The sequence below is a fragment of the Muscardinus avellanarius genome, assembly GCF_963383645.1.
Source record: "Muscardinus avellanarius genome assembly, chromosome: 14".
Classification (NCBI taxonomy): Eukaryota; Metazoa; Chordata; class Mammalia; order Rodentia; family Gliridae; genus Muscardinus; species Muscardinus avellanarius.
The window spans coordinates 36,135,469-36,423,826 of record NC_137800.1 but is presented as its reverse complement, the minus strand read 5'-3'; the positions used below and the strand labels follow the sequence as shown (position 1 = coordinate 36,423,826).

At 38.1% G+C, this 288,358-nt stretch overlaps 7 protein-coding genes across 13 annotated transcripts; 4 read left to right on the top strand and 3 right to left on the bottom strand.

The window, feature by feature from the left end:
• Positions 1 to 3,733: 3,733 nt before the first annotated feature.
• Positions 3,734 to 16,840, top strand: CCDC110 (coiled-coil domain containing 110; the record flags this gene model as incomplete). The annotated part of the gene is made up of 7 exons (XM_080710234.1): positions 3,734 to 3,909; positions 4,110 to 4,306; positions 11,706 to 11,761; positions 12,030 to 12,095; positions 13,130 to 13,240; positions 14,119 to 16,231; positions 16,791 to 16,840. The coding sequence occupies 7 exons, from the start codon at positions 3,734 to 3,736 to the stop codon at positions 16,838 to 16,840; spliced, it is 2,769 nt and encodes a 922-aa protein (XP_080566360.1).
• A 7,541-nt stretch (positions 16,841 to 24,381) lies between these two features.
• On the bottom strand, positions 24,382 to 49,955 carry CFAP96 (cilia and flagella associated protein 96; the record flags this gene model as incomplete). The annotated part of the gene is made up of 7 exons (XM_080710534.1): positions 24,382 to 24,430; positions 33,245 to 33,414; positions 41,339 to 41,518; positions 45,040 to 45,115; positions 45,195 to 45,332; positions 47,582 to 47,801; positions 49,856 to 49,955. 7 exons carry the CDS (start codon positions 49,953 to 49,955, stop codon positions 24,382 to 24,384), a joined length of 933 nt encoding a protein of 310 aa, XP_080566660.1.
• Positions 49,956 to 58,131: 8,176 nt separating this feature from the next.
• Positions 58,132 to 78,834, top strand: UFSP2 (UFM1 specific peptidase 2; the record flags this gene model as incomplete). The annotated part of the gene is made up of 11 exons (XM_080709812.1): positions 58,132 to 58,201; positions 59,217 to 59,400; positions 59,480 to 59,546; positions 62,254 to 62,411; positions 63,052 to 63,244; positions 65,035 to 65,181; positions 70,715 to 70,879; positions 71,084 to 71,208; positions 73,248 to 73,324; positions 73,952 to 74,076; positions 78,748 to 78,834. Exons 1-11 carry the CDS (start codon positions 58,138 to 58,140, stop codon positions 78,832 to 78,834), a joined length of 1,392 nt encoding a protein of 463 aa, XP_080565938.1. The 5' UTR covers positions 58,132 to 58,137.
• Positions 78,835 to 80,606: 1,772 nt separating this feature from the next.
• Positions 80,607 to 83,057, bottom strand: ANKRD37 (ankyrin repeat domain 37; the record flags this gene model as incomplete). Its single annotated transcript, XM_080710917.1, has 4 exons — positions 80,607 to 80,814; positions 81,416 to 81,507; positions 82,666 to 82,818; positions 83,031 to 83,057. The coding sequence occupies 4 exons, from the start codon at positions 83,055 to 83,057 to the stop codon at positions 80,607 to 80,609; spliced, it is 480 nt and encodes a 159-aa protein (XP_080567043.1).
• Positions 83,058 to 102,659: 19,602 nt separating this feature from the next.
• Positions 102,660 to 118,267, top strand: LRP2BP (LRP2 binding protein; the record flags this gene model as incomplete). Of its 3 annotated transcripts, none has more annotated exons than XM_080710737.1 (8): positions 102,660 to 102,768; positions 103,702 to 103,814; positions 105,225 to 105,338; positions 110,998 to 111,140; positions 111,217 to 111,322; positions 113,694 to 113,917; positions 116,411 to 116,585; positions 118,202 to 118,267. In XM_080710737.1, the coding sequence occupies 8 exons, from the start codon at positions 102,663 to 102,665 to the stop codon at positions 118,265 to 118,267; spliced, it is 1,047 nt and encodes a 348-aa protein (XP_080566863.1). The 3 variants fall into 3 exon arrangements, with proteins under 3 accessions (XP_080566863.1, XP_080566862.1, XP_080566861.1); XM_080710736.1 differs by having other exon boundaries at positions 102,663 to 102,768; positions 111,001 to 111,140; XM_080710735.1 differs by having other exon boundaries at positions 102,663 to 102,780.
• A 4,752-nt stretch (positions 118,268 to 123,019) lies between these two features.
• Positions 123,020 to 243,480, bottom strand: SNX25 (sorting nexin 25; the record flags this gene model as incomplete). Of its 4 annotated transcripts, none has more annotated exons than XM_080710058.1 (19): positions 243,241 to 243,480; positions 213,193 to 213,277; positions 206,952 to 207,168; positions 201,189 to 201,361; positions 199,086 to 199,272; positions 177,069 to 177,139; positions 160,670 to 160,851; positions 155,425 to 155,559; positions 150,823 to 151,095; positions 148,282 to 148,446; positions 145,070 to 145,201; positions 142,081 to 142,221; positions 139,151 to 139,264; positions 134,584 to 134,748; positions 131,930 to 132,047; positions 127,914 to 127,980; positions 125,025 to 125,206; positions 123,848 to 123,948; positions 123,020 to 123,100 (listed from the first exon to the last, which is right to left on the bottom strand). In XM_080710058.1, exons 2-19 carry the CDS (start codon positions 213,212 to 213,214, stop codon positions 123,020 to 123,022), a joined length of 2,526 nt encoding a protein of 841 aa, XP_080566184.1. In that variant the 5' UTR covers positions 213,215 to 213,277; positions 243,241 to 243,480. The 4 variants fall into 4 exon arrangements, with proteins under 4 accessions (XP_080566184.1, XP_080566185.1, XP_080566186.1 ...); XM_080710059.1 differs by having other exon boundaries at positions 155,428 to 155,559; XM_080710060.1 differs by having other exon boundaries at positions 131,930 to 132,041; positions 155,428 to 155,559.
• Positions 243,481 to 258,322: 14,842 nt separating this feature from the next.
• On the top strand, positions 258,323 to 285,651 carry CFAP97 (cilia and flagella associated protein 97; the record flags this gene model as incomplete). 2 transcript variants are annotated; one of them, XM_080710529.1, is made up of 4 exons in its annotated part: positions 258,323 to 259,373; positions 272,128 to 272,396; positions 283,981 to 284,131; positions 285,524 to 285,651. In XM_080710529.1, the coding sequence occupies 4 exons, from the start codon at positions 258,323 to 258,325 to the stop codon at positions 285,649 to 285,651; spliced, it is 1,599 nt and encodes a 532-aa protein (XP_080566655.1). The 2 variants fall into 2 exon arrangements, with proteins under 2 accessions (XP_080566655.1, XP_080566656.1); XM_080710530.1 differs by having other exon boundaries at positions 258,335 to 259,373; positions 285,527 to 285,651.
• Between the last annotated feature and the right edge of the window lie 2,707 nt (positions 285,652 to 288,358).

Below are 288,358 nucleotides of genomic sequence, written 5' to 3'. Positions count from 1 at the left end.
ATAAGACAAGAAAGCTTCTAGAAATAAACATGGAAGAAGCATTTTATATTTGATTTTGCAAAAAGGAAACTTTGGGTTTCCAGTCCCAAGGAGGAAAAGGAGACCATCCACGTAGGAGGAGGATGAGCAGGTGGTCATCATGGAACTGGCTGGCCCATGAGGTCAGAGGCCAAGGAGCGTGAGGAGGTCTTCTTCACAAACGAGATCCATGCCCAAAGTGACAGTCCAAGCAGGATGAGGACAGTGTCTAAGAAGAAGAAAGGCTCTCCAGAGTGCTCCGAGTCCAAGAAGAGTGGGAAAGTGCAGATTGGGCATCATGCATAGAGTCAGATTTTGCTCAAATAAATAAATAAATCTTTAATGGATAACAGATAGCATGTGTCTCACTGTTGGAAGAAATTAAAAATATGGAAAAAAATAAAAAGAGTATTGTGACATTGGATTGAAATTGAAGGCATCATGGATTATTTTTTCTCATATATAAATAAAGAAATAAATATGGATGCAATGTATGTGTTTGCATGCATATGTATGTGTGCATATGTGCACTTAAATACACACAGAGGCGTTCCCTAGCTCTATTCACTAAGATGGCCTTAAAACAATAGCAACAGGTAACCTTAGCACTCATATCGTGGCTTCTAACACCATTCTTATCTTAAAGAAGCTGAGACTCCTTGGAGAAATGACTGATCGCAGGACTAGGGCAGAGAAAATACAAGATGAGCCTGGGATCTCTGGTTGTGTCAAGAAAATAAAGAAATGCTTCAGTAATGAAGGAAACGATGGAAAGTACACAGAAGTCTGCTAGAGAAACTGCTGCTGACCAAATTAGGAAAATTCGAGCAACAATATAAATAATACTGGCAGCAGAGGAAAATCCATTGCAACCTACTGAATAGCATAGAAAAATCTGCCCTATACAAATAATTATAATTCATTGAGTGAATACAAGTTGATGAGGAATTAAATATTTACACAGTTCAAAGTGTCTCCCCCACAAAATACTTATGAATTGCCTGGCAGAGAGCAGTTTACTTAAGTCATTAACTGAACATCACACTAATGGGACAAAGCACAATACAAATTAGACAGCAAGTTCACCTGTTGTCTCTTTAAACCATATCTTTTTATGATATTTGAGCTAAAATAGTTGAAACTTTTTTTTTTTTTTTGCAGTACTGGGAATTGAACTCAGGGGCATTCCACCTCTGAGCTACATCTTCAGCCCTATTTTTTTATTCTTATGTTGAAACAGGGTATCACTAAGTTGCAGAGGGCTTCACCAAGTAGCTGAAGCTGAGATCCTCCTGTCTCAGCCTCCCAAGTACTGGGATTACAAGTGTGTGCCAGCACGCCCAGCTGAAACTTTTTAAATAAGGAAGAACCACAGGGAAAAATGTCAACAGTGTTTATGGAATCTCAATCTAGTCTCTGGAGTCTAGAGCTGTGGCACCCTCTGGGCCTTCTACCATATCTACTAGAGTAGGACCCTTAACATGGGATTTTACTAATCCTTTAAACTGGTCTCATGTTGTTCAGATAAGTAAACTACTATTCAAAGAGGCCAAATCATTAAGTCCTCACTGCCCACCAAGTTCAGAATGGAGGCAGTTCCAAGTGTCGGTTGGAGTAGGTGACAAGAGTTTTAAATGGGCATGAGTAATCAGACAAGACTTCACATTTCACAAGTGCAGAGAATGCCCCCAAAAGAGCTGAGTTCTTCACTCGTTCCCATTTTTCAGAGACATGTTACTTATCATACTGCCGCTTCCAGAGTGTCTCACTGAATACAACAGGCTTGCCGAGCACAACTGCTCCTGTGACCCTTAACAAGGGGCCTTTTCCATGGATGCCATTCATATTGTAGTTGTTTTTATTGTTTAAAATATTTTTCTAAATTTATTATAATATTTTACTTCAAGATGGATTTTAATGTATTGTTAATTTTCTGATAAACACATTCATTTTTTTTGTTCTAACTGAAAATATTGTGATTTCATTTACAGAAGAGAAATGAGTGTCAATGATCAAGAGGCTGTATAGACTTAACACTAAAATAAACTGTCCTTCTTTAAGGAGCCACTTTTCTGACCGATGAATTGATTGGGAATTATCTTAAAATTAAAACAAGTCTCTATTGAGATTAGTACACTGGCTAAATTTGAGTTTGATGTTACAAGATCTATCATCCGCTTTCTTAGCTTTATACTACCTGGTAAAACTCAATCATCACATAAATTCACAAGTAATCTCTATGTCATAACCAACATTCACTTGCCATCATTGTCCACAAATATTACATAGGTAAATTAGAGTAATTACAGAATATTCAATTATATTATTTATCATGTTACTAGAAAATAATACATAGAGTTACATTAAATATTGTAGTGGTTGTTAAGAAAGATTAGTATAAAAATCAAATTGTTAAAACATATTGGCGGCCGGGCATGGTGGCACACGCTTGTAATCCCCGCACTTGGGAGACGGAGACAGGAGGATCGCGCAGGTTCGAAGCCAGCCGCGCTGGTTTAAGAGACCCTGTTTCCAAATTTTAAAAAAATATATAAAATAGGTCTGGAAGTGTAGCCCGGAGGTAGAAGGGCTTCCAGGAACCCCAGTACCATCACCAAAAAAAAAAAAAAACCACATATTGGCTTTTTATTATATCCTTTCAAGGTAGTGCAATTTATTTAAAGTAGTAACTTAACAGATGCACTCAAGTTCTTAAAAATATAAATTATTTAAATTGTCTATAATACCACAAGAAAGCCATCAAATCATCTAGAGAAGCCAGGCATGGTGGTGCACGCCTCTAATCTCAGTACTTGGAAGGTTGAGACAGGAGGATCCCAGTTTCAAGACCAGCCTCAACAACTTAATGAGCCTCTCAGAAACCCTATTTCAAAATAAAAAAATAAAATAGGCCTGGCGATATAGTTCAGATGTTGAATGCCCCTGCGTTAAATCCCTAGTACCAGCGGCAGGCGTGGTGGCGCACGCTTGTAATCCCCGTGCTTGGGAGGCGGAGACAGGAGGATCGCGCAGGTTCGAAGCCAGCCGCGCTGGTTTAAGAGACCCTGTTTCCAAAAATAAAAATAGGTCTGGGAGTCTAGCCCGGAGGTAGAAGGGCTTCAAGAACCCCAGTACCACAAATAAATAAATAAATAAATAAATAAATAAATAAATCCCTAGTACCAAAAAAATTTAGAGACCAATTCTATAGAAAACAAGTTGAACATTGAAACTATCTCAAGGTTTTATTTCTATAAAAATATGCCATATTTAATTACACAGCAAATTCCTAATTATTGTGATTTAAATTTTGAACTTTCAATGACGTTAAGGTCTGTTATAGTTTATATTGCCAAATAAATAATAGATCCTTATTTAAACCGTTTACTTTAAGATATGGTATGGTTCAAATACCTGTATTCTGAGACTGGTTTGATGTGTGGGATGAGATAAGAGGAATAAAACGATAAAACAATGAAATGATAAGAAAAAGGCAAAAGAGGGGGACATCTGCTTGTCCCCAAACGACTTCTCTACACGCAGCTTCAACCCAGGAGGGGGTGTCTTAAGTCAGAGAAAGATCTGGACCAAGTTCTGGCCAGCAAAGGATGAGAAAATGCTCAGGGGATTGTACGCTGACACTCAGGATTCCTAAGGACACCGCAAGGGGTGGCTGCTCCCACCTCGCAGCTGTCCCGGGCTGGCTCTCGAGGGGATGCCGACGCCGGACCCCGGCCGGGGCCCCCTTCTTCGCCCCCTCAGCCCACCCTCGAGCCTGTCCCGCGTCCGCTCTGTTACCAGGCAACAGGATGCCCGGCGCAAAGCCACTGAGCAGAATGCGTGGGACAAGGCAGTTGGTACAGAGACCTTGAGCAGCAGAAATGAGCCCTGGTGAGAGCCGGCCCCGGCCCCATCCCTAGACTGGGAGCCAGGGGAAACGGGGGAAAGTCCCTTCCGCCCCACGCCCCGAGGCTTTCCCGGGTTAGTCTGGACACACATCCCGGGCTCAGGCTTCCTCCCGGTACCCGCCTGCACGCCCTGAGGCTGCTGCGTGGCCTCAGCGCGCCCTCTGGTGGCAGATGAGTGCGCAGGCCATCCCAGTCTCCACGCGGGGCCTCCCCACCTCCGTCTCCAGGTCCTGCTCCCGCAACAGAACCCAAGGCCCTGCTCGGCTCTGTTACAGAAAAGCATCCTGAGGAAGAGGATGAACTCGACTCCATTCTCCTTTCCGCGTCCAAGATCCTAAATTCCCCTGATGAGGTGAAGGAAAGTGGTGGTGGTGAAACAGGTAAAATCTCCAAGAAGGCTCTGACAACAGTATGCTTCTGTGCATACAAGCAACTGGTACTGTACCTTGCCTAAACCCACTGGCCCAACCCGCGGGCTTCCAGCCACTAGTATTAAGATACTAACAACAGCTAACAACACACTTTCTTTATACCTTCTCTAAGCATTTAAATTATCTACTCAGTTAAGCTTCACAACAGTCCCATGAAATAGGTGGTCATGATCCCCATTTTACAAATGGTGAAACAGGCCCAGAAAGGCTAACTAACTCCCCACGGTCACACAGCAAAAAACAGAGCCAGCATTCAGCAGGGTGTCACCACTGTCCAGCCTCCCCCACCACCCGGTACTGTTCTCCATGGCTGGATGGCAAATAAGAATTATTGAAGTTTCTTAAACAGTTACTAAAAAGAAATACTTTTTGAAAGAGACCTACTCTTCATAGTAAGTATTTGTGGGTTCTAAGATATTATAGGGGGAGGAGGTCTGAATAAAAGCCAAATAACTACAGTTTTCAAGCTCCACATAAACCATGACTGAGATGTGTGTCAGTATACAGCTGAGTGACTCAGAGAACACTGAGTTCTCATTTCTTTGAGAGAAGAGCAAGGCAATGACACACCTCCGGGTGCCCTGGTATTTAGGGGCTGGGCCAGAGGGATGCCCGGGAAGGCATAGGGGGAGATGAGGGAGGTGGTAATGGACCGATGGGCCAAGTTAGGACCCCAGCTGCCCAAAACCCATAACCCATCACCCACCCGTGGCATGCGGGTACTTTGGATGCAGAAGTGCTAACGCAGAAGCAGCCTGGGGCTGGGACAGGATTTCTGCACCTTCACAAATCCAGGACCTTCACAAATGCCGTCCTTTAGCAAGTCCCCTGGATGAAGAAGTCAGAGCACACACCTCAGTAGATGAAAGTCCACTGGATACTCAGTCACCTCCAGGGTAAGAAACATCTCCATGAGGGCAGCGGGACCAGTCCCCTGCCGCCTCCCACCATGAGGATCACAGGCTTCCCTGGGCACCTGGGAGGCGTAGAGGAGACAGACAAGAAAGGGTCCTCCTCACAGAGCATTCACACATTAACTCGGACCAATATTTACCTCCAAGAGAACTCCAACTGGAGCAAGCTTTAGGGCTCTGGAGAAAGATGCCAGCAGTTACAGAAAATGAAGTCATTCATAAAATAACACACATACACGTTTATGAGATACAATCTTTCTTGCCAGAGTATGGTGATTCCAGGTGCAGGGTCTAGCACAGGACAGGTATTTGGTAAATGCTAGGATTCCCAGTCAGGTGCTATGAGGATGGCAGGGATTTCCTGCCTATACCTAAAGGCAAGTTAGGAGGGATGGCTTTGTGCCCTCCTCTCTTTTTGTGCACCTGTCCACATTTCACTGTCACCAAGTGATTTTGAATACTGACCAATACAACAATGACCTGATTTACATGAATAATACTAGGTATTTATGCAAGTAAGAATAATTAGTTCACATACTTAATCCTTGGCTTATTATAATGGCTATGTAAGAGGGACCTTTGAACTTCAGGAAGATCAATATGTTGTTTCCATCACCCCTGTTCAAATCTTCATTCATTAATTTATCAAATGAATATTTTTGAGCACCTGCTACATATTCAGTGCTGTTCTAGGTGCAGGAGATCCAAGAGTAAACAACATATAAGGCACTTGCAAAAAAGAGAGAGAGAAACAGAGACAGACAAGACAGACAGACAGGCTGAGACTGACCTGCATGAAGCTCATTTTCTACTAGGGGTGACTAGCAGACAGAAAAAGGATACTGTACGCGACACGGAAGTAAATCCTATAGAGAAGACATGGCGGAGGCGTTTGGAGAGCACAGGGTGGGGGTCAGAGGTGGGTGAGGGTGTGGGAGTGACAGAGGACCCCACTCAGCAGGTCACTTCTGAGCACCAGGAGAGGGAACGAAGAAATCAGTGTAGATTTGGAGGGGGAAGCCGGCGACTGCCCTGGTCCTGAAGTGGGAGCATAGCTGGTGTGATTGAGGAATGGCCCCCCACCCCGTAAATGCAGTGGACAGACCAAGGATGAGGAGGGTAGTAGGAGAAGGATCAAAGGAGAACAACATGGAGCAAGCTTTAGGGCTCTGGAGAAAGATGCCAGCAGTTACAGAAAACGAAGTCACTCATAAAATAACACACATACGCGTTTATGAGTTACAATCTTTCTTGCCAGAGTATGGTGATTCCAGGTGCATGTGGTTTCATGTAAGAATTTTGGAATTTATTCCAAGCAGAATGGGAAGCATTAGAGACATCTAAGCAATCCTCCTTCCTTCCATCTCGACTAGAAAGTTTACATTTACCAAATCATCATACTGCCTCTGCAATAAGGATGAGACTAAATTTCTTTCTGGGCATTTACTGTGTGCTCTGTGCTGTACCCTCTGAGGGCTCTGCTCCACTAGAAGGATAACTAGGGTTATCCTTCACCCTGTCTGTGTGTGGAGAAGCCGGGCTCAAATCCAGGCAGCCCGACTCCACAGTTTACATTCCTCATACTCATGTGGAATGTGCCACAACTCACAGGCCTTCTACAGAGATTACTTGAATTGCCATAGCACACTGAGTATTTGCACCTGAGAATTAAAGATCTTTCAACCTGAGAGTTATTACCACGTTGCTTTTTATAAACTTGTTTTTCTTGATCTGTTAGATATAGCTGTGCACATGTTTTCTGTATATATTAAATAAAACCTAATTTCCTTAGGCTTAGGAATAAACTCCCTTTATGTTTATGTTAATTATCTCAAAGGTCTTTCCACCAATAATTATCTTATTTTTCTAAATTTTTCTAAATTTGATGCTTAAATATGAAACAGCTACAAAATTTAAGTCTAATATTATATAGTCTTTCTTTTTTTTTTTTTTTTTTTTTTTTTTTTTGCAGGTCTTGGGATGGAGCCCAGGGGCATTTGACCTCCGAGCTACATCCCCAGCCCTATTTTTATTCTTTATTTTGAAACTGGGTCTCACTGAGTTGCAGAGGGCCTCACTAAGTAGCTGAGGCTGTCCGCGAACCGGGATCCTCCGTCTCAGCCTCCCGAATGCTGGGATTACAAGCGTGTGCCATCATGCCCGGCTATAAATAGTATTTCTTACATTCCCAATAAACTATAAGCATCTTGAGGGTAAGGACCATATTCTACTTCATCTAAATCTCACCCAATGCCATATGTTTAGCAGGAAGTTAATAAGAAGTGAAGTGCATGATTATACACTATCTCCCCTGGTTCTCCAATCATTTCCCTGCTAATTCAAAAATCACAGAATTCTATGTCTCTCTTTATTGCTGGATTTTTTTTTTTTTTTTTTTTTTTGTGTGTGTGTGTGTGTGTGTGTGTGTGTATGTGGTACTGGGGTTCCTGGAAGCCCTTCTACCTCCGGGCTATACTCCCAGACCTATTTTTTACTTCTTTTTTATATGGAAACAGGGTCTCTTAAGTCAGCGCAGCTGACTTCGAACCTGCACGATCCTCCTGTCTCTGCTTCCCAAGCGCGGGGATTACAAGCGTGCCCCACCACACCCAGATTTATTGCTGGATTGATTGACTGATTGGTGGTAGTTGGGGTGGAACCCAGAGGCTTTCCACCTCTGGGCTATACTTCCAGAACTTTTTTATATTTTATTTGGAAACAGGGTCTCACTAGGTTGCTGAAAGCCTCACTAAGTAGCTGAGGCTGGCTTCGAACCCGTGCAATCCTCCTGTCTCAGCCTCCCAAGCACAGGGATTACAAGTGTGCGCCACCTCGCCCGGCTGGATTTTAAAAAGTACCTTCCCAAAGCCGGGCGTGGTGGTGCACGCTTGTAATCCCAGCATTCAGGAGGCTGAGTCTGGAAGATCGCAGTTCGCAGACAGCCTCAACTACTTAGTAGGGCCCTCTGAAACTCATTGAGGCCCGGTTTCAAAATAAAGAATAAAAAATAGGGCAGGAGGTGTAGCTTGGGGGTCGAAGTACCTTTCCTTTAGAAATAAGTAGCAGCTGAAGACTCTGAAACTCATAAGAAAAACGTTATTTTAATAGATTTTAAATATAGGCAAATCCAACTAGCTGCCTACTCTCTTAACTGCACTGAATTATCTGAATACCATTGGGGAATAAACATTCATTTTTTTAAATTGTGCTGTGAATCTCAAATGAGCACTTAGTGATATTTAGAAAGCTTACTTTATTGCCTTAACAAGTTATTTTTCAAACCCTTTCTCTCTCTCGTAGGTAACCATTTCACGCCTCTGGTTCTCAAATGCCCAACACCTCTTTCTACTACCTCTTAACATAACATAGTCTCATACTACATAAAAAAAAGTAGAAGCAACCAACCCAAAACTCCCTCATCTTCAACCTTCACGTTTGCTAATGTATCTGCCTGGTAGCACTATGCTCCACCTTCTCCCATTTTCAATGAGAGATCCCATTGAGAAGTCCCTGCTCAATCAAGACTAATTCCCCCAGATCCCATCTCTTCTGAGATTCCAAGTGCTTGGCTGAATGAATTTATTGTGAGGATGAGCCACTAAAACACAAAACAATAACCTCCCCCCAGAAAAGGCTGAATCACTAATTTATAAAAATCATTCTGGACTTTCAGTAAAGGAAGATGCCAGACCTCCCTCTCCTAGTACCACATGGAATGAACACAAACAAAACAAAAACTAGATAATGAGGAAAAAATCTAATTAGCAGCACCTGAGGAAGAAAAGGGGCAGTCCTTAGATGAGAAAGTAGGAAAGCAAAGGCCAATAGTAAAAACAGAAGGTGCAGGCGTGGCAGTAAGCACTGTCATGGGAGTCCTAGGAAGGCTGAGACAGAATAGCAGGTCCAAGACCAGCACGTGGGAATTTAGCAAGACCCTGTTTCAAAACAAAAATTAAAAGTGCTGAAGGTCTAACTTGGAGTTAGAATGCCCCTGGTTTCAATCCCCAGACCTGAAAAACATAAAAATGAAATTAAAAAACAAGTTTCTTGCAAGACAACACATAGCCTGGTTCCTGACTCTGCCTCTGACTTACAGAAGCCATAAAGCAAGTCAAAATCCTGAAAATACCCATTAATGCCCCCAATCCATAGGTGAATGTACAAGGACAGAGGAAATACCTGTGTCTTTCAACTGATTGGGTAAAGAGGAGCAACTGATAGAAATGATAGATAAGCCTGGAGGGTTGTATTTGTTTATTTCATATTTAATTTACTTACTAGGAGCTTACTTTGAAAAAAGGAGAGATTCTGGTTGGGTGAGCCAGTAGCCCATGTGTGAATTAGAAAAAGGTCTACCCTCCTCTGGAGGGTGTTAAATGGAGGGGAGCATGAACTAGATTTGGGCCCCACATATCCTTTTGGCCAGAAGCTCTTGTGCAGTGAACGACCTAAACAGTCATACGCAGCAATCCTAATTCCAAGACTCTATACTGAATTGGTCCAAGTCAAGAGAGTATTTTCTTAGCATAATAAGATGCACCTTCCACTAGATTTCTAACAAAAGTCAGGAACACCACCAACCATACAAACAAACAAAATAATCACATCCCTAAAAAATTTCTCCTCCTGCAGACAACTACACTCACTTTTTATACTGCCCTGAATCTATAGTTCAGAGAATGGATCCTTAAGGGCCAGAGGAGGATGTTAAAAAAAAAAAAAAAAAAAAAAAACCATTGAGCGCCAGGCGTGGTGGCGCACGCTTGTAATCCTCGCGCTTGGCGGCGGAGAAAGGAGGATCACACAGGTTCGAAGCCAGCCGCGCTGGCTTAAGAGACCCTGTTTCCAAATTAAAAAAAAAAAAAAAACTATAAAATAGGTCTGGGAGTGTAGCCCGGAGGTAGAAGGGTTTCCAGGAACCCCAGTACCACACACACACACACACACACACACACACTCAAAATCATTGACACTGTCGATGAAAATAGAAATTCTGAGAGTTGCTAAAGTTACATATGAGCTATAGGACAAAGAAAAGCATACTAGCTATGCTGTCAGACAGGGCCAAAGACACTGAAAGAGCTGGACAATGGAAAAGCACAAAAACAAAGTGTACATCCATCCCATCATTCTCTCTTAGGAATCTTTTATTTACTCTATCACTTAACTAAGTCTACAGACTTTTTTTAGATCCATATTTTTTGCTTGGTTTTAGGAAAAAGAATCCTATATTTGGTTTTGAATTTGCAAGTTCACCTCATGAGACAAAGGAAATCTGTACAGAATAGAAAGGTTATTGATGCAGGCGCAAGGAGCTGGGATTTTGAACAGCAACGCCATTAAGAAGTGAGCCAGTGGTGGTGGTGCATGCCTGTAATCCCAGTACTTGGGAGGCTGAGACAGGAGGATCACAGGTTCAAGGCTGGCTTCAGCAACCTAACAAGGTTCTCAATAACTTAGCAAGACCTTCTTTCCAAATAGAAATTACGGCTAGGTGTATAACTCAAAGGAAGAATGCCCTATTCTCCTTCCAACTATTCTCTTCCCAGTACAAGAAAGAAAGAAAGAATAAAGTGAGCCGGGCATGACCTTCTGGATGATTTTCAAGGCTGAGTTGGTGAAGCTGATAAGAACAGCTGCCTGATTGCTTAATGGGGCCATAGTTGAGCAGGGTTTTAAGATGGCTCTGCAGCAACAACCTTGGGGGAGCCAGGTGCAGTGGTGCACACCCTAATCCCAGTACTTGAGAGGATGAGACAGGAGGATCACAGGTTCAAGGGCAGACTCACTCTGCAACTTAGTAAGACTCTAATTCAAAATAAAATAAAAGGTCTTGTGAGGGGGGGATAGCTCAGAGGTAGAATGCCCCTGAGTTCAATCCCTAGTATCAAAAAAAAAAGAAACAAGAGCAGCAGCTTCCCAAGTTGGGATTACGGGTATGCAGCACTTCACCTGGCTGGAACACAAGATCTATATAGTGCTTTTCTTACAAGGCGAACAGCATGCACTGCTAATCCAACTTCTCCATTACAGGGGGAATAAACATCACATGGCAACTTTATAAAACTAAAGCCTATTCAGTAGTTTACTAAGTCTCCTGTAAAATGAAGGCTCTTAGCGTGTGTATTTGTTTGCTACCAAAAATATGTCGTTTGTATCTCAGAAACAAAAATGGTTTGAATTTTTAAGATTTTGAAGTTTGATGCTAAAAGTTAGTATTTGTTATAAAAGTAAAAACATTATTACCACCTTAAGTAGGTATTTCAAGTCAAATAAGAATTATTTCATGAATTTATTATGGGACTAGCTAGTATGAATATAAAAAATTCTCCTTATCTTTCTGTCCAAGGAAGTTAGGGGACTGTCTACTACAACTATTCAAAAATAAGATGTAAGAACTAAATCACTATTTTTTTTTCAATTTTACTTCTTAGAATATGGCAGCACAGCAGAATCAGAAAATCAAATCCAACCACAGTCAGCACTGAAAGTGAGTACATTTCATTTTGGAATCTCCCAAGTCCCGTGTAAAGGCTAATCTTGTTCAAAATAAACCTTCCTAAATGCACATGGATTCTTCCATGTGGTCCTCACAGAAGTCTGTGAAAGTTCCTTAGAGAGCCAGCAAAAGCACGAAGAAGGTCAGTCACCTGACTCTCATCTGATCCTTTCTGGAAATAGGCCACTTTAGGGGATGTACAAAAATCATAGCGACCCAAAAATACATTTTAAGATTTCATTTTATTTCGTTACTGTAGGTCCTTCAGCATCAGTTGGAATCATTTCAGGCTCTGCGAATGCAGACTCTGCAGAACGTTAGCATGGTATGATTGCTTTTATCTCTACTTAGGAAATAACATAACTTAAAGTACCATCCCATCCCCTAGACTTACCTAGCCAACTGGCAAGCCAATACAGAATTTGTTATACCAGAGGCCACAGCATATTTCAGACTTAAAATTTGTTTTGAAGAAACTACATTCTACTCTCTGTTATGCTGGCTATCTGGACAGAAGTCAAAAGAAATATCACTGAGTTTTCAAATACATGTTTAAAGTACCATATACAGCCTACAAGTAGAGATTATTTGTAGTCTTTATGTACATTACATGTACGCAGTCTACTACATACCTATGTACAGTCTACAAATTGAGACTATCTTATACGACTTAGAATGTAAGTCAAACAACATGCTCTATTGCCTCAAGTAACTGAAAATCTTAGAAATAGCTCGTCAGAATGGCTTAACTGATACGGTCAAGATTCATGTCCTCGGGAACAGGTCTCACTTTGCATCTTCTCTCTGCTTCCCAGGAGAGTGAATTCTCAGAGTCCATAGAGTGGCAGAGGTGCTAGGCATTCTAGGCCTTAACTCTTCCAGATTCAAGTCAGATTGAGAAGAAAGCATGCTTTCTTTTTTGTTTTTTTGTTTTTCTTCTTCTAATGGCTTATACATCCTAATTTTTTTGTACTAAAAGCAACTGCAGGAAAATGGAAGAGGAAAACAAACTTTTCCCACAGGTGAAAGAATGGATTCTGATCCAATGACAATGATCAAAGATTTCTTATTTACTTAACAATTTTTAAAAAATCTAATATTATCTGAATATAGTCCATAAAGTCTTACACGTTTCACTGAATTATCTTTATGATTTTATAGTCACATAATAAAGATCATTTTCTTTAAAATTCCTTTCATAATATTTATAATAAGTAAAATAAGCTTTATTTATATAATCTTTGATGGGAATGATTTTATGTGTATAAAATGTAAAGATAACTTTGAATTATAATATTTCTTATCCCTGTACATTCATAAGGTTATAACTCTGAAATCTAACATTCTCATTTTTTAAAGGTACAATCCGAAATCAGCGAAATACTGAACAAAAGTATTATTGAAGTGGAAAACCCAAAGTTTTGCTCAGAAAACAATCTAGTATTCAGCATGTGTACTGAAAATGATTTGGTATGTTAGTTTACAAATTACTCCTATATCTGGGTGCTTCAAAATGGCACTATAACTAGAGTATCTTGAACCTCTTCCCCTCTTCATAGGAATAATGGACTGGCAGAGGTAAAACAGGGAAATTTCTATCCTGAAAGCATTTTAAAATGTGCATTTACCTCTGTACTTCTGCAGCTTCTATTTCTCGTACATAAGTCTGTGAGGGATGATTGACTAAGTCAGATTTTTACATGTGACAGATTCACATGTAAAGTCAAATGCAAGGCAGTTTGTATAGCCTTTCTGTTCACTTAAGACTGACCTAGATCTAATATGGATTTCCTAGAACAGCTCGAAACCAGAGTGACCATCACTGTGCCCACACTGGCTCAAATTTTCATGACATGCACAGCGCTAAAATTACCTGAAGGTAGAAATGAAAGCAAGGGCTAACAAGTAGCCCAGTAGCAACAACATTAGTTTTCTTTAAATATTTCCTTCCTTTCTTTTTTTAAAAAATGCAAGTATTTCATTTGACCTATCTATGATCTTCCTTGCCTATCTTTGATGGTCTTTGAGAGGATGCTAAATTTCTATTTCTGAAATTGATAGGCTGGCCCAGGAATCTCACCTCCTTAGTAAATCAGCTCATCTCTAAGCAAATCAAGACCAGATTTCAAAATAACTATTGTGGTTTGTGCCCATCTAGGAACATACAGACAAAAAAAAAAAAAGGCTTGTTAAATTTCCTGAAGAAATATGCCATACCTGTTAGGTTTCTTTGGATAGATAAAATGTTTGCTTTGGTTACATAAATAAGCCCTCCGCAAAATATTAATCATAATTCCTTGATCAAATAGCAGTACATTTATAGTATGCTTTTTACTTTTTGTTACTAGCCCATAGAGAAGAAAGAAGAAATCCTTTCTATGGAAAAAAATCATCATTTCGAGGATTTCAAGACTCTTCATTCAATGGAAGAAAATTTCAGTAGCAATAATGTTAACAGTATAAATATCCCATCCCAGATACATTTGAAGGACATATTAACTCTTGAAAAGTTGAGAACTTCAACAGATAATTCAGCTTCAAACATAATTATGAGCCACTCAGAAAATTCTGACATGTTAAAGAATTATAATAATCATTATGGTTTCTCACCTGCAGTACCTCAAAATGGGACATCTCAAGTTGGTACAATAATTCTGGATAAATCCAAAATTGCCATGCCTTTTCTGAAGCCTGGATTTTGTGAAAATTTAGATGACATTTGCCACTCTATTAAACAAATGAAGGAAGAGCTTCAAAGGTCTCATGATAGGGAACTTGCACTTACAAATGAGCTTCAAACTTTAAAAACTGATACAAACATTCACAGTGATGTTAAATATGATCTGTCTCCCATTCACAAGGAAAGAATTAACTTTATTAAGGAGGAAAACACAGAAGGTGGCTTACCTGAAGATATAAAATCAAAGAGAATTTCAGAATTAGAAACATTGGTTAACAAATTACTCCCAATCAGGGAAACGGTGTCAAAATTCCATGTGCATTTTTGTAGGAAATGTAAAAAATTGTCTAAGAGTGAACTCCACCGGGGAAAGAAGAATGAGAAAACCAATAAGGACATTCCTATCACCGGCAAGAGTGCTACAGATTTAAAATTTCACTCCAGAGTTCCAAAATATACACTGTCATTACTTGACCAAACAAAATATGAAATGAAAGACACAGAAGGGCAACCGCTTCAAGTAAGACAAGGATCAATAATCTTTGAAAACGAGAAAGCATCCAGAGTCAACTCTGTTACTGAGCAGTGTGTTGCAAAAATCCAGTATTTACAGAATTACCTAAAGGAATCGATGCAGATACAGAAAAAGGTAACCGAACTGGAGAATGAAAATTTGACCCTTAAAACCAAAATAAAACCTCTTATCCTTACCGTACAATCTCTAATGCAGAAAATTGAAACATATGAAAAGCAACTTAAGAATGTGGTTGAAGAAAAGAACACTATTCAGTCCAAACTGATTAAAACAGAAGAAGAGAGCAAAGAATGCCTTAAGGAATTTAAGAAAATAATTAGTAAATATAACGTTCTCCAAGGCCAAAATAACATGCTAGAGGAAAAAAATAGCCAGTTTTCTTTGGAGAAACAACAAATGATAGATGCATTAAATAAGCTAAAAAGTAAGGAACACAAAACTCAAAATGATATGGCCATTGTCAATACCGAAAACAACAGAATGAGCATAGAAATGGAAGCCATGAAAACAAACGCTCTGCTGTTACGAGACGAAAAAGAAACGTTAGAGAAAAAAATATACCAGCTTTTAAAAGACAAAAGCGCTCTTGAAAATGAACTCAAAGAATACCAGCTGAAGACCATGCAGCTAAAAGAGAAAGAAAGATTGGCCCACAACGAACAAGAGACACTTCTCCAAATAATAGAAACAGTTAAAAGTGAAAAACTGAGCCTCGAAACAACCTTGCAAGAGTCGACAGCTGCGAGGCAGATGATGGAAAGAGAAATGGAGAATATTCACACCTTCCAATCAAGTGCAGAAGAGAATTTTCTGAAAGAAATAAAAAATGCAAAATCAGAGGCCAGTATTTACAAAAACAGCTTGTCAGAAATCAGTAAGGAGTGTGAAATGTTATCAAAACTGGTGGTGGAAATTAAGACAGATAATCAGATTCTGAAAGAAGAACTGAAGAAACATAGTCAAGAAAACATGAATTTTGAAAACAGCATCAGTAGACTTACTGAGGACAAAATGCTTTTGGAAAACTACGTAAGAAGTATAGAAAACGAAAGAGATAGCTTGGAATTTGAGATGCGGAATCTTCAACGAGAATATTTGAGTTTAAGTGGGAAAATCTGTAGTCAAAATAAAGACCTATCAAAAATGGTTTACATTTCAAGAAGAGAGAAATTCCATTTTGATGACTATAGTATTTATGAAGAAACTTATGGTCCTAAGAGTAGGCCTTTAGCTCCTGATTTGAAAGGTATGTATCTTGTGGTAGATTAGCATAGATGTGTTAAGATACGAACCTACTGGCCACTACTTACATAAGTAAGAAAACTTGGAAATTAATATAATTTTATCTTGTAAAATTTGTCCACTTTATTATATAATAGAATTAGAATTTTTCAAAAATAAAATTCACATTTTATTTATATTATATGTTGAATACGTCTTAAACATCTGGAGCAGGGAGAAAGAGGTTTGTTGTTGTTGTTGTTGTTGTTGTTGTTGTTGTTGTTGTTTTTGGTGGTACTGGAGGTAGAACCCAGGGGCTTTCTACCTCCAGGCTATACTGTAATTCTAGTACTTTACACCTAGTATAGGCCAGACCTATTTTATATTTTATTTAGAAACAGGGTCTCACTAAATTGCTGAACGCCTCACTAAGTAGCTGAGGCTGGCTTCGAACCTGTGCGATCCTCCTGTCTCAGCCTCCCAAGTGCAGGGATTACAAGCGTGAGCCACCACGCCCGGCTCGGAGAAAGAGTTTTTAAATTATTATTCCGAAGCATAAAAATATTCTTTTTTTCCTTCCCCAGGAATTTCAAGTAAAGTGCATCAATTGCTTCCATCCAAGATATGTAAATAAATTTCTTCTAAAATCAATGTTTCAAAACTTTTGTCTCAGTTCTTTTACCCCAGAATAATCTTAAATTCACATTTACATATGATCATAATTACTTTTGTGTGTGTGTGTGTGTGTGTGTGTGTGGTGTGTTTTACTGAGGATTGAGCCAAGCAGCGTTCTACCTCCAAACTCTACCACCAGTCCTATTTTTTTATTTTGAAATATTGTCTCGCTAATTGCTTAGGCTGGCCTCAAACCTTTGATCCTCCGTCTCAGCTTCTCAAATATCAGGATTATAGATGTCTGCTACCATGCCCAGCTATAATTACATTGTTACTTGATTAAAGTAGACAGGTAGGGGGACTCTTTGTTTGGGGTTTTGTTTTGGGGAAGGAGGGCAGTTACTAGGAATTAAACCCAGTGGCATCCTGCCTCTGAGTTATACCTCCAGCCCGGTTTTTTGTTTTATTTTGCTTTGTTTTGTTTTGTTTTGTTTCTTTTGTTTCATTTTGGTTTGGTTTTGTTTGAAACAATCAGTTGTAGAGTCTGGTGGTGAACTTGCAATCCTCCTGTCACAGTCTCTAAAGTACTAGAATTACAGGAGTGTGCCACCACCCCCAGCTAAATTAGACTAGTTTTTTTTTTAAAAATAAGAAATTGAAATCATATGTCAAAAACTGAAAAATCTATCTGGGCGTGGTGGCACACGCTTGTAATCCCAGCATTCTGGAGGCTGAGACCGGAGGATCACGGTGCGTGGACAGCCTCAGCTACTTAGTGAGGCCCTCTGCAACTCAGTGAGACCTGGTTTCAAAATAAAGAATAAAAAATAGGGCAGGGGGTGTAGCTCGGAGGTCAAATGCCCCTGGGTTTCATCTCCAGACTTGCAAAAAAAAAAACCAAAAAGCAAAAAACAATGAAAAATCTGATATTTCCAATTAGTAAGCTAATTTGTTAGCCTTCTTCAGCTTCATGAATTCTAGTGAAAGACATGAGATAAAGGAGAGCCATGTTACTTCCAACAAGAGTAGTGTCCAGGATATTGGCATTTTTGCATCATTTTTCCAAGCCTCGATTCCTAATAGAGCCACAATGCACATTGCATTATAGGAAAGAAACCCATAGCTTGGGAAGTCAAATCTTTTACAGTGTGCAGGAAACATGCCTGCTCTTTGCTCTAGATAGAAACATTATTTTATTGACAGTAAGATCCCTATTGCCAGAGCCAGCCGGCAAAAGTACGGGTTCCGAAGAGAGGCGTGAGGATGAAGAATTCAACTCTTAAGAATTTGATTCCAAGAATTTTTTAATTTTAATGTGTGGGGGGGGGGACCATCAGCCTACTATCTCTACTGGCTGACCCCTGCTCCTGGGTCAATATCTCTACTGGTCGACAACGGGTTCATTTCTCATCCCTGTGCTATCACCACCAGAATACAATAAAGACCAATCCAAAGCACATACATTACAGGTAGGATAATCAGTACCCTCCTGCCATCACCACCTGATCTTCTCTCAGACCTTTTACTTTGAACTTTCCATGACCCCAAACCTTGTTGACTCTGGGCGAAGGACAGTCAGCTAAATCAGAAACATTCTTTTAGGGGAAAACATTAATGGCTACCCACACCCCACCTTGTGTCCAGAGGAGATACAAGTTCTGGCTTCCACAGCTATAATCAAAACTGCCCTTTGCTCCAGATGGCAACATTATCTTCTGCGACTGTGTGCTAAACAATTCCTTGTTGCATTTTGTCAAATGTATTCTCTGGATTTATTGAGGTGATTGTGTGTTTTTCTCCTTTAATGTGTCCATTTGGTAAATTTTTATTTTTTCGTTGTTTTGTTGTTATTGTTGTTGTTGTTGTTGTTTTATTTTTTTGATGGTACTGGGGTTTCTGGAAGCCCTTCTACCTCTGGGCTACACTCCCAGACCTATTTTTTTATATTTTTATTTGGAAACAGGGTCTCCTAAGCCAGCGAACCTGGCTACAAACCTGCGTGATCCTCCTGTCTCTGCCTCCCAAGCACAGGGATTACAAGCGTGCACCACCATACCCGGCAGTAAATTAATTTGGAAGCAGTATACCAACTTTGGTTTCCTGAAATAAACCGTATAGGGTCATTGTGTATTATTCCTCTAATTCATACTCCTCAGCTCATTAATTCTTTTGTTAATGGTTGTTGCTTCTATACTGAGTATATTGGCCTATAATACTTTTCTAATTTCTGAAAAAATTAGCTTAGGATTAGTATTACTAATATAATTTCTTCCTAAGTAGATAAAAACTTACCAAAAATTTTCTAAATTGGAAAATAAATTTCACTAATATTCAGATTTTCTATTTCTCTTAGTGAGTTTTGATAATTTGTGTGACCTGAGGAATTACCACATTTAAATTCTCAAGTATATTGGCATAAAGTTGTTTATAATACTCTTTATATCTTTTTTTAATTTTCATTGGTCCTGTGAGAATGTTGTCTCTTTAATTTCTAACACAAGTCATTTGGAATAACTCAGTCTTGCTAGAATTTTACTAGTTTTGTTGCTCTTTTCAAAAGCCAGCTTCTTATTGATTTTTCATGGTGACTTTGTTTTCAATTCCATTAAGGATATAACTTCCTTTCAAGCACTACTTTGGCTCTATCACAGAGGTATGCTTTCTTTTTATGTAGTTCAAAATATTTTCCTCTCATTCTTGTTATTCTTTGGTCCAATGGAATAGTTAGAATTGAGTTGCTTAATTTCCAAATATCTGGAGACTTTCAGATATTTTTCTGTTACAGTTTGGAATGGTGGGGGTTCTTTTTCTTATTCAACTAAGGTTGGTTGAATAGAAAAGTTAAAACTAACAGGCAGCTCAGTGCAGCTTTAACAAATCTTTATTACAAAATTAGGAAATAGATCAGTAGGAAATAAAAAAGGAAAAAGCAGCATGCTGACCCGCATGCTGGAGAGCCCAAAAATGGAACTCGGACCCCTTTTGGGGACCCCAACCTTTAAATAGATTTTGTATTGGTATCTTTCTCATCAGCGTTACCAAGGCAATGGGCTAGTTACTTATTCCTTAGCCAGGTAGTGCCTCTCCAGACAGTGCACTTCCTAAGTGCAAGGGTAAAGAATCTACCTGGCCCTTGTCTATTGTACTGGGCAGTATTAGTCGCTCATCAACTAGGGTGCTTTGAAGCCACACACAAAGTTTACCTTTCCTATGCTCAGGCCGGATCACAGAAAAGAAGAGGTAAACAGAGGCACCGGTTGCCTCTATTGTAGTTTTAGGGCTAAAGGCTTCAGTTGACTCTAAGGCTTTTATTATAGGTTAATGATTAGAATGAAGGGCAAAGACAGAGAGGAACTCTACATTGTAATTGCTGCAGCCCCCTCCCTGCCTGAGTGCTTACACAGCACCTAAGCTCTGACCATATTTTACACTTTGAATATTATCAAAGCAATTTTCCAACATCAGCACCTTAATACATTTTGATGCCTCTTCCCAATACTGGCACATTTTCTATTAATGATTTCCAATTTAAATAAACTCCATTTTGCTTTGCTCTCTGATTTTGGTAAAAGCTATAAAGTGAATAATTTGAAGACATTTAAGAATCACCATTATTTCTGTGTAAATCTGGTAAAGTAGTCAGGGAACAAAACATAATAAAAAATTGATTATTCAAAGCAGCCTGGCTTTGCATATGTATGTATATTATAGCTTGGGAAGTATTTTTGTGTGTGTGTGTGTGTGGTACTGGGGTTTCTGGAAGCCCTTCTACCTCCGGGCTACACTCCCAGACCTATTTTTTATATTTTTATTTGGAAACAGGGTCTCTTAAGCCAGCGCGACTGGCTTTGAACCTGCGCCATCCTCCTGTCTCCACCTCCCATGCACGGGGATTACAAGCATGCACCACCACCCCCAGCTTGAGAAGTATTTTTAATTTGGGCTTCATGATAATTCTTTTAAGTAAATAGTACAAATAAGGAAAAAAGTCTTAAGAGGTCAATTCTTTTTTGGGGGGAAGGAGCTGGATATTGAACCTAAGGGCATTCTACCTCTGAACTACACCTCCAGCCCTACCTTAGTTTTTATTTGGAAACAGGGTCCTGAAGTTGCTGGGGACATTGCTAAATTGCTGAGGCTGGCTTCTAACCTGCAATCCTCCTATCTCAGACTCCAAAGTACGGAGAATACAGGTCTGTGCCACCACACCCAGCTCTGGTTTATTATTCTTAATTCAGGGCCCACAACATTTACATACAAAAAGGGCAAGCAGTCTCTTAAGAAGCAGGATAATATTTTCAGAAATATGATATACCACTACTTAACTGTCTATTTCCTTTTGAAGTGTGTTGTTGATCTAGTCTCTCTTAAAGTTAAGTTTTTCACTGGGCGTGGTGGCGCATGCTTGTAATCCCAGCATTTGGGAGGCTGAGACAGGAGGATTGCAGTTCACGACCAGCCTCAGCTACTTAGTGAGGCCCTTGCAATTCAGTGATACCCTGTTTCAAAATATAGAATAAAAAACAGGTCTGGGAAGGTAACTCGGAGGTAGAATGCCCCTGGGTTCCATCCCCAGTACCGAAAAAAAAAAAAAAAAAAAAAAAAAGTTTTTCTTCACTGATGAGGTTAACATCCACAATCTTTGTTTCAATTTTGAGTTTTAAGCCAAAGTGGTTGGGTGATACAGAGATTAATGGCTGGCTAAGCAAGCTTATTTCTTCCTTTATTCCCTGTTGGTGATACAGAAAACTACTCAAGTCATACCAGCGCCATAATAGGAAAGTAGATACCTTTCTATCTAAGTCATCAAGAGATAAGAAGCCAGGATCCCTTGACTCTTACCTCCTTATGTCTGGGTCTGAATAAAGCTGTTTCAAAAGGAAACTACCTAATATTATATTTTTATATTTTCAAAACCAAAATAAGAAACAGTGGTTTTAAGAAAACAATCAATGGAACAATCAAACTTTGTTCCCCTCAAATTGAATGTGTGCTCCTCTCATGATACTTGCAAAAATCTTTGTTGATATGCTTTACTATTCCTGTTAGTGTCTGCTTCTCTGTAAATCAATATGATTAAATAAAGTCTAGACAAAGTCTGCCAACTGTCACATTCTTATACCCTTCAGTAAAGTATTAGATAAGCATTCCCCATCGATGAATATAATGTGAAGCATAATAACTGCCTTAAAGATATATTGTTTTTTGTGTGTGTGGTACTGGGGTTCCTGGAAGCCCTTCTATCTCCGGGCTACACTCCCAGACCTATTTTATATATTTTTTTAAATTTGGAAACAGGGTTTCTTAAGCCAGTGAGGCTGGCTCCGAATCAGCGCAATCCTCCTGTCTCCACCTGGCAGGCGCGGGGATTACAAGCGTGTGTCACTACGCCGGGCTTAAAGAGATATTTTTAATAAAATTATAGCTAATGAAAGACAGAGTTAATATGGGCAATTATATATATTTTAATAACATCTATAGATATAAACCTATTATCTCAAAAGAACACATAATTTTAAGCCTTGTTTGGTAATATTTATCAGTAGGTAACTATAAATTTGATTCAGTTATGCATACCTAGTAAAGTCTTTCCTGTCACCTTTGAATCTGATACCTATTTTTGGTAATGTTTTTAAGATATCCATTGCCTACTAGTTACAAAGCATGAATTTTTTTAAAAACCAAACTCGACAATAGTAAAAATTCTCTGTATTATCTTTACCACAATTCAGGGGGAAAAATTGACCCAAAAGAAGAAAGAGTCCTGTAGCCTCTCTACAGTCTGATTTCCAGCTCTGAGAAGCCTACACTGGCAGAGGAATAAGTACCAGGAAAGCACCACTGATCAAAAATAACTTACCCAATATATTTTAATAGACACTGTACATTTTCCTTTATAATTACAAATACCACCACTCCTTTCCCCTACTGAGTGAAGACTATTGATAGAGACCTCAGTATGAATAACAGTAATATATTTAGATCATATTTTTAATAGAGTGTACGTGTGTGTTACTGGGGATTTAACTCAAGGGTATTCTACATCCCCAGCTCTATTTTAATTTTTACTTTGAAACGGGTTCTCAATAGGTTGTGGAGGACTGAAGTTGCTGAGGCTGGCTGGCCACAAACCTGCAATCCTCCCATCTCAGCTTCCTGTGTACTGGGATTACATACAAGTGTCATCAAGTCTGGCTAAAAGCAAATTTCATAAAAGGGTATTTCTTAAAAAGATAGGGAAGATGAAAGAAGACTTAGGAACTGAGATGGGATACTCCAGGAAAGCAAGCAAGCCAGACAGGAAGGTAAGCGTTTACCAATGACAAGACTTATCCATGTCCTTAGTTATAAAATAGTGAACAAGTACATTTCCTCACCCCTTCAAATCATATTGGGGCTTCTATTAGCTAAATTATCTGACACTTAGTGTAAATTGTAAATGGAAGACATAATGTCACAGAAGTTGAAACATTTGTCACATTATAATGTTTACATATAGGAGTTATGCCATAAGTGATCTAATGTTGAGTGTCTTGCTAGACTATGGCACTTGGATAACAACCCACTTATCAAATACCTCTAAGATGAAACAAAGCTAATAATTTACTGTGTACCTTCTACCTCCTCAGCTCCCACCTCTCCCTCTATGCTCCAATCTTGCAAATTTTCAATATTAAGGATAAAGGCTTGCAAGTAATAAGGTGCACTTTGCAGGGCGTGGTGGTGCACGCTTGTAATCCCAGCATTCAGGAGGCTGAGACCTGGAGGATCATGGTTTGTGGACAGCCTCACCTACTTAGTGAGGCCCTCTGCAACTCAGCGAGGCCCTGTTTCAAATTAAAGAATAAAAATTAGGGCAGGAGGTGTAGCTCGGAGGTCGAATGCCCCTGGGTTCCATCCCCAGACCTGCAAAAAAAATAAAAATAAAAAATAAAAAGACTGCCAGGCGTGGTGGCGCACGTTTGTAATCCCTGCACTTGGGAGGCAGAAACAGGAGGATCGTGCAAGTTCGAACCCAGCCATACTGGCTTAAAAGACCCTGTTTCCAAATTTAAAAAAAAAAAGTATAAAATAGGTCTGGGAGTGTAGCCTGGAGGTAGAAGGGCTTCCAGGAACCCAGTACCACCAATAAATAAATAAATAAATAAATAAATAAAATTAATTAATTAATTAATTAATTAATTAAAAAAATAAAAAGACTAAAAAGTAGGACCGGGGGTGTAGCTCAGAGGTACTATGCCCCTGGGTTCCATCCCCAGTATTGCAGAATAAAATAAAATAAAATAAACTGCACTTCATGATTTTATAAAATGTCTAAGCATTATATTCTGCTCAGGAACACAGATCCAAAAACAGGTCAAGAAATCAAATGTGCAACTGGTAGCAAAATATTTATTAAATAGTAGTACCAAAATCAGAGAGAATATTAAGAGTTGTAGATTTCTATTATCTCTGAATTTTTGGACTTTTATGCAACATTTTATATTTCTTTCAAATAATTAGCTCTTGATAATGAGTTACTGGCAGCAATGATCTAGAAAGCTACTTGTCTTGCAGTTGCTAGTAGGACTGTACTGAAGCACTCTTGTAGTTGTTCGAATTCAGTGACCTAAAATTGGAAAATAAAAGTACATTTAATTTTATAGAGGCAGGCAATATACCTTTTCATTCTTATAAATTTTGGCATTAAATTTTAAAACTATATACTTTATAACATATTAGCAATCCAGAAACAAAATTTTCTTGCCAACTTAAAATCTTCCCTTTATTAAAGTCAGATAGATTTAGAAGATATTATTTAAGAAGCCAGGGAAGGTGGTACATACCTGTAATCCCAGTACTTGGGAGGCTGAGACAGGAGGATCACAGGTTTGAGGACAACCTCAGCAACTCAGAGAAACCCTCAGTAACTTAGTGAGACACCACTTCAAAATAAAATAGGGCTGATGTAGCTCAAAGGTAGTAGACCCATGGGTTCAATTCAGAGGAGGAGAAGGAGGAGGAGGAAGGAGAAGCAGCAAAACAATAGCCAGATGTGGTGGCACGGACCTGTAATCCCAGTACTTGAGAAGCTGAGACAGGAAGATCTCTGGTTCAAGGTCAGCCTCAGCAAGGTAACAAGACCTTCAGCAACCTATATTCTGTTTTAAAAGAAAAAAAATACAAAGGACTATGAGTACAGCCAGCACCAAAAAGAAAAAAGAAAAAAAAGGAAGAACAAAAAGCAGCAAAACAAATTTCAATTAATACTCTAAAGGCATATTATTAGTTTTTAAATTAGGGTAAAAGAAGCTAAAGCTTGACTTAGGATAACATTTATAATAACGTAAAAGACTTCAGCCGGGCGTGGTGGCGCACGCTTTTTATCCCCACGCTTGGGAGGATGAGACAGGAAGATCACACAGATTCAAAGCCAGCCTCAGCTACTTACTGAGGCTCTCAGCAACTTAGTGAGACCCTGTATCCAAATAAAATATAAAATAGATCTGGGAGTATAGCCCGGAGGTAGAAAGCCTCTGGGTTCCACCTCCAGTACCACCAAAAAAAAAAAAAAAAAAAAAAAAAAGACCTTGGACTTCCGGGAAGATGGCAACCGAGTAAAGCGGCGTTTATGAATCTCACTAACAATTGATCTTTATTACTACAAAATCAGCGCTTTTCATAGCCAGAAAACACCACCAGCAGAGAAATAAAAACTGCAAGTACAAGGGACAGAGAGAAGGAAGGTTAGAAGAACGGCCAGATGCCAGAGAGGAAACCAGCCCGAGGCCGGGCGTGGTGGCGCACGCTTGTAATCCCCGCGCTTGGGAGGCAGAGACAGGAGGATCACGCAGGTTCGAAGCCAGCCGCGCGCGCTGGTTTAGGAGACCCTGTTTCCAAAATGAAAAAGTAAAAAATAGGTCTGGTAGTGTAGCCCGGAGGTAGAAGGGCTTCCAGGAACCCCAGTACCACCAAAAAAAAAAAAGGAAACCAGCCCGCATTCCAGCAGTGGCGGAGCCTTGTGGCCAGCGCCATCTTTCCTCACAGCGCCAGGCTCCAGAGAGGAAGGGGACTCAGAATGGAGCTCAGAACCAGAAAGGAGATATGCTGGTCTCACAGCCTGGACGCGGCAGCAGCGCCATACTGCTGCTGGCAGCAGAGAATTCACCGGACAGCTCCAGACCAGTGCACTCAACCAGCCTCCAGGCTCCAGAGAGGAGCAGCGGACAGTGAGCTGAGGTGAGCAGCTGTGGAACAGAGGGTGTAATCCAGCAGTTTTTTTCGGTGCAAGGAGTGTCTAAAGCTCCCAGGGGCCAGGCTCAGCACCCCCTCCAGGGACTCAGAGTAGAGCTCAAAACCAGAAAAGAAATACGCCAGCCTCACAGCCAAGGGTGTGGCAGTGGCACCATATTGCCTTCAGTGGCGGCAGTGAGTTGTTTATTGTCATTTTGTGAAGCAGAGAAACAAAATTTTGGTGTTCATGGTTCCTGACTTCTGACCCCTGCTACTCCACCATCACCCAACCCTCACCACTCAAAAAAGTACTCTTTACTGTTAACTCTTCTAAATTCATACTACTAAGACTGGAATATACACAATACCCACAATCAATGGGAAGACAACAGAAGAACAGGCCTGAGAACGTTGAAAATATGAGAACCAGGAATAGGGGAGAAACGACAGAAGTCACGAATACTGATCTACAAGAAATGCAAGAAGGAGAGTTCCGAATCTTGATTTACAATATGATGAAAGGATTTAAAACAAGTCTAGAGGAGATGAAAGATAAGTTGGAAACACTAAGAAAGAATCAGAAAGAGGTCTGGAATGAAATGAAAGAGTCAATAAGTGAAATGAAGACAGCAATAGAAAGAAATTCTGGAAGATTAGATGAAATGGAAAACAGAATATCAATGTTAGAAGACAGTACATCCAAAAACAAAAACACGGTCAGCAATATACAGAAATCTTTACAGCAACAAAACCTAAACATCCAGCAAATATGGGATAATATGAAGCGCCCTAACTTACAGATAATAGGTATTGAAGAAGGGATAGAGGTACAGACCAAGAGCATCCGTAATCTCTTCAAATAAATAATTTCAGATAATTTTCCAAACATGGAAAGAGACTTGGATCTTCATGTCCAAGAGGCATACAGAACTCCATTGAGACAGGACCAAAAAAGGACCTCCCCACGCCACATAATAACCAAAATGACCAACATAGAGGCCAAGGAAGGAATCTTAAAAGCAGTGAGAACAAAAGGATGGGTAACATATAGAGGCAAAACAATAAGAATCACCCATACTATACAACCCAGGTCATGAATGCTAGGAGAGACTGGTATGACGTGATTCAGACCCTGGAAGAAAATAACTTCTAACCAAAGCTACTCTATCCAGCAAAACGACTATTCGAAATCTGTTGGGGTCTGCTCACACTGCCTGACAGAACTTTCTATAAATTAGCTACATGTAGCGCCAAGCGTGTTGACGTCTGCTCAACCGCCGGATGACAGGTAGTGCCAAGCATGCTGGCCACCTGTCAAAACTTCCGATGAATGGGCTACATGTAGCGGGAAACACGCTATCAATGAATGGGCTGCATGTAGCGAAGGCCGGAACTTCCGACGAGACCTGCAACAAATAGTGCCGAACGGATGCAAGGGGGTGTCTCCTTGCCCCCGCTACCTTTAGTTTGACAGATTAGAATAGTTTCCAGAAATCCCCCCTTGCCTTTTGCTTTAAATTGGGTTGCCTAAAAGAGAATAAACGAGATCTTGCTTGACAAATCTCCCGGCTCCGTGTGGTGATCGGGCCGTCGGTGCTTATCTTCCCACTAAGCTCCGCCACTGTCGGGCTGGCCCAGACAAATCAATGGGAAAACAAAAATATTTCAGGATAAACAGAATCTTAAAAAATTCATGAATTCAAAGCCAACACTCGAGAAATTTTTAAAGAAATAAACCATAAAGAAGAAAAAAGAAGCAGACTTCAGAAACAGAGAAGAGAGGAAGTGCATAAGTGGGCCATTTAAATAAAGAAGAAAGACCAAACCACCCAATAGTAGACAAAACACAAAATAGCAGAAAACAAAAATCATATTTCAATAATATCTCTTAATGTCAAAGGACTTAACTCACCAATCAAAAGGCATAGTTTAATTTTTTATATTTGTTAGTTACAGCTATGTTTAAAAGCTCAGAAAAGTGTTTTACATGTCATATATATGTGCAATTATGTTCAATTTCAGTGTATTGTAAAAGTCTCACATGGGTTTAGAATTAGGATTACAGTTAGTGTTAGGACTAATATAACATTTAGTTCAATTTCTTAATGCATTAGTTACAACTATGTTTAAAAGCTCAGAAAACTGTTTTACATACCATATATTTGTGCAATTATGTTCAATTTCAGTGTATTGTAAGAGTCTCACATATGTTTAGAAGTAGGATTATAGTTACCGTTAGGACTAATATAACATTAAGTTCAATTTCTTAAATGCATTAGTTACAACTATGTTTAAAAGCTCAGAAAACTGTTTTACATGTCATACATATGTGCAATTATGCTCAATTTCAGTGTATTGTAAGAGTTTCACATACGTTTAGAATTAGGATCACAGTTAGCATTAGGACTAATACAACATTTAGTTCAGTTTCTTAAATGCATTAGTTACAGCTATGTTTAAAAGCTCGGAAAAGTGTTTTACATGTCATATATATGTGCAATGGTGTTCAATTTCAGTGTAGTGTAAGAGTTTCACATAGGTTTAGAAATAGGATTGCAGTTAGCGTTAGGACTAATATAACATTTAGTTTAATTTCGTAAATGAGTTAGTTACAGCTATGTTTAAAAGCTCGGAAAAATGTTTTACATATCATATATATCTGCAATTATGTTCAATTTCAGTGTATTTTAAGAGTTTCACATAGGTTTAGAATTAGGATTACAGTTAGCGTTAGGACTAATGTAACATTTAGTTTAATTTCTTAAATGTGTTAGTTGTAGCTATGTTTAAAAACTCAGAAAAGTGTTTTACATGTCATATATTTGTGCAATTATGTTCAAAAACAATAAAATATATATTTAAAAAAGACCGCAATAAGTCAAAGTTAATAAATAGAAGATAAAATTTTTTAAATTTTTTTATTGGTGCACTGTATTCATACATCATGTTGGGATAAAAAAAACTTTTGTAGACATGCATGCACACATCACCCAGTTAGCCCCTACCCGATCCCCACCCGCTCCCTTCCCATCCCTCCTTTCCAGGCATGGCTTAGTGGCTGACATGTAGTATTATAGCAATTTATCCAAAATTAACAATGATAATCTCACAGAACAGTTTCATTTGTCTGATATCAAGCTTTTAATGACTTAAAGATAACACTTCAACATTTCTTTTTGCTTTCTTTCTTACCAGAGAATATTTTTTTAGGTGAAACTATCATACATTTATTTATTTATTTTTCAGAAAAAATCTATCCTAATATGGAATATGGACTCTAGATACCCAAAACAATCTCGAAAAAGAACAAAGCTAGAAGATGTATATTTTCTGATTTCAAAACTTATAAAGCTACAATAACTGAAACAGTGTAGTACTGTTATAAAGGCAGATATAGAAACCATTGGAGTTAAATAAAAGCCTAGAGATAAATTCTTCCATACATTTTTTTTTTTTTTTTTTTTTGGTGGTACTGGGGATGGAACCCAGGGGCCTTCTACCTCCGGGCTAAACTCCCAGACCAATTTTATATTTTATTTGGAAACAGGGTGTCTTAAACCAGCTCAGGCTGGCTTCGAACCTGTGCGATCCTCCTGTCTCAGCCTCCCAAGCACGGGAATTACAAGTGTGCACCACCACGCCCAGCTTCTTCCATATATTGTCAAGTTATTTTTGACAAGGTTTCCATGAACATTTGGTGGAGGAAATAATAATCTTTTAACTAAATATTGTTGAAAAATAATAATTACATGAAAAAGAATAAAATTGGACCCGTACCTAACACAATATACAAATATTAACTCAAAATAGATAAAAGACCTAAATATAAATCTTAAGACTATAAACTTTTAGAAGAAAATCTGGGTCATAAAACCTCACAACATTGAAATTGGCAGTGATTTCTTGGATGTGATTTCAATGGCACAGGCAACAGAAGGGAAAACAAACTCCCGAAAAATTTTAAAAAAATATTGTATATCCAAAGACAATGTAAACAGAGTTAAAAGTAACTGATAGAATGGGATAAAATATTTCCAAATGCTATATCTGAAGGTATATTAATATTCCAACTAGAAATCCTAAAAATTAGCAACAATAAAAGCAAACAATACAATTTAGAAATAGGTAAAAGACTAACATAAGTAATGAATCTCCACAGATAACCAATCTTAGTTGTCTGTTGGATGGAAAATCTTGTTTCTCTGGTTCTGGTGTGTGTTACCTATTTCTTCTTTGTAGTTAATCTCTTTGAGTATTTTCTCTAGTGCTGGTTTTGAAGACATAAATTCCTTCTGTTTCTGTTTGTCGTGGAAGCTTCTTATTTCTCCATCTAATTTGATAGAGAGTTTTTCTGGGTAGGAAATTTTTGGCTGGAAGTTGTTTTCTTTCAGAGTTTGGAATATGTTACTCCAAGCCCTTCTGGCTTTCATGACTTGGTTTGGGAAGTCTGGAGTGATTCTAATTAGTTTGCCTCTGAATGTCACTTGGCCCTTTGTTTTTGTTGCCTTCAAGATTCTCTGCTTGGCTTCCACATTGGTCATTTTGACAATTATGTGGCGTGGGTATCCTCTTCTCCTATCCTGTCTAAAGGGAGTTCTAGAAGTTTCCTCAACCTGTGTATTGACCTCTTGCTCTATATTTGGGAAATTTTCTGCTATTACTTCCTTGAAGAGCTTATTGATCCCTTTGGTTTCACCTTCTTTTCCCTCCTCTATTCCAATTATTTTTAGGTTAGCTCTCTTAAAATGGGCCCATATTTCTTCAATGTCAGATTCCTGCTGTCGGATTTTTTTTTTCTAAATTAGAAACTATGCGTTCATTTTTGGAGTGATCATCTTCTAGGAGCAAGATTCTATTCTCCATGTGGTCTAATCGGCTGTTTGTACTTTGAATTGAGGACTTTACTTCACTAATTGCATCCTTTATCTCTTTTTGGCTCTCTCTGAATTCTTTTCGAAACACCTCTATTATTTCTACAGTTATTTTCCTGATTTGATCTTCTAGAAATCTCTGAATTTCTGTTTTATCGGGTTCTGATGTTGTGGGGTTGTGGGCATTCATTGCTCCATTGTTATTCCTCTTTCCCATGATTTCGGAAGTTTGTGCCTTCTCTGGGTTCTTCCCTGGGTCACTATGACTTCACTTAAGGTGCTCTGGATCTCGAGTCTGTGGTCTCTCAGTAACCACTACTCCTTTACTGGGTTTTATCGCAAAGTCTCAGATCCAGGGAGTCAATCAAGGCTGCCTTTAGATCATTGGGGTGCCAGGTTGGGCGTTCTCCTGCTGGGGGTTGTGACTATGGTGTGATATCTCTGCCATCGCCACTCCCCCACTAGGTCAAGTCCCTGGGAGTGTAGTACTGGGATTTCTTCTCTAGGGGCCGCAATTTGATTCACTGTTGTTGAGTGCACTGATGGAGCTGTAGTGGACTCGGTGAATTCGCTGCTTCTGCCACCGGTGGCAATATGGCACCACTGCCACACCCTCGGCCGTGAGGCTGGCATATTTCTTCTCTGTTTTTGAGCTCCGCTCTGAGTCCCTGCAGAGTGTGCTGAGCCCTGCCCTTGGGAGCTTTATACGCTCCCTGTGCCGAGAAATCTGCCGAATTCCACCTGGCTGGTCCGCAGCTGCTCACCTCGGCTTGCTGTTCACTGCTCCTCTCTGGGGCCTGGTGGACTGTTGAGTGTGTTGGTCTGGTGCCGTCCGGTGAGCTTGCTGCTGCCGTCGGCAGTAAGGCGCTGCTACGGCATCCTCAGCCATGAGGCCGGTATATCTCCTCTGTGGCTCTGAGCCCTGTTCTGAGTCCCCCTCCTCTCTGGAGCCTGGTGCTGCATGGGAAGATGGCACCCGTGCCACTCCACGTCACAGCTCCAACCGCAGCACGGTGGTCTGGTTTCTTTCTGGTGTCTCATTTTTCCAGCCCTCTTTTTCTCTATCCCTTGTATTTACATTCTTTGTTTCTCTGCTGATGGTGTTTTCTGGCTACGAAAGGCGTTGATTTTGTTGTAATAGAGATTGGTTGTTAGCGAGGCTTGTAAGCCCTGCTCTTCTCCATCGCCATCTTCCCAGAAGTCTGAAGATAAACCTCTGAATTTTCAAAAGTAATCATTTGCTCTTTTCTCTCCCCCCTCCTTTCCCTTCTTTAAATGCATATTTCTCAGTCTTATTCTAGGGACAGAAAATTTCTAGACAGAAAATTTTAAATTTAAAAGCACCCTCCACATACCCACAAAATATTCCATGTAGAAAGTTGGTGTAATGAGGTAATTTCCAATTTTATTGTCTATTCTATTAGATAAAGTTGGACAAAGTACTAACAGGTAGTTTTACAAAGGATAAAGTTCAAAAGACACAGAAGAATAAAAAGTAGGTAGAAGGGTTTCCAGGAACCCCAGTACCACAAAAAATTATATAGATAGATAGATATAGATATAGATAGATATTCCTGATACACAACATTCTGGAGTTAACACTACTGATATATACAAATACTGTAAACGCACGTGAGCATGTGTGTGTGTGTGTGTGTTTGTGTGAGCGTGTGTGTTTGTGTGTGTGTGTGTGTGTGTGTGTTGCTAAAGAATAATAAAGAGTAAACACTGGAGCATTCTACCTCAGAGATAAACCCCAACCCTTTTATTTATTTTTATTTATTGTTTTGTTTTGTTTTGTTTTTGCAGTACTGGGGATGGACCCCAGGGGTACTCTACCTTTGAGATACAGCCTTAGCCCTATTTTTTATTCTTCATTTTAAAACAAGGTCTCACTGAGTTGCAAGAGGCCTTACTAAGTAGCTGGAGCTGGCTGCAAAAGAGATCCTCTGGTCTCGGCCTCCCAAATGCTGGGATTACAACCATGCGCCACCACTCCCGGCTATTTTTTGTTTTTGAAGCAAAGTCTCACTAGGTTGCTGAGGGTCTTGCTACATTGCTGAAGCCAGCCTCCAGACTTTGATCCCTCTATCTCAGTTTTCCAAGTACTGGGATTAAAGGTATGTGCCATGCTGGGCATGGTGGCACACGCTTGTAATCCCCGCGCTTGGGAGGTGGAGACAGGAGGATCACGCAGGTTCGAAGCCAGCCGCGCGCGCTGGCTTAGGAGACCCTGTTTCCAAATAAAAATGTAAAAATAGGTCTGGGAGTGTAGCCCGGAGGTAGAAGGGCTTCCAGGAACCCCAGTACCACCAAAAAAAAAAAAAATGATAACCTACCTTTTGACATTCAAAATCATTATACTTTCAATTGGTCTGCTTTTCGGTCCACCTGGTGGATGGAAAATCTTAACACCTTTGCCAGAAATGTCCTTCCCCAATTTAACAACATAAGGGTCAGCAGAATGAGCTGGATAAGGGTCAAATGTTCCTGCCTTCATTCCACCAGCCTGCAAATAAAAATGAAACAATTTCAGGTGATTCTATAAAATGCTTTACAGAAATAGACTATGAAGAAGTTAATACATATTTGTAGTCTGTAGAATTAGTTTTCCTTTTTTTTTTTTTTTTTGGTGGTACTGGGGACCCTGGAAAACCTTCTACCTCTGGGCTACACTCCTAGACCTATTATATATATATAAATTTTTTTTTCCTTAAGCCAGCGTGGCTGGCATCGAACCTGTGCGATCCTCCCATCTCCACCTCCCAAGCGCAGAAATTATAAGCGTGTCCCACCACATCGGCTAGTTTTACATTTAAAGAAAGCCCTCTTCTATACTGTTTAATTCAAACACCAGTAAAACGTCACCAAATCACCAATTCTATGGGGCTAAACACTATAATTTCAAAAGTTCTCAAACATGTTTATAGTAAGGTATATTCTAAGTTGTTGAAAAATATTAATATTTTAGTGAGAGTTTCATCAGGCTATTTCCTCATTGAAGTGAATCTATTACTGAAGGAACAAGACCTAGGTCAAATATATTATGATAGGGGAGGCAACAGGGAACCTGACAATATGAGTTTATTAAATGCCAGGCAATGGTGGGAAAGATAAACCTTTCCAAAATAGGAACAGCAAAATAACAAGTGAAATGTGCATGTGAGACAGGCATGGTGGTGCACGCTTGTAATCTCAGCATTTGGGAGGCTGAGATGGAAGGATCGTGGGTTCGCAGACAGCCTCAGCTACTTAGGCCCTCTGCAACTCAGTGAGACCCTGTTTCAAAATAAAGAATAGAAAATTGGGCAGGGGGTGTAGCTCGGAGGTTGAATGCCCCTGGGTTCCATCCCCAGATCAAAAAAAAAAAAAAAAAAAGAAATGTGCATATATATTTTTTATCACTTTAAACATTACTATGATAATAATTACAATGCACCAATGAAAATATTAAAATTATTTAAGGAATAGCACATACAAATACAAGGTATGCATCAAAATAATATTTTAAAATCTGTTAATACATTTTAAAACCTGAATGAAATGGTAATTTTAGAGAAAATATAAATGATCAAAATTGACCAAAAAGAGATAGAAACTCTATTGAACACAAATGGGCGCTGTGCAAGAACTGAGAAAGCGAGAAGGTGCTACACCTATAACAGTCCTAACAGAACATTCCTGCATGGATTCTTTCAAGCCTTCAAGGACTAGAAATTTCTGGTGATATTTAAACTGTTATAGAACATAGTAAAGAAAGTGCCCCAATTATTTTAAGATCTCAGCATATACTTATACCAAAATAGAAGAAGGCATAACCCCCCCCCCCAAAAAAAAGAGTACAGGTCAACCATACTTTAAATAATTGATGCAAGGGCTAGGGATCTATCTCCATAGTAGAGTATTTGCTTAGCAAGCATGAAGCTTGACGGGCATGGTAGCTCACACTTCTAATCCCCATGCTTGGAAGGCGGAGACAGGAGGATTGCACAGTTTCAAAGCCAGCCACACTGGCTTAAGAGACCCTGTTTCCAAATAAAAGTATAAAATAGGTCTGGGAGTGTAGCCCGGAGGTTGAAGGGTGTCCAGGAACCCAGTACCACCAAAAAGAAGAAGAAGAAGAAGAAGAAGAAGAAGAAGAAGAAGAAGAAGAAGAAGAAGAAGAAGAAGAAGAAGAAGAAGACAACGACGACGGCATGAAGCTCTGGGTTCAATCCTTGGCACCACAAAAAATTATTGGTGCAAAAAATACTTAATATTAAGAAATAAAGCACTAAGTATTAATACATTATCAAAAGAGATTTATTTTAGAAAATACACTATTGTTATTCACCTTATAACTAGTAAAAAAGAGGGGAATCGCAGGGTGTGGTGGCGCATGCTTGTAATCCCCGCGCTTGGGAGGCGGAGACAGGAGGATCACGCAGGTTCGAAGCCAGCCACGCTGGCCTAAAAGACCCTGCTTCAAAAATATAAAAAAGGTCTGGGAGTGTAGCCCAGAGGTAGAAGGGCTTCCAGGAACCTCAGTACCACCAAAAAAAAAAAAAAAAAAAAGAGGGGAATAAAGATGACCTAAATAAGTATACCATTTGTTAAAACCCAATAAACATCTGATAAATATATGTTTGGTTGTTTTTTGTTTGTTTTGTTTTGCCATACTGGGGATTGAACCCAGGGGCATTCTATCTATAAGCCATATCCCAAACTCTATTTTTTTATTCTTTATTTTGAAACAGGGTCTTGCTAAGTTTCAGAGAACCTCACTAAGTAGCTGAGGCTGGACAGGAACCTGCAATCCTCCTATCTCAGCCTCCCAAGTATTGTGATTATGAACATGCGTCACCACACCTGGCCTGAATGTGCATTTAGTAAGATGTAACATACATTTCTGAATTATTCTATTGTGGTATATTTCCCTTTTATATAAAAATGAAAGACTAAGACTGAGGATGTAGCTCATGGGAGAGTGCTTGACCAACATTTATAAGATCCTAGGTTCAATTTTCAGTTCCATAACAAAAGAAGAGAACAAGCCAGGTGTGGTAGCAAATGCTTGTAATCCACGCTTGGGAGACAGAGACAGGAGGATCACGCAGGTTTGAAGCCAGCCTCACTGGCTTAAGAGACCCTGTTTCCAAATAAAAATATAAAATAGGTCTAGGAGTGTAGCCCGAAGGTAGAAGGGTTCCATCCCCAGTACCACCAAAAAAACCCCAAACAACAAAAGAAAGAATGAATAGAAGTATTAAGATTAAGGCAAAGATGGCCACTATTGCCAACCTACACAACTGGATATATACAGATATATGAAAATAACGGAAAAGTAGCAAAATTATTTGCCAATAATATAATCATGTATGTAAATTTTTTAAAAAATTCACAGAATACACCCTAGAACAGAAAAATTAGCAAATATTTTTAAAAACCAAGTATTCCTATAGGACAAAGAATATGAATAAATTTTTTTATTTTATAATATATATTTTTATTGGTGCACTGTATTCATACATCATAATGGGATAAAAAAAAAAACTTTTGTAGACATACATGCACACATCACCCAATTAGCCCCTACCCGATCCCCACCCCTTTTCCTCCCCATCCCTCCTTTCCATGCTTGGCTTAGTGGTTGACAACTAGTATTATAGCAATTTATCCAAAATTAACAATGATAATCTCACAGAACAGTTTCATTTGTCTGATACCAAGCTTTTGATGACTTAAAGATAACATTTCAGTATTTCTTTTTGCTTTCTTTCTTACCAGAGAATATTTTTTCTTTTTTTTTTTTGGTGAAACTATCATACATTTATTTATTAATTTTTCAGAAAAAATCTATCCTAATGTGGAATATGGACTCTAGATACCCAAAACAATCTCGAAGAAGAACAAAGCTAGAAGATGTATATTTTCTGATTTCAAACCATATATAGCTACAATAATTGAAACAGTGTAGTACTGTTATAAAGGCAGATATATAAAACATTGGAGTTAAATAAAAGCCTAGAGATAAATTCTTCCATATATTGTCAAGTTATTTTTGACAAGGTTTCCATGAACATTTGGTGGAGGAAATAATAATCTTTTAACTAAATATTGTTGAAAAATAATAATTACATGAAAAAGAATAAAATTGGACCCTTACCTAACATATATACAAATATTAACTCAAAATAGATAAAAGACCTAAATATAAATCTTAAGACTATAAACTTTTAGAAGAAAATCTGGGTCATAAAACCTCACAACATTGAAATTGGCAGTGATTTCTTGGATGTGATTTCAATGGCACAGGCAACAGAAGGGAAAACAAACTCCCGAAAAATTAAAAAAAATATATTGTATATCCAAAGACAATGTAAACAGAGTTAAAAGTTACTGATAGAATGGGATAAAATATTTCCAAATGCTATATCTGAAGGTATATTAATATTCCAACTAGAAATCCTAAAAATTAGCAACAATAAAAGCAAACAATACAATTTAGAAATAGGTAAAAGACTAACACAATGAATTTCCACAGATAACCAATCTTAGTTGTCTGTTGGATGGAAAATCTTGTTTCTCTGGTTCTGGTGTGTGTTACTTATTTCTTCTTTGTAGTTAATCTCTTTGAGTATTTTCTCTAGCACTGGTTTTGAAGACATAAATTCCTTCTGTTTCTGTTTGTCGTGGAAGCTTCTTATTTCTCCATCTAATTTGATAGAGTTTTGCTGGGTAGGAAATTTTTGGCTGGAAGTTGTTTTCTTTCAGAGTTTGGAATATGTTACTCCAAGCCCTTCTGGCTCTCATGACTTGGTTTGGAAAGTCTGGAGTGATTCTAATTGGTTTGCCTCTGAATGTCACTTGGCCTTTTGTTTTTGTTGCCTTTAAGATTCTCTGCTTGGCTTCCACATCGGTCATTTTGACATTTGACAATTGAAGTGGGGATCCTCTTCTCCGATCCTCTCTAAAGGGGGTTCTATAAGTTTCCTGGACCTGTGTATCAACCTCTTGCTCTATGTTTGGAAAATTTTCTGCTATTACTTCCTTGAAGAGATTGTTGATCCCTTTGGTTTCACCTTCTTTTCCCTCCTCTATTCCAATTGTTTTTAGGTTAGCTCTCTTAAAATGGGCCCATATTTCTTCAATGTCAGATTCCTGCTGTCGGATTTTTTTTTTCTAAATTAGAAACTATGCGTTCATTTTTGGAGTGATCATCTTCTAGGAGCGAGATTCTATTCCCCATGTAGTCTAATCGGTTGTTTGTACTTTGAATTGAGGACTTTACTTCATTAATTGCATCCTTTATCTCTTTTTGGCTCTCTCTGAATTCTTTTCGAAACACCTCTATTATTTCTACAGTTATTTTCCTGATTTGATCTTCTAGAAATCTCTGAATTTCTGTTTTATCGGGTTCTGATGTTGTGGGGTTGTGGGCATTCATTGCTCCATTGTTATTCCTCTTTCCCATGATTTCGGAAGTTTGTGCCTTCTCTGGGTTCTTCTCTTGAGTCACTATGACTTCACTTAAGGTGCTCTGGATCTCAAGTCTGTGGTATCTCAGTCCCCACTACTCCTTTACTAGGTTGTATGGCAGAATCTCTGACCCAGGGAGTCAATCGAGGCTGCTTTAGACCATGGGGGGTGCCAGGTTGGGTGTTCTCCTATGGTATGATATCTCTGCCACCGCCACCCCTCCACTGGGTCAAGTTCCTGGGAGTGTTGTACTGGGATTTCTTCTCTAGGGCCGCAATTTGATTCACTATTGTTTTGTGCACCGATGGAGCTGTAGTGGACTCAGTGAATTCACTGCTGCTGCCGCCGGTGGCAATATGGCGCTACTGCCACACCCTCGGCCGTGAGGCTGGCGTATTTCTTCTCTGGTTTTGTGCTCCGCTCTGAGTCCCTGCAGGGTGTGCTGAGCCCAGCCCCTGGGAGCTTTAGACGCTCCCTGCACCGAGAAATCTGCCGAATCCCACCGGGCTGTTCCGCAGCCATTCATCTTGGCTCGCTGTCCACCGCTCCTCTCTGGAGTCTGGTGCTACAAGGAAACATGGCGCCTGCCACTCCGCGCCTTGGCTCCAGCCGCAGCCCTGCAATCTGGTTTCTTTCTGTGTCTCATTTTTCCAGCCCTCTTTTTCTCTGTCCCTTGTAATTACATTTTTTGTTTCTCTGCTGATGGTGTTTTCTGACTAGAAAGGCGCTGATTTTGTAGTAATAGAGATTGGATGTTAGCAGGGCTCGTAAGCCCCGCTTTTCTCTGTCACCATCTTCCCAGAAGTCATGAAAGGAAATTTAGACCATAAGAGTAATATGAAGGAAAATGTAATGGGAGGAAAAAGCCTATTAACCAGGGCCTTACAGTAACCAGGAATTAATATAAAACATGTACACTTATGTCATGTAAATTATAGAAAAATTAAGGCTTTTATAAATGACCTAGTTACAAAGATTCAAATTATAAATATATTAATTCATCAAAAAAATCAAAAGACTTAACTTCATAGCAAAATATAAGATGTTTTTCTTTATTGAAACTTTAAAAAATAATTTTGGAGTGCTAGAGAATAAAGATGGAATAATAGGTAATAAAACTCATTCAAAGAGAAGGCCAGGCGTGGTGGCGCATGCTTGTAATCCCCGCACTTGAGAGGCTGAGATAGAAGGATCCCACAGATTCAAAGCCAGCCTCAGCTACTTAATGAGGCTCTCAGCAACTTAGTGAGACCCTGTTTCCAAATAAAATATTTTAAAAATGGGTCTGGGAGTATAGCCCAGAGGTAGAAAGCCTCTGAGTTCCACCCCCAGTACCACAAAAAAACAACACCTGATTCAAAGAGTAATAAAAAGAGATTTGAATATTTAATATTAAATACAAGAGTTAATAGTAGCTTGCCATAAATAAATAGATCAGGTAGAATGGAAATTCAAAAATAGACTCTCAAAAATGAAAATTTTTATATTATAAAAATGGCATTTTAAAGCAGTGATGTTAAAAATGAATTGTTCCAACAGTGAGATTAGGAACAAAAGAAAAGGTTTTACTTATTTACAATTCTATTAGTGTACAATTCTATTAGTTTTGAAATGTCAATAAACCTTTGAAATCACTCCTACAATCAAAACACAGAACATTTCCATTGTCCCCAAAGTTTCTCCATACCTCCAAAACTGGATTTTGAAAAAGATGACAGCTGTATCCTTACCAGAGTCTTTACATCATAATATAATAATAATAAGATTTACTGTGAAAAGAAAGGCTAACAAAAATAAAAACATGCCAGGCATGGTGGCGCACGCTTGTAATCCCCGCGCTTGGGAGGCGGAGACAGGAGGATCGCGCAGGTTCGAAGCCAGCCGTGCTGGCGTAAGAGACCCTGTTTCAAAAATATAAAATAGGACTGGGAGTGTATCCCAGAAGAAGAAGGGCTTCCAGGAACCCCAGTACCACCAAAAATAAATAAATAAATAAATAAAAAATAAAAACATATTATTTTAATATTGGTGGAAAAGCCATTCTGAAAATGACATCTCATCAGAAATTATTGAAAAATTTGACATCAAATTATTAAGTTTCTGAACAGCACGAAATACCAAAGTCAAAGAAAGATCCAACAAAATAGAAAAATTACTTTCAGTGCAACTAAGAAAAGAAAAATATCCTTAGTATATGAAAAGATCTTACAATCAAATATGGAAAACATAAATATCCTAATAGTTCCCAGGAAAAATGAACAAGAGAAATTCACAGAAAAGACAAAAAAGATGAAAGGATAAACTAAGGTTTAAAACCTGTTAAAGAATTTTAATTATTATTTTCATTTATTGTAAACTTTTATTATAATAGAAAGATAGTTAATCACCATTTTAAAAATTAAAAGATGGCTTAGCTGTTTATGAATTTGAAATAAACTAGGACTGAGATCTAGACAACCACGTAGAAAAATCACTGTAAATTCAAATACATTTGAAATGATCATTAATTACTGCTTGATCATGACATCTTTCTCATTCCCACAATAGCTGGGCTTTGTTGGCTTCAGATCATTTTGTTAAAAATTGGTTTCATAATTCCTGACATCCATACAAAGAAAAATTTTATTTACATGGGTAACAAAATAATTTTACAGCAAGAGGCTGTTTCTTTCCAATGTTTGTTTGTTTATTTATTTATTTATTTATTTATTTTTGTGGTACTGGGAATGGAACCCAGGGGCATTCTACCTCCAAGCTACAGCCCTGACCTATTTTATTATTATTATTATTATAATTATTACTATTAATAATTTTGAAACAGGGTCTCATTAAGCTGCAAAGGGCCTCACTAAGTAGCTGAGGCTGTTTGCGAACTGCGATCCTCCTGTCTCAGCCTCCCAGATCCTGGGATTACAAGCGCGCGCCACCACACCAGGCCCAATGCTTTAGTTCTAAACCCTGAGTCTTTGACTTACCTTTTTACCAGGAGAAGAGGGCTTAAAAGGGTTCTGAATTGATTCTTTCTTCTCCTCTTTTTTAATTGGAGGTAAAGGTTTCTCAGAAAAGAAAGGATTGACATCAAAATATTCCCTTGGGTACAGATTTAACTTGAAAGGCAACCCTTTCATTAAATGATGGTGTTCTTCATTGTCTTTCTGTAAGTCAGAGAGTTTGAAATTACATATCATAACTTATACAAATTGGAAGTAAGAGACAAACCTCCTTTATACTTTAATGTATGTTAATCCATTAATATAGCCTGCTAAGTGCTCTTTTTAAAAAAATTATTAAGTTCTGCTTTTAAGGCTTTTATGATTCAAATGCTATGCCTACTTATGAACAAGCATAACTGTTTTTATTTTGGATATGAATTTACTTAAGGTACAGAAATCTAATCATACCTGAGCAACGCTATATTACTATCAGAACAGTATGATGTAGTAACACAAAGACTGGGCTCTGGTTCAAATCCTAGCTCCGTTTTGCTTTCTGCATTTCTCAGCCAATTTTGGAAAATTACTTGACCTTTTAACATCACATCTTCAACAGTAAATGAGACTCTTATGTCTCCTTAATGTTGTTATAAATATTAAATTAGTTCAGGTATCTAAAGCACCTGGCGCATGGCAGGCCCTCAGTAAATACCAGTTTTTCCTTCCAAGAATAGACAGTATTTAATTTTTACATTAAACATTTTATATTACAATATTTTAGCTGTTTCGTTTTTAAGCAAATCATGATTTTTCCTCTTATTTTGAAATGTTTTCTGTGGTACAATACTACGTATAAAAATTACCAGCTGTTAATAAAGTATCAAAAATTTCACATTATAAAATACAGCTGGATGTGGAGGCATACACTTGTAATCCCAGCATTCGGGAGGCAAAGACCCTGGGATCCCTGTTCCCGAACAGCCTCAGCTACTTAGCAAGACACTTCACAACTCAGTGAGACCCTGTTTCAAAAAATAAAAAGGCTAAAAAATGGGACTGGAGGTGTAGCTCAGAGGTGCAATACCCCTGGGTTCCAACCCCAGTACCACAAAAAATTATAAAATAAAATACAGATTCAAAGAGACTATGAGGTAAATATTGATATTTTAAACTTTTTTGCAAATATGTTATTTTATCATTCAAAACTGAACTGAAAACATTTTATTTCCTTTTTTGTGATACTGAAGATTGAACCCAGGGGAATTCTACCTTTGAGCTACATCTCCAGCACTATTTTTTATTCCTTATTTTTAATCAGGGTCTCACTAAGTTGCTGAGGGCCTTACACATTGCTGGGGATGGCCACCAACCTGCAATCCTCCTGTCTCAGACTCCCAAGTACTGGAATTACAAGTGTGACCACCACGCCCAGCTTATCTAGTGTGATTTTTAATCTCATATTTTGTGGAGTTGCTCCTTAAAGTTTGACTTGAATTTTTAAATATTTTACATGTCTCCACTATTTTGCACATATGGAATATAGTTATGGTTAAGGTTTTAATGACCTTCCCTGCTATTTGAATTTAACCCAGGGGAGCTTTCCCTCTGGGCTGCATCCTCAACCTTTTTTGTTTTTTAATTTTTTATTTTAAAACAAAGTCTCACTTAGTTGCCAGTGCTGGTCTAGAAATTATGATCCTCTTGTAGCAGCTTCCTAAATTGCTGGTATTATAGGCATGCACCCCTGGGCCTGGCTCTCCTCTGCTAATTCTAATATCTGGGTCAGTTCTTAAATGATTTGGAACAGTTAGTTTCTCTTCTCAATATGGGTCATATTTTTCTACTTTTTTTTTTGTGATACTGGGGGTGGAACCCAGAGGCCTTCTACCTCTGGGCTATACTCCCATGCCTATTTTATATTTTATTTGGAAACAGGATCTCACTAAGTTGCTGAGAGCCTCACTAAGTAGCTGAGGCTGGCTTCGAACCTGTGCGATCCTCCTGTCTCAGCCTCCCAAACATGGGGATTACAAGCATGCACCACCATGCCCAGCTGTCTACTTTGCATTACTACTAATTTTTGGTTGGATGTTAGCTGGGAATATTACCTTGTTGAGTGCTGTATATTTCTGTATTTTTAAAATTTTTCTCGGGTTTTGCTCTGGAACACAGTTCAAATTACATAGAAACAGGTTTTGCTCTTAAGATGTGTCAGGTGGGACAGGAACAGTGCTCAATCTAGATCTAATTATTATCCAATACAAAGGCCAGATGTTTTGGTGTACTCTACTCCAATGCAAATAATGAGGTTTGCGAATCATGAAGTTTTCTGGCCTAGCTGGTGGCAACCAGCATTATTCTTGTCTTTTGTAAGAACCCAGCAATTTATCTCTAATTCATCCAGGTTGTTTTTTTTTTTTTCTTCACTTTAAGTAATTATCTCATATAGATGCTGAGCAGTATTGAACTGAATATTCTAGGGCAGTGGTTGGTAAATACAATATCATGATAAACCATGGCCATACTGTAGTAAAAAGGTAACCTTAAAACATTGCCTTTGAAAGGCTGAGACGGGATTGCAGGTTTGTGGCCAGCCTCTGCTATTTAATGAGCCCCTCTACAATTTAGTAAGACTGTTTCAAAATAGAGAATAAAAATAGGGCTGAGGGTATAGCTCGAAGGTGGAATGCCCCTGGGTTCAATTCCCAGTATTGAAAAAAAAAAAAAAGAAAGAAAAGAAAAAAATTATTTTCAGTTGTTTTGAATGATGAAATAACAAATTTTATATTTTCAAAAAATTTAAAATATCAATATTTATCTCAATATTATTATTCCTTGGTATTGAAGATAGAACCTAGGGTCATTCTAACTCCAAGCTATACCCTCAGCCCTTTTTTATTATTTATTTATTTATTTATTTATTTATTTATTTATTGTGGTACTGGGTTCCTGAAAACCCTTCTACCTCCAGGTTATACTCCCAGACCTATTTTTATATTTTTATATTTTTATTTGGAAACAGGGTCTCTTAAGCCAGCGCGGCTAGCTTCGAACCTGCGTGATCCTCCCTGTCTCCGCCTTCCAAGCGCGGGGATTACAAGCATGTGCCACCACGCCCGGCTCCTTTTTCATTTTTTATTTTGAAACAGGGACTAAAATACCAATAGACTCGCTAAGTTGCTGAGGCTGACCTCGAACCTGAGATTCACCCTGTCTCTGCCTCCCAAGTACTGGGATTACAGGCATACACCATCACACCTGGCCACAGCAAAATTATTTAAGCCTGTATACAAAAAAAGAAAATCTTAACATGATGGCCATTTAATTTCTGTTGTTTAATGTACAAACTAACTTGACTTTTCATTATTACCAGCTTTCTTTGAATTACATCAATATTATGTTAATATTGTTCTAAAATTTATAAGGGTTCCTATACTCAAATCACATGTAAATATTCCCCACATAGCTGAACATGCTTCTTTATAATTCAATATTATGTAAAGTAAATGTAAGAGGCATATGCCAGTACATTCTAATTTTTATTTCTGCATGTAATAAGGCGGCCAGTGTTCTCCCACTGTGCCCTATGGATGTTCCACCCTCTCCTTTCTCCCATTACTCAGCCACTTCTCCATTCTTTTTACTCACCCTATGGCTTCTTGAATACAAAATGAAAACCCCATAATATCTTAGGCACAAGATATTAGTATGTGGTAGAAATATAGCAAAAAAGATTATTGTACCTTATAATTTAGTTTTGGTGCATCGTAGAAATCAGCAGAGTGTGTAAACTGCTTGCCTATGGTAATGTTTGGATAGCTAAGGGAGGAAATATAAAGTTAACATTTCATTTTTAAAATTCAAACCAAATGATATGAAAGTATTAAAAAGATCATACCCATATCCAGTTCCTTTCTTTCCTGGGTTTGTGTATAAATTTTTGCCAGGTGGTTCATATTTTTCCTTGGGTTTGGACTGTGCACTGAAGAACGGGACTGGGCCACCGATTGTTCCATAGTAGCTTCCTAGTCCACATCTAAAATATGGTTATTTTTGTTTTTTTTAAAAGAAAGAGGTTAGAATCTCTAATTTCAAATTATATACATTTTATCACAATTTTTGGAAAGATTGCAAAAAGAAAATAGAATGAAACTTCCTTTTCTGACTTTCCCATAAGAAAAAGAAGGGAGAGTTTAGTGGGTTTTTCATTTTGCTTTTGTTTGTGGTAGTGGGAATTTAACCCAAGGAAATTCTACCTGCGAGCTACATCCCCAGCCCAATTTAATTTTATTTTGAAACAGGGTCTCACTAGGTTGAAGAGGTCTCACTATTTGCTGAGACTTACCTCAAACCTGTGATCCTCCTTTCTCGGTCTCCCAAATACTGAGACTAAAAGTATGTGCCACCACGCCCAACTGAGTGTTTTAGTTTTTAATCTAATCTTATTTTCCTCATTTTCCAAAGTCACAGATCTTGATATATGTTTTTAATACCTCTATGCTTATTTCAAATGTTCCACATAAATGAAACTCCATGATCTTTAGGAAGTTAGAATATTCTCACTCATTCAGTTCATTCAGTAAACTATAACAATAAACAGACCTTTTAGGTTAATTTCTAGGCAGTTAAGGCAAGTTGGTTAATAAATAGCTAACTTCTTTTTATTATTCTCTCATTTAAAAACTGCAATTTTAAAACACTACACACACCAAAAGAACAGTTGTTTCACTGCTCTTAAAGTGAATCTTATGGGATTTTGGTGCTAATTTTCTTCTTTTGCATTACACTTATTACTGTGAAAAACACAAATATTTTCTGTCCTACAGTTTTAGTCTTAGATTCTTCTGGTCACACATTCTGTGTGTGTGTGTGTGTGTGTGTGTGTGTGTGTGTGTGTGTCTGTCTGTCTGTCTGTCTGTCTGTCTGTGTTACTAGGAATTGAGCCCAGGGGCATTATACCTCTGAGCTACATCCACAGCCTGATTTTTTATTTTCTTTGAAACATGGTCTCACTAAGTTGTAGAGGGCCGAAGTAGCTGTAGACAGGATCCTCCTGTCTCAGACTCCCAAGTACTGGTATTACAAGCATATGCCACCATGCCCCGCTCCTATCATATTTATTATCTTGAAACAAATTTTACTATGTTGTTGAGGATCTAAATAAATTGCTGAGGCCAGCCTCAAACCTGTGATCTTCCTGTCTTAGCCTCCCAAGTACTGTGATCACAGTTGTACACCACTATGCCTGGCTCCCAGCACTTTATTTTAGCAAACATGTTGCTTAAAATATGCACAAAAATTGATAACTAAGCCTGGTGTGGTGGTGCATGCTTATAATCCCAGCATTCGGGAGGCTGAGACTGGAGGATTGTGGTTCACGGACAACCTCAGCTACTTAGTGAGGCCCTCAGCACTTTAGTGAGAAACTGTTTCAAAATAAAGAATAAGCACTGGGCATGGTGGTGCACGCTTGTAATCCCTGTGCTTGGGAGGTGGAGACAGGAGGATCGCTCAGGTTCAAAGCCAGACGTGCTGGTTTAAGAGACCCTGTTTCCAAATAAAAATGTAAAAATAGGTCTGGGAGTGTAGCCCGGAGGTAGCAGTATTTCCAGGAATCCCAGTACCACCAAAAAAAAAAAAAAAAAAAAAAAGAAGAAAAAAAAAAGAAAAAGAAAAAGAAAAAGAAAGGAAGGAAGGAAGAATAAAAAATAGGTCAGAGGGTGTAGCTCGGAGGTTGAATGCCCCTGGGTTCCATCACCAGGCCCACAAAAAAAAAAGATAACTAATGTTAATAACAGTCATAATCTCTAATTTCCAAGTTATTATTGAAGTAAACAAGTAACAGAATAGTGAAAAAGTAATAGAGAACAGATAATAAAAATTAAGATGATAATAAGAAGATACTTTAAGTTATCTGTCAATCTAACTCATCCAATATACGCCGGGCGTGGTGGCGCACGCTTGTAATCCCCACACTTGGGAGGCGGAGACTGGAAGATGGCACAGGTTCAAAGCCAGCCTGTCTGGCTTAAGAGACCCTGTTTCCAAATAAAAATATAAAATAGGTCTGGGAGTGTAGCCCAGAGAAGGGTTCCATCCCCAGTACCACCAAGAAAAAAAAAATCATCCAATATAACTATCTCCACCTAAGACAAACTGACCTAAGAAGCATAGTCAAAAATCGATCTTCCATTAGTAAGTCTCCCAGAAAAACAAACATTTACTTCAGGCCAGAGAGAGAAAGGCACAGGAGATCTATTTAAGACTTTCCCACATAACACTCACGGTTTTTTGTCTCCACTACTGGGGATGAAGGCTTTGCTGAGATTTTTTTTGGCTTCTTCCATCATATGCCGCCGTCTCACTTGATTTAGGCTCACATAGCCTTCCCCTTCAAATATTCTTGTGAATTGGGGGTCAAAATAACCTGCCTGGAGACTCGACATCTGTTTGGATCCCCCAGGTAGTATCTGTCTATTTTTGCTTGCAGCCTCATTAAAGGGTCCTTTAAGAGTAAATCAGCAATATTATGATTTGGGTTTCACTGAGACACAAAAAATAACAGAAAAAATTTCAAATGCGTTTTAAAATGTTCACTTCCTTAGGTAGGTTAAGGTCCTTATGGGCTCTGTATTTTATAACTAGAAGAGACCTTAAAAGTTATCCAACTCAGGGTTCCCCTATTTATACACTGAGAAAAACTATGTGCAATGTCAGTTGTGTGTGTGTGTGTGTGTTTATGTATTGAAAAAAAGGGTGTTACATATTAAAAATGAAGCAATTCCCCTCCTAGCTAGATAATCAAAACACTTAAGTGCCTATGTCCACAAAAAGACAAGAACAAGAATATTCATAGCAGTTTCATTATTAATAATCAAAACCAAAAAGCAACCCAATAGATTTTTTAAATTGTGGCATTTGTCCAGTGAAATACTGGTATCCCTGTAATTTTTAAAGGCTGTTTTTGTAATTATTTATAACATTCATAATTTGGATCTAGGAGAGTAAATTTGTGAAGTCATTTCAAAATGTGAAGAATTGGCCAGGCGTGGTGGCGCACACTTGTGATCCCCACGCTTGGGAGGCAGAGAGGATCGTGCAGGTTCAAAGCCAGCTGTGCGCACTGGCTTAGGAAACCCTGTTTCCAAATAAAAAATGTAAAAATAGGTCTGGGAGTGTAGCCCTGAGGTAGAAGGGCTTCCAGGAACTCCAGTACCACAATAAAAAAAAAAAGTGAAGAATTGCTTGAAGTACATAAACTTCTTACTTCAAGTGGTTATTGAAATGTGAATTTATTAGCCGGGCACGGTGGTGCGTGCTTGTAATCCCAGCACTTGGGAGGCTGAGACAGGAGGATTGCACAGGTTCGAAACCAGCCTCAGCTACTTAGTGAGGCTCTCAGCAACTTAGTGAGACCCTGTTTCCAAATAAAAGTAGAAAATAGGTCTGGGAGTGTAGCCCAGCTGTAGAAAGCCTCTGGATTCCATTTCCAGTACCGAAAAAAAAAAAAAGTGAACTTATTTCACTGATTTTTAATTTAAAATTTAAAAAGGTAATATACTCAAATAGTTTCAAATTCAATAGTATAAACATCTTCACAAAAGTCATATTCCCACATTTGGCCAGCTAGTTCCTGTTTCACAGGCAGTGTTAACTAATTTTATCTTTCAGAGACTGTCTTGACAGGTCTAACCAAATATCATATATCCTTTTTCATTTTAATGGTTAGAATAATATATACCTTGATAATCTAATCTAGACCTTGATTTTTCTTAATGCTTAGAATAATATCTGCCTTGATAATTTAACCTAGACCTTGATTTTCATATAATAACTTATATTAAATATGTTTCCATATCTGTGCATTCTCTTTTATAACACAGAAGTCACTGGATATCCAAAATATTAACTGACATATTAAAAGCATATGTTTACTTTAGGTTTTTTATTATGACTTTTTTTTTTTGCGGGTCTGGGGATGGAACCCAGGGGCATTTGACCCCCGAGCCACACCCCCTGCCCTATTTTTATTCTTTATTTTGAAACAGGGCCTCACTGAGTTGCAGAGGACCTCACTAAGTAGCTGAGGCTGTCCCCGAACCTCGATCCTCCGGTTTCAGCCTCCCAGATACTGGGATTACAAGCGTGCGCCACCACGCCCAGCTATGACTTTTAAAAGTTCCTCAGTTATTCATTTAGCATTTCATTTTCCAGGAAAGTAGTAATGGATATCCTTCTTGGATATAAATGCAAAGGCTGTTTGTATAGTTAAGTATCCTAAAAAGAAAAAGGTCAAAAAATATTTTAAGAGAAACTTGCCATGAGCATTTGGAAGAAAATAAAATTAACTATCAGATAATAGGGAAGCCCAATAAAATGAAGTTCTTAACTCTTGTAAATTCTCTCTTGTCTATTATACTATCATAAGTTAAACAACTTTACAACCCAATGCTTCAAAATACAGACCATCAAAAATAGCATTTTCCCTTAAAATTAGATTTGAAGTTTCATATAGAAAATAACCACTATTCATCCACAAAGAATACCTAATATACTTACGATTAAAGGGTGACACATATTTATCACCAACAGTAATATATTCCATCTCACTGAAGAGGCCGATCCTCTCCATATCCGTTTTACCTACTTCAGCAGGCATGGTTGCTTCTTGTGGTGGTAATTTCAAAAGGTAAAAGCCTAAAGATAGGCTGCTGCTTTCTTTAATAGCAAAATCCTATTTTTGCACTGAAAAATATGGGGGAAAGTTAGGCAACAAAAGATTATTAAATTTCATCTAATTTTCAGTCTAAATATTTTAATGCTTACTATAAAATAACAGCCCCAAATGCTGTGGGGAAAGAATCTATTTTGTGGTGATGAGGAAAAATAATGAGACACAAGTTTATCACCATGAAGCCTTCCCTTGACTCCACGTGAAGGCCCACAAGTTACACAGGATTGTGTATGATATCATCTGCCATTTCTCTGTTGGAAATGACAAAATCACCAGTGCATATCAAATTACCACTGGCATCATTTATCTTATAAAAAAGTGAACTTATTTCACTGATTTTTAATTTAAAATTTAAAAAGGTGATATACTCAAATAGTTTCAAATTCAATAGTAAACATCTTCTTTTGACTAGTTCAAGGTAGATTTAAAATTCATGATTATAGAAGGTAGACATTTTCCAGTTTAGATGAATTTATTTCAACATACTGCATTCTCCCTCTTAGTTGAAAATTTTAAAATTAGTTTTGCAGGTTACACAATGCCTATAGGTATTGCCCTGCAGTATTTGAGTCTTTTACAAGTTTAAGTGAATATTAGAAATGTGCTGAGCTGGAGACAGGCAGTGGTAATACTGTAATCCTGGTACTTGGGAGGCTGAGACAGGAGAATCGCAGGTTCACGACCAGCCTAAGTAACTTAGTGAGACTCTGTTTAAAATTTTAAAAATAAGGCTGGGGGTATATCTCAGAGGTAGAATGCACCAGAATTCAATCCCTAGTAACAGAAAAAAAGAGAAAGAGAGAGAGAAGAAGAAGAAAAAGAAGAAATGTGCCACTGGCATAGTGAGGACAGTTGTTTAGGCAAGATGAAAACACAAACAAAACAAACAAAAAATCCACAATGAATTCTCAGGACTTGTTAAAGGGTAGACTGCAACTGTGAGTTTTCTTTTGAAATGATCAGCTGAAACAAAAGTAAAGTATCACTTTCAACATGTATTAACTCAGAAATTGATTCTTAAAATTAGACATGATCTCAAAAGGAACACCAGAGACTGAAAAATATCTGCTTCTATCTCATCCTAATGTTTTTAAGCACCAACTATGAGCTAGGCACTGGGTTTGTTGCCTGGTTAATAAGGAACAAAGGTAAGGATTTTTTCCCTTAAATTTAGAGCAAGCTGGTTCAGTAACTCCCAGGAAGCCTTCCCTATGTGAAACTCTGCTCACATTGCTAATGGGTAACACAAAAGGCAAGTGAAGATTCAGTCTAACTAAAGCATAAGAACATACACCACCACTCCCCTACCCTACCTCTTCCTCTTATCAGGTATGCTTGAAGACTGCACATCAGTCATTTAAACCATGTGCTGCATGAGTTAAAGCTTATTTCAACTGCCCAACTAAAGGTTTTCTGTGCTGCTCCAGGGACTCAAATCCTTTGAATGGCCTAGAAGTTCAGCTGTCAGCCAGTCTCATTCATCACCATGGGAACCTGTCCCTGGATACTTGGGTGCGCTTGTCTTCTTTCAGTTCAGAGGTGGGGCTCTCTCTCCTATTTCCCATTGCATGTTTTACTTTAGGCAGGTAACCCCTTCCCTTGCCCAATTAATACTGATCTTTTGGGCTGCTCAATTTAACATTTCTTTCATCTCTTCCCTCACAGTGCCATGTCCATCTCCTTCCAAGCCTTCATTCTTACGGGTCATCATTTTAATTTGCAGTATAGGAATCCTTTCATTTTTTCTCCCCACTAAAGTGTTGGCTCCAAAGCAGGAGCCTTGATAGGAGTTTGATTCTTTTCTTTTTTCCCCTGTACTGGGGGATAGAACCCAGGGGCATTCTACCTCTGAGCCACACCTGCAGTCCTTTTTTTTATTTTTTATTTTTTTGCAGGTCTGGAGATGGAACCCAGGGGCATTCGACCGAGCTACACCCCCTGCCCTATTTTTTATTCTTTATTTTGAAACCGGGTCTCACTGAGTTGCAGAGGGCCTCACTAAGTAGCTGAGGCTGTCCACGAACCGTGATCCTCCAGGTCTCAGTCTCCAGAATGCTGGGATTACAAGCGTGCACCACCACGCCTGGCTTTTTTTTTTTTGTTTTGATACAAGGTCTGTCCCTTAGATTGATGAGTCTCACTGCGTTACTGAAGCTGTCCTGGAACCTATGATCTTCCCGTGTCAGCCTGCCAAGTACAGGTGAGCACCACCATGCCGAGCTCTTTACCAACTGTTTGAGATGGGGGTCGTCGCTACGTTGCCAAGGCTGGACTTGAATAGCTAGGCTCAAACGATCCTCCTGCCTCGCCTCCCCAGGAGCTGGGATTGCAGCTGTGAACCAACACACACACACACACACACACACACACACACACACACACACCCTGCTGCCATTATATCAGTTTTTAACCAGGGTATTTCCAGTGTCTGACACACAAGTGAGGAATGAAAGAAGGGAGAAAAGTTCTTGCCTTTTGTTTCTTTTTCTTTTCTTTTCTTTTCTTTTTTTTAGGTACTGGGGATTGAACCCAGGGGCATTCTACCACCTCTAAGCTACACCCACTAGCCCCATTTTTTCCAATTATTATTTATTTTGAAACAGGGTCTCACTAAGTAGCTGAGGCTGGCCGCGAACCTGAGATCCTCCTGTCTCAGCCTCCCAAGTACTGGGATTACAAGTGTGTGCCACCAAGCCTCGCAAGTTTTTGCCTTTAATAGTTCACGAAACTCTTCTTGAGCAACATTTACGAAATCATTCATACGTTCATTTAACATATTTTGCAAACCTCTCCTCCATATAAGTTTGATGGTAAAAGCTAGGGAAAATGAGACTCAAAAAAAAAAAAAAACAACAACAACAACATAGATCCTGTCCTCAGGGAGGTGACAATCTAGTAAACAAGAAAACAAGTATAACACCATGGAATATGGCAAGTTCCCTTTGAAAAGAATGAATAAAGTCTGCGGGGTGGCGTGGGGGTGGGGATGAAGAAAGTACAGAAAACCTCTGGCTAAAGTGATGAGAACACTGATTCCTATTAGGGAGGAAAAGCTGAAGCTCAGAGTAGGACAGTATATAAAGGACAACACCTGAGGTCTGCGAGGACCAAGTCACCTCTCTGAAGGCCACCTGATCCGACAGCTGAGATCAGCTCGTCCCAGCTCCAGCGAGGGTTAACTCCGCTGCGGGGGCCGCTATGGCTCGGGGCCGCCCTCCAGTGCTAGGGCTTCCCGCCTGGGGCCAGGCTGCAGGAGCCTTGGAACCTTCTGCAGACAGCTGGGAGTATTGTGATGCGTTGCCATAGGAACGGAAGAATCCATTCCGAGTACACTGCGGGAGAGCGGGAGGAAGAGTTCGAATCCATTTCCTAAAGCACACCGGTGGAGTTGTGACCACCTATAGAGTTCAAAAGACTCAAGCAACAAAATGTCTTGAAAATAAGTCATCTGTGTCCCGCCTCTCTAGCGCTCCGCGAGAAGATGCTGTGAGGCCCCCGCTCCATGACGTAGTACTGCGGGGCATGCTGGGAATTGTAGTCGGCCGCCCGAGCCCTGCGAGCAGCTGGCGGTGACGTCACTTCCTGTCAAGCCGACGATCCAGGAAGCTGACGTCGTCATCCCTGCACAGCCCAGTTGCGGGCATGGTAAGTGCTTCTGCCCGGGACCGACCCCAGCGTTTCTCCTCGGACTTGAGCATTCTTCACCGGTTGAGCTCGAAGCCCCGGAAAGGAGCTGGTGCTGCCGGGGCCCACGATGGCAGCTGCCGGCTCCGTGGTCTGGTGTGCTGCCTTCGGCCTCCGGTCCCGCTACGCCCCACAGCAGTGCACCCCGTCTCTGCTGCCTGGGGACACGCACTTCCTATCTCCCCTTGTGAAAAAAAAATTTTTTTTTTAGAATAAAGCATTATTTGACGCATTTAAAGGCCATTAAGAAGGAGGGTTGACCTAGAAAAGAGGCACAACTTAGTTCAAATATTGTTCCTTCCCTTCCGTGACGTTGCCCTCCGGGTTTCAGGGGCTCAGCTGAGCCAAGCCCTTGGGTCCCTGTGCTCGGTGTTAGTGTTCTTCAGGGTACTTTATTCCCCATGATTTCTCCCAACTTTGTATCTTCCCTCTTAGCCCGCTTAGATTCATAAATCCGCTAATTGGTCCTCCACTTGGATAGCGCTTATGTATTTCAAACTCTGCAAGTTCAAAACGGACCCGTCATTTCCACCTCCCTCCCCTCTATGCCAGTTCTTCCTCCAGGAATCCTCATCTCTGCAGATGGCACCTCTGTATTGCCTGCCAAAAGTTTGGAAATAACACCTTCCTTTTCTCAACTGAATTTCCAATTAGTAATCAAATCCAATAGATTCTATTTATAAATGTCTGTCGACACTCTCCACTTTTTTTTTTTTTTTTTTTTTTTGCGGTACTGGAGATGGAATCCAGGGACATTCTACCTCTGAGCTACACACCCAGCCCTGTTGTTATTATTATTATTATTATTATTATTATTATTATTATTATTATTATTATTATTATTATTATTATTATTATTATTTTGAAACAGGGTCTCATTGAGTTGCAAAGGGCCTCACCAAGTAACTGACACTGTCTGAGAACCGCGATCCTCCTGTCTCAGTCTCCCAAATGCTGGGGTTACAAGCATGCACCGCGCTGGGCTTTCCACTCTTGCTATCATCAGATCTAATTACATAGTATAGCCTCGTAACTGGACTTTTTGTTTTGTTTTGTTGGTACCGGGATGGAACCCAGGGGCATTCTACTTTCCAACTGCATTCTAAGCCCTTTTTATTTTTCATTTTAAAACAGGATCTTGGTACCTTGCTGAGCGTCTCACTAAGTTGTTGAAGCTGGCCTCGAACTTGCAATCCTTCTATCTCAGCCTGAGTGGTATTTTAAACAGGCCTTCACTTGTTGATGCCCCTGCCTAGAATGGGCTCTTTGGAAAAGTTAAGACTCTTATCACTCCTACCTACTTAACATTCAGATTTCTGCTTAAAATCTGAGTGTTAAGTAGGTAGGAGCCCATTATTTCTCAAGAGAGGTTCTTGATTCAGAAATTTAGGGAGACTGTCGCTGCACATATGATCTTATCAAATCTTCACAGTAAGCCTGGTATAACGTTTGAGATGTTGCTGTGGGTTCTTGTTCTTAGCTGGTTTAGAAAAAAATAACCAGAGCTACACTGCTGCAAGCTTAAGCCAAGTTTTATTACAAAGGTAGAAAGAAGGGACAGAACAATCAAAGCACTATGTCAAAGGCGATGCCTTGAAAGTAAGACAATGAAGTCTCCCAACACAACATTTTTTATAAGGATTTATTGTCTCCTTCCTTCCATCCTACTTAGCCAATATTATTCTTCTCCCACCAAAAGCCAGTGCAAGCCTGCCAGTCATCTCTGCCGTGTAAGCCTTTTCTTTTAGTTAGCTTTCTTTGTTCATCCTCACAGGGCCAGACAGGTCTGACATCACTGATTAAAATGTTACTTGATTAGCAAAGTCTGGCACTGCATGGTAAAAGCCAGCTTTGTCTTGGCTTTATTTTATTCTTAAGTTTAAAGCTAAGTATTGTCCCCCTGTGTCCTTGGTGAGTTCTCAGCTCTTCCTTATCTCTGTCTGCTAGAAGTTACCTATTATATTGAAAATTTGTTTTATAATAAAAGAAAAACACAGAAATATAGTCTTTTAAAGTATAGAAGCTGTAACTATTTCATGTTATTAGTGATTAATATTGGGTTAATATAGCTTGCTTTTTCATCTTTTAACTGTAATCTGTTGTGAGAGTCTGTATAATTCTTTTTCTAAGTGTAGGTGTAGTGTTTAGCTGGGCTAACAGCCAACTTTATCTGACCAAGGTCAACCTTGATTGCAGCCTTTTGGCTGACAGCTTAGAGACAGAGAAAAGGATTTTATTGTTCTGCCTAAGTATGAAAACTTCTTCTTAGCAATTAATACTGCCCTTATTAGCATTCAATACAGGCTCAATCCTGATCATTGGGAAGTTGGATCTTTCTTCAGTTTTGTTTTGTTTGTTTGTTTGTTTGTTTGTTTGTTTTGGTGGTACTGGGGATGGAACCCTTCTACCTCCGGGCTACACTCCCAGACCTATTTTATATTTTTATTTGGATACAGGGTCTCTTAAGCCAGCAAGGCTGGCTTTGAACCTGCGCGATCCTTCTGTCTCCACCTCCCAAGCACAGGGATTACAAGCGTGTGCCACCAAGCCCGGCGGATCTTTCTCCAGTTTTACAGAAGAAAAATAAACTTAATTGATTAAATTGTGCAAAATCATATTGTAAGTAGCAGAGTTAAAATTTGCTCTTGCCTTTTTAGCTTTTCTTCAGTTTCTTTACTTTTATTCAAATGGAAACATACTATTTTGTAAGGCAGTATTGTTCTATATTTGCAACTTCTTACTAACATGGCTTCTTATTTAGTGGTTTCTTTTTTTCTTTCTTTTGCTATGATAAACAATAGTGGAATAAATGGACAACATTGAAGCTGAATATGTTCTGAGCTTTCTGGATTTTTTTCATAAAATAAATTCTCAAAATTGGGGCAAAGAGTATCTCAAGATATATATCTTAAAGATATATGACAAAGGATTTGTAAATGTGTACCTTATAACACTCTGAAAATCAAAGTCAATGCATGTCCAGTTATTTAGAATAGTAGATATTAATACTTAGTCATTTATTTCAAGATAGGGTTCTTACAGTGTGTTCTTCATCCAGATTGGGGTATATTTTGAGAATATGATAAAATCTTTGAAACCTCTCCTCAAAAGAAATCTTTCCCTCTCTACCTTATTCTCCTCATCTTTTTATGTCTTTCTCTCTCACATACACACATGTTCATGTGCAATGATAAAGGTTATTTATCACATATTAACTACCTGAAACTCAACATATGGACCCAAGTTAAAACTGCTGGTCATTTCCTTTTTTTTTTTTTTTTTTTTTTTGGTGGTACTGGGGTTCCTGGAAGCCCTTCTACCTCCGGACCTCCGGGATACACTTCCACGGGCTACACTCCCAGACCTATTTTTTAACTTTTTTTTTTTTATTTGGAAACAGGGTCTCTTAAATCAGCATGGCTAGCTCTGAACCAGCGCGATCCTCCTGTCTCAGCCTCCCAAGCGTGGGGATTCCAAGCGTGCACCACCACGCCCGGCTGTCATTTCCATTTTTAAAGTGTGTTTTTCCCTCTATAAGTGGCAAGTACTGTCCTATGTCATTGGATTTTTCTCTAAAATTATTTTTACAGCTGTATGATATTTGTAATTATTTTACCAATGTCTTGTTGGCAATTAGGTTAACATTCCAAGGCTTTAAGTCTTATTTCCACCTTCTAAGAAGGCCTTTTTCAGTTTACACTGCTTCACCAATGATAATAGTTTCTTCTCGTGTCTTATATGTCAGGTGTCATCATATTAGGTTCAATTTTCTTGTCACGTACTTAAACTGGCTCTTCACCATATATGTTTTCATGTCATTGTTAAGCCCATTAAGACTATCTTTCAGAAATAATTATCTTAAAGAAGTGTTCTCACTTCTTTTTTCTTTTTCTTTTCTTACATTGGAATTGCTGGCATGGGGACAGAGGGAACTTGTTACTATCTCTGTGCCTAGGCTCACCTTAGAGCATTTAATCAGAATTTCTGGGGGTACAGCCTAGGTGATTTCAGTAGAAAGAAAGATTGAAACCCCTGATTTAGAATTTACAGAGTTTTTTCCATTTATAAAAGAGGAAATTAGCCGGGCGTGGTGGCACACACTTGTAATCTCCGCACTTGGGAGGCAGAGGCATGAGGCTCGAGGCCAGCCGCGCTGGTTTAAGAGACCCTGTTTCAAAAATATAGAAAATAGGTCTGGGAGTGTAGCCCAGAGGTAGAAGGGCTTCCAGGAACCCCAGTAGCACCAAAAATAAATAAATAAATAAATTTAAAAATAAAAGAGGAAATTAATTCATGAAATTATTTGAAGAGTCAGATTTAATTAATGCCTTACTCCAAACTGAATTATATTCTGATTTACATGCATGTGCATTTTTTAATAAAGAAATTTTGGTTTTATTTGTTCTAGGGGATTTCAGAAAACATGGATATAATCTTTAGAATAAGAGGAGGCCTGGATCTGGCTTTTCAGCTAGCAACTGCTAATGGTAGGTCTTCCACAAAAAATTCCCCCTTTTTATTATAGATTTAATGATGAAATATTCTGAGACTGTCTCCAGTTTGCAAATGAAAAATGAGTGAGAGGATAAATAAACTAAGGGTATATTATTTAATAAGTGAACTAAATAGTATTTAAACCAAGACACCATTTCCCTTTTTATTCCATGGAGCACCTCTGTGCAAATAAAAAAAAAAAAATGATGTCTCCTTCCTTACTTTACTGCCCTCTTGCAGAAAATTGCCACAATAAATATAAATATCCCAAATAAGCATAAATCAAATGAAACACCTAGAATAGATTGCAGGCTTGCAACTGTACATAAACCTTGTCTCCAGACCCTACTCTTTTAAAAAGTGTGTTGCAAGAATTTCATAGGAGAAAAATCAATAGGAGTATAAAGTAAATTCTGGGATGTCTTCCTGCTTCTGACTTAGGTACTGCCACACGCTGGGATAAAGAATATCAGAGGAGGAATATGATGAGTTGTGTTTGAGATTCCATTTGAGATGGCAGTGAGACATCAAGTACAAATTCCCAGCAGGTATTTCATTGAGTGTGAAATTTAGATGAGAGTGATCAAAGTTGTAGCTAGAGAATGGGATGTCTCTGAAGGACAATAGCTAATACCTTGATAATAGGTGATGCCATTCCTGAAAAGTATCATCGGTGGTGTTAGAGCCAGAGAGGTTGAGAAAGATGAGGAATGAAAAGTTTAAAGGAAATTAGAAATGACCTCTAGGGACCCCTGTTGTCTTTTGGGGGTGCTGAAAATGTTCTTTAGTTAGTGATGATTGTAAAGCTTTGTGAATATACTAAAAGCTATGTAATAAAAAAGAATTTTATCTCAATTTTTGAAAGGCAAAAATATTTGTTATCAATATTGAAAATGGGGAATGCATATTTGAGGCTCAATTTTATTGTCCTCTACTTTTGTGTATGTTTGGAAGACTTCATGTTAACTAACATTTTTCTTAACTTCTACTTATATTCTTTTAATTTAGAAATATTTATCAAAAAGGCGCTAAAACACGTGTTGAGTGACCTGTCAACCAAGCTTTCTTCAAATGCCCTTGTGTTCAGAATTTGCCACAGTTCAGTGTATATATGGCCTAATAGTGACATAAACACCATTCCAGGAGAACTGACTGATAGCTCTGCTTGTAAGAACATAATGCGCTTTATTCAGTGAGTATGTTTAATGATGTCTAGAAATGTTTTCAGAAATCATTTCATATTTGTAAATATTTATGTATTAAAAATTTAGATTCGAGCAGGAAGAAGATACAAAACGAAAATTCATGAGAAAGAAAGACAAAAAGGTGTCAGATGTGGTAAGCAAATCACCCATCTTCTCTTTGATAAAAATTTTAAACCCTTGAACTTGGATCTGAGTAAGATCTTAGAGATAATTTAGTCTAACCCTCTCATTTTTACAGGTCAGGATATTGAAGTCGATACTTTTAACATATCTAAACTTTTATGTCTATAATACATGTCTTGAAAGTTTCCTATAAAATTTCATTGTTCCTATAAAAATGAAACAAACTCAAATAGTTTACAAATTGTTTTGTTTTGTTTTGTTTTGTTTTGTTTTGTTTGGTGGTACTGGGGATGGAACCCTTCTACCTCCAGGCTATACTCCAAGACCTATTTTATATTTTTATTTGGAAACAGGGTCACTTAAGCCAGCGAGGCTGGCTTCGAACCTATGCAATCCTCCTGTCTCTGCCTCCCAAGCACGAGGATTACCAGCATGCGCCACCACACTCAGCTACAAATTATTTTAAAGTAAATAAAAAATGCTTATTCCTTTTTTGTTTATTTGGTTGGTTTTTTGGTCATACTGGGGTTGGGACCCAGGGGCATTCTACCTCCGAGCTATACCCCCCAGCCCTATTTTTTATTCTTTATTTTGCAACAGGTCTCACTAAGTTGCGGAGGGCCTCACTAAGTAGCTGAGGCTGTCTGAGAAGTGCAATCCTCCTGTTTCAATTCCCCCAGTACTGGGATTACAAGCATGAGCCACCAGCCCGGCAAAAAGTGCTTATACTTGAACATTGACAAAGTGACAAATTATGCTGCATTAAGTAAGAAATGTTAAAGGATTTCTTTTTCTTCAAGCTGTTGTTTTTTTTGTTGTTGTTGTTTTTGTTTTGTACTAAACCAGAATTATTGAACAGCTGCTAAGTGCTACAGACTTTTTCACATGTTGGAGATTAAAAAAAGAAACACTTATTTAAAGCAGGAAGTTGTATATAGTTAGTATAACTGTAGTGTTTTTCCAGGCTGGTAGGTGGAGAATGGGTGGACATGAAGTTGGAGAGGCCTGACTAAATCATTAGTGGAAACAGAGAAGAGAGATTGGATACACAAGCTATTTAGAAGTTGCAGTGAATTGTACTTGGCAACTAATTGGATATGACACAACCAGATTCTTGCTTGGTAAAGCCCGAAGGTGGGGGAAACATGAGGTCACTTTGGGTCATATTTAAGACACCAGTGAAATGTGCAGATGAGCTGTTATATTTATAAATATGGAGCGCACAAAAAAATTAAGAGACAGTGATAATGGTTTAAAAATTATCAGTAATTGAAGCTTTACATTTTGAGGAATACATATCAGTTGTTTTGCAATGTGTTGCACATTGGGTTTGTTTTGTGCTTCCTGGTGATTAGATCCCTGTATGACTGTCAGGAGTATCAGAAGAGATGCTGTACCTTCTCAGCACATCATACTACAGAGGCAGATCTATCAGTTTGTTTTTATTTTTGTTGATATTAACTTTAATCACTTAAGATGATATCTGCTAGTTTTCTCCATGGGACCCATGTTTTCTGTTATAATTGGTATCTCATGGAAAGTTGCTGTGAGACTATATATTTATATATCTACAGATGTTCTACCCAGCATATTTAGTATCCATTGACAAATTTTACTAGAATCCAATATTAACAGGATGGTTACAACCTGGTGATTTTTTTAAGTTTATCGTTTCTTTCTACATAGATAACATTATTTATACTTTAAGGAAGAACTTCTCTTTTTTTCTGTTTTACTTATTTACTTATTATCTGCATAGAAGCATGGACTCTTATGCAGTGGATTATAATATTGCTGTCAGTTATTTGGATGATCACATTTTCCAAGATTTGACTAATAGAAGCTAATTCGTGTATCATTTTAAAATTGTATTTTCAAGCACTCTGTACTTTCTTCCTTAAGATGTTCAGGTATACTCTGTCCATTCTATTTTTCCATTACTTCAGTCATTCTTCATGGAGCACACACACATAACACACATGCTTATTTATCTCTGTGAATGATATTGATGCCTCTGGTTCCACTTCAACCCACAGAAGTCTTAACTTCTTCAGTGAGAATCTTGACTCCCAATATTTTGCTAACTTTGTTCAACACAGAAAGTAGTTTCAGAATAGTTCTATAGAGCTCAACATTTGTTTATAGTTCTTAGGTATTTAAAGCAGGGATACAGTTATATTATTTAAAGTTCTTTTGGTATGTGGTTATTTCTTGGTGTTCACTGATTTTTTTTTAATCTATATAATAGTGGTAAGAATAGTATAATGAACATCAGTGAATATAGATAGCTATAATATTGATTAGCATGGCAATCTGATTTCATCTTCACTTCCTATCCACTCTCCCTCTTCCTCTAGATTATTTTGAAAAAGGAAGTAACTTCTTTGTAAGATATGATTTTAAACAATTTATTATAACCTCATATATTATCCTATAAAATGTTCCATAGTGCTGAGCGTGGTAGCGCATGCTTATAATCCCCGTGCTTGGGAGGTAGAGACAGGAAGATCGCGCAGGTTCGAAGCCAGCCATGCTGGCTTAAGAGACCCTGTTTCCAAATAAAAAATATAAAAATAGGTCTGGGAGTGTAGCCCAAAGGGAGAAGGGCTTCCAGAAACTCCAGTACCACCAAAAAAAAAAAAAAAAGTCCCTTAACTTACCCTTTTATATTAGTGTTTAATGTTCCACAAGTTGACTATTGCTGTTTATCTATATAGCATCAAATAATAAATATAGATCTTATGCTGGAAATGTCAACCTCTCTGGCAGCTGTGACCCCCATCATCGAGAGGGAAAGCGGAGGACATCACTATGTTAGTATGACCCTGCCAGTTGATGCAGTTATATCTGTTGCTCCAGAAGAAACATGGGGAAAGTAAGTATTTTATAGTACCACTGCCACATTTAAACGAGGACCCTTCCCCCAAAGAAATCAGAGTGCGCGCGTGCGTGTGTGCGTGCGTGCGTGTGTGTGTGTGTGTGTGTGTGTTATTGGTGTTGGAACCTGGGGGCATTCTACCTCCAAGCTATACCCCCAGCCCTATTTTTATTCTTAATTCTGAAACAGGATCTCACTGAATTACAAAGGGCCTCACTAAGTAGTTGAAGCTGTCCGCAAACCGCGATCTTCCAGTCTCAGCCTCCTGAATGTTGGGATTACAAGCGTACGCCACTACGCCCAGCTCAGAGCCCTTTTTTAAATATTACATAGACATTTCCAGGTAATGGCTGTTTTCACTACGATTTATCCCTTTTTTTATTATCAATCTAAGAGTCATCTAGTAATTAAATGTTTATTTGGAGGAAGTAGGATAGCATGCTTTTTAAAACCTAGAGGGTTTTCCTTATTCACACAAAGAAAGTAGACAGTTTGTTTTACTGTGTATAATTTAGACATCTTTTAATAAACCTGATCCAGTCAAGCTTTTTACTATAGTAGAGGTATGTTGGCTCTACACTTGGATTTAGTAGTCACTGTGACTTCTATTAATGCACATGCATATTTTCTCTCACAGAGCTCGTAAACTTCTAGTGGATGCAATTCATAATCAACTAACTGATATGGAAAAATGCATTTTGAGATATATGAAAGGAACATCTATTGTGGTCCCAGAACCACTGCACTTTTTATTACCTGGGGAAAAAGGTCTTGTAGCAATTTCATATCCATCAGGAATTCCAGATGATCAGCTGCATGCCTATAGAAAGGTAAAACGAGGTTATTTATTCTTGAATGGCTATTCATTTTGTATTTAATTACATATTTCCAGTAAATGTAAATTCCATATTCATCTTCCATATTACTTAATTTCTCTTTTCATTGAACTTTTTTTGTTGTTATTAATGAAAAAATATTAGGCTGATTTGGCATAATATGGAGCACATGCAACATTTTAATTTTAAATGCCCAATTTGGTTCATACATCCTATAAAAATTTTATATTTTTCTATAACAACACATAGAAATGAGAAGATGCTACATGCCTAAAGTAGCCAATAAGTGTTAACAAATTCATTTTCCTTTCTGCTATGTCTGGATTTGTGAAAAAGACATAATTAATGAAGGAAAGTTGGAATTTATGCCAATTCTGATTGTGATTTATGGTAACACTCTACCTGAAATAATGTTATTTTGTTGTTGTTGTTGTTTTACTTTGTTTTGTGAACGAGCAATGGAATCCAGGGGCCTTCTACTTCTGGGCTATATCCCAGTCCTATTTTTATTTTTTATTTGGAAACAGGGTCTCAATAAGTTGCTGAAAGCCTAAGTTGCTGAGGCTGGCTTCAAACCTGCAATCCTTTTGTCTCTGCCTCCCAAATACTGGGTTTACAGGTGTGCACCACCACACCCAGCTTATTATTATTTTTAGAGGAATTTTGAGAAAAACATGACCAGCATTTAGAGAAATGAGATTTATTGTCAAAATGAGTGATCTTTAGAGTATATCATTTTGACATGTTGGCCCTGCCTGGCACCCATCAAATTGTACCTGAGCATCTAATATTGGCTCCTAAGAAGAGGTGTAATATCTAAGCCTCTGGACCTTTCTGTAATTGCCCCAAGAATTGCTTTGGAAAGGCAACAGCTACATAAGCAGATCTCTTCCAACTACTACAGTACATAAAAGATATGTCAGACTTTTAGAAGTACCTATTACATGTTCTTATACAATTGGGAAAATAATACATTTTAAACATATATACTTTATTTTTATGCCATTTCGGTTGGTTTTATGCTACCAATTTCTAACCCTGTAATTTAATCACTACCCCTTAGATTTTTGAAGTGCTCTTAACATGATTTTTCAAAATATTTTGATATAATTATGTCATTGTTAGTCATAGTTTCTCATTTACAAGTCTGTTTCAAAACCAGTCTTTAGCCTGGATGTATTTTAACAGACTATGTTATAATAAATAAATTTAAATTATCCCAGTTCTCTTACTCTAACAGATTATTTTTATTATTCTGTGTTTCTTTCCTATCTCTATCCATATGCTTATGAATTACATAATCTCTTCAATCTGCCACATGATGGGCCTTATTTTAAAAGATCTAATGCTTATCACTTTCCAGTTGTATACACACACACACATAAAAGCAAATGTTACTGGGTTTTAGTTTCTTACCCTCTCCCTTAGTAAATTAAATTATGCATTTGACAACTTATAATCAGTATATATGTAATTTTTTTATTTTTGGCGTTGCTGGGTGTGGAACTAAGGGGCATTCTACCTCCGAACAACACCCCCAGCCCATTTTTTTATTCTTTATTTCAAAACAGGGTCTCACTGAGTTGTAAAGGGCCTCACTAAGTAGCTGAGGCTGTCTGTGAACCATGATCCTCCTGTCTCAGCCTCCCAAATACTGGGATTACAAGCATGTGCCACCATGCTTGGCAGTGTATTTAATTTTTAATGTCTTATATTTTCTTTAGTTTGAGTTTATTGACTAAATCTAAATCATTAACTTTTTTGTCTATTCTGATTTCATTTAGGAATTACATGATCTCTTCAATCTACCATATGACAGACCGTATTTTAAAAGATCTAATGCTTATCACTTTCCAAATGAACCATACAAAGATGGTTATATTAGAAATCCACATACTTATCTTAATCCACCTAACATAGAGACTGGCATGGTAAGTTTAATTGTTTATGAGTCAATTGTTCTATAATGTTATTAGTTGTTTATTGTTGGAACTTAAGTTTTTAAGAACTGATTCATAATATATGTCACTAAAAATTATTTATCATATGTCTCTCATAACAGTAATCTTTTAAGATAGCAGAAATTGATTATCTAAAAAGGTTAGGAGTAGAAAGTATATACCACAGTTCTCTTACCAAAATTTCATTACGGCATTTCCTTAAAAGCTTGTTCCATTTTTTTCATTCTGTACTTGATAAATCATGCTAGTTAAGGGCACGGTCTACCCAAACCACACTGTAGATAAGGCTAATGCATTTCTAGACTTAATTTTACAAGGGATATAGCCTCACTAAGTCTAAACAAGACTTACTTGTGGAGGGTAAGGAAAGAACTTAAATGAAGGACACATGTAAACCAGTAAGAAAGAATTTTATAGACATCCAAGAATAGTAGAGCTGGGCCTCCTAGACACAAACCAGCCCTGACTGGCAGCAGTCTTGGTGTCTCTGACCTGCATGGACTCCTTGAAGGCGTTTCTCTTGCTTTCTGTTGCATGCTTTTCATCCTGCCTTTCTGTCTTTTTTTAGTTTTGTGCCTTCTGTATCCTCTTGTTTCTGCTTGGGTATGATGTTTTCCGTCCTTCCTCTTAGTTTCTTAGTGTGTCCTTCATTTAACTTCATTCCTTGCTCCATACAGTTTTACTCTGCACTTAAGTTGGATTCTCTAGAGAAAAATCTTGACTAATCATCTTTTCATGACATTTAGTACCTTCTGGATACCCAGGAGCTTTGTAAGAACATTAAAATTGAATATCATATATTTAATTTTAATTCTTAAGATTTTCTTGCAAAGCTATCTTAGAGGAGTTAGGGGACCACTTTAGTCTTAACCATGATTAGGCAGCAGCTCCATCTGCAAGGCTATGGGCAGACTCTCCTCCAGGAAGGAAGTCTGTCTGGTGGGCACTCCCTGTTTCATGTGCACCCATGAATCTTTAGTAAACATTTCAAGGATATTAAATGACTTCATTTACTTTGAGCAGATAAGATATCGTGAAAGACTTATTTATGGTTAAAAATCCTGTGCTACCACAGTCATAGAATTGTAGAATAGAAAGTTCTGAACTTGATTCTCAAACAAACAGTAGAACTCTTGTCAGCTGTCTAGTAGATTGTAACATAAATGTTTTCTCAGACTATATTCAATACTCCTCCAGGGTAGGTATTGTATCATATATTCACTTTTAATTCTTAATAGTTCCTTACAAGGAACCTAGATACTCAAAAGATACTAATGAATGCTGATTCCCCACACACACACACAGTATTGAGAATGGAACCCGGGAGCATTGTACCTCCGAGCTACACCCCCAGCCCTAATTCTTTAGTCTTTAATTTTGAAATGGTGTCTCACTGAGTTGCAAAGGACCTCGCTAAGTAGCTGACATTGTCTGCGAACTGCAGTCTTCCGGTCTCAGCTTCCCAAATGCTGGGATTACAAGCAGCACCATCACGCCTGGCTGATTGATTTTTGTCAGTGAAATATGTCCCTAATTGGTATTACACAGGTGCTAGAAATATTTATGTATTTTTAATTTTTCTATTTTATGTGCATATAATATTTATTTAAGTGATTACAATATAGAAAGAAAGTGAATACTGAGGAGCCCTTACCTAATTTAAGAATTGGAAGCTTACCAATCTGACTGTGCTCCTTCCTTCATCTGCTTTCTGCCTCCCCAAGAAGAGTAGTCACTAGAAGAGCTCTCACATAGTCAGCCCTCTGAATCCATGGGTTTCAAACAATCCCAGATCAAAAATATTTTGGGGAAAAGTATGTGTCTGTACTGAACATGTGCAGAATTTTCTTCCTTGTCATTATTTCCTAAACACTACATTATGGTAAGGATTTGTGTAGCATTTACATTGTATGAGTATTACAAGTGATCTAGAGGTGGTTTAAAGCATATAGAAAGGCTATGCATTGGTCATATACAACTACTCTTCCATTTTATATCAGGGACTTGGGCATCCAAGGATTTTGTATCTACAGGGATGCTAGGGCAGTCCTCCCTGTATATTAAGGGATCCCTGTACTGTTTTATGTTCATCATTCCTTTCCTGTTGTTTTTGTTGTTGTTGTTGTTTTGTTTTGTTTTGTTTGTTTTTGTGTGTGTGTGGTACTGGGGTTCCTGGAAACCCTTCTACAACTCTGGGCTACACTCCCAGACCTACTTTATATATATTTTTGGAAACAGGGTCTCTTAAACCAGCGAGGTTGGCTTCAAACAGTACAATCCTCCTGTCTCCGCCTCCCAAGCCCAGCCATGTTTTGTTTTTGTTTTTGTTTTTGTTTTTTTGGGTGGGGAGGTGGTGTTTTGCTTTTTGGATTTTTTTTTTTTTTTGAGGCACTGGGGATGGAACCCAGGGGCGTTCTACCACTGAGCTATACTCCCAGCCTGTTTTTTATTCTTTATAGTGAAAAAGGGCCTCACTAAGTAGCTGAGTCTGGCTACAAACCTGAGATCCTCCTGTCTCAGCCTCCCAAGTACTGGTATTACAAGTGTGCACCACCACTTCCAGCTCCTGTTTTGTTTCTTTGAGAGCTTCACTGTATATGTATATATTGCCTCAGCAATGTTTGCTTATTTGAGTTTTATAAAAATCATATTATTCTGTATGTAGTCTTCTACAACTTGTTTTTCACTCAATAATGTATAGCTTATATCTATAGTATTTTATTTGACTGTGGCTCAATTATTTTTATTGCTATATATCTTATTATGGCTTTTTTCCATATCTTTGGTTTTCTTGTTTTGTTTGAGGTGGGTTTTGGGGAGGTTGTGTGTTTGCTATCTATGAAATACTCTATGAATGGTCCTGTATCTTTCTCCTGAAACATATGTGCAAAAGTTGTTAGCATTTTACTCTATTTGCTTAATTTCTCCCTCTCTCATCTTTTCCCCTGAACCATTTCAGAGATGATTTTAAATACCATACTATTTGCCCTTATACAATGTTAGCACAAATCTGAACAATAATCGATTTTACATTTATGAGATAAACAGTTTGGGTGTGATTCATTATTCATGATTCATGCTGGATTTAGTTTGGTAATATTTTGTTAAGACTTTTACATTTATGTTTGTAATTGATATTGACTTGTGATTTTTTCTCAGTATACTGTTTTTATTTTATTTTTTATCAGTGATATACTGGTTTATTGAATGAATTGAGAAATGTTCCCTCTTTTTCAATATTCTAGAGAAATTTATATTAGATGTCAAGGTCTTTCCTTGATCATTTGATAAAATTCACTTGTAAAGTAGTCCAAACTTAACATTTTCTTTGGGGGAAGATTTTTAATAACAGATTTCGTTTTGATTAATGTCTATCCAACTTTTTAATTTTTGTAAGTTATATTTATCTAGTTATACTTTTTTGTGGTGCTAGGGATTGAACCCAGTTATATTTATCTAGTTATAATTTTTTTTTTGTGGTGCTAGGGATTGAACCCAAGGACATTCTACCTTCGAGGTACACCCCCAGCCCACCTGTTTTTTTATTTTTTATTTTGAAACAGGGTCTCATTAAGTTGCGAAGGGCCTCACTAAGTACCTGAGGCTGGCCGCAAACCTGGATCCTTTTACCTCAGCCTCCCAAGCATGAGATTACAAGCGTGTGGCACCACATCCAGCTAGTTATACCTCTTTATAATATTTTCTTTGCTTTCTTAGTTAATATTTTTTAATTCTACATATAATTTTATGCCTTCTCTCTCCCCCTTTTATTTACTTATTTATATTTTGCTTGTTTAATCTTTTGGCTTTGTTGGCCCCCTTCTAACTTTTGTATTATATTTCATTACTTTTTTAAAATTTCTTCCTTTACTTTCTTTGATTTGTTGTGTTTCTCTTCTTAAATTTGACACTTAGTTTAATTATAATCTTCTGATTTTCTTATGTAAGGTTTTAAATTTCAGGCAAAACACTATTTTTACTGTATTATATGCATTTAATTTGAAGGATTTATTTTTATTCACTCTGCATTTCTGTTTTGATTTTTCTTTAACCTATGCATTTTTAGAAAAGTTTTTTACTGTTCAAATATGCCTGAATGCCGGGCGTGGTGGCGCACGTTTGTAATCCCCACGCTTGGGAGGCAGAGACAGGAGGATCACGCAGGTTCGAAGCCAGCCGTGCGCGCTGGCTTAGGAGACCCTGTTTCCAAATAAAAATGTAAAAATAGGTCTGGGAGTGTAGCCCGGAGGTAAAAGGGCTTCCAGGAACCCCAGTACCACCAAAAAAAAAAAAAAAAAGACAAAAAAAACACAAAAAACAAATATGCCTGAATTAATTTTTCTCTTACTGTTTTCTGATTTTTTTTTTTTTTTTTTTTTTGCTTACTCATAGAAACAATTTCTAAGTGGTACTCTCCCTGAAATTTATTAAGACTTGTATTTGTTCCCTATGGGTACTGTAACAAACAACCACAAACTTGGTGGCTTCAAACTCTAGAAATGTGCTCTGACAGAGTTCTGGAGGCCAAGAGTCCAAATTCAGCCTCACTGGGCTGAAATGAAGGTATCGGCAGGACCCTACTTGGACAGGCTCTTGAGGAAAAGCCATTCTTTACCTCTTCCAGCTTCCCGTGGTTGCCAGTATTCTTGGCTGGTGGCCACATCACTCTAGCCTGTACTTCTGTGGTCACTTGCCTTCTCCTCTATTAAATATCTCCCCCTGCCTCTGTTTTTTAAGAATACATGTGATTACACTTAGGGCCTTCCTGGATATCCAGACAGATATTCCCATCTTGAGATCTTTAACTTAGTCACATCTGCAAAGCCTTTTTTTTTTTTTTTTTTTTTGTCATGGAACATTGCACTCAGAGGTCCCAAGGAACTAGGTCATAGATTGCTTTTGGGGCCAGCCACTTTTCAACCAATCAAAATAACAGACTAATTATAGATTTTCTATTTGTGCTTAAACATAATATGTATTTTCAAAGTCTTATGAGGATCCTGTTTTGCCATTAAAAATAACACCCCTGAGCTATAATTGATGGCAGGTTTACAAAACTGGAAACATTTTTTCTGCATCCCCTTTACTTGTTTGTTTACACATTTCTTTATACTTTCATTCAGTCAGTCATCATTTATTCAGTAGCATTTATATCAGCTATATTCCCAGCCTGTTAATAGAAGCTTGTGCCCAGAAATAAGTTAGATTCTACATGCCCTTATTGAGCTCACATATTGGAATATATATAGGCAAGTATTTAAAAAATGTCAAATAGTGGTGTGCTTTGAAAATTAAAAATAATAATAAAGAGGATAAAGGTGAAAATCAATGAAAGTGGGTGGCAAGAAAATGAGCATGCCACGTTAGGTTAGATGGTCAGATTTGGCCTCTGACATGTGATCATAGACCTCAAATGAAGGCCTGTAAAATTATTTGGGAAAGAGTGTTTCCAGCCAAGAGAACCATAAATCAATATTTTACTGTATTTCTTCTTTTTTAATAGATTTCGGTGGTCCAGGGCATATATGGTTATCATCATTATATGCAGGATCGGATCGATGACAATGGCTGGGGCTGTGCTTACCGATCACTGCAGACTATCTGCTCTTGGTTCAAACATCAGGGATACACTGAGAGGTCCATCCCAACACACAGAGAAATTCAGCAGGTAGGGAACAGACCAATTTTAAATTATAATCAGTTATATATTTAATTAGCCTTTAATATAGCACTAATAGTTTTTATTATTTCATGGTATACATTTATTTCTGTTTTGAAAAAAGTATTCTTGTACTGGCAGTCAGGGGAAATGCCCTAAATGTAATTTTTAATAGTTGTCTGTATGGATTTTTATATTTTTAAATATAAAAAGGCTCTAGTTGATGCCGGTGACAAACCAGCAACGTTTGTTGGATCTCGGCAGTGGATTGGGTCTATTGAGGTACAGCTGGTCCTAAGCCAATTGATTGGTGTAACTTCAAAAATACTGTTTGTCAGGTAAGAACACTTTAAGAAATTGGATAAATGATTTCCAAGTGACAGTTTATAATTTTTATTAAAATAATAAATATTATACCTTTTCTCTCATTTTATTCCTTTTTCTCATTATGTCATTGCTTTATAAATCTCATTTTTTAACCCTGAAGTTTTTGTTTCTTTAAGACTTTTGAATTTACAAATAAATTGTGATATATATTTGCATTATATAGGCCTAATTTTATCCTATGCAAAGAAACCTTTAAAATATGTTAATTTTAATGAAGTTATATAGAAAATGTATTTTTTATGCTCAAATTCTCAAAAAAAAGTCTTGAAAGGCCAGGCGTGGTGGCACACGCTTGTAATCCCAGCGCTTGGGAGGCTGAGACAGGAGGATCGCACAAGTTCAAAGCCAGCCTCAGCTACTTAGTGAGGCTCTCAGCAACTTAGTGAGACCCTGTTTGCAAATAAAGTATAAAATAGGTCTGGGAGTATAGCCCAAAGGTAGAAAGCCTCTGGGTTCCACCCCCAGGACCACAAAAAAAAAGTCTTGAAAGGAGAAACTTCCAATGTTGAGCTATGGCTAACAATTTTTTTTTTTGCCTCTTTTTATCTTTTCCACAATTCTAATATTAAAATATGAGAAAATATAACTTAATACCACTTTGTACTACCATAACTAGCTTCCTTATTTGTATGACCTTATGTTTTAAAATGTATTTTCTATTGATAACTATTTATAGGATCCTTATTGTCCAATACTGATTTCATAATTGGATTGTGGAGTAGTTATAGAAATTGGTGCTAAGTAACGACAGACTAAGTAGCAAAATACTTTTTTAAAAAGTGAAAGTTTGGGTACATTAAAACATTATTTAGCTAGGTGTGGTTGTGCACACTTGTAATCCCCGCCTTGGGAGGCTGAGACAGGAGGATCGCATAGCTACTTAGTGAGGATCTCAGCAACTTAGTGAGACACTGTTTCCAAATAAAGTATAAAGTAGATCTGGGAGTATAGCCTGGAGGTAGAAAGCCGCTGGGTTCCACCCCAGTAGCACCAAAAAAGAAAACATTAATTATACATTCCCCATTAAGGCAAGGGCTAAGATTAACCCCACCTCAAAAACAAAACAAAACAAAAAAAAAACAGTTCCTGATGTGACAGGTCAACTTGCAAATTTTTTACTTCACGGTGTCAACAAAACCTACTCATTTATTAGAAATTGTACTTCAGATTTTGTCTTTTGATCTTACCTGGCTAGTGATGTGCAATTTATATCCTGCAGTGATGCTGGGCCACAGCAGTGAGTCCCATCTCCCAGTTCGCCATTCAGTCACAAGAGGAAACACAGTGTTGTATGTTGCTAAGCTATCATGTTTGATATGCCAGGTGTATCACTTGAATCTTCAACTCACATTGGGTTTACTGGGATATGATTCAATTGTAAGTCAAGGAGCATCTGTAAATCCCTTTATCAGTGTGTCTTTCTCAAATCTGAAATGCATACTACCACTAAAATATTCCCTATGACATAGTATGTTACACTTGAAAACACTTTGCAGTTTACACATTGGCTTCAGAGACATGTATTTTAATCTTAAAATCTCCTCTTTTATGTAGTTAGGAGAGATATTATTAGTCCTGATTTCAAGATAAAAAATACAGACTTAGAAGTCTTATAGCCAGCAGATGAGAACCCAGAACTAAAACTGAACTTTTGTAGGGCTAGGATTATAGCTCAATGGTAGAACATTTGCCTAAGCATGCTCAAAGCCCTGGGTTCAATCTCCAGCACAGGAGGGGAAGAAAAGACCTGCTTCATTTTTCTGACAGTTAAATCTCTCCATAAGAGCCCACTGGATATCAAGGTGACCCTAACTCCAGTCTCATGTTGGAAATCCAGAACCATCTTCCTGCATTTCCAGATTGAAGAAATCTAATCTTTTTGCTTCCCTAGCACAATTATAGTGGCCTTAAATATTTAATTTACATTGCTTTCAACTTCATTATTTGACCTTAGTGTTAGTTCTTCTGATGGAAAATGGTTTCTTTCTAGCCAAGGTTCAGAAATGGCTTCTCAGGGACGGGAACTGGCTAATCATTTCCAGAGCGAAGGCACTCCAGTAATGATTGGTAAGATATTTTGGGGTCTTTTGGTAGAGTGGAGAGTAGTAATACTCATTAATATAAATAGCTAATTTTGCACAAACCTAGTTATGTTAAGCATTTTAGAATTAATACTTATACCATATATAATGATATTCTATAATTCCAAGTTGGTAGAAAGGTTACAGAATATATTACAATAAAACAAGAAGGCTAAGAAAAATGATAATCTGGACTTTATTTGTAAAATGAGAATATTGAATTAGCTGGTCTAAAGGAGCATGATTTCTACAGAACTAATGAGTAGACAGGCTTTATCACTGGAAATACTCAGAGCAGATACAGCAGGGGTACCACAGCAGTGACTCTGACTAAGGGAAGAGTCTGGACCCCCTGTCCCTTCCTAATCCATTTTAGATAATTTAAGGATATGGTGATAGAATGTAAGTGTCATTTGATTATATGATCGCATCTTTTATGTATTAAGATGTCATTTCATCTTTTCAGAGTATATTTGACATCATGGTCTTTGACAATGTAAGGTAGTCTTCCTGCTGTTTAGATTGATTAGGTAAAATCATGAGTCTTCATTTTAAATTGAGCAGGCATTTGCAGTCGGTTTTACTGTGGTACGTTGTATGTTGTCTTTTCCAGGGGGAGGAGTCCTGGCCCACACAATACTAGGAGTTGCATGGAATGAGATTACAGGGCAAATAAAATTTCTGATTCTAGATCCACATTATACAGGTGCTGAAGATCTGCAAGTTATTTTGGAAAAGGTAAGTATCCACTAAAAACAAATTTAGAAACAAAGCAAAGGACCCAGAAATGAAGGAGAGCAAACTTGCTTTTAGCAGAAAGATGATTAAGCCAAGGGCAGTGAACCTCGCTGTAAGCAGATATTCTAAGGCTCTCAAGTACCTGTCTCTATAGGAGGAGGACAAGAGGGACAAAGTAAGTTGCAAAGACAAAATTTAGGTTAAGTTCATAAAAACGTTCTCTATTATTAAGCTTAATAATGAAGCACAAGCTCATAAATATATTCCTTTTGAGCTGGGCATGGTGGTACTCCCATACTTGTAATCTCAGTACGTGCAAGGCTGAGACAGGAGAATCACAGGTTCATGGCCATCTTCAGCAACTTAGACCCTCTGCAACTTAGTAAGACCCTGTTTCAAAAATAAAATATAAAAATAGGACTTGGGGACATACCTCAGGGGTAGAATGCCCCTGGGTTCAATCCCCAGTACCTCAAAATTCATTCATTGTAACATTTGTATAGCTTTGCATAAAGAAATGTATTAGGATTTATTAATATCTTAAAGTAGAGCCAGGCGTGGTGGCGCACGCTTGTAATCCCCGCGCTTGGGAGGCGGAGACAGGAGGATCGCGCAGGTTCAAAGCCAACTGTGGTGGCGTAAGAGATCCTATTTCAAAAATATAAAATAGGTCTGGGAGTGGAGCCCGGAGGTAGAAGGGCTTCCAGGAACCCCAGTACCACAAAAAAAAAAAAAAAAAAAAATTACATATATATATATAATTAAAGTAGAGTGAGAAATACAAACTCATGAATTTAGCTGTGAGAGCTGAGACAGGAGAATTGCAGGTTTGTGGCCAGTTTCAGCAACTTAGTGAGTCCCTCCACAACTTAATGAGACCTCGTTTCCAAATAAAAAATAAAATAGGGCTGGGAATGTAGCTCCAAGATAAGAGTACCCTTGGGTTTCATCTCCAGTACCATAAAAAAAAAAAAAAGAAAGTAGAATTCTGGACATTCTGAAGGTTTGACTTCTGATATTTATAGTCAGCTAAAGGAAGCATAAATTTAAATTGATTTATAAGGTAGTGGGGTTTTTTTGTTGTTTTGTTTTGTTTTGGTGGCACTGGGGATAGAACCCAGGGGCCTTCTACCTCAGGGCTACACTCCCTGACCTATTTTATATTTTATTTGGAAACAGGGTCTCTTAAGCCAGCTAAGGCTGGCTTTGAACCTGCATGATCCTCCTGTCTCAGCCTGTCAAGTGCGGGGATTACAAGCGTGCGCCATCGCGCCCAGCTTATAAGGAACTAGTTTTCACACATGAAAATTCAGTACTAAGTCTTTAGGAGAAAAGTATTGTAAAATGTATTTAACTTGTATTTAAATAATATTTATATTCTTTGCCAATTATATTAAAATTAGAATACATAAACTAATGAATATTAGTGATAAACTAATAAAATATAAACTAATAAATATATCTTACTATTAACCATTACTCTTCTTTTTTTTTGTGTGTGTATGATTCTGGGGATGGAACCCAGGGGCATTCGACGACCTCTGAGCTATACCTCCTGCCCTGTTTTTTATTCTTTATTTTGAAACAGGGTCTCACTAAGTTATGGAAGGCCTCACTATATAGCTGAGGCTGTCCGTGAACCACGGTCCTCCGGTCTCAGCCTCCCGAATGCTGGGATTACAAGCATGTGCCACCACGCCTGGCTATTACTCTTCATTTTTTTGTTGTCACTTAGATCATCTTTTTTTTTTTTTTTTTTTTAATGTGGTACTGGAGATGGAACCCAGGGGCATTCCACCTGTGAGCTACATCCTCTGACTATTTTAAACTGGGTCTCACTAAGTTGTGGAAGGCCTCACTAACGTAGCTGAGGCTATGGGCAAACCACAATTCTCCTGTCTCAGCCTCACTTAGATCAATATTATTAGTACCAAAAAAAAAAAAAAGTTTCTTTCAACTTTGAAGTTGCAGTTTCACATTTTTAAAAGCAGAATTCCCAGAGAATGGGATGGTTTAGCATTGAACTTTATTGGTGAGATGTTTTCAGAAATTAAAAATAAAATGACTACACTAGCTTGCTAAAGCCCGAGGATAAAATTTTAGAGGCCATGAAAGGAAGGCATGGCCTACTTCCAAGAGTTGAATGTGACTGCTGTGCGTTGTGTAGATGTGGCTGAAGAGACAGGCTAGAGCAAAATTAAGAAGGGTGGGCCGAGCCAGGTGTGGTGGTGCAGGCCTGTAATCCTAGTACTTGGGAGGCTGAGACAGGAGAATTGCACTTTCATGGCCAGCTCAGCCACTTAGAGAGGCTCGGGCCCTCCACAACTTAGTGAGGTCCTGTTTTAAAATAAAAACCAAAATAGGGCTGGGGTATAGCTAAGAGACAAAATTCCCTCATCTACTCGTAGTACCACAAAAAAAAAAAAAAAAAAAAAAAAAGGAGAGTGGTCATTGTAAGCCAGGCAGAGAAGCATGGGATTTAGTTTTTATCTTAAAAGCAGGGAGAAGTGTTAATTGTTATTTTCATTAGGGGAGTGATAAAAGTTTCTTTATGGCTGGCTTGAGGGGCTTTGCACTAGATGGAATTATCTAGATAGGGTCATTCTTTCTACAAGAATTGCAATGTCCTTTGCTAGTTACATTTCTGTAGAACTCTGCAACAGCAAGAACCCCTTTGACCCATTAGTGCTTGTACGAAACTATGAAACCAAGGCACAACCATCAGCAGAACCTTGCCTGTCACTGGACTGCAGCAGTCTAGGCCAAAAGCAAGTTCTGCCTTTTTTTTTTTTTTTTTGCAGTACTGGGAATGGAACCCAGGGGCATCCTACCTTCGAGCTATATCGCCAGCCCTATTTTTTATTCCTTATTCTTTATTTTGAAACAGAGTCTCACTGACTTGCAAAGGGCCTCACTAAGTAGCTGAGACTGTCAACGAACCTGTGATCCTCCTGTCTCAGCCTCCCAAATGCTGGGATTACAAGTGTGCGCCACCCTGCCCAGCTAGTCCTGAGTCCCTTCACCCTAGCATGGACCTTGGCTGTTTGGCCTTCCCAGATCTAAGACAAAAGCATGGTCCCCCACATACTCACTTTTTGGTATTCCCTCTACTCATTTATCTTTTTTAAATACTTGGATCTGGTTACTCCTGTAGGAGGAGATCTCCATGTGTGAAAGTATCATAAAAAGGTTAAAACAGAGACATTATAAGCCTTTTTATATTTTTTCAAGAAAACAGATTTTAAGGCATTAAATTTATTGAAGTTTTTCTGAAATATGTGAATAAATAGGTTATTAACATATGATTACATACCTAATCCATAATCCAAACTTAATGGCTGTTACCTTGGGAAAGGGAAAAGCTGGTAGACCGGTGGATTTTGTGTGTGTGTGTGTGTGTGTGTGTGTGTGTGTGTGTGTGTGGTTGCTGTTTTTTCTTTTTGATGGTGCTTGCTTAGGAGTTGAACTCAGGAGCTTGCATATGCTAGGCAACCACTCTACCACTGAGTTACATCCCTAGCCTCATGGTTTTGTTTTGTTCTTTCATTTTTATGGAATTTTTACAATGTGTATCTTATTCAATCAAAAAGAAGAACAAGCCAGTCCTGGTCGCACACTCTTGGAATTCCAGTATTTGGGAGGCAGAGACAGGAGGATTACAGGTTCACGACCATCCTCAGCTACTTAGTGAGGCCCTCTACAACTTAGTGAAACCCTGTTTCAAAAATAAAGAATAAAAAATAGGGTTGGGAGTGTAGCTCAAAGGTAGACCGCCTCTGGGTTCAATCCCCAGGAGCGCAAAAAAGAAAAAAGAAAAAAAAAGACTCAAAAGAAAATCTACAATCAACCTCCCTCTTCCACACTAAAAATTATACTTAATATACTATCTTCTATATGAACTTTGACACGATGAACTTTGACTCTAGGTCCCTACCAGAATGCTCAGCAACTTCAGAGGTAGTCAAAGGAAAAAGACCACTACTTGTCATTCAGTGATATTTTAAGTGTCCTCAGCTACTGTCCTCACAAGTAGTTCTCATAGCATTTCTATAGACCAGTCATTAGCTTTTTCTTAGGAAAATAAACCAAGTCACCCTAGAAGAAATCTGATAAGCTTTCATATTTATAATATGATTCTGTTTCAAAGTAATTTTCTCTGCTGGAGGAAAGAATTAATATTGAGAATGAAGAAGGAAAGTGGAATTGGATATACCCCGAAGAAAATGAAAAGAGATTGGGATGTAATTCATAGGGCAAGCTCCAGTTGATCACTATTATATTTTATCCTAGCTACGATACCAATGAATGGTACATATTTACAGTATTTTATGGACTACTAAGAAAAACAGACTGTCAAAGTATTACATATTATCATTTACCACAACTATAAAACTACATCTTAGAACAAGTGCAGTGTGGTAACTAGACTAAATACTAGAAGCAAGCTTTTCATTTTTGATGCTCTCTCTGATTAAATACTGTAAAAAAAAAGTTTAAAATATCTTTTCTATATAGGTTTTTAGAAAGACCTATTAAGTTACTCTTCTGTGTTTAGGAAATGTTTGAATTATGTAGATATTTGAGCTTTATTCCAAGGTCCTGCTGATATCCTTATAATTTCCATCATGTGGTCTTATAACTTTATAAAGCCTTCCTTTCTCTCCAATCCAGGGATGGTGTGGATGGAAAGGACCAGAGTTTTGGAACAAGGATGCTTACTATAACTTATGTCTTCCTCAGCGACCAAATACTATCTAAATTATCTCAGACTGTATTAAAGTGGTATTATAAACTTGTTAATAAAAATTTTAATTTCAAATTAAATCCTGAGTGTAGTTTAATGTTAAACTATGATTTTTTGGCAACTGTAGTAAATAATGCAGAATTTATTCTTTAGACATTCCTTTAATAACACAAAAGAGAAGGCATGCACAACCAAAATTTATACGCATGTAAATACATGTATTCTTAAATGTTCTCTTCACTTGGAAGAAAGTTTTCCTCCTTCTCAGAAGAAGTTTAGACACACAGTAATCCAAAAGCCGTCACTTGTAGATCTGCATGGAACGAAGCCTTTCTTCAAACCTCTTCATAACCAACATGACATCTATTTGAAAAAGAAGTCTGTTAATATTAAAAAGCTTTTAGTTTTCTCCTCAAATTTCTACCATGTGGAACAAATGTTGTCTTTCGAATCTAGTATTAGTAGAGTTCCTGTTTCCCCACATTCTCACCAGACTTTGTTTGATTTCTTGACTGCCAATCTGAATGGGGTTAGATGGAATCTCAGTGTAGTTTTGATTTGCATCTTTCTGATTGCTAATGATGTTGAACATTTTTTAATTTATTTATTGGCCAATTGTATCTCTTGTGAAGTTTCTATTTAGTTTAGTTGCCCACTTATTGATTAGCTTATTTTTAAGTGTTAAATCTTTTAAAGTACTTTGTATTTTCTAGGTATTAGTCCTCTATCAGAAGGATAGCTTGCAAAGATTTTCTTCCATTCTGTAATCTCTCTCTTAGACCCTTGATGGTTTCCTTTAATGAGCAAAAGATTTTTTAGTTCACTGCCATCCTGTTTATTAATTCTTGATTTAATTTTCTGAGCTTTGAATGTCTTGAATATATTTCTACCTATGCCTATGTGTTAGATTATTTGAACCTATGCCCTCCTTTAGTAACTTCAGAGTCTCTGGTCTAGTTTCCATGTCTTTGATCCTTCTTTAGTTGACTCTTGTGCAGGGTGAGAAGTAAGAGTTTAATTCCATTTTTCTACAAATGGATAATCAGGTACACTGTTGGTGAGATGGCAAATTAGCATAGTTGCTATGGAGATTCCTCAGAAAACTGGGAATGGATCTACCATATGATCTAGTGATACCACTCCTGTGTATCTTTCAAAAGGGACTGAAATCAGAAAATCATAGTAATATATGCATACTCGTGTTTATAACAGCACAATTCACAATAGCCAAACTATGGAACCAATCTAGGTGCCCATCAACAGATGAATAGATTACAAAATTATGGGATATACACACGATGGAATTCTACTTAGCAATAAAGAAGAACAAAACAATGTCATTCTCAGGAAAATGGAGTTGGGGAGCATTAAGTTAGATTAACCAGTGACAGAAAGTTAAGGGTCATGTGTTTTCTCTTGTATGTGGAAGCTAGGCGATGATCAGGATACCAGAGGGACTTTAGATAATGGAGATAAAAATGTAATGGAACAAGGGTGGTGGTCTAGAAGGAAGGGAGAGGAAGGATCAACGAAGGAATCACTTCCAGTGACATGTGCCTATGTGAGAATACCAATGTCAAATCACTGCGATTTACATTATGATGTGGGACTATAATACACCGATAAATGTATAAAAAAGAATCAAGAAGTAGTAACTGTAACCAGTATTAAAATTAATGAAAGTGAAGAGGCAATACTAAGAGTATCAATGTTTAAATGGAACATTAAATTCTGCAAGAAGAGAGCTGCTTCTTGAGGGAGAAAGAAAGATGCAGGTATAAGTTACTTACCAACACTTCCTTTTCCCATTAGTATTTTCTTTACTTCCAAAACTTCGTTTCTGTCTGAGCACTGGAACACAGTGTTCTCTGTCAGATTGTTTACTTGATTTTGTTGTCTGCATACATTTAACTTTTGTAAGAAACTTGGCACATTCTGGAAATCCATATGACCAAGCAAGATCTTCAGCTGTTTGCCCATTCTTGTTACATAAACTGCAATTAGACAAAAATTAAGTTAAATAAAACTTTGGTTATTTTATTCCGTCTTTTTTTTTCTATTTTTTAACAAAGGATGCTGAGTCTAATAGCAATATTATTTGCAGAATAGAAGAGGTATCAGCTGAGAGTGTAGCTCCATGGATGTCCTGTGTTCAGTCCTTAGCACACATGCATATGTATTTATATTTTTTTGCTTGTTACTGTAATCTTAGTGACTAGCAGATTCAGCCTGGAGTGGGCATTCTACTGCTATATTTTCTTTGTGTTCTTTTACTGCATTTCACTGTTAAATAAATACAGAGTATTTGGCGTCCAGTCCAGTGATTGAGTATTCAAATGTAGTCAATGAGAGTCTACAGAATGGGTCTTTCTAAGCCAAAAGTGAAGTGGAATAAATGAAGAGAAATGAACCAGCTTTAATTTACTCAAATTGATATTAGATATCACTACTAGCTTAGGTAAACATTTAAATAATAACACAAAATTACCAATTAGGCAAGCATCGTTTTTTAAAGCATGTAATTAATCTTCAGAAATCTGATCATTTTATCCAAGAAAACATAAAATTTGAAAGCCACTGATCAGGTATACTCACTCAATTTGGGCATCACTGGCTACAAGTAGGCTAAGGCATTCCAGGCTTCCAACTTTTGCTGCTTTGTGGAGTGGAGCTTCTCCCAAAACATCCTTTAGAATAAGATAACACAATTTAGAGTCCCCCAAAAGCTCTTGTGAACACAGGTGAGTGAAGTCTAATATAACTATTTGAGGAAGTCTGTTAGAACGATTATATGGGCTGAATTGTTAAATTCAAGCTTTTTATTTTATTTATTTATTTTTTTTTATTTTTTGGTGGTACTGGGGTTCCTGGAAGCCCTTCTACCTCCGGGCTACATTCCCAGACCTATTTTTAAATTTTTATTTGGAAACAGGGTCTCCTAAGCCAGCACGCACAGCTGGCTTCGAACCTGTACGATCCTCCTGTCTCTGCCTCCCAAGCGCGGGGATTACAAGAGTGCGCCACCACGCCTGACCAAGCTTTTTATTTTTTAGAAAGTTCCCTTAGTGTGCTACTTAGTTCAAAGTTTTCAATAAGCCAGGAATTGATGACCCACACCTGTAATCCCAGCACTTGGGAAGATAAGATAGGATGGCAGGTTTGATGCCTGGGCGTGGTAGGTAACTTAGCAAGATCTCCTTTTAAGAATAAAAATGAAATAGAGCTGGGGGTGTAGATAAGAGGTCCAAACCCAAATATTACCAAAAGAACTTTTTTATTAATGTGTGCAGCAACATACATTCACAATGTAAGTGAACACAAGCAAAACAGTTCTAGGGAGGTTAAAAGTTTAGAATTCGCCGTAATATTCACTGGAAGATAAAAACTATCACGAGGAAGTTCTGTAGAAAACAGTAATGGTCATAAGCATGCTTCACAGGTATTACTCAATTGCTATACTGAGACTTTCAGTAATATAACAACTCTTTTTAAATAAACCATAGACGTGAAATGTGGCTAGATTAAATTGAGATATGCTGTAAGAGTGAAATACAACTGGATTGTGAAGGTATGAAAAGAAAATGTAAAATGGCATATGATTGTTTTATACTGATTATATATTGAAATACTTTGAACAAATCGTGTTAAATTACTAAAATTAACCTTATGTTTCATTTTATTAACATGGACACTAAAAAATTTTTAAATACAGTTCTTGCATTATTTTGTTGTGCATTCCTGCTATCGACATGTTTATAACAGCTGAATATTCTATGAGCCAGGAAATGTCTGTGTGGATTGGGAGTGCCGAGGAGGGTTTTACACAGCAACAGTTACCTAGTTACCTGTTGGTTGAGATCAGCGCCAGTTTGCAGCTGCCAGAGGAGAAAGTAGGCAAGGCCGCCACCAGCAGCTAGATGGGCAGGTGACTGCTTACAGTGATCTGGGGGTGCATTGACCGAAGCCCCTGTTTCCAGCAAGTGCTTCAGGCTATCCACCTGCAGAAAGAGAACAGATTCAACAACCCTCTCGCCTTTGTCCAATCCAGAGCTCTCTGCGAGCTGAAATTCTTCCCTACTGCAGAAACCTTCCAACTCTGACAAGGCTTGATTTAGCCGCATTCAGAGATAATCCACTACCCTCGCTGGAGCTCCCTTATAAACAGACTTGTGACTTTAGCGTGCACGACATAAGGGGCTCTGAGACTCACCTCCGGGTTGCAGCCAAGCAAAAGCATCTCCCGCCTAAGGCAGACGATCAGAGTTCCCGGGACTGTAGAGTGGTGGAACACTCGCGCAGACTAGCAGGTAAGAATGCTGAGGCTTGCCCAAGTGCGGGAGAATTTAAAGGCCGCGGGGGCTAGCAGGCCGGCCCCTTGGCAGCGCCCCAGCCGAATAAACCTCAGTGGCCGGACTTTCCCCGCCCGGCTGCCGCGGCACGTACACAAACACTGACACGTGCAACTGGGAACTCGACGCAACTGGGGGAGCCGGGGGAGGGCCGGAGGCGCCCGTGCGCCTGCCGATTGGCCAACTCCGGGGGCGCCGGACCCGCCTACTTCGGGGCGGAGCCTCAGCTTCCCAGCACGCGTGCGCAGTGAGGGAAGTGGGCGGGGGGCGGGACCGTGGGCGGCTGGGGATCTACTTCCGCCATGAGGCGCGCTCAGCTTGACACGTACTTCGTAGAGTTGCCAAGCCCTTTAATCCCTCTGGAGAAGCGGCAGTCGCGGGCGAAGAGCGTGTGTTCTGCTTGCACGCACGTAACCAGGAAAAGAGGGAACTATAAGTAACTCGGCCGCCCCGCCCTGGGGGCCGCTATTCGCGGAGTTGGCGCCGCCTGCGGCCGGAGGAAGGAGATGATGCCTCCTGCTCCTCAGACCGGCCCCGCGAGCTCTGCTGGGCTGGAGGGCTCCGGACCGGACGGGAGGGACAGGCTCCACCCCGGGAGCTGCCCGGCCACAGCCGAGTGGTCTGGGCCGGCGGTGGGGTGGGAGGCGCCGCGCCTGCCGCGGGGATGCGGTGAGAAGCCACCCGCTGCGGACTCCTCGCCCGGGGAAATGTTAATGTCCAAACGAATAACCTTAGGGTTTGCTAAATCTGGGGCGCAGGAGGAGGAAACCTGATCGCCCATCTCCCGCAGATTGAAATTAGAAAATATATATCTTCTAGCTTTGTTCTTTTTCGAGATCGTTTTGGGTATCTAGAGTCCATATTACATATTAGGATAGATTTTTTCCTGAAAAATAAATATATAAATATATTATAGTTTCACCTAAAAAAAAAAAAGAAAAATATTCTCTGGTAAGAAAGAAAGCAAAAAGAAATATTAAAATGTTATCTTTAAGTTATCAAAAGCTTGGTATCAGACAAATGAAACTGTTATGTGAGATTATCATTTTTAATTTTGGATAAATTGCTATAATACTAGATGTCAACCACTAAGCCAAGCATGGGAAGGAGGGATGGGGAGGGAATGGGGTGGGGATCGGGTGGGGGCTGACTGGGCGATGTGTGCATGTTTGTCTACAAAAGTTTTTTGTATCCCACTATGATGTATGAATACAATGCACCAATAAAAAATTTAAAAAAAAAAAGAAATGAGACATGGGCCGCGATGCTTAAGACCAGGGGGCTCTTCCCGGCGTTCTGTGTGCTATTTGCTTGCTGGAGTCATTCTTTTTTAAGAAAAACTTTAGAAACCGCCTGACTTCAAATAGTATCTGCTAATGCATATCTTGAGTCTTCCCAAACTTTCCAGATTAGAGTAGCTAAAAACTAAAGCTCCAGCCATATATTTCTTTCCTCTTAAAATAGGCAGCAATTCCTTTCTAGAGAAAATAGGTATCCTTGTTAATACTTTTAGAAGACAAGCTCATCACTCTCTTTTAAAGCAGGTCTTTTGTATATAACTTCTGTCACAGTATATTATTTATTTTGCAATAAAAGCTGTATGAATCTTACAAATATAAATTCATGTTATTAAACTATGACCCAAAGGGTAATTTTAAGCAATTTTATTCACATGGGTACTTGAATATGTGTGTATGTACGTATATTCAAACACATGGATAGTACTTATGTTCAGTATTTTATTTTGTTTTATTTTGTGGGTCTGGGGATGGAACCCAGGGGCATTTGACCTCCGAGCTACACCCCCTGCCCTAGTTTTTATTCTTTATTTTGAAACCGGGTCTCACTGAGTTGCAGAGGCCCTCACTAAGTAGCTGAGGCTGTCCGCGAACCGCAATCCTCCGGTGTCAGCCTCCCAAATGCTGGGATTACAAGCGTGCACCAACCACCACACCCGGCTATGTTCTGTATTTTAAACAAACGATGACAGTATCTTTTATTAACTAGCACTGCAGAGACTGTTACCAGACACAAGCCGTGAGCATGTCCATATTGCCAATTCCATTTTCTCCCATTTATCAACTAGATAAGCACCATTTCTAAAAGTACATGTCATTAAGCTTCAGGTTTGTGCAGATGTACTTTTTAGGTATCAGACAAGTTCTTAGAGTTTTAAGCACTTATATTGTGCAGTTAACTAATATAATAGGGTATTTATGCTGCAAGATACCTCCATATTACTTGAAGATAAATATTATTGGAGGCTTTTTCTTTAAAACCAGTTTTTGTACAGCATGCATTAAGTCTGATAATTATTTTTAGTTCCTATTACATCTGTAAGTTTTACAGAAAAGAGAATTTTATGAGTACTTGTGCATTGCTCACATTGTTTCAGAAAAATTCTTTATGTCTTAGCTGGATTTAACTTTAGTAATGCCATAAAAACTTTCCAAACTGAATAAAGCTAGTGAAGTAAAAAAAAAAAATACATAGGCTACATTGTGGGGGGCATTATCTGACTGGCAAATAACTGGAATTTTTATTAAACATATTGGATCACCTTTCTAAAGAAGAAGGTGGTCTAAGACATATTCAGTAAGCATGCTTCTAATCATTGCCAACTGCATATTTTATTTGCTGGTGAATGTGTGTCCAGAAGAAGGATGCTATTTAGAATTAACGTTAAGAAAGTTGGATGACAACTAAGAGATCGAATGAATGAGAAATGTATGGGCTAAGTCTTGAAGGGTACGAATTTGCTATGTAGTCTAAGAAGGGAGGGATAAAAATTTCTAAGCACAAAATAATTTTCCAGTGTTGAGAGAACTAAGTGTAGTTTATTCTGGTGGCAGTATATGATATACATTCAGGAGTGACTTGAAATAATGAGAAAGATTTACAAATGAAAATTTTTTACCAAGTGACCACTAATATCTATTCCAGCCTTAGAGAGGTCAGTAACTTGTTGAAAATCCTGTAATTCTTAATGGGTGTAACGAATTTGAATTCAGACAGTTTGACTCTAGAGCCCATTCCATAGAGGAATGATTCTTATTATTCCTATATATTTTAAAGAATTTTGCACACATTGGAAATTTAAAAAACTAATATCAGCTTCTTGAAAGCAGAAGAAAGTCTTCAAGAAATTCTTACATTATTATAATCCATAGAAAAACCACCTTTTCATTTAAAGACAGTTGATGTAGCTTCGTTTCTGGAATTTAATCTTCCATAGCACTTAGCCTAATGCCTACTATTCAAGAAGTTTCTCTTGAATAAATAAATATGTGCAAGGTGAGAATTATTAAACAAAAACTAATATCACATATTTCCTTTTTACCTTTATTAACCAAAGAGATACTGGAAAACATTTCTTAAATGTATAGCATTGAAAGGAGAAGTAATTGGGAATACCTACTAATCCCTACTTACATCTATTATATAATACATAATTAAATTATATATGTTTAATAATGATGCCATAGAATATTTTAGTACCAAGTGGAGAAATACAAAGTAAAACTAGAAATCTCAATAGTTGGCTTGATTCCACATGTAAAACAATTCAGATTTTTTGAAAAATTCTTAACAGCAAGACATATTCCAAGTAATATCCATCCCATCAAACATTTCGTTTTTATTATTATTCTTTATTTTGAAACAGGGTCTCAGTTGCGAGGGCCTCAGTAGCTGAGGCTGGCTGTGAACCAGTGATCCTCCTTTCTTAGTCTTACAAATACTGGGATTACAAGAGTGAGCCACCATGCCTGGCTTCCATCAAACATTTCTTTTTTTTTTTCTTTTTGGCAGGTCTGGGGATGGAACCCAGAGGCATTTGACCTCTGAGCTACACCCCCTGCCCAATTTTTTATACTTTACTTTGAAACAGGGTCTCACTGAGTTGCAGAGGGCCTCACTAAGTAACTGGGGCTGTCGGGAAACCACGATCCTCTGGTCTCAGCCTCCCAAATGCTGGGATTACAAGCATGCGCCACCATGGCCGGCTCCATCATACATTTCTAAATGTGATGTCTCAGTTGTTTATTATCAGCCAGGTCCCTTTGAACAGATTCTATTGAGCATTAAAAGTAACTAAACATTTTCATTGTTAGTAATGATGTAGCAATAATTTTATAGCTAGAATTATTGTAACTTTCCAAAAGTTAAAACCAGATCTAGAATTGCAATAAGGTCTTTGTTTTTTGTTTGTTTGTTTGTTTGTTTGTTGTTGTTGTTTTACAGTACTGGGGGCAGAATGCAGGGGCATTCTACCACCAAGCTACACCTCCAGCCCTATTTTTTACTCTTTATATTTAAAACAGGGCCTCACTGAGTTGCAGAGGGTCTCACTAAGTAGCTGAAGCTGGCTGCAAACCAAGATCCTCCTATCTCAGCCTCCCAAATTCTGGGATTACAAATGTGTGCCACCACGCTCGGCTTAAGTCTTTGATTTTAATCAGTTTGTTTACATCTAAAAATTAAAAGTTAACTAATCAGATTTAATTCTTCATTTGCACTGTAAGGAAAACTATGATATGATTGTTTAAAAACAGAAGGATTCCCTTCAAGAAAGTTCTTCTTTGACTTTAATACATCAACTCTTCCAGCCTTAGTTATCCAGACTTTTTGGGGAAGGTGACAAGTTGTATAGTTATTCTAAACAACTGTTGTACCAGGATATTGTGAGGAAAAAGTTACTCATCTTCTGTAATGAAATTTCATTTCCTAACACATTTCCTATAAGCACAAGGGCTCTCATAGTCTCAATGGTAACACTTATGCAGATGGTCACTTCTTCAGTGTTTGATAAGAACTTTGAAATTTTGGAATGTTTTATGATTTTGTCATTTCTCCTCCTGGTCATATTGCCCTTTCAGATAAATATGCAAATTACAAATGATAACTCAGAGTTTAATAAAGTCGAGAAAAGGACAGGAAGTTTTTAAAGTTAAACTTCATCTTTAGAGAGGAAAGTTACAGGTAACTAAGTATAGAAGGCTAAATGAGACATACAGTACTAGATTTGTGGGAGACATCAGCAGGAACTCGGATATCTTAATATAGATTCAGAGGGATGTATGTGGAGGTAATTTTAGGTATGTGTTGCATACATTAGATAGGAGAAAAACCTATCTCTGCCTGCTCTGAGAGAGCCTAGAAGTATGACACCCCATAGCAGCAAACATTGCAAGTGCTTACATCTTGGTTTCTAATACTAACTATTCTAACTATTCTCCAGTAAAAGAAACCAGAACGCTTAAGGAAAATTGCTGACTCTATAGCTGGGGAGAGGAAAATACAAGTTGGTCCTAGAGAGTCTTTTAATGCCAGAAAATACAGAAATGCTTTTAAAAAAAAAACAAGAAGAGAGGACTTCCGGGAAGATGGCGACTGAGAAAAGCGGGACTTAAGAGCCCCGCTAACAACCAATCTCAATTACCATAAAATCAGCACCTTTCAGAGCCAGAAAACACCATCACCAGAGAAACAAAAAAATCACCAGCCCCAGAGAGGAGGGGGTCTCATAACAGAGCTCAGAGCCACAGAGGAGATACACCGGCCTCACGCCTGAGGACACAGCAGCAGTGCCTTACTGCCAGCGGCAGCGGCGAGTTCACCAGATGGCTACGTCTACAGACCAATGCACTCAACAACCCACCAGGCTCCAGAGAGGAGCGGCAGGCAGCGAGCCAAGGTGAGCCGCTGCGGAACAGCCCGGTGGGATTCGGCAGATTTTTCGGTGCAGGGAGCATCTAAAGCTCCCAGTGGCTGGGCTCAGCACACCCTTCAGGGACTCAGAGCAGAGCTCAAAACCAGAGAAGAAATACGCCAGCCTCACGGCCGAGGGCGCAGCGGTAGCAGCAGTGAATTCACCGAGTCCAAGACAGCTCCATCTGTGTACTCAACAACAGTGAGTCAAATTGCGGGTCCCAGAGGAGAAATCCCAGTACTGACTCCCAGGGACTTGACCCAGTGGGGGAGTGGCGGTGGCAGAGATATCACACCATAGGAGAACGCACAACCTGGCACCGCATATAGTCTAAAGCAGCCTCTATTGACTCCCTGGGTCTGAGACTCTGCGATACAACCCAGTAAAGGAGTAGTGGGGTCTGAGATACCACAGACTCGAGATCCAGAGCACCTTAAGTGAAATCGTAGTGACCCAAGGGAAGAACCCAGAGAAGGCACAAACTTCTGAAATCATGGGAAAGAGGAATAACAATGGAGCAATGAATGCCCACAACCCCACAACATCAGAACCCAATAAAACAGAAAATCAGAGATTTCTAGAAGATCAAATCAGGAAAATAACTGTAGAAATAATAGAGGTGTTTCGAAAAGAATTCAGAGAGAGCCAAAAAGAGGTAAAGGATGCAATTAATGAAGTAAAGGGCTCAATTCAAAGCACAAACAACCGATTAGACCACATGGAGAATAGAATCTCGCTCTTAGATGAGCAATGCAAAAATAAACGCATAGTTTCTAATCTAGGAAAAAAATCCGACAGCAGGAATCTGACATTGAAGAAATATGGGCCCATTTTAAGAGAGCTAACCTAAGAATAACTGGAATAGAGGAGGGAAAAGAAGGTGAAACCCACGGGATCAACAATCTCTTCAAGGAAGTAATAGCAGAAAATTTTCCAAACATAGAGCAAGAGGTTGATACACAGGTCCAGGAAACTTATAGAACTCCCTTTAGACAGGATCGGAGAAGAGGATCCCCACGCCACATAATTGTCAAAATGACCAATATGGAAGCCAAGCAGAGAATCTTAAAGGCAACAGAAAACAAAGGGCCAAGTGACATTCAGAGGCAAACCAATTAGAATCACTCCAGACTTCCCAAACCAAGTCATGAGAGCCAGAAGGGCTTGGAGTAACATATTCCAAACTCTGAAAGAAAACAACTTCCAGCCAAAAATTTCCTACCCAGCAAAACTTTCTATCAAATTAGATGGGGAAATAAGAAGCTTCCACGACAAACAGAAACGGAAGGAATTTATGTCTTCAAAACCAGCACTAGAGAAAATACTCAAAGAGATTAACTACAAAGAAGAAATAGGTAACACACACCAGAACCAGAGAAGAAAGATTTTCCATCCAACAGACAACTAAGATTAGTTATCTGTGGAGATTCATTATTTATGTTAGTCTTATACCTATTTCTAAATTGTATTGTTTGCTTTTATTGTTGCTAATTTTTAGGATTTCTAGTTGGAATATTAATATACCTTCAGATATAGCATTTGGAAATATTTTATCCCATTCTATCAGTAACTTTTAACTGTTTACATTGTCTTTGGATATACAATATTTTATTTTTTAGGGAGTTTGTATACCCTTCTGTTGCCTGTGTCAATGAAATCATATCCAAGAAATCACTGCCAATTTCAATGTTGTGAGGTTTTATGACCCAGATTTTCTTCTAAAAGTTTATAGTCTTAAGATTTATATTTGGGTCTTTTATCTATTTTGAGTTAATATTTGTATATGGGATTAGGTAAGGGTCCAATTTTATTCTTTTTCATGTAATTATTATTTTTCAACAATATTTAGTTAAAAGATTATTATTTCTACCACCAAATGTTCATGGAAACCTTGTCAAAAATAACTTGACAATATATGGAAGAATGTATCTCTAGGCTTTTATTTAACTCCAATGATTTATATATCTGCCTTTATAACAGTACTACACTGTTTCAATTATTGTAGCTTTATATGGTTTGAAATTAGAAAATATATATCTTCTATCTTTGTTCTTTTTTGAGATCGTTTTGGGTATCTAGAGTCCATATTAGGATATATTTCTACCACCATTCCATATTAGGATATATTTTTTCTGAAAAATAAATATATAAATATATGATAGTTTCACCTAAAAAAAAAAGAAAAATATTCTCTGGTAAGAAAGAAAGCAAAAAGAAATATTGAAATGTTATCTTTATCAAAAACTTGGTATCAGACAAATGAAACTGTTATGTGAGATTATCATTTTTAATTTTGGATAAAGTTCTATAATACTAGATGTCAACCACTAAGCCAAGCATGGGAAGGAGGGATGGGGAGGGAAAGGGGTGGGGATCGGGTGGGGGCTGACTGGGCGATGTGTGCATGTATGTCTACAAAAGTTTTTTTGTATCCCAGTATGATGTATGAATACAGTGCACAAATAAAAAATTTAAAAAAAAAACAAGAAGAGAAGAGGATCAGAGGCTGAGACAGGTTTGAGGACAACCTCAGCAAGAAGTGAGACTCTCATCAAGCTAGTGAGACCCTGTTTCAAATATAAAGATTAAAAAAAAAATAGGACTGGTAGTATAGCTCAGAGGTATAATGCCTCTAAATTCAATATCCAATACTACACACACACACACACACACACACACACACACACACACACACACAAAGCAGCATGTCAAAGGGACAAAGGAGATAATCTGAAAGAGTTCCCAGTGGCCCAAACTGGAACAACTTGAGCAGCAAACTCCTGTTGGATTATAACACCATAAAATAGATATTCATGAGTTCATAGTGCTGTAAATAATTGAAAAAAATAAATAGATAATACTTCTTTAAGGTAGTCTAGATACTTCATATAGTTACTGTCCTCTCCAGGAGGTAATAATTAATCTCCCCACACACATATTGCCTTGGGTACAGGCTTTCATTAATACCTTGCATACAGAGAGTAAAGGATGGGAAGGGGGAAAATAGGTAACTTTACAGTAGAGAAGCCTGTCAAATATTACCCAGACCACACAACTGTTGACATCATCTATAATGAGTCATGTTGATAGTATGAACACCTGATACTATGTGATAAGAAAGTCACTTCCCCTATGTGATAATCTTCCCCTATAACCCAAGTCTTACCAAGAGTAAAATCAGATAAGCCCAGATTGGGAGATACTCCTCATAACTATCAAGATCATAATAAAACAGAAAAATATGAGAAATTATCACAGACCAGAGGAGGCTAAGAAGACATGACGACTAATTTTAATGTGCTAACCTGGATGGAATCTGGGAACAGAGAAGTTATATTAGTGGAAAAAGGGTGGCATTCTAATAATATATGAGGTTTGATATCTTGGTAATGTACCAATGTTGTTTTCTTAGTTATGGTAAACATACCATAATAATGTAATTGTTAGTCCCTTTTCATCCCTGTTACCAAAACACTTAACAAAAACAACTTAGAAGAGGAAATGTTTGAGTTTATGGCTTCGGAGGTTCAATACATGGTTAGCAAGCTCCAAGACAGAACTATCATGGTAGGGGTGAAAGGTCTGAGCCGCTGCCCTGCAGGGGGCGGGGCCGGAAGCTAGGAGGCAGAGCTCCGTGATTCCCACAGAGGAGCCCACTCCCCTCGATTTAAGGTAGCCACCGCTACCTCAGACACAAGAGACTCACAGAGGGACGGACAGACGCACGCCCTCTTGCTTGCCGTTCCTGTCGGCCTACGAGGAAGCGGGTGGGGAAGGAACTGCCCGCGATGGTGGGTGGCCGACTCTGTAGGCCGAATAAAGGCATCCATATCACCTATACTGGACTCCCGCATATATCTGTGTACCCCGGAGGAACATGCCGCATTTTATTTATTAATCAAGGAGGGTGGTGGAGGAAGGCTAAGCAGCAGCTCAGGGCAATAGGGAAGGAGAGATAGGGAAATAGATGAGAGAATACAGTCCCCCAAACCACGCCTCTAGTGACCTGTTTCTTCCAGCCATGCTCCACCTGCCTGTAAGTTTTCACCACCACCCAGTAAATATATTCCAATTATTAATCCATGGATGATGTCAGAGCTCTCATACCCCAGTCGTTCATGTCTGAACATTGCTGCATTGCCTAAAGTGAGGTTCAGACATTCCAGAGCCTAACCACAATGGTCATGTTCATAGGGGAAGGTGAGTGAGGGAACTGTGTGTCATCTTTGTAACTTCTCTATAGCTATTAAATAATTCTAAAATATAAAGTTTATTTTGAAAAAGAGTACTTGAAACAAAACTAAACCATTATATATTTTCATACATCCTAGCTATTGAAGTATTTCTTTGGGGGGGGGGGTGTCTGGGGATGGAACCCAGGGGCATTTAACCTCCGAGCTACACCCCTGGCCAATTTTTTGTTCTTTATTTTTTTGAAACAGGGTCTCACTAAGTTGCAAAAGACCTCACTAAGTAGCTGAGGCTGTCTGCGAACCGCGATCCTCCGGTCTTAGCCTCCCAAATGCGGGGATTACAAATGTGCGCCACCACGCCCGGCAAAGTTTTTCTTATTAAAGTAAATATTTTTCCAGGAGTGGTAGTGCATGCTTGTAATCCCAGCATTTGGGAGGCTGAGACGGGAGAATCACGGTTGGCGGACAGCCTCAGCTACTTAGCAAGGCCCTTTGTAACTCAGTGAGACCCTATTTCAAAAATAAAAAGATTAAAAAATGGGTCTGGGTGTGTAGCTCAGTGACACAATGCTCCTTAGTTCCATCCCCAGTACTGCAAAATAAATAAATAAATAAATAAATAAATAAATAAATAAAATTTTATAATAGCTAAATAGTTTCACTAATAAGTAAGCACTCTTTCCAAAGATAGCATTAACAGATGATATCTGAACTAGTACAAACTATTTTTAATCAAAGAACAAAAAATCTCAAAGTTTCACAATCACAAAGTTCTTATAACCATTTAGTCTGATTAACGAACTTGTTCCTTTGCCTCTGTAAGACACAGGGCCCACTGTGCTGATCATTGAAAGGTCTTAGGCTACTCTCTAAGATGTAGTTACTTGGTATCACACCAGTTGAAGTGTATCAAGAATCAATATGAGTTTTTCTATACATATAAGAATTATAATATGCAATTTAATTAAATATTGTATAACAGGTGAACTATCAAATGAGAGCTTAGAGATTTTTGTTGTTGTTGTTGTACTTGGGGTGGAACCCAGAGGCTTTCTACCTCCGGGCTATACTCCATACCTATTTTCTATTTTTGGAAACAGGGTCTCACTAAGTTGCTGAGAGCCTCACTAAGTAGCTGAGGCTGGCTTCGAACCTGTGCGATCCTCTTGTCTCAGCCTCCCAAGCATGGAGATTACAAGCATGTTCCACCTCGCCCAGCTGAGAGCTTATAGTTTTTAAGTAAACTAAATTGAATGCCTTCAAAATTATCAAGTCATGCCCGGCATGGTGGCGCACACTTTTAATCCCCATGCTTGGGAGGCAGAGACAGAAGGATAGCGCAGGTTCGGAGTCAGCTGTACTGGTTTAATAGACCCTGTTTCCAAATTTTAAAAAAGTATAAAATAGGTCTGGAAGTATAGCCCGGAGGTAGAAGGGTTTCAGGAACCCCAGTACCACACACACAAAAAAAATTGTCAAATCACTAAGAAAAATTTTTCCAAAGTAGGTGTAAAAACTATTAAATTGTAAGGGGAGGGATAATAATTACACACTCAGATTGTTTCATGGGCATTTTAAAATTCATAATTCTTTTTTTTTTTTTTTTTTTTTGCAGTACTGGGGATTGAACCCAGGGGCATTCTATTCCTGAGCTACTCCTACCACCCTTTTTAAAAATTATTTATTTTATTTTATTTTAATCTTTTGGTGGTACTGGAGTTCCTGGAAACCCTTCTACCTCTGGGCTACACTCCCAGACCTATTTTTATACTTTTTTATTTGGAATCAGGGTCTCTTAAGCCAGCAAGGCTGGCTTCGAAAATGCGTGATCCTCCTGTCTCTGCCTCCCAAGCAGGGAGATTACAAACATGGGCCACCATGCCCGGCTTATTCTTTATTTTGAAACAAGGTCTCACTAAGTTGCAGAGAACCTTGCTAAGTAGCTAAGGCTGGCCATGAACCTGTGATTCTCCTGCCTCAACCTCCCAAGTACTAGGATTTCAAGCATGCCACCATGCCCAGCTTAAACTTCATATTTCATTTTAAAGAAATCTAATCTGAAATTCTCATGTTCATGCTTTTTGCAAGAAAGAGAACTCTTAAACTCTCACAGTTAACAATTACTTAAGTAAATTGCTTTTGGCTCTACATGAAATAATTAGAATGTAACTATATTTTATATGTTTTAAGTTAAAGTGTCTCTGACATCATTGTATATCTTCTTAATCTCTACTTTGACTCATTTAGCTGACCAGCTACCAATCCCAATAATAACCAATAACAGGGCTCCTATAGCATTTATTGTGCAATCTGTTTCTTCATTTAAGTGTATATTAGATAAACATATATATAAAAGCTTTAAAAAGTATGCATATATACTTGAATTTATATAATTTATCTTTGAGCTGGGCATGGTGGCGCATGTTTATAATCCCAGTATTCGGGAGGCTGAGACCTGGAGGATCGCGGTTCGTGGACAGCCTCAGCTACTTAGTGAGGCCCTCTGCAGTTCAGGGAGACTCGGTTTCAAAATAAAGAATAAAAATAGGGCAGGGGGTGTAGCTCAGAGGTCAAATGCCCCTGGGTTCCATCCCCAGACCCGCAAAAAATTTAAAAAAATTTAAAAATAAAATAATTTATCTTTGAGATATTTTTACAATGACTTAAATTTGTCAAAATGTGTTAACATCCTATTCAAATTAATCTTTTTTTGAGAAAAAATAAATAAAATGTTGATTTTACTAATAAAATAATTAAAACAAGTAAATAAGGTTATAATATATGATGTTAAGTTCTATTCAAAGCATGTACCTAAAATTTACATTTTTGGGCACTTTAAATAATTTGCATTTTTAAAATAAAACAACTGAATTTCAAACTTCTAACAGTTTTCTAAATCATCTAATGAGTCATTAAAAATGTTCAGTTATCCTATGCAAGTGCAGTTGATAACATAAATTTCTGACAAGTTTAATCTTTTGAAAAATTAATTTACTAAAATACTTGAGAGCTACTTGTATAAATTCCATTAAGCACAGAAATTATATAGATCAATAGTCATGTAAGCTGAAATATGATCTCTTACCCAATGAAACTGAGAAATAGATCATAGTTTTTGTTTTTGTTTCTGTTTTTTTGTGGAACTGGGGATCAACCCTAGGGGCATTCTACCTTCATGCTACACCTCCAGCCCTATTGTTTTTTATTCTTTATTTTGAAAGAGTCTCACTAAGTTGCAGAGTGCCTCATAAATTGCTTAGGCTGGCTAAGAACCCACGATCCTCCTGTCTCAGCCTCCCAAGTACTGGGATTACAGGCATGCGCCACCACGCCTGGCTTAGATCATAGTTTTTAAAAACTGTCTTCATATTTAAATGTGATTTAAATTTATAAATTTTATTTAAATTTTAAAAAATTGTTCTTAAGTTATTATAGAAGTAATCACATTATAGTCTGCAGAGCAACATTGCATATTAGCGATGATTATGTATTTTAGAGATGCAGATTGAGATCCTAATCTTAGCTACACCACTGTCTAGCAGTAAAATCCTAGGCAAGCAACTGATCTTTAAAAAATGGAATTTAAAAAGCTACTCTTAGTAAAACACAGTTTTTGTTTTTGTTTTGTTTGTGTGTGGTACCGAGGATGGAACCCAGGGGCATTCTACCTTCGAGCTACATCCCCAGCCCTGTTTTTCATTCTTTATTTTGAAACAGGGTCTCACTGAGTTGCAGAGGGCCTCACTAAGTAGTAGCTGAGGCTGGCTGTGAACCTGGATCCTCCCGTCTCAGCCTCCCAAATGCTGGGATTACAAGCGTGCACTACCACGCCGTCTCCCATAACTCAATTATTTAGATGAATTATATTTGCTATCTCTTATCTTCTTATCCAATTTGAATTTCTGTTGTTACATATTTTTGTCACTTTATTCTTTATTTTTATATAATAGTAAATATATGTACATGGTTCTAGGTTGCCCACTGTGTCCTCAGTAACCTTAATAAAGCTGATAGCTTAGCTCTTGGTCACTTGTCAATCATATCAAGAAGTCTAAAACTACATTTCTACTGCCCACTGTATTTACAAGAGTCCTGGGTATTGCTGAGAATGTAGCCTCTAAGCTGTAGGAGTAATGGTGGGGTTCACTTGTTTCCTATATCCAAAAGACTTATTTGGAACCACTAAAGATCCAACTCATGCAAAATCTAAGTGTCATCTGGTAGCTTTCCCAAAGCATGGAACTGGCAGGCTCCGACTGCCAAGTGACAGCCAGCCTCCGAAAGCGGCCCCAAAGCACGGGGCAGGAGAAGACCTGGCCCTTTCTCTTGTCTCATTTCACTACTTTCCATGTCTCTGCCTGATGCCTGAATTATTTATTCATTATTGTTTAAATGTTTAGAGTTCTCTTAATATAAGTCATAGACAATTCTGAGATTGCTCCTATAAATTGTGTATGTTTGTATTAAGTGAGCGTTTTCTTAGCCAATGTATTTTGTCACTGGCTACTAAAGAAATGCTTTTCGTTTTTGCTCATTTTTTATCTTGCCAATTTTCTGGACCAGTGAAGTGCTTTAAAGTTAATATATTTGGATTCACAAAGTTACAAACGTCTAGAAGAGATTTTTTTTTTCTTTTATATACATATACAAGCGTGGTGGCACATGCTTGTAATCCCAGCAATTGGGAGGCTGAGACCAGAGGACTGTGGTTCGTGGACAGCCTCAGCTACTTAGCGAGGCCCTCTGCAACTCAGTGAGACCCTGTTTCAAAAATAAAGAATAAAAAATAGGGCAGGGGGTGTAGCTCGGAGGTCAAATGCCTCTGGGTTCCATTCCCAGACCCGCAAAAATAAATAAATAAATAAATAATACATATTACATAACTTTTTTGTGTGTTTTATTTTTTTGACCCGAATTTCTAAAATACTAGAGCATAATGGGGAAACCAGGAGTCTGTTTCTTTCCTGATTTCAGGCAGAATACGACCTTTTCCTCTCAGAACATACCTGTTCTCTGTCTTGCTCTAAGCTGAAATCTGTGTCTTCTTTGAGAAAGACACACCTTCCCTGAAAGATATGACTGGAGACAATGAGAGCTTGACAGGATAGACTGCTATTTTAGTTACATGTAAATTGTTTAAGGACATGAAGTGGAGACAAGCAATTTTGTAGGTCTGCTCATAATTATTTAATAAACGATTAACCCAGTTTGGGTGTGGTTCTCACAGTCATTAGCAAGCCAATTTGAATTCCTGTGGTTACATTTTTTGTCACTTTTATGACTGTTTCTTTCTTTTCTTTTTTTTTTTTTTTTTTGGTGGTACTGGGGTTCCTGGAAGCCCTTCTACCTCCGGGCTACACTCCCAGACCTATTTTATATTTTTGAAACAGGGTCTCTTACGCCAGCGCGGCTGGCTTCGAACCTGCGCGATCCTCCTGTCTCCGCCTCCCAAGCGCGGGGATTACAAGCGTGCGCCACCACGCCCGGCCTGTTTCTTTTCTTAACTGTTGTCACACTTTGAGAATGATGAGCAATTATTACATACAAAAGGATTTTGTTCATAGACTTAACAACCTGATCTTGGATGGTAAATCATCCCAGCAGGTGTTTCTAACTACATTAGCATTGACTCTTCTGTACAAACAAGCTCCTATAAATCCCCCAAATAGATACACAATAAATAGAAAAGATTCATATACATTTACCTTGTTCAATGTCCCCTCAGGCAGCCACAACTCACCGACAGAGGTTTCCACACATTGGGAACAGGGTTCAGGAGGCATGTGCATCCTATACAATTGTCATTAATATTTTGAACATACTAGTGTTCCTTAGCCTATTTTATTTGCTCATAGAAGGCAATGTAAATCAGAGAAAAGTAGAATAAAAATATACTGGGCTCTCTCACTAGGTGCTTACCACATCGTATCTTGTTGTAACAGACATCTTGTCTTTCTCGGACTTTTTTCCCCCTCTCATTTCAGGGAATGATATAAATTTGTCACACCCCAAAAGAAGAGCATGTATACAAGCGCTTTTATTTTATTTATTTTTGTGGTACTTGGGGTGGAACCCGGGGGCTTTCTACCTCCAGGCTATACACCCAGGCCTATTTTATACTTTATTTGGAAACAGGGTCTCACTAAGTTGCTGAGAGCCTCACTAAGTAGCTGAGGCTGGCTTCGAACCTGTGTGATCCTCCTGTCTCAGCCTCCCAAGCACTGGGATTACAAGTGTGCGCCACCATGCCTGGCTAGGTGGTGCACACTTTTATTTTCAATAAATATACTGGCCTAGCAAGCAAGCAAGCAAGCAAGAACAGAGAGAGAGAGAGAGAGAGAGAGAGAGAGAGAGAGAGAGAGAGAGATGGCAAGATGGCAGGAGGGAATAGAAAGCCACGGCATGATCTAAAATTTTCTTTTGGATTGTGATGTAATTATTTTAATTTCTTTTTATGTATGTATAGATTATGCTTCCAAAAATAATTAAGCATTACTAACCTATTTCGTGGGTCCTGGCAGAAGACATCACATGGTTGGGTCAGAGACTTCATAACTCATGGCAGCATGGTAGCCAGAGGGTCAGCATGTATCTGAGCCACTTCCCCCTGCCCCCAAATCTCACGGAGTTCATTTGAATGGCCCACAATGAATGTATGCACACCTAGTAGAGAGCATTATAAGGAAAGAGAACAGAGCTTGAAGGATTCACTACTTTTTAGAAAAGGGAGCCTGCTCTTTGTTTATAAGCATATATGTTCTTATCATTCAAGATTATTATTGCAAGTGTGACCCTGAGAATGACCCATGCGGAAGCACACAGTGTCGTACATTCTTGACATACCCAATGCTACTCAACTTTCAGCCACTATGACAAAACACCTGAAAGAAATCAACTTAAAGGAGAAAGGTTTTGTTTGGGGTCATGGTTTCAGAAATTCCAGCTCATGGTTGCTTGGCCCCCATGCTATGGGGCTGTGGTGAGGTGGGACATCAAGGCGGGTACCATGTGGTGGGCCAGAACAGCTCACCTCATGATGGCCATGAAGTAAAGAAAGAGAGCTGGCTTATATGACAAAGCTCCCCGCAAGCCCCATTAACTTCTAAATCTATATTTGCAGAAATCCATTCCCGAGGTCAGAGCTCATAATCCAGTCATCACTCAGAGGCTCCACCACTGAACATTGCTGCACTGGGCCCACGCCCTCAACACGCAGCTTTTGGGGGGCATTTCAGATCGAAACCAAAACACCCAGAAAGAATATGGAAGGATGCTCGAGGCAGATTGCTTCTTTTCATAGAGGAATGACCTGTTAAGGAATTTGTCTGCAAGAAGCAGGAACATAGTGTCCTGGAGTGAGGGGGCTCATGTTTGACAGGGACAGAGTCGAATGGGAGCAAAGCTACAAAGAGAAGCGACAATGAGTTGTTTTCAGTAAACATTCCTAGCAACTGGGGATAGGGGCCCTAACTCCTCAAGAGGACCCGAGAACACTACAACAGCCCTCCCTTTCAAATTTACAAATTCCTTTCAGATTCTACATTATTAATGTCAACGGTTTCTATTCTAGAATTTTCTAAATTTACAACACATTATGCAAACAGTTGTCAGGCTTCAAATGATGGTTTTATAACTAATCCCAAGGCTTGGAAGAAACAAACACATACTTTTGCTTATTTTCAATCTTCTCTTAGTTCTCTTTTTCTCATATTAAAAAGGACTAAATTAAGTGCAGTGGCACATGCCTGTAATCTTCATAGTTGGAAGGCTGAGACTGGAAGATCACAGGTTCGTGGCTAGCCTCAGCAACATAATGAGGCCCTCAGCAACTTAGAGAGACCCGATTTCAAAATAAAAAATAAAATAGATCTGAAGGTGTAGTTCAGAGATAGAATGTCCCTAGTTTCAATTTCCAGTACCATTTAAAAAAAAAGTACTAAATTTTAGGCTATTCTCTTACAGGAGTCCTGCCATGTTAAAAAGTAATCCCATATTAGTTTTGCTTCTTTGGGAGAGGCAGAAAAGTATAACGAAGAAGAACACAGGGGATTCTAGCTGTCCCTCTAGCCCGGTGCCATTCTGTGAGTGACTTAACTTCCTCATCAGGCTCCAGTTTCTTCATATGTTAAATTGGCCTCATAATAGTTCATAAAGCTCTGTGAAAGTGAGTCCCTGAACCTGTAATCACAGTACTTGTTTTGTTGAGACAAGAGGATCACAGGTTCGAGGCCAGCCTCAGGAACATGGCGAGATTCTCAACAACATAGGGAGATTTTATTCCAAAACAAAATATAAAATAGAACTGAGAGTATAGCTCAGAGGTGGAATGTCCTTGGGTTTGATTCCCAGTACCACAACAAATAAATATAAATTTATTAATTTTTTAAAAACCAGGCTAGGGGTATAACTAGGAGGTAATAACCCTGGGCTCAATCTCTAGTACCACCAAAAAAAGAAAGAAAAAGAAAAAAGAAAAGAAAAAGGACTGCATGTAAAGCATTTAGGACAAAAGACAATACCTGAATTTAGTAAGAGCTCAATAAACCTTTTTTTTTAATTTCCAGACTCTTGCCAACATTCTCTTAAACTACAGCAAAATAAACAAAACATTTATTTGTTGTAGCCTTGTGACCACAGAGGGCAACATGAGAATAAACAAGGTAAGGTGCTGTTTTCTCATGCCCTTACTAAATATGCCAAGTTTTTCTTTTCAGTGACTCTTTCTGTTGTTGTTTTTGTTGTTAGTATACTGAATTCTCTCCTTTCCTAAATTTCATTCTCATTTAATGAGGCAATTGATTGTGAGAAATAGTATCCTGTAATTATACAGCTTGCCAGTCACACTAGGGTTCTTTTGAGTTCTTCTCTTGACCACCAATCAGGAGCCCTGACTGGAAGCTTGTTCCTGATTGGTGAAAGTAAGCTGTAACCATAGAATGCCAAGGAGTAAACAAAAAAAGCATAGCAACAACTGAGTTTGCTGTCTCACTACTCTCAGCCTAGGCCAACCTGGACTCCTTCATCCCACATGAGGTGGCCTCTACATTTTATATGAAGGTTCTGATTTACCATTCAACTGTGATCCATCTTATAACATGGCATTCCAATACAGACGGGAAGATAAAACTGAACAACACAGCTAAATTAAAGTGTATTCCCAGGTAAAACTCATAAATGATTTAATATGAGATGTATTAGTACTCTGATGAGCTTCAGTTTCAGGGCCACAGGAAGATACCAGTGCTCAAAACCTGTATCTATGGACACTGTCAGTAATTCTCACTAAGCAGCAGAATCTGTGGGTGATGTGACTCACCGCAGTGTGTGAACTCCTAGCCAGACAGGACTTGCAAACAGGTTCCATCATTAATCCCACGGTATGCAAAAAGACAAGAAGGATGGTTCTGTCTCATAGCTATGGAGCATCCTGGTTTCCTAGGAAAGAATTTCACCTCTTGGAGCTGGTGGTTTGCTGTCCTGTCCCAAGGTGGGGAGGCGAACGTGCTCTTTATGATGGGTGCTAACTGGGAGGAAATTTCTACTATCCTATTTTTTATTTTTGTTTACAGACTATACATCGTGGAAACAGGATGAAGTTGACCAGTGAAAAGTTGCCCAAGAATCCTTTCTATTCCTCCATAACTCATTATGCTGCTAAGCACCAGAAATTCTTTCAATGGAAAAAGGAAAACACTGGTACAAATATATATATTTAACCTTTCTTGGAAAAATATTTTTACTGAACTTCATTATGTATAATAAAATAAACAAGAAACGTGTCATCCTGATTTCAAGGAAATGGTTCATTGTACTGTCCTTACTAGATTTTGTGAAACAATCGGTGAAATTGCTATTTAACCTGATAGCAGACTATAAGTGGAGACGTCTCACAATTTAGTCTGGATTCTACTTTCAGGACTTTAAGATGTGCTTCTAGAAAACAGAAACCAAATGTCACTTCTTTCAAAAAACACAGCACTATGTTTTTAATTGAAATGGGCATTTAATGCTACCATTTTTTTAAATAAACTTCAGTCTGGGATGGTCAGTTCATTTGATTAGTTCTAATTAAGACTCAGATTAAGAACTTACTTCGCCCATAGACAGCTTTGCCCAAAGAACAACCAATGTGTGCACAGATACTGCACTGTTAAAGCTTCTACCTGGCAATGAACAGGGTTAGTTTGAAAATCAAGGACTGGCCGGGCGTGGTGGCACACACTTGTAATCCCAGCATTTGGGAGGCTGAGACCAGAGGACTGCAGTTCACAGACAGCCTCAGCTACTTAGTGAGGCCCTCTGCAACTCAGTGAGACCCTGTTTCAAAATAAAGAATAAAAAATTGGGCAGGAGGTGTAGTTCGGAGGTGAAATGCCTCTGGGTTCCATCCCCAGACCTAAAAAAAAAAAGAAAGAAAGAAAATCAATGACTGTTTCTTGGTTAGATATTGTGATAATGCTAGGTTTTTTTTTTTTAGGTGATGAGTTCTCCTTAAGCTAAGGTGGTGAGATTTAGAAGTGAAAACTAAGAAAGAAATACTAACAGCATATAAAAATTCTATGTAATTTATTACTTCAAGTGAGAAAATTTGTATCATATGGTTAATAAAATTTTTACTTTTGAAATCAGATCATTACAGCCATGCTAATTTGGTGGATAAAGCACTGCAGCTCTTGAGGGAAAGAATAATGAGAGGGGATGCTTTGGCATATTTCCTACGAGGTCAACTATATTTTGAAGAGGTATATTTTTGTTGTTTGTTTTTATGTTCTATAATTCTATTGTTATATACTCATAGCAAAATTTTATGTGTTTTTTTTTTACTTTGTTATACAAGGGAAGTTCTGTCCAATTACACAGAGTATGGTTTTGGCTTTCAGTATCACACATTGTTACCTGCTTAAGGAGATATCTGATCATTCTTCATAAAAATCACTCTAATAATGTCACTTACAGAAGCCATTACAGTATAAAATTCTGCAAATTAAAAGTCTAATTTGTATATTTTTTGCTCAAAAATATATAATATAAGCCTAGTACTCGAAAGGTTAAAACAGGAGGGTCACAGGTTCAAGGACTACCGCAAAATGTAGTGAGACTCTCATCAACCTAGTGAGACCCTGTTTCAAAAGAGAAATAAAATAGGGATAGGGGTAGGGCTAGGGGTGTAGCTTGGAGGTACAATGCCTCTGAGATCAATCTTCAGTATAAAAAATATATATTCAATATCATTTATAAAATATTTTACAGTGATGTGTACATGACTGTACACACAAGTTTTTTTTTACCACAATATGATGTATGAATATAATGCACCAATAAAAATTAAAAAAAATAAAAAATAAAAATAATAAAAATAAAAAAGAAGGTAATTTCAAAAAAATAAATAAAATAAAATATTTTTATACTAATAGCATACTTTTAAAAGTAGCTTTATGAGCCTGGTGTGGTGGTTCATGCCTGTTATCCTAGGGTTTGGGAGGCTGAAATAGAGGACTGCAGATTTATAGCCATCTTCAGCAACTTAATGAGAGGCCCTCTGTAATTTAGTTAGATGCTGTTTCAATGTGACCCTCTTTCAAACTAAAATATAAAACAGGGCTGGAGGTATAGCTCAAAGGTAGAATGCGCCTGGGCTCAATCCTCAGTACAAATAAATAAATAGATATGGATAGTAAGTAAATAAAGTTAGCTTTATGTGTAGGGAAGCAATTTTTCCCATTATCCACATTATTCTGGGGTGGCCTGGAAAGTGGACCTAAAAAAAAAAAACTATGGAAACTACCATCTCATCTTCAACAATATAGTTTCAATTCTTTACCAAACACCAAGGGAAGGTTTGAAAAAGGACTGTCCTCAATCCCTCATAATCCATTGAATATTTAGGCAGTCATTCATCCATATTACACTTTGTCTCTTACCTTTTGATGATACCTGCATTTATTCTGGATAAAAAATGTGTTAAGAACTCACCATGCATGTGCCACTGTGGACTGGCATAGTCCAACCACTGAGAGCGTGACCTCTCACCTTCGACCAGGGCTTTCAGTATAGCTGTATTCTTTGCTGTGTATCTTTGGGCACATAAAACTTTATGGCAGCTTAGGTGTGGATTACTCTAAGGTCATAATAATATTTTCTGTGGCTTATAGGGATGGTATGAAGATGCACTGGGACAGTTTGAAGATATCAAGGAGAAAGATCATCAAGCAATTTACCAGCTAGGAGTAATGTATTATGATGGGCTGGGAACCGTAACGAATGCTGTAAGTTATTGTTTTGTTCAGTGTTTATTATTTCCTTGTCAATGGATTATTTGATGCAATTAAATTACTTATGTTTAGTATTATATCTCTATTTTTATGCTTCGATATCTAACATTTTAGCATTTAAAGGACAGTGACATCATTTTTACAGTTGTGTAAAAAACAAAATCAGTTTCTTTTTGCCACGCTTCCCCTTCTCTGTCCTCGGCTCTAACTCAGGCTGTCAACTTCTGTCCAAAACCCTTCCAGATGCTTCACTGGGTTCAGCTACCAAAAAGAATGACCTCTTCTTACTGGAATTTTAGCTGTTTACTTTGAATGACCCTCCCCAGATGCTAGAGAAACACTTCCTAATAATTTTCTCTTTTATGCTAATAATGAATTAGGGTTATCTATCCTAGGGATTTTTTTCCATATTGAAAGGGTCACTATATTTTCATCTCTGTGGGGAGGAAAGGGAACGAAGTAAACATCAGATGAGTACTATATTGTTCAATGGATTGCTTTTAGGACAGTTTATCTTTTCTGAAACGTATAGCTCCACCATTGGGAGTTCTTTTTATTGAGAGGCAGAGGGGAGAGGATTCAGATTCCTTTTCTGATCATAGTTATCATAATTAACCATAGAATCTTTGATATGTTAAAATGTTTCCTGAAAGTGTTGTGGCTGTTTTCTACAAATCTTGTGATCTGAGACAAAAATCAAATTTTATTCACTGAATTAATAGTAAAAACACCTGGCCGGGCATGGTGGCGCACGCTTGTAGTCCCCGTGCTTGGGAGGCGGAGACAGGAGGATCAAATAGGTTCAAAGCAACCTCTGCTACTTAGTGAGGCTCTCAGCAACTTAGTGAGACCCTGTTGCCAAATAAAATATAAAATAGGTCTGGGAGTATAGCCCGGAGTTAGAAAGCCTCTGGGTTCCACCCCCAGTACCACCAAAATAAATAAATAAATAAATAAACCTTTGATATATACTAAAACATAAAGGCATAAATGTAAGTTGATATACTAATTTATATTTAAGATGTTCAAATAATAAGGAAATTTTTAGAAAATAATGTTAAATTACATTGTGTGTGTGTGTGTGTGTGTGTGTGTGTGTGTGTGTGTATGGTACTGGGGGGTGGAACCCAGGGTATTTTATTCCTCTGGGCTATACTCCCAGACCTATTTTATACTTTATTTGGAAACAGGGTCTCACTAAGTTGCTGAGAGCCTCACTCAGTAGCTGAGGCTGTGTGATCCTCCTGTCTCAGCTTCCCAAGCACTGGGATTATAAGCATGCGCCACCATGCCTTGTTTAAATTACATTTTAGAAAACATTTTTTTTTGTTGTACAGGGGCAGGAACTCAGGAGCATTCTACCTCCAAGCTATACCAGCAGCCCCATTTTATTTTTCATTTTGAAACAGAGTATCACTAAATTGTGGAGGCTGGCCACAAACCTACAATCCTCTTGTTTTAGGCTCAGAAGTACTGATTACAAGCATATCCTACCACATCTGACTCTTAGAAAAAATTTTTTTTGTTGTTGCTTTAACAATTTTTTATTACAAAATCAGTAGAAAATAGAAAGGGAAGAGAAGAAAAAGCAGCACACCTGGGGCGTGCTGGAGAGCCAGAAAATGGAACTTTTAGAAAACATTTTAAACAAGACTAATTACCAGTAAGATAAATAGTTGAGGCTATCCAATTATTAGGCCTACTAATTGACTGACTCAGACACTTAGCTATCTGGCAGAAACTTGCCTCAAGAGATTCATACTCTCCAGATTTGTTTGGATAGGTTTAATGATATTGCTAGAAAATTTAGATAATTCTACCTCCGAGCTATACCTCCAGCCCTAATTTTTTATTCTTTATTTTTGAAACAGGGTCTCATTAAGTTGCAAAGCATCTCACTAAGTAGCTGAGGCTATCCGTGAACTGCGATCCTTCGGTCTCAGACTCCAGAATGCTGGAATTACAAGCATGTGCCACCACGACTGGCTTCATTTTTTATTTTGAAACAAGGACTCACTAAGTTGCATAGGACCTCATTAAGTAGCCGAGGTTGTTGGGAAACTGAGATCCTCCTGTCTCAGCCTCCCAAGTACTGGGTTTACAAGCCCCCGCCACCATGCCCAGCTGAAAACAAATCTTGAAAAATTTTATTTCCAAAGCCGAGTGTGGTGGCTCACACCTGTAATCCCAGGACTAAAAAATGGAGACAAGAGAGATCAGAGATTCCTGGCCAGCCTCAACAATTTAGCGAGAACTGCTACAACTTAACGAGACCCTGTTTCAAAATAAGATAGGGCTGTGAATAAAAGCTCAGAGGTAGAATGCCCCTAGGTTCAATCCCCAGGGCCACACAAACAAAAATAGTATATTCATATTTTTATAACATTAATTTTATCAGAAATAATGTTAGTATTGTGATAATGCAGAAAAATGTCTTCTTTATAGAGCATATTGAAGTATTTGGTGAAGTGTCCTGATAGTTACATATATAAGGACAACTTGAAATAGATTAAAAAAAAAAGAGATGAATATAGCAAAATGTTATTGCTGAGAACTTATATGGGAGCTATACTTTCTTGTGTTATGCTTTTTGCTGTCCTCTATGCGTGAAGATTTTACATACAAAATAAAAAAGAACACTCAAAAGAAAATGAATTCAGCCATGAAATATATAAATTTGTAATGTTTTCCAGTTAAAGGCATGCCGTCACACACCTATAATCCCAGTACTTTAAAAGCTGAGACAGGAGAACTGTGGGTTTGAGGACAGCCTCAGCAATTTAGTGAAATTCTAAGCAATCTAGCAAGACCCTGTTTTAGAATAAAGATTAAAAAAAGGAAAGGGTCGAAGGAATAGCTCAAATGTTAATGCCCCTGTGTTTAATCCCTTGTACCGAGAGAGAGAGAGAGAGAGAGAGAGAGAGAGAGAGAGAACACATATATGCTTTTAAAGCAAGTGATACAGAACAAAAGTTTTAAATGGCTCAATGAAGACATTAAAAAGAGTTATGCATAAAGCACTCAGAAAAATGTAATGGGAGATGTAATTATGTAAGAATAACAAACTGCAGACAATATGAAAAACATAAAAATACAAACCTAAATGTGCTAAACATCATAGCATAAAACTACAAAAATTTGCTAAAATATGTCAGCAAAATATTTCAAACTAAAATATGAAGTATAATTTTAATTCCTCCTCCTCCTCCTCCTCCTCCTCCTCTTCCTCCTCCTCCTCCTCTTCCTCTCCTTCTCCTTCTCCTTCTTCTTCTTTCTGGTGGTACTGGGGTTCCTGGAAGCCCTTCTACCTCCGGTCTACACTCCCACAGGCTTCACTCCCAGACTTATTTTTTAAGTTTTTTATGTGGAAACAGGGTCTCTTAAGCCAGCACAGGTGGCTCCGAACCAGCGCGATCCTCCTGTCTCCACCTCCCAAGTGCGAGGATTACAAGCGTGCGCCACCACGCCCGGCTTGGCTGCTTGTTTTTAACTATCAGCAGTTTGGCTGTGATGTTTGCCTAGAAAAGTGTTTTGCGTGTATGTGTTTATCCTACCTGGGATTAACTGAACTTCCTGGATCCCTTCCAGTTTTAGTTTTTGGGATTTTTCTCTTTTCCATCTCGTTTTTGGTAGTTTCCACTGCCTTCAAAGGTTGTTCCTTATATTTTGTCCAGACTTAATCACTGTTTTAGTGAAAGGATTTATACAACCACTCTACTGAACAATTCTTGCCTTAAATTCCCTCTCTCCTGTTAGGGAAAATGTGGTAGATGCCTAGCTCACATACTCAGAAATACTCTGGAGTCATGAAGACACCTTTCTTATCATGGTGTTTGGCCAGGAATAGTATGTTGAAAGGGCAGTAAGGAGGTAAAGGCTAGAATGAAGTATATGAAAATGTATCTGACTTTTATTTTCTTCTTGTGAGATTTGAAGGTTTGTGTTTTACGAATTTGGTGGGGAGGACGGGGTACATTTTTGTTGCTGCTTGTTAGTGTCTTCTTTGCCTTCTTTGTTATTATGTAGATGCCATATGAGAATTAGTATGTTGGCTGTACATTATTACTGAGTATACTCAGTGAAAATATACTTAAAGAGAAAGTATTTGTTAGGGTTCATGAGTGTACTGTAAGGATTAAAATTATGAAAGAAGTTACTAGGTCAGGCATGGTGGTACTGGGGGGTGGAACCCAGGGGCTTTCTACCTCCCGGCTATACTCCCAGACCTATTTTATATTTTATTTGGAAACAGGGTCTCACTAAGTTGCCGAGAGCCTCACTAAGTAGCTGAGGCTGGCTTTGAACCTGTGGGATCCTCCTGTCTCAGCCTCCCAAGAACGGGGATTACAAGAATACGCCACCAAACCCGGCCAGCCTCAGAAATTTAACAAGATCCTCAACAACTTAGTGAGAATGTGTTTCAAAATAAAAAATAAAATATGGCCGGGCGTGGTGGCACACGCTTGTAATCCCTGTGCTTGGGAGGCGGAGACAGGAGGATCGCACAGGTCTGAAGCCAGTTGCACGGCTTAAGAGACCCTGTTTCCAAAAATAAAATAGGTCTGGGAGTGTAGCCCAGAGGTAGAAGGGCTTCCAGGAACCCCAGTACCACAAAAATAAAATAAAATAAAATATGGCTGGGGATATAGCTCAGAAGCAGAACACCCATGAGTTCAATTCTCAGTTCCACAGGGACAGGGGAGAAAAAAAGTTACTGGGCATTTTTATGCATTTGTAAGCGTGTGTGTGTGTGTGTGTGTGTGTGTGTGTGCGTGTGTGTGTGTACATGTGTGTGCTTTTATTGGTGCATTATAGTCTCATATCATAATGTAAATCATGTTGACAATGACATGCATGCACACGCTCTTGGTGCCCCCTCCCCATTCCCCTCCTTCCCAATACAGAGCACCCAGACTGACATTGGTGTATCTTCACATGTGTACACATAGTCTATGGTCGTATTTCTATTAATTAACCTAAGTCTTCCTTTATCTCTACTCTTATATCTTCTACCTGGCTCCACCGAGGTTTTCCCTCATTGTCTGCAGTCTCTCTTGTATCCCAATTACTCACTATACTGCAAATATTAAAAAAAAAAAAAAACATATGACCCTTCTCTCTTTGTGACTGGCTAATCTCAACATAATGTTCTCCAGGTCCTTCCATTTTCTTGCAAATGATGTAAATTTATTTTTCTTTGTTGCTGAGTAGAAGTCCACTGTGTGTATTTCCCATAATTTTATAATCCATTCATCCATTGATGGACATCTAGGTTGATTCCACAGTTGGTAAATTTTGGTTGCTTTTTTAAGTGCTGTTTCAGGATTAGGGGTACAAAGTAGGAGGGAGGAGAGAGAAATGGAAACTCAATTAAGATTAAATGCAACTCTGGAAGCAATACAATAAAGATTTTTTGTACCTCAGAGCTCCTGGAAATGCTTGATCAACAAATGTAGGTTTTTTTTTTTAATATGTTCTTTCCATTCTTATCTCTAAGCCTTAAGAATCCAAAACCACCATCTCCATTAGGCATAGATTCTGTGACTATGTATCATGTCAAAATGTGAATTCTGTACACAATTAGAAGAAAGAAATTCAGTTTGAGTAAAACTAAAAACTAGGGTTTTTTCTTTGTTCCTTTCCTTTGTGGAAGGAAAAAGGAGTGGAATATATGAAGAAAATTCTTGATTCTCCATGTCCCAAAGCAAGACACTTAAAATTTGCAGCTGCTTACAACCTTGGAAGAGCTTATTATGAAGGAAAAGGTGTCAAACGATCAGATGAGGAAGCTGAAAGGTAATCTTCCCCCAAAACAAGATTGTGTTCACTGAAATGCTAAACAAGGGATAACTTGCCTTGCTTTCTCTTTTAGACTGTGGCTTTTTGCTGCAGACAATGGAAATCCAAAAGCTAGTGTGAAAGCTCAAAGTATCCTAGGATTGTATTATTCAACAAAAGAACCCAAGGAGTTAGAAAAGGTAACATTTCCTTTTCTTCTTTTATTAATTATTAATTTATTTATTTTATGGTACTTGGGATTGAACCCAGGGGAGATCTACTTCTGAGCTGCATCTTCAGTTCTTTTTTTAAAAATCTTTTTTTTTTTTTTGAGGATCTGAGGATGGAACCCAGGGGCATTTGACCTCTGAGCTACACCCCCCTGTCCTATTTTTTATTCTTTATATTGAAACCGGGTCTCATTGAGTTGCAGAGGACCTCACTAAGTGGCTGAGGCTGTCCACGAACTGCGATCCTCCGGTCTCAGCCTCCTGAATGCTGGGATTACAAGCCTGCACCACCACACCCGGCTCTTTTTTTGTTTTTGAAACAGGGTCTTGATAGGTTGCTAAGAGGACTGTCCTTAGATAACTGAGCAGACACTTAGAAATAATTTTTAAATTTAGCTGGATATGGTGGCACACCCTTGTAATTCTAAAACATGGGAGGTTGAGACAAGAGGATAGCAGGTTCACGGCCAGCCTCAGTAACTGAGGGACACCATCTGCAACTTAAGACTGTTTCAAAGCTCAGGAGATTAAAGCAAGAATCAACAAGTGGGATAGCATCAAACTAAAAAGCTTCTTCTCATCAAAGGAAACCATCAAGAACCTAAAGAGGAAGCCTACAGAATGGGAGATCTTTACCAGTCACCATTCCAATAGGGGGCTAATATCCAAAATATACAAAGAGCTCAAAAGACTCTACACTAGCAAAACAAAAAACCCAATCAAGAAATGGGAAATTGAATTGAATAGACACTTTACAAAAGAAGAGATACAAATGGCCAATAGATTCATGAAAAGATGTTCTTCATCATTAGCCATCAGGGAGATGCAAATCAAAACTACACTGAGATTCCATCTAACCCCAGTCAGATTGGCAAGCATAAAGAAATCAAACAATAATAAATGTTGGTGAGGATGTGGGGAAAGAGGAACTCTTTTACATTGTTGGTGGGAGTACAAACTAGTTCAGCCACTATGGAGATCTGTGTGGAGATTCCTTAGAAAAATGGGAATAGATCCACCATACGATCCAGCTTTACCACTCCTGGGTATTTTTCCAAAGGGGTTGAAAACAGAGAACTACAGCAACATATGCATACCTATGTTCATAGCAGCACAATTTGTAATAGCCAAAATTTGGAAACAACCTAGGCCCCCATCAACAGATGAATGGTTTGCAAAGTTATGGGAAATACACACAATGGAATTCTATTCAGCTATAAACAACAAAATCATGTCATTTGTAAGAAGATGGAAAGTGCTGGAAAGCATTATGTTAAGTGAGATCAGCCAAACACAGAAAGAGAAGGGACATATGTTTCCTCTAATATGCTCAAATGAGTGAGCATTGGGGATACCAGAGGGACTCCAGATAATGGAAGGGAAATCTCAGCAAAGTTTGAATGGAAAACTAAGAGAGGAAGGAGGCTGAACTTGATTGATGAGTGGCTATTTCCAAATAGGTGTAAAAGTACGAATATAGCAAGGTTAGCCTGGGTATTAAGTATCGGGAGGGGGGAAGGGAAACGAGGGGGGGGGAGGTCACCAAATACAGATTAAATGTATAACATTTACTTTCAATAAAAAAATAAATAAGCAATAAAATAAAATAGGGCTGGGGCTGTAGCGCAGAGGCAGAATGCCCTGCTCCTATTCCCAGTAAGACACACACACACACAAACACACATACACACGCACGCACATACACATACACACACATCGATTTTACTGTAGTTGGGCAGCAAGCACAGGTGTAGAGACTACAGATAGCTTTTCCCCATGGTTGCTTCTGATCTTGGCAGCTGCCATCTGAGACCCTGATGGAGTCCTGACTTTTTCTTGGCATCAGCAACTCTCCTCTCCTCAACTGTGCCATTGCAAGTGTGTCTCCAAGGCTTTCACTTCATTCCTATTTCATACCTTTTGGTTCTTACTCCACAAATTTTGAAAAGGCAGATGATCCTCCTCCGCCATCAGCTCTCCTGCCTATGACCTCGTCTGCAAGTGGCTGACAGCAGAGGGGCTCACCGCAGCTCTCGTGCAGACATTGCAGTATTGCTATTTTTTCTTTCTAGTATCCTCTTACAATTCCATCTCATTAATAATAAAGTGACCAGGTATGGTAGAGCACGCCCATACTCCCAGTACACAGGTTTGAAGCCAGCCTCAGCAACTTAGTGAAACTCTAGCCACCTAGCGAGATCCTGATTTTCCAAAATGAAAGACTAAAAAGAGCTGAGGCTGTAACTTGGAGGTAGAATGTCCCTGGGTCCGACCCCAGTACCGTACACAGAAATTAATAATAATAGTAATGATGAAGTGGTCAAATTGTGTTCTTTCTTAGGCATTTTACTGGCATTCAGAAGCATGTGGTAACGGAAATCTGGAGTCCCAGGGTGCACTTGGGCTCATGTACTTCTATGGGCAAGGCATCCGCCAGGATACAGAGGCTGCGCTGCATTGCCTGAGAGAAGCAGCGGAACGTGGGAATGTCTACGCGCAAGGGCATCTCGTGGAGTATTATTACAAGATGAAATTTTTTACAAAGTGTGCTGCATTTTCCAAAAGGTGTCCGTCTTACTCTATTCTGAAATGCTACAACAGAAGAGCACAGACTAGATAATTTGTTATCAAGAGAAATAGATTTTTCATGGTTATGCAGGCATAGAAATCAAAGAAATAGGCATGACTAAGTTTGGGAGGCTGGTGAGGGCTGCATCTGGGGACAGAGGGACTCAGGGTCCTCACTCGTGGAGGTGCAGGAGCCTGCAGAGCCAAACGTGACCTCATCTTTTTGGCAGTACTGGGTATTGAACCCAGAAGCACCCTACTAAAAAACCCCAGCCCTTTCTTATTTTTGGAAAAGGTTATCACTAAGTGGCTGAGGTCCTCTATAAGTTGCAAAGGCTAGCTGTGAACCTGTGACCCTCCTTGTCTCAGCTTCCCGAGAATTGGGATTACAGGCATGCCCCACTGCATCCAGCTCTAAACTTTTTAAATTTAATTTTATTTTTTTGTGGGTCTGGGGATGGAACCCAGGGGCATTCTCCCTCTGAGATACACCCCTTGCCCTATTTTTTATTCTTTATTTTGAAACCGGGTCTCACTGAGTTGCGGAGGGCCTCACTAAGTAGCTGAGGCTGTCTGCGAACCAGGATCCTTTGGTCTCAGCTTCCCGAATGCTGGGATTACAAGCGTGCGCCAACACACCTGGCTTCTAATTAACTCTTAAAGTCTCACCTTTTAATACTATCACTTTGACAACACCCAAATTTTTCAGAAGACATATTTGAACCCCAGTGATAAGATTCTGGATGAAAGTATCTATAAGAACTACTAAACCAGGCACACTTAAGTGTCACACACTTATAATCCCAACTACTCAGGAGGCTGAGGCAGGAGGATCAGAAGCTTGAGACCAGCCTGGGCAACACAGCAAGACTCTGCCCCCCCACAAAAAAACAATAAAAGAACTACTAGATGTTCTATGCTAGATCTGTTCAGTAGAACTTTCTGCAATGTTGGGAATGATAGCTAGTACAATTTAAAGACTGAGCATTTTAATTTTATTTAGACTAAATAGTCACACGTGTCTAGTGGTTACCATATTGGAAATCACCACACACCATAGGTATGCAGGTGCCTCTATGGGTCTGTGCCTGGATCTGTGCTTATTGATGGGATGTGATTTTTTTTTTTTTTTTTTTTTTGGTGGTACTGGGGTTCCTGGAAGCCCTTCTACCTCTGGGCTACACTCCCAGACCTATTTTTACATTTTTATTTGGAAACAGGGTCTCCTAAGCCAGTGCGCGTGGCTGGCTTCGAACCTGCGCGATCCTCCTGTCTCTGCCTCCCAAACACGGAGATTACAAGTGTGTGCCACCATGCCCGGCTTGGGATGTGATATTGGTACAAATCTGTGCCCTTATATTCCGGCTTTCAGTGCTATTAGCTCAAACAAGTTTCTTAAATTTTTAGATATCAATTGCTTTATTTGTAAGAAGGAAAATATTTTTACAGAAGCATTATAAGAATAACACATATAAAATACTTAAATAATAGACACTTCTAAGTCTTTCTTTCTATCCTCATCAGTTGTCCTATTATTGCACAACTGAAATCTAGCTTCAAGGCCGTAAAATGCACATAGCAGTGACAAGACCGATACTATGATTCCATTAGGCTCCAGATACTTTCCTGCATTTTACACATAGCTATAAAAAGCAATGCACCAGAAAAAAGAAAAAAAAAAAAAAACAGACCTGGGTGTTCTCTAGTGTGGCCACCAGCCTATGTATCTGCTGATGTACTTCCCAATAATGACATCCCAGAGCCCAGTCTCCCCTCTTGCCCAGCCCCAGTGAGGGGAAATGATGGAGAAAGGATGCAGGCCATGAGAGTTGCTTTTCCCTTCTCAGCAGCAGACCTTCCAGGCAGCAGGCTACTGAAAGGAGTGATGTGCAATGTATCCAAGCAAGTGCCCATCCAGGTTAAAACCAAGACTTGAGGCTCTTCCTTAAAATTGGGGGAACTTCCCATTCTCTTCCACATTTTCCCCCCTAACACTGGTGAACATGGAGCTGACAAGATCTCATGTGGTTATTAAAGGTTGATTCTGCTTTTATTGCTCATTTTTATAGAAGATAGATGTGCTAGTTTCTTGAAGTGTGTTCTGGTCCTATGTGACTGTCATCCAGATTTAAAGTTGATGTTTCACTATGTCATCCAGTGAAATATGAAAATCTCTCCACTCAGTTTTAAGTCCACAGAATGATAGTTTGCTTAGAATGTTAAAAGAAAAATGTTATCACTGTTTGATATTGAGCCTGAGGAGTACGATCAAAGGGAAGTTGTAAAGAAACCTCTCAAGTTAGTTCACCTCTCCCTCGAATTAGCCTCTGAGTGTGTCGGATGAACCCTTCACCACACAGCCGACAACTTGGTCCTCAAAGGGGTGGAGAGACATTACTTTGACCACAAGACAACTTACAGATGTCGTTTTGTACAAATGCAAACCATAACTGATGTCCTTTTTAATTTCATAATGTCACATCCTGTCAGGATTGCTGATTATGACGAGGTGCACGATGTCCCCATGATCGCCCAGGTCACCGACTGTCTCCCAGAATTCATCAGCAGGGGCATGGCCATGGCATCTTTCTACCATGCACGGTGTCTTCAGCTTGGCTTGGGCATCACAAAAGACGAAGCAAAAGCTAAACAATATTTCTCCAAAGTAAGCTTTAGAACAAAATGTGACGTTTTCTTTGTTAACTTTTACTGAATCTAAATGCATTCTGCATTATTCCAATTTCCAAACCAAGTCAATTTCAGGTTCTATACTATCCTTAGTGTTCTAAGTAGATGTAAACAGAGAACATTCTAGGTAAAAAAATATCCTGAAATGTGGTATATACAACCATTTCTTTTCATAAGAAAGCAGCAAAACATCGTAACACTAGAACTATTTTTCATGTGATATGAGGTAATAGCCCCTTACTTTGTACTAATAATACCACATTTAATACAATGCCAAATTTGGCCATTTTATATATTATGGGAGATACTTATAAAATGGGGAGAATTTAGAGGCAGTAATATAGTGAAAGGTCAGCAAGAGTCATGTCACTGACGCATGGAAATAGGAATGGAGAATATTTTATTTAGCACAAAATGCCGGAGTGGTTCTGTCAGTGATCTTTACTGATAGGTAAGAGTGTCTGATAGAAAAAGAACAATGTAGGGGAAACATAATTAGAGCCAATGACCATGTGTTACAGAAAAAGATCAGGCAGTGCATGGTAAACTATGGGCCTAAGGTCATGAGACCCACGCCTGGTCTCAGCTCTGCCACCAGGCATGCCCGGTGACTGCCAACCACTTTGCCTTTAGGGCTGATAGAGCATTGAATACTCTCCATGGACTTGTCAATGGAGGAAAATCTCAGCTATATTAAAGAAGGATCTTCTAATACACCTGGTCAAGGTAACAGAAACAAAAGTTTTCTCTACCAAGCAGTAACTTCCTGCTGCTAGAAACAACCAAGAAAATACCTACTGACCAACTGTCCATGGTACTGAAGGGACAAGTTCTGCACAGAGCAGGGTTTGGACAAGATAACCTCTGATAACTCTTTCAGATTCTTGAAATTCTACAAAATTATGCACCCTATCACCATTAACTTTAGGCACAATAAAACTACATGTTCAAAGTAAAATTACTACAGATGCTGGTATTCACATGGGGTAATGAATTTGAGGCTTAATGTTAATATTTTCCATTTTATTAGTTTTCATAGTCATCATCAGTGTTTAAATTTTCTTTATTCTTGGCTTTGACAAAATTTTATCCTTCAAATGATAATCTAGTTATTTTGATTATGTTCTATTTCATATACATTAAATTTTAAATTCCTATATTTCTAGTGGGAAATCATAACAGAAAGTATCTTAATTAAGAAATTCCCTTGCAGCCGGGCATGGTGGCGTGTGCTTATAATCCCAGCATTCGGGAGGTGGAGACCAGAGGACTGTGGTTCGCAGACAGCCTCAGCTACTTAGCGAGGCCCTTTGCAACTCTGTGAGGCCCTGTTTCAACAAATATAAGACTAAAAAATAGGACCGGGGGTATAGCTCAGAGGTAGAATGCCCCTGGGTTCCATCCCCAGTACCACAAAAAAAAAAAAAAAAAAAGAAAGAAAAAAGAAAAGAAAAGAAAAGAAAAGAAAGGAAGGAAGGAAGGAAGGAAGGAATTCCCTTGCAATTCATTATACTTTACTATCTGTGGAAGGGAAAAAAAGAAGACAAACATAAACAGAATATATCTAAGTAACTGACTCTATTTGATTTTAAGGCTTGTCGTCTGAATCCTACACTCGCAGATGAGCTTCACTGCTTACTTATCCATCAAAGAATTTAGACCACAATGCATTTCAACAAGGATCATCAATCCCAACACCATACAATGTGTGTATTTTTGTAGCAGCTATGTTGTTATTGTATACAACCAGAGTTACATTACTCTGGGTATTTTACAGATATGTTACCTTTGTTCTTGAATTTGTATGCTGTAATTTTTGCAACATGAAACCTAGCCACAGGATCAAATTCCTGGAAGAGTCCTCAGAGATCCACCTTGTAATCTATATAGCCTAGACCATATTAAATTTGAAACAATTCCATAACACAAATGTATTTTTTTCTTACTTATACCATCTGAAAAGACATAGTACATTTTCAGTCTAATAAGTCCCTAACTATAAATGCTATAAACTGATTTAAAAGTATAATTTAAGAGTTTAATTTCTAAAATTTCTTTGGTGTTTATTTAGTTTTATGAATATTTATTTGTTTATTTATTTATTGGTGGTACTGGGGTTCCTGGAAGCCCTTCTACCTCCGGGCTACACTCCCAGACCTATTTTATACTTTTTTATTTTTGGAAACAGGGTCTCTTAAGCCAGCACAGCTGGCTTCGAACCTGTGTGATGCTCCTGTCTCTGCCTCCCAAGCACGGGGATTACAAGCATGCTCCACTACGCCCGGCTAATTTTATGGATTTAAATACTATATCATTAATTTTTTGTTTCACTTAAATGTTTCAATTCACGAAATTAAATATAAACAGAAATTTAAGGAATTAAATTTTTATTTTTTTATTTTTTTGGTGGTACTGGGGGCTGGAGGTGGAACCCAGAGGCTTTCTACCTCCGGGCTATACTCCCAGACCTATTTTCTATTTTATTTGGAAACAGGGTCTCACTAAGTTGCTGAGAGCCTCACTAAGTAGCTGAGGCTGGCTTTGAACCTGTGCAATCCTCCTGTCTCAGCCTCCCAAGTGCGGGGATTACAAGCGTGCGCCACCATGCCCGGCAGGAATTAAATTTTTAAATAATACTTTTGATAAACATGTGTAACAGTTTTTTATTTTTATTTTTTTGCAGTACTGGGGATTGAACCCAGGGGCATTCTACCTCCAGACTATACCTGCAGTCCTGTTTTTTATTCTTTTTTTTTTTTTTTTTGGTGGTGGTACTGGGGTTCCTGGAAGCCCTTTTACCTCCGGGCTACACTCCCAGACCTATTTTATATTTTTATTTGGAAACAGGGTCTCCTAAGCCAGTGCTGCTGGCTTCGAGCTTATGCGATCCTCCTGTCTCCGCCTCCCAAGCGCTGGGATTACAAGCGTGCGCCACCATGCCCGGCTTATTCTTTATTTTGAAACACGTTCTTATTAAGTTGTGGAGAGCCTCACTAAGTAGCTGAGGCTGGGCATGAACCTGTGATCCTCCTGTCTCAGCCTCCCAAGTACTGGGATTATAAGCGTGCACCACCACATCCTGCTTCACGTGTAGCATTTCTAATTCTAAAGTTGTTCAAGCTAAAAGATTGTTATAAATAACTGGATAATTTATCATACATTTTTTTTTTTTGGTGGTACTGGGGTTCCTGGAAGCCCTTCTCCCTCTGGGCTACACTCCCAGACCTATTATATATATATATATATATATATATATATATATATATATATATATATATTTGGAAACAGGGTCTCTTAAACCAGCGCGGCTGGCTTCGAACCTGCGCGATCCTCCTGTCTCCACCTCCCAAGTGCGGGGATTACAAGTGTGCGCCACCATGCCCGGCTATCATACAATTTTTAAAAAGAGGATTTAAGAAATTGCTTAGTATCCTCTCCCTTAAAATCTTCCCTCAAGGATTTTAATTTAATGAACAAAACCATTATTACTGTATCTCGAACATTCCTAAGACAATCCATTAAAGCGAGATGCTGTTTGTGCTTCAATTCATTTTCTACATTTTAAAAACCTTAGATGAATATAAGATGCATAATATGTGAAATGTACAAGATAAAATATGAAAACATCATCTTGAAATCATCTAACAATACTGGGATTATATCTTAATATTCTTTAAAAATTAGCAAGTCTTTCTATCAGTGACTCACGAAGGCAAAAGGTGACAGTCAAAGCAGGAAGATTCATACGCACAGACCATGGAGGATTATACGCTCCTGAAATAAGCGTATTGAAAATGGTACGTCTTATTAAAGATACCTTCCCGGTCCCTTTTTTGTAAACAAGCTAAGCTGATACAGCTTCATTTTATAAATCACAACATCCTTTCCATTAGTGGATTTAAACACGATCTCTTTTAAGTAGTGGAAAAATGCAGTTAGTAGAGGTGACAGTCACTAGAACAACTGTACAGTAGAAAGTGACTTGCTCATTTTATGTTCTGACTAGTTTGTATTACTTGAACTCCAGTTTGTCTTTATATAAAGGGGGAAAAAATCCAGGACTTAGGTCTGTGAGATCATCAAATGGTCTTTTATCTCAAAAATTATAAACTTACACTATTCTTAAACCAGTCCTTTCCTTCTAAAATCACTACTGAGCACTGTATTTTCTCCCAGGAACAGTGTTGTGTCAAGACAATTACAAGATTTCCTAACACCTAATTTAAAAGCTCTTTGACAATAGGCTTGCTTTGCTCTAGCTCTTAATAAACTCCTTCAGCCACCTGAAGATCCCAATTCTCAGTCAGTATGCTTTTCCACACTTGATCCAGTTTCTAAAAATTTTCATCCTAAAATAGGATATTTTTATTTTTTGAGACAGGATCTTGTTATGTTGTCCAGGCTGGTCTTAAACTCTTGGGCTCAAGCAATCCTCCTGCCTCAGCCTCCTGAGTAGCTGGGACTACAGGCACACACCACTGTCCCAACTACATCAGGGCCATATTAAAGGGTGAATGTTGACATCAATACTATATTTAATAGATATTTTATCTGTCTTCATATCAAAGTAAAGGGCACTTTTAAAACTGCTATTAAAATACAGGTTCTAGGGCTGGGGATATAGCAGTGGAGGATAACTTGCCTAGTATGTACAGGGCCCTGGGTTCAATCCCCACCAAGGGAGAAAAAATAGAGGTCTCAGTGCTAGGCATGTAGCTCAGTGGTAGAATGCTTCCCTGGCTTGCACAAAGCCCTTGGTTCAATTTCCAACACTATAAACAAACAAAACAAAATAACTAGTGTCAGAGAGCCTAAATGTAAGAATCTGACTTGTGTCATATATGGAATATGTTATGCCTAAATGTGAATGAACCAAACACAAAATTTAAATTTCTGTTTACTTCAGTTATCACAAAGGTGATGATCTGGTACCCGCAATCCACCACCGCTGCAGACAATGTTAAGAATGCACCTTAATCTGTGAGCAGTTAGTCTTTAACTCAAGTGAGTCGAGGCTTGCTGATTCTTATTCATTTCTGGTAACTGTGTCGTGATGAGTTCCCTGAGCTCGGCAACTTCATATTACTTCTCTTCCTTGAATGTATTTTAAATGGTCTTTTCAATATCCCCTTGAAAGATAATTTTTATGCATATAAATAGTCAAGCTTGGGTTTCTCTGAACTGTCAAATATCTCAGTTTGAAAAAAAGATCAAAGAACTATCTAGAAGAAAAATGGATGTGCTAGGTTTTAGTCATTTATCTTTTAGGACTTGTTTCTTATCAAGAACTTGTCAGGGAAGAGCTATCAATAAGATGTCCTGTACCACTTTATACATCTAGCTTTTTTTTAATACCATTTAATTATTTGTCTTCAGTATTCCTAGGGATTAGAGTGAAAAAGGCACTTTATTATCATTGCTTAATAGATAATGAAATCCAGGAAATCTGAATGGCTTTTCCATGGTACCACTATATTAATACTAAAATAAAATCTGTATTCTGAATCTCATCTAATGCTCCTTGTAGTCCACAAAACTTGGTGATGTAATCAAGTCCTTAACACTCCCTGAAGTAATTTCCCTCCTTTCTATTTACCTAACTTACTTCTTGAAGGTTCAGCTCACATCTTACCTAATGCCTTATTTTAAGCATTACTTGGGCTCTCTTCATGCATTAAAAATAATATATTTCACATTTTTTATTTTGTGTCTGGAGAAAGGCAACAAACTTTATACTTCATTGAAGTACTTAAATTGACAGTGTTTTCTTTAAAAAAAAAGGCAGTCAATAAACATTTGAACTCAATAAATACTGAAATCTGAACCAGTATTTCAACTTTTCTTTTGAGATAGAAGCATCTGAAACATCAAAGAGCACTGTGACTAATTTTTATATTTTATTGCTTCAAATGCTTCAAACTAGGGGAAATCTTTGGTAAAAATAAAGACAATAAAAATTTCACAATAACTTTACACAAAGCATTGCACAACAATGTTCTTCAGTATACGTGAAATAACAGGAATGTTCTGAATCCCCAGTGAGGAAATTAACTGTACAGTATTCATAGTTCTTCACTTTAAAACAAAAATTTTCATAAATATTTAAAATTTTTCCTAGGTTCTTATAACATATTAACATTTGTATATCAATCAGTATTTTGAACTTTTTAAAGTATTTTTATTATTTAAATAAAAATGGATAAACAGAAGGTTTTTTTTTTTTTTTTTACTTCTGTTGCTACCATGGCATCAAGTCTCCATTCCCCCAATTCTGCTTATTTTACATAAAACTAGAGGGAGGAAACCAATAAAAATCAGCATGGTTCTCAGTTAAGCCCTCTGTGTAAAAGAGGAAAATGTTTCATGTCTATTATTACACAGACATTTCTCTGGTGGTTTATTTGTGCAGTCTCAAACTTGACCAGCTTTAAGTTGATCCAAGTGAGTTCTCAGCTCTGGACACAGTTCAACTAGCAGCAGTTCCATCAGCACCTGCACCAAGCAGAAGACAGGAAAAGCAGAAAGATGCACTTCTAATTCAAGGGTTTACTCAAAATAAATATGCCTAAGACAAAAGTCCAATTTTAGTTCTGAGATTATTTGCAGTAAAGAAGTGACTTTGAACAAGAAGAATTAAAGCTATATACAGTACATTTATTTGATAGCCTAGTGCTAAATAATCAGAAAGATATCTAGAAAACAGTTTGGTTTGCTGAATAAGGCAACCATATAGTCATGCAGAAATGCTGCATCAAAAGTCGGGAAGCCCAGAGTGGTGGCGCACCCTTGGAGTCCCAGTACTTGGGAGGCTGAGACAGGAGGATCACAGGTTTCCGTCAGCTTTAGCTACTGAAGGTCCTCCACAACTTAGTGAGACCCTGTTTCAAAATAAAAAAGACTAAAAAATAGGGATGGGGGTGGAGCTCGGAGGTAGAATGCCCCTAGGTTCTTCTACCTCTAGTACCACAAACAAACAAACAAACAAACAAACAACCCAAAATGTCAGAAAAGTCAGCTAGTATTTGAGGATAAGAATGTGGCAACCACTGGGGTAGCTGTTTGTTTTTTTTTTTTTTTCAACCAAATGAACAAATAGAAACAAAACTGAATCAGAGAAAATGAGTTCAGAGTTAGGAACAGTAAGAATGATTATAAGAAATGAAAATCTATCCCAATATATGAACAGAAATATAAAATCCAAGAAATTCTTAATGCTTTGGCAGGCATTAATTTACTCACATATAACAGATGCTTATTGGCTCTTGTTTCTTGAAGTGCCTTGAATATTTTTATTATACCATGGCGGGCATTTTGCTGTCCAACAAGGCTCTGAAGTGTATCTGAAAAAATAAGTTTTTTTTTTTTTTGCAGTGCTGGTGACTCAATCCAGGGCCTTGTGCATGCTAGGCAACTGCTCTACCACTAAGTTACATTCTCCAGCTTTGAAAAATTAAATTTTTATTCTACACTGCTATTGATAAAACACTCAATACATATTGAGTGCAAAAGATATTACATGATACATACATAGTTAATAAAAGCACTGAGGTTGTCGGGCGTGGTGGCACACACTTGTAATCCCTGCATTCAGGAGGCTGAGAAAGGAGGATCGTGGTTGGTTTGCAGACAGCCTCAGCTACTTAGTGAAGCCCTTTGCAACTCAGTGAGACCCTGTTTCAAAAATAAAGAATAAAAAATAGGGCTGGGGATGTAGCTCGGAAGTAGAATGCCCCTGGGTTCCAACCCAAGTATCGCCAAAAATTTTAAAAAATTAAAATTAAATAAAGGCGCTGAGGTATTAGACACATGAATGGTCATTTCTCTAAAACATTTTAAAAAACTTATTTAGTACTAGTCAACATAAGACAGTTTTATTTAACATACTGCTAATACTAGAACAGTTAAAATTCATATATTTTTAACATATATTTATAAATTTACAGCATACTTTAGCCAATCTCTGGAGCACAAAATTTATTATTTTATCATTACAAGTTCTTAAGATTCTTAGTATGATTTCCTTAAAAATGACAAGAAACGGTTTAAAAGTACTATAATTTTTTAGACATTATAAATAATGTTTCCTATGAGGTAATATGAAAACATCTAAAAAAAAATGAAAAACATCTTAATAAGGCTAACATTTTAGCTGGGCGTGGTGGCACACACTTGTAATCCCAGCATCTGCAGAGACTGGAGGATCGCGTTTCGCGGACAGCCTCAGCTACTTGGTGAGGCCTTTCGCAACTCAGTGAGACCCTGTTTCGAAAAAATAAAAAGACTAAAAAAAATAGGGCTGGCGGTGTAGCTAGGAGGTACAATACCCCTCTGTTCCATTCCCAGTACTGAAAAACAAAAATAAGGCTAATATTTTCTTTTTATCTCTATGCTCTCAGGGTAAGAACCCAGGTCTCACCTGGAATGTTTTCGAGTAGCTTTTGCTGCGCTCTCTGTTTTGTTTTCTGACTTTGCTCTTTGCTTCTGATTGTGGTTGGTGCTGCCAATTTTCCATTTGGCCAAAAAGCATCCCGGAAAATACTGATGTAGTAAACCAACATTTGCTCACTGAAAATCCAGTTCACTGTGTCCCGGATTTGTCTTTTAAGAAGAAAAATATTGCTTGGATGAGGTTTCAGAAATTTTTATACTTTATTCTCAAAAGGTATTCATCAATAGGTAGGTTAAGATACAGCCTAATTTAAATGTTTGATTAATAAACTGGGAATTGGATTTTTAACTCTGGAAATGAAAGTTATTTTTTATATGGTAGTACTGGATAACCATTCACTCCTGGAGTACACATATTCTTTTTTTTTTTCTTGTCTTTTTTAAACTTTTATTGGAGCATTTGTAATTATACATCATAGTGAGATTTTAAGTAATACATTCATACAAGCACACATCAGTGATTAGGAGTTCACATTTTCATTGGCCCCAACTTCTCTAAATGTTTGCTTTGCAGTGCCGTTTTTTAGATGACTGAGAGACTGACAGATTTGTTCGAAACATCCTACAACCCTAACTGTGCGCAGTACTTAATTCATTAATTTACCCAGGAAGCATTATATGCTGAAAACATAAGCCCAATTAAAAATACTTTGATTATAGTCTCACATAGCGTTTAAACCCACTTTGAAAGACTGTTAAGAATGGTCTGAAAAACATGCCTGAGCCCCTGAAGAGCCAAGCTTGGGTACGATCTTTCTCTTAGGATTGCCATGGCAGATAATGCTGAACAGAATACTCTTATCTAGAGGAAGCATCTCACATGCTCAGTGGCAGGAAAAAAGATACTCCCTTTCAAAGGCACAGTACTATGTGGTCAATTTCAAATTCCCATGGGGATAAAAATTGGGCAGATATCTGACTATAGGGTTACCTGGGTTTTTCATACAACCCTATTATGTTAGTCAGCCAAAATTTAAACCATCACAGACCTTCCACTGTTAGAGACAAACAAACAAAATTAGAGCCCAGGAGTAGTAGAGAGATTGGGAGAAGTAAGTCTCTGTTTGAAAAGAGCAAAAGAAGGCTTCTGGTTGTGTTTTTTGTATCTTCTAAGTATAGGATAATGTCATCTGCAAACAAAATGTCAGTTCTTTTTTCTTTATTTCCTTCTTTTGCTTTGTTGCTCTGGCTAGAATTTCAAGTACTATATTAAGTAGGCGTGGTGTTAGTGGGCATCCGCTTATTCCTGATTTTAGAAGAAATACTTTCAGGTTTTCCTTGTTCAATATGATGTTGGTTTTGGGTTTTTATATATTTCTTTTATGATGCTGAGGTAAGTTCTTTCTATTCCTGATTTCTTCAGGGTTTTAAATATGAATGCATGTTGAATTTTGTCAAATGCTTTTTCTGCATTTATTGGGATGATCATGTGATTTTTGCATATATGTTTGTATTACTTGGACCTCATGATCTATAATCATAATACACCAATAAAAGTATATAAAAGGGGGAACATCTTAAGACTATCACTGTCTGAAACACCTGGAACTTAAAACTTAATTCATATATAATAATAAAAGTTCTTTAAAAATCTGATTTCCCAACCAGATTTTTAAAGGGAAAATATTATGCTTCAGAAATACTATCTGAGAGCCGGGCGTGGTAGCGCACGCTTGTAACCCCAGCATTCAGGAGGTTGAGACCAGAGGATCGCGGTTCGTGGACAGCCTCAGCTACTCAGTGAGGCCCTCTGCAACTCAGTGAGACCTGGTTTCAAAATAAAGAATAAAAAAAAGGGCAGGGGGTGTAGCTTGGAGGTTGAATGCCCTTTAGTTCCATCCCCAGACCCGCAAAAAACAAAAAAAAAGAAAGAAATACTATCTGAAATAGATATTTCAAGCCCAACACTTTATACACAGTAATCAGTCACTACTGAATGAATGTCTAGACTTTGTTATGAATCAAACTATAATGTTAATTCTGTTTGTAACTACATATAAAATAATTTTATTGCTTAGAACTGTGCAATTCTAGACCAAATAAAATAATTTAATTAGCTAATTTAATGGGACTCTGCTTTCATTGAGAAATGCTGGCCTACCTGCTTTTCTCCCTGAGAAAAATCTATATCATGCCAACATGGCATTTTCTGTATTCTTGCTTTGGGTTAATCATGAAGAATGAATAAAATTTCAATTTACAACTTAAAATTAGGCAACTCTCACCTAAGTATTTTCTATCAAATCAGGTCTGAGTGTCTTTAGGAAAAATGTGTAGGAAAGCGTTTGAAGCAATTCTAGTATATGAGATCGTAGTTGCTACAGACAAAAGGCCCTCACTGCTTAATTTTATGATGTGTTATCATCTGCTACAGGTAAAAATAGCAAAGTACCAGGCGCTCCATGTGTCTACCTAATGAAAAGCCCACTGAAATGAACAGCCTGGACCTTTGCTACAAGATGCTTCTCCATCTCCAGGAAAATAAATGCCAAATGTATTTACCACTCACAAACCACAGCTGCTCATTTTATAACTAAGAGCCAATATCAAAAGAAGAAACAAGGAAAGAAGAAATGATTTTTTTAAAAACTGACAAGAAAAAGAATTTAGTGAGCCTCAAATACGGAAAAAAAAAAATCAGGCCACTTGAGGAATTTCTTTAAGGCTTATCATTACTAAAGTTAAGAAGTTTGCCTTAGACTGAATCACTTGGGCCTATCCAATCTTAGAATCATTATCAAAAACAAAAAGTAAGAGAAAAAGTTTCAGTTAAATCAGCAGTTACCATTCCCAGCCATAATTGACTATTCAGGCAAAGAGAAGAGCATGAGTAAAATATTAACTTTACACAACTCACTTGTTGATGGTCCTTCCAAAAGTGACCTGAACAAGTGCGATTAATGTTCTTCTCACCCATTTAAACACTAGAACGTAAACCAGAGAAAAACTTTTATCACAGGATATCACAATTATGACATTTACTTAGCTGTAAGAAGCATAACATCCTACTACTAAATTTAACAGGAGTCCTGACATCATCAAAGACTTTGATTTCTGTAGAATTTGGATCTAGGTTGCAAACTTCAGCTCAGTAAATATCTTTTCTGACTAAGCTTTCATTTTTTCTCTAAGCAACTGATGAAAAGAAACCTACATTTTCAATAGACAGCTTTCAATGTCTACACAACAGCTGAGCTAGCAATCAGAAATAATACTATACTTTTTATGTCCACAGGCTGCTGTCAACATGCCTGTTTCCTATTAGCAGACAGTGTAATTTCTATTTTAGATTTCTGTTTGGCTTGCAGAACCTAATTTTCTAACATATGGCTCTGAATGAGAAACATCTGTAGTCAAATATTGACAAATATTATGAAATATTAATAAAATGACAGGTCTAATTGTTCCCATTTGAATAGTGATTTATACAACATCATGTACTTTTATATATTCTATGTCTTCGGGGGTTAGAAAGGTAAACTGTAAAGAGTATGGATCCTGAATGAGATGTGAATTCTACAATCTCCTGTGCCACCTCTCAGAGCAGCCGACACCCATCCCTCTTCTGAACCTGAAAAGAGAGAAATGTGCTTCCTCTCTCCTCGCTGTCTCTCTCTCTCTATCTCTCCCTCCCCACTCTCTCTGAGGAAGACATATGAGCTATTATTATTAGCATGGAGAGACATTTTATAGGTATAGAATATGAATATAAACCAAAGAAGGCAAAAGAAAAAATGCTGTGGGAATATGTCAAATCCACAAATTGGAGTATAAACCAAATATTTGGCAAGTGACGCATTAGAAAATGAGAAATTTGGACTTGGCCATAACAGAGCCAGAAGCTCAGACCTCCTAAAAGGTGCAAATTCACAAACGTTTTTGCATGAGGGCAGCCTCGGAAATAAAGATCAACAATCAACATAACTGTGGCAGTAAACTAAAACAGGATAATGTCCTTTCTAATTTTTGAATGAATCTAAATGTTTAATTATACTATTATTAATCTTCTGTGTTAAGGTCTAATTATACTATTATTAATCTTCTGTGTTAAGGTCAAGTCTTAAGAGTCAGAACTGGCCTTAAAATGCCTTAAATTAAGCCGGGTGTGGTGGCGCATGCTTGTAATCCCAGCATTCGGGAGGCTGAGACTGGAGGATCACAGTTTGAGGACAGCCTCAGCTACTTAGTGAGGCCCTCTGCAACTCAGTGAGAACCAGTTTCAAAATAAAGAATAAAAAATAGGGCAGGGGGTGTAGCTCGGAGGTCAAATGCCCCTGGGTTCCATCCCCAGACCCGCAAAAAAAAAAAAAAAAAAAAAAAATGCCTTAAACTTTTAGATGGAATTTGCTGTAATGCAGCCAAGTGTGTGGACACGTTCATTTTTAGGCTGGTATTTAGGTTGGGCCAGCAGGCCTGCCAGTGATGATAACTTCACTCTGCCTTCCTAGGACAGGAAGAGACAAGCTCAGACCCAGAGGTATGAGGACAAATGTAATGCCAGGGAGGATGCCTGATGGCTAAGTGGTTATAAAAAGGTCATATTACTAATTCCTTTTTATATACTGAACTAGAGCAGAAACTCAAGATGATTTAGCTACAAACCCTCTCCTGTCTCCTTTTTCCTATCCTTCTCCAGGTCCCAACTTACCCCTACAACAAGCTAGCCCCACAACTCCTTTCAAAGTTTCATTTGTTCAGAGCCACAGAGACAGCTGCAGCAGCACAAGGATTTTGCTGATGGCAAATATATCACATCTCATTATAAAGGATGTTCTATTTATTCCCCTCTGAAATGTCACTGGCAAAACCCAATATGCTTCAGAGCAGGCGTTCAATGGAGGAAGTGCACAGAGCAGAGACAGCATTTGAGTTGGCTATGACAGGCATTGACTCTGATACATCTATTAACTCTCTCCCCACCTCCCACCCTCTCTTTTTGGTGGTACTAGGGATTGAACCCAGGAGTATTCTACATCTACGTTATACTCTTAGCCCTTTTCATTATTTTTACTTTGAAACAGGGTCCTGCTAAGTTGCTGAGGCTGGCCTTGAACCAGTGATCCTCCTGTCTTAGTCTCTTAAGTACTGGAATTACAGGTGTGCACCACCGCACCCTGCTACCACATCTCTTAATCTCTTTGTATGCATGGAAAAGAACACACCAACAAAGTCTAGAGTAGTGCACCTTCATTCTTATCTCCTTGATGGGAAATTGGGAGGATTCAAGATTTCATGGGCTAGCCAGGCATGGTGGCGCACACTTGTAATCCCAGCATTCGGGAGGCTGAGACCAGAGGATGGCAGTTTGCAGATAGCCCCAGCTACTCAGTGAGGCCCTCCGCAACTTAATGAGACCTTGTTTCAAAATAAAGAATAAAAAATAGAGCAGGGGGTGTAGCTCGGAGATGCCCCTGATCCTGCAAAAGAAAAAGAAAAAAAAAGAAAAAAGAAAAAAAAAAAAAAAGATTTCATGGGCCAGATTTTACTGAAGAAAAGTAAGATTTAGGGGAGAATACTATTTTTTTTCCTATCTATACTGAATCAAATTAAACAGTGTACATCTTAAAAGTGTCTAAAATATGTGAAGACTGTAGATTTTTCATATAAAAGAAATTTTAATATCTGAATGATATTCCATCATATGAATATTTCTTAATTTATTCCCCACTTCTAAAGATTATCTTAGTTTTAACTTTTGTTAATGAAATTATGCTAAAATAAACCTCCTTGTGGAAATCTCTACCTGCAGTACAAAATTTCATCTACCGCTTAATGTGAGTTACATTTTTGGATCCATCTTTTTTAGTAAAAATCCAATGATGGCAGAATCTCTACATTTTTGATTCCCTACAGAGATCTAAAACACATGCACCCAAAGTCTTAGCTTTGGCTAAGGAGAAGAAAAAGTTCAATGATAATCCTGGTACTTAGTATTTTCTTGCCTATTGACTAATCAGTGCATTCATCTGGGCATTTTATTGATCATCTATTATGGGCCAGGCATATTTATGCTAAGGATTAAAAGATACATGAGATATGTTCAAGTTTATAATAGTACTTTTTTATATGCTGATAATTTTAAACGATATGCCAAAGAATACATAAATTAAAAAATGCACAGCCCCCATTTCCCAAACAGGACCAATGTTTAACCTACTACTTTTGACCCAAGTGAAAAGATACTAATCTGAGTAAACAGAGCCATTGTTTCTTCTAAATACAACTCCTTCTGTGTTAGGGTAAGGTTTCTCAGGCATTACTGCTACTGCGGGCAGGACAACTGCTGTGGGTGCTGACCTGTGCACTGTAGGATATTTAGCAGCATCCCCAGCCCTACCCACCAGATGCCAGGAGAGTACTTCCTCACCCTCAGCTGTGACAGCCAAAAATATCTTTAGATATCACAGAATCATTCCCTCCTTCCTCTGCTGAGAACTATAATCTAGAGGAAAAAAGGATGTTGAAAAGAGCCTTCCTGTGTCCCTGTCCACAATGCTGTCTTAGCATCTCAACTGCACCCATAACTGTAGAATTTTTTCTCTGCCATACGAAGTAATTTTCCGTATAAAAAATTTTGATAACAAGACAATGAAGCTATGCCACATCACATAAAAAGATATTCAAAGCATTCTTTCTGTATTCAGAATATAATGTGTAGTTGATTAGGACCCAAAGTTCCATGCATACTGAAGATGTTACCTTAAAGCTGTATTATTAATATCTAGCATAGGATTTGGCTGACCCTCAAAAACATCTGTTAAATGAACTAATATGAAAACATAAATACATATTGACACATTTTAGGGATAAAGAGACATTAAATGAGTCCCATTTAAGTAGCAAATACTAATAAATAATAACAAAGAGGCTTACTTCCTCGAAGTTCAAAAATCTCCCCAATCAACATGAAGCACGGTTCAGCCAAGGCATCTTTCCTCCCATCCACGTCATCCCCATAATCGGAAAGGTCACTGTCCTCCTCGGCATCCTCCTGGGGGCACAGCAAGGCCACAGCAAGCAGATCACTTATTCAAGAAAACTGCAAGTGTAAATTGCTAACTATCTGCTCACATTTTAGTCTTATATAAGCCTTCACCTTTTAGGCAGATATCTATCTAATTTCATTATGGAGGACAAAAACCCATCTATTCTTTGGGAAAAGCTTGATTCTAAAGCCACATTCAAGGTTTAAAATAAGATAATTTTAAAACAACCACTATCTGTCTGTATTAATAATTAGTAAATAAGCAGACAATAAATTTTCCAAAAATAAAATAGTTTGAATTTTAAAAGGCTTGAGCTGAAGTGATTTTACTGCTTTTTAGAAATATATATGCATTTTAAAGTTCTGCTTCAAGATTTTCTTCTGTATTTCTACTGGTCTCTTTTCTGATCTGCATGCCAGCAAGCTCAGTTCAAAACTTCTTATAAGCTCCAAGAGAGTGCAAACAAGCATGATGTGGATCCACACTTTTAGTGGCCAAAGGCAATCTGGGGAGAATGGCACATACAGAAGCAGCTCTTTTTTCTTTTTTCTTTTCCTTTTATTTTGGTGGCACTGGAGATTGAACCCAGGGGCATTCTACCTCTGAGCTATACACCCAGCTCGCTCGCTCGCTCGCTTTCTTTCTTTCTTTCTTTCTTTCTTTCTTTCTTTCTTTCTTTCTTTCTTTCTTTCTAATGAAACCCAGGGGCATCATACCTCTGAGCTATACCCTCAGCCCATATTTTTGTTTTTAGTGGTACTGGGGTTCCTGGAAACCCTTCTACCTCCAGGCTACACTCCCAGACCTATTTTATATTTTTATTTGGAAATAGGATCTCTTAAGCCAGCGAGGCTGGCTTCAAACCTGCACGATCCTCCTGTCTCTGCCTCCCAAGTGCAGGGATTACAAGCGTGTGCCACCATGCATAAAATAAAAAAGGGGTTCCAGCATAAAATGAAGATGACAGAGACTAGCTGCCAAGTTTAGACAGACATGAATAAAAGAGTTGGGAAGAAGGTGGCTTAGAGACCTAAGCTGAGGTGTGGGTATGCTCTATGGGACGCACCGTATTTTTTATTCTTTATTTTGAAACAGCGCCTCACTGAGTTGCGAAGGACCTTACTAAGTAGCTGAGGCTGGCTGCAAACCTGTGATCCTACTGTCTCAGCCTCCCAAATTCTGAGATTACCAGTGTACACCACCATGCACGGCTCACACAGCTCTATTTTATTTATTTTCAAACAGGGTCTCACTAAGTTTCAGAGGCTGGCTACAAACTTGTGATTTTCCTGTGTTAGCCTCCCAAGTTCTAGGATTACAAGGATGTACCACCATACCCAGCTAGCTGTTTTTGCAAGGCAGGATAAAGTGCTGTTGTGGAGGTCCACACATTGGGCAGTGGGAAGAGCTGAGAAAGTCACTGCAATGTCCACACCAAGGAAAATGCTGAAGTCATGGGACCAAGCAGAGAGCTAATGACTTTGGTTGGCATCAGGTGAGCAGAGGAAAGTTCCTAGAGCAGATGATCTCCCCAAAACCACAGCTTTACAGAAGACTAACACCATCCAATCTTCAAAGGGGTTGAGGAAGGTAAGCACAGAGAGAAAGCTACTGGCATCTTTACAGAAGGCTTTGTAGAATGACTGAGCCATACGTAAATCCCAGGGGTTCCAGCATAAAATGAAGATGACAGAGACTAGCTGCCAAGTTTAGACAGACATGAAAAAAAGAGTTGGGAAGGAGGTGGCTTAGAGACCTAAGCTGAGGTGTGGGTATGCTCTATGGGACGCACAGGGTTCTCCCTGGCTCAGAATGCAGTAAAGTGGCATGCTCCTTTTCATGGCCAGTCCTTCTGTACAAATACATTATGCCAAGGCTGGTGAAGGGGTGATGGCATCTGGCAATGGAATAAGAGGAAGCCAAATTTCAGAGATGGTTGTATGCAGTTCACTAGAGAGCCACACGAGAGGCCCCAATGGTCTGAACATGAGTCAATAACCTGGATCCAGAATTAAAGACTGAAAATTGTAGTCTCTTTCTATTCATTCCTTCACTCATACATATTGCTTCCTGGTTCTTCTTGCTTCAAAATATTCCATGATTTTCCCCTTCCTGCGGGTAAGTTCAAATTCCCTTGCCAGGCTTGAACCTTTGCCTTATCTTCCACTAGAGCACCCGGGAAACCCTCCAGTCTAGTCCACTGATCTCATCATCCACAGACACTCCTGCCCTTTCTGCACCTGCAGTATTTGCCCAACTCCTCCACGATGGCCCTCACTCTACCCCCATCCCCAGGCCTGGCTCCTCCAGAGCTTCTCATACACAGCTCACTTTCCTACCTTGTTTTTCATCTTAACTCTTCCAGTGACTTATAGGGAGGAAAAAAGATGCCCCCAAATATAACAATAATAACTGAAAATGAACATATTTGCTTATCCCCCATTAGTAATATACATTCAGTAATTATCTGTTTCTTCAAACAGCTCAAAAGATATCCACTTAAACAGGCTACAGAAGTGGTATCGCCTTTGGACCACTCACCTCCTGATGGGAGAAGAAGTCGCGAGGAAGCTTTTCCAAAAATGAGGATAATGAAAAGGAGTTTTTTTTCCCCTGCACATCAATAACCTTGAGGTAGTCAGGAGAAGGGCTCAAAAAGGCATAAAGTGCTTCGCTCTGACACAGTTTTTCATCTGAAAGCAGTTTCTGTGGAGGAAAGTGTATTAATTACTCCTACACAGGAAATGAGCTGTGCTGCTGGCAGCTACCATGAGACAGGCAAATGAGCTCAGACTGACCATTGTCACAGGTTTACTTTCATCATTCTGAAGTAAAAACCCACTTTCCTTTCTCTCTGAAATAAGTTACATGAGACCAATTCTCAGTCATCTTAATAGCTAATGGTCCTGTTGAGGGTAAGTGTTGGTAGTCCCTAAAACCTCTGTTTCTGCAATTCACTATTGCCAAACTGTGGAATCAGCCAAGAGGTCCATCAGCAGATGAATGGATTATAAAACTATGGAATATGTACACAATGGAAATTTACTCAGCCATAAAGAACAAAATTACATCATTTGTGGGGAAATGAGTGGAACTGGAGAACATTATGCTAAGTGAGATTAGTCAGTCATAAAAAGTAAAAACTCAGATCCTCTCCCTAATATTTGGAAGCTAGGGAGAAAAAGGGTCATAGAAGGAACTCTAGGTGAGAAAGAAAAAACCATACATGAGCAAATAAGGCAACCTGAGGGTGATGGGATGGGAAAGAAGGAAACTCTTTAATGTACATAACATACTTTCATAAACATATCAAAATCAATCAGTAAGCCAAACATGAGAAGGAGGGAGAGGAGAGGAAATGGGGTAGGAATTGGGGAAGGGCTAAATGAGTGATGTGTGCACATACACCTCTACTATCTTGTACCCCATTAAGATGCATGACTATGATGCACCAATTAAAATAAATATATTTATGCTAAAAATAAAATAATCTAAGGGAAAAAAACTCTGCTTCTGGGAAATACTGTGAAGACAGTGGAACTTACTCTACTTTGTACTTCTTGGTGCTACAAAAATTTGTTATTTTGCACACAACTCATAGATCTCAGGGACCTTTGAAAGATAACCTTTATCTAGTTGAGTAACTTGAATATTTGCAAATCATATATGGATATCACTAAACAACCTTTCATGGCTACGTTCAGAGTTTGTACATCTGCTAAAGAACAACTTTTGAGTCATCACATGGTGGACCTGCCTGCCAAGCAACAGTCTCACTGTGTCCCACCATCTTTCAAACAGTGCTTGTTTACATATTTATATAACTGGTTTTATGGTCCTTAAACTGGAAATTATCTAGAGTTCTGTATGAACTTATTTGGCCAAGGGGAGAAAAGAGCAGAAAATAAATGAAGTTTTTTAATATATAGGAAAGTGCTATGATAAGTTGGTAAAATTATCAATGTGATGACAAGAATATATCTATTATTATAAAATACAGAATTCAGGAGTGAATAAGCCAATGGAAACTATCATTCACTTATAAGGTACTCCCTTGGGGGAGATACAACACTGGGGAGCCAACCATGCTTCTGATAATAGAAACTGGGTGGGAGCAGAGGCTAAGTTCTAGTCTCAGAGGGTTCTTCCATGAGGTTGACATCCTATTAGTTCAGATGGCAACAGACCTGACAAACCCTATAATGCCACCTGGAGTGAGAACCTGTGAGAACTCAACAAAGCCAACTGGTCCACAGGCAAAACTATAATCAATACTAGAAGAAAACAGGCAAAATGTTTGAGACATTGGTTTGAATATTTTTATGAATATAATCCCCAAAGCAAGGCAATAATGCAAAAATTGATAAATGGAATTACATCAAACTAAAAGCTTGACACAGCTAAGGAACTAATCAATAGAAATAAGAAGCAGCCTTCAAAACAAGTAAATTATTTACCCAGCAAGGGATTAGTATCTAGAATACATAAGGAACTCAAGCAACTCAAAATCAGTAAAACAAAAACAATAATCGAAAAATGAGCAAATAATCTGAATGGATATTTCTCAAAAGAAAATATACAAGTGGTCAAGTGATGAATAAAAAGGGGTCAAGCATAAAAAATTTTCAACAGCACTAATCATCAGGGAAATGCAATCAAAACTATGATGAGATACATCAGACCTCAACTGCAATGGCTATGATCAAAAAGACAAAAAAAAATGACAAATGCTGCTAAATATACAGTCAGGGGGACTCTTATACACTATTGGTGGGAATGTAAATTAGTATGGCCATTATGGAAACCAGTATAGAGGTTCTTGAGAAATTAGAAATAAAACTACCATATGATCCAGCAATCCCTCTACTGGGTAATTATCCAAAGAAGAGAAATCAGTATGTCAAAAGAGTTATCTGCACATTTATATATATTGCAGCACTACTCACAACAGCCAAGATATAAAAGCAACCTACACACCCTTCAGCAGATGAACATATATAGAAAATATGGTGTCTAAAGACAAAGGAATACCTTAGCCATGTTAAAAAAAAAAGACATGACATTCTGTTATTTGCAACAATAAGGATGAGCCTAGAGGGCTCATGTTAAGTAAAATAAACTAGGCACAAGGACAAATATTGCATGTTTTCACTTTGCGGAATTTCAAAACGTTGATCTCAAAGAAATACTGAGTAAAATACTAGTTAACAGATCCTGGGAAAGGGTACAAAGGACAGGATAGAGAGAGGATAGTTAACAAGTACAGGAGTTTTGTTGGATAGGTGAAATAACTTCTAATGTTCTGTAGCACAGCAGGATAACTGACAAATATAAATTGTGTATTTCAAAACAGCTAGTAGAGAGAACTTCAAATGTTCCTAACACAAAGAAATGACAGATGTTTTAGGTGACAGATATGCCAACTGCTCTGATATAATTATTATTATACACATACACATGTGTTGAAATATCACACTATGCTTTATAAAATCCATGATTATATGTGTCAATTAGAAATGCATATACAGCCGGGCATGGTGACACACGCTTGTAATCCCCATGCTTGGGAGGTGGAGATAGGAGGATTGCACTGGTTCAAAGCCAGCCACGCTGGCTTAAGAGATCCTCTTTCCAAAAATTAAAAAAGTATAAAATAGGTCTGGGAGTGTAGCCTGGAGGTAGAAGGGCTTCCAGGAACCCCAATACCACAAAAACAAAACCAAAAAAAGAAAAAAAAAAGCATATACAATGGCTGGGCATGGTGGTGCACACTTGTAATCCCTGCGCTTGGGAGGCGGAGACAGGAGGATCGCGCTGGTTCAAAGCCCCTTGCTGGCTTAAGAGACCCTGTTTCCAAATAAAATATAAAACATAGGTCTGGGAGTGTAGCCTGGAGGTAGAAGGCTTACATCCCCAGTACCACCAAAAAAAAAAAAAAAATCATATAAAAGCAAGGCGTGGTGGTGCACGCTTGTAATCCAAGCAATTGGGAGGCTGAGACAGGAGTATCTGGGTTCGTGGACAGCCTCAGCTACTTAGTGAGGCCCTTTGCAGTGAGAATCTGTTTCAAAATAAAGAATAAAAAATAGGGCATGGGGGTGTAGCTTGGAGGTAGACTGCCCCTGGGTTCCACCTTCAGTATTGAAAAAAAATGCATACACACACAAAATGAGGGTGAAAAGAATCTATAGAAATGAGAAGATATTTGTCGCACACCTGATCTGACAAGGAACTCATATCCAAGTCACATAAGAAAGCAATATGGAGAAGCATTTGCTCCTACAAGGCAATATGGAAAAGAGAGGCAACAAAATAGAAAAGAAGGTGCAAATTCAAGATACTTCACACAAAGAAGCTGTACAAATGCCCAAGAAACACAGAATGGTACACAACTTCACTGGTCATCATATAATAAGAAGTTGAGGGTATAGCTCAATGGAAGACAATTTATTTAACATGCATGAAGCCATAGATTTTAACTCTTCAAAATATAAGATAAAACTACAATAAGAACCTCCAGAATGGCTAAAAGAAAAAGAAAAAATAAGTGTTGGTGAGGATGTGAAGCAATGAGAATCCATATACACTGCTAATGAGATTGTACTATCTTCTACAACCACATGGAAAACGGAACAATCCCAATACTTAGGTATTACTCAACATATATTCTCCAAAGAAAAAGCATTAGATGTTTACAGAAACACTGTAAGAGTCTCAAATGGAAACTAGCCAAATGCTCAGATAACAGAATAAATACACTGGTGCACTGACACAAAGAAAAACTTGCAGAGTAATGAAAATGATCTACAACTAAAATTTCACTCAAATGAATCTCATCAACATGTTAGATGAAAGACAGATACACAGTAATCTGTACTGTGTATGTCTACATACACAAAGTTCCAAAAATCATGACTATGTTGTTAAAAATCAAGTAGTTACAACTTTGGTGGGGATAAAGTGAAAGGAAAAAAGCTGGAGATACTGAGACCAATTTTGGTATAGCTTGTAAAAACAAGAAGCAAAATAGTAAGTTCACAGCATGATTAATTAACTCCAATAGTTAATTAAATTTTTTCTTTCATATCCAGAACTTTCACTTGCTTACCTGTAAAAACTTATTTAATTGATTCTTTGATTTCTCCATAAATTTGTGATCTATAGATTTAAAAGGCAGCTTGCTAAGAGAAGGCAACTGGACTTTTTTTAAAGAAGGGACACACTGTTGAGAAAAAAATTAAATGTTAGTGTTTTGAAATTAATTTTAATCTTTAAACAATTTAGAATTAAAACAAACTGAATATCTTCTTCTTATATTTGTTCTTCTGATATCTAAATCTTTGAAAATCTATCCGTTATTCCGTCTCAAAGTATCTGGAGGAATAGAACATTTGATGTAAAAAAGGTAAAGCTCATCTCCAGACCTACAAATACGTAGAACGTTAAGAAATCGTGAAGCGAGGCTGACAAAGTGCATTTGTTGTAATGTGCACAGTAGTGAATTACAGTATGTATGAAAATGTGGCTTTCAGAAGATTTCTATTAGAAGTTGTATTTTTAAGTCGGGCGTGGTGGCGCACACTTGTAATCCCAGCATTTGAGAGGCGGAGACTGGAGGATCACAGTTCACAGATGGTCTCAGCTACTTAGTGAGGACCTTTGCAACTTAGTAAGACCCTGTTTCAAAATGAAGAAAAAAAAATAGTGCTGGGGGTGCAGCTCAGACGTAGAATGCCCTGGGTTTCAATGCCCCCTGCAAAAAAAAAAAAAAAGTAATTGTATTTCTAACATCTTTGTAAAAAGATACCAAAGAAAAGGGGAGAAAGGAGAGAAAGGAGAGAAACTTGGTTGAGGTTTATATTACTGTACCTCTGCAGCAAACTATAGAATGTAAATACATGAATGATAATAAAATATGCTAATAAATAATAACAATAGGTTGCCCTACATTCAATCAGACAAATGTGGCATGAATTATTTCATCCTTATAATAGCTCTATAAATTTTTAGATATATCACAAAGGCAGAGGGAGTTGGCAGTGAAGGTTAAAATTGAGTGGGGCCTGAAAAGGTGCTTCCTGTGACAGTGTCAACAGGAAAGGTTCTCACAATAGGAAAACTCTTACAATAGAAAACAACAAGAGTAAGAGCCCAGGCAGCAGTCCACAGATGCAAATGATAACACTGGCCAAGAGCTAGGCTGATGGGACGGCCAGGGGCACATGGAATTTTGTATGGTGTTTCTTCTAATGCATCGGTATAATTATTTTTCATTTTCTAAGTACATTTTATTTCAAAATTCTTTTTCTCCTTCCACTTTTTTTCAGCAATTCTACTAATACTAAATACTGGTTTCACAATTATTTGTCAGAGGCAAATACTGCATTTTTCTGTAGCATCATTTACACCCAATAACTGTGGGAAGAATTTATTCTTGTATTTTTTTGCTGGTCTGAGAATGAAACCAGGGGCATTTGACCTCCAAGCTACACCCCCTGCCCTATTTTTTATGCTTTATTTTGAAAAAGGGTCTCACTGAGTTGCAAAGGGCCTAAGTAGCTGAGGCTGTCCACAAACCTCGATCCTCTGGTCTCAGCCTCCCGAATGCTGGGATTACAAACGTGTGCCACCACGCCCAGCTTAAGAATTTATTCTTATAATAAACTTATTTTCTGCACTGCTGGGGAGACTACAGTCAAATTTAGAACTGTTTTAACATGTAAAACAGTCAGTTTGGGCCACCGTTCTTTTAAAAGCAGCTGAAGAAGTTGTAGTGTTCAGAAGTTAGGTATTAAAAGAATAAAAAAAATTCACCCTAGGAGACAAGGTTAGAGGAAAGAGACATATTTCATTTTTAAAAGAGGAATCTAAGAATTGGCCAAAGAGTTTGGCCAGCTGCAGTTCATTCTGAGCACAATAAAAATTGAACTGAATTAAAGTAGATATGATTAAAGACCTTCTCATTGCTGGGGTAAAGGGCAATTATCTTCAGTAGAGGGATGGGGAGAAAGATGCAATTTCTGACAAAAAGTGAAAAAAGAAAAAGCTCAAAATATGGTGGTCTAGATGCTAATCTGATTTGGCCACTATGTACACAGCTTATGATGTCAGTTAAGCTCCACAATCAGTTTCCCTTGCCTATCAGTTAAAGAATTAACCTAGGTTGGTGGCTTTCAAGTATTCTGACTGAAACTCACAGGAGAAAAGACACTGCAACCCATAATGCAAATACATACAGCCATATGTATACACTGTGTGTGTGTGTGTGTGTGTGTGTGTGTGTGTGTGTGTGTGTGTGTGTGAAATAAAACAAAAGCTAAACAATGCTCATTATTACTACTGCTCTTATTACCAGGACAATTTATAACAACAATAATAACAATTAGGATAAATTAGTAGCTTACAAACAGTTTTGACTAAAACTCACAGCAGGAAATGCATCTCAACCCATGATGCAAATATGCATATTCACATTCATATATAATATATATAAAGCAAAAGCAAAAGACTACATATTACTTCTGCTACTAATATAGTAACGAAAACTACAAAAATACTTTTCTATATGCTACACATACTTTTAAATGCTTTGTATATATTTATTAAATTCTCACAACTTCATGAGGTAGGTGAGTAAAAGTATTAATTTTTATATTTCTCCTTCCTTCAGGAACTGTCATGAAATCCAGTAGTCTATACTCTTTCTATTGCTGCAGCTCATAATTGTTTTCACAATCCTATTAAAGGGTCATAAATGACAGCTTCACAATCACTTGTACAAGATGATCCCTGGTTGCTTCCAGCTGTGGGGTTCTATGGCAATTTATAATGAAAAACAGACAACTACCTGCCCTGAAGGATTTAGGCTGGACTATTTGGTTTGAACTATGAATAATTTTCAAATGTCAGGCTGAAAATGCCACTGTGCCAGTATCAACAGCAAGAAGATTAATCAGTTTATGTATAAAAATTGGAATGAGCTCTTGAATCTCTTCCTGCTCAGTAATTTTAGAATCTTGCATTTACAAATATTCATACCTCACTAAGTTTCCGGTGTAAATTCTGAAACTCACTGAGCCTTCTTGGGACTGTCCAGTTTTTAGTTTCAACTCCTCCAACTTCTTGTAGGCTTACCATGACAAAGTAACAAGGCATTTGTTCACCATTCTCTTCTGCAACCTTGAACAAAAAATAAAAACAACAAAAAGCATGGAGAGAAGATGTGGTAGGAAGATTTTTAAATGTTCCTTGAGATTTCCCTCTCCCTGGTATGCCCTGTCAAATTCCTGGGTCTGTGAATATAATGGATTTTATTCTGGCAATTAGATTATATAATATGACACAGAAGATATTAAAATAGGGGGATTATCTGGGTGGATCTAATCATATGAGCCCTTTAAATGTAGACAGCCTTTTTCTTTCTGTTTTCTTTTATTCTTTTTCTTTCTGGCTAGTAACTGAAAAAGAAGTCAGAAGGATTGGAAGTACAAGGCAGAGAGCAAGAAAACAGAGACCTCTGATATTCAACCAGAAGAATTTAATTTTGCCAAAAACCCTGAAAATCGTGGTTATGCTTTTTTCAGAAACTCTAAAGGAGAACTCAGTCTGGAATCATCTTTTTGGCTTTAAATACAGGGTCAGAGACAGTCATGCCACACTGGAATTCTGACCTTCAGAAGAATGAACTGATAAAAGAATGGTGTTGTTTTAAGCCAAAAAATTTGTTACACAGCAAAAGAAAACGAATATAAGCAGGTTTAAGCTCCTAAATGTGCTGTCTTAAGAAAACACATTCACAGAAAGCAAGCAGTTCTCAGATACTCATGAAAAACCTCTCTCAGGGAAGGCTGAGGGCCTCCCAATTTAATTTCAAACTTAACAAACAATGATAGCTATTCTCATGGGATTTTACATTGGGAGACAATTCTCTTTTATATTCAACTTAGTTTGTTTTCTCTCTGACACACACACACATACACATACACACACACACACAGCCATCATATTCAAAATGTACTGAATCTAAGTCTGAATTAGTATGATAATCTGAATTACAGGAGTCAATAGGAAAGAGATGCAAGGTTTACTGAATACCCCACCGTGGCCTGTGATGTGGGAAAACTATCCCACTGTGTGCACATGGTAGTAGAGATATAATAGGGTGATGGACTTTTCCAGAACAACACATCTAATAAGTGGGTCAGCCAGAATCAAAAGCCAGAGCAGAGTCTAGCTCAAGGTAAATGCATCCTGAACACATTCCTATGTAGAGCTGTGTTGTGCCAGCTGGCAGTCAGGGGGCTCCTCTGTTCTCATTTCCCTTATCTTTACAGTGAGTAGGTACCACAACACACTCCTTCATAATTACCAGGGTAAAGTGTCCCCTGAGAGTTTCCTCTCCTTCCTTCAATATCTAACATATTGCAAGTATCAGAGGCAGCTCTAAGCAAAAGTGAGGTGGGACAGAATTTCTCTTTTTTCCCTCTCAGAGGCCTCCTCTACCTTTTGACTTTATATACCCTGAATATATCATGTTCTTACATGTCATACAAACGAAGTCTATCTTAATTATCTATTATTATATTTTCTATTTGCTATTCCAAGGTTGAGCATACCTTCCCCGATTCACCACACTCTACCTTCCTGCTAAAAAGATACACTGCCCTAGAGCTGAGCTGATGGAGTGCCAACAAGAGCCGAAGGGCACTTGTTGAAGCTCTCAGTACTGCGTGTCCTTTCAGGCTAGCTCCCAGAAAGCATGGTTTGGTTTTGTTACCTATTTAGAGGTGAACTTAAGATTATAAATTTTAAGCACCCCACTAAGTAGGAGTGCCAAGCACTAAGATGATAACAGGGAGGCATAAAGAAGAGCCACTTCATACAATGAAGAAGCAAAACATGAATATGATATTGCTGAGGGTCTTATTATTGGTGGAAGATGGATGGAACTTTTATCTTCCAGTTTCCTTGACTAAAAACAGGGCATATGGGAAGGAAAGAGTTGTTCATACAGCAAATGCCTATATCTTTCTTCCTAAATGAAATACTTCATAGACAAATGAAAAAGGACATAGTATATTCTTCACATTGTTAACATTATACCTCAGAGAACAGCGGAATAATTAAAAGGAAATATAATCATTATTAAAGAGCACAGAATGTCTGAGACTTAAGCAATTAAAGTCAAACGATGGAACAATCAGACATACTTAAATTTTTAACTTCTAACTTTCTAAAAGTACTTCCATTTTAGCTGGGCATGGTGGCACATGCTTGTGACCTCAGCATTTGGGAGGCTGAGACCAGAGGATTGAGGTTCGCGGACAGCTTCAGCTACTTACTGAAAACCTCTGTAACTTAGTGAGACCCTGTTTCAAAATAAAGAATAAAAAACAGGGCAGGGCCGGGCGTGGTAGTGCACGCTTGTAATCCCTGCACTTGGGAGGCTGAGACAGGAGGATCACACGGGTTTGAAGCCAGCCTCAGCTGCTTAGTGAGGCTCTCAGCAACTTAGTGAGACCCTGTTTCCAAATAAAATATAAAAAAGGTCTCGGAGTATAGTCCGGAGGTAGAAAGCCTCTGGGTTCCACCCCCAGTACCACCAAAAAAAAAAAAAAAAAACCAAACACCAAACAGGGCAGGAAGTATAGCTCAAAGGTTGAATGCCCCTGGGTTCCATCACCAGACCCGCCAAGAAAAGTACTTCCATTTTATGTCAATCATCAATGAAGAAAGTAAATTGGTAATTCAAAGACATTAACTGTTCTTAAATCAAAGTTCTTACAATTCCAGCAAACAAGAACAACTTTCTCTCTACAGCAGAGTAAGATCAGATCCATATCAGGCAGAAAGAGATAGTTAGCAGTTATAAGAAAAGGAAAGTGAAAATACAGGGGAAGGAAGATAGCAGAGAAATGAAATCTAAACAAATGAGTATAGGGTTTTTAGTTTCAGTCTCAGTTCTCCAGGACAAACTTATGAAGTCAGACTTTTAAAATGGGTTTGGGAGAAAAGCAGAGAAGCATACCTCTCCACTGGTGATGGAAGCTTTCCACATGCCAAGGTTCTCACACCACCAATCTGTTCTGGCCATGTGCAGCTGGAGGTCTGTGCGCTCTTTCTCTATTAGAATTATTTCATCCTTCAACTTGGAAACAATCTGTCATGGGAAAAACAACTCGGGAATTATACTCAAAAGTTAAGTGAGTTTCTATACACTAACAATGCACAACCCAAAAAGGAAATTAAGAAAATAATTCCATTTATAACATCATTAAAAAGAATACAATAATTAGAAATGAACCCAGAAGTGAAAATTTTCTACATTAAAAACTACAAAACATTAATAAAGAAAATTAAAGAACAATATTTGTAAGACATCTCAAGAACACAAATTGGAAGACTTCATATTGTTAAGATGTCAATACTACCCATAGCAATCTACAGATTCAATGCAATCTCTATCATAATTTCAAGACATTTTTTGAAGAAATAAAAATCTATCCTAAAATTCATATGAAATCTCAAGGATCCCAAAATAGCTAAAACAATTTCAAAACAGAACAAAGTTGGATGACTTATACTTTCTGACTTCAAAATGTACTATAGTAATCAAATAATACCACAGTAATCAAAACAGTACAGTACTAACATAAAGACAAACATAAATACCAATAGAATAGAATAAGAATAAGAGAGCCTCAAATAAACCCTCACCTAAAATGGTCATGTGGTTTTCAACAAGGATGCTAAGTTCATTCAATGGGAGAAGGACACCATTTTTCAACAAGGTAGTGAGAAAACTATCTCCATGTGCAAAAGGATGAAGTTGGATCCTTCCTTACTACACACAACAATTAGCCCAAAATAGATAAAAAAAAACTCCATTCCAGAAAAATTCTAACCCAGAAAAATCCTTCTAGTACAAGGTTGTGTGTGTGTGTGTGTGTGTGTGTGTGTGTGTGTGTGTTAATTGCTAGATTACCAAAACCTTTTTTCAACATCAATTTAAATTTTTTTGTGTGTGTGTGTATGTGTGTGTGTGTGTGTTACTGGGGGTGGAACCCAGAGGCTTTCTACCTCTGGGCTATACTCCCAGACCTATTTTCTACTTTATTTGGAAACAGGGTTTCACTAAATTGCTGAGAGCCTCACTAAGTAGCTGAGGCTGGCTTTGAACCTGTGCAATCCTCCTGTCTCAGCTTCCCAAGTGCAGGGATTACAAGCGTGCCCCACCACACCCGGCTTCTTCAATTTAAAATTTTTAAAAAATTATTAGGTATACTATTTTATTTTTACCAGCATGCATAAAAAAAAGCAATGGGTATCCCTCTGGGGAGAAGTACCAATTCCCTTACCTCCTTAGAGCCCTATACCCTACTGCCAGAAGCAGAATTTGATTTAACAGGAAATGTGGTCTGCCTTCACTACAATCATGAGATTAGTGTTCAAATGAAGCTCTAATATCATTAAATCTCTCCACATCTCTCGAGAAATTTTTCATATAATTATAGCTCAGAATGCTTACTCCATGGTTATTAGAAATTCCTTACAGAATTGCTAACAAATGTCTTTCAGCTGAAGATGAACCAAATAGAAAATAATTCAATGAACATTCTCAAGCTCATTTTTCCTAACTGTTCCCCATAAACACATCTGAATTTATGAGATGAATCAAGAATAAGTAAGATAACTGTTCTCGAAGAACATATTGTATTACAGATATTGATCATCTATCATGCCAGCTAATTCTGTTTATTATTTCAAAGATGTTCTTGTCTCTGGGAAAACTGCAGGATTTTCTAAATTCTATACGTACTGAGAATGATTCTGTGTAAGGAAAAGAATAAACCTATATCTTATGACAGCTCATGAAACCTAGCTACTTGTTTCCTTCTCAGAGAACCATTCACAATTACTAAGAAATCTGCACATTAAACTTTCTTTTCTCTTATAATTTTAAAAAATATTATTTATTAAAAAAACATATTGCCTTAACTGAATAGATGAACAGAACAGCTATCTTGAATATAAATGGAAAATGTTTCCTTCCGTTTTATTTCAGGAATATTTTCATATTACAAACACATTTGAATGTCCACAAAAGAAGTACTAAAAATGAGCCAGGAGTGGTGGCGCAGGGGCGTGGTAGTGCAAGCTTGTGATCTTCGAGCTTGGGAGGTGGAGAAAGGAGGATCCTGCAGGTTCAAAGCCAGCCTCTCTGGCTTAAGAGACCCTGTTCCCAAATAAAAATATAAAATAGGTCTGGGAGTGTAGCCTGGAGGTAGAAGGGTTTCCAGGAACCACAGTACCACCAAAAAATAAAAATAAAAAAATTTAAAAAGTACTAAGAAGGTGCTAAGGAAGAAAACTCAGTGCAATTCACTATAATTGTTTTATCCAAAGCTCCAAAGCTGCTCTCCTGTTAGACAGCTTGAAATCCTCAAACTCACATTCAGGAAGTGCCAGAAGAGACCCATTTCGCAAATCAAAGAGCACCAGCCACACCCATATTAGAGAAGCCTGCTTGTTGGACTCCAAAGAAGGCATAAAGACAAAGCGAAAAGCTAGAGCATAGCTTGGTTTGAAAAAAATGCCTATGAGGAAAATGCTGTTTATATTTTCAAAATCCCTAAATTTTGTCGGTTTTAGCAAAGCTATTTTTTGGCATAATTCTGTGAGGTTCTCTATACATGTGGCAGTTGAAAGAAAAAAAATTACCCCAAGATTGCCCTTACGTATTTAACTTCCTTCCAGAAAAGACTTTTTTTTTTTTTTTTTTTTTGGTGGTGGTACTGGGGTTCCTGGAAGCCCTTCTACCTCCGGGATACACTCCCACGGTCTACACTCCTAGACCTATTTTTTTACTTTTTTATGTGGAAATAGGGTCTCTTAAGCCAGCCAAGCAAGGGGATTATAAGCGTGCGCCACCACACCCAGCTCCAGAAAAGACTTTGACACTACACAAACTTTAAACCTTCTTCCCCAAATGTAATTAAATAAGAGTCACAATTAATCACAGAGAAAGAACTCCAAATCATAAAAGATCAAAACCAAATGCTCTTCTAATTTTATCCTAAAAGCAAGAAACACAACAAAATAAAAACCCACAATGGAACTTGATCACAATTCAAATTCTTTTAAAAGAAAATGACATTTCTCAATATAAACGGAAAACTATAAATTAGGACAATATAGAAACTTCCAGACAAATAGAAACCTTGAAACAGAAATAGTTACCTTCTTGTCAGGTTTTGGTGCATTCTGAATGGAATGTAGAGCTTGCCTTTTATATTCAAGTTTCTCGTTTAGTTCTCTTAGTTTGTTGACAGCAAAGCTGGCTTGTTCCGTAATCCCACTGGCACCTTCATCTCCAGCTTCCTCACCAGCCTCGCCTGCTAGGCCCTGGGGAGAAAGGCCACTTACCAACCAGATCTCAAGACAATAGAAAACTCAATCAGTATGTTCTATTATGTAGATTCTACATCATCACCCTGTTCCAAAGTATTATAGCAAAGGAAAAAAATACTATAGTAGGATGCTTACAAGAGTGGGGTTTTTATAGCAAAGAGAAAACTCAGAGTATTTGGAACCAAAGCAAATGATATTCAGAACTGTAGTGAAAAGGGAATAATACTAATAATACTAGGAAAAACTAATGAAAGTCCCTTTAAAATAAAATTTCTACATTCCCATTGGGAAATGCATTTCCAGTATGTTCTTTGTTCAGTCCTTCATTTGAACCAAACAGGTAGGCTATTTTACAATAGTTAGCATTTGAAAGTAACAAGATTCACAAATTCACTAGAATTCATTACTTGGAAACATCTGGAAAGATTACCAAAGAGCGTATGAATTAGATCTAGGAGCAGCAAACAGCACACAGGGCAGGAAGAAAAACTGCTGAGGACTGTGAGAGTACTGAGATGCAGCCTCCTGCTTGAAGGGTCAACAAAGCAACTCTGGCTCCTGAGAAGCAGCTTGGAATGCCAGGCTGAGGCAAGCATACTTCCTCTAATCAGTGAGCTATGAGCCTTGCCAGTCAGAAAACTTATTGGTATGATAAGCAGCTTGAGATGTTATGAGCAGTCACAAATGTTCTTTGCTTCTAATTGTAAAACAAAAAGTTGCTTTGAGACTCGTCCTTTGGCTTTACTCACACACATCCATTGTTGCTTTAAGATAACCTTGTAATGTCTAAAATAGTTAATTTGTCTATGGATCCCATAGAAGCTTTCTTTATAAAAGTCTGATCGCTCTATCAATAAAACATGCAGTGTACATGAAACCTGCATCCCCTGTGTCCTGTGAATCGGCTTTACCCTTATGTCTCCAGTGCACTAGACACTGACAGAGGACTATCTTCTGGTTTGTTTACTCCTTAAATTTCTTCCATATTTTTTCCTTCTAATTTTTATTAATTGTAATAATGAAAAATAATAGTACTGGTAGGTCTAGAAAAACAAGCTTTTTTCTTTTTTCTATGTTCTTTCTACTGTCTATTAAGAATACACAATATCAAAAAATCCTTCCTATACCTTGTACTTATTCCAGTGGACATTCTACCTTTTTCAAAAAACATAATGCAGCATACTTTGAGGATACAAAGTCTTTGAAATTATCATTTCTGCAGCTGCACTGTCATCTACTACACTGACAATTTACTGAAGCATATTCCTATTTCTATATTTTAATTATTTTCTTAGAATACATATCTATACGTTCCCACATGTAGGAACAAAGAGTACCAATAGATTTGAAAACATCAGTAATTCATATTGTCCTTCAATTTCCTTTCACCTCAACTATTCAAGTCTATTCAGTTTATCTTTTGGGTACTAATGTTTTAGTAATTTAAATAATATTTGCTATGTAATATTAGACATTTTAATTTTGGAAGTAGAAATATAACATTGTTAAAACAAATATAATATTGTTATCTTAAAAATTAAATGCAATTAGTAGTAAGTTAGAACCAATTAGTTCAGCTTTTTTTAATTCGTAAACAACCAAGTAGCAAAACTTGAAAAATAAAGTTTAAGTGAAGGTTATACAATTTAACAACAGTTCTGCAACCTCAAATTGACTTCTAATACCATCAAGAGCATACACTTGGTTCCTCAGGGCTAAAGAACTGGGAAGAAAGAAAAAAACTTCAGGATAAACTATAATCTTTTTATGTACCACTCTAAAAGAGTAGTACATAGAAGACACTATTAGAAAATGAGAAATGTTGCCTGGAGCTGTCCAAAATGACTGAGTACATTATGAAAATTAGACCTAGGTTATAACTTAGCCAGGCTTTTTTTTGGAGCATTTTAATTTCATCCAATTTTTAAAACTGAAATGTTTAGGATAATGCCTCCCACACTTCCTTGCTCCCTTCATTTCTTCCCCACCCCTTCTTTACTTAGAGGCAGGACAATACCCTGTTGATTCTCTTAGTTGGTACAAGCCACAAATGGTTGACTGTACAGATTTTCTGCCCTCAATTTTTAGGATTCAAATTGAGGGGAGTGTCTTGATGCAGCCAGAGGTCTCTGACTCAGTGCTGAAATGGCAGAAAGTTGTTCAGAAAAACAAACAAAAGCAAACAAAGAAAGGAAGAAAAAAGTATACTAGACCAAAAGCAACAAGGTCACTTAACAGTTTATTCTATTAAAAGCCCTGTATATTAAAAGATGGAGGTATGCATCCAATTTGGCCCATATAATATGTGCCCACCTAATCATATTTAAGGCTTATCCACGGACTAGGAAGCAGAAGTTAAATCTGACTTACCATTTCATCCTTGTTGGGAATCAGCTGTGAGACGTGTTTTTCTTCCTCTTTTACCATCACTTTCTCATACAGGTCACTGACAATAAATGAAGGGTAATATCTATCCTTTAGAGTCTCATACACATCTCCCTGGATTTTGCAGAATACATCAATACCTTTATTTCCTACAAGACATTGCTGGATTTCTTTGTAAAGTGATTTTTCCACAGATATTTCTTTGCTTTCCACAAAGAAATTCTGATAAATTTCACCAACTAATTGTGGTATTTCATTCTGAAAAGATAGGAAGGTAAAGAAAAAATAGGTAAGGAATATCATCTCAGAGAGAAATTATTTTCCACTGTATTGTATGTATATTGATGCTGGAAGGAAAATACTTAGTATGTGCCCTGGTACTGGTACCACAGTAGAGCTTAGGCTTCTGTGTCCACATTCAGAAATTGTGTATTTTGGGAAAAAATTATTTTCTTCAGAATAATTACTTCAGAATAATTACATTGTCATCAAGCTTATATTAGACAGCTTAGTCTTAAGCAGTACACTTGGGTCATCACTGGTCTACTTCAGAAATGCAAACTTCTCTTCTGTTTGACATAATATTTATACTTCCTATGGAAAAGTTTCATTAATCCAGCCAGGCGTGGTGGCGCACACTTGTAATCCCAGCATTTAGGAGGCAGAGACTGGAGGATTGCGGTTTGAGGACAGCCTCACAGCTACTTAGTGGGGCTCTTTGCAGCTCAGTGAGACTGTTTAAAAAAAAAAAAGAATAAAAAACAGGGCTGGGAGTGCCAGGCATGGTGGTGCACGCTTGTAATCCCCGCAGTTGGGAGGTGGAGACCAGAGGATCGTGCAGGTTCGAAGCCAGCCTCGCTGTCTTAAGAGAACCTGTTTTCAAATAAAAGTATAAAATAGGTCTGGAAGCATAGCCCAGAGGTAGAAGGGTTTCCAGGAACCCTAGTACCACCAAAAAACAAAAAACAAAAAATAGGGCAGGGGATGTAGTTTAGAGGTAGAATGTCCCCCTGGGTTCCACTCCCTGTACCACGCACACACAAATAAAGTTTCATTAATCTGAGGAATAGTATGCCAAATTGTCAACAGTAGAAAAAAAATTCAAAGACATACAACTTAGTGAATATGACTAATGTAATCAGTGTTAACATGGTAGGTCAAAAAATGCTTATTTTGAGTAGTTTGTATGCTCTAATTTTACTGAAATTTTTTTTTGTGTGTGTGTGATATTAGTGATGGAACCCAGGGGCATTCATCCTCCGAGCTACACCCCCAGTCCTATATATATATATATTTTTTTTTTTTAGTCTTTTTATTTTTTGAAACAAGGTCTCACTGAGTTGCAAAAAATCTAAGTAGCTGAGGTATCCTCAGTCTCCACCTCTCTAATGTTGGGATTACAAGCGTGTACCACCACGCCTGGCTCAATGAAATTTTTGAAATTGTATTTAGTAGTTTAGAAAAACTCTTTAGATTATTGCTTACAATATTATTATTAATTTTCCTTATGGTACTAGGGATGGAATTCAGGGGCATTCTACCTCTGAGGTACACCCCCAGCCCTATTTTTTACTCTTTATTTTGAAACAGGGTCTCACTGAGTTGCAAAGGGCCTTACTAAATAGCTGAGGCTGGCTGCAAACCACGATCCTCCTGTCTCAGCCTCCCAAATGCTGGGATTACAGGCATGCACTACTATGCACGACTTACAATATTCTTTTGAGAGCAGCCAAAAGTTATTTAGAACCAAAGCTAATGGTTACATTAAATAATAAAGTTGGCAAATATAATACTGGGGTAAGATGATGTAATTTGTGGCTTATAAATTAATGAAAGGCATTCCTAAAAAGAAAAGTTTAAAATACTAAAAGACTGAGCCAGAATTAGTGGTACATGACTGTAATACCAGCCACTTGAGAGCCTGAAGCAGAAGGATGCAAGTTCGTAGCTAGCCTGGGCAACTTAAAATAAATACTGTCTCAAAATAAAAAATAAAATAAAAGTAACTGAGGATGTTTATCAGTAGTAGAATGCCCCTGGGCTCAACATCTAAGACAAACAAACAAAAGTCTATAGGACCAGATTTTGTAGTCAAGACAAATAAGCAAACAAAAACCTGTAAGACCAGATTCTGTTTCTTAACCAATATAGTTTGTGATTTCTAACACACACACACACACACACACACACACACACACACACACACACACACACACATGCTTTTTTTTGTGTGTGGTACTGCAGATGAAACCCAGGGGCATTCTACCTCCGAGCTACAACCCAGCCCTATTTTTTATTCTTTATTTTGAACAGGGTCTCACTGGCCTGCAGTAAGTTTGCAGCTACCTCACTAAGTAGCTGAGGCTGTCCTTGAACCAGGGTCCTACTGTTTCAGCCTTCCAAATGCTCAGATTACAATTGCATGCCATCATGCCTAGCTTTAAATTGGCATTCTGTTCTAGCAACATTCGTATGCAAACAAGCAATTCAAAATACAAAATGCTTTTGGGGCTCTGTTAATAAACCCTAGAAATGTTATACATGATACAATGCACATGTCATACATGTTATGTTAAACTTGCTGTTATGGATCCTTACAAACATGTTTAAGATGGGGTCTGGCTATGTTGCCCAGGCTAGTCTCAAACTCCTGGGCTCAAACAATTCTTCCACCTCAGCTTCCCGAGTAGCCTGGACCACATTACTTTGCCCAGTTCATTTTTAATATATGTTGAGAACTGCCAAGAGCAAAATACAATATTTACCACTGGGTTCTTCATTGTATAAGGCATGTGTAATTAAATATTTTTTATGTATCTTTACTCAGTAATGTTTTATTTTTTGCTGTAGTGGGATGGAACTCAGGGGCATTCCTTCTCCAAACTACACCCCCAGCCCTACTTTTTATTCTGTATTTTGAAACAGGGTCTCACTGAGTTGCAAAGGGCCTTGCTAAGTAGCTGAGGCTGGCTGCAAACTGCAATCCTCCTGTCTCAGCCTCCCAAATGCTGGGATTATAAGCATGCACCACCATGCTTGTCTCAATAATATTTTAAATAAAATTGTACTAGTATTGGGAAGAGATTTTAAAATATATTAATGTACCAGTATTGGGAAAGATTTCCAATTTTAAAGATATATCGTTTGTACTAGAAAAACCAGGATTGGTAGGAAGGAGGGACTTGTAATTTACATTTCTAAAGAGAAGGAAGAAAGCCAGAGCCAGGGATGGGAGGAAATCCCAGATCCTGGAGAAACAATTTAACACATCTTGGGAGGAGAACAAAAGGTGTTCAGGAGACAACCGGGTAGCCGCCCCCCTTCCTGGGCAAATCTAGCTGGAGACAGCAGAGACTGGGCTAGAGATAGGGCTAGAGATATCTAAAGATCAAAGGATCTGCCATGGACTTGGTCAGGATAAAAACACTCAGTAAACTGGAGTTCTTTGGTATTTTCATTAGAATTGCCCCCCTGTGCTCCTCTCCGGCACAGTGCTGTGGCTATCTCCTGTATCTCTATCTTTTTAATAAACTTCTTTAAATCTCCAGCAACTGTCCAAGCTATATATATTTATTCATAGCTTAGGACAAGAATCCATGGGTTTTTTTCTGTTTTTGGTCGTTTTGGGTTTTGTTATAGGTTGGGGGAAAGTGTGTCTGGGACCCTAGCAGAAGTCCCTGGGGAACAGTTTCCCCAAACCATATTCTCCCAATCTGTAACAAAATAAAGAGAGAAGAGGACAAAAATATAAATTAAGCTGCGCATAGTGGCTCACGCTTGTAATCCCAGCATTTGGGAGGCTGAGACCAGAGAATCACGGTTCTCGGATAGCCTCAGCTACTTAGCAATGCCCTCCACAACTCAGTGAGACTCTGTTTCAAGATAAAGAAAAAAAACTGGGCAATGAGTATAGCTCAGAGGTCAAATGCCTCTGGGTTCCATTCTCAGACTTGCAAACAAACAAACAAAAAAACAAAAATATAAATTATAAAGAAAAGAAAAAAGATAGAAAGGCATAATATACTATAATACATACCAAAGTTAGGAGACTGAACTGTTGGTAACAACCAAATTTATTATAATAGCAGTGCAATATATACATGCCTTTTTTTTTTTTTTTTTTTTTTGGTGATCCTGGGGTTCCTAGAAACCCTTCTACCTCCAGGCTACACTCCCAGAAACCTATTTTTTTTTAAAATATATTTTTATTTGGAAACAGGGTCTCCTAAGCCAGCGCAGATGGCTTCAAACCTGCGTGATCCTCCTGTCTCCGCCTCCGAAGCGCAGGGATTACAAGCGTGCGCCACCATGCCCGGCTGTACGTGCCTTTTTATAGTACATTAAAAATAATTACATGAAATAACTACCAATCTCTTGGTGCATTTATAAGTTTTCTTCCCCCTTGATTACACATTTAAAAATATAATGTAACTTTATTAGCCACAATGGACTAAGATATGATGCTGATGTTGTAATTAGTTTTAAATGTTCTTTTAATATATACTTACAGCTTCACTGAAAAATAGATTTTCGAACATGCAAGTTTTCAGCAGCTAGGAATTTATCTTTCTTTGAAGTTAAATACACTACCTTGTTAGCACTCTTTAAATGTTCCACAGATTCCCAAAAACCAATCAAAGCTCTTTTGTCCATCCTTGTCATGTACATTCGAAAGTGCTCTCGGTACAAAGTATTAGCCAAGATATCCTCAAATTGAAGAATCTATAAAGGAAATATATAGGAAAAAATTAAAATAAAATTTTAAATACCAGATTGCTTTAAATTCCAAAAGACTAACTTTTTAGGGAAAATTTTAATTTTAAGTCATAAGCAATGTCATACAGTATTTCTGATAAACTGAGATATCTGTTCTATCACCATCCTAAATTTTAAAGGAAATAAAGTATACCAAATATTCAAAAGGAATCTTCAAAATATAACAATTCTCTATTCATAACTTAGTCATTCAACAAAGATTTACTTGACAACCACTGGTATCAAGCACAATTCTAGGAAAGGACACAGATAAAAATCCCTGACCTATAGGATATACATTCTATGTCTAAATGCAATAGTTGTCAATAATAGAAAACTTGAAAGGTATCAAAGAACAAGAAGATGGAATCAAAGGTTTGGCATCTTTGCTTTCCATCATATTTTTACATAGCTGAGGAAAATACAAAGGATTTTATAACCTGCCTTTTTGTTTTCAATATCACACTCAGTTAAAAAATATTTTGTAAGCATCACATTAATTGGCCCTTAATATTCTACTGTATAGATGAACTTAAATCAATTTCACTATTCCTCTGTTTATCATTTTGTATCATCACAGAAAAAGAAAAAGCAATCTATCGGAAGACATGGCAGGAACAATCTGAGCACAGACTGCTATAATATGAAAAAGCAGATGATTCTCATAATAATGTATGACTCAATTAGGAGAAATGCCTCAAATTAATTTAGAAGGAATTTAAGGCCCATATCCTTAGTCTGAACTAGGAATATAAAAAATGCATCTAATAAGTGAAACTCTAATACAATTAGGTAAAAACTTATATTTTGAGATTGTTAAGAACATTATGGCAGTTGGCAAATTTTCTGAAATACCACCAGTAAGATAGTTCTAAAGTCAAGTGCATGCAATCAATGAACACTCAACTCTTCTGTCACTGATAATAAGCCCTTACTTAATCTCTTTTGTGGGAAGAAAGAAGGCATTCATATGCATTCATTCATATTCTCTCTCTCTCAACCCAGGACCTCACTCATGTTTTAAGACTCATAACAGGTATTGTAAATCACAAGCAAAATAAAACTAATGAGGAGGAGTCTGAACGAAGAATCTGGTGCAGAAATACGTAGGTGCCCACAATAGAACTTGTTATGAGGTCACTTTCTAGTTGAGTAAATATGAATGATAGAATTAGCAGTGGATCTCAACTGGGGTTGAAAATTTTTGGCTAAACTAGTATTATTGGCTAGGAGTATGGTTCAGTAGTAGAGCATGTGCCTAGCATGTACAGGCTCTGGGTTCAGATTCTAGCTCAAAATAAATAAACAACTAAATAAAGACTGGTATTAGCACATCACTAAATAACAATTTAAGCTGGGTGTGGTGGTGCATGCTTGTAATCTCAGCATTTGGGAGGCTGAGAAAAGAGGATCTGAGTTTGTGGCCAGCCTTACCTACTTAGTGGGGCCCTTTGAAACTCAGTGAGACCCTATTTCAAAAATAAAGAATAAAAACTAGGCCTGGGGGTGTATCTTGAAGGTAGAATGCCCCTGGGTTCCATCCCCAGTACTGTAAAAAAACAAAAAACAAAAAACAGAATTTATCAGTAAGCAATCTGAGCCTGGAGTTACCTTTGTGGAAAGGTAATGCATTATTTTTCCTTAATAAACCTAGGAATATTCAGATTTTCTATTTCTTTGAATCAGTTTTAGTGATTTGTGTTAAAATATTTAAATTTTATAAAGCTTTTCAAATTTATTGGCTTAAAGTTATAGAAGTACATATAGTGGTATCTCACCGCTCATTCCTAATACTATAGTACGTTGTGTCTTGTCTTTCCTTTCTTACAATTGTATTAGTTTTAATTTGTAGCCTCTTAGGGTTGAGGCTTAGAGCACTGATTTCAGACCATTCTTCTTTTCTAATATGTCATACATACTTCCCACTAAGTGCTGCTTTAACTGCATCTCACAAATATTGATATGCTGTATTTTCAGTCTACTCAAAATAGTTTCTAATTTTCCCTTATTATTTCTTCTTTGACTAATGCTTTACTTATATTAAATTTTATGTATTTCTAAATACTTGGGATTTTACAGATCTTTCTACTACTTCTTTCCAATTTAATTTTATTGTACTCAAAGTACAACCTCTATCTAGTTTTTTATCTTTTTAAATTTGTTGGACTTATTTTGTCACCTACAATGTAGTCTTTCTGGGTGCCTATTCAATGTATAGTGAGAAAAAAATGAATATTCTACTGTTGTTAGGGTGAGTGTTCAATAAATTTCCATTAGTTCTTATTGGTTGGCAATATTGTTCAAGTTTTTTATATCCTTCCTGATATTTGGTTTACCTGTTCCATCAATTGCTAAGAGGGATGCTAACATCTCCTACCATAACTATTGATTTTTTTTCTCCTTTCCTTTTTGTCAGCTTTTGCTTCATGTATTTTAAAGTCTCTTACTGATCATATACATATTTAGGATTACTCTTTTTTCTTTCCCCTTTATCTTTTACTTTTATTTTTGTACTGAGGATTATTTTGTACTAGGGGCATTCTACCTCAGAGTTACACCCCCAGCCCTTTTTTATTTTTTATTTTGAAACAGGGTCTCTTTATGTTGTCGAAGCTGACCTTAAACCTGTGATCCTCCTATCTCAGCCTCCCAAGTACTGAGATTACAGCCATGTGCCACTATACCCAGTTTATCTCTTTATCTTAATGAAATGTTCTTCATCTCTAGTTATACTCTTCAGTTTACTTTGTCTGGAATTAATATTAGGTACTCTAGATTTCATTTAGTAAGTGTTTGCATGACATGTGTTTTTCTCTCTTATTTTTAGTCTATCTGTAGCTTTATATTTAGTTCTTGTAAATAACATATAATTAAGTCTTGGCCTTTTTATGCACTGACAAATTCTTTTAATTGGAGGACTGATCTAATTTGGAAGTATAAGTTCTGAAATAAAGTTAGTGCCAATTCCCTTGGATCAGGTATAATTAGGTTATAGCAGCTCTATCCATTTATGAAAAAACCAGAATAGACTCAAATTAACCAGTCTTACCTTGAGAATAGCAAACTACCATAAATATTATAATTCTATAATATTATCTTCTAGTCTTCCAGCTGAAGACTAGGGGAAATAGTTTTGCTTTGAGAATATACTAATGCTACAGAAATGGGTTTCTCTTTTCCTGAATATCTAGGGGATATGAATGTAAAATGGATCTGATACTGTCTACTTTTAGTAGATACAGTGACTTAACCTGTACTGAAATCACAGGTTTCAATGAGAAGATCAATGAGCTTCCTTGATCTTTCCCCAGATTTTCCAGTCTCATAACATCTAAAAGCATATACTCTTTTAACTACTAGGAAACCATTTGGTGCCTTTCCTAGGTATATATCTCGTATCACTGCTAGGTCATTTGCCTTTTCATTTTATAATTACATGAGACTCTCCTAGATCAACTCTCTCTGAGAACTCTATCTTTCTTATTTTGTATCTTCTTATCTAGCACTATGCTTGAGCAATTGTGGGACCTCAATAACTATTGAATACATAAACAGGATATAAAATGAAGACTTAATTTATGATAAATGGGGTATGATGTTTATTTAAGAGGCCTAACGTTCAGGAAAAAGGAGAGGCAATATTCAATTTGCCAAGTCCACTCTCTCTCTAAGGTTCACCAAAAGGTGAAGTTTTCACTTTGGACCACAGAGCCAAAATCTCAGAAGGCTTAGATGCTAATGAAATTAATGGGCATCTAGTGGTCGGAGCACCCCACCATGAAACAAGGGGCTGCATCTGTGCCACTTGTGTAAGATGCTGTAGGAGTTGGTACAAAGATGAGGAGGAAACCTGCCTACAGAGGCTCTACTGGAGACTAGTCCAGAAGCAAGTGGAAAGGTAAAAGGTCATCACTGAAAAAGTGAAAGTTCAGCAGGGGAGAGTCACAGATAAGCATTAGAACTCAAGTCAAAAGGTGAACAGGAAAAGATCAAGAGATTAAAAATCAGAGTGAATGAAAGTTAGAGGATTCAGACAGGGTTAAATTATTCTGGTGTTGGCTTCCATGTGGCTAAATGACACTGTACAAAAGAGAAGTTTGGCATTTGCCTTAGGGTCCTGTTCCTGGATGGTTAAGCAAACTCCTTGGGTGTACTGTGGACATTTCCTTCCATCTTAGCATACTACAGGTCTTGGGAGCCAAACTTGATCCTTTGGAGTTAGGACGGGTAATAAAATAGGATTAGAAAGTGTTTTTATACTCCAAAGACTCAGTATCAGGAGTCACTCCAAAGTTGTACAAAATAAAGACAATTATTGATATATTATGGTTTACTGAAAAAGCATTTAGATTTGTGAATCAACCACATCTGGGTTTTAATCTTATCTATGTGGCCTTAAGCAGATACCTTAGTTCCAACATTTTATTATTTGAAAATGAGGGTTTCGTGTAGGTATTTCATAGCATGGTAGCCAAGCCAAGACTTAAAACAACTTTTTTTTGGTGGTACTAGGGATGGAAACCAGGGCTCCCCCCTTATACTCCCAGACCTATTTTATATTTTATTTGGAAACAAAGTCTCACTAAGTTGCTGAGAACTTCACTAAGTAGCTGAGGCTGGCTTCAAACCTACACAATCTTCCTGTCTCAGCCTTCCAAGTGCTGGGATTACAAGGGTGTGTCACCACATCCAGCTTGTAAAACAACTTTTAAGATGCCTTTTACTTCATAGGTGATTATTTTTATCCAATTAACAATGAGTGAATTAACTAGGCCCTTGTAAATAATAAGCATGCATCTCTGGGACTGGAGAAGGACAAAAGAGGGATAAAAAGATTCATACACACAAGCTTGCATGCACTTGTATATGCAGGGTACACACACACACACACACACACCTATAAACCTATTATCATTCACAGTCATCAAGGAGAACAGGTAAGACAAAACAAGGACGAAAGTCTGTGCTTATAGATCATGTGCCTTAAATACTAAAAAGTTACAAGACTGTATAAGTGGTTGCTTCAGTGTTTGTAATAAAGTTGATACGGTTAAAATAAGAATCTACAAAGTCCTACCTTCTGGCTTTGAGGCCCTTCCCCCTCATCCACAGCCCCATCCTCCTGCTGGTCGTAGGCAGGACCTCCCAGGATCCGGATTCTCTTCTCACACTGTTTCTTTGCCACAGTCAGCTGGTTAATGTACCTTTTCATATTCCTGGCCCTCAGGAGGTCAGCCTTCATCGCGGCAGATTCCTTACCTTGAACAAGAGTGAGGAGCAGTACCCGGTCAGAGGACAAGGTATAAAAGAGGGGACGCAACAACTGTGAACCACACCAGTATCTGATGTGATATATCTTGAACAACGGTGAATACTGAGCAATAGAATTCATGATAAATATGTATATATTCCCTAATACCAGTAATTTCTAAATATAATTTCTAAATATACATTTAGTATCAAATATAATACTATCATTAACTTTGAGTAAGAAATCTTACTCAAATGTAAAATAATCTTAATAAAACCTCTGCACATGTACAACTCAGTGTATGCACTTAATATCTTGATGTGGATGCATTCATTTCATATCGCTGATATGTAGACACTGAGTGCTCACTGTGTGTCTCTCAGGCACTAGCTTGGTTTTTGAGATTTTTTTTATTGGCCCTTTTGGAACTTTTTAAGAGTCTAGCAGGAAAAAATACAAAGACAGTACAAGCAGTTAAAACTGTCTAGATTATAAAGAGATGTGTGGATACCAGACGAGTATAAACCAGCTTCCTTAAGGAAATTACATTAAAACAAACATGAATAAATAGTGAGTAGAGTTTGGCAGACAAAGAATAGCAAGGGTAAGAGTGAGAACCTTGAGAAAGGAAGGGAACAGAACTTTGAGGCCCTGCATAGCAGATGCAAAAGGAAAGAGAAGATCTAAAACAAACCAGAAGTAGGCAGGAGCCAGAACAGGCAAAGCCTCTTAGGCCAAAGACAGAACTTTGTTCTTCACCCCAAAAGTACTGCAATGCTTTTAATGCATTTTCAAACAGAGGTATGCCATGAATGGATTTGCATTTTAAAAGATCATATATGGAAACAGGAAAAAATATTTCACAGAGCTAGTAAAAAATAAAAATAAAAATAGTTGGAAAACTGCAGTAAAAAGTGAGGAGAGAGAGACACTGGTGGCCTAAACTAAGTTCATAGCAATGATAGTTAAGAAGACTGGAAGATTTGAGAATGAGAGATCAGGGAGTGACAGAAAGGATAGAGGATAGGTATCCAAGGAATGAAAAGAAAGTGGTATTAAATATGGTAGCTGTGGAGATGGTAAAGCCAATGACTAAATAAGGAAACACTGGAGAAAAATCAGGTTTACAGAAAATTACAAGTTCAACTTTGGACAATTTGGTAGGTAACTTCCAAAGATGGCTCCACTATCTTCTGCCTCATATGCTCTTTTTACAATGTCACTTCTGAAAACCTCCCTCTGGAAAGCAGGATGTTTCCTTTATTAAATCTGAGTGGGTTCAGGATTATGGTAGAAGTGATTCTGTGACTTCCAAGGCTAGATCGTCAAAGGCCATCAACTGAAATCTGAGTCACCATACACATCCACCTGCCTCCAAATCTTTTTTTTTTTTTTTCCTTGCGGGTCTGGGGAGGGAACTCAGGGGCATTCGACCTCTAAGCTACACCCCCTGCCCTATTGTTTATTCTTTATTTTGAAACAGGGTCTTACTAAGTTGCGGAGAGCCTCACTAAGTAGCTGAGGCTGTCCGTGAATCAACCGCAATCCTCTGGTCTTAGCCTCCCAAATGCTGGGATTACAAGCGTGTACCACCACGCCCGGCTTCAAAGCGTTCATGTTTTGAGGAAGCCTGGAGAGTCAGTCAATGGAGAGATCAATATGGAGAAGAACCAAGGCTCCCAAGATCACAGTCCTAGTTAAGACCGTGGCTGACACTCAGCACCAATTTGGCACCATGGGAATACACCACCTTTAAGCATATGGTCTTACCCCAGTGAAGCTACTCCAGCTAATGCCATGTGAGCAAAGAGTCATTTTTGCCAAACCCTTCCCAAATTGCAGATTAATGAGAGCAAGATAAAAGACTACTGTTTAAGGCACTGTATTTTATGGTGGCATATTATACAAGAAAAGATAACTAGAACAGGCTAAGTGAAGCTGAGGTTTTTTTTTAATTAATTAATTTTTTATTGGTGTAATGTATTTATACATCATAATGGTATAAAGAAAATACTTTTGTAGACATACATGCACACATCGCCCAGTTAGCCCCTACCCGTTCCCCACCCCGTTCCCTCCCCATCTCTCCTTCCCATGCTTGGCTTAGTGGTTGACATCTAATTTTATAGCAATTTATCCAATATTAACAATGATAATCTCACAAAACAGTTTCATTTGTCTGATACCAAGCTTTTGATGACTAAAAGATAACAGTTCAATATTTCTTTTTGCTTTCTTTCTTACCAGAGAATTTTTTTCTTTTCTTTCTTTTTTTTTTTTTAGGTGACGCTGTCATACATTTATTTATTTATTTATTTATTTATTTATTTATTTATTTATTTATTTTTCAGAAAAAATCTATCCTGATATGGAATATGGACTCTAGATACCCAAAACAATCTCGAAGAAGAACAAAGCTAGAAGATGTATATTTTCTGATTTCAAACCATATAAAGCTACAATAATTGAAACAGTGTAGTACTGTTATAAAGGCAGATATATAAACCATTGGAGTTAAATAAAAGCTTAGAGATAAATTCTTCCATATATTGTCAAGGTTTCCACGAATATTTGGTGGAAGAAATACTAATCTTTTAACTAAATATTGTTGAAAAATAATAATTACATGAAAAAGAATAAAATTGGACCCTTACCTAACACCATATACAAATATTAACTCAAAATAGATAAAAGACCTAAATATAAATCTTAAGACTATAAACTTTTAGAAGAAAATCTGGGTCATAAAACCTCACAACATTGAAATTGGCAGTGATTTCTTGGATATGATTTCAATGGCACAGGCAGCAGAAGAGTATACAAACTCCCTAAAAATAAAAAAATATTGTATATCCAAAGACAATGTAAACAGAGTTAATGTTACTGATAGAATGGGATAAAATATTTCCAAATGCTATATCTGAAGGTATATTAATATTCCAACTAGAAATCCTAAAAATTAGCAACAATAAAGGCAAACAATACAATTTAGAGATAGGTAAAAGACTAACATACATAATGAATCTCCACAGATAACCAGTCTTAGTTGTCTGTTGGATGGAAAATCTTATTTCTCTGGTTCTGGTGTGTGTTACCTATTTCTTCTTTGTAGTTCATCTCTTTGAGTATTTTCTCTAGCGCTGGTTTTGAAGACATAAATTCCTTCAGTTTCTGTTTGTCATGGAAGCTTCTTATTTCTCCATCTAATTTGATAGAAAGTTTTGCTGGGTAGGAAATTTTTGGCTGGAAGTTGTTTTCTTTCAGAGTTTGGAATATGTTACTCCAAGCCCTTCTGGCTCTCATGACTTGGTTTGGGAAGTCTGGAGTGATTCTAATTGGTTTGCCTCTGAATGTCACTTGACCCTTTGTTTTTGTTGCCTTTAAGATTCTCTGCTTGGCTTCCACATTGGTCATTTTGACAATTATGTGGCGTGGGGATCCTCTTCTCTGATCCTCTCTAACGGGGGTTCTATAAGTTTCCTGGACCTGTGTATCAACCTCTTGCTCTATGTTTGGAAAATTTTCTGCTATTATTTCCTTGAAAAGATTGTTAATCCCTTTGGTTTCACCTTCTTTTCTCTCCTCTATTCCAATTATTCTTAGGTTAGCTCTCTTAAAATGGGCCCATATTTCTTCAATGTCAGATTCCTGCTGTTGGATTTTTTTTTTCTAAATTAGAAACTATGCGTTCATTTTTTGAATGATCATCTTTTAGGAGCGAGATTCTATTCTCCATGTGGTCTAATCGGTTGTTTGTACTTTGAATTGAGGCCTTTACTTCATTAATTGCATCCTTTATCTCTCTTTGGCTCTCTCTGAATTCTTTTCTAAACACCTCTATTATTTCTATGGTTATTTTCCTGATTTGATCTTCTATAAATCTCTGAATTTCTGTTTTATCAGGTTCTGATGTTGTGGGGTTGTGGGCATTCATTGTTCCATTGTTATTCCTCTTTCCCATGATTTCGGAAGTTTGTGGCTTCTCTGGGTTCTTCCCTAGGTCACTACAACTTCACTTAAGGTGCTGTGGATCTCGAGTCTGTGGTATCTCAGTCCCCACTACTCCTTTACTGGGTTGTATCGCAGAGTCTCAGACCCAGGGAGTCAATCGAGGCTGTTTTAGACCATGGGGGGTGCCAGGTTGTGCGTTCTCCTATGGTGTGATATCTCTGCCACCGCCACTCCCCCACTGGGTCAAGTCCCTGGGAGTACAGTACTGGGATTTCTCCTCTAGGGGCCGCAATTTGACTCACTGTTGAGTGTGTAGATGGAGCTGTCGTGGACTTGGTGAATTTGCTGCTGCTGCCGCCGGTAGCAATATGGCGCCGCTGCCACGCCCTCAGCCGTGAGGCTGGCGTATTTCTTTTCTGTTTTGAACTCCACTCTGAGTCCCTGCAGGGTGCGCTGAGCCCAGCCCCTGGGAGCTTTAGCTGCTCTCTGCGCCGAGAAATCTGCTGAATTCCTCCCGGCTGCTCCGCAGCGGCTCTCCTCGGCTCGCTGTCCGCCGCTCCTCTCTGGAGCTTGGTAGGCTGTTGAGTGAGTTGGTCTGGTGTCGTCCGGTGAACTCGCCGCTGCCGCCAGCAGTAAGGCGCTGCTGCCGCGTTCTCAGGCGTGAGGCTGGTGTATCTCCTCTCTGGTTTCTGAGCTCTGTTATGAGTTCCCTTCCTCTCTGGAGCCTGGTTCTGCAAGGCAAAATGGCGCCCGCCGCTTCACGCCGTGGCTCCGGCTGCAGCACTGCGGTCTGGTTTCTGGTGTCTCGTTTTTCCAGCCCTCTTTTTCTCTGTCCCTTAAAATTACATTTTTTGTTTCTCTGCTGATGGTGTTTTCTGGCTATGAAAGGCGCTGATTTTGTGGTAATAGAGATTGGTTGTTAGCGGGGCTCGTAAGCCCCGTTTTGCTCAGTCTAAGCTGAGGGTTTTTGAGTAATCTGATAGGTCTATAGTTCACAAATGTTCAGCTCTAGGATGGTACCTGGTTGAAACTACCCAGGAAGAAACAAAAAGATCCCAGGATATAATCTAAACCTTACAGTAAGTACTAAGAGAGGAACTGAAATGGGAAAGTAGAGGTAAACCTGTGTAAAGGCAGGAATGTTATCTGTTTATACACTACTGTATCTCCAACTCTTAGTAGCAGTGCCAGACAACATAGCAGGAACTCATTAAGTAGTTGCTGAATGGATGAATAAACTATACCAAATATTACTGAAAGGCCAGTAACAATTTAGCTAACATTTTGCTGAGTACTTAACTATGCATCAGGCATAATACTCTTTCTAGAACTTTGACACAGAGGAGAGAAATGGGGGAAGTAGCCTTAACTCCTACTTTCCAACTACGCAAATCTGGCTTCTATATCCCCACTATCACTACCAAACCTAATGTTGCTAAGATCACTAGTGACCTTCCTGTGAAATCCAGTGGAGAATTTTTAATAAAATCTAAATTCAGAGTTAGTCAAATTCTGGCTCCATTACTTATAAGCTAATGTGGGCCTTGCACAAGAATTTTCAAAAATTTAATTCAAAAGCAATTACAATATTTTGCTTCTTTAGGTTGATGTAGAAGCTAAAGCAAAACAAAAAACATCCTTCAAGATTTTTTAGATTTGTAAAATTTTTATTATTTTAGATTGTAAAAATGTTATTTATCTTATACTTTTTATTGATACCCTATAGTCTTATATCATAATGTAGTTCACAGTGATATTGACATACCTGCATAACACCTGGTGAGATTTTTAAATGACTAAACATAGAGCATTATCCCTGGGGAATGAGCTGCCTTTGCATATACAGCCTAAAGGCAGACTTAGGGTAAAGTAAGGCATTTTTTGTTTAAAGTGAGAGACAACTGACATGGTTTTAATATTGATGAGAAGGACTCAGTTGAAAGCAAAAAAGGCCAGAAACAGGGAATGTAATCCAAAAGACAGGTGAAGATATTAGCTTTGGAAAAGGGCCACCTCTTTAATCTTACTAATGTGGAAGGCAGAAAAAAAGGATATAAATACAAGATGTTTGGAAACTGGTGTTTGAAAGCTGGAGTAGTCGCTTTCACTTGGATTCTGTTTTCTCCAAGGAGTGAATGAGGTTATCTGCATAAAGTGAGGTGGGTAAAAGGGTGAGCAGTCAGAGGCTTGAGGAGAGTGGAGAAAGTGTGAAACCCACAGCAGAAAGCAGAAGAGCATGCTCATTTCAGAAACTCAGTAAATCATTAGGCAATGTAACCACTAAGATCAGTAGCCACCAGATAAGTATAAATTGGTAACCACTAGATCAGTATGCATATCCTCCTTGGATCTGGTAAGTACACATGTGGCCAGGGCAGATCACACTCTTTGGAGGTCACAATAAATATATTTAGCTATAATTTGGACCTACTACTAATAAAAGAAGGTCTGCATTTGGTTTCCTGGTTCTCTTCAGAGTGCCAGTAAGTAATGTGTGTGTGTGTGTGTGTGTGTGTGTGTGTGTGTGTGTGTGTGTGTGTTACTAAGGGTGGAACCCAGGGCTTTTTTTTTTTTTTTTTTACCTCCAGGATATACTCTCAGACCTATTTTATATTTTATTTGGAAACAGGGTTTCACTAAGTTGCTGAGAGCCTCACTCAGTAGCTGAGGCTGGCTTCAAATCTGTGCTATCCTCCTGTCTCAGCCTCACAAGCACTGGGATTGCAAGCATGCACCACCATGCCCAGCCATCTAAGTAATACTTTTGCACATCTTTGCTGGAGACCTCCAATTCCCTAGGATAATTATTACCTCTTTCCTGTCCCACTTGGTCATTGCATACAAATGCATAAAACGGTACCTAAATAAACTAAACAAGCTAATTCAAAAAACATAAACACTGTATCACAAAATATGTTTATCTACTAGAAGCAGCTTTTCCAAAACTTACCATAAAGGATTAATGGTAAACTTCAGGTAGATGACTTTGTTCAAGATGGTCTGTTAGAAATGATGAAATGTTTTCCCATATAGGTGCTAAAAAGATATTTTCATCTAACTTTCTAAACATGTCCTATGCTTAGCTAATAGAAAGCCCTGACCAAAGAACTCACAAGCTTAGCATTTATATCCACAGGAAAAAATATGTAAGGGACCCTTTTGTATGAGGATAAAGGTAAATATAGTTTATCCCCAAATGAGTCTATTATAAAATAAGATGCTTTGTGGATCTGCCTAAAGAAATGCATGCTTGAAAGAGCTAATTTTTTAAAAGCTCACTTTTTAAATATACTTCTTTAAGCCTTAATTTACTTTGCAGAACATTTCAATTACTCTGGAATTCAGGACCAAAGTTGCCTTAAAAAAAAAAACAAAAAAAAAACTAGACCTTAATATTAATTTGGGGTTAAAAAATGATGATAAAGAAAGAGACCTATCCAGAAGAAAATGACACACATTTATCAGTCACCACATGCTTTTCCTCCCAAGAAAGCTTAAAAGCCTTTCTAAAGAACAAATCCTAGAAGCAAATTTAAAGAGAAGGAAGAATGAAAGAGAACAAACCTTTCCCTAAAGCCACAGCTGCAAGACCAAGATGAATATTCTCAATTTGCTTGAACTCGCCAGCTCACGTGAAATGCAGTCTGTTTGTTATAATGTGATACAATGCCATTGTCTGATTACAAAGCTAGTTGCTAACAAATGCAATCGCAGCTTGTTGCTTAGACAGTTCTGTTTATTTTTGCCTCAGAAAGCTAATGCCACGTTCAGAGCTAAGTGACTAACATAGAGCTCACGTAGCCCATGCTTCTGGGTGTGCAAAAATCCTGGTAAATCCAGTGATGCAGATGAATACATTTCTTTGTGGCCTTAAACCCCATTCATCCAAGAAATATTCATGTCAAGAAAAGTATAGGCAAGCGGGCGTGCGACAACATGCTGAGACCCAGCTCTAGCCAAACTCATACACAGCTGTTTCTGTGCAAAGTCTTAGTAGTAAGGCTGTGCATTGTTAGAACTATGTCAATCATACAAAATTAAATCAATATAAAAAAGGAAGGCCAAGATGACAACCAATTTAACAGGAGATGGCAGTTACTCTTTAAATTTGTGGCAAGATGAAATTAAGTAATATCATATATATATTTCTCATAGAGTCTATTGAGATCACAGTAAAAAGAAGTGGGTTAATCTGCTGAAAGAGACATTTACATTAGACATTAGGTGAACTTTCTGACCATAAAGACATTACAACAGATATATGAACATCACAGAAATTGCTTTTTGCTATAAATCTTCTGCTCATGATATGGCTCTTCTTGAAGCACATGAACTGCTTTGAGTAAAACACTTGAGGACAACTTTTAGGTGCTACTGCTCATGAGGCAACAAAGTAGTGTAAATTACATTGTAATAAACAATGACTCTAGAAAGAGCACAAGTATAATTAGAATAAATAGCACCACAGTATTTTTCAAGTATGAGAAAGTATCAATAGTTGAACAGTGTTCTCCTCTCATGGCACACAACCAGTTGGAAGCACTCACTAACAGCAGAACCCCAGTGCACTGAGGAGTTTAATAGTTAACACACACGGGGTTCTTGTGGGCACCTGGGCTATGTTAACTGTTGTGGATGCTGTCCTGGATGTTTAGCAGCATCCCTGGCCTCTACCACTAGATGCCAGTAGCATTCCTTCTCCCAAAGACAAAAACGAAAAATGTCTCCAGACACTGTCAAATGAGAGCAAAACTGTGCCCTTCCCCACCCTGATCCCAGGAAGTACTGAAGGAGAGGCACAACTTCTGTGACCATGGAAAGGACAAGGCTGCACCCTTTCCCTTCCCCTGGATTCTCAACATGAGTTCTTCTCCTTCTCTCCTCAGGATCCACAGGACTTCTCAGGGAACCTAGGCAATCAAGGCAAGGAACAGGGCCTTCCTCAATTAGAAATGCTGGGCCTCTTACAGACCAATATCCTTAATGAACATAGACGCAAAAATTCTGAACAAAATACTAGCTATACGCATTCAAAACCATATCAAGAGAATGTACACCATGACCAAGTTGGTTTCATCCCAGAAAAACAAGGTTGGTTCAACATACGCAAATCAATACATGTTATTCACCACATAAATAGAACTAAGAACAAAAACCACATTATCCTATCAATAGATGCTGAAAAAGCATTCAATAAAATCCAGCACCCATTTATGTTAAAAACACTGCAGAAAATTGGAATAGAAGGAACATATTTCAATATCATTAAGGCTATATACAATAAACCCAAAGCCAACATCACTGAATGGAGAAAAACTGCAGGAATTCCCTTTAAAAACAGGCACAAGACAAGGATGCCCATTATCACCTCTGCTTTTCAATATAGTCCTTGAGACTCTTGCCACAGCAATAAGGCAAGAGAAGGAAATCAAAAGAATTCAAATGGGAAGAGAGGAGCTAAAACTATCCTTATTTGCAGATGATATGATTCTTTATCTAGAAGATCCAATGAACTCAACCAAAAAACTTCTGGAGCTGATTAACCAATTCAGCAAAGTTTCAGGATACAAAATCAACCTAAAGAAATCAGTTGCTTTTCTTTATGCCAACAATGAATCCACAATGAAAGAAATAAAGAAAACTATTCCATTTATTATAACCTCTAAACCAATAAAATACCTAGGAATAAACCTAACCAAAGAGGTAAAAGACCTCTACAGAGAAAACTACAAAACATTAAAGAAAGAAATTGAAGAAGACCTTGGAAGATGGAAAGATCTCCCTTGCTCATGGATAGGCAGAATTGATATAATCAAAATGGCCATTCTGCCAAAAGTGATCTGTAGATTCAATGCAATTCCCATTAAAATACCAACAACATTTCTCATAGACCTGGAAAAATCAGTTATGAATTTTGCATGGAGAAAGAAAAGACCTAGAATAGCTAAAGCAATTATCAGCAACAAGAACCAGGCAGAAGGCATCACAATCCTGGACTTCAAATTATACTATAGAGCAATAGTAGTAAAAACAGCATGGTATTGGCACAACAATAGGCAGACTGACCAGTGGAACGGAATAGAAGATACAGAAACAAACCCACATCTATAGTCAATTGATCTTTGACAAAGGAGCCAAACTCATACACTGGAGAAAAGACAGCTTTTTCAACAAATGGTGCTGTCCATTTGTAGAAAGTGCTATCCATTTGATAGAACTGGCTATCCATTTGTAGAAAGTTAGATCTGAATCCTTACTTCTGACCATGCACAGGAATCAACTCGAGATGGATCAAAGACTTAGAAATTAGACCAGAGACTGTGAAGTTATTAGAGAAAGGCATAGGATCAACACTCCAACATATAAGCACAGGGAGTAACTTTCTCAATAAGACTTCCAAAGAGTAGGAAATTAAAGCAAGAATTAATAAGTGGGATCTCTTCAAACTAAAAAGTTTCTTCTCATCAAAGGAAACCATCAAGAATCTAAAGAGGAAGCCTACAGAATGGGAGAAGATCTTTACCAGCCACCACTCTGATAGGGGGCTAATATCTTGATACAAAGAGCTCAAAAGACTCTATACTAGCAAAAAAAAAAAAAAAAAAAAAAACCCAATCAATAAATGGGCAACTGAAATGAATAGACACTTCACAAAAGAAGAGATAAAAATGGCCAATAGATACATGAAAAGATGTTCAACATCACTAGCCATCAGGGAGATGCAAATCAAAACTATGCTGAGATTCCATCTAACCCCAGTCAGAGTGGCAAACATAAGGAAATCAAACAACAACAATTGCTGGCAAGGATGGAGGATGTGGGGAAAGAGGAACTCTTTTACACTGTTGGTGGTAGTGCAGAGTAGTTCAGCCACTATGGAGATCAGTATGGAGATTCCTTAGAAAGCTGGGAATAGATCCACCATTTGATCCGGCTATACCACTCCTGGGTATCTTTCCAAAGGGGTTTAAATCAGAGAACTACATTAACATATGCATACCCATGTTCATAGCAGCACAGTTTGTAATAGCCAAAATATGGAACCAACCTAGATCTCTATCAACACATGAATAAATTGCAAAATTATGGGAAATATACACAATGGAATTCTATTCAGCTATAAAGAAGAATAAAATAATAGCATTTGCAAGAAGATGGAAGGAACTAGAGAACATTATGTTAAGTGAGATTAGTCAAGCACAGAAAGAGACGGGATATATGTTTTCTCTAATATGCCCAAGCTGGGGAGTAGTGGTAATACCAGAGGGACTCCAGATAATGGAGAAGAAATCTCAGCAAACCTTGAATGGAAGGATAGGAGAGGAAGAAAGCTGAGGTTGTTCAATGGAGGAGCTACATACAAATATGTGTAATAGCATAAATACAACATGGTTAACCTGGACACTCTCTATTGGGAGGAGAGAAGGGAAATGGAGGGGGAAGGGCATGAAGCACAATCTAAATGTACACCACTTTCAATATGTTCCACTTATAAAAAATTAGCCAGGCATGGTGGCGCACACTTGTAATCCCCACACTTGGGAGGCAGAGATAGGAGGACCGTGCAGGTTCGAAGCCAGCCTTGCTGGCTTAAGAGACCCTGTTTCCAAATAAAAATATAAAATAGGTCTGGGAGGGTAGCCCGGAGAAGGGTTTCCAGGAACCCCAGTACCACCACCAAAAAAAAAAAAAAAAAAGAATAAATAAATAAATAAATAAATAATAAAAAATTAAAAATTAAAAAAATAAATCCAGTATATTCAATAACAGATTCTTCTCTTAGGGGGCTCTCTTTTTTTTCCATTTTCTGTATAGACTCCAAATTATATCTCAGAAGCATGCTAAGGGCTACCACCCCACTTTTAAAGAAATTCTGAAAGCTTTTTAAAATTGCTAAATTAATAACTCTGCATATATTTCATTAAATTTTGACTACTGACCCACTGTCAGTAAATATACACATCTAATAAAATGAACATTCTTAATCCTATAACTGATCTGCCCACAGAAACACTATCTGCCACAGCAATGAAGTCTAATGACAATTCCGCTGACATTTTCCTATCTGAGAAGGAATTCATGTGAAAATGCTTCCTACAATAGAAGAATAATTAAGACAAAGGACAAGATTTAGGTTGTCTTTGTTCTTAGGGGGAGGAGGTGATATTATTTCTTTACCCACGATATTATACTTTTGTGTTCTTTAAAAATCTTGTGTTTTTTTTAAGTCATAATTACACAGCTGAAACAATCCAGCCAATGGTAAGGTTAATCCTGAGGGACTCTGTTTCTTTTTGCTGTACGGGGCATTTCTGAGTTTTGAACATTGCTCCAGACAATGGGCTCTCTTTTAAGACTTATATATCTTGGCTATACAGATATTTTCATTACAATGACATCTCTTTTAATTGGTTTTTACTTTTTTATGAAATGAATGCTTTGTCTACAGTCAAATAAAAATCATGTCAAAAAAAAAAAAAAAAAGAAATGCTGGGCCTCTCTTCCTCAACCCACATGTACACTAATGAACTTACCAGCCTCTGAAGCCTCTCAAACACTTATTTTTTATTTTTATTTTTGCGGTACTGGAGATTGAACTACCACTGAGCTAAGCCCTCAGCACTTTTTATTTTTTTATTGTGAAACAGTGTCTTGCTAGGTTGCTGAGAGTCTTGCTAAGTTGGTGAGGCTGGTCTTGAACCTGCGATGCTTCTGTCTCAGCCTCCTAAGTACTAGGATTATAGATGTGTTCCCCCCCCCCCTTACACAGATTCTCATACATTTAAATAAGTTTTACCAAATTCTTTTTGGTAAAAGAATTTGGGAGGACCCAAGAAACAAGTATGTATTCACTTAGAGATTAGTCAAATTTCAAAAGGAGTAAAGATATTCAACTTTCTAACCTGAAGCTGGCAGCAATTCTCAGCAGTTATTAATCATCACAAACTCTTCAAAATTATCTAAAAGTTACTTCAAAAGCTGCCAAGGAACTAAAAATATATTTGTCTTGCTTTTCAATTTGACTTTTTTTTTTTTTTTTGCAGTACTGGGGATGGAACCCAGAGGCATTCTACTTCTGAGGTACACCCTAGCCCTATTTTTTATTCTTTATTTTAAAACAGGATATCACTGTGTTGCAAAGTACCTCACTAAGTAGCTAAGGCTGTCTGCAAACTGCAATCCTCCTATCTCAGCCTCCCAAATGCTGGGATTACAAGTATGCACCACCATGTCCAGTTGGTATGTTCTTAAGAAAAAAATAGGATTATCTTATCATACCAAACACCTGGAATTCATAGTCAAATGTGTCACTCCTCTTGAGTGGATAGTGCATTTGAGGAATAAGCAGAAATCATAGCAGGAGTCATGGCATAACCATTCACTTGAGACCTTGTAATGATATACAGCCTGGTGAGGATGCCTGCAAAGTGCTGGGACATCTAGCACTTCTTTTAGTTTAAGGCCCTCCCACAGGCTTGCAATTTTTTCTTTTTTTCATGCTGAGGATTGAACTGGGGGCATTCTACCACCAAGCTAGCCCTATTTTTTATTCTTTATTTTGAAACAGGGTTTCACTGAGTTGCAAAGGGCCTCACTAAGTAGCTGAGGCTGTTCTCAAACCATGATCCTCCTGTCTCAGCCTCCCAAATGGTGGGATTACAAGTGTGAGCCACCACGCTGGCTTCTTGCAATACATTTTAAAAGAAATTATATCCTATCAATTAAACCCACATATTAAATTCAGAACCTATTCTCAAATTAGCACTGTGAGGTGAAAGATTTGAGATACTGCATTTGTTACAACACAGATCTGACCCACACCAGTTTTAAGATTTTGAGTGTGACACTCATGTGAATGAGTGGAGAGTCAGGACTTAAAATTAGGAGACTTGGGTTCGAGTCCTGCGATTAACTAGTTCTATTTTCAAAGAAGGTAAAGTATTTAAAATCTCCAGACCTTAATTTTCTTTCATGAAATGTAACTGTTAAAAACATGATAACTTATTTTTCTTGGGGGAGAGTAGGAGAAGAGTTGGCTATAAAAACCATTATGAGTGTAATGGAACTTCTCTTAGTACTCTAAGGCAGAGAATGGATAGGCTATAGACAGACTAGGCAGGAAAAAAACCCTGGGAAGAGTCACTTATAGAAATAAAAGAGAAGGAGCCTGGGATTTTGTCTTAGTACAGTCAGGCTAATATAACAAATTACCACAAACTAGGAACCTTATAAACAATAGAAATATATTTCTTGCAGTTCCAGAGGCTATAAAGTTCAAGATCAATGTGTCTTAAGATGTGGTGTGCTCATATGCTCCAAGGGATATGGAAGTTCTCTGTAGCCTCTTTTATAATGGTACTAGTCCCCTCCTAAAGCATCATCTTCTACCATCAACCTTGGTGATTAGTTTTAACATGTGAATTTTAGGGTATCCAAATAATCAAATCATAGCAGGTCTTTTTATAAATTACAATTTATAAATTAGAAATTGTAAGCTGGGTGTTGTGCATGCCTTTTTTTGTGTGTGTGTGGTACTGGGGTTCCTTCTACCTCTGGGCTATACTCCCAGACTTATTTTATACTTTTTATTTGGAAACAGGGTCTCTTAAGCCAGTGTGGCTGGCTTAGAGCCTATGCCATTCTCCTGTCTCTGCCTCCCAAATGCAGGGATTACAAGCGTGCGCCACCACACCCGGCTGTGGCACACGCTTTTTTTTTTTTTTTTTTGGTGGTACTGGGAGTGGAACCCAGAGGCTTCCTACCTCCGGGCTATACTCCCAGACCTTTTTTATACTGTATTTGGAAACAGGGTCTCACTAAGTTGCTGAGAGCCTCACTAAGTAGCTGAGGCTGGCTTCGAACCCGTGCGATCCTCCTGTCTCAGCCTCCCAAGCGCGGGGATTACAAGCGTGCGCCACCACGCCCGGCTGTGATGAATGCTTTTAATCCCAGTATTTGCGAGGCTGAGACAGGAGGATCATGCAGGTTTGAAGCCAGCCTCAGTGAGGCTCTAAGCAACTTAGTAAGACCTTATTTACAAATAAAATAGAAAATAGGTCTGGGAGTGTAGCCTGGAGGTAGAAAGCCCCTGGGTTCCACCCCCAGTACCACAAAAAAATAAAATAAAATAAAAATAAATAAATAAATACATTATAAACTATAACTATTGCTGAATGCTTTCCCTTCAGCTTGGTATACCCTCAGAGCTTCTTGAAAGCAGGGACTAGATTGGCGGTATTCCTTCCTGTACCCTCAGATCATAGGAAAAGATCAATACATGTTCAATAAAAACACTGTTGACTCTCTGGATCATTTCCATGTTTTATCTACATAGAAGTTGCTATGTATATGACAGTTTTATTTTGGGAAAGGACCTTGCTTCTTCTACATTGTTTTTCTTTATAGAAGTTGTGATGACAAACTATGTATATCAAGTTTTGTTTGTCAGTGATTCAAGGAGAAAGAAAAAGGCTCTAACTCAATTTAGCTTCTGTTTGCTTTTCTGTGCTAATTAGAAACTTGCGGAGAGAGCATGTTTTAAGTCTGACTTAACTATTCCATTTTTACCCCTACTCCCCAACAGAAAGATCTGAGTAAGCCTGGGGATTTTTGTGAAAAGTCTAGCAACAAGGTAAAAGTAGTGCTTGGCTCTCAGTAGTGACTCGAGATTTTCTCTACATTTGAGATTTTAATATGGCCACCTACTTCATATATGTGAAGGGAAGGAGCTGGCTCCCAGCAAACAACAGGGAGCTAAAGCCACTGTACATACCTTAATGAGTTCTCAGAATCATGGTAAAAAAAAAAAAAAAAAAATCTTGCTTCATTTGAAAAGAAACAAACAGGGGAAAATTAAAAAAAAAAAATTTTCTATAAGACGCCAGGGTGTGGTGGCACATGCTTGTAATCCCCGCGCTTGGGAGGCTGAGACAGGAGGATCATACAGGTTTGAAGCCAGCCTCAGCTACTTAGTGAGGCTCTCAGCAACTTAGTGAGACCCTATTTCCAAATAAAATATAAAATTGGTCTGGGAGTATAGCCTGGAGGTAGAAGGCCCCTGGGTTCCATCCCTAGTACCACAAAAAAATAAATAAATAAAAATAAAAACCTATAAGACAAAACTAAAAGAAGGAAAGAAGAAAAGAGCTAAACAATGTAAATGCTTTACTAAGGGAAAAGATTAAGTGAATTATGGAACACCAACTCAATGGAATCATTTAAATGACTTATCAAGATTATGTCTCAAAATAACAGAAGAAAATTTTTCTCTTACCTTTGTGCCTCTTCAGTTGGGGGAAGCTGCTAATTGTAGTTGCTTGAATTATTTCTACTACAATTTGATACCTGGTTTTTAAAAAGAAAAAGATTGAATAAAAAGAAAATGAAATTTTCAAAGACAAGGTTAGACTGTATTTATACTAAAGTAATATCACACAGAAATGAGTTCTCTGTAAATCTCATCAAAATAATTAAACATGAGACAGGCATGGTAGAGCAAGCCCATGATCTCAGTACCCGAGAGTCTCAGAAAGGAGGTTCGCAGGTTAGAGGCCAGCCTCAACTTAGCGAGGCCCTGTTTCAAAAGGAGGTAATAATGCCGGGCGTGGTGGCGCATGTTTGTAATCCCCGTGCTTGGGAGGTGGAGACAGGAGGATCGCGCAGGTTTGAAGCCAGCCTTGCTGGCTTAAGAGACCCTGTTTCCAAATAAAAATATAAAATAGGTCTAGGACTGTAGCCTGGAGGTAGAAGGGTTTCCAGGAACCCCAGTACCACCAAAAAAAAAATAAAAAAAATAAAGGAGGCAATAAAAAAGGAATGGGGGTGTAGCTAGCCAGAACTATAATGCCCTTGGGTTTAATTCCTGGTATAGAAAAAGAAAAAAGAAAAAAGCCAAGATGAACTGAGCACCTATAATAAGCTGGGTACTATGCCAGGCGCTCATCATTTCTAACATCCTAATGTAAGAACCATAAGCTGGCGGCCCCCACTCGATTCCTATACCAGAAGCTTTAATATCTGCCTGGCCCACACTCAGGTAGAAACTTTGGGGTGAGGCTAAACTCCTTCCTCTCTCTCAGCATATTCCTTGGTAACCAGAGCCTGACTATTCTATTTCCTAAATGTGCACTGTTCAGTAAGGTGGCCAGGAGCTACAAGTGGCTACTGAGTTAAATAAAAAATAGAGTTCCTTAGTCAAAGTAGCCACATCTCCAGTGTTCAACAGTCACAGCTGCTTGTAAGCCACACTGGACAGTACAAAGGACACCCACACTGGAGCGACAATTCTGATGGATGGTGCTTCCTCAAGAGTCTGCAAGCTGCCCCCCCAGCCCCACCGCCACAGCCTCAGTGCACTCCCTCACTACTTCTCACTTAGAAAACTCTCCCAGAACAACAGTGCTGAGAACATCTGCAATGGGACTCTGGCATCAGTATTTTTAAAGCTTTCTTGGTATTTCTAGCACACAATGAAGGTTGAGAACGATCAGATTAGAGCACCAGCTGTATGTATGTGTGACTGAGAAGACCTGGGTCAGGGAAAGTAAACATAATTGTATATTTTAAGTGCCAAGTACAACCTGAGTTATGGCTGTTTTGAGCATATTCAATTGGGCTTTCCAGTTCCAGTTCTTATGGTCTACTCAATGGTTACTAGGTATTTCTCTAAACAAACTGTTCTGAAGTGAGTGTCCCTTTGGCCTTAATTATATTGACTATTTAAGAATCTGTTTACTTCCATTGATGTGTGATATATATTTATGTGAAGTTATCAATACCCACCCCAATATGATGAGAAAGGGAGGGAAATGGGAGGGGAGCTCACCAAGGGCTGTGTGCGTTATGCATGCCACTGTCACTTTACACTATCTTATGATGTGCGACTATAAGGCACCAACAAAAGTGTAGAGAGAAAAAAGAATCTGCTTGCAACAAAGCTATTTAGCATTAATTCATACTTTGAATATAAACTTTGCAGCACTCTAATATGTAATGCTATTTTTGGCTGACTTTTGGAATATAAAATAACATATTCTTTTGCTTTTCAACTAAAACCCAGAGGACACTCTGATTTCTCTTCAGATCATATACATCTTTGCCTTTTACTAAAACTCAGAGGAGAGACACAAATTAATCAGACAGCTATTTACAGACTCCAAATTCACATCTTTTTAATTTCTTCACTTGCATAATATAAATATCAATGTTTAACTCTCACCACTTCAAAGAGCAGGCTGTGAGGAGCAGAGTCGGCATGTCACCTGGAGATGGTGACAGACACTGCCTGCCCAACTTCATTCTTTCTTCCATACTAATCGAGGCAATTTTATCAGGGAAAGTAATGTATGCAGCTAAAAATGCTAACCTTTTTTCCCTGCAGGTAGAAATGGCAATCTGATAAAGTTCTGGTTGAAGAAACAAGGCAGAAGTTGCAGGATGGGGGTTCTAGAAAGGCATTCCCAAGGGGAACACTCCCTGGGAAAGTCCTTGCAGGCTTCTGCCCTTGTTCTTCCCTCCATGTCTTCTGTGAATCAAGGACAGGACTAAGGTGCAGCAGCCACCTTCATCCTTCCTCACCCACTGAAGCCAGAGGTAAGGATAGTGAGGGGTGAGGACAGGAGGAAGTTCGGCCTCCAATGACACTGCTGAGATGTCTAATCAGCCCCCCTCCTGACTGTCCATCTCAGGATATGATGCTGCATAAGAAGAATCACCCCCTAGCTAAGTCACTGTGTGTCAACTTACCTCATGGTCAAATACCATTGTGACTGACTGAGAACTCATGGAGGAACGAAAAATAAGAAGGATACTCTAGGCTGGATAAAACTTCAGTGCTGTTTTCCAAACTGAAGACTTGCAGGAATTAATGATTGATAAAGTTCTCTAATGAGTCTGCCATTATTCCTCCAAATTATAGCAAAGCACCAAAGTAGCTCATTATGTGAATTGTTCTGCTACTTACTAAATGGAAGAGGAAACCACTTATAAGAAGCACACACAAACCTGGAACCATCAAAGCCCAACATCCCTAACCACGTCACCTCAGACTAAGGTTCTACCACTAAAAGGCACTGACTTCTCAATCAACTTCAGAACACGTCTTCAAACCTCCCCTTGTACACTGCCATCTGGATGTCCCAAAAATAGAATTACATCCATACAGTAACTCCAATCTGTAGACTTTACCACAAGGAAATAATTTACCAGAAGCAAGGCCTTCCCTCAGAGTAAACTGCCATATACATAGTAACTTCTATTAAAAAAAAGAAACAAATGGAAAGAATCTATGGGATGAACAATGTTTTTATTTAACATCTGTTAATCTTTTCCTATGTTCTGGATATACAGGAATGAACACTACCATTTCCGCCCCAGCTTTCAAGAAGCTCTGGAGGGTATACTAGACATGAGGGGAAAGCACATAACCAGCAATATTTATAATTAACAATTACATGAAGTTAAATGTGACAGGGTAATTCTAAAAATGCAAAATACCACATACATAATGTTGCAGATAAGTTATGTGGGCATATGAGACAAGGCTACAAAACAAGATGAAAATGAAATGAAGGGCAGTTATGTTTAAACAGTAGAATTATGAATCATTTTCTAACTTTTCCTGAACTGTTCCTAATGCCCTCCCCATCTAAGCATACTGAAAGTACCCTTTTTCCTCCGTAAGTTTTCCTAATCTTTCCATTTATGTACTAGGAACATCCTCCTCCTCAAAATCTTATTACCTCAGATATCTATCCTACCAGTAAACATCAGTCTCAGGGCACTAATGATTTTCCTTTGAACATCTTGATTATTTATTTATTCATTTGGTACTAGGGATTGAACCCAGGGACATTCTATCTTCAAGCTATGCTCACAGTCCTTTTTATTTTGAAACAGGGTCTCACCAATTTGCTGAGACTGGCCTCAAACATGTTATCCTCCTGTCTCAGCCTCCCAAGTACTAAGATTACAGACATGTACCACCAAAACTGTCCCTTTGAGCATCTTTAAGTAAGCACTTTCAGCCAGGCGTGGTGGAACACACTTGTAATCCCCGCATTTGGGAGGTGAAGACAGGAGGATCGCACAGGCTCTAAGCCAGCCTTGCTGGCTTAAGAGACCCTGTTTCCAAATAAAAATATAAAATGGGTCTGGGAGTGTAGCCCGGAAGTAGAAGGTTTCCAGGAATCCCAGTACCACCAAAATAAATAAATAAATAAATAAATAAATAAATAAATAAGCACTTTCTTTTTCTTCCTTCTGTCACCACCTTTTTTTGGCCTCTGGTCATTGTGGGTCACTACAATGGCTGAACAGTATATTGTTTCCCTGATTCCATCCTACTCTCTCCCACATAAATCAGCTTGATCATACCTGTCAAAACAACATGTCTTTCTAAAGACCACTTTAACCTCCCTTTCTCAGTACCTCTAGCAACCTCAAAGGAATAACCCCTGTATTCTAGCCCGCCATCCCACCCATAGATTGGCATGGATTCTCTCATCCAAGCCAACTTCTTGTTCTCCTTTATCAAAACGTGGCCCTTGGCTAGGTTGATATCTCTACTGTCCTCTCAGAGCTGTCATCTCCAGAGGCTCTTGCTCATGCTCTGCTTCCTTCCAGAGGGCAGACTCTCAACTTGCCCATCACTAGATCATACATATTACTTCAAAGTTCCCTCCACCCTTCTTCAGTACTTACCAAACACATTAGTAACTGTCCTCTCTGAAATCCTAAATAGAACCTACTGACTAGCTATTTTATATTTCTGTTTTAAAGCACTCCACAAAGGGTACTATAAACAAAGAAAATAGTCTATCTAGTCATCTTATGACCTAATATATCTTCAAAGAATGGTGTCACATTTTTGAGCCTAAGATGAAATTATGGTTTGGTCTAAAATAGAGATATGGAGCCGAGTGTGGTGGTGCACGCTTGTAATCCCCGCACTTGGGAGGCAGACAGGAGGATCGCGCAGGTTCGAAGCCAGCCGCACGTGCTGGCTTAGGAGACACTGTTTCCAAATAAAAATGTAAAAATAGGTCTGGGAGTGTAGCCCGGTGGTAGAAGGGCTTCCAGGAACCCCAGTGCCACCAAAAAATAATAAAATAAAATAAAATAAAGATATGGTACTCTCTTTTCCCTACTTATATTATAAGCTTCTTGAAAACAAGGGTTGTGTCATGTCTTCTCCTATAGCACCAAGCTTGGGACTGAACATATGGTAAGCACTCAATAAATATTAATGAGCTAAATTAATAAGCATTAACATCTCTAACACTTAAGAGGTACCCATAATACTCTGAAAACCTTGTTCTTTTGATATTCTTCATGATTCATGCTTTGTAACACATGAATCATTCACGATACTGAAGAAAATATACCATCTGAGTAAAGAGTTAAAATGTGTTAACAAAAGCATAAAATCACAAAGTAATACCAGGTAATATTTATAGATTTCTTTCATTAGCTGCCAGGTACCTGTTTAGATATTATGATTCACATAATCCCCTTAATCCTCATAACAGTGCTATAATTATCCCCATATTGCAGAGGAAGGAACTGGAGTTCAAGTGGATTAAGAAATCAATATAAAGCCCCATTGCTTTTAACTACAAGAGCCAGAGTTAACATCTGAGAGTGCTGGACTTAAAGCTCATGCTATTAACTGTTTTCCTGCTATTCTAACATTCAATATAGGGTGATACTCACCTCATCTAAGGATTTTCAAAGTGTACACGAACAGCCAACACCAGATAATGTTTCCATATTTACTGTCTCCTATAACCCTCTTAGTTACTTAACTTCTGCCAAACCAGACCACATGCAGTACCCTCCACACTCTGGTTCTTCCCCAACGCCAGTTTTTGCTCTCCTGTTTTCCTCCCTCTTACACACAATAACCCTCTCCTCCTCATTTGTTGAAATCCTCTTACTTCTTTTCTTTTTCCTATTTGCTTAATTTTTATTACAGAAATTATTTGCTTTGTATATTGTACCTGAAGAAATTGAAATGTGTTAATGAACATCAAACAATTGCTACATTTTCTTCATTTTAACTTGACCTATAAAGGAAAAGCTTATATCCCGCATACATTTTTTCCTTTTTATATAATTTTATTGAGATGTAATTTACATGCCCCTTGTACTCTTCTCTGTAGTATAAAAATGATTATAGTTATCTACTACAATCAATCAATACTAAATCCTCAGCTGCACTAGGCTTGAGACTGGATTGTTTTCTATCTCCTTCTGTAACTCTTTTTTTTTTTGGACTGGGGGTTGAACCCAGGGTGGTGAACTTGACAGGCAAGTGCTTTGCTGCTGAGCTGCATCCCAGCCATCCTTCTATAACTTTTTTTTTTTTCACACATCACTCATTTATTTATTTTTTAGAAGACATACATTTTCTGATTTCAAACCTTATAAAGCTACATTAATCAAAACAGTGTAGTAGTGCTATACAGGCATATATATAAACCAGTGGAGTAAAATAAAAAGCCTAGAAATAAATTCTTCCATATATCATCAAGTTATTTTTGACAAAGTTTCCAAGAACATTGGGTGAAGGAAATAATAATCTTTTCACTAAATATTGTTGAAAAAGAATAATTACATGAAAAAGAATAAAGTTGGACACTTACCTAACACCATATACAAATATTAACTCAAAATAGATAAAAGACCTAAATGTAAATCTTAACACTATAAACTTTTAGAAGAAAACCTGCGTCATAAAACTTCACAACACTGAAATTCACAGTGATTTCTTGGATATGATTCCAAAGGCATAGGCAACAAAAGAATAAACAAACTTCATAAAAAATAAAAAATTGTACATCCAAAGACAATTTAAACAGAATTAAAAGTTACTGATAGAATGGGATTAAATATTTCCAAATGCTATATCTGAAGGTAAATTAATATTCCAAATAGAAAACCTAAAAATTAGTAACAATAAAAGCAAACAATACAATTTAGAAATAGGTAAAAGACTAAAATAGATAATGAATCTCCAAAGATTTTATATGACCAATAAACACATGAATATCACTCATCATTATCATAGTATAACTACTCATTAAGGAAATACAAATAAAAACTATAGTGAAATACTACTTCACATTTGTTAGGATAGCTACTTAACATGAGTTACCTTGTTCCAGCCCTTTACCTTGAGTTTGTTCCTCTCTTTACTTGTAAAGTGCATGTCTTGTAAGCAGCAGATGGATGGATTCTGGTTTTCAATCCATTTTGCCACTTTATGTCATTTTATTGAGGAATTGAGGCCATTTACATTCATTGTGATTATTGAGAGATAACTTAATTCCTAACATGTTAAAATTTTATTTCTGTTTGAAATACTGTTTATTCTTCTTTGCTTAGTTGTCTGCTGGATGGAAGATCTTGTTTCTCTGGTTCTGGTGTGTATTACCTATTTCTTCTTTGTAGTTAATCTCTTTGAATATTTTCTCTAGCGCTGGTTTTGAAGACATAAATTCCTTCAGTTTCTGTTTGCCATGGAGGCTTCTTATTTCCCCATCTAATTTGATAGATAGTTTTGCTGGGTAGGAAATTTTTGGCTGGAAGTTGTTTTCTTTCAGCGTTTGGAATATGTTACTCCAAAACCTTCTGGCTCTCATGACTTGGTTTGGGAAGTCTGGAGTGGTTCTAATTGGTTTGCCTCTGAATGTCACTTGACCCTTTGTTTTTGTTGCCTTTAAGATTCTCTGCTTGGCTTCCACATTGGTCATTTTGACAATTATGTGGCGTGGGGATCCTCTTCTCCGATCCCGTCTAAAGGGAATTCTATAAGTTTCCTGGACCTGGGTATCGACCTCTTGCTCTGTTTGAAAATTTTTCTGCTATTACTTGTTTGAAGAGATTACTGATCCCTTTGGTTTCACCTTCCTTTCCCTCCTCTATTCAAATTATTCTTAGGTTAGCTCTCTTAAAATGGGCCCATATTTCTTCAATGTCAAATTCCTGCTGTCTGATTTTTTTTCTAAGTTATAAATTATGCGTTCGTTTTTGGAGTGATCACCTTCTAGGAGTGAGATTCTATTCTCCATGTGGTCTAATCAATTGTTTATAGTTTGAATTGATGCCTTTACTTCAATGATTACATCCTTTATTTCTTTTAGACTCTCTCTAAATTCTTTTCAAAGGTCCTGTATTATTTCTACAGTTATATTCCTGATTTGATCTTCTGGAGATCTCTGAGTTTCTGTGTTATCAGATTCTGATATTCTGGGGTTGTGGGTGCTCATTGCTCTATTGTTGTTCCTCTTTCCCATGATTTCAGAAGTTTGTGCCTTCTCTTGGTTCTTCCCTGGGTCACCGCGACTTTACTTAGGGTGCTCTGGATCTCGAGTTTGTGGTAATCTCAGCCACCACTACTCCTTTACTGGGTTGTAGCACAAAGTCTCAGACCCAGGGAGTTAATTGAGGCTGCGCAAGACAATGGGGGTGCCGAGCTGGGCATTTTCCCATGGGGAGCTGAGACTAGGGTGTGGTATCTTTACCACCACTACTCCTTCACTGGGTTGGACTGCAAAATCTCAGACCCAGGTAGATTATCAAAGCTGCCAAAGTCCCTGGGGGTACAGTGCTGGGATTTCTCCTTTAGGAGCCGCAATTTCACTTATGTTATTGTGTACACTGATCTGGAGCTGTTGCGGGTATGTTGAACTCGCCACCATTGCTGGCAATATGGCGCCACTGCCACGCCCTTGGCCGTGAGGCTGATGTACTTCTTTTCTGGTTTTGAGCTCTGTTCTGAGTCCCTGGAAGGCGTGATGAGCTTGGCCACTGGGAATTTTAGACGTTCTTTGTGCTGAAAGAACTGCTGAATTACACCCGAATGATCCACAATTGCTCACTTCAGTTCCTTGTTTACCTTTCCTATCTGGAGCCTAGTGCTGTGAGGCAAGATGACGCTGGCATGGCGTCCGCCACTACAATGCGGGCTGGTTTCTTTTCCCCTTGTGTTTACATCGCTCCTGATAGTGTTTTCTGGCTATGAAAAGCACTGATTTTGTGGCAATAGAGATGGAGTGTTAGCAGGACTCGTAAACACTGCTTTTCTCGGTCGCCATCTTACCGGAAGTCCTCCAGCATACATTTTCCCCTCTTAGTTCTTAAACCCTCACTTCTTGGCCATCCCTTCAAATTTTCTTAGGTTCTTCTCTCTTGTAGAATAACATTTGCTCCTACCTGCCTATTAGGTTTTACCATTATTTCTGGCCTTAATACCTTACTGACTGCTTAGCTATTTATACCCATGTGAGTGTCCTATGCTGGATTATAAATGACATAATCTTGATGGCAGGGGGTGAAATTCAAAGCTAGACAACCCATCTTATAAACGCCATACCACCCTCGCAGTGCTTTGCACACAGTAGGCATGTAAAGCGATTACTAATATTTGTTGAATTCATTTTCACTTAACAGCAAAGGCAATGTAGAAAATGACTTTTCCGCCGGGCGTGGTGGCGCATGCTTGTAATCCCAGCATTTGGGAGGCTGGGACCTGGAGGATCGCAGTTCGCGGACAGCCTCAGCTACTTAGTGAGGCCCTCTGCAACTCAGTGAGACCCGATTTCAAAATAAAAAATAAAAAATAGGGCAGGGGGTGTAGCTTGGAGGTCAAATGCCCCTGGATTCCATCCCCATACCCACCCACACACACACACACACAAATGACTTTTCTATTCTCATTTTTCTCAACAAAAGTGTACAACACATACAACCAACTGCTGGCTATTCTGAGGGTCCAGACTTCTCAGAAATCTAGGAAGCTCTTTGGGGATGCCTAGCACTCACTCAGCTTTCTTCCCAGGGGAGGCTATGGGCTTGCTGGTGCTAAGCATGGTTCGAGAATCAGGAGGACTGATAGCTGTAAACATTCCTTTGATTGAAAGTACATATATTGTTGGTATATCTCCTCCTCCTCCTCCTCTTCCTCCTCCTCCTCCTCCTCCTCCTCCTCCTCCTCCTTTTTTTGTGTGTGGGGTAATGAGGGTGGAACCTAGGGGCTTTTCTACCTGTGGCCTTTACTCCCAGACCTATTTTATTTGGAAACAGGGTCTCACTAAGTTGCTGAGAGCCTCACTAAGTGGCTGTGGCTGGCTTCAAACCTGTGCAATCCTCCTGTCTCAGCCTCCCAAGTGCTGGGATTACAAGTGGGTGCCACCACGCCTGGCTTATGTTGCACACGTCTATAATCCCAGTATTTGCAAGGCTGAAACAAGAGTATCACAGAAACCAAAACCAAAAAATTTTTATTTTAGAGCTTTCTGGGCATAAACATGCTAAAATCTCTTGGAAGAATTAAAGGCTGAAAAAAACCTTAGTTTCAGGCATACAATATGATAAGTGTTTTAAATGGTATTTTATATTAGAGGAAAATATTTTATAAAATAAATTATCATTGAAACAAATGTTTAAGGAAAATTAAACACTTTAAAATATTCTCAGAGATTTCAAAGGCTAAGTTTATTCCAAGGTATTTTATATTTTTGTAGGAAATCCTGTGTGGAAGTATTTTCTGGATTTCTTTTTCAATAGATTTATGGTTGATATACATAAAAGCTTTTGATTTTGTTTTGTTTTGTTTTTTTTTGTGGTACTAGGGGTGGAATCCAGAGGCTTTCTACCTCTGGGCTATATTCCCAGCCCTATTTTATATTTTATTTGGAAACAGGGTCTCACTGAGTTGCTGAGAGCCTCACTAAGTAGCTGAGGCTGACTTCAAATGTGCATGATCCTGTCCCAGCCTCCCAAGCGTGGGGATTACAAGCATGTGCCACTATGCCCAGCATAAGTTTCTGATTTTTTTAAATTGATTTTGTATCCAGACACTGTGATGAATTAGTTGATATGTTCTATAAACCTTTTGGTTGAATTTGTTAGGTCTCTTTAAGTATAGTATCATGGCATCTGCAAATAGTGAAAGTTTGAGTTCTTCTTTTCTATTTGTACTCCTTTGATTTCCTTTTCTTGCCTCATTGCTCTGGCTAGATTCTCAAGTACTATATTGAAAAGAAGTGGTGATAAGGGACATCCTTGTCTTGTTCCTGTTTTTAGGGGAAAATTCTCAAAGTGTTTCCCCATTTAATATAATGTTGGTGGGGGCCTATTATAGATTGCCTTTATGATGTTGAGGTATATTACTTCTATTCCAATTCTTTGCAGTGTTTTTAGCATAAACAGATGTTGGATTTTTGTCAAATCCTTTTTCAGCGTCTATTGAAATGATCATGTTATTTTTGTTTTTGGTTCTGTTTATATGATGAATAACATAGATTGATTTTTGCATATTGAACCAGCTTTGCATCCCTGGAATAAACCCTACCTGGTCATGGTGTATGATTTTCTTGATGTGGTTTTGAATGTCTGTTAGCAGTTTTTCATTCAAGTTCATCAGAGACATAGGCTTGTACTTTTCCTTCCTTGAGCTGTCTTTATTTGGTTTTGTTATTAATATGCTGTTGGCTTCATAGAATGTATTTGAGACAGTCTGTTTTTTTCTACTTCACAAAATAGATTGAGGAGTATCAGGATTAGCTCTTCTATAAAGGTTTTATAAAATTCATTTGACCTCTACAAAGAAAATTATAAAACACTGAAAAAAGACATCAAAGAAGACCTTAGAAGATAGAAAGATCTTCCATGTTCATGGATAGGTAGAATAAATATCATCAAAATGGTCATACTTCCAAAAGTGATCTACAGGTTCGACACAATACCCATTACATTCCCAAAGTCATTCCTTACAGACAGAGAAAAATCAGTCCTTAATTCATTTGGAACAACAAAAAAACCCAGAATAGCCAAAGTCATTCTAATCAACAAAAACCATGCAGGAAGAATCACAATACCTGACTTTCAACTATACTACAAAGCCATTGTAATAAAAACAGCATGGTACTGGCACAAAAACAGATACATAGAGCAATGGAGCAGAATAGAAGACTCAGAAACAAATCTACACACTTACAGCCAATTGAATTTTTACAAAGGGGCCAAAAACATACACTGGAAGAAAGATAGCCTATTCAACAAATGGTGTTGGCAAAACAGGTTAACTATATGCATAAAAATGGAAATAAATCCCTTTCTCACCATGCATAAGAGTCAATTCAAGAGGGATCAAAGACTTAAAAATTAGACCAGAGACCTTGAGGGTCCTTGAAGAGGGCCTAGGTCCAACACTGCAACACATAGGCACAGGTAAAAACTTCCTTAACAAGACCCAAAAGGCACAAGAAACTAAAAGGCAGATCAATATATGGGATTGCATTAAACTGAAGAGCTTCAGTACAGCAAAGGAAACTATCAAGAACTTCAATGGAGAGCCAACAGAATGGGAGAATATTTTTGCCACCTACTCCTCTGATAGAGGACAAATATCTAGAATATACAGAAAATTCAAGAAATTCAGCACTAAGTAAACAAATAACCCAATAAAAAATGGGCAAGGAAATAATGAAACAAGAAACAACAAAAGAAGCTTAAATCTCCAATAAAAGCCAGGAGTGGTGGCGCACGCTTGTAATCCCAGCCTTTGGGAGGCTGACACAAGAGGACTGCGGTTCACAGACAGCCTCAACTACTTAGTAAGGACCTTTGCAACTCAGTGAGACCCTGTTCCAAAATAAAGAATAAAAAAATAGGGCTGGGGGTGTAGCTCAGAGGTAGAATGCCCCCAGGGTCTGTCCCCAGTACCTCACACAAAAAAATCTCCAATAAATGCATGAAAAATGCTCAACATCATTACCAATCAGAAAGATACAAATCAAAACTACCCTGAGATTGCACCTTACCCCAACTAGAATGGCAATCATTCAAAACACCAACAACAAATGCTGGCGAGGATGTGGAGAAATGGCAACTCTACTACATTGTTGGTGGGACTGCAAATTAGTGCAACCACTTTGGAAAACAGTATGGAGCATCCTCAGAAGAATGGGAATGAACTTACCATATGATCCAGCAATACCACTTCTTGCTGGAGCAGCAAGATCTGAATGTGACTGTTGGGAGATTTTCAATTTTATTTATTTTATTATTACATATGTTCATGAGATTGCTTACATCTGTTAAATCAACATGGTGGATTACTCTGTATATAATGAGATGCTATTGAAAATCTCTTCCCAACTCTGCATTCAGTGATACTGTGCTGGTAGCTTTAAATTAGCCATGGCCAGAGTACTGACATCACAGAAATTGGCAAAGACTACAAGCCATGATTCTCACCTCAAGCACAAGTCAGTTGTTAAAATTTACTAGCATTACCTATACCCAACTCTTGACGTTTCATTCCAAGTATATGAAGCGCCATCTCTGGCTTCTCTCAACCTTAACCCCTATTCACTTCTTCATACTGAGGGAGAAAAAAGAACAGTTTCATGTGTTGTTTTTCTCCCCTCTGTCTGTCTGCCTGCCCTGTCATTTTTCTGTCTGTCTCTGTCTCTCTAGTACTGGGGATTGAATCCAGTTGAACTCTCTCACAAAGCTACATCTTTGGCCCTTTTTATTTTTTAGTTTAGACAAGGTTTCTCTAAGTTAAAAGTGGCCTGGAAATTGTGATCCTCCTGCCTCAGTCTTCCAAGTCCCTGGGATTACAGGTATACATCATCATGGCCAGCAAAGAGATTTTTAATCTGATCACAGAGAAAGAGGAATTAGGCATGTGAAATACAGCCTTTCTTTTCCCTTCATCTCAAGTGTGTTCTTTGCCTGCAAGGGCAACCAGCAACTGTAGCTGGGAAGGAAGGGGCCAAGTGGCTTGTTCTGGTCTCCCATTATGAGGTTAAAAAAAAACAAAAACGACTAGCTTATGATGAGAGTTTTAAAAAGTGCATTGCTTGCACATACAAATGCTTCCTTTCTCAATTATCTATCAGTACTAAGAGTGTTGTTTTAGTCTTGGTTTGCCTTATTTCTGACAGGGCCCAGAACTATAATGTGTTTTCTGACAGGCTAATTGCTAAACTCTGAGAATAGGTTGTGGCCTTGAGCATGGCTGGAAAAAGCACAAAGATGGGTCCCAGTAAGGCTGGAAGGCTTGCCCAGTGACTCTGAGTGCAGGTCTGCCTGACTGGAAAGCAGCAGGTATCCTTGCAGATTACCATATGAAAACTTATCTAGTTCTTCTTCAAGCTTTCTTTGATGCAGTTTCTTTTATGTTTATGTATGAAGATTTTTTTGTTGTTATAACACTGTGAGACCTCTAGTTACATATATAGTTACTATGTTCTGAATAAAGTTAGAGTAGCAAGCGGCCCTCTCCTCTCCTGTGTGTGTTTCTCAATCAGAGATCACCCATCTCTAAGAAGATGGACAAGTAAAAAGTGTAGCAAACCTTAATAATTCCTTGGACCTAACTCCAGAGTAAAGAGAAGGGCATTAGTATTTATTAGGCCTCCTCAAATCCCCAAACTTAACACTATACACCAGTCAGCCATTAGTAATTCAAAATGAAATTAAATCAAATTGCAATCCTTGGTCTGATTATTTTAACAGTAATAGTAGCAGTTATCAATTGTAATTGTGCCAGATCTGGGATTCAGTGCTTTATATGAACTGATGGATGGTCCAAACAATCATTCATAAAGCAGATATTCCTACCCACAGTGTCAGTGTTGCTCTAATTATAAATTGCACAATAAAACATTATTTTGGGAAAGATCACAACTTCTTTACATCACAATTTACCTTGTTTTATCAAGTTTTATCTTGCTGCCAGGGTTCAGTTATCTTTCTTCCTAAATGAAATGTGTACTCTGATAGGTTTAACTCCTACCATGGTGACTTATGCTATTCCTTAGACACCAACAGAAAAAGCTACATTTGAAGTCAATGTACTTTTATTTCTCAGAAACTGAAAGGTCTTTTAAGACATTTTTTTCATTAGTCTCACATTTTATTGCAATTTTAAAAACTAAATTCACTTACTCTTTTGATAAAAAGTCACCAGCATTCTTTGTTTTGTTTTTTGTCATTTTTCATCTCCTTGTCCACCCACATTCATCTTTTTCTTAGCAGTTGTTATATGCTTACTGATTTATGACATGGTGCATTACTTAGTCTTGAGAGGTGCTCAATTTTTTCTTTCATGTTCCTTTATAATATAATCCTCTTTTACTACTCATGATTCACAATACATTTCAGAAACGTTCAAAAGCTTAACATTCAAATAACAAGTTCTGCACAAAAGTATGTGGTTTTAATATTTTAATATGCTATCTTCAAGTGCAAATGCACCTAAACCCATTCAGAGATAACACCCCATTTTCTTAAGGCATAAAGAGAAAACACTAGCCTGAAACGATGGTGTATGTCTGTAATTCTAGTACTTGGGAGGCTAAGACAAGAGGATCACATATTTGAGGTTTAGTCCCAACAATTTAGTGAACCCCTCAGCAACCCAGAAAGATTCTGTTTCAAAATAAAAAAATAAAAATAAAAAGGGATGGCGGTGTAATTCAGAGGTAGAATACTCCTGGGTGTCAAAAAAAGATAAAAAAGGAAATACTTCACAAAGTATCCCATTGTTAATTATGATCTCCTGAGTTCATCCATTCATCATGTCCATTTTCTCTTGCCTTATTTTAGCAAAACAATGCATTTTCTTGAAATCTCTTTAACCTTAGCAAATGTTGAGTCCAGGAAAAGTATATTATTCTTTCTCAGTAAACTATAACTACCATTGTGCGGCGGCTCAGCTATTTGCCTATCCCACTCCATTCTTCTTTCTTCATTTCTTCCTTAGTAATAGATGCTTCCATCTCTTAGCAAATCTTAAATGTTCTCATTACACACAAAAAATAAAATAAACTATATGAACAATGGAAATTAATTAGCTTATCTATGGTAATAATTTCACACTGGACAGATACATAAAAACATTATATACCTTTAATGTATATAATTTAATTTGTTAAGTGTACCCTCAATAAAGTTGTGGAAGGGAACCACTATATTCTGGGTAAGTCATTATTATTTGGGGGGTAGTTTTGTAACTGTCAGCTGAATCTAATCTCAATGAGCAGAAATATCTCCAGTTTAATCCTGGAATAAAGCCAGTTGCTCTCAACTGTCCCCCTAGGGGACAGTTGGTAACATCTGGAAACATTTTTGGTTGTCATAACCGTAGAGATCCTACTGGTATCCAGTGAGTAGAGGCCAGGGATACTGCCAAACATTCTATGATAAACAGAACCCCTCCTCACCCTAAAGACTTATCTAGCACAAATGTCAATTTTGCCAAGATTGGCAAATCTTATGTTAAATATACCTCTCAAGAATATCACTGATTAAAATAAAAGCCCTTGTTACATAGTAAAAAAAACAAAAACAAAAAAAGAAGTGTTCTTATTACTTAATATATGGTTACTCAATAGAGCTGCCATGAAAGGTTCTGTATGGGCAAGGGTCTGTCATTTCTCCTTTACTATGCATTTTAACTCTACTTTGTCTTCAAAATTAAGGAATATTCTCTAGTCCTTTCTTGAGTATAGTTCTCAGTCCTTCCTCTACTATGATTCTAACTGTTTAGCTGTACTACTTGCTGTACCTTCATTCTGAGCTCTGGTCTGCTTCTCTGCACTGGGGCATCATCCCACATCCAACAGCAGCAGCAGAAAATCTATCAGCTGCCCTTCAATATCCTGCATCAAGACGCCATTCACATTTTTGTTTCCTGTGCTGTTAGCAGTTCTAAACACTGCTCTACTACAAAACCATGTAAAATTCAAAATATTGTGCCAGTCTAGCCACCATATCTTAATTCAGATATCCTAGATGATAGTGGAAAAATGGAAGTGTGTTTTATAAAGGGCAGTGGGATATTCAACTGTGATTTTATTAAAGCCTGGGTAATTCTAATAATAAGCCAGGGTTAAAAGCCACAAATGTAGTATATTTGAAGGAAGTTTCTAGTTCTATAATCCTAATGTTAAAGCACCTCATGCTGACACAGAAAATAACCAAATCCTTCCAGAACTATAAATATTACTTTTAAGGGTTTTTTTATTTTTGTTTTGTTTTTAATGGATTCCAGCCTAGCAGAGCAGAATGAGTTTATTTCCTTTAGAAAATACGCATTTATCTCCCAAATTTCTAGGAAAAATGAAGGTGAATATCTTATCAGCTTCTTGGTCTAAATAAAACACATTCCCTGCCTGAAGCAGCTTATCCCCAAATTCTACTGAGAACAATTTGAAAATAGTGATCTAAAACATTAAGACAGCAGAGAACAGAGTACTCTAATTATACCAGAAAAAGAAAAGAATAGTTCAGACTATGATTGAAGAAAGCAGCTACACTTATGTTGGGAGGCTTGTATGCCTCAGTGATATAGACTTTAGACAAGTATCTAATAAAAAGAAATTTTGGCTGTCAATAACATAGACAATAGAGAGCAATTTTATATCAAACAATACGTAACCAAGCAACAAGATCATTTATGTAACATCATCTACATTTTGGAGCAAAAAGATCAATTTCTGCAGCTACACTCATTCCTGATACCCTTTCTAGCTACTTATGGCTGTATAAGCAGCAGAGACACAATGAACAAAAGATATACTAGTGCCATATTACATAAAGCCGCCTCAAGTTCTACTATACAGCAAAGGCCAAGGGGCAGTCGCACAGTCATGGGTCCAGTGGAAGATGCCTCTAGATATGCAGAAAAATAAGCAGAAAACAACTCTGGATGTGTATATCTCTCATTGAGAAAAATGTTGTCCGCAGTATTTTCTCCCAAGGTTCTTTGCCACGCTTCTTTATAGTCCCTTCAGGACTATAAATTCTTTTCATTATGGTAATTCCATTGTTCATGTTGCTGATTACATATGACTCTTTCAAAAGAAAAGACTCAACGCCTTACTAAGAGAATTTTCTAGAAGTCAACAATTCTCCCAAGACTTACATGAGGAACTGAAAGGTCATAGGAAAACAGAGGGAGAATTACATTTCTACTGAACTCATTCTTTTATTTATTTATTTTGTGTGTGTGTGTGTGTGTGTGTGTGTGTGTGTGTGTGTTACAGGGTATGGAACCCAGGGGCCTTCTTGCCTCTAGGCTACACTCCCAGACCTAAAAGCCAGCTGAAGCTGGCTTTGAACCTGCGTAATCCTCCTGTCTCAGCCTCCCAAGCTTGGGGATTACAAGCGTGTGCCACCACACCCAGCTCTACTGAACTCATTCTGCCAACATAATTAAGCCTGGAAATTGATTTTGCTTCTCAAAGGCATTTTAAAGAGCTTAGTTAGCTAATCATAAAAGTACCTCCAAGTACTCTACTCATTGATTGTATAAACTCCACTAGAGTGTAGCCTAACAGCAATATGGAGGACACAAAGAAGAAAATAATATGCAGATCAAGTGCAATGCAGTACAGAAATACTTCTTTCCTGGTCTGTGTTGCATCTCTCCTTGGTAGCAGGCATACTCTGGGTGGGGGTGGGAGGCAGATAGTGATAGAATGAGGTTAGAATCTGTAACATTTTTTACTCTTATTTATTAGTGGGAATGCTACTGAAATACTGAGGACATTCAATGGTTACTCTAAAAGCATTCTTTAAAATGCAAAGAAGCCAGGCATGGTGATGCATGCCTGTAATTCCAGTACTTGGGATCTTGGGATTCTGAGATAGGAGGATCACAGTTTTGAGGCCAGATTCGGCACTTAGGGAGACCCTATTCCTGAGCTACATGCTCTGGGGTACAATGCCCCTGGATTCAATCCCCAGTACCAAAAAAGAAAAAAAAAGGTGTCAATAAGCTCAACTGTCCTATAACTGGACAATTATCTGAAACTCACTTGTAGTTACCAAATGGTCCATGTCTGACTTGTGCAAGATTGTTTCCCAGAGGAAAAATGTTTAGGAATGCAATGTACCCACAATTTATAAGTATGAGGTCTCTGTTCCTAAACAATGTCTTAGGAAGAAATTGTAAGCCTACATATTGGTCAGGATATGTTATTTTGGTCACAACACACACAGCACACCAAGGAAGTAGGCATAAAAGTGCCAGATGGATGGATATCAGAGTACAGGCTTGGATTGCACACATAGAACCAGAGCCTGGTGTCCATGTAGTGTTTTAGGAACAAGAGAAAGCAACAAGAGTGTGTCATGGTGAACTACTTTTGAAAAGGAATCAAAGGAATCCATGTTACAGATGACCTCTGAGTGGCTATAGCCTGTAAGTCTCAGACAAAGAAACAGGGAATTTTGGCTCTTGAGTTCTCTATCAGCTCAAGTGTCATACTCTTCAAAGTGGAATTTCTAGATTTAGATATAAGTAGTCACAAATCTATAATAAATGACTACCATTTAGCCTATTTAAGTTTATGTATAAAAAGAGAAGCACAGATAAAATGTCCAGATATTACAGACCATAGAAATTAAACTACTTATAAACAAAGCCATACAATTAAACTTCTCATTACACATTTGTGGGTCCCAGAATGACATATAACACAGTCCATAAGAACCCAGCACCTCTCAGCCAGATGTGGTGGCACACATCTATAATCTCAATCCTGGGAGGCTGAGATAGGAGGATTAGAAGCTCAAGGCCAGTTTCAGCAATTTAGCAACTAAGTGAGACCCTGTTTCAAAGTAAAAAATAAAGCAGGGCTGGAGGAGTAGCTCAGAAATCAATCCTCAGTACCAAAATACAAAACAAACAAAATGTCAAAACAACAATAACAACAAACAAAACAGAACATAGTATCTTTCTCTTTTATTTTTTTTTGAAGGGGGTACTGAGAAAATATATAAAAAAGAACACAGTGTCATCTACAATGTATGCCTCTTAGTGTATCACACCTGGCCTCCTATGACATTTTCAAATGATTTCTCAAACAAGTAACCAAGAGCCCCTTTGTCCCCAGATGTGAGCCTTTGTATTTCTCAGCCTCTTTATATTACTCAGATCAGAACATTAAGCAGCCTAAGTCACCTTAATGTTAATTATAGTTCAAAGGCAATTGTGGCAAATTTAAAATCCTTGACTAGTTGAAAGACTCCACTTCAGGTAATATTTTACTTTTCATCAGTGACTTATCAAAATTACTAGTGAAATAAAAACTGACGCATTAGTTTCATTTCTCCCTCATATGGTATGATTTGGGAACATTAAAAATAGAGAAAAGTAGAGTAAAACTAGAAAATCCACAAACTAGATAACTCTACATAATATCATACACCTATATATTATTAAAAATATTCACTCTAAAGTATCTTAGAGTAATATATTCCCCTATAAGAGATTTCTGTGATTTTTTTCTCTTTTCTTTTCTTTTCCTGTAGTTCTGGGGATGGAACCCAGAAGCATTCTACCTCTGAGCTACAACCACAGCCCTATTTTATTTTGTTATTTTGAAACAGGGTCTCCTTAATTGCTGAAGCTTGCTTTGAACCCGCGATTCTCCTGTCTCTACCTCTCAAGTACTGGGATTACAGGCATGCACCATCATGCCTGACCTCCTATGACATTGTCAAATGATTTCTCAAACAATTAATCAAGAACCCCTTTTTTCCCAGATGTGAGGCTTTGTATTTCTGAGAAAAATGAAAACCACAGTGTTCTATGTTGTAACTAAATAACATATAATGGCCTTCAAATGCTTTTCAAAGGCAGGCATCTGAGTGGCTGAGCAGGTACTTTTAACAAGTGAAGAGCTTTTAATGTATTATAACATTAATTATTTACCTCCCTAGTTAGGTTTCGCTCTAGGTATTTTACTGGTTTTGAGTTTATTGTGAATGAAACTGTTTTCTGAGTTTCTTTTTTAGTGAATTCACTGTTGGCATATAGAAAAGCTACTGGTTTTTTACATTGGTTTTGTATCTTGCTACCTTGCTGAATTTGTTAATCAGCTCTAGAAGTCTTGGTTGAGTTTTTTGGGGGGTCTTCTAAATATAAGATCATGTCATCTGCAAAAAGAACTAATTTCAGTTCTTCCTTTCCTATTTTAATTCATTTGATTTCCTTCTCTTATCACTCTGGCAAGAGTCTCTTGAGGACTCTATTGAAAAGGAGTGGTAATAATGGGGATCCTTGTCTTGTTACTAATTTTAAAGGGAATTCCTGCAGTTTTGCTCCATTCAATATGAATTGGCTCTGGGTTTATTTATGTTGCCTTAATGATGTTGAGGTAAGTTCCTTCTATGCTGATTTTCTGCAGTGTTGAATTTTGTCAAAAGCTTTTTTTGCATCTATTGAGATGATTATGTGATTTTTGTCCTTAGTTCTATTTATGTCGTGAATAACCTATATTGATTTGAATATGTTGAATCAGCCTTGTGTCCCTGGAATGAAACCAACTTAGTCATGATGTACAATTTTTTATATATGGTTTTGAATGCATATGGCTAGCATTTTAGAATTTTTATATTTATGTTCATTAAGGATATTGGTCTGTAATTTTTTTTCTTGTTATTCAGTTTTGGTATTAAGGTGATACTGGTCTCATAGAAGGAGTTTTGAAAGAGGCCATCTCTTTAAAGGAGTGAGGGAGGAGGTATTGGGAGAACTAATGAAGGAATTACTTCCATTGACATTGTGTATATATGTGAGAATACCAAAGCCAACCTCACAATCCTATATGGGGAAGTGGAGAAGGAATGAAGCCAAGGAGAAAGCTCACCAAGTGCTGTGTGCATAAGTATCACTATTACTGTGAACTGCATTATGCTGTGACAATACAATGCAACAATAAAAGTATATATAAAAATATTAATTATATGAAAACCTAATACTTTTTTTGTGGTATTAGAGACTGAACCCAAAAGCATTCTACTTCTGAGCAAAGTTGCAGAGACTTACCTTGAACCTGGAATCCTCCTTTCTCAGCCTCCCAAATACTGGAATTGTAGGTGTGTACCACCATGCCTGGCTAAACCTAATTCTTTTTTTTTAATTGGTGCACTATAGTCTCACATCATAATATGGATCATATTGACAATGGCATATATTCACACAGTACAAACCTAATTATTTGAAAAATTTAATTCTAATTCCACTGTTAAAAAGAAGCCAGATAGTTATTACTAAATGGTAAAATTTATGAATTTATTTTATTTTATTTCTGCTTCTCTGGCAACCAATATATATATATATATATATATGTATATAGTATTAATACATAAAATAAATATATTACATAACTATAATATATTATATATATAATAGTTTTAACCTACCAAGGAAGGGGATGATAATTAATAGCTATTAGTTGTGCTATAATTAAAGACCAAATACCTTAGCTGCTTCAAGAACTCCACATCAGAATTGCCATTGATAAGCTTGATGAACTCTTCATATGAAGGAGCATAGGTGTAGGCTCTCTTGTGATGTTCATTCATCTGTTCTCTGTGCTCCAACTGAGTAAGCAGCATTTGGTTAATGTAATCAGGATTACTCAGTAACTCCACTACTGGCTTCAAGACTATAGGAAGGAGAAGAAGAAAGCACCACAGAAAAAGATATTCTTTAAGGCATCCATTTTCATAGCACTTAATTGAACTACATTTGGGGAACATTTTTCAACTAGAAAAATAAATGAAAAACTTCAAATACTTAAAAATATATGTAGATGTACATACACATGCACACACAGGTTGCTTATCCCTCTGGATATGCTACTCCACATGGCTACAAAAGTGATCATTTTAATAAATGAGTAGATTGTAAATGAATACTGAAAAGAAATCATTTGGAATCCATGTTGCTAACAAAGTTATCAAAATTAAGTAGACTGTTTTTTCTTTTATTTATTGTATATGGCTCATTCATTATATTTTGATCAGTTTAGTCTGCCAGAAGATGAAAGTCAATATTCTGCCAAATGGTCAAAGCAGATCTCAGGAAGGAAGCGGTCAAAAAGTCAGTAACACTATTATACATTTATCCTACTATCTTTAGATTAGAAGTTTCCCTTTTTCTCTGTGGTTGGTTTTATCAGCTGATGGGCATAGCTGACTGATCCTCAGATAAATGAGACAGTCAATCAATGCACCTCTCTTATTTATTTGAGATTTTGAGATAGTTGGGCGTGGGGGCCGAAGCTTGTAATCCCAGCATTTGGGAGGCTGAGACCAGAGGATCATGGGTCACAAACAGCCTCAGCTACTTAGTGAGGCCCTCTGTGCCTTAGTGAAACCCTGTTTCAAAATAAAAAATAAAAAATAGGGCAGGGTGTAGCTTGGAGGTCAAATGCCCCTGGGTCCCATTCCCAGTACAGACAAAAAAAAAAAAAAAAAAAAAAAAAGAGAGAGAGAGAGAGATTTTGAGATAAAACAAAGTTTCTTTTAGGTCATATTTTCTTCCCCGATTTTTATCCTGGCAAAGCATTTCCCTGAAAAGTTAACTTTTTAGTAGTCACATTATGTTGTGGCACAGCACCATTTTTATTTATTCTACACTCACAAAACTGTGTATAGGCATTATCAATGAATCATACAGTAAAGATATTTTAGAAAAATGCTAACCAGAGTTTGTTTATGTATATGCTTTCATAAATGCACATATTATTGACCTGAATAACTTAAAAGCTATCTCAAATGAATGCTCTCCTTTGGAGAATATAAAGACTGGTTTTCCTGTGTCAAAATGAACAATAGAAGTTGGGCATGGTGGCACACACCTGTAATCCCAACACTTAGGAGGCTGAGACAGGAGGACCACAGCTTTAGTGAGGCCCTCTGCAAGTTAGTTATTATTATAAAATAATAAAATAGGGCTAAGAGTGTAGCTCAGAGGTGGAATGCCCTAGGTTCCATCCTAAGTATCACCACCACCACCAAAAGAGTGAGAGTGTGTGTGTGTGTGTGTGTGTGTGTGTGTGTGTGTGTGTATGACTAGGGTGTAGCTCAGAGGCAGAATGCACCTGGGTTCAATTCTCAGCACCAATAAATAAATAAATAAGTAAATAAATAAATATAAATAAATATATGTGAGACATGATGGTACACACTTGTGATCGCAGGTTCAAGGCTAGCCTCAGTGACTTTGTAAGCTCCTGTTTCAAACTAAAACATTTATAAAAGGGCTGGGAGTATTGCTCAGAAGAAGAATGTCCCTGAGTAGAATCCTTAGTATAAATAAATAAATAAATAAATAAATAAATAAATGGAAAAGTAGATTCTCTGCATGGCAACGTTTTATTAAAATATTTAAGTTTGTCAAGTATGACCAAATGCTTTCTCTGAATGAGACAATTAAACTTAAAATTTCTAAAATACTTTACTTCCCATGTGTTCCATGGCATATGATGATTGCATAGGTATAATACAAAATAACATCACAGTACCCAGCACATTACTTTCCACATGTTGCATTAGTAATATTATTTTATAAGTCTACCTTTTGTTGTGAGAATTTCTGCCAGCATTATACGTAAGCTGAGAGACTGGACATCCTTTGAGGGGAGAAGACAAAATACCAGGACCCGAGAACATGTTTGTAGGAATCTTACTTCATCATCTGAGTTCCTCAAGCATGAATGCAGCACAAAAGGCCTCGGCTGCTCTTCATGTCTAAAAGAGTTAAGTAAGTGAAGAGAGGAAAAGGGGAAGAAAAAAGGTCTAGAAACAATTCAGGACCACAGGTAAAAAATATGACAAGTGGGTAACACATTGGCTATCATAGCTCTGCCATCTCCTTAGCAATACTAATAATCAATAATTTTCTTAATCATGGGCTAACATGAAAAACTTGTTCTGAAATAAATGCAAATGTGTGGCCTTTGGGGATTTCAAATGAGACTTTAACTATCTTAAGCAGCACCAAAGCTTATTGGTAACTCCCAAATGATAATAACAACCCAAAAAGGTATGAGTATGGGTTTAATTTGATTATTTTAAGTCTTCTAGATGCACTGACTCCATCACAGGACCATTAACTGGGAGAAACTAAGTGAAAGAGTGAAAAGAACTTTCTATATTTATTTTTCCCATAGTATCTTGATAGCAATTCAAGAAAGATTGGGATGCTAATTTTTCTAATACCTTCTAAATAAACAGGCAAGGTGCAAGATTCTTATAATGGCCAATACTGAGAAAAATATCCCTACACAGAGTGGGAGAAACATAATAGGAACTACACTGAACTGAAGCAGATGTGAAAAAGAACGTGGAGCTGGGTTTGTTGGTGCACATCTGTAATCCCAGTACCTATTTGGGGGGTATGGCTAGGGTGTAGAACACCCCTGGGTTCAATCTCCAGTAACACACACACACACACACACACACACACACACACACACACACACACGGCATGTTGATTCCATTTTGATCATTATGATCAAGGTCATTCAGGAGTTCTGTGTAATTTCTTTTTGCTGGAGAGACTATACAGTATATATAGTTAAAAAAAAAAGAATGATTTCCTCTTTGTCTTATAAAACAAGCTAGGGGAATTTTATCCTAATGTACAAAATGAACAACACAAATAGATCCTAAAAGTAAGCCTTTATGCATACAGTGATGTATACTGATTTGGCATTTTCAGTTATTTTAGACTATAACTATACTACCAACTAGGGTTGATAGTTTAATATAGTAAAATTAAGATGCTACTCCTTGGTCATATCAAGTCCTTCTAAGAAAGTCATTCTTTACTTTAAATATACAGTTATCAATATTTATTTGAGAAAGTTGGCCAAAAGAAAATCTACTTTTAGAAGAGAAGTTTCCTTAAATAATAACAAAACCCTCTTTTGTCTACATCAATGGATGAGAGATAATAAAAGAGGGTTGGTTCCCAGAATACCACAACTTCCTCTCCCTCCTAGAGTTGAGTTAGGGAAAAACTTTTTGAGTGAGCCAAGGGCTAGAGAGTTGATAAAATAAGCTTTATTTATGAAAAATCTTCCTTCAAAGACTTTTCTGTGAGCTCTAAGGAGGATAGTCTGGTGATGCCATCTAATAAGGGGATATCAAATATTGCTCTAGAAGCCAAGGAAGGATCATGAGACATGGCTACTTGTGGGCCAAGAAATGTCTGCCCAGATCTCTGGTATGTTGTAGCATCTGTCTCTTTATCATCTTCCTTTCACCAGTATGAATCAATCATTCACACTGTGAAAATGTGCCTAACACAATTCACACTTACCTCTGGGTTCTCCTTCCTTGAGAGCAAAAAGTATATTAACCTTTGATAAGTTTCATATCTATAATATTCCTTAATCCTCCCACTTAACACCAAGAAGTATTTCATCACCACCCTTTTATGGATGAGAAAATTAAGATCTGAAGGGTTACGTGAATAAAGTCACAGAGGTGGTAAATGGTAGAAATAAATTTCAAGTTCTATCTGATTCTTAAGTTGACTCTTGATGCCATAATCAGAGATTGCAAAGGAGAGAAAACATGTTTTTTTTCTCAAATAACATGCCAGTATCTGACCAGCAAACAAAACATACTATAAAGAGACTATGAAATTAAAGATGCTATTGAATTTATAATATAAAAGCAAATCACCTAGATTTTCCTAAAACATGCTGAAATAAGACAGATGGGACTAAGGAAGAGAAAGCAAAGACAAGACATAAGTGTGATATGGATTGACCTGAAGCAGCAACAGAATGACAGGCTGGAAATAAACACAGGCTGACCAGAAAGCTGCCTCCACATAAGTGCCTAACAGTCAACCAGAGAATGTGTTGCTTTGTTAATGCAAGTTATTATTTTTTTGCCTGTTAGTGGACAAGTCAACTGGATGTTCCCAAAGCTATCAAATCTTTTTAATCATCAAATAGAACTTCTAGGAAAAGCCCAGATAACAGTAAAACCTACCCTTTACTTTAAAAACTAGATAGCCAAAAACAGAGCTTCTAATATGGAATCAGATCTCTTTTATTATTCTGGTGTTTCCCCCCTAATAAGTATCTTTATATTACCTTCAAAAGCAGTAATTTTAGGAGCTGGAAAATGTCTTAGTGTAAAATATATTCTTATGTTGAAATCAGGTAATCATAAGAACATTAAATTTCTCTTGCCCTTCTAAAATTATATCCATCATTCCTTTAAGTGGAATAAACACTAATTTAGAATACTGTCTTCTAAGGGATCAGGATGTAGCTCAGTGGTAGACTGCTTGCCTAATGTGTGAGACCTTGGATTCAATCCCAGAACTGCAAAAAAGGAACATAAACAAATAAACAAATAAACAAAAAATGTCCTCTACTGGACCATAATTTAAATACTTAAAATCAGATTTTACTGAATTCAAAGTCTTTGACAGTATTTGTTGGGCAGAACTATGGAACACTTTATATAGTGGATACCACAGCAAATTAGCAGGTGCTAGCTGAGCACAGTGGCACACGCTTATAATCCCAGCATTCAGGAGGCAGAGATTAGAGGATGATAGTTCACGAACAGCCTCAGCTACTTAGCAAAGTCCTTCGCAACTCAGTAAGATCCTGTTTCAAAAATTTAAAAAAGACTTAAAAAATAGGGCTGAGAGTGTAGCTCAGAGGTACAATGCCACTGGGTTCCATCTCGGGTACCACACACACACACACACACACACACACACACACACACACACACACACAAAATTAACAGGTGCTCCAAGGAACTGATGAATATGTCACAAGGAGAGGTAGAAAATACTGGTTCAAATACTGAGTGAACCAGGAGTCCTGCTTCCCTCATATCCCTTATTAATTCACACTACCATTCCCTACTGAAAGTTACTTCCACTACAAGCAACAGTTTTCATAGGATGGCCCAGAGACTCTTACATGGACCCAATACCCTTTCAGGGGAGTTATGATGTCAAAACTGATTTATAGTAATATAAAATACCATTTTTCTTTTTCACTTGCATTCTCAAAAGTTTGCTAGAGTTGTCCAGAGACTGTACAATGTATGATCATATCATCACTGTGATGACAAATAGAAACTGGACTGTGTGCTTTGTACTTTAAAATTTCTTGGTTTTAATATCTAATGTAGTAAATATTGATAGATATAAGTGGTGCTGGTAAATGTTTAACAATTGGCTCTCCATGGGGGGAAAAATCTGACCTAAAGCATTTGCCTACTCACTGTGTAAATAGCCAATTGCCAGAAAGCAATAGGATTTCACCGAACTCAAGGTTGGAAAGAGATATACACAATCAGCTCTTGCATGCCAGTCCAAGCTGGTTCCAGCACAACACTAGATATGACCCACAAAAATGAAAGCACTTTGAGGTTCTCAACAGCTTTTAAGATTGTAGAAGGCTCATGAGACCAAAATACCTGAGATGGCTCTACAGTAATATTTTTCAAACCATGGGTTGTGACTAAGAAGTAATACAATAAAACTGAAATAGTCTCAAACAACATTTAGAAAAAATGTTCAAGAACAAAAAAGAATCAAAGTTATCACAGGTAATACAAATACCATTTTGTAAAAATGGAGCACTGTTTAAAATGTACTGCTCATTGTGGGTCACAATTTAAAATGTACTTAGCTGGGTGGCGCATGCTTGTAATCCCAGCGCTTGGGAGGCTGAGACAGGAGGATCGCTCAGGTTCAAAGCCAGCCTCAGCTTCTCAGTGAGGCTCTCAGCAACTTAGTGAGACCCTATTTCCAAATAATGTATAAAATAGGTCTGGGAGTATAGCCTGGAGGCAGAAAAGCTCCTGGGTTCCACCTCCAGAACCACACACACACAAAAATAAATAAAATAAAATAAAATGTACTGCTCACTGTGTGTCAGTTAAAACCAAGTTTGAGAAACACAGATGGCAGCAAGTTAGAGAACAGTGGCATGGGAAGGCTCTGGATTTTGGCTTTGTAAACTTGATGTAACTTCACAATGGACCTGAGACACAAGCAAACACATTTAGCAATCACATCCCACTGTGGGGGCAATGTGACAGGACACGATGGGGACTATTTTCTGATAAAAGTCATATAACAAAGCTTCTAAAAAGAGAATATATGTTATCACCCGCCCCAAAAAGACACTGATGCTGACTCACCTCCTTAGGAACCTAAATACTTCTCTTCCCTGAAAATGAGAGTAGGCCGTATTAATTATAGGAGGCTCCATTTTTCCTCCAATGTCCACATCCAAACAGCGGAAGGCTACTCATTCAATTAAAACTACTTTTTATATAAAAGTTCAAAGTGCTATAATAAGTTATTCTTGTACTTATTTAAGAACCAAGGTATACATTATTCACAATCCATTAGCAAACCTAAGAAAATATGGATTTGTTATTAGCACAAACATGGCCTTGCTGAAGTCTTCTTTCAAAGGTAGGCTTTCACTTAAAAAACACAGACCTTTTTGGTGTAACAGTACAAAAAGCTAACCTATCTATTAACTATTTTCACAGTGAAACAAATTCTCTGATTAGTACCCACAAGCTTCAGTATTAAGTTGCTTTAAAAATTGGCTTTCAGGATATTCTAATGCAATTAAGCTCTTAACATAAGTATGCGTCTCTCTCTCTCTCTCTCACACACACACACACACACACACACACACACACACACACACACAGTATATTTACATTTTTATTTGTTTACTGGGTATTGAGCCCAGTGGCATTCTACCACTGAACTATACTCCTAGTCCTTTCCATTTTTTATTTAGAAAAATAGGGTCTTGTTAAGTTGTTGAAGCTGGCTTCAAACCTGTGATGCTTGTCTCAGTCCCCCAAGTACTAGAATTACAGGTGTGTAGCACCATGCCCGACTACATTTACAGTTTTCTTTTTTGGGGGGAGGGGGGAGGGTATATATATATTTTTTAATTTGTAAACTCACCAACATTGATCTCATTATAAAATACTATATTTAAATCTTTCTAGGTACACAACCTATGTAAGTTCTTCATGGTGCTGGCTCAGTGAAATTCATTTACAAAATTAAACATACACACACACACACACACACACACACACACACACACACACAGTGATTCTACATTAGAAAGTAAGCCCAAAATATACTCTATCAAAACACTATAATTATTTCCCCACAAAATGTTTACATTTTCAAGTCAAGTACCAGCAAAAGGCAGAATATTTTATATACTGGCTTGACTTTGACCTCTTAACTCAGTAAGAAAAATATTTTATTTTGAGAAATGGAAGTGTTTGTTCATGTTACCATAGTTACCTGGTATTAGCAGCTTTCAGGTCACAGAAATGAGTGAGTAAAGTCCGTACAACATCATTGCAGACAACTTTAACAACATCCACGTGACTCAGTCTATGGCGCAGCTGTCTGGCAATTTCCCAAAAGTCTTCCAAGAGCAGATGGTAAAGCTGTCCCTCATCTTTGCTAAGGTTTCCATACCAGGAGAGAATATAATCTCTGTAACTATAGTCGAACACTACCAGGAATAAACAAAGCAATGTGTAAAACTTAGACTAAAGAAGCAAACAACAGAATTAGCCACCCATTGTTTAAAATACAGAATATAGAGAAGAAAACAGACTTCAAAACAGCTAAATCTTTTTAAAATGAAGGATTCTGATCTAAGTAGAATGTCTGAATATAATAACCACATGCCCTTGATTTTCTTATATAATCAAATTTTAAAATATTTGATGTGGTACTGCTCCAAACTTCCCAACCATCATGCGGCCAAGGTCTCTCCAATGAGGCCTGGACCTCAGCTCTGAGATGAAAAAAGACATTTCTTCCAGCTAGGCATGGTGGCGCATACCTATAATCCCAGTACTTGGAAGGCCAAAACAGGATGATCACAGGATCAAAGTCTGCCTCAGCAATCTAGTGAGGCTCTCAGCAAGTTAGTGAGACCCTGTTTCCAAATAAAAAATACAATATAGCTGAGAGTATAGTACAGAGGTAGAAGGCCCCTGGATTCCACCCCCACTACCACCAAAACAAAAATAAATCATAAAGCTCAATGAGAAGGCTTTAAGAATTAAAAAAAAAAAAAAGAAGCCAGGTGTGGTGGTGCATGCTTATCATCCTAGTACTTAGGAGGCTGAGACAGGAGGATCACAGGTTCAAGGGCAGCCTCCGCAAATAGTGAAATTCTCATCAACCTAGTGAGACTCTGTTTCAAACAAAACAAAACAAAAGCCGGGCGTGGTGTCTCACACTTGTAATCCCCACGGTTGGGAGGCGGAGACAGGAGGATCGCGTCGGTTCAAAGCCAGCATCGCTGGCTTAAGAGACCCTGTTTCCAAAATTTAAAAAGTATAAAAATAGGTCTGGGAGTGTAGCCCGGAGGTAGAAGGGTTTCCAGGAACCCCAGTACCACCAAACAACCAACCAACCAACAAACAAACAAAAAACCCACCAGCATTTGGGAGGTTGAGACAGGAGGATGCAGGTTCTCAGCCAGCCTCAGCTACTTAGTGAGGCCCTTTGCAACTCAGTGAGACCCTGTTTCAAAATAAAGAATAAAAAATAGGGCTGGCAGTGTAGCTAAGAGGTAGAATGGCCCTGGGTTCCATCCCTAGCACTCCAATAAATAAATAATAAAAAGACATTTCTTCCAACTTTATTCCACCCTAAGATGCTTTGCCTCAGCACTTACAGGTAGCAGCTGCTCCCATTAATTGCTCATCCTATATCCTTTAGAGTTTGCTTTACCCCTTAATCTTAATCCCATATTACAAGGCAATGATTCTTTATAGCTTACATTCACTCTTCAATTTCTGTGTGGTTCCTATCTTCTAGTGAAGCCTCAACTAAGATAGGAAAGATACCACATACCAGTCCCGGATATCACACACGGCTCAGCATCTGTGGCCTGTCACTTTCACTGCCAAATTTCTAGCTCTTTTTCTTAATTCTACATCAATTCTATGCCACTGAAATTAGAAAACCCTAGCTCCAGACCAGTGTAATCTAATAAAAATATAATAACCACATGTAATTTTAGGTTTCCTAGTACACATTTTAAAAGTAAAAATAAACAGTATTAACTTTAATAATACATTTAATTTTATAAAATATATTAAGTTACTTTAATATATAATCAATATTTAATAACCAGTATTTATTTATTTACTTATTTATTTATGGCATTGGGGATTGAACCCAGGAGCATTTTACCTCCGAGCTGCACCCTCAGCCCTATTTTTTATCCTTTATTTTGAACCAAGATCTCACTAAGTTGTGGAGGGTCTCACTAAGTAGCTGAGGCTGGCTGCAAACCTGCAATCCTCCTGTTTCAGCCTTCCAAGCACTGGGATTCCAAGTGCGCACTACCACATCCAGCCAATAATCAGTATTTTAAAATGAATATTTTGCATTTTTTCATATTAAGCTTTGCAAGTCTGGTGCTTAGTTTATACTTTCCGCAATCTCATAGTGGATCAGCCACATTTTTGATGTTTGATAGCCACATGTATGTAGCTCTAGTGGTTACCATGTTGAACAGCACACCTTCAGCCCACACAGAGAAAATATAACATCAATGTGATCTTTGCAAGAAACTAAATCTTTTTTTTTTTTTTAACAGTACCGGGGATGGAACGCAGGGGCATTCTCCCTCCAAGCTACACCCTCAGCCCTATTTTTATTCTGTACTTTGAAACAGGGTCTCACTGAGTTCCAAAGGACCTCACTAAATAGCTGAGGCTGTCTGCAAACCATGATCCTGCTGTTTCAGCCTCCTAAATGCTGGGATTACAAGCTTGCACCACCGCGCCTGGCTGAAACTAGGTCTTTTGAAAAATAAAATGCTACTAGGTTTATAAGTGATGATACCTTCAGGTGCTCCAAGAAAGAAAAACATTTAGTCATATAGTCCTGTTCCAAATCAAGGATAGCAGGGTTAATTTTAAAAATCACTTATTTCTCAAAGTTTTCTTCCTTTTCTTTCTTTCTTTCCTTCTTTCTCTCTTTCTCTCTTTCTTTCGCATGCCTGGGGATGGAACCCAGGGGCATTCAACCTCTATATTCCCTGCCCTATTTTTTATTCTTTATTTTGAAACAGGGTCTTGCTAATTTACAGAGGGACTTACTAAGTCAGTGGGGCTGTCAGCGAACAGCAATCTTCCCAAATGCCTCCCCATGCTAGGGTTACAAGCATGTGCCACCACGCCCAGCTTCTTTCATTTTTCAATCAATACTTTATTTGGCTTAATTTCATATGTAACTCTATATCATTTCAGATATCTAATGTATCCTCCTGTTTTTCTTGGCTTGTCTGTATGCTAATTCATAACTAGAAATCCTAAAAAATACAATATAACTTGTGTTAGCTGGCATACAAAGGGTTAATCTGTAACACTCAAGTATTTTTTTCAGCCTAGGATTTGATGTTTATTCAATTCTTCTTTGCCACTACACACCAATTAGAAGACTTAAAAATAATAAAATTTAGGTATAGCTTTGGGGGCGGGGACAAAGTGAGGAGAGTCATGAATCAAGTTTCTTAAAAAAACATCAACAGCCAGGCATGGTGGCACACAGTTATAATCCCAGCATTTGGGAGGCTGAGACAGGAGGGTCATGGTTTGCGGCTAGCCTTAGCTATTTAGTGGGGCCCTTTGCAACTCCGTGAAATCCTGCTTCAAACTAAAGAATAAAAAATAGGTCTGGTGGTATAGCTCAGAGGTAGGATGCCCCTGGGTTCCATCCTCATTACCGCAAAAAAAAAAAAAAAAAGACAAAAAAAAGCAAAAAACTTTAGATTAGTCTAAAAAGTTTTAATGTAACGAGGTAGAGAAAACTGGTGATATGAGGAAACAAAGTTAACAGGCTGTCTGATAGACAATCTGATGTTAGGTGATTTCTACCTTTAAGTTTTAGAACAAGGAATGACTCAAGTGAAGTAAGTAGTCTAAAGAAGAAAGCTTCAATCATCTCCCCACCCAATTTTCTTTTTCTTCTTGCCTTTTCCTAGATACTGTTTACCCATGAGGTTTCTACCCCACAGATCATAGAAGTCCATGGCCTGGGTCTTCTGGGATAGAGAAATAGTCCTCCTCCAATCAGAAAATGGCCTAATTATAACAATATGGAACAACAGTAACTCAATTTTATTTAGATGGTCCTTTATGGTTTAGTTTGCACAATGTTTTTTAATCTTTATATTTACTTATTATTTTTTGCAGTACTAGGGATGGAACCCAGGGGCATTCTACTTCCAAGCTACACCCCCAAGCCTAATTTTTATTTTTTTTACTTTGAAACAGGGTCTCACTGAGTTACAAAGGGCCTCACTAAGTAGCTGAGGCTGTCCACGAACCGCATTCCTTCCTGTCTCAGCCTCCCAAATGCTGGGATTACAAGCGGGCACCACCATGCCCGGCTCCATTTTTTTGATCTTGCTTTTGATTTTCATGGTGAGAATTGTGAGGGAAGAAGAAATAATCAAATAAAAATTCTAGAAATGAGAGATGACAGGAAAAATTATTATCAATGAACCTGAAGACATATGAATAAAAATTATTCCATCTAAGAAACAGAAAAGGGCTGATAAACTGGACTTTATCAACATTAAAAACTTGTATCACAGCTTTATTAACATATAGATATGGTGTTATATGCCTATAATCCCAGCACTTGGGAGGCTGAGACAGGAGGGAAACCAGCCTCAGCAACTTAGTGAGATTCTCAGCAACCTAGTGAGACCCTGTTTCAAAACAAAGAAAATAAAAAGAGCTGGGTGTATAGCTCAGAGATAGAATGCCCCTCGGTTTAATCCCTAATACCACAAAAAGAAAAAAGAAAAAGAAGACACTATTAACAAAATAAAAAGCAAATCAGTTACATACCAGAAGAAAAATATTCATTATACTTATATGTAACAAAGGACATTAATTCAGAATATATATTTTAACTATAGATAAATTGTAAGTATTAAAAGAAAAATTTACAGAGACATCACAAGCAAAAATATATTTTTCTGCCAGGCATGGTGGCACATGCTTGTAATCCCTGCGCTTGGGAAGCAGAGACAGGAGGATCACGCAGGTTGGAAGCCAGCCGCGCTGGCTTAAGAGACCCTGTTTCTAAATTTAAAAAAAGTATAAAAATAGGTCTGGGAGGGTAGCCTGGAGGTAGAAGGGTTTCCAGGAACCCCAGTACCACCAAATATAAATATATATATATATAATTTTATTATCCTTTATGCATACATATATGTACACATATACATACATACATGTGTGTGTATGTATACATTTATCTTCTCTCCTACTGGACATTTACTTGGGTTGTTTCTAATTTGGGGGAACCTAGTGAATAAAGTTGCTATAAATAAGTATTTCTGTGGATATGTTTTCATTTCTCTTCGATAAATAACTAAGAGTAGAATTATTGGAATGAATATGTATATATGTATATGTATATATGTATGTATGTATATGTGTGTGTGTGTGTATATATATATAGTGTGTGTGTGATGGTGGTACTAGAGATTGGACCCAGAAGAATTCTATCTCTGAGCTATACCTCCAGCCCTTTTTTTATTTTTTTGAAACAGGGTCTCTGTAGGTTGTTCTCAAACCTCAGATCTTCCTGTCTCAGCCTCCCAAATACTGGGATTACAGGCATGTGTCAGCATGCTCAGATTTATAGTGTGTTTGTGTGTGTGTGTGTATTCTTTTTTAAAGTCTAGTTATAGTCCACAATGTTCTAAAATCCTATGACTGTCCAATATGAAACTGTTTCTGTACTTTCACAGTATTTATCTTCAAATTTTAATATGGTGACTTCTGTGAATTACAAGTAAAACATGCTTATGTCTGTATTGCTTACTCAGTTCCCTCTAACTTCATCTGTATCACCATGCATTCATCTGAAAAACTGATTTTTCCTTCTCAATAACTGAAATTTCTAGGTTTTAGAAATCTGCTTTAAAATTTTTTTAAACCTTAATTTGATCTTCACAATATACTACCTTTTAAACCTTATATTTTTAACTACACTTACTTTGAGACACACACCACAGAGCACCTTCCACAATCCTCCTTTCAGCCTTCTCAATACAAGCTTCACTTGTACATTCTTCCTTCTTCTGTGAGACCAACTGCTACCACTTAATATGATTAAAAGTCTTGTCCAGGAGTGAGCTTGAGTCCATTTACCCCTAACACACTTTCTGTAGGTTATGTCTAGAAGAAAAAAGAATCCCTGATCCCTATTGTAGGGAAGAGAGAGCAGATCTGTGCTCCATCTGGTGGAAAAAGCCCCACTTGGCTGGCTAGCTTCATTTATCTGGAAATTCCTATTCCATAAATGTTTAAATTCCTTCCATTCAACCAAAACATGGCTATATTTACTTAATCATTAAATAAAAACTCATGAAGAAAAATTTTCTAGTGCTATAGGAAAAATAATAAATAAATGTGACTGATATTATTTTCTTGTTAGAACATACTGAATTGTTTTACATAGTAATTATACACACTCATTCAAACCTTACCTTCTTTCAAAGCTTTATCCATATTATGTGAAATTACTATCCTTCTAGACTGAACTGTCTCATGTGAGTTTCCACACACAGGACTCTGAAATATGAGGGAAAAAGGATAAAGATTACTAAATGAATAAATTACAAATAAAAATAAAATCAAAAGTATGAAATATAACTAATATTTAGATAAAGCTATATAAATTATAATGTTCTATAAAAGTAAAAAAAACTGAGGTTAGTTAAGAAATTTTTAGAAATATTAACAAAGGCTTTTCCCCAAAAGATATAACAGTATGATGATAGTGTACGCATAAATTAAAAAAAAGAATGTTGGGAAGGTACAAAAATAGATGCATCTATATATAGAAATTAAAAACATAAAGAAAATTTTGAAATCAATGCAGGAAAAGACTCACTATTCAATAAATGATGTTGGGATAATTTTATATTCATGTGGGAAAGAAAGGTTACAGTCTTACACTATAGTGTTAAACTTTATATATAAATAACTCTAAGTGGAGCAAAGAGCTAAATATTTTCTTAAGCTAAAAAAAGAATTAAAACAAAGCATGGAAGAAGCTGCTAATAATTGTGTGATAGAGAAGGCCTCTCTAAGGCAAAAGTAGGGTGTAGTGGCACACACCTGCAATCCCAGTACTTGTGAAAGCTGAGAAAGGAGGATCACAAGTTCGTGGCCAGCCTTAGCAACTTACCCAAGGCCCTCTGCAACTCAGTGAGACCCTGTTTCCAAATAAATAATAAAATAGGACTGGAGGTGTAGCTCAGAGGTAGAACACCCCAGTACCATAATAGAAAGGCACAAAATACAAAAGTTATAAAGAAAAACAAAAAGGTAAATATGACTATTAAATAGAAAATACTTCTTTGTCAAAGGATGCTATAGACAATATATAAATGACAGGCTAGGAAATAATATCTACAACATATTTGACAATCTTATTTTCCAACTTCTTTCTGAATTTTCACACCATACTTCTAGGAGTCACTGGCACCCTAATTATTAGAAAGAAGTAAGTTCTAATCTCTATCCCATTCCCCAGAGCCTGATGGAGGTGTAGATGAAAGAATAAAATATCACAGGCCAGCCAGGTTTGGCAGTGCACATCTGTAGTGCCAGCTGCTTGAAAGGCTGAGGCAGGAGGCTCACTAAAGTGAATCTTAATGTCTTCTATCTGTGCTGGCACAGGTCTTCATCCCCAGGGAAAGCATGCCTCTTTCTGATGATCATTTTTCTAAAACACTGGGTTTGAGAAAGACAAAATTTGAGAAAACATATGTATTTTTCCTGCTGTCACAAAGGACAAGTGATAGAAATCTTTAATATGCTAGTCCAAAACTTAAAACTTCTGATATAGTTTGGCACCTTGCTTTTGCTTTAAGATTTTAGTATGGATATCAAAATAATAACTCATAAAGGCTTTTGGTAAACCAGTCCAATATTATGTAATTAATAAAATCTATCTTCATTTTAAGATGTAAACTTGGCTTAAAATAATTTATCAAGTTTTTTTTTTTTTTTTTTTTGGTGGTACTGGGGATCCTGGAAACCCTTCTACCTCCAGGCTACACTCCCAGACCTATTTGATATTTTTATTTGCAAACAGGGTCTCTTAAGCCAGCGCGGCTGGCTTCAAACCTGCACAGTCCTCCAGTCTCTGCCTCTCAAGCACAGGGATTAACAAGCGTGCGCCACACGCCTGGCCAAGATCATTTTTAATCACTAAATTCTCCAGAAGGAGAAAATTAAGTGTTCTCAACATATAATTAATATTTTCTTTTCTTTTTGGGGGGAGTACTGGGGATTGAACCCAGAGACATTTTATCTCTGAGCTATACCTACCCCCAGCCTTATTTTATTTTTTACGTGGAAACAGGATCTGGCTAAACTGATGAGGACCTCGCCTTTAATCTGCAATCCTCCTGTCTCAGCTTCCCAAGTACTAGGATTACAGATGTGTGTTACTATGCCTGGATATAATTGCTAATTTTTAAAACATTTTCTAAAGACAGGATAAAACCAAAGCTTTCTTTGTTTTGAAAGCATCAAGAACAGATATTATATCAATAAGCCCATTCCTGAATATAAATATTAGCCTTTCAGTCCACGGCCACAATACACTCATATTCTCTGTATCAAGGCTAAATACTTTCTCTCCTGAGGAAACAACACCCAGAGAAAAACCATGCAGAGAAAACCTGGTAATCTGACACTATTATCAACTGTGAACTATCTGGAATGCAACCAATACATGTATTTCATTGTTCACTGTTCCTAAACTGATACTGTTCTCTGGGTTGGTTCCCAGCCAATCTATGACTTATAATTCTTTGCATGTATATTATCTGCACTATTCAAATAAATAAGTATTTGTCTCTCTCCTTCATTGTATACATTTATTTGAAAAAAATTTCAATTCATTTCAGATTATTTTTAAAAGAAAAACAGTTGTACAGAGTTCAGTGGGTGATGAGTGTAATTTCCTGTAAAAGTATTGGAATGGTGATTTTGCTTACAAAAACAAACATAAACCTAATAACCATCATTAACCAAATGAAACTGTTACATGGCTGGGTCTTTCCAAGTATTCTCAGCATGTGACAATCTGCTGGGATCCTATGACTAACATTCTCAATTCTTAAATTATGTCATTCTTAAAAACAATCATATTCTGCTGTAACCTCAAAACATAATTTATTCAAGACCAAATAAATAAAGAAAGCACGTGTGTTTCTCTTCAGAAGGATAAGAAGAGACTAAGAAGCTGAAAGGTAATCTTAATTCAGACACTTCCCTGTCTAGTTTCTAAGTGGGCTCACTGTATTCTTAGAAATTTAAATAAAATTAGTTATTTGGGATCCAAAAAAAGAAAACAGACAACAGGCATGTGGCAAGGATTATAAAAAGTGGAGGCTATGAGTGTTATAGTGTCAGTTGTTCTCATTTTTTGTTTCCACATACACACAAAAAATTGGAAATCAAGAATTCTTGATGATATCTCCTACCAACTCACTATTCCAAACACTGGGCTGACACTGTATCCCACGGTGAACCTTGTTTAGCCCACAGGCAATGGGCATCTAGTCTGTAACTGCTCACTCACATAAAGCACTTGGCAGATGCTTGGCATACAACAGCAAAGCAGACCTATTATCACTGAACTCAAAATCAGAGTTGGGTTAACTGGTTGGACTGCCACCTGGTTGATTCTAATGGGACAGGAATGGTGGAAATAAAATAGAAAATAGGTCTAGGAGTATAGTCCGAAGGTAGAAAGCCTCTGTGTTCCATCACCAGCACCAGATACACACACAAAAAAAATTTTGGTTTTCAAGGATATGCATTACAAAGAGGAAAGTACATGTTTACTAGAAATGTCCTGTTGCATATGTGCCTTTATAATTTCTATTACTGGGTCAAGAACTCAGATCTTCAAACAGAGCCTGATTTGACAAAAGCCAGTTTCCTGGAAGGTGCTTTATTAAGCTTAATAATGAACTAAAGAATATTTTGTTTTCCTTGTCAATAAAATTGTCAATCACATACATTGAGAGGTTGTGAGTTAAAGTTGTACACTGATAGAAAATAGAGCATATCTCTTGTTATCTTCCCTCCTTTTTATTTTGTTTATGTAAATGGTGTTTTTACATTTTTATTATTTTTATTCAAATTTATTTTTTACTTATAAAAATATAAAAGAGTATTCATTTTAGTGGAGTACCATGTCATGTTTCAATACTTGTATACACACAATGTTTAAATCAGGTTAAACATATCTTCCAAAACATATCTTTATGGTGAAATTTTTTTTGGGGGGTGGCACTAGGGACTAAATCCAGGGGCTTTCAACCTCTCAGCTGCATTCCCAGACCTGTTTTATTATTTTTATTTTGAAGCAAGGTCTCACTAGACCGATGAGAGTCTGGCTACTTGCTGAGGCTGCCCTTGAACCTCTGATCCTCCTGTCTCAGCCTTTCAAGTACTAGGATTAAAGCATGCACCACAACATCAGTTTTATGGTGAAAACTTCCAAAATTAGTTCAAATCAGGCACAGTGGCATATGACTGTGGTCCCAGCTACCCCAGCTACTCAGGAGACTGAAGCAGGAATATTTTTTAGGCCAGGAATTTAAGGACAACCCAAGCAACATAGTAAATAGAGACTCAAAAAAAAAAAAAACCCTTTTCTTCTAACTTTTTGAAATGTTCATTTTCCCCCCATAGTCATGTTATTGTTATCTATAGTCATCTTACTATGCAATATATATATATATATATATATATATATATATATATATATATATATATATTTTTTTTTTTTTTTTTGTGGTACTGGGGGTGGAACCCAGAGGCTTTCTACCTTCGGGCTATACTCTCAGGCCTATTTAATATTTCATTTGCAAACAGGGTCTCACTAAAGTTGCTGAGAGCCTCAGTCAGTAGCTAAGGCTGGCTTTGAACCTGTGAGATCCTCCTGTCTCAGCTTCCCAAGCATGAGGATTACAAGCCACCACGCCCGGCTGGCAATCAATAATTTTAACCAACCAAAATTTCTGTAAGAATGAGAAGCTATTTTTTAAAAAGTCAAACCTATAAACTTTCTTGTATTCCTGCTTCTATATTATATGCTAATTTCTTCTCAAAAAGTTTTTCCCAGCGATAATAACAGCAGATATATGCTCTATATTATAGATTTAAAGAACTAAACTGACCCATAATACTATCATCCAGAGATTAATAACTATTGATATTTTGATGTATTTCCTTCTAATTAGTGTTCTGAACACTATATACCCTTGATCAAGTTAATTTTCTGCACATCAATTTCCTCATCTTGAAACAGAAATATCTCTGGGTATGGTGGTATATGCCTGTAATCCCAACATTCGGGAGGCTGAGACTGGAGGATCGCTGAGATCGGAGAACCGCAGTTTGTGGACAGCCTCAACTACTCAGTGAGGCCCTCCACAACTTAGAGACTCTGTTTCACTTTTTTTTTTTTTTTTTTTGCAATACTGGGGATGGAACCCAGGGACATTCTACTTCTGAGCTACACAGCCCTATTTTTTATTCTTTATTTTGAAACAGGGTCTCGCTGAGTGGCAAAAGACCTAAGTAGCTGAGGTGGTCCTCGAATTGTGATCCTCCTGTCTCAGCCTCCCAAATGATGAGATTACAAACATGTGCCACCACGCCTGGCTTGAGACCCTGTTTCAAAATAAAGAATAAAAAAATAGGGTAGGGGGTATAGCTCAGAGGTCGAATGCTTCTGAGTTCCATCACCACACTCCCCCACCCCAAAATTTACCATTTAGGATAAATGGTCACATTAACTGAGCTAATATTTATTAAGTATAACACAGTCTGATAACACATTAGGATTTATAAGTTGTTACTGATATTTAGTTCACCAGCATGCTTTTTAAAAGAAATTAAAATCATTGTGCGCAACATAATTGTATATCTAGCTTTTTTTTATTATAGTATGAACATTTTTTTTTTTTTTTAGTGGTACTGGGGGTGGAACCCAGGGGCTTATTTACCTCCGGGCTATACTCCCAGACCTATTTTATACTTTATTTGGAAAAGGGTCTCACTAAGTTGCTGAGAGCCTCACTCAGTAGCTGAGGCTGGCTTTGAACCTGTGTGACCCTCCTGTCTCAGCCTTCCAAGTGCTGGGATTACAAGTGTGCGCCACTACACCCAGCCTAGTATGAACATCTTTAACTGTAATACAATACCTGGAACCCTTACACACTGTTAATAGGGAATGTAAATTAGTACAGCTACTGCTGGAGCCAGCCAGCAAAAGTACAGGTTCCAAAGAGAGGCGTGAAGATGAAGAATTCAACTCTTAAGAATTTGATTCCAAGAATTTTTTAATTCTAATATGGGGGGACCACCAGCCTACTATCTCTACTGGCTGGCCCCTGCTTCTGGGTCAATATTTCCTACTGGCTGACGACTGCCCCTGGGTCAATATTCTCTACTGGGCCGACAATGGGTTCATTTCTCTAGAGGTATTTATACAGTTACAGGTCAATCAATATCCTCGTGCTATCACCATTGGATACTACCGAGCTATACCTTCAACCCTATTTTTTATTCTTTATTTTGAAATCAAGTCTCACTAGCTTACAAAGGACCTCACTAAGTAGCTGAGTCTGTTCTTGAACTGCAATCCTCCAGTCTCAGCCTCCCAAATGCTGGGATTACAAGCATGTGCCAACATGCGTGGCTGAACCAGCCTAGGTTTCTGTTAACAGATAAATGGATAAAGAAAATGTGATGTATACATACAATGGAGTTTTATTTAGTCAAAAGAAGAATGAAACTGCCATTTGCCGGAAAATGGATGGAATTGAAGAACATCATGTTAAGCAAAATAAGCCAGACACTGAAAGACAAGTGTCATATATTCTCTCTCATTCTCTCTCTCTCTCTCTCTCTCTCTCTCTCTCTCTCTCTCTCTCTCTCTTTTCAGGTCTAAGGATGGAACCTAGGGGCATTCAATCTCTGAGCTACACCCCCTGCCCTATTTTTTATTCTTTAATTTGAAACATGGTCTCACCAAGTTGCAGAGGGCCTCACTAAGTAGCTGAGGCTGTCCACGAACCGAGATCCTCCAGTCTTAGCCTCCCAAATGCTGGGATTACAAGCGTGTGCCACCACGCCCGGCTATATTTTCTCTCTTATGTGTAGGATGGGGCGGGGGAGGAAAAAGGATTTTCATGAAAAAGAAGGCAAACAGTGAGAGAAGAGGTGGGGGGTCAGGGGGAGGGAGAACAAGGAGAGGTACTGTGGAGTAAAACATCAAATTCTGTTATTATGGATGTATGAATATGCCACAACAAAAACTCGCTACTCTTTTTTTTTCTTTTCTTTTCTTTTTTGTAGTACTGGCAATGGAGCCCAGGGGCATTCTACCTCCAAGCTACACCCTCAGCCCTATTTTTTATTATTTATTTTGAAACAGGGTCTCACTGAGTTGCAAAGGGCCTCACCAAGTAGTATCTCAGGCTGTCCACAAACTGTGATCCTCCTGTCTCAGCCTCCCAAGTGCTGAGATTACAAGTGTGTGCCACCACGCCTGGCTAAAACCAGTATAATTAATATGCACCAATAAAAAAAGTAAGTAGAGTTAGGATGCAGCTAATAAATAACAGAAACAACAAAGGGAAAAAAGACTTGGAATATAATGCTTTAAATAGCATTATCATATTTTTTTGTGTGTGTGTGTGTTACTGGGGTTCTTGGAAACCCTTCTACACGGGCTACACTCCCAGACCCATTTTATATTTTTTTATTTGGAAACAGGGTCTCTTAAGCCAGCACGGCTGGCCTCGAACCTGCATGATCCTCCTGTCTCTGCCTCCCAAGTGCAAGGATTTCAAGCATGTGCCACCAAGCCCGGCAACACTTTATCATAATTTAACTATTCTCTTATTCTACATCGAGTTTGTCTCCATCATTCTATTTTAAATGGAAAATATTTTATTTTCTATGCTACTGGTCTAAGTATAACAACATCAAAAATGCTCTCAACTAAAAGTATCTATGAAATATATCACTGGATTTGGATTCTAACTTCATTCAAATGATTTAATACCTCAAGAATTTTCTTATGCTTCAAGGAAAGTATTCTATCAGCTGAAAAGAAATAAATACGACCAGGGGTGAGAGAGGATGACTGAGCTTTTCTAGCTTTGAAGTACAAATTATACACAAGTACACTTATAAAAGAATTATTTTTCAGCCTCTTCATCCTACCCTAAACCATTTTCCTTGAAAGCCCCAGGTACTCTGGGCAGTGAACTTTTAGAGAAATGAAGGATATACACAAAGGAGCAGTCAAGAGACAGGTCAGTGCTTTCTCTACCTTGAGAGATACTTAAGTCAGTAAAGCAAAGTGAACTAGCCTCCTGAAGTATAAATCCCTACCATGATTCTACTTAAATTACTTGGCAAGGAATGAATGGTGAATTGGATCATCAGTAGGTGCAGTAGCTTATTACACCATTTATCAAAGTACATGTTGGCTAAAGATCAACCTTCTGCATGAATCAAATGTAACAATCAAGGTTCTGTTTATATTTCCATAATAAAAATTAGTCATCTATTAAGATAAATCATGAGACTAGATCCTGTGAAGATATTAAATCAGTTATATATTTTCTCCGAAAAGATATTAAAGTCAAATGTGGTTCATGCTGGGACACAGTCCCCTTATTATTACTATGGCAAAAGCATATATCATATTATAGTGACAGGGGTATTTACCTACCACCTAGAAAAATGTAGACTACGGTTGCTCTTTGTCATTAACTTGCAGAATTATAACGAACGTATCTACTTGATTAGCTTCAATTTGAAATAATAACATCTGCTTTCAGTTAAAGGATTATTATACATCCAAGAAGGATACTGCATATAAAAAGCACTTTAAAAATCAAGCCGGGGGTGGTGGCACATGCATTTAATTCCAGTAATCCCAGTACTTGGAAGGCTGAGACAGGAGGATCACAGGTTTTTGGCCAGCCTCAGCCACTTAGTGAGGTCCTTAGCAAACTAATGAGACTCTGTCTCAAACAGGAGGAAAGAGTGCTAGGGGTGTAGCACAGAGAATGCCTCCAAGTTCAATCCCCAGTACACCCCCCATACACACATGGCATATATATACAGGTGTAGGTTGATATTATGGCTACAAAGTCTTAGTCTAAATTTTTTACATTAATTTCCTTCCCAAAGAATCATTTTAGTTTTTTTACATGGAATTGGTATTATGACCTTTCATGTTTGCAGAATTTATTGTCACAAGTATATTCCTTTAGTCATGTTTCCTGGTAATTAGTCTGCTTTCTGACAAAGAAATTAATATTAACACAGGCAAAAAATGTATATTAACTGATCACTAGAGATAGATTTTAAGATAAGTTAATAATACTCATGGGGTAAAATATGTTTTATAAGATACAAATCTGAAGATACTTAATAAACACTCAACTTGATTAAGAGAAATTATAAATTTCAAATAAAGACACAGATTTAAAAACTAAAATCATAGCCAGGCGTGGTGGCGCACGCTTCTAATCCCCACGCTTGGGAGGCAGAGACAGGAGGATCACGCGGGTTCGAAGCCAGCCTCGCTGGCTTAAGATACCCTGTTTCCAAATAAAAATATAAAATAGGTCTGGGAGTGTAGCCCGGAGAAGGGTTTCCAGGAACCCCAGTACCACAAAAAAAAAAAAAAAACTAAAATCATAACATCACTTGAAAAAACATAGGTAGAGAAAATATAAAACTGACACAAATTGTCAAGTATAAAATAGATATTGGGACTAGAGTAAAAGAATGATAAAAAGCAATCTGGGCCTGGTGGTACACACCTGTAATCCCAGTAGCTGGAAGGCTGAGACAGGAGAGTCACAGGTTCGAGGCCAGCCTTAGCAAACTGGCAAGACCCTATTTCAAAATAAAAATAAAATAAGAGAGACTTCCGGGATGATAGCAACTGAGGGAAGCAGCACATATTTGTCCTGCTGACACCTATCTCCATTGCCTTAAAAACAGCATTCTTACAAAATCCAGAAAACACCACAACTTTAAAAATAACAAAGGCAGCAGGGAAAAAAGGCTAATGACCGAAAGAGCAGAAAAGAAAACCGCCCATCTTGCAGCACCATCTTGCCTTACTGCACCCAACTCCAGAGACTAACAGGAAAACAACCAAGGACTTGAAGTAAGCAGCTACAGCTCATTAAAATTGTAAGCCATCAGTTCCTCCTGTGCAAACACCAGCTACAACTTCCAACAGTGGCAGCCAAGCTCACAAGGCCCTCCAAAGATCCAGAACAGTGCTCAACAATACCATAAAAAAATCTTGCCTGCCTCACGGCTGTGGCACCACAACAGCACCATCTTGCCTCCCTCTACCTGACTCCAGAGATGAAGAAAACAACCAAGGACTTGTAGCAAGCAGCTGAAAATCATTGAAATTGTAGGCCATCAGTTCCTCTTGTGCAAACACCTGCTACAACTTCTGGCAGTAGAGGCTGAGCTCACCACGCCTTCCAGAGATACAGATCGGAACTCAGCAACACCAGAGGTAAAGCCACTATCCCCACAGGAGAATGCCTAGCGCAGCACCCCCAGGGAATAGCACAACCATGATAAACTCCCTGGGTCTGAGACTTTGCTGTTGAACCTGGCAAAGGTGGGGATGGAGTTTCCTGTTGGACATAGCAGAGGCTCAGACACAGGCTCTGCATCAGTAGAGAGTGTGGCGGGGAGACCTATGCTTAACACTAGATCCAACTAGTAGGATCTCTGGGATCACCACAGACCACCCAATCAGGGTGAACAGGAAGAGGTCAGACCAGACCAGCCCTAGCTGTGCAGGAAAGAGACTCTTACATTGACTTTGGTCTCAGAGACATCTGCCACCTAAGGAGGCATGAAGAGACTGTGAAAAGCGTGGAGGGTGGTCTATGCTTAACATTAGATCCAGCCCCACTGATACCGGTCATCTGTACAGACTGAAAAAGACTCAGAGAACCAGGCTTGCAGCAGGAAAGGTACTGGTAATAGTGTCTGCACAGAGAGAGACTACAGAGGCCCAGTCTGTTGAATATTCATATATTTGTAGGGTTGCATTATTTTGTTTTTGTTTTATTTTTTGTGCATGTGTGTATATATGCTTGTTTGATTGCTCTGTTCCCACCAAACCCCTCTCCAAAGCTTCTTCCCTAGTACATACTTACTCTCTTCTCTCCAGCCCTTCCTTTTCTTTTTTGCTTTTTTATCTCTTCTTTTCTCTTCTTTATCTTGTATTAAATCCACTTCATACCACTATACTAAAAACTCTACATTGGTTACTAGAATACTATTAAATATTCACTATCTCTAATCTCTACTATATACTACCTTACCAAACTCTCATTCTATTTGGTCCTATCTGTGGCTTTACCCTATTCCTGCATTTATGACTTCACTTCCCTCCCCACTCAACCTTCACTGTTGAATACAACACAACCTGCCCTTCGATATAACCAGCTGACACCTAGAAACTGAGAGAAATCTACCAAAAGCAACAGATACAAACTTCTAAAATCATGAGAAAAATGAATAACAAGGAAGCAATGAGCTCCTACATAGCCACAATAGCAGAACCTTGACAACACAGAATTGCAGAGATCTCCAGAAGGTCAAATCAGGAATGTAACTATAGAAATAATTTAGAAGGAGTCTCAAAGAAATAAAAGATGCAATCATTGGATCCACATAGCATTTCTGAAATCCTTAGATCATACTTTCAGACACTGCTAAGTGATCCTGATGACAAAAATTATTATTTTATTTTGTGGTACTGGGGGAACATTAAACCCAGAGGCATTTTACCCCTGAGCTACACCCTCAGTCCTGTTTTTTTTTTTTTTTTTTCTTTTGAAACAGAGTCTCACTAAGTTGGGGAGGGCCTTTTTATTATTTATTTATTTATGCGGTTCTGAGAATGAAACCCAGGGGCATTCTACCTCCAAGCTACACCCCCTGCCCTATTTTTTATTATTTAATTTGAAATAGGGTCTCACTAAGTTGCAGAGGACCTCACTAAGTAGCTAAGGCTATCTGCAAACCTTAATCCTCTGGTCTCAGCCTCCCAAATGCTGGGATTACAAGTGTGAGCCACCACACCTGTCTGGAGGGCTTTTTTAAATTGTTGAGGCTGGCTGTGAACCTGTGATCCTCCTGTCTCAGCCTCCCAAGTACTGGGATTATAAGGTTGCGCCACCACATCTGTCTCAGAAAGATTTATTTTATGCCAGGTTTGACGGCATACACTTGTATTCTCAGTACTGAGAGGCTGAAATAGGAGGATAGCAGGTTCATGGTCAATTTCAGCAACTTAGTGAGGCCCTCCAGAACTTAGTGAAACCTCGTTTTAAAAAATAATAGGGCTGGAGGTATATCTTAGAGTAAGAAAGAGCCTGGGTTCAATCCCCAGTACCTAAAGTAAATAAATAAATGATTTATTTTAACGTAAGAACATAGCGATCATTCTATGTAAATTGGGAGGGTCAAAAAAGATTCATAACTTAAAACTTTGCTTAGTTAATAATTTTCTTAAGCTGAATAATAAGTGGGAGGTGATATTATAAATGCTTCACTTATATCTGCATAAAGAAAAGAAGTATTACGAACTCTTTCTCTACAGAATTTCTACTCCACAATGATACTAATGATTACTTTAGAAGGCAAGGAAATCCATTAAATTCATGAAAGATAGCTTCAAAGACAGTACTTGAATAAAAAATTATTTATATTCCTGAAATGGTTTACACTATTTGTAGGCACCGAATAAACCATTCTTGGAAGTGTAACATGGCTGAAATATATTCCTTTTAAAGCAGAAAAACAACAGCTCTTTTCCCCCAATATCTAACTCCCCTGCATTTAATCAGTGAAAGTGTTCCTGAGTATGGGTACAAGCAAATGGTCTAATGGCAGTGATGTAACAGGAAGTGGCCTTGGAAAAAATAGTCAAGAGACAGCAGCCTCCACTCTACTCACCCTTATCCTCTTTCATTCCCTCTGATCTCCCAATGCACAGTGCAATCTTCCCTTCAGGGCTACATTTACCAGAGAACTTCTGGAGGCAGTTTCTTCAGTCAAATGAGAAATAAGGTAGGTAACATGGAGCACTAACATAGGTCCCAGCCACCTTGTCCTGACCTCTTCTACTCCAGCAACCCTCAGCTCACCATCCTCACACTTCAGTTACCCATCCTCAGAGCCACACAGAAGGCTTTGGCACCACAGAGAAGCCCAATCCCTTGGCCCTGGCTTCAGTTCCTCCCTTGGCTTAGATGATACCTAAGCAGTTTTCATCACTCTTGCACACTGACTTGTCATACCATGAAAAGCCTAGAATCACTTACCATTCACTAGCTCTGTCACCTGTGGCAAGTCACTTAACCTGTTAAACCTGCTTCCCAATCCATAAGATGGGAGTAATAATATCTCAGGAGATAAGTGAGAATTAAATAAGAATCTATTTAGTATAGTGCCTGGTATAAGGAAGGGCTCAATAAAGGTTTCTGCTGTTATTTCACCCAATTTTTCCTCATAAACCTTTGGCCACTTTTTCTACAATCTGCTTCTATAGAATATCTCTTCCTCACCATCAGTAATTAATTTTGCCTCCCACTTACCAAGATATTTGAGGCTATTCAGCTTGAAATATTTTAGTTCCCTGCCAACCTCCTACAAAATTCTCTATAAGTGCTCCCATTTTTACCTGTCCCACTAGTTTCAAAACTAAATTCCCCTCCTCCTGGTGCTCTGATCCTGTCTGCCAGACACTACTGTCAATCAGCCCTGATCTCTGAGGTTGACAAGCCCCTCCTCTCTACTTTCTCTTAACCTAGAAATGTACTTCAATCTCTCCCCATAAGGAATAATAGAATATAGCCCATAACACATACACCACCCCTATCCTCTACTGCCTTATCTACTTCCTCAACTCCTATTTACTTCTCAACTTAAGAGACTATCATTTCTGCCCCAAGTCCACACTCACCTTTCTGCCCTAAACCCCAAGCAATATTGGCAGGGTCAAGTTGCCAAATCCAGGAGACACTGCTTGATCCCCCTCTGGACCTCTATGCTCCATTTGACACTGTGGGCCATTTACTCCCTGCTTCTCTACGGCTAGTCTGAGGTTTTCTCCCTTAGTCAAGTCCTGGAACGTTCATTCTGTCACCCGTTGGTGGGTTGTTCCTCCTTTGCCTGCCCTTTGGATCACTACTTTTCAACTACTACATGCTCAAGGATCCTATAATTCTAACTACCATGGTAAAATGACTACCAACTTAACCCTGATGTCTCCCTCAAATTGCAGACCTGCAGACCTAACTGCAAGCTGAATGAATCACTGGTATCTTAAAAAAAAAATTATGTACCCTTATCTTTTACCACACCAAATCTATACAAAGGGCAGCTGTCTATAGTAAATTGCCCAAGCCTAAACCTACAATTAACCTAGAATTTTCCCTTTCCTCCCCATAGTAAATGTTCATCAGGCAGAAATGAAGAACATGATAAAGCTGACTGGATGAAAGGGCAATTGTGCTGTAAACCTCTAACAAAGAGAACTGAATGCATGAAAAGAGGGGCAAAGGCCTTCACAGGGCCATGTGCATGCCCGCACATATCACACAATGGTGAATACAGGAGCAGTGTGCAGAGAGTGAGTGTGGAGAGGTGTGAAAGGCTAACCAGGAGGCTATTCCTGGTCACAAATGACTCTCATGTGAGGTCAAGTGTTCACTGTTTTGAATCTAAGGTCTCCTTCCTTTCTAAATGGCCTAGGGCAGTCAGAAATCCTGTCCCCCTTGCCAATTCATTAGGAATGGGCACTTGTTCAAATCTGGGCAATAAGATATGAAGGAAACAAACATTGCCAGGGACATTTTTTTCTTTCTTTTTTTTTTTTTTTTGTGGTACTGGGAGTGAAACCCAGAGGCATTCAACCTCTGAGCTACACCCTCAGCCCTATTTTTTATTCTTTATTTTGAAACAGGGTCTCACTGAATTGCAAAGGGCCTCAGTAAGTAGCTACAGCTGTCTGCAAACCATGATCCTCCTGTCTCAGCCTCCCAAATGCTGGAATTACAAGCGTTTGCCACCACGCCCGCCTCACCAGGGACATTTCTAAGAATGTTTTTGTTCCTAACGGTTTCCTTATTCTTCCAATGGCTATTGACCTGAGTGGTATGATGTCTGAAACGGATGCAAGTTATCTAACCAATAGCTTGAGAGTTATGTCAACCACAAGCCAAGAAACCCATGGTGAAATGGTGCTGGAAGCTGTATGTTTCCCACATGGAGCCCACCCTAGGCAGGATCTGCCTTTTGAGTGCCTGTTATTTCTTAATACATCTTCTTATTGTTAAAAAAAAAAAAAAGAAAGAAAGAAAAGAGGAGCCTGGCATGGTGGCGCACGCTTGTAATCCCAGTGCTTGGGAGGCTGAGACAGGAGAGCACACAGGTTCAAAGCCAGCCTCAGCTACTTAGTGAGACTCTCAGCAACTTAGTGAGACCCTATTTCCAAATAAAGTATAAAATAGGTCTGGGAGTATATCCCAGAGTTAGAAAAGCCCCTGGGTTTCACCCTCAGTACCACAAAAAATAAAATAAAATGAAATAAAATAAAATAATATGGAAAGGGACACAGAGATCAGCCATGTTTAGGAAACACTAGATTAAGAACACTTTAAAAACAGTGTCTTTACCTAGGATCTCTCAGAATATTAATACTCCAGGTTGTAGAGCTTCAATAATTTAGTTTTTTCAAACTTATGAGATCACCAAACCTGCCTCTGGTCCTTCCTCTTCTGTTTCTGTGGTATACCTAAAAGCATCTCCCAGAATTCAGCATTAATGGGAATTTTCCCATAGTATGGGAAAATCTGATTGTTGCCAGATAGCCAGGTGTGGTGACACACTACTTGGGAGGCTGAAATAAGAAGATTGCAGGTTCAAAGCCAGCCTCACCACCTCAGGGAGACCCTATTTTAAACTAAAAAAAAAAAAAAAAAAGCTGGGCATGGTGGCGTACGCTTGTAATTCCACCATTTGAGAGGTTCTGACAGGAGGATCTTGGGTGGTGGACAATCTCAGCTACTACTTTGCAACTCAGTAAAACCCTGTTTCAAAATAAAGAATAAAAAATAAAGCTGGAGGTGTAGCTCGGAGATAGAATGCCCCTAGGTTCCATCCCCAGTACCACAAACAAATAAATAAATAAACTAAAAAATAAAATAGAGCTAGGGGTATACCCTTGGGTTCAACACACACACAGTATATGACTGATTATTATGATATATAGTGATGACCAAGTAATAAAGGCAAAGAAAAAGTGATATTTGGAAATCCAAAGGAATCAGTGCTGTTCTAAGGTTCTCACTTGAGAATGGCAGTTATGTTTCACATTATAAGCTAATTTTAGTGAACACTATATTAAGAGGGATTCTTCTCTCTTATCCAGATGAATCAGGGGTGGAGGGAAAACAAGATAGTGTTATTAGATTAGTAGTGACTGTTGAGTACAGAAGCAGCAGCTGTGACATCATTCAAGTTCATTCTGGGACTGCCAAAGTGATACTTATTCCTAAGTTGACTCTATAACCATCCAAAAGATTGTCAAGTTATTTTTAAACTAGAATTAGACCAGACTAACTTTTAATAACTAAAAAGGAAATAAAGATGTTAAGTGTATAGGCTCAAGACTAAGAGATCTGCATTCAATTCTTAGTACTTCCATTTCTAAGTAGCCTGGGCACATTAATTAACCCATTTAAGCTTGGTTTTTCAACCTGTAAAATGGAAATAACATTCCCTATCTCACATAATAGAGGCAAAAAATTAAATTAATTGTACACACAACCTACAAGTGCAAAAAAATATTAAGTTTAGGTACTAATTACTATAGCATTCACTTCACAACACTCACATGTGATTCCTGTAGTACACATATTTGTCCATTACATTCACAACTAAAGATTAGAATGAAATAAACTGAGGCCACTGAAAGGACTCACCTAAACCCATCAACAATTCCTATATACACTATAAGCAAATGGCAAAGATCATTACAAAGCATTGCTCGAAGTAAATGTTGCTTGCCTTTAAGAAACATATAGAATATGTAAATTTAACTACTTGGTTATTATGCTCTGCAAAACAAGTATCTAGATCTATTTTTCCCAAATATATCCAAAGAGAAGAAACAATGACCAAGGCCACAGCAACTAACCTCCCTGATTCCCAAAATGAATTCTTGAAACACCATTTCCCACTTAAAGAAATCAGGGTTGTTGCTGAGGAAATAATTAAGTCTAGATATGAGCACATATAATTCACAACATCTTATGCCACATAGAAAGAAAACTCTCAAAAACCACTAAGGTCATGTCAAACTCACAAGCCAACATAAAAGGTGTCTACTGGCCAAAGATGAGCTATCATGAGCTTAAAAAAATATAATTCCTACAATATATTGAAATTCATCCAGTATGTTCATATCCATGGGTTCATAATAGTATTTTTTTTTTACCAAATACTAATTGGTAATCTTCAGTAGATGACTGGGAGCTACCTTGGAAATTTGCAAAGTGAGTATCCCATTTTTCTAGCTGAACTATGTGACCAAATTTCAAATGATAGGAAAGATGCAGAAATTGTCTCTTTTAAAAGAATTCACACAAGCCGGGTGTGTTGGCGCACGCTTGTAATCCCCGCACTTGGGAGGCTGAGACAGGAGGACCACACAGGTTCGAAGCCAGCCTCAGCTACTTAGTGAGGCTCTCAGCAACTTAGTCAAACCGTTTCCAAATAAAATATAAAATAGGCCTGGGAGTATAGCCCAGAGTTAGAAAGCCTCTGGGTTCCACCCCCAGTACCACCAAAAAAAAAAAAAAAAAAAAAAAAATCACATTACAGCACAATTCACAATAGCCAAAATATGGAACCAACCTAGGTTTCCATCAATAGATGAATGGATTGCAAAATTATGGAAAATGCACACAATGAAATTCTACTCAATAATAAAGAACAAAATCATGTCATTCCCAAGAAGATGGAAAGACCTGGAAAACATTATGTTAAGTGAGATTAGCCAAGCAAAGAAAGAGAAGGGACATATGTTTTCTCTAATATGCCCAAAACAAATATTAGGGATACCAGAGGGACTCCAGATAATAGAGGGGAAACCTTAGCAAAGCCAGAAAGGAGGGGTAGAGGAGGAAGAAGGCTGATGTTAATTAATGAAAAAGCTACATTCAAATATGTGTATACATGTGAGTACAACATAGTTAACATGGACACTCAGTATTGGGAGAGAGGGAAAAGGGGAAGCGGGGTGGGAGGGCACCAAGCACTGTGTGAATATATGCCACTGTCAACATGATCCACATTATGATGTGAGACTATAGTGTGCCAATAAAAATAAATAAATAAATAACTTCATACTAGCCAGGCATGATGGCACACATCTATAATCCCAGTATTTGGGAGGCTGAGACAGAAGGATCGCAGGTTTGCAGCCAGTCTAAGACTTGGTGAGGTCCTCCACAACTTAGACCTTATTTCTAAATGAAAAATCAAATAAAATAGGGCTAGGAGTATCAATGAGAGATAGAATGCCCCTGGGTTCAATCTCCAGTACCAAACTAAGAATTTCTTTTTAAAAATTGACATCAGAATTAAAATGGTAACATTTTGTCACCCTTTACAATTTAATAAATCTGGGTACTGAGCATCAACAGCTATTAATATCACAAAAAATTGGGCGTGGTGACACACACTTGTAACAATCCCAGCATTTGGGAGGCTGAGGCCAGAGGATCGCAGTTCGCAGACAGCCTCAAGCTACTTAGTGAGGCCCTCTGCAACTTAGTGAGACCCTGTTTCAAAATAAAGAATAAAAAATAGGGCAGAGGGTGTAACTCGGAGGTCAAATGCCCCTGGGTTCCATCCCCAAACCCGCAAAAAAAAAAAAAAAAAAAAAAAAAAAACACAAAAATACTGGGTTATGTGCCTCCTGAAGAAAGAGCACACCACCAACCATTGCCCTGCCAAAGGTTATCAAACCTGCATTTGACCAAGCCTCTAGACCCAGCTGTCACTGTGAAATACATACCGTGAATAGAAGAACATGCTGAACTGTATAATTTATAGGGAACTGGCAAAATCCATACTAAATAGGACATTTTGCATCACAAATGTTCCAATTTTTTTAAATAAAAATCCATAGTGCCGGGTGTGGTGGTGCATCCTTGTAATCCCAGCATTTGGGAGGCAAAGACAGAGGATCACAGTTCTCGGACAGCCTCAGCTACTTAGTGAGGCCCTTCGCAACTCAGTGAGACCCTGTTTCGAAAATAAAAAGACTGGAGCTGGGGGTGTAGCTCAGGGGTAGAATGCCCCTGGGTTCCATCCCCGGTACCGCAAAAAAAAAAAAAAAAAAAAAAAAACATAAGGAAAGGCCAGAGGGAAACCTTTTATCAACTGGGCAAGACTAAATTATACTGTCCGTGGCTGCACATTTGGATGATAAAACTATAATGACATACAAGGAAGACATTATTGGAAGGTCCAGATAAAGTTACATAAGTGGGAAGAAAGGGGCTTCTAGAGTTTCTGGAAATTACAAGGCTATTTTTAAAATTATTCACCCAAGTATACATTTTGTGTGATATTTTTCCTTTCTTTCTTTCTTTCTTTCTTTCTTTCTTTCTTTCTTTCTTTCTTTCTTTCTTCTTTGGCAGTACTGGGGTTCCTGGAAACCCTTCTACCTCTGGGCTATACTCCCAGACCTATTTTTATATTTTTATTTGGAAACAGGGTCTCTTAAGCCAGCGAGACTGGCTTCAAACCTGCACAACCCTCCTGTCTCTGCCTCCCAAGAGCAGGGATTACAAGCGTGCGCCACCATGCCTGGCATTGTGTGATATTTTTCTGCACCTGCATTTTTAAAGTTTATAATGAAACGTTTTAAAAAATAAAATATAAAAGCTACCACTGTTTGACACTTTTCATATCCAAAACATTGCATTCTATACTTTATAAATGTTATAAATGCATTCTATACTTTATAAATTTATACTTTATAAATGTTATACTTTATAAATGTTATACTTTATAAACCCTTGAAGGTAGCTGGGTATGGTGGTGCACTGCTGTGATCCCAGTACTTAGGAGGCTGAGACAAGAGGATCACAGGTTCACAGGCAAGAAATATTTATTGCTTATTTAGTAAATCTAGGAAGTAAAAATATAGAAAAGAGTTGCTGCCTACATGGAGTTCAAAGGTTAAGGAAAAAGGACAAAGAACCCAAATATGTATGTTACAGCTGAGAACAATGAAGGTGAGGTATTTGGTGCCACAGAATATAGAAAGATGGACAAGAGGGAGATCTCTGCCAACAAGATGACTGAGGTCTGAAGGAAGAGAAGTTAACAAGAGTTAAAGACACAGAGTGGAGTACTATGAGGACTGAGGATGGAGCGAAGAGTGAAGGTAATTATGACAGGAGATTCAGCTACAGCGCTAAGAACAATAGGGAGCTACTGAGGGTTTTAATTAAACATGCTGTTGAGCCAGGCGTGGTGGCGCACGCTTGTAATCCCCGCGCTTGGGAGGCGGAGACAGAAGGATCGCGCAGGTTCGAAGCTGGCTTAGGAGACCCTGTTTCTAAATAAAAATATAAAATAGGTCTGGGAGTGTAGCCAGGAGGTAGAATGACTTCCAGGAACCCCAGTACCACCAAAAAAACAAACAAAAAACATGCTGTTGAAGAGGATATAATTAGGCTTGCATTTCTAAAATAATAAAGAGCAGCCACAAGGAGGGAGAGAAACCAACTGAAAGTTGTTGCCGTCTTCTAGATGGGACATAATGCTAGCTGGGACAAGACTGGAAAATTGGAGGGGGGAAGCAGAAGGATGCAAGGCACAGAAGAAATAAGCAAGACAGGATGTGATGCTGGAGTGCATGTGAGTGTGGGGAGATGTCAGAAAGGGCTCTTAGGCTTCTGGCTGTGGAAGTGACTTTTGGAGGTGCTAGTCATTGCCAAAGACAAAAGGAATGGAGACATTGACCACAGGATGCCTTATGTTTATGTTATGTTTCAGGTACCACTAGGACTGCCACATGGAAATGCTAAGTCAGCTGCATAAATAAATCTGAGGAACAACCCTCAAAGTCTTCAATGCAGAGATGCTTACTCTAGGGGGGGTTTCAAGGTGAGACCACATAGAGAGTGAGAAAATTAAGAATGAGGCCTCAAGAAAGACCAAAATTCAAATCTGGTAATCAAACCAACTTCCTGAGCTATGAACAGGTAAAAAATCCCAGAAAGAGAAATGTTTTGCAAAAGGGAGGCAAGCTTCAGGGAAAACACATGGAAATTTCTGGAATGTTGAAGAGGTTAATTTCATGTCTATGAGTTGGCAAAGCCTACTTGTAGGACTGGTAGTCTCAGGTATGTTGTTATAGGAATTGATTTGCATAGGAGAAAGAGGCCTTCTGGGAGGTAGCTTCTATGCACAGACTTAAGGTTGAGGACTAGAAAGGGCTCTAGCTTGATCCCAGGGGCTGGTCTAGGGTAGATAGAAGAGCCAAGGCAAAAAAAAGAAAAGGTTGTCATTATAGGAGGTGCAAACAGGGCAGTAAGCTCCCTCAACCTCCACCAGCTGAAAAAAGATATTTAAAAACCATGCCTGAGCCGGGCGTGGTGGCGCACACTTGTAATCCCCGCGCTTGGGAGGCAGAGACAGGAGGATAGCTCAGGTTCAAAGCCAGCCGCACGCGCTGGCTTAGGAGACCCTGTTTCCAAATAAAAAATGTAAAAATAGGTCTGGGAGTGTAGCCCGGAGGTAGAAGGGCTTCCAGGAACCCCAGTTCCACACACACACAAAAAATCATGCCTGATTAAGCTGGGCACGGTGGTACATGCTTGTAATCCCAGTACTAGAGAGGCTGAGACAGGAAGATTGTGCAGGTTCGAAGCCAGTGTCAGCTACTTAATGAGACCCTGTTTCCAAATAAAATATAAAATAGGTATGGGAGTATAGCCTGGAGGTAGAAAGCCCTGGGTTCCATCCTCAGTACAAAAAAAAAAAAAAAAGTCTGATCAATAGAAATAGGACAATAATCCATAAAGTGTGTAAAGTGGCTTTGACTTGGGATATACAGTTCTGGGGGACTGAGCCCCAGAATGTGTATTTTTAAATTTTTTAATTAAAAACAAAAAGCCCTAGCAGGAAATGTCTTCCTTCACAGACTAGGAGTGGTGGCTTGGCACAGAAGCCTTCCTCAAGTGCTTTGCAGGCACCAAGAACGGAAGAACATAAGTGAGCTTATTCATAGAAATGTTGAAGGGGGTGGTATGAAGAGGAAGTAAGGGTACTGCAGAGTGGGCCAATGTTAGTTACTACGACTTATATAAAATCAGACATACAGATGGATGAAAACTACAGACATTCAGGTTACGTTAAAAGTGAGTATTTGTAAATTAATTTTCCAAACAATACATTTGACAATAAAATAGAAAGCATATTAAATAGATCTTAGTAGCCTAAACAAATTAGTGTTTCTTATTCCCCAAAATATATAATTCATTCCTTCTTTCCTCCTTGGCCTCAGAGGCATTTTACTTTGAGATATATATATATATATATATATATATATTTTTTTTTTTTTTTAACATCTAGCTTGTGGCTATTCATATATGAAAACCCAGGCTGACAAACATTACCAGGACTGGCCAGTGCTGGCTAGCCCTTGGGTCAGAGCAGGCACACCTTAAACTCCTAGCTACCTTCTCACAAAGCTGAGCCTGCACTAGAGAAGCCACTCTAAATATAAACAAATCCTTTAGGTTTTCTGGAAAGCACCAAAGAGTTTCTACAGAAAATCACACCCAGGACTAAAAATGGGTGTGGCTTGATTCTAAATCCTTGCCCTCAGGGTTATCCAGGAGAATTCCAAGAACAGCTGAAAAGTTACCCGTCTTTTCAACCAGTCAATCCTAGTTTGGAAGGTGACCAATAGTGAAAGGTGAAAAATCCAAGTTCTAAATTTGCATTTTTTTCTTTCAAAAAAAAAAGTCAAGTCTGTGTAAAATCATCTGAATACTAACTACTAACAGCCTTCCATAGACAGTTCATCTACTGCAGCCTAAATCCTCAGCAGAAAATGTGATGAGTCACCTTTTTAATACAACTGGGTGCATCATTCTAATTTTAAGGAAGAGTACATTATATGAAATCTAGGGCACTTCCTACCCCCCCCCAATGGGAAATGAATCCTAAGATATTTCTGAGCAGGCACCAACAATTACCAAGGTGACATCATAGTATGCTCCTAAAACAAAAGCAGTTAAGACTCAAGGGAGTTAGAAATAAACCCCCAGAAATGTTGAGAATTAAAGATGGCTCAAAGTAGAACATTCAAACTTCAAGACCTCAGTCTTCACATTTATGTTTAGACAGAGAGCCTTTGGTTTGGGAATGACTGTTATGCGAAAAACACATGTTAGGACACTCTTGAGAATATTCTGGAACCTCTCTATAATGGTAAACAAAGGTATCTAACATCAAAGAAAATCTAACTCTAATTTATTGCCTCTTGTCTCCATTTACTCAGCTTCATTAACTCTCACTTTTTATCACTGCAGCTACATAATATTTCTCCTTTTAAGACCAGTCCAATCACATTTCCATTTCTGAAGCCCAGCTCTGATGCTACCACTACCCATACTGAGAAAATATCAGTAACTGCCATGTCTACAGACTAAAATCCAATGTTACTCTCTCATTTGAGAATCTCTACAACCCGGCCAAAACTACCTTTTAAATCCTAGCTCCTGGGACTCATCTCATAACCTCACCAGCAGCTCAAATCTCAGAGGGTTTTCAGATTTTTATTTTTTAATATGAAAATGTATATTGTTTCCCTTAGACATTTTTGCCAAATTCAAATACACATTTTTCCTCATCTCCTCTGATGTATCTGCTGCTTTTGATTGGCATTTTTTATGTTCCATGTATTATATCTTCCCTATTTTGAAGTTATCACTATTTACATATGACTTTGTCTTATGGAAGTTGTCTTAAATTCCCCAGCTTTAAGAAAGAGAGCTCTTTCCAGAACACAGAGAAGACAATTTCCCTTTATGTGTAATCACTGTTTATAAATCAAGAGATTATAGGTATCAAAAACTTTTGAATACACATTTATATTTGCTTGTACAAGCATAAAATATATCCAAAAGAATAAATAGCAACTATTATTAGTAACTGCATATAGGTAAGGGAAAACTTTTTCACTTTTCCTTTCTATATACTTTAATTTTATTAATCATGTAATTTGTATACCCCATGAAAAATTAAAATATTATTAATAGGGCCAGGTATGGTGGTGCATGCCTTTAATGCCGGTACCTGAAAAATTGGGACAAGAGTATCACAAGTTGGTGGCCAACCTTAGCAATTTAGTGAGACCCTCCCTCTGTAACTTAGCCTCTGCTTCAAAACAAACAAAATAGGGCAGAGAGTATAGCTCAGTGGTAGAACTCCCTTCAGTTAAATCTCCAGTACCGCCCCCACACACACACAATTCTTACAATACTAAGAATAGGATAAATTTATAGTACAAGAACCCTTACACCACAAGAATTAGGTAGAATCCTAAGATTTATGGGATTTTCTTTCTTTCTTTTTTGTGGTACTGGGAACGGAACACAGGGACATTCTACCTCCTAGCTACACCCTCAGCCCTATTTTTTATCTTTATTTTGAAACAGGATCTCACTAAGAGCCTCATCACTAAGTAGCTCCTGGCTGCGAACCATGACCCTCCTGTCTCAGCCTCCCAAATGCTGAGGTTATAGGTGTGGACCCACACCCAACCAATTTAAGGGATTTTCTAGATGCCATCTTCTTAAAATTTTTTTCTCACTGTCCACCATACTTAAATCCCCTAGTTAAATGATAAAAGAAAATATTCTGAAGACAGCAAATATATTGTGCCATCAGACATTATTCAATTATTAAGGATTATTTTATCATATTAGCATAATAAGGGAAAGCCACAAAGAGGCTATGGTCTCCCTAATTCCTGTTTCTTTTCCTTTTCCTCTTGATAACTAAATCAAGTTTGTTGTACTCAAAGAACGTTTGTATTTGTAAAAGAACCCATTTAGGAATTCTAGAAGTCAAACTAAAGCCAACTAGAGCAGTGGATTGCTCTGTGAATGTTTTTACTGTCTCTAGAAACATCTGCCGTCCCATCCAGTCTTCTCTATTAATCTAATCTACTGGGCCTGGGAAGGCAGGGCCAGGGAGTAATCTTGTTTATTTCTGATTCCTCCCCAATATCAAAAACTATGACATATACTTATAAAGAACAATTATTCAAGCTGTTAATGTCACCCATCTCAAAGCTCTATCCCTTCTCTAGGAATCTGAAATTTCAGATCTAAAAATGTCAAATTCTTAAATTTATTTACATCAAAATCCACCTACTGAGAGAATATATACTATGTGCCTGGTACTGGTACTCAGCAACTAACTAGGGAAAATATGAGCTAACAAGATCAGACTGTGAGATACATAGCTAGTTTTTTAGTAAATTTTATTAACTGTATTTGAACTTCTTGAACTTTCCTATGTGGCTGAACTTCAAAGTCTTTCATTAATGTTTTCTTAAAAAGGCCAAGGCCATTAGTCTCCTTATATGCTAATAACCCTACAACTTTTGTGGACTTTCTTATATCAGCCCTCCAATCATCATTAACTAATTGCCTATTTATATTTGAAATTAGAGGATGGAAACCAAGAAGTACCTGGAGTAAATGTTTAAGTATTTGAGATATTAGCTATGTTAATTGACTTGATTTAATTTTTTTCATTGTATTCATAAATCATAACATAACCTTATACCTTAAAAACATAATTATTAGTTGCCAATTTATAATAAAAATTTTAAAGGGACTACTAAACTGCAAAAAAGATTAAAAAAAAAACCCATAGATAACGTGACAGAAAAAGTTGTAAACGTTATTCTCTTTTACCTATCATCAAAATGTAAGAAATATTTCCCTCTTTTCCACTTTAAGATGTACTTTGAACTTCTAGTCTGATGATATTGTTTCCCTAAAGTTTTTTTTGGGGGGCGGGGTCTGGGGGTGAAACCCAGGGGCATTCTATCTCCAAGCTACACCCCCTGCCCTATTTTTTATTCTTTATTTTGAAACCGGGTCTCACTGAGTTGTAGAGGGCCTCACTAAGTAGCTGAGGCTGTCCGGGAACCGCAATCCTCTGGTCTCAGCCTCCTGAATGCCGATTACAAGCGTGCGCCACCATGCCTGGCTTCCCTAAACTATTGATATGCTCTTGTCCTATTTATCTTGCCTGGGTTGGGTCAGGTGCTAGGGTCAAGTAACTATGGCTAGTGAATTTAAGGCTCAGACCCAAGAAAGTTAACTGGTCTTCCAGAACACCAAACACAACATTAAGACAGCCCACTCAGCAAAGCTGAGCTAACATCTGTCACACCAGAAACAGCCCAGCCGTAGAGCATCATAGCTCCAGTCTTCTGGCCTATAACAAAGTCTAAGTTTTTCTAAAGTAGGGACCAGTTATCAACAGTCAAGACTTCAGTGCCAACTTTCCTGACCTTAAAAGGCTTCTTAAGCCAGGAGTGGTGTTGCATGCCTGTAATCCTAGTACTTGGAAAGCTGAGATAAGATCACAGGTTCTAGACCATCCTCAGTAACTTAGCAAGGCACTCAGCAACTTAGTGAGACCCTGCTTCAAAATGAAAATAAAACAGGTCTGTGTGTGTGTGTGTGTGTGTGTGTGTGTGTGTGTAAGAGAGAGAGAAAGAGAGAGAGAAAGAGAGAGAGAGAGAGAGAGAGAGAGAGAGAGAGAGAGAACACCTCTAGGTTCAATCTCCATTGCCAGAAAAAAAGAAGGGAGAGAGGTAAGGAGGGAAGAAAAGGGAGGAGAAAGATGCTTCTCTAGCACCTGAAAATACCACTGGTCATTTACGATGCAATTTCTCTCTGGGATGGACTTTTTTTTCAGTGGGAATCAATAGTGATTCCCACTGAAGTTAAAAAAAAAAAAAACATGTTCATGGGAAATGCTGGGCACTAGATTAACAGGAGGGGAAAAGGACTAGGTTAGGGAACACAGAGACATAATTTTCTTAATGATTATCAGCAAATACTTAGGGAGTGTGAGCTCCTACTACATACAAGGTATAACAGAAGATGTCAATTATAGGTCCTAACAGCATAGCACTTACAATCAGTAACTATACTATGAAGCTTTCTGAAGCATTCGAACACTTCCAGACATGAAAGCACTATTTTGTTTTTGGTTTTGGGTTTTTTTTTTTTTTTTTTTTGTGGTACTGGGGTGGAACCCAGAGGCTTTCTACCTCCAGGCTATACTCCCAGACCTATTTTATACTTTATTTGGAAACAGGGTCTCACTAAGTTGCTGAGAGCCTAAGTAGCTGAGACTGGCTTCGAACCCGTGTGATCCTCCTGTCTCAGCCTCCCAAGTGCGGGGATTACAAGCGTGCACCACCACGCCCAGCTACATGACAGTACTATTGCCCTTTTTATTTCAGGCTTCTCTAGTTGTCTACTTTCATCAGTATGCATTTTTTTCCTCCATAAGAAGAAAAAAAGGTGGGTGGGGGGAATGGGTGGACAGAAGGATGGTTCCCATTATCTGTCATATCGAGCTCAGACTAGAAAAATTCAAAATGCTTAAGAATAAAAGAGGATTTTTTTTCTTCATGCTGAATCCAAATTTCTGTAGTAAAATAGTCACTGTTATCCTTAGAAACTCCATTTGCTTCATTGCTAAACAGCCTCCCCCTCCACATATGTTAAGTGACCTGTGTGGTCCAGCTTCTCCCCCACATCACTGAGAGATAGCTATACTACACCACATGTTTATGCTTCCCATCCTTCCATTCATAGAACATTTAAAAAGATACAAGTCACTGCAAATACAGGAAACTGGAGACTTGGGTAAATAGCACCAGTCACATAAGAATAGAATTTTATGCAAATGGATGCCATTTCAATTCTAAATAATGCATAACTTTGGGACTAATTTCCTAATTGTTTTTTTTATCTAAAGCTGTTGTAGGAATTCAAGTTCAAAACGAATGACCACTCCAGGCGTGGTGGCGCAGGCTTGTAATCCCCACGCTTGGGAGGCGGAGACAAGAGGATCGTGCTGGTTCGGAGCCAGCCTCGCTGGCTTAAGAGACCCTGTTTCAAAAAAAAAAGTATAAAATAGGTCTGGGAGTGTAACCCGGAGGTAGAAGGGCTTCCAGAAACCCCAGTACCACCACCAAAAATAAAAAAAAAAGAATAAACAAATGACCAATAATCACGTCCCTAAGATTACGCTTTCCTCTATTATCTGAAGTGTTGGGGTAATATACCAAGAGATTATACATGGTACCTCATTTCTTGTTTCCTTTAAAGTATTATTCTTTCTAATTTCTCTGTGAAACCATCTTTCTGAATAATAATACAAACTTTACCAAATGAGAGGCACAAATGAACTAGGAGATGTGGGGAAATGTATTTCGCAGGAAACAGAGGGATGATGCACACCCTGCAACCCCCATGCCTTTCTAAGTGGCCCGTACTACCATGACTTTGACTCTGACCTTACCATTTAAGCTTTCTCTCCACCTACGAGTCATCTTTAGTCACTTATCTTTTAAAACACTTTTTGTTTCATAGGCATTTATTATTATCCTAAAGCATCCCATTTATTTATGTCTCATCTTCCACAGCAATACAGTCTCCAGAGAATAGGATTTTTTTTTTAGTATGTTTTCTTCATTCAACACCAGCTTCCAGAATATGGCAGGACTTGGTTCATACAAGATACAATAAGTATTGAATGAATTATGTCTTACAATATCCAAAAACTAGGTCATCTTTACAGATTTATAAACAAACTGGTAAAATCTTGGGGTAAAGACTGTAGAAAGAAAAAGGAAGAACATATCTGCTTACCAACGCTCGCTAAATTAGAAAGGAAAAAATGAAAAGCTATGTGAAGGTCTTTAAGAGAAATAAACATGAGCCGGGTATGGTGGCACATGCCTATAGTCTCAGTATTTGAGACTGAGACAGGAGGATCCCAGGTTCAAAGCCAGCCTCAGCAATTTAGCAAGCCTTTTAGCAACTTAGTGAGACCCTGTTTTCAAATAAAATAAGGCTGGAAGTGTATCTTGGAGGTAGAATGCCCCATGGGTTCATCTGAGGGAAGGGGAAACATTGAGAATATTTTTAGAGTACTTAAGTAAACAAGAGTTTCCCACCCCTTAATACATTGAACTGCTTATCAACCTGAGTAAGGAGGATGCCTTCTGCCTTCCCTACAAGCCTTCAGTCACTATACCAGCATACCTTTCTGAACCAACAGACTCTGGGAAGAGTCACTTTGGAAAAGTGAGATACTTTTTCACAAATGAGTAAGCAGGTCATAAGTAAACACCAACTCTGGGGACAATGGTCACTCTGACAAACATTCTTATGAAGCTGACCACTGCCATTTCTCCGACCCCAAAGTGCTTGGGCAATTTCAGTTTAATAATGGTATCGTTCAGTCAAGGAGCGAGCTTCAAGCTACAATACAGTTCTATTTAAAAGGGTCTAAGAAGGAAGATGGGAGGTAAAGAGAGTAGAGGGTTTGGCACTGAGGAAAAGAAAACCTCATATAAAATGCAGCTCTTTAGTACTGAAGACAGTGGCGCAGGGCTGTAATCTCCGCTACTCAGGAGGCTGAGGCAGACGAATTACAAATCTGAGGCCAGCCTGGGCAATTTGGCGCGACCATATCTCAAAATTAAAAAGGGCTTGTGGTGCCAATCAGGGGTAGAGCACCCCTGGGTTCAATCCCTAGTGAAAGCAAGCAAATAGTTCTTTACGATGTCCACTAACCACAGCCCAGACCTCACTGGGGTTGGCTTGTCTTTCTTTGTAAACTAGAGTGGTTTCTGGTGTCCCCTTTTAAAATCGCAAACCAGCAGGGTAGGCTGCATCACTACTTCTCAACATGGTGGAAGACAGGACAGAGTGGTAGGAAGTGTGCACAGGGTTGGGTGTGAGGTACTGGGTGGGTGATCTAGATGAGTTTCCTCATCTGCAAATGGTGGTAAAAACTTACCTCCCACCGAGAATGGTTGGAAGGACCAAACAGGACCAGCCATACCGAGAGCGCTGCCTGCTCACGGCGAAAGCTGTGTTCCCTGTTCTCCTAGGGAACCACTCACCAACTGCACCGCGACATCGAGGGCTGGCAGGGCGGCACCAGGACCAGGGTCGCGGCCGAGGGGGGTGGCCACTCCAGAGCCCCGGCCCGGCCCCGCGGGCGGCTCGGGCTCGGGCTCGGGCGGGCCCCGGCGGCGGCGGCCGGGAGCCGGTACTCACCCGCAGCGGGCGGCGGGCGGCGGCGGCCAGGCGGCTCCAGGCGCCGGCGAAGTCGGGCGGCGGGGCGCGCGGGCTCCGGCAGGCCAGGGCGAGCAGGGTCCCGAGGAGGAAGGCGGCCGCGGCGCAGCTCAGGTAGAGGCTGAGCCGGAGCAGGACGGGCCCCGGCCCCGCGCCCGCCGGCCCGCCGGGCCCCAGGCAGGACAGCGCCAGGGCGGCGAGCGCGGCCACGGCCGCCGGCCCCCGCCAGCACGCGCCCCGGCCCGCGGAGCCCGGGGCAGGCCGGCCGGGGCCGGCGCCGCTGCGGCGGGTGGCCTCGGGGTGCATGCTGCCGCCGCGCCGCTAGGGACAGGCACATCTCCCGCCGCGCGGCCCCGGGGCGCTGCCCTGCTCGGCGGCCTCCGCGCGGCGCCTCCCCGCCCCGCCGCGCCGCAGGCCCGGGCGGCCCGCGCTCATGCCGCGCCGGCGGCCTCGGGGGAGCGGCCAACAGACGCCGCGGGCGCCCAGGTGCGGGAGGCGCGGGGACCCAGCCGGAGCGGCGCGGGCGGGGGCGGCCGCCGACTGACAGCGGCGGGGCGGGCGGGGCGGGGCGGCGCCCGGGAGGGGCGCGACCAATCGCGGCCCGCCTGCGCTTTCCCGCGCTCCCCTCCTCCGCACTCCCCCCAGGGTACCGTCTGTTGATGGAAAATTTTGCTGCAGGTGTCGGAAGCATTCGTAGTCTAACTCAGGTGATGCCTTAATTCTTGCCCTCCGCGCTTCACCTACTACTAACCTCCCTGCTTTTCTTACAGCTCCCCAAATTTCTGCCTTGTTTCAAGCCACCGCTTACACTCGGTGTCTCACGAACAGCCATCCCTTTCCCACCCTGCCGCCTGAGGTAAGGAATCTGACACATGTGGAATAAATGGAGCCTGCGATTCCTAATTATGGAAAGGCCAACGAAGTCCCCCTGGTGCCAGAGGGAGAGTACACAGCTGCCATAATTAGTCTGGCTCCAATTCTGTACTTTTTCTTGCCAACTACACTACAAATGTTACCCACGCAAACGAGAGAGGTCCAAATAATTTTTAGAATACATATTTGCCTCTTCCATCGTAGTCCCAGCCGGTAGTCTACACACGTCGCTTGCTGAATAGATGCCAGTATGTTACACAGATACTGACAATTACAGTACTGCTAAGACTCAACAAAGCAACAAAGGACTTCTGAAGAATCTTTATTTAAAAGGGAGGGGTGATAGGGCAAATCAGGAATGCAAAAAGGAAGGAATGGAAGAGGTGTTATGGATGAAAGAAGCATGAGAAATAAAGGTAAAAATATGAGAAACATTAAAATGCAAGGGCCTTTTAGAAACACTCTGCTACTTTAATGAAGATTTCTCTCTCTCTTTCTTTTTTTTTTTTGGTGTGTGGTACTGGGATGAGACCCAAACACCGTAATATATATAATTACTTGGAAACAGGGTCTCACTAAGTTGCTGAAAGCGTTGGGCATTTCTAAGTAGATGGAGCTGGCTTCCAACCTTTGTGATCTTCCTGTCTCAGCCTCCCAAATACCGGGATTACAAGAGTGGGCCACCATGCCTATTTAGGATTTCAGTATTTTAAAACTTCTACTGTAGCAGAAAGCAGAGTGGGATGAAAAGGGAAATATACCAGGTTATATATGTAGGAATGAATGTATCATTTTGAATCTATGGTGTATAATTACAATGCACCAATAAAAGTATTTTTAAAACATCTACTGTTTTCCAATAAATGGCTTTATATTCTGCTTTACCTGGAGCACATAAGAAAAATAAGCATTAAGATGTATTTTCAGATAATGTGACTATGTTTTTCTGTAACAAATCATTCCATCTGTGAAGCATTATTACTGCGTCATTTCAAAAAGGGAAAAATTCAACAGTCATACAAAGCAAGCTGAAATGTTTATGTTATTTATTCTTTTAAAGCAAAGTATAAACCAGGTGTGGTGGCGCACGCTTGTAATCCCCGCACTTGGGAGGCTGAGACAGGAAGTTCGCACAGGTTCAAAGCTAGCCTCAGATACATAGGGAGGCTCTCAGCAACTTAGTGAGACCCTGTTTCCAAATAAATATAAAAAATAGGTCTGAGATTATAGACCGGAGGTAAAAAACCCCCTGGGTTCCACCACAGTACCACCAACATAAATGAATGAATGAATAAATAAATAAATAAATAAATAAAGCAAAGTATTATCTTAGACATTATTTTACTCAAAAGAAAAGACACTGGTGTCCACAGACATATACAGTCGACCTACGTTGTTCATTTCATACCTTCAGAATAGATTTCCCTGAAATGGCATATGGATTTCAAGTGGGAAATGAAGTAAGAGGTCTAAAAATAAACCCTAACATTTAGTTATAACAAAGTGGTATATAAGTGGATTATATATATGCATATATGAACAAATGTATCTTCAGTTTTCATTTTTATCAAGCTTTTTGTTTTGAATACTGGTATTCATGAGGAGCTTCATTCTTTCTTATACCTTGCAAGTAAAAAATAAGATGTCATATGCCAAATGTGACTTTACCATGCAGAGGTGATGACATTAAAGAAGCTACTATCTCCCTAGTCTCTCCTTAAAAATAACAGGAAAACATTATAAGTGATTTTGAAGCCCTTTTGCATCTACAATAATTAACATTCATCCCATTGAGGATCCTCAAAATATACCCATCAAATCCAAATTATTTCATTTAAACCATGGTAGCTTGTTACCAAGAATCTTTTTAATATTTTTGCCATAATCAGGGACTACATGCTAAAGGCATTGTAGGGTTTCCAAGTTAAACCCATAGATCACAATAGTGACTTACTGAACACTTGCTGCATGCTAGACACTGTTTGAAGCCCTAGACATACTTCACTTCATCTTCATTACTACCCTATTATCTCCATCTACTCACTGGGAAACAAAGGCACAGGACGTAAACTAACTTGCTGAACATCAAAAAACTAGAAAGTACCAGCTAGGAAATGGTTATGACTCTGTGGGCTAGCTTCAGAGTTAGTACACTGAACCACTCTGCCAGAGTACTTTCTAAAAACTGGGCCGGGCGTGGTAACATATGCTTGTAATCCCAGCATTCGAGAGGCGGAGACGGAGGATTGCGGTTCATGGAGGCCCTTCACAACTCAGTGAGACCCTATTTCAAAAATAAAGAAAAAAATTAGGGCTAGGGTGTCTCTCAGAGGTAGAATCCCCTGGGTTCCATCCCCAGTACTGGGGAAAAAAAAAAAAAAACCTGTGATTTAGTCATTCCACAGAAAAACAGGATTTAAATCCACAAACCTAAGATATTGCATGACTAAAAAGTGTTGTTTTGTTGCTTTGTGAGAGTAGCCATGCCTTAGCTAGCCCCAACAAGAGCCAAATGATTATAATTTAAATCAGTAAAGAGGGAAGTGGCCTGACATTTATGGAGAGTCCAGGACTATAACTCAGAACTATGATCGTTCCAATATAGAAGTACATTGTTCCAGAGAGTAATGCAGAACCAAAGAAATGTAAACCTATGGTCAGAAATCTGCCTGGAAACATGCTATACTGCTGCTATGTCACACTGACACTTCATACACTTAACAAATAGTTCTTGGGCTTCCACCTGATGCAAGGTTTGATGAACACTGAGGTGAGGCAAGATAAGAAGGCATAAGAAAAGCCGGGAGTCAGGAGGTACTGAGATAGATGAGGCCCTGAAAGAGGTTTTAAATTAGCATCTAGAGCTGGGCATGCTAGTGCATACCTATAATCCCAGTACTTGGGAGGCTGAGACAAGAGGATCACAGGTTGGAGCCCATCCTTAGTAACTTAGCAGAACCCTGATTCAAAATAAAAAGGGCTGGAGATGTAGCCTGGATGTAGAATACCCCTGGGTTCAATCATGAGTACCAAGGAAGTAAATTAGCATCCACGTGTTCCTCTCCAGTAGTCAGTGTTGGGTCCTAACAGTCATAAGGGATATGTAATGGTGTCTTATTTATACTGTTTTTTACCAGTGCATCCTGTTAGGCTACAGTTGAAAGCTCCTTAAGGCTATCTTCACCATTCTCTTATTCAATATGGGAATGGCATCTGTCTTAATTCCTAAGAATAAAGTTAATAAGTGAAAGAAAAGACCATTTTTAAATGCAAGTGTAGCCGGGCGTGGTGGCGCACGCTTGTAATCCCCGCGCTTGGGAGGCAGAGACAGGAGGATCGCGAAGGTTCGAAGCCAGCCGTGTGCGCTGGCTTAGGAGACCCTGTTTCCAAATAAAAAAAAAATGTAAAAATAGGTCTGGGAGTGTAGCCCGGAGGTAGAAGGGCTTCCAGGAACCCCAGTACCACCAAAAAAAAAAAAAAAAAAAAAAAAAGCAAGTGTAAGCAGGTAAACAACAATTGACTTTGGCTAAGTAAGTGTTGATTCTTCCCCAACACTGTTAGTATGTTTCTCCTTAAGTTCCTCACTTCACCTTGGAGTAGTCACAGAATTGGAGAAAAAAAACACAATTCCTGACCTTGATAACCTATGTGAATAAAGACATTGCTGTGAGTCAAAAGACCCAGATAGCATTCTAGTTTCTTGTACCAGTTCACTGTAAGACTAGAACAAATCAGTTTACCTTTTTTTATTTTAAATTCTGAAACATGTGCTTTATGGAACATATAAGAGACATAGAGAAGAAAATTACTGCCAAACTTTAAAAAGAAAAATACATCAATACCACAATACCATAACACCAATACCACAATACCATAACAGAAAATACTAATTAAGCTTGAAGAAAACATACTGCCTATAGAAAAAAATTTCTGAACAAAATGTTCTAAAATGCACATGTATGTAGGTATATATGTACATGTATATATATGCATATATATAAATACTCTATATATGTGTAAAACTATTCACATGGGAAACTTTTAGGCAGAAATATAATATTTAAAAAGAAACAACACAAGAAACTAAATCAGCTAATGTCAAGATAAAGTTAGCAAGGGTAGAACATTTGTTGCCATTTCAGTCCAGGTTCACTTGGCCCATTGTTTTAAGGCCTGTGGCAAGGCAGAACTTTATGGTGAGAAGCATGTGGTGGAGCAAAGACTCTCATCTCATGGTGGTCTGGAAGCAAGAGAGGAAGACATAGGAATCCCAAAACCCCTCTAAAGGTCACACCCCAATGGTCTACCCTCTTATCACTAGGTCCAAAAGGTTCCACTAACTCCTAATAGCACCACAGGCTGGTGGCCTTTAACAGGTGGGTCTTTGGTAGACACTTCTGATTCAAACTACAATAAATATTGTGTGTCAATTATATACTGTTGTAGAATACACATAGCCATCTTATTATTCTGTGGATCAACAATATGGGCTGAGGTCAGCAGGGCCATTCTGTTCTTGTCTGTGATCACTACAGCCTGCTAATACACAGAGGCAGCCTGGTACATAGACTCTCCATTAAGATGGTTTATCTCTGCTACTTGTGTTCTTATTCTACAACAGGTTAACTTGGGCTTCTTCACATGTCATTCTCAGGGATGCAATGTGCAAGTTCTTTTAAGCTGTTGCTTTGTGTTACTTTGTCACATGAATCATCAGGAATAAATAATGAACAGCTAGCTTACATGTAGGTTTAAATATAAGACAATTCATCTGTCCTATTACTTTAGCAACCTACCACCATTTGACAGAATACATTAGTCCGTTTCTGGTGGGAAAGCTCACTGCTCACTCAAATTGGTACATCTAGTTATTTATGTTAAAATTTACATTTCTTCAGCGCACGCTTATAATCCCCACACTTGGGAGGCAGAGATAGGAGGCTTGCGCAGGTTCAAAGCCAGCGGTGCTGGTTTAAGAGACCCTGTTTCCAAATAAAAATATAGAAAAAGTCTGGGAGTGTAGGCAAGAGGTAGAAGGGTTTCCAGGAACCCCAGTACCACCACCAAGAAAAAATTTACATTTCTTGTCTCTAAGATTGATAATCTTTATAATCTGTTCCCATCAATTTAATGAAACAAAGAACTTGAGAAAGGATGGGGTCAAACAGGAGACAACTATTTGCTAATTAGGAATTTGGTAAAGATTTTGACTATATAGTTTAGCTTATTTTACTCTAATATTTTCAAGTTAGGAAACATAAATCAAAAGAAAAAACTATAAACTCACCTAGATTTTTATATACAATTAGTGATCAACAAATTATAAAAAAAGTGACTACTTGCTATCTAATATCTCCAAAATGCATTAGGCTAATAAACTTTTTTATTAATAATATATTTGTCATGAGCCAAGAAAAATATAGAGTAGGCAGTATAGTATTATTGGTTGCTATGATCTGAATGTTTGTCTTCCCCAAATTCACACTGAAATCTAATCACCTATTTGTTGATATTAAGAGGTGGGCTGTTGGGCAGTGATGGTCATAAGGGCAGAGCCTGCATGAATAGGATTAGTGACCTTAGAAGAGGTCCAAGGGAGCTGCCTTGCTCCTGGTAACATGTGAAGACATATAGAGGAGCCATCTCTGAACCAGGAAACAGACCCTCACCAGAAATCTTTTTTTTTTGAAGGGGGAGGGTCTGGGGATAGAACCCAGGGGCATTTAACCTCTGAGCTACACCCCAGCCCTATTTTTTTTATTCTTTATTTTCAAACAGGGTCTCACTAAGTTGCAGAGGGCCTTACTAAGTAGCTGAGGCTGTCCACGAACCACTATCCTCTGGTCTCAACCTCTTGAATTCTGGGATTACAAGCTTGTGCCACCACGCCCGGCTCCTGTCAGATATCTTATCTGAAGCACCTTCATCTTGAACTTCCCAGACACCAGAACTATGAAAACAAATGTTTGTTGTTCAGAAGCCACTGAGTCTATGGGATTTTGTTATAGCAGCCTGAATGACTAAAGGACAAGAAAAAATTTACAAATTCATTGCCCTAAAATAAGAGTCAAAATTGTTTAAGATATAAACTTTTAAAAAATGTATTTTTATTGTGGCAAAATGTACACAACATAAAATTAAACATTTTAACCCTCTTTACATGCACAGTTCAGTAGTATTAAGGACATTCATGTCATTGTACATTATCTCCGCTATCCATCTCCAGAACTTTTTTTTATTGAAAAAAGTAAAATACTGAAATTTGAAACTCTGCATCCATCAAAAACTCCCCATTCCCTTCTCCTTTCAGCTCCTGGGGACCACCACTCTACTATTCTAAATATTCATACACAAAAGGAATCATACTCATTCTTTTGTGTCTAGCCTTATTTCACTTGACATGTCTTTAAGTTTCATCCATGTTATAACATATATCAGAGTTTCATTCCTTTTCATGGCTAATAAAATTTTGTTGCATAAAGTACACATACAATACATTGTCTATTGATGGACACGGTTGTTTCTACCTTTTGTTTACTGTGAATAAAGCTGCTATAAATGTGGGTATACAAATATATGTTTAAGACTATTTTCAATTCTTCTGAGTACATATCCTGAAGTGAAATTGCCAGGTCATTTTTTAAAAAAATAGCACACTACTTTCCATGGAAGCTACAATATTTTACAATCCCAAAGCAGTGCACAGGGTTATAATCTCTCTACATCCTTGCCCATCCTTGTTATTTAATTTTTGCATATACGTGAAAAATAGTCATCTTAGGGTGAAGTTGTACCTTATTGTGATTTTTAGTGCATTTTCTTAATGACTGGTGACACTGCAAATCATTTCATGCCAACTGTGTGTCTTCTCTGAAGAAACATTTATTCAGGTCCTTTGTATAATAAACTTTTATCTACCAGGTGGAAATCCATTCCTGGGAAATAGTGCCAACATCATTTCGAGTGATATTAAGTAATCTCCTTTCTTTACCCAACAAAAGGATAGATAAATGAATATACTTGTTGGTAGTTAGGACCAAGAAATACAAATTGCACTGTTTATAAGGAGGGTTCGAGCCCAGCCTCAGCAATTTAGCGAGCCTCTCAGCAATCCGGCGAGGCACTGTTTCAAGACAAAACAAAACAAAATTAAAAAGGCGGAGGGGCTGGGGGTACAGCTCGGAGGTGCATGCCTCTGGATTCGACCCCCAGTACGACGAGAAAAAATAAATGACAAGATAAGCAAACCAGCTTCCCCTATTATCCACGATGACTAGACCTACCCGCTCTGCGGCTAACAGGTGGGAAGAGGCAGCAGCACAGCGGCGGCCTCGAGACCACAGAGGCCTCGAGCATCTCCCTGTCCCACTCGCAGAGTCCCGCCCCCGCCGCGCAAGTCTCGCGGGACTTCCCCCTCCCCCTCCCGCCTCCGGAAGCTCCTCCGCAGCGCTCGGGGCTGTGCGAGCGTGCGTACGTGCGTACGTACGTGCGTGCTAGCGAGCGGGTCGCCCAGGCCCGGCGGCGCCGCGGTGGGGCAGTAGGCGCCGCGCCTCCCAGGTGAGCGTCTCGCGAGCGCCCCGAGGCCCGGCCCGCCTGCGCGCCCGCCGCCCTCCCTCCGTTCGGGGTCCGTTTCCCCTCCCGGAGCCAGGCAGCGGCCAGCACTCGGGGTGGGTACCGGCCACCCTGCGCGGGAGGTCGCAAGGCGGGCCGGCCGGGACCCCGGGCCCTCTCTCCGCCACCCCTCGCCCGCCAGCCTCCCGAGCGGCGGGGTAACCGCAACAGAGGCGTCCGAGCCCGCGGGCCGCCCGCATCCCTGCCCGCCGCGCGGGGAACGGCCGCCCTGCCCTCCTGACGCGAGCGAGGGGCGTGGGACCGGGGTGGGCTCCGAATTGGGATGTGGTCTCGACCCGGGCCCACGCCCGACCGCCGCTGCCCACCGCCGCGTCCTCGAACCCGAATCCTGAGCCCGGAGGGGCGACCATCTGTCTTCTGCCACCTCCCGGGGTCGCGGGGACTCGTGGACTGAGCTTCAGGTTCCTGGAAAACAAATGTTTACTTTGGGCCGAGGTTTTTGTGTACCCAGATGGGTATGTTCCCGAGGCCCTCTTATATATCTACAGAAATGTAATGTTACATGAACAAAATGACAGTTTTTAAAACGCCATATTCTTTGTGTGTGTGTGTGTTCCTGGTGTATTGTGAAAGCACTAGTATTTCATTTGCTGGCTTCTCATGAGCTTTACAAATGGTAAGTGTTCATGCGACTCCCGGCAACTTTGGCAAAAACTAGTCTTGATTGAGCCTCTTATCAGAGGGTTGTTGTCTGAACAACTATTATATAATTTTACCCTTTCCCGATGTGTTGTAAAGATTACATTATGAAGCCAACTTTTTTATATGCTCGCTCGTGTGATTGGATCTCAGTTTGAATCAGTGTTACAAAAAAAAAAACGAAAAAACTGGGATCGATGGATAAATTTTCTGTAAATTAAGTTAAATCACAAGTGTTTAAATCCTCACTATAGCCTTGTTATACATCTAAGCACCTCTCATAAACAGACCACTTAGAGCATATAGTTTGTAATTTGTTAGAGTGATAACTTCTATGTATCTGAAAGGAGTGCAGGAAAAGGTGGGGAAAATGTCAAAAAAATACAGGTTGATGAGATGATTTTTCTGCCTTCATGGCTAACAGCACAACCAGAAGGGTTGGATCGTAAGCGTCCAAACTTCTTCATGGGATGAACATTCTTTAATTGACTAATATTTGTCAGGTACTCTTATGCACTGGGGATATAAAGATGAGCAAGACATCAGGAATGCCCAACCTAATAAAGAATAGATGATTACTTTTAATTTTTTTGAGGCAGGGTTTTGCTGTGTTTCAGGGATAGGGTCTGGAACTCCAGGGCTCAAGTTATCCAACCTTTCAGCCTTTGAAGTAAGTGGGACTACATACACCCCCATCTCTGAACAATCTAGTGTAGAGAGGAGGGTAAAAAAAAAACTCTTCCTCTATTCTCTGAGGTTCTGCAGCTGGGACCCAGGAAATAAAATTGACAAGACACATGAACTAAAAAGGTTACCATATTTTATTTGATGTTAATTTTTTTCATAATACGGGACCTTCCTGGAAAAGAAGTGAATGCCCAAAGAAGCAAATAAGCCTGACAGTTTATATACCATGTTTTAACAAAACCTGACAAGACTAAGAGAAGGGGGTTTTAGGCCTCTGGGGCTGTAAACTATGGGAATAGGATTAATGGAAGATAAGGGCTGTCTTAGCAAGGTTTATTGCGCAGGTTAATCAGTGTCATCTTTTCATGGTTAAATTTCTGCCTTTAATCAGACAAGAGAAGTTCTGGGAAGTCTTTCTACATCTGCTGATTCTTGTCTTCAGCTCAAAGTGATCCTATTGCTAAAGTGTAACATATTCTGATCTTAACAAAAATGGAAACTCTTAGATATGAAACACAGAATTTCCAAGAAGTATCTGTAGTCCTTTGGCTTGTGGACAGATTTTGGGATTTAGACCTAGTTCTGGGTGAGAAAAGATACTCTCCCCCTAAAGTATGAATTCCTTTTGAAGCACCCCAGCAGGATGTTTAACCAAACTGCCCTAGCATATCTGGTAATTTAGGGCTCAATCTTAGAAAGGAGCCCATTTTGTTTTTGTGCAGTTCTTTTGTTAGAACAGCTTTCTTGTGCGTTCTATCTGCTGATGCAAGTTCTATCTCTGGAACTACACATAACAAGTTTAACATCTTTTGTCGTGGTACAGTCCTAAAATGAAAGTTTGTAAACATTCCCTTTCCCTTAGTCATTACTTTTATTTTCTAGGAGCCCCCTTAGTTGTTAACCATTAAACGGAACTTACTTAGATACTTTGCCATAGACCTAGAATTAAATGCCTTAGACATCAAGTTGATTAACCAAATATAATACAGTTTGTCTTTGGCTGTATACTGCTATCATAGCATGATTTAAAACATGCCAGTTTTGCAGGGCGTGGCGGCACACGCTTGTAATCCCCGCACTTGGGTGGCGGAAACAGGAGGATCATGCTGGTTCGAAGCCAGCCTCTCTGGCTTAAGAGACCCTGTTTCCAAATATAAAAAATAAGCCGGGCGTGGTGGCGCACGCTTGTAATCCCCGCGCTTGGGAGGCTGAGACAGGAGTATCGTGCAGGTTCGAAGCCAGCCTCAGCTACTTAGTGAGGCTTTCGGCAACTTAGACCTTTTTTCCAAATTAAAAAAAAAAAAAAAGTCTGGGAGTATATCCCGGAAGTAGAAAGCCTCTGGGTTCCACCTCCAGCACCACCAAATATAAAAAATATATAAAATAGGTCTTGGAGTGTAGCCCCAGAGGTAGAAGGATTTCCAGGAACCCCAGTACCACCAAAAAAAATAAATAAATAAAAATAAAAAAAAGAAAAAAAAACATGCCAGTTTTTTGGTTTACAAGTCATAGTTTGCTACAGGGTGAGCTCCACCTTTTTAACCTTAGGTTCTAAAGTCTGTCTTTCCTCTTTACCTTTCTCTGTCCTTTAAGCTATTACAGTAGAATCACTAATCTAAAAGTCAAATATAAAGTGTTTCCATCTCAAATGAATAAATTAGGTCACTTGTCTTTGCTAGGACTTAGTCTCTTCATTCTTAATATAAAGGGTGGTGTACTAGAGAACTTTGTCAATAGTTCTCTAGTTTTTTGGTGTGTGTGTGTATGTGTGTTACTAAGAATTGAACCTTAGGGACATTCTGCCTCAGAGCTATACTCCCTGTCTAATTTTTTATGTTGAAACAGAGTCTCACCAAGTTACCAAGAGCCTTAATAAGTTTCTGAGGCTGTGAACTTTCAATCTGCCTGTCTCAGCCTCCCAAGTACTGGATTACTGGCATGCACTAACATGCCTGGCTCTGGGTATTTTTTTAATCCAGTAAAAATGAAACCTTAAATTAGCCATGGGAGTGAGGGGGAAGGTAAAAATCTTTTTCAAGACTGTTGGGGAACTGTTAAGGTAGGGTAGCAATTAAGAGGACTGTTAGCCCCAAAATTTACTATGTTTATACATCATCGTAAGGAACTTTACACAGGTCTCCTTAAAAGGAGGTCCATCCAGCATCTTTATAGGCTTTACCCATATTTCACCTGCATCAGTTCACTTATTTCTCTTTTTGAACTCAAAATCATGTACATTCTTCATGGGCACACAGTTATAGAGCTTGGATTAAGTCTTTGACCATGGATCATTACAAACCTAAAGAATTATGACTTACCATTCCCAATCCAGTTCTTGTAACTTGAGTTCAGAAAGGGGACAATGCTGTGATGAGTGTCCTGTACATCTGCCCAGGATCACACAGCCAGGAAGTGACAACTAAGTTTTAAGCCTGGGTACAGTTAATTTTATTTTAAACACTGAGCAAATTAACACTCATCACTTACTGAATAAATACTATTGTAGTGACATTAGTAAAGATATAAAAATAAGCAATGGGTCTGGGCGTGGTGGCACACACTTATAATCCCAGCATTTGGGAGGCTGAGACAGGAGGATCACGGTTTGCAGACAGCTTCTTCAGCTACTACTTAGTGACGCCCTTTGCAACTCAGACCCTGTTTCAAAATAAGAAAGTAAAACATAGGGCTGGGGGTGTAGCTTGGAGGTAGAATGCCCCAGGGTTCCATCCCCAGTACTGCAATAATAATAATAATGATAATGATAAGCAATGGGATTATTGGTGGATTTTTTTAACAGCTAAACTCTTAATTTTTCTCCGTAGTTTTTATTTAAACGTGTAAACTGCAGTATTAGTATTAATTCAGCATAGATATATTCTGTATTTTTCTTATATTCTGTATTTTTCATGCTGATACCTTTATCAGGTCTACAGCCTTTCTCAGTAAAGGTTCAGTTGGTAAAAATTTGTATCTTTGTCGGTAGGGTCTCTCTCAACAGCTCAGCAGTTGTAGTGTGAAAGATGTCAAAGTTAATACCTAAGCCATAAATGGGCTGTGATCCAATTTAAACTATTTACAAAAGCATATAGCAAGCCAGAGTTGATCTTAGATAGTAGTTTGCTGACCTCTGATCTAAATAATTATTTGAATCATAATTTTTCTCTGTTTTTTAGTATTATAAAACTGTAATTAATACCACTTCCTATTTGCAATATTAACTCCCTAAGATAAATTTCCAGAAACAAAGTTACTAATTCAAAGGGTTTATGACTTTTTATGTGGCTCTAAAAAACAATTGCCAGATGCCACTCATTTATTTATTTTCGTGGTAGTGAAGATTGAACCCATTGGCATTCTACCTCTGAACTATATCCTCAGCCCTTTTGTGTTTTTTGTTTGTTTGTTTGTTTGTTTGAAAACAGGGTCTTGCTAGATAGCCGAGAGTCTCCCTATTTCCTGAGGCTTGTCTCCAACCTGTGATCCTCCTGTCTCAGCCTCCCAAGTACTGGGATTACAGGCATATGCCATTATGCCTGGCTTTAAAAGAGGCAAGTTTCAGTTTTTATAAGTTACTCAAAGGAATAGACTTTTATTTCTATGTGGGTCAAAAGCCTTAATGGAAGTAAAGTTCCCTCCTGTCAGTATGATTTGTTTGTTTACATTGGTGGCATCTATTCCAGAGCTTGGCATGTGCTAGACAAGGGTGCTACCACAGTGCTATACCTCCAGAGCCTCCTTTTGTTTTAAAATGTAAAGAGAACATTATTCTATGGAAAATAATACATCTGTATTTTAATATGTAAGAATTAAAATATACTCTAACATTTCAAAATGTTAAGATGTATTTACATAGCTGGGTTTGATGGCATACAACTATAATCCCAGTACTGAGGAGGCTGAGACAGAAGGATAGCAGGTTTGAGACCAGCCTTCACAACTTAGCAAGACTGTCAGCAACCTAATATGACCCTGTTTCAAACAGTAAGAGCTGGGGGTGTAGCTTAGAGGTAGAATGCCCCAGAGCTCAATCTCCAGTAACACAGTGCACGCGCGCATGCGCGCACACACACACACACACACACACACACACACACACACACACACACTTCTGTTTAAATTTTATTTTATTTTAAAATTTGAAAATTCATTTGTACCTTGAGTAATCTTTTCTTAGCTACAAAATATATTAAATTTCCCTGAACATTGTATACTATTTGCAAAATTGCTTACCATCACAATTTATTTGTTTTTCTTAGGTACCTCAAATGCATAACTGGGTGCCCTTAACAAATCTAGCAAAGGAAAATTTCCTAAGCACTTAGACCTTATTTATAAACCTGTGAATCCCAAATGGACTGATTTAATCAGTTATATTCCCTTAGGCATTTAAAAGCAAATTACAGTTAAATTTATAAGTTTTAGTACTAGGGATGTTGCTCAGTGGTAAAGTGCTTGCTAACATCCTCAAAGCCCTGGGTTTAGTCCCCAGCACAGTAGTAGTAGTAGTAGTAGTAGTAGTAGTAGTAGTAGTAGTAGTAGTAGTAAAAAATTTTTAATCTAATACATGAGAATTTCAGGTCTTCAAAGCTTTTACAGCAGACAGTATCATTAATGGTGATAAAAAGTATTACCACACATACTTAAACTTTTAACTTATCACACTACTGTAAATAATAAAAATTTGATTTATGTCTTAAGTCATGTCTATGTTTTTATATCTACTTAGAATGTAGGGTCAGTTTAGCAATGGAAGGCTTTAGAATGTAGTGTCTTGGTTAGAATATATAATCTTATTGTCTGATTTGTTGTAATGAAATTAATAATTTGAATATAATTAGCACAAAATGGATTGTTGGCTACATGTTATTAGAAACACTTCACTGGGTTATTCTTTATAATGTTTTCCTTTATATATTAATCAAATTTCTCAGTTTAGGAAAATTATGTAATTTTCTTTTTTTTTTTTTTTTTTTTTTTTGGTGGCACTGGGGTTTCTGGAAGCCCTTCTACCTCCAGGCTACACTCCCAGACCTATTTTTATTTGGAAACAGGGTCTCTTAAGCCAGCATGGCTGGCTTCAAACCTGCACGATCCTCCTGTCTCTGCCTCCCAAGCGCGGGGATTACAAGTGTGCGCCACCACACCCGGCAGAAAAATTATGTAATTTTTAAAAATGAAAAAGTTTTAGAAGTTACTCTTCAGTCTGATGGTTGTATTTCTTTTCAGATATATGTTTGCCATCATGGATCGGTTTGAAGATATATCAGAAGGTGAAGTGGACCATTCTTTCTTTGACAGTGACTTTGAAGAAACAAATACAAAGAAATGTGAAAGTAACTTAGTTTTTGACAAGCCAATCGGTGACCTTAAAGAAAGAATAGATAAGGATACAGAAAATGTAAACTTGAAATTTGGATTACAAACAAAGGAACATTATCTTACTGAGAAAGGAAATGAAAGAAAAGCAAAAATTCTTCTAGATAAAGGCCCTCTAGAGAATGATATTATACAAACCAGTTCTTTATCATTGACCACTTCTTCAGAATCAAAAAAATCATCTGATCCTCCAACAGGACATAAAATACACTTGACCATTCCAGATAGAATTCCCAAAATTGTAAAAGAAAGAGAGGATGATTATTACACTGAAGGAGAAGAAAGTAGTGATGATGGGGGGAAATGTCATGTGAAGTCCAAGTCATCTAAATTATCTAATAACTTAAAAAAAAACATAAGTAAAAAGTATTCCAAAATAAGTTCTTCTTCCTCATCTTTGTCTTCCTCATCTTCAAGTTCAGTTACAGACTGTTCAGATGCAGATATCTGTAAATCTCGCTCACGTCCATCATCAAGGAAACATATACCTGGTGTAACCATCTTATCACCAAAACAGAAGCACAGGTCAGGAATAAAATCAACAGGAACACAATCTTCAAGTACTAAGCCAAAAATTGGTGACTATACTGAGGAATCTGAAGATACTGTGACAGATGTAACTCCTTTGTCAACTCCAGACATCAGCCCTGTTCAGTCTTTTGAGCTGGGTACATCAAATGACCAAAAAGTAAAAGTTAAAAGGCAAGAAAATGTGAGTCAAGAAGTATATGATGGTGTTGAGGTTTTAAAAAATGATTCAAAACATTTGAAAGAAGCCAAAAAAGGGAAAGAGAAACATGGGCCTAATCTCACCCCAAAGTCACCAGTGTTAGATTCTGATTTAGACCACAAATATAAACAAAAAGTCTTACATGACACAGTGGACCTGAATCATCTTTTGAAAGGTAATTTTCTTTATAAAATTTATATATTAAATTTAAGTATTAAGCTTTAATATTGACTGCCATGAATTTTACATTGATTTTTTTTAGTAGATATCTTTTGAGATGACATATTTTAATAACTACAACATACTTCATTATACTACAAAATATCTGGAATTTAATTTGTATTATCAGGTAAGATACAGGTATTGCAAAGCTAATCAGCTAGGACTAGAAACTTTAAACTTTTATTTTGGTGCCTTACAAACTCAAAATGCCTACCCCTTCTTCCTCTAAGCCATGGTCCTCTGTTCACTTCTAGGCTACTAGGATGTTTGTGTGTAGCAAGTATGGCACCCTCCTGACCTCAGATGGAAGAAACCTCATTTATGGATGGGTGGTACTGAGGATTGAACCCAAGGGCATTCTGCCTCTGAGCTACACCTCCAGCCCTTTTTATTTTTTTGTTTTGAAACAGGGTCTCACTGAGTTGCCAAGGCTGGCCTCAAACCTGCAATCCTGTCTCAGCCTACCAAGTACTGGGATTACAGGTATGTGCTACCATGCCAGGCTGGAAGAAACTTTTTAAAGAAGCATCTCCAGCAAACCTCCACGTCTCATCACCTAGAATTAGTCTACACTCATGGGGGAGGGGGTCTATTAAGGAGAAAAATCAACTATTGGGAAATCAACTTTACCAGAGCTTCCCAAACTTTAATATGTATACAGGTCACCCTGGGATCTTGTTTAAAATGCAGATTCTTGGTCAGTAAAACTAGGGTAGAGCCCAAACAGTTACTTTTCTAACCAGCACCTTGTGATGATATCAATACTGACCCAAGGACCATCAGAAAAGAAGTAAATGAAGGCATTATTAGATATATGACTTTAAAGTGGACCTTGAAATATTCTTAGAGTTTCTCTTTTATCTCAGTTGAGTGGCTGAGGAATTTCTTATCTCTACCCCAAACCTGCCTTTGCTATATAAATGTCAGAAAGGTAGAATTGGATTTTTAAATTTGGGGGGGAGGCAGTGATTGAACACAGGGCCTTGTACATTCTAGGCAAGTACTCTACCTCTGAACTACATTTATGGCGTGTGTGTGGGGGGGGGGGTACAAGGGATGGAACCCTGGGGCATTCTACCTATGAGCTACACCCACAAGCCTTTTTTTTTTTTTTTTTCATTCTTTATTTTGAAACAGGGTCTCACACTGAGTTGCAAAGGGTCTCACTAAGTAGCTGAGGCTGTCCTCGAACCATGATCCTCCTGTCTCAACCTCCCAAATTCTGGGATTCTAAGTATGTGTCACCACGCCTGGCTTCTTTTTTAAAAATATTTAATTTTGACATGGGGTCTTGCTAAATTGCACAGATTGGTTTTAAACTTGGAATTTTCCTGCCTGGCCTCTGGGGCAGGGATTATAGGTTTGTTAATCTTTGATCTTGAGCTGTAAGTCCTTTAAAAAGCATAGGTGGCCTTAAAAAATGAAGTAGTAAATAGAAGTTTTGATTCTGGTATCACCTGAGTCTCACCTATTTGGAGCACATTGAAGAAGTTGATAAGACTAAATTTATTTATTGATTTATTTTATTTATTTATTTATTTATTTATTTATTTTTTGCGGGTCTGGGGATGGAACCCAGGGGCATTTGACCTTCGAGCTACACTTCCTGCCCTATTTTTTCATTCTTTATTTTGAAACTGGGTCTCACTGAGTTGCTGAGGGCCTAACTAAGTAGCTGAGGCTGTCTGCGAACCGTGATCCTCTGGTCTCAGCCTCCCAAATGCTGGAATTACAAGCGTGTGCCACCATGTCTGGCTCCCATAAGACTAAATTTAAATATTTGTTTCGTGCTTTGTATATGTTAAATTGGGTCAGTTTAGGAAGAATCTGAAAAGGCAAAATAAAGACATTTTAGATATGCATGTCTTCAAAATTTACCACATGTACTATGTATGAAATGATCACTATAATTTATTTTGAGAAGAAAAACAAGCATAAGAGAAATTGAACTAAAAAAGTATTGATGAGCAAGGAATCTGGTTAAATTTTTTTACTAAGATGGGAGAGATTGAAATGAAGTACCTTGTGCAAGGGGAAGTGAGAGAGACTGCTGTGACACTCTTTAAGAAAGGGAGATGCCTGTGCTAAGAAGACCAGCTACAAGCATGCCCTACCTGGAAGTACATGATAAAGAACATGTTTGAAACTGTTATAAAAGAAGGCTCCAAGCATTGGTGGCACACCCTTCTAATCCCAGTGCTTGGAAGGCTGAGACAGGAGGATCACACAGGTTCAAAGCCAGCCACAGCTACTTAGGCTTTCAGCAACTTTGTGAGACCCTGTTTTCAAATAAAGTATAAAATGGGTCTGGGAGTATAGCCTGGAGGTAGAAAAGCCCCTGGGTTCCACCCCCAGAACCACCAAAAAAAAAAAAAAAAAAGAAAGAAAAAGAAGGCTCTATGATTTTACAGAAGATTCCCAATGACAGAATTATTTTTACTAATGAAACTAAGCTCGATGTGCTTTCTACATTCTCCTGACACGTTGTGTACAGTAGAGTCCTCCAGAGGTTACATGGCAGTGATGACACAGTAGAAAGCTGAGGCAGCTCTGAAAAATTCAGCGGTCTTCTGTTAAGCTAGGCATTACAAAATTTTCAAAATTGAATCTGCCTCTTATTGCAGGAGGAATAAGTAAACACCTTTAATTTCTAACATGGTAAATATTGATAAATTAATTCATATAAACATTTTTTGGGATCCTTAACCTTTAAGAGTACACAGGAATCCAGAAGCCAGAACGCTTAAGGACTTCTAAAAGTAACAAGCTAAAATTATAGTATTTATTCATAGTACTCCAAAAATCTTGGAGAAGATTTTAGGGGAAAAATTTTTTTTACTTAAATCTTCCAAAAGAGGAAAGAAGAAGAAATTAGAAGAATTCTTTTTAAAAAAAGATCAAACAATATAGTAAATCTAACTTACCAGAAGATACTAATCACTGATTAAAAAAAACTAACCAGGAATACCATTAAGCCTTAAAAAAAGGAAACTCCTTATATATGCTACCACATGGATGAACCTGGAGGACATTATGCTAAGTGAAATAAACTAGTCTCAAAAAATACTCTAATTCTACTTATATGTCAAAATCATGGAGACTGAAATAATTGTGATTGTCAGGGAATAGGAGAAGGGAGAGTGGGAAGTAGTCATTTAATAGTAGAGAGTTGCAATTGTCCAAGATAAAGAGTTACAGAGATGGATGGTAGGGATGGTTGCATAACATTATGAATGTATTGAATACCACTGAACTGTACACTTAAAAATGTTAAGATGGTAAGATTTATGTTCTGTGAATTATACCACAATAAAAAAAAGGGGGGAGGCCAGGTTTGATGGCACATGCCTATAATTCTAGTATATAGAGGCTAAGTCCAGGATTGGTCAAAGTCAGCTTCAGCAACTTAGTGAGATCCTATTTCCAAATAAAATAGGGCTGAGGGTGTAGTTTGGAGATAGAATGCTTTTGGCTTCAATCCTCAGCAGTGTACACAAAAAGAAAAATGAAATACTACCTCTTTTCATAGGGTTTCTGTTCTGCTAGCCAAAGGTATTCAATAAATACCAATTGATTTGGGGGAGAGGAATCCTACCTAAAAAGATACTTAAAATGGTATGAATAAAAGTAAGAGCTTGAGAAAGATAGGCCAGGTATATATCCTTCAAAAAGGAAAAAATAGAAGTATCAATCTTATTAGTATTCAAAATAGAATTCAAGGTATGAAAAACACTAAAAGGGAAAACAAGAATGTTTTATATTAATAAATGGGCTAAATACCCCCAAAAGGTAGGTCAGTGACTTCAAATTTAGGATGGAAGCAAAACAGAACTAGACAATAAAGCTGATGAAGGCTTAGCCATCAAGGAAGATTGGTAAATCAGAACATAAAAAGCATTAACAGTTTGTGGGCTGCATTTGTCCCACAGCCATTTTGTTGGTCAGTGGGGTTTTTTTGTTTTGTTTTTTGGGTTTGTTTTTTTTTTTTAAGATAATGCCAGGTGGCACATGCTTGTAATCCTAGTACTTGGGAGGCAGAGATGGGAGTATCACAAGTTCGCAGCCATCCTCAACTACTTAGTGAGGCTCTCTACAATTTTGTGAGACCTTGTTTCAAAATGAAGAATAAAAAATAGGGCTAAGAGTATAGCTCAGAGGTAGAATGCCCCTGGGTTCCATTCCCAGTACCACACACACAAAAAATAATTTTAATAAAGATAATCAGTTACTAATGCTACATAACAAATTACCCCATCACTTACAAGATAGTGAGACTTAAAAATAGAGGTGACCCAATGGCTGTAGACTAGACTTAAATGAGAACTTGTTCACTCACATGTTAGGTGCCTGGACTTGGGTCTGCCAGAAAACCAGGACTGCTTACCAGGGGGCACACTCATGGTCTCTCCACATGACCTTACTTCCTCAGGTATTGCAGCTTCAGCATAATTGGACTTTTTTCAGGGTGGCTTAAGGTTCCAAGCTGATGTTCCAGGAAATAATACAGAAATCTCATTGCCCTTTATGACCTAGCCGCTGAAGTCACATAGCATCATTTCTTTGGCACACTATTGGTTGAAATGGTCATAACCCCTCGTAGATTTAAAGTGGAAGGACATAGACCCTACCTTTTAATGGGAGAAATATTAAATTTATAGGCATACCTTAAAATCTCTTCATTCCTATTTCTGGACACATATTTATTTATGTTCCTCCCATATGAAAAAATATAGTCCCTTTTCCAAATATGCTCCCAATCTCAAGATTCAAGACTTAAGTCAGGTCCAGGTACTCCTCAGGTGTGGTTCTTCAGGTACGAGAATTTTCTTCTGGGAGAGATGAGGGATAAGGAGTAGTTTTATTCTAATTCCCTATATCCTGAGGTTATATTCCTGGTTTTTGCTTGAAAACTGACCAGTTTGCCCATCTCTCTATCTTGTGGATTCTTACATTGTGGATAAAATAAGTCATTGATACTCTTTCAACATTCTGCTTAGCCAAATCTACAGCAGTATGAATTTTCTCTTGCACCACAGGCAACTCTGTTACTAAACAGTTTGCCACTTTATCCTCTCAGATTTTACCAACAGTTTTCTCCAAGCCTTTGCAGATCTTCTTGCTACCAGGTCTCAAAGCTGCTGCCCTGGATTTTAAGTTTTATTATAGTAGCCTTCTACTTCCTAGTACCAAATTTTGTAGCAGCTACTATTGCTCTGTTAAAAATCGCCACAAAACTTTGTTGAATAAAGCAGCAACCTTGGATTACTCAAAGACTAAAGTGACTATACATGCCTTCTTTATGTGACTTGGCAGCCTCACAGCATGGCAAGGTAATCAGACAAGTCTGGTGACTCCAGATGCAAGCACAAGTATTCCAGCAAACTAGGCAGAGGGGGCTGACTCTCCCTTTATTACCTAGCCATGAAAGTCATAACATTTTGCCTGTATGCAATTGGCCAAAGCTGTTATAAGCCTACTCAGATTGAGGAGAACAGGAAGAATGTCACAATTCCTTAAGGAAGACATATTTAGTAAATGAACTCACTTACTAAATGAGTAACTCATTCCTTGAATTATGACCTCTGTTACAAGTATTGAGTTTTTTTAAAAATATTTTTAAAAAATCTTTAAAAGTAAATGCTATTAAGGTTTTTTAAAATAGGTCATGAATATGGATAAAGGAAGAATTTATTCAAAGAATTAAATGAATAAAAACAGTATTGCTTAGGATAAATTTTCTAGTAGCATTACATGTAAATTTTTTAAATGCTGTCTATGTCACATAACTTAGATGAAAATAAAGCTGATGCTCTAATAAATGGCATCAGCTAACTTCAGAAGTGGCTCTAGTGATGATTGATTGAATACCTATGAAAAGTTTACAGTTGTTTCACTCAGGAAAATTAGAGAAAAGTATTTCTGAATATGTAAGTTTATTATTTTTTTAATTTATTTTTTTATTGGTGCAATGTATTCATACATCATAATGGTATAAAAAAAATACTTTTGTAGACATACATGCACACATCACCCAGTTAGCCCCTACCCGATCCCTACCCAGTTCCCTCCCCATCCCTCCTTCCCATGCTTGGCTTAGTGGTTGACATCTAGTTTTATAGCAATTTATCCAATATTAACGATGATAATCTCACATAACAGTTTCACTTGTCTGATACCAAGCTTTTGATAACTTAAAGATAATATTTCAATATTTCTTTTTGCTTTCTTTCTTACCAGAGAATATTTTTTTCTTTTTTTTTTAGGTGAAACTATCATACATTTATTTATTTTTTAGAAAAAATTTATCCTGATATGGAATATGGACTCTAGATACCCAAAACAATCTCGAAGAAGAACAAAGCTAGAAGACGTATATTTTCTGATTTCAAACCATATAAAGCTACAATAATTGAAACAGTGTAGTATTGTTCTAAAGGCAGATATATAAACCATTTGAGTTAAATAAAAGCCTAGAGATAAATTCTTCCATATATTGTCAAGTTATTTTTGACAAGGTTTCCACGAACATCTGGTGGAGGAAATACTAATCTTTTAACTAAATATTGTTGAAAAATAATAATTACATGAAAAGAATAAAATTGGACCCTTTCCTAACACATATACAAATATTAACTCAAAATAGATAAAGACCTAAATATATATCTTAATACTGTAAACTTTTAGAAGAAAATCTGGGTCATAAAACCTCACAACATTGAAATTGGCAGTGATTTCTTGGATATGATTTCAGTGGCACAGGCAACAAAAGGGTAAATAAACTTCCTAAAAAATAAAAAAAAATACTGTATATCCAAAGACAATGTAAACAGTTAAAAGTTACTGATAGAATGGGATAAGATATTTCCAAACGCTATATCTGAAGGTATATTAATATTCCAACTAGAAATCCTAAAAATTAGCAATAATAAAAGCAAACAATACAATTTAGAAATAGGTAAAAGACTAACATAAGTAATGAATCTCCACAGATAACCAATCTTAGTTGTCTGTTGGATGGAAAATCTTTTTTCTCTCGTTCTGGTGTGTGTTACCTATTTCTTCTTTGTAGTTAATCTCTTTGAATATTTTCTCTAGCGCTGGTTTTGAAGACATAAATTCCTTCAGTTTCTGTTTGTCATGGAAGCTTCTTATTTTTCCATCTAATTTGATAGAGTTTTGCTGGGTAGGAAATTTTTGGCTGGAAGTTGTTTTCTTTCAGAGTTTGGAATATGTTACTCCAAGCCCTTCTGGCTTTCATGACTTGGTTTGGGAAGTCTGGAGTGATTCTAATTGGTTTGCCTCTGAATGTCACTTGGCCCTTTGTTTTTGTTGCCTTTAAGATTCTCTGCTTGGCTTCCACATTGGTCATTTTGACAATTATGTGGCGTGGGGATCCTCTTCTATCCCGTCTAAAGGGAGTTCTATAAGTTTCCTGGACCTGTGTATCGACCTCTTGCTCTACGTTTAGAAAAATTTCTGCTATTACTTTCTTGAAAAGATTGTTGATCCCTTTGGTTTCACCTTCCTTTCCCTCCTCTATTCCAATTATTTTTAGGTTAACTCTCTTAAAATGGGCCCATATTTCTTCAATGTCAGATTCCTGCTGTCATATTTTTTTTTCTAAATTAGAAACTATGTGTTCATTTTTTGAATGATCATCTTCTAGGAGTGAGATTCTATTCTCCATGTGGTCTAATCGGTTGTTTGTACTTTGAATTGAGGCCTTTACTTCATTAATTGCATCCTTTATTTCTCTTTGGCTCTCTCTGAATTCTTTTCGAAACACCTCTATTATTTCTACAGTTATTTTCCTGATTTGATCTTCTATAAATCTCTGAATTTCTGTTTTATCAGGTTCTGATGTTGTGGGGTTGTGGGCATTCACTGCTCCATTGTTATTTCTCTTTCCCATGATTTCGGAAGTTTGTGCCTTCTCTGGGATCTTCCCTGGGTCACTAAGACTTTACTTAAGGTGCTCTGGATCTCGAGTCTGTGGTATCTCAGTCACCACTACTCCTTTACTGGGTTGTATCGCAGAGTCTCAAACCCTGGGAGTCAATCGAGGCTGCTTTACACCCTGGGGGGGGTGCCAGATTGGGCGTTCTCCTATGGTGTGATATCTCTGCCACCGCCACTCCCCCACTGGGTCAAGTCCCTGGGAGTACAGTACTGGGATTTCTCCTCTAGGGGCCACAATTTGACTCATTTTTGTTGAGTGTGCAGATGGAGGTGTCGTGGACTCGGTGAATTTGCTGCTGCTGCCGCCGGTAGCAATATGGCGCTGCTGGCACGCCCTCAGCCGTGAGGCTGGCGTATTTCTTCTCTGGTTTTGAGCTCCACTCTGAGTCCCTGCAGGGTGTGCTGTGCCCAGCCTCTGAGAGCTTTAGATGCTCCCTGCACCGAGAAATTTGCCGAATTCCTCCCGGTTGATCCGCAGTGGCTCACCTTGGCTCGCTGTCCGCCACTCCTCTCTGGAGCCTGGTGGGCTGTTGAGTGCATTGGTCTGGTGCTGTCCGGTGAGCTCGCTGCTGCTGCCGCCAGCAGTAAGGCTGCTGCCGCGTCCTCAGGCATGAGGCTGGTGTATCTCCTCTGTGGCTCTGAGCTCCATTATGAGTTCCCTTCCTCTCTGGAGCATGGTGCTGCAAGGGAAAATGGCACCCATGCGGCTCCGGCTGCAGCACTGCGGTCTGGTTTCTGGTGTCTCATTTTTCCAGCCCTCTTTTTCTCTGTCCCTTGAAATTACATTTTTTGTTTCTCTGCTGATGGTGTTTTCTGGCTATGAAAGGGGCTGATTTTGTGGTAATAGAGATTGGTTGTTAGCGGGGCTTGTAAGCCCCGCTTTTTTCCGTCCCATTCCCTGGAAGTCCTGTAAGTTTATTATTGTTATGTGTGTGTGGGGGTGGTACTAGGGATTGAACCCAGGGGCATTCTGCCTTTAAGCTATACCCCCAGTCTCTGTGTGTGTGTGTGTGTGTGTGTGTGTGTGTGTGTGTGTGTGTGTGTGTGTGGTACTGGGGTTCCTGGAAACCCTTCTACCTCTGGTCTACACTCCCAGACCTATTTTATACTTCTATTTGGATATAGGGTCTCTTAAAGGCAGCGCGGCTGGCTTTGAACCTGTGCGATCCCCCTGTCTCTGCCTCCTAAGTGCAGGGATTACAAGCATGCGTGACCATGCCCGGCCCATTTTTTTATTCTATATTTTTGAAACAGGGTCTCACTAAATTGCAAAGGGCCTCACTAAGTAGCTGAGGCTGGCTGGGAACTTATAATCCTCCTGTCTTAAGCCTCCCAAGCACTGGGATCATAAGCATGTGCCACCACCACCCAGCTTGTAAGTTTAAATATATGTATTTAAAATATATATATCTGTATCCCTGAAAATTCATTTAAGGTAAAACATTTTTTAGCCGGGTGTGGTGGTGCACGCTTGTAATCCCCGTGCTTGGGAGGCGGGGACAGGAGGATCGCGCAGGTTCAAAGCCAGCCGTGCTGGCTTAAGAGACCCTGTTTCCAAAAATAAAATAAAAATAGGTCTGGGAGTGTGGCCCGGAGGTAGAAGGGCTTCTAGGAACCCCAGTACCACCAAAAAAAAAAAAATTTTTTTAGATCTCGGTTGGAAAAAATAGTGAATATATATGTGAGATTGCCAGTTAATACTAAAGCATAAAAAGCATATAGCTACTTTAGAAAATTATAGTAATACCTGCTATCAGTATGTAAAACTTCATGCTTCCTTTCCCATCAAGGAGAGCTAACAGTTTTTTTTAAGAAATCTTTTAAAAATTTTTTTGCTGCCGAGCATGGTAATCCCAGCATTCAGGAGGCAGAGACTGGAGGATCACAGTTCTTGGACAGCCTCAGCTACTTAGTGAGGCCCTCTGCAACTTAGACCCTGTTTCAAACTAAAAAAGGGCAGGGGGTATAGCTCAGAGGTCAGATATCCCTCGGTTCCATCCCCAGACCCACAAAAAAAAAAAAAAAATTTGCTATTGTGCCGGGCGTGGTGGCACACACTTGTAATTCCAGCATTTGGGAGGCTAAGATAGGAAGATCACAGGTTCAAGGACAGCTTCAGCTACTTAGGCCCTCTACAACTTAGTGAGACCCTGTTTCAAAATAAAGAATGAAAAAAAAAAAGGCCTGGGGGTGTGGCTTATAAGTAGAATGCTCCTGGGTTCCATCCCCAGTACTGGGGAAAAAGAAATTGCTCTTGCCTTTTTTTACTTATAAAAATGTCATTGGAAAGCCAGGCCTGGCGGCGCACGCTTGTAATCCCCGCACTTGGTAGACTGAGATAGGAGGCTGAGACAGGTGGATCACGCAGGTTCAAAGCCAGCCGCGCTGGCTAAGGAGACCCTGTTTCCAAATAAAAAAGTATAAAAATAGGTACTAGGAGTGTAGCCCGGAGGTAGAAGGGCTTCCAGGAACCCCAGTACCACCAGGAAAAAAAAAATGTCATTGGAAAAAAATGGCTTAATTTCCTTTAAAATGTAAAGAGTTCCATAGAGCTGAATTAATCTAGAAACCTTGTTGAATTCCACAAAATAGATATTTCTTGGAAGATATTTAATATGTAAAGCTCATTTATGTGATGGTCCTTTCCGATCATGAGTATTATGATGACTGAATGTTCACGCCTTTGTATGAAAAGTGCCTTCTTCTTAAACCTTGTTATATTATTGGCGCTTTACCCATTTCAGTTGAAAAAAAATGCACTGTGATTAAGGTTTTGTTATTAACTTCATATGATTTTTAAACAAATTGCCAACCATTATTTTTTTTATTCTTCCTACCAGAAAGCCACTGATAATCATTGTTTTTAAAGTAATTTTTCATAGTCTTGGGCATAAACCTTCAGAGATAAAGTTACTGTTTTTCTGTTCTTGTCCAAATGATTTAACTTTTTTGTACCATATTCTTTTTTTTTTTTTTTTTTTTTTTGTGGTACTGGGGATGGAACCCAAGGACTTTCTACCTCCAGGCTACACCTCCATCCAGACCTATTTTATATTTTATTTGGAAACAGGGTCTCCCTAAATTGCTGAGAGCCTCACTAAACTGCTGAGGCTGTCTTCAAACCTTCAGTCCTCCTGTCTCAGCAGCCCAAGTACTGGTATTACAAACATGCACCACCACACCCTGCTGCACCATATTCATTTTTAAATGGAGATTGAAAGCAGTTTTTCCCTTTGTAGTACTGTGCTTTTAACAAAGTACAATACTAACCATAGGAAAAAAGTAAAATCAAGATAGTCAAGTAAAAACAAATAATGGAGCTGGGCGTGGTGGCGCACGCTTGTAATCCCCACGGTTGGGAGGCAGAGACAGGAGGATCGCGCAGGTTCGAAGCCAGCCGTCAGCTTAAGAGACCCTGTTTCCAAAAATAAAATAGGTCTGGGAGTATAGCCCGGAGGTAGAAGGGCTTCCAGGAACCCCAGTACCACCAAAAAAGAAAAGAAATAATGTAATAATTTATGTATTAAGAGAAATCTGATATATTCCTGTGTTAGTACATATAGAACTGGAAACATTTGGCAAGTTCTGTATTTTTAGAAGCTGTCTTAGTGTCAACCTCCTGATATGGAAATTTAAGGATTTGGGCATGTTAATAAAAATGTATTTGATAATCATAGTATGTGAAATATATTCATGGTCAAAAGCACCTTTTATATAATGTGTTCATTTGAGCTTATGTTTGCCAAATATAAAATCTTGACCTAAACAATATGTGTTTATTTTAATGACAGTATTAAGATCCATAAATTTTTGTAGTACAGTATTTTCAGATTAAGTTGATAGTTTTAGAGTATTCTGAGATTGTTTTTTATGTGTGTTGTAATGGGGATGGAACCCAGGGGCATTCTACCTCTGAGCTATACCCCCAGCCCTATTTTTTATTCTTTATTTTGAAACAGGTTCTCACTGAGTTGGAAAGGGCCTCACTAAGTAGCTGAGGCTGTCCACAAACCGTGATCCTTCTTACTCAGCCTCCCAAATGCTGGGGTTATAAATGTATGCTACCTTGCCCAGCTTATTCTGAGTTTTTGCCATTGTTATTCAGTCATTGCTGAGGACATTTTCAAGTATGCTTTCCAAGTAACAAAAACCAGAGCTAGGTGGGTGTAGTAACACAGCTTTAATTCTAGTATTTGGGAGGCTGATAGAGGAGGATTGATGGGGGAATCTATCACAAGTTCTGGGCAACTTAGTGAGACCCTGACTCAAAAAGTAAAAGTTCTGGGAGTGTAACTCAATGGTAGAACACCCCTAGTTCAATCCCTAGTAACACACACAGGTATACATGAACACACACAACACACAGTAGCCAAGATATTAGTGCACTTAATCTAGAGGTTTCTAAGTTCCCCTACTACTGAACTGCCATAAAGAAATATAAAATATACACAACAAAAACATTTTTATAAATTATACCTGCCTATGAACTACTATTATATAAATTTATTTTTTTATATTTGTGTTGTTTTGTGTGTAACTCTTGTGCCCAAGGAACTCAGGGAGCACATAACTCTAGGCTACCTCTAACTTTTTTCTACACAATTGTAATGTGGAAGTCATCAGCACTGTTTCCTTTATATCTTTTCATGAATTAACATAGTTTATATTATTAAAGGTTAAAACATGTTCCCATCATAGCTACTTTGTTTAACCAGTTTTTCTTTTTCTTTTTTTTCCCACCTCTGTAGCTTTCCTGCATTTAGATAAAAGGGAACCACAAAAACATCACTTTGATCAGCCTTCAGTAGTACCTAGGAAAAATTACTCTTTCACAAGAGAAGAAGTAAGACAGATTGATCGGGAAAATCAGAGGCTTTTGAAAGAACTGTCAAGGCAGGCTGAAAAACCAGGAAGCAAAAGTACAATTCCCAGAAGATCTGTTGGTCATCCCCCTAAGTTATATCATACTGCTCTTAACAGACAAAAGGAACAACAAAGGATTGAAAGAGAAAATTTGGTAAGTAACTAGAATCTTTTAGTCATCAGAGAAGATGCATTTGTTTTAATTCATAGGTACAGTTTACAGGAAATCTTAATATAGCCAAATTTTTAAATTTAGTTATATGAAAGCAGGTATAGATATATATGGCATAAAATAACTCAGCTATAGATTTGGAAAGCTGAATATATGTTTTTTATCTGGCAAGTTATATATAATTAACCATTAAAGGAGAATACTGAAGGCACTTTATTTGACTAGATGAGTTAAATCATTACAAAAGTACAAGAAGTGGTATCCAAGGGTCAGGGTGCAGTATATTTTTTATGAAGTATTCAGTCACTAGTTAAATTTGCTTCACTTTTGAAAAGTTGAAAATAGAGTTAGGGAGTTTAGGAGGGAGGTAAAAACACCAACCTGGTTATCAGAGACTGCTGCTTTATTCAGACCCAACCTGGCACCCTCTGCAGAGTCAGCCGGCCATAGGGGAAGGGACTGACGGCCACGTGCCTGGAGAGTTGTGCATAGTCCTGATCGGCCAGCTGAGTCATGTGGTGGATCGGAGGCACCGATGTTTTATAAGCATGCCGATTCTCTCACAACATCTGTAGTCTTGCAATATCTCCGCTTCTGGCTTCTGGGGTTCCGCCTCCTGTTCCCACTGTGACATCACGTGGGGGAGGGGAGGGACCTGACTTATCAACTTTATTATATCCTGGAAAGCTAAAATAAATTATATATCATTTATTTTAAAGGACAACTATATCCAGAATAGGTCAAATCTGTTAGTTTACTTGAATATATGAAACATTGTTATAAACAATATAAATTGCAATTTGTGTACAGCCTCAGCTACTTAGCAAGGCCCTTTGCACTTCAGACCCTGTTTCAAACATAAAGAGATTAAAACTTAGGATGGGGTATGGGGTATACCTTGGTGAAACAGTGCCCCTGTGTTCCATCCCCATTACTGCAAAAAGAAAATATGTATATATGGTGTATATATAGCTTGGATTACTGAGATCTTACTGAATACTACCCATTATTTTAAGTATTCTAAATATCTTCCAAGTATTAGCTTATTGAATCCTGATAACAATTCTTTGAGGTAGATTCTACTTTTAATCTATTTCTTACAGGTAAAAATCTAAATTACAAAAGGGCAAACAACTAGGAAATCGCTTAGCCAAGATCTTAAACCTAGGTATTCTCTTATTAAATAACTTAAACTAAAATTATACTCCTAATGAGCACATAAATTCAGAGCTAAAGTAATTTTTAAAGTTGTTAAAATTAGACTGTTTTCAAAATTAACCCTCTATATTTTACCACCAGTATGGTGGTATTTTTAGCTGTGTAGCTACCCCAACTTGTAACAACTTTTGTAAATTTCTTTATTACCATTACTAACCCTAAGAGTTGGGGACCTGGGGTAGCATATTTACAAAAAACTCATAAGGCTTAAACTCCCCAAAGAGAGTTACCCCACAGGGGGCAAAGAGTAGGTAACTAAATGAAGTTTAAATGAGGTTGGTGGGTGGGAAGCTGCTCATTATCTCATCATGGTAGCAATATTCAAGATTCATTCATGTGTTATGAAATTATGTTACGAACGTTTGAGTTTACTTTGTTTCCATTATCCCACTTGGCTCTGCAACCTATTTTAATAAGCAGTTACAAGCATGCACCACCACAGCATTTGGGAGGCTGAGACAGGAGGATTGTTGTTCGTGGACAGCCTTAGCTACTTAGGCCCTTTGTAATTCAGTGAGACCCTGTTTTAAAATAAAGAATAAAAATAGGGCTGGGGGCGTAGCTCGAAGGTACAGTGCCCCTGGGTCCCATCCCCAGTACCGCAAAAAAAAACCAAAAAGGCAGTTATATAACACTTATTGATTGATGAGAGTCTCACTGCTTGTTTAGGCTATTCTCAAACCTGCAATTTTCCTGTCTCATCCTTCCAAGTACTGGGATTGCAAGTATATGCCACCACACCTGGCTGAAACACGATTTTTTTTTTGTGTGTGTGTGTGGTACTGGGGTTCCTGGAAGCCCTTCTACCTCTGGGCTACACTCCAGCGAGGCTGGCTTCGATCCAGCACGATCCTCCTGTCTCCGCCTCCCAAGCTCAGGGATTACAAGCGTGCACCACCACGCCCGGCGCAACAAATGAATTTTTATAGTATATTTTACTGGATGTATCAAAATAACATTTCAGCATGTAATCAACATAAATTATTAATGATGAGATAGTTTACTATTTCAATATAAATTCTTTGAAAATAATTGTATATTTTATATTTAAAGCATATCTCAATTTGGATTAGCTACCTTTCAAGTGCTCTATAGCCACATGTGGCTGATACATCTCAACAGTGCATTATTGGAATAAGAAATTGTTAGAAAAGTGAAAAAAGTAACTAAACAGGAAAGCAAACATAATTATTAAAATCATATTGTGATGAAAACTAATCTTTCAGATTTAACTCTTATTTTTTATGCTACTAGGGATTAAGCCCAGAGGCACAGTGCCGCTGAGTTATATCACCAGCCATTTTTATCTTTTTATTTTGAGACAGGGTATTGCTCAGTTGCCAATATCCTCCTCTTTCAGTCCTCCTGACTCAGCTTCCTAAGTTGTTATAATTCTAGGCATGTGTCACCATGCCCTACTAAGTCTTTATTCTTTTAACCAAAATAAAGCTAACTTGATAATATTCTCACTTTGGCCATTTAATGAGACTCTGAAACTTAGCAAGACCCTGTTTCCAGATTTAAAAATAGGGCTGAGAGTATAAACCAAGAGTAGAAGGCCCCTGGGTTCCATCCCCAGTACCCCCCCCCAAAAAAAAATGCTATTTAATCTGTCATTTTGGTGAAATTCTAGATCTTCAGTATGTGTTTAAATAGGCATATATTTCTCTCATTAGACATTGTATCCAAACAAACAAACAAAAACAATGCAAGAAATTTCATCCAGTAGAGGGCATGCCTGCTCCACATAGACTTAGTTTTCGTAGAATTTCATTTCTAAAATGTGAGTACATTTTTAATTCATTAATTTTGAAGTCCTCTTGTTAAACCATATCTTCTAATTAGCCGGGCATAGTGGCGCATGCTTGTAATCCCAGTACTTGGGAAGCTGAGACAAGAAGATCGCAGGTTCATAGCCAGCCTCGACAACTTAGTAAGACCCTCCGAAATTTAGTGAGACCCTGTTTCCAAATAAGAAATAAAATTGGGCTGGGGGTTTAGCTCAGGTGTAGAACACCTCTGGGTTTAGTCCCCAGTACCACAAAAAAAAAAAAAAAGAGAGAGAGAGAGAGAGAGACACTCATTGTTTCACTTTACCCTCTAAAAAAAAGTGGGAACATTTTCTTCAAGTATTGTCAGTTTCCTCAGATTTGTGGGGATGGAGTAACTGAATCAGTTAGTGACAAAGTAAGATTTCTGAAGTAATATATTAGGATTAGATCCTAGAACTCAAATGGAGTTAAATGTTTTTTGTCTACTTGGATATATGAAATAAATAAGTATATATACATACACATAATATTTTTATAGCTAAGACATATAGTCATTGTCTATTTTCAGCCCAGAGTTATAGAAGTAAATAGTATTTTTAAGTAAATATAATGCATATATACATTTAGAAAATTTAGATCTTAAAAACATTGAAAAGTAAAATCATGCTCCTCTCTTCACTGATGGTCTACAATAGTAATTTTGGAATTCTAATATAGAGAAATAAAAGCCAGAGTGATATGTTGTCACAAGTGTTATGTTGATTAGTTAGTACATACATTCTAAGATCTTGAAGTAATTTGTCATTTATCTGGTTTCTATATCTTATTGTTGTTATCTCCTCCCATCAAAGAAAAAGACTAATGATAACCTAGTACAACTCCACCTATGGAAAAATGTGAGTGTAGAGGAGTTGTCTTGGTTTTCCAAATATGGAGAAGTTAAATTAAAAGTTGTTACTTTTTAGCTGAGCATGATGGTGCACACTTAAAATTTGTTTGTAATCCCAGAATGTAGGGAACCTCAGACAGGAGAATCACAGGTTGTCCGCCAGTCTCAACTGTGAAACCCTTGGCAACTTAGTGAGACACTTTTTCAAAAATAAAACATAGGGCTGGGAGTGTTGTTTGTGGGTAGAATGCCCCGTGGGTTCAATCCCCAAAACTACAAAAAAATATATATAAATAAAATCTCTGCTAACGTGCAAAAATCATGGACATATTATTTGTTCATTCATTTGTTAAAATCTTTGTTTCAGAAGATGGGCAGGATTCAGCCTGTGTTAATCTTTCAAAAAATATACTCCGGAGCCAGGCGTGGTGGCGCATGCTTGTAATCCCAGCGCTTGGGAGGCAGAAACAGGAGGATCACACAGGTTTGAAACCAGCTGCGCTGGTTTAAGAGACCCTGTTTCCAAATAGAAGGAAAAAAAAAAAAAAAAAATATATATATATATATATATATATATATATATATATTTATATATATTTATATATTTATATATATTAGATCTGGGAGTGTAGCCCGGAGGTAGAAGGGCTTCCAGGAACCCCAGTACCACCAAAAAAAAAAAAAAAAAATCTACTGGATATAAAAGAATTATTTGGATAAGTATACAGACAGTATTATTATTATTAATTATTATTATTAATTTATTTTTTGCGGGTCTGGGGATGGAACCCAGGAGCATTCGACCTCCAAGCTACGCCCCCTGCCCTATTTTTTATTCTTTATTTTGAAACCGGGTCTCACTGAGTTGCAAATGGCCTCACTAAGTAGCTGAGACTGTCTGCAAAGTGCGATCCTCTGGTCTCAGCCTCCTGAACGCTGGGATTACAAGTGTGTGCCACCACACTCAGCTTCAGACAGTATTATTGACTGATGTCACCATGCTGTATATTAGATATCCAAAATTTATTCATCTTGCTAACTGAAATTTTCCACCTTACATTCTTGAAATTTGCCAAGAGAGGAGATCTTAAGTGTTTTCACCACATACACAAAAAGGTATTGGTGTTGGTGACTATGTAAGATGATATATATGTTGACTAACCTCATTGTGTTGATCATTTTACAATATATATGAATATCAAACCATTATTACTTTTCTTAAGTATATACAATTTCTAAAAATACAATCTCCTCCCTCCAAATTTAGGCAAACTTTTTTGAGATTGATTAATAAAATTTGAGTGGCAATGTGTTAAATACTTTTTGTTGCTGTGAGAAATTCCGGAGAAAATTAAACCCCCTTACCTCATGGTAGCTGGAATCAGAGTGATAGGGGCAAAAGGATTAATCCACTGATGAGGTGAGAGCCTTCATGATCCAGTCACTTGCCCAGAATCCTCTGAACATTACTGCAATGGGGCCATGCCTTCAACACATGAACTTTTGGGGAATGGATACTCTAGAGCAAAAGCATAGCGGACAGTTCTAAGATTTTGTAAACCGTAGATTGGAATATAAGTAATCATTCTTAACATTTTTCAATCTATTAAATGAATATTTGTTTAAAGTTTGCTATGTAAGACAGTGGAGAGGATATAAGGAAAATATAAAATATGGCCTTGTCATGTAATTTATAACTTAGCTGAGAAGATAATAGTATTGAATGTCAAACAACTAGAAAATAATGCAAAGAAATATTAATGATAGTGTGAATATTTAATAAGTCCTTACTGAATGTGAGGCACTGTTATGCGCACTTTATAAGTATTATTATCTCAGTAAATACCAAAAATTGAAAGAATCAGTTTTTGGTATTTAGTGAGGTAATACATATAAAGTGTATTATGTATTTCATAGTTATTTCGTTGTTAATATTCCTATCAAGTAATTTGGCCAAGGGAGCACAGTCATTGGCAGAGCCAAGATATAAGCTCTCGTGCATGCGCTCGCGCGCTCTCTCTCTCTCTCTCTCTCTCTCTCTCTCTCTCTCTCTCCCTCTCTCTCCCTCCCTCCCTCCCTCCCTCCCTCTCTCTCTCTCCCTCTCTCCCTCTCTCCCTCTCTCCCTCTCTCCCTCTCTGTCCTCTTCAGTACTGGGGATGTAGTACTGGGATGGAGCCCAGGAGCATTCTACCTCCAAGCTACATTCTCAGCCCTATTTTTTTACTCTTTGTTTTGAAATAGGGTCTCACTGAGTTGCAAAGGGCCTCATTAAGTAGCTGAGGCTGTTTGCAAACCATGATCCTCCTGTCTGCCTCCCAAATCCTGGGATTATAAGCATGTGATGCCATGCCCGGCTTGAGATCTCTCTTTTATATTGACATATAATAATTATATATATTTATAGGGCTGGGGATATAGCTCAAACATAGAGCACTTAAATTATCATCCATAAGGCTCTAGGTTCAATTCCCAGTAACAAGGGAAAAGGGAAATAAGAATTGTACCTATTTATAGAGTATACTGTAGTAATTCAGTACATTTATACAGTGTATAATAAACACTTATCATTTCTTTGTGTTGGGAGCCTTTGATCTCCTTTGCTCTGGTTCTTTATAAAATATATAATAAATTATAAAAGTTACATACTTTTCTGCTACAGAACACTAGAACTTATTATTTTAGTACCCAGTAACCAGCTTCCCTCCTCCGCCTACTTTTCCATGTCTTTTCAATTAGATAGCTTACATTTTTATCACTCTGATTGTATTTGTTGCATATTTTAAAATACCATTTTTAAATTTTACCTAGTGGCTCTAAACTGATGACTAATTTGAAATGTATATACTTTTAACTTTGGGTTTACACTAATCAACACTTAATATTTTGATATTGTTTCTACAAAAAGGAGCTATTTCTAGCTGTTTTTCAGATTGCTCCTTTAGCTTTTGCTTTGCCTATTATATTTGTATACCCAGACAGAATCACAAATGGTATGCCTTTATGTGATTTGGATAGCTGGGTCCAATCATTTCTTCTCTTATTTCCATAAACTTCTGCATTATTTGTCAGACCACAGAATCAGTTTACTTTTTGCCTTATTGGCAAATTATTTCAAAATTACTTCATATTACTTTATATTGTTTTATATCTGGTGAATAAATGTTAACAGCTTTCTTAAAACTTAAAACATTCAGCCAAATATATAAACTTGGGAAATTAGGAGTTCTGAGGAACATTGTAATTTCTATCAGAAAAAAACTAAATAACTAAAAAGTAAATAACTAAAAACGTCAAGATTTCTATCCTGCACAGCTTAAGGTGTAATTAATAGGATAATCAGAGAAAACAACAGATGTTAATCTGTTCAATGATTTTCATTAAAGATGTGATACATAGAAAATTTCTTGTGCATATTTAGAAGCTACAAAGGAGGGGATATAATTGTGTTAGGTTTTGGCACCTACATTATACAGTGTCTTTCTCTGCTAGGGGAAAAAGATAATGTTATAATGGAAAGACCACAGACTTTAGAGTTAGTGCAAATGACAACCCTAAACTCCACTAAGAAAACCACAAATTTTAGTTGGGTAAGACCTGATGAAGTTGATTCTATTCTAGCTTTCAAAAGTTACAAACTGAGAAAGGATGTTCTGTGCAAAGGCAATAGCAGTCAAGTTGGCAATAATGAGGTTGTCTGGTCGGTCTGTCTACATCACATGTTCTGCACCTGCCATTTGTCTCCCAAGCTTGGCTGTGTTTTTACTCTGACTTACCAAGTTGGCCTCAAACTTGTGGTTCTCCTGCCTCAACCTCTTGAGTAGCTGGGATTGCATGGCAATTAGAAGATTGTGTTTTGTTTTGTTTTTGTAGTGCTAGATTGAACCCAGATCTTCATGCATTCTAGGCAAGTGAGCAATATTCCCAGCCCACCCCTTCTTTGCTTTGCTTTTGCTTTCTTTGCTTGCTTGCTTTCTTTCTTTCTTTCTTTCTTTCTTTCTTTCTTTCTTTCTTTCTTTCTTTCTTGTTTGTTTGTGTAAAGGGAGGTATACTAAGAATTGAACCCAGGGACATTCTATCTCTGAGCTACCCTCCCAGTCTTATTTTATTTTATTTTTTTTTTTGATACAGGATCTCACTAAGGTGCTGAGGCTGGCCTCAGACCTGAGGCTCTCCTTTGTCAGCCTCCCAAGTACTGGGATTACGGGTGTTTGCCACCATGCCCAGCTCTCTGCTTTCCCTTTTCTAAACATCTCTTTCTCTGAATATTTTGCCTTATTTTATCACTGTCTATCTCTTATTTGGAATTGCTCAGGAATACTAAAAATGCTAATAATAGAACTGCAGAATTAAAAGAGCAGGAGGTAAAACTGTTAAGTACAAAAACCCAAAGTTGAGAAACCATTTGGGAAATGGCAAATGTCGACGGTTCCTAACAGTGTGAATGTGCTAAAATGTCACAGAACTGTACACTTAAGTGGTTTAAAGTGATAAATCTTGTATGTATTTTATAATAGTAAAAGGAAGAAGGAAAACATGGAGAGCTCCTGTGACAGTTCATGAGGCTGACTTTTTAAAATCTGAAACTTAGTACAGATTGGCTTGCTTCAGAGAAAGTTTGAATCAATAAGTATTAAAACAAAAAACAAACAAAAAAAAAAAAAACAAGGATCAATTCCCCAAGCCATTTTCTTTCTCTGTCTTGCTTGTGAAAACTTATAGGAAGCATTAAACTTCTTATTTAAGAATTATAGTTAGAAGCCAGGTGTGGTGGCGCATGCTTGTAATCCCAGCATTTGGGAGGCTGAGTCAGGAGGATCACGATTCGCGGACAGCCTCAACTACTCAGTGAGGCCCTCTGCAACTCAGACCCTGTTTCAAAATAAAGAATAAAAAATAGGGATGGGGGTGTAGCTCAGAGGTAGAATGTCCCTGGGTTCCATCCCTAGTACTGCAAAAAAATAGAGAGAAAGAGAGAGTTAGGAAGTATGTATTAAATTCTGATTCATTTTAAAGAAAATAGACAATACCATATTATTAGATAATATTTTCCTTAACCTGTTGAATGAATGATATATATATATATATATATATATATATATATATATATATACATACACCTTAGTAATTGGTTTTTAAATTTCTTAGGAGCAAACTTTATTTTTTATCCAAAGTAAATTTTATGCAGACCTTTAGTATATAAAGCAGATAATATAGATAGCAGGGCTGGTGGAAATCAGGAGTGGGAGAGCTGAGAAGCTGCTCATTCATCGTTTCCACGCATTGGGTGACTACCACGAAACAATTTGAAAGCCCTACTCTCTTCCCTAATATGTGAGAGTTAGGGAGAAATGGGTCATACTTTTAACTCTGTTTACATTGTCTTTGGATATACAATATTTTTTTTATTTTTTAGGGAGTTTATTTACCCTTTTGTTGCCTGTGCAATTGAAATCATATCCAAGAAATCACTTCCAATTTCAATGTTGTGAGGTTTTATAACCCAGATTTTCTTCTAAAAGCTTATAGTATTAAGATTTATATTTAGGTCTTTTATCTATTTTGAGTTAATATTTGTATATGTGTTAGGTAACGGTCCAATTTTATTCTTTTTCATTTATTATTATTTTTCAACAATATTTGGTTAAAAGACTAGTATTTCCTCCACCAAAACTTCATGGAAACCTTGTCAAAAATAACTTGTCAATGTTTGGAAGAATTTATCTCTAGGCTTTTATTTAGCTCCAATGTTTTATATATCTGCCTTTAGAACAGTACTACACTGTTTCAATTATTGTAGCTTTATATGGTTTGAAATCAGAAAATATACATCTTCTAGCTTTGTTCTTCTTTGAGATTGTTTTGGGTATCTAGAGTCCATATTCCATATCAGGATAGATTTTTTCTGAAAAATAAATTAATAAATGTATGATAGTTTTACCTAAAAAAAAAAAAAGAAAAAAATATTCTCTGGTAAGAAAGAAAGCAAAAAGAAATATTGAAATGTTATCTTTAAGTCATCAAGAGTTTGGTACCAGACAAATGAAACTGTTATGTGAGATTATCAATGTTAATATTGTATAAATTGCTATAATACTAGATGTCAACTACTAAGCCAAGCATGGGAAGGAGGGATGGGGAGGGAATGGGGTGGGGATTGGGTAGGGGCTAACTGGGCGATATGTGCATGTATGTCTACAAAAGTATTTTCTTTATACCACTATGATGTATGAATACATTGCACCAATAAAAAATAAATTAAAAAAAAAAACTAAATATATTAAACAATCTAGAATGAGAATGTAGAATTCTGCTGCAAAATTAAATATCTCTCTTGTAGGCTAATAAGTTTTCCATATGATTAGATCAAAATGAATAGTACATGTATAATACCCATTTTTAGACTGATTTCTAAACAAGAATCTTGAGATGAGTCCTATAAACATAATTAAAACATATATTGATTGCCCAGAGTATACCTGAGAAAATTAAAATCTATTAAAATTGTTAAAGATTTAAAGCCTGGAGAGGAAGTTCCATGGTTGTAAATCTTTTAAGACAGTGATAAAAAAGAAATATGTGTTGATAACAACTACTTGACATTAAAAACTTTCCAAAAAGAAGAATTTATTAAACTAAGTAATGAGGAAGAGAGTCATTAAAAATGCTATATGCCTTTTGACTCTGAATGTAGTCAATAAAACATATATTAATAGGGAAAAAAAAAAAAAAGAAATAGCAAGTAACATCTAATAAAGAATTTACCAGTATGGGGAATTGCCTAGGAAGATTTGAGAAAGCTATGATTATTAATATATTCCAAAAATTGGATGAGGGGCAAACCTGTGAAAGGACTTGGTTTCTGCCTACCTAGAAGCAGGCAATTATTCCAATGTAAATTAACCTAGCTAAAGGTAATTAACAAGTATATGGGAGAGGGGAACTAGGACTTCCTCATCCCCATTCTAAAGACAGTTTACCTAATGATTGGATAATCTAGCTAGGATGGGAGGAGAGGTCGACCTTCATGAAAGGAGACACCTTGCCACATCTTGCTGGGGGAGGAACCTTACAGGGACTTTTACTACATCACAATTACATAAACAAGATGGAGGTCATGAGTATAAAAAGTCCAGTCCACATGTTGTGTCATTGGTGGGGCATTCATTTGAACCACCGCCCCCATCCATTCTGGCATGGGGCTGTAACTATCTTCTGTATTTCTATCTTTTTAATAAACTTCTTTAAATCTTCAAAAAAAAAAAAAAAAAGAAAGCCCTACTCTCTATAGATCTAAAATTTATAGTAATTTAGATGTTTGTGGTGATTTTTAAGGTTTAACACTGGTTGTCAGTATTAAAACTCCCACTGTGTCATGTGTACAAGAAAATAAGATTTTAATCTATTTCAGCTTTCAGCACCTTTCCTGAGATTTTAACCCAACATGAAAGATATTCCTGTAATGAGTAGCTTTAATCATAGTGGTTTGGTTACCCATAGGATAGATGAAAACCCTTGGACTTTTCTGAAAGTGTGTTATTTGAAGTATTATTTTCACATGGTATGTCTGGAGTGACTTCGTCTTCTCTACTTTAGTTAGTGAATTTTAGGTTCCAAAAATGTAGATAGTATTTGCCTTTTTAAAAACTATTGCCCTTTAACACTTTTAAATTGATTGTTTTTAATGGAGGCTTTATTGAAAAGGCTTGAAGCTGTGAAGCCAACAGTTGGTATGAAACGCTCAGAACAGCTCATGGACTATCATCGCAACATGGGTTATCTCAACCCAACACCACCCTCAAGACGTGCAAGGTCCACGCTTGGCCAGTATAGCCCATTAAGTAAGTATATTCAGATCTTCTTTTGTACTTTTTTGCATCTTTTATCCTTTTCTTAAAAAATGCAACTTAAGTTCTCATGATAGAATTTTAAAATGCTAACTTCTAGAATGCATTCTACTTTTCACCGTCATGGTTTGCTTTCTTTGAGCTCACTAAATTTCGGTTTACATTTACAGCATACAGTGGCAGCATACGAAGGAAACCGGGAGGTGAAACAGCTGAAAATATCAGTTTCTTAGATGATGGAGGGGGGTCTTTTAACTTCTGTATGTTTATTAAAGGAAGAAACTAACAGATGTGTTATTTTATTTATTTGTTTGTTTATTTATTTATTTATTTATATTTATTTATTTATTTATTTATTTGGTAGTACTGGGGTTCCTGGAAACCCTTCTACCTCTGGGCTACACTTCCAGACCTATTTTTTATATTTTTATTTGGAAACAGGGTCTCTTAAGCCAGCGAGGCTGGCTTTGAACCTGCAGGATCCTCCTGTCTCCTCCTCCCAAGTACAGGGAGTACAAGTGTGCACCACCACGCCTGGCCGGGATGTGTTGTTTTAAATTCGCTAGCCAATTATGAATTATTGCTAGTATCTTCTAGCCTGTTTATATGTTCTTTTCTCCTCACTAGATAACTAACACAAAAATTAGCAACTGGCAGAAGTCACAAGATACTGTAACCTCTTAATGCTTGATATGTGATCATTTTTAGCCAGTTGTACATTCTAGAAATTATAAGAATGGAATGACTATACATTGCCAGAGTATACAACATCTAAAAGGGCCAGATACTTCTCTTTTTATTTTCTTTCTTTCTTTTTCTTTTCCTTTTGTGGTACTGAGAATTGAATCCAGGAGCATCCTACCTCTGAGCTACGTCCCAGCCCTACTTATTCTTTACTTGGAAACAGAGTCTTGCTAATTTGTTGAGGCTGACTGTGACCCTGTGATCCTCCTGTCTCAAACTCCCAAGTACTGGGATTACAAGCATGCACTACTACTCCCAGTTAGGACACTTTTCTTAATTCATGTTTATGTTGTTAATTCGTGTGTGCATTCTAAGATATACAAAAAATAACATTTCCTCACTATAGTGACTAAGATACGGTCTCGTTCCAATAACCTATCCTATTATAGGTTATAATATTATTGTAATAAATTATTTACCAAGTAAATATATAAATTGTCACGCAGAGTTTGTTTTCACTTGAGTCACTTGAGCAGCTTTTAAGCTCCACAGGGGATTCTGAAGTGCACTCCTGGTTAAGAATTGCTGCATTTGACTCTCAGACACATGTAAGTTAAGGACTGCAGAGAGGAAGCTCATCAAATAGTGATTTTTGTATTTAGTTTAAATCATTGAAATTATTTCTTCTTTGTATATTTTCAGGAGGAGCTTCCAGGACATCCAGTGCTACCAGCGGTCTCAGTTGTAAGACCGATCAATCAGTCTTTGACACATCCAGTGCTCCTTTGAGAAGACCTAAACCCCCTAATGTCCGTACTGCTTGGTTATAAAACCTTTTTACTTTAAACATTGTTCATTCAATTTTTATTGATGTTTTCTTGTATATTGCTATAATTCTCTGTGTAAACAACTGTGATACTTTTTTCAACAAAGTATGTAACAGTTGTAATTTTATTGTTATTCAATGCAAAATTGTCAAAAAGACAATTTAATGTAAAATCAGTGTTTCCTGTGAGGAGGATGTATTTAAATGAATGCAAATGTATTTAATAGAGAAATAGTAGTGATGTACATTTATTTTCTCAGTGTAGAGGATGATTCAGTTGTCATGCTGGTAAAACAGTAGTGATAGTATTGTTACATGGTGGGCCCAAGGTGTTTATTATATATTTCTCATTTTATATTATTTTCATTTCTTGTAAGCCTCAAACCATGAGCTTGCCTCTTAAATTTGACATTGTTTTCGATTTGCTTTAGAATTTACATGGCATGAGTCATAACCTGATTTTATGAGAGTTACATTTTGTTATGAAACAAAAATCCTGAGATTTGTTTTCATGTGTGCAGCTGATTTAGATTTAATGAGCAGAGGCATGTACTGGGGCAGTCTTTATGATTTACCAGAGGTATCTCATACTTGTGTGTAAGTGCACTGAGTTAGGTCTTTAAAATTTTATTAGCCATTCCAAACCATTTCACACTGTGAATTTTAGAAAATTCAGCTTTACCTGAATGTTTAAAACATTCAAGTAAAGTACTGTTAATGGTTTTGAGAAAGGAGGTGGGCATTAGAGCTACAGTCTACTGTCTTGTGACTAGTTTATCTACAGTCCAGATCAGTTGCATATAAGCAAAAACAAGTATTGAATCAGTAAAACAGCACCATCAGTTCAAAGAGCCAAGAAGCAGTTCCCAAGGTGTGTCAGAACAGTGAACAGTTCTTTAAGTGATATTGTTAGCATGTTGTACCATGATATTGTATTTATTGTATTAAGAGAGAAATATTAGGATAAGAAATGCTGTAGAAAATTCAGCTAGTATTATAGAGTCTGAAAATATGAATAATAAGGGAAATAAATTACAAATTTGTTGAGACTACTGCTTTAAAGAGTAGCTGATTTTCTTGTTTTGGCTTGGTTTGGTTTATTTGATTGAATCTTGGAAGTATCATTTTTATGTCTCACATTTCAAAGCCTCATAATCTTGATGGTGGCAGATAGTTTGTAATATTGGTCATATTTGAAATTAGAGTGTTTTTGTCAATCTGTAGGCTCTCGTTTCATACAACAAAGTAGATATTTTATAGCTAACACTTTTTCATTAACGGCCTTTTCAGTGTACCCTTAGGATGTAAGTTTCCATATTAAATAATAAATCTTTTTTTTTGGTAGGAGTTTTCTCTAGGGACATTTAAGATTTCTTTTTCTTTTTTTAGTGCTCAAGCTCTGTAGCATGCATGCTATGCTTACTTTTTCTTACCACCTTTACCAGTAAGACAAACTGTGTTTTACTAAACATAAATGTATAATTTTTTGGTCTTAGTTTTTCTTCATAGATTTCGTTTAGGATAGGGCATGGGAACAGTGGGGAGTTTATGAGAACATTATCCGTCTGATTTTTTCTGCTCCTTTCTAATATTCCTTCAACATTATTTGATGCTTTGTTCTGGTGCACAAGTTTTTACACCTGCTTTATACATAAATTTTAGGTAGACTAAATGAACGGTTCTTTTGTTTCTAACTTATTGAACTTTTACTGTTTGTGTAAAAACTTACATTTAAGGAGAGAGAAGATAATGTTAAATTTAAAACTCAGCGTTTGGACATTTGTCCAATAGTGAGTTAGCCAATTTTTAAAGATGGAATTTTTTGTTTGGAAAATACATAGATAAAAACCTCTTCAGTTCATAATGACATTAGTCTCTGAGGATATTTCATATGGCCTTTGCTGCCAAGTGACAGGATGTAATACATATAGTTTCATAGATAAGGCTGTACTTTGATTTTAGATACTAATTTAATTACTCTTAACTACTTTGAAAGGGGAAGTTTGTCTAAAGTATTACTTATAACAGGAATTGAACTTGAAGTAAATGTTGTAAAGAACAATTCTTTTTAAACAAAATCTACACCTTTGTTGTCATGGTTCCATATGATGAATACAGTGATAGATAGGAACTGAGAATGTGGTATTCTGATGTAATTAATAACAGGACTTTGAAGGTCTTGTGACTTAGGGATGTTTTTCATCAAATAATCGTAAGTACATTAGTTTCTTCGTTTTCAAGAACATAAAATGAAGATGATCTAGCACTATTTTATATTTGCCAATTTGTACTTAAATATGCTTTGACAATTTATATCTGTAACTAAAAAGTATACTAATCCAAGGTCTAGTGATTAGACCACATTTTCTCTTAGAATTATTTTTATCTCTTTCAAATGTTAAATTGATGTTGCCTCCTTTTAGTAAGATTCTGTGAAAAAATTTAATATATTAAAATTATTTCTTAAGGGACAGTTCTTGTCTCATACTACTTCCCCTGCTTTTTTATTTCAGCATCTATAAAAAGCTGCTTTTTTAGCTTCTATGCCAAATAAAGTTTTCTGGTTTGCTTATAAATGTAGTGTAATGCAGTTGTTTTCAACACATTTGCCCAAGTGTCCAAAATGGGTTGCTAGACAACATTAAAAAGGTGATTGTGATAGGTATGATTGTGAGCTTTTTATATTCAGATTCAAATATTGCAACTCTGAA